We start from the raw sequence: 221,464 nt of genomic DNA on the forward strand, positions 1-221,464 counted from the left end.
TATCTCTAAAACACAACATAACGCACATACAAAGCTGCTTATTAACAACATCCAATCAGCAGAAATAACACTGAAGCGAGGCACGCGACAAGGTTGTCCCTTGTCGCCACTACTGTTTGACATAACAATTGAATCACTAGCCCTTATGGTCAGACAACAAATAGATGGGATCAAGATAAGACATATCGAGTTAAAAATAGCTCTATATGCAGACGACATATTGCTATATATCTCTAATTCTAAAATTAACTTTCCCAAACTGCTTACACTAATTGACCAGTTTGGCTCCTTCTCTGGCTATAAGGTCAATATTTTAAAATCAGAGATCATGTGGCTGAAGAAGGAGTTGGACTCAGCAACCTTTTCAAATAGTTAAGGAGTCTTTCAAATATTTAGGTATATACATATCTCGTAATCCAGATCTGTGGTACGAACTTAATATTACACCAACCCTCTTTAAAATTAAAGAGATTATGAAGAACTGGCAGAGCTTTCCGCTTTCCCTCTCTGGGAGGATTGCCCTGTTCAAGATGATTCTCCTACCCAAGATACTTTATGTAATGCAAAACACCCCAGTACTTATAAAGACGAAAGACTTATATGAAATTAAGGCCACACTACGCCGCTTCATTTGGCAAAGTAAAAGACCTAGAATTTCCTTGGGCAGGCTCTCCCTGGCAAGAGAGGACGGAGGATTAGCTCTTCCGGATCTAAAACTATATAACCTTGTATGTTTGTCAAGGCTAATCCCAGACTGGATATTAGATATCAATTATATTACTAATAACACGTTGGAGCGAAACATCCTTTTTCCATATCTTCCATCTTCTTTATTACATTGTAGAAGAAAAACAATGCCAAAAAATGTTAAACAGATTAGATCTATATACAGACCAATTCAAGCATTTTGGAAACTTTTAGAGCTGATAAAGATAGACCCTCACATGCCAAAGTTTCAAACGCTGATTGGTAACCCGGAATTCCAAATGGGTATTCAATCTCCTCCATTCAAAAGATGGGAAATTCTGGGTTTAACCAAAATTTCAGAGTTAATAGATACACACTTAACAACTGTTAAAACATTTGATACACTTAAAAGAGAATTTAACCTCCCTAACACTGACTTTTTCGCATATTTACAGGCAAGACACTATGTTTTTAAACTAACTGCTGAACATGGGTGGAATTGGTCTTGGGGACCACTTGAGAAATGGTTTTCACTGGTGAGGGGTGGATTACGCTCAATTTCCTTATGTTACCAATTGATACTCTCAAAAAGAGGAGATATAAACTTAGAACACTTGTTTGAACAATGGAATAATTTCGATCCTCAGTTAGTAATTAATCATGACACTATTACAAGGTCAATTGAAAGAGTAAAAACAACTACGGTGTCTTCAACATGGAGAGAGTCTCATATAAAGCTCTTGTATCAGGCCCATTATACACCAGCAAAGGGCGCTAAATGGGGAAATCAGTCTTTTTCAACATGCCCAAAATGCTCACGAAAGGCAGCCGATTTGAAGCATATGATTTGGGACTGTCCTAGAATTAAACAGCTATGGCGTAAAGTAGAATACTGGATCAATAGGATCCTAAAAATACCATCAATTGAACTAACTTTCTCCCATAGTATCTTTCTATGGGAAGATCCTGCAAAACAAATCCACAAGAAACTTATAAATACAATTATTTTATCAGTCAGAAACCTGATTTTACGTCACTGGAAAAATATCAATGCTCCCAGTTTCACAGAAATCAAAAATTATGTGCAAAAGCAATGCATGGCATGATGGAACAAATTGACACAGATATGAACAATGACCAAGACATTTGTTCCTTTTTTCAAAAATGGTCCATGTTCATTAAGAGCTTATCTCCAGGAGAAATAGATCATTTAATATCCCCTTTCCGGAATTCGGAATTGGTTCTGCTGGGACTCTGGTGATCCTGTAGGACTAATCCCCCCTTTTTTTTTTTTTTTTCTTTTCTCTCTCTTCCTCTCTCCCCTCCCTTTTATCCCCTCTCTCCCCTCCCCTCTCTCCCTTGTAAATACATTAATATAGATGTGCTAAACCATGGGAGGGTTATCCTTGGTTGAAATATGATTATGCAATGACCCCTCATTTAGGTAAAAAGAAAAATTGTACAGTTTTTGCTATAGCTAATATTATAAGGAAAGAGAAGGGAGGAGGAAGGAAAAAAAAAGAAAAGAAAGAAAAATCGAAACTATGTTTAACATTATTAGGCTTAAGATGTAAAGAACTTGACAAAACAATGTCAGATTTTCTTTCAATTATCTTCTTTCCTTACTTTATGTAACAAAGCTTTATATTGTTGATAATTTTTTTTTTTTTTTTGTTGATGTACAATGTTAAATAAAGAAATATATATATATAAATAAAGGGAGCAAAAAGAAAAAAATATACGGCTAGATTTGGAGTTTTGTCGGTAACGACCCGAAAAACTAACGCCGGCTTTTTTCTGGCCGCACCATAAAAATAACTCTGGTATTGAGAGTCCACAGAATGGCTGCGTTAGGCTCCAAAAAAGGAGCGTAGAGCATATTTAACGCAGCTTCAACTCTCGATACCAGAGTTGCTTACGCAAGCGGCCAGCCTCAAAAACGTGCTCGTGCACGATTCCCCCATAGGAAACAATGGAGCTGTTTGAGCTGAAAAAAACCCAAACACCTGCAAAAAAGCCGCGTTCAGCTCCTAACGCAGCCCCATTGTTTGCTATGCGGTAACCCTTCCTACGTCTGCACTTAACACTCTAACATGTACCCCAAATCTAAACACCCCTAACCTTACACTTATTAACCCCTAATCTGCCGCCCCCTGCATATTATTATTAACCCCTAATCTACCGCTCCGTAAACCGCCGCTACTTACATTATCCCTATGTACCCCTAATCTGCTTCCCTAACATCGCCGACCCCTATATTATATTTATTAACCCCTAATCTGCCCCCCACAACGTCGCCTCCACCTGCCTACACTTATTAACCCCTAATCTGCCGAGCGGACCTGAGCACTACTATAATAAAGTTATTAACCCCTAATCCGCCTCACTAACCCTATAATAAATAGTATTAACCCCTAATCTGCCCTCCCTAACATCGCCGACACCTAACTTCAATTATTAACCCCTAATCTGCCGACTGGAGCTCACCGCTACTCTAATAAATGTATTACCCCTAAAGCTAAGTCTAACCCTAACACTAACACCCCCCTAAGTTAAATATAATTTACATCTAACGAAATTAATTAACTCTTATTAAATAAATTATTCCTATTTAAAGATAAATACTTACCTGTAAAATAAATCCTAATATAGCTACAATATAAATTATAATTATATTATAGCTATTTTAGGATTAATATTTATTTTACAGGTAACTTTGTATTTATTTTAACCAGGTACAATAGCTATTAAATAGTTAAGAACTATTTAATAGCTAAAATAGTTAAAATAATTACAAAATTACCTGTAAAATAAATACTAACCTAAGTTACAATTAAACCTAACACTACACTATCAATAAATTAATTAAATAAACTACCTACAATTACCTACAATTAACCTAACACTACACTATCAATAAATTAATTAAATACAATTCCTACAAATAAATACAATTAAATAAACTAGCTAAAGTACAAAAAATAAAAAAGAACTAAGTTACAAAAAATAAAAAAATATTTACAAACATAAGAAAAATATTACAACAATTTTAAACTAATTACACCTACTCTAAGCCCCCTAATAAAATAACAAAGCCCCCCAAAATAAAAAAATGCCCTACCCTATTCTAAATTACTAAAGTTCAAAGCTCTTTAACCTTACCAGCCCTGAACAGGGCCCTTTGCGGGGCATGCCCCAAGAAGTTCAGCTCTTTTGCCTGTAAAAAAAACATACAATACCCCCCCCCAACATTACAACCCACCACCCACATACCCCTAATCTAACCCAAACCCCCCTTAAATAAACCTAACACTAAGCCCCTGAAGATCTTCCTACCTTATCTTCACCCTGCCAGGTTCACCGATCCGTCCTAAAGAGCTCCTCCGATGTCCTGATCCAAGCCCAAGCGGGGGGCTGAAGAGGTCCATGATCCGGCTGAAGTCTTCATCCAAGCGGGAGCTGAAGAGGTCCATGATCCGGATGAAGTCTTCATCCAAGCGGGAGCTGAAGAGGTCCATGATCCGGATGAAGTCTTCTATCAACTGCATCTTCAATCTTCTTTCTTCCGGATCCATCTTGCAGACCTCCGACGCGGAACATCCTCTTCTCCCGACGCCTACTAGCCGAATGACGGTTCCTTTAAGGGACGTCATCCAAGATGGCGTCCCTTGAATTCCGATTGGCTGATAGGATTCTATCAGCCAATCGGAATTAAGGTAGGAATATTCTGATTGGCTGATGGAATCAGCCAATCAGTATCAAGTTCAATCCGATTGGCTGATCCAATCAGCCAATCAGATTGAGCTCGCATTCTATTGGCTGTTCCGATCAGCCAATAGAATGCGAGCTCAATCTGATTGGCTGATTGGATCAGCCAATCGGATTGAACTTGATTCTGATTGGCTGATTCCATCAGCCAATCAGAATATTCCTACCTTAATTCCGATTGGCTGATAGAATCCTATTTTTTATTTTTTGTACTTTAGCTAGTTTATTTAATTGTATTTATTTGGAGGAATTGTATTTAATTAATTTATTGATAGTGTAGTGTTAGGTTAATTGTAGGTAATTGTAGGTAGTTTATTTAATTAATTTATTGATAGTGTAGTGTTAGGTTTAATTGTAACTTAGGTTAGTATTTATTTTACAGGTAATTTTGTAATTATTTTAACTATTTTAGCTATTAAATAGTTATTAAATATTTAATAGCTATTGTACCTGGTTAAAATAAATACAAAGTTACCTGTAAAATAAATATAAATCCTAAAATAGCTATAATATAATTATAATTTATATTGTAGCTATATTAGGATTTATTTTACAGGTAAGTATTTATATTTAAATAGGAATAATTTATTTAATAAGAGTTAATTAATTTCGTTAGATGTAAATTATATTTAACTTAGGGGGGTGTTAGTGTTAGGGTTAGACTTAGCTTTAGGGGTTAATACATTTATTAGAGTAGCGGTGAGCTCCATTCGGCAGATTAGGGGTTAATAATTGAAGTTAGGTGTCGGCGATGTTAGGGAGGGCAGATTAGGGGTTAATACTATTTATTATAGGGTTAGTGAGGCGGATTAGGGGTTAATAAGTGTAGGCAGGTGGAGGCGACGTTGAGGGGGGCAGATTAGGGGTTAATAAATATAATATAGGGGTCGGCGGTGTTAGGGGCAGCAGATTAGGGGTACATAAGGATAACGTAGGTGGCGGTGCTTTGCGGTCGGCAGATTAGGGGTTAATAAGTGTAGGCAGATGGAGGCGACATTGAGGGGGGCAGATTAGGGGTTAATAAATATAATACAGGGGTCGGCGGTGTTAGGGGGAGCAGATTAGGGGTACATAAGGATAACGTAGGTGGCGGTCGGCAGATTAGGGGTTAAAAAAAATTATTTGAGTGTCGGCGATGTGGGGGGACCTCGGTTTAGGGGTACATAGGTAGTTTATGGGTGTTAGTGTACTTTAGAGTACAGTAGTTAAGAGCTTTAGAAACCGGCATTAGCTAAGAAAGCTCTTAACTACTGACTTTTTTCCTGCGGCTGGAGTTTTGTCATTAGATGTCTAACGCTCACTTCAGAAACGACTCTAAATACCGGAGTTAGAAAAATCCCATTGAAAAGATAGGATACGCAATTGACGTAAGGGGATCTGCGGTATGGAAAAGTCGCGGCTGAAAAGTGAGCGTTAGACCCTATTTTGAGTGACTCCAAATACCGGCGGTAGCCTAAAACCAGCGTTAGGAGCCTCTAACGCTGGTTTTCACGGCTAACGCCAAATTCCAAATCTAGGTCATAGACTTTATTAAAATAAATGTATTTATTGTTATCAATGTGAACAAACTATCATAGGTGTCCTCTGTCATTGTTAGAAGATCAGTGTGTAGACAGAGAGAGGAGGGCAAGGTAACCATGGTCTGCAAATAATGGCTTCTGGTCACTGACTGGCTGTCACAGTGATCACATGACCATGGGGGTGCTTTATTGGTGACTGACTCACTCCTATGGCATCCAATGATAGCCCACCGAGCCTGATACCAGCATACCAATAATATCTATTCTGCATCATAGTAACAAGTCATATGTGACTGTTACTGGATAGCTTCACATGCCGGCATCCAGCAATAGTGGAGATGTACACTGATCTCAGCATGCATCTCATGTAATAGACGTCTGATTTTGTTTATTACTGACCGGCATGAGATATTTTGTCTAGGGCCTATTTCTGTGATGCGTCACAAGTGAGGCATCCAGAAAACACATAATTTATGCTAACCTGATAAATTTATTTCTCTTGTGATGTATCGAGTCCACGAATTCATCCATACTTGTGGGATATTCTCCTTCCCTACAGGAAGTGGCAAAGAGAGCACCCACAGCAGAGCTGTCTATATAGCTCCTCCCTTAGCTCCAACCCCCAGTCATTCGACCAAAGGCTAGGAAGAAAAAGGAGAAACTATAGGGTGCAGTGGTGACTGAAGTTTTTTAAATAAAAATATATTGCCTGTCTTAATAAACAGAGCGGGCCGTGGACTCGATACATCACAAGAGAAATAAATTTATCAGGTAAGCATAAATTATGTTTTCTCTTGTAAGATGTATCGAGTCCACGGATTCATCCATACTTGTGGGATACCAATACCAAAGCTTTAGGACACGGATGAAGGGAGGGACAAGACAGGGACCTTAAACAGAAGGCACCACTGCTTGTAGAACCTTTCTCCCAAAAATAGCCTCCGAAGAAGCAAAAGTATCGAATTTGTAAAATTTGGAAAAAGTATGAAGCGAAGACCAAGTCGCCGCCTTACAAATCTGTTCAACAGAAGCCTTATTTTTAAAAGCCCATGTGGAAACCACTGCTCTAGTAGAATGAGCAGTAATTCTTTCAGGAGGCTGCTGGCCAGCAGTCTCATAAACCAAACGGATGAAGCTTTTCAGCCAAAAGGAAAGAGAGGTAGCCGTAGCCTTTTGACCTCTCCGTTTACCAGAATAAACAACAAACAATGAAGATGTTTGACGGAAATCTTTAGTTGCTTGTAAGTAGAACTTTAAAGCACGAACCACATCAAGATTGTGCAACAGACATTCCTTCTTTGATGAAGGATTAGGACACAGTGAAGGAACAACAATTTCCTGATTGATATTCCTATTAGAAACAACCTTAGGAAGAAACCCAGGTTTGGTACACAAAACCACCTTATCTGCATGGAAAACAAGGTAAGGTGAGTCACACTGTAAAGCAGATAACTCAGAAACTCTTTGAGCCGAAGAGATAGCTACTAACAACAAAACTTTCCAAGATAGAAGCTTAATATCTATGGAATGCATAGGTTCAAACGGAACCCCTTGAGGAACTTTTTTTATTTATTTTTTTTAAATAAATTTTTTATTGAGGTAAAGTTTGGCATATAAACAAGATTTTTAAACATTCCACAAGTGTCAACATAAACAACATAGAGCAAGGTTCATTATACAGTGGATAAGTTGCAAAGCATTATCAGTAATAACAACTAATAGAATAACAACAAGGTAAGCAATGTTAAACAAAAAATTTCTTTGTTTGGAAGAGACACAATATAATCGTGTCAATGATAGTGTAAGCCTCCTCTCATAGTTCAAAGAGCCACTCTTGGACTCCTGATTAAGGGGGGATCTTTTGCAATAATAGGAGGCTACCTGCTATATATTAGACCACTCATGGATCTTATTCTGATTACCTCAGATTTTTAAAGTTTTTATTGTATTAACCAACTGTTAGGGATTATATCAAGGGAGGAACATGCAAACATAACCAGGCTTAATCCCTGTTAGCTGTCAGTAAGGACAAAAAAGGTATTTAGGATGCGGTATAAATAAGACAGACCGCGCATTTAACCCTCCTAAATAGGGAGGTATATTAAATGGGGGGGGGGGAGGAGGTGGTGATTTGGATATGGTAAATCTGATACATCAAAAAGCTATGCCCTCCAGACCAAGTGAGAGAGATGCAGGGGGCGACTGCAATATTATAACTCAAAGTATATATGTCTTAGTAAGACAATTCACCACAGCTATGTGAGATTAAGTATATATGGGTTGATAATAGGTGCATAGCAAAGGACCAATGCGCCTTGGGACAATGTCACACCCAAAATATCAAAGGAGAGAGATCTACCTATATAGGGCTAATACTAATGGAGTGGAGGAGGGTGGGGTATAGGTAAGAGAAACCACTAATTTAGTTCTCCTAGGACTAGGAGATGTGTTATAGAGAAGGGGGGAAGGTGGTAAAATGAGTGCGATGGGTAGAATATATAACAAAGGAAACTGTTGCAATATGGGGTATCAATTGTATGATGTTGCCATGTTAGGGAGAAGAACTAATAGGGCTATAAAAGAGACAGGGTGTGTATAGGGGTTATAGGCTCAGCTGGGTAATATTGATAGTCAGTCCTGCTGAACTAAATAGATAGTAGGTATATTTAGGAGAATTGAAACTTATTAGATGCCAGCAGGTCAGGAGTGTGGGGAGTTATTAAGAGAAACGTACGAGCTTGCAGTGACATCCGTATATATCTAATGGGGGGGAAGGAATGAAATAGTAAGCTGTTGGATCGCGTGGTGCGGCCAATATGCAGAGCAGATACTGAGGTTAAGGTGCTAACATTTGAGAACTCTAAATCAGCATATCATAGACAGACATAAAATGTTACTTATGAATGGAGACTAGCCTACCGTTATGGAGCAAACTATATGATTCGTATAGTGCTAAATAAGGGTTAAATGAATCGCCAATAAGTTTACATGAAAGGTGTAGCTATAGTCGCCCAAATTAAAAGGAGCAAAGGGCTCGTGCATACTGAAAATCTGCCCTGCAAGGGGCTGTAATCAGGTGGAGCCTGGTATTAAATTCCAGGGACTAAGCTTACGCATACTTAAACTTATTCTGTGCCAAGAGGAGAAACTAGGTGTATATAGACAGGATTGCTGGGACCATATGACCCCATGTTAGTATGTGCCTTCCCCTGTATATACACAATTGTATAAACATTTATCAGACCCCTCTGCAGAATCATAGTATAATATACCTTCCAATATATGCGGTCCTGCAACCAGAAAAGCAAATATGTTATATATACGCGCCGCCCCGGCCGCTGGAGGCGCGCCACGTGGAATAGATCAGAAGTTTAAATGAGAGAGGGCAGATAAAGACACTCTAAACATATGGTCTTGAAGTAAAAGTCGTATTCAACTGCAAGGTGTGCACTGGTATTGAAAGCATGCTTATTTAGCCTGACTAGCGACATGGCTAACTAAAAGTAACTCAACTCCAGATGAAAGCTAACGACAATAGTATGTAGCAAACAAGGTCCTCAGCCATAGTGAAAGTGCAGGGGTGACAAGAATATCTATACAAATATAGTAGTAATTACACTTCAATAAACATTAGTACAGCGTAGCATGATATATACACTGGAATATGAGGATTATAGTCTCCTGTTCTAAGGAGCAGAAATATGGTGCGCAAGCAAGTTTAGGCTATAGACAGGACACATTCTGGGAAAGCAAACCTATATCCTACCATTATCATCGTGGTTGAAAGGTTACACATATTTGGCCTATGATAACAAGTAAGCATACATATTAATATATTACAACTAATTGGTATTAGGAGCGCATAAGTAATGTTCTAAAAAACAGACATAATAGTAGGGAATGGCTCAAACACAGGAATATGGAACATTGTATGACTCAAGAAACACAAAATGTCACTATCGCTGCAAAAGTTTCCCCCACTGTACATGCTGGATCGTTGGTCAAATTACCCAATGCCAAATCTAGGAAGCAGGCAGAAATCCCCTAATTGCTCAGTCAATCGGAATAGTTTCAACTGGGTTGCCTTAGGTGATTTCTTTAGGTGTTTCTGTACCATCCAGCAGATTGAGAAGCCCATGCGTTCTTGCCCGGTGCGCTGCACTAGCCATCTGAACAAGTCTAAGTGCGCGATCAGGAGAAAGGCCGCTACATCACTGCGAGTGTCCTGGGGCTCACTTGAAAGCATTCTGATAGTGCGAGCACACCGCAACTGGGGGTCGCTCCACAGGCCAAGTTCCGCCAGCAACATGGGCCACCGCATAAACTAGTCAGTCCAGGGGTCTCAGGGGTAAGTAAAAGACAGGCTGAGCGTTGAATACATCAGTTGATGTGTTCAGTCCATCCTTTCCCACCTCATGCGTTCCAGATCTCTGTACCTGTCGGGCAAGTGGGGTATAGTCGGGGGCAGCTGCAGTAAGAAGTTTAGGCAGGTGTGTCTCAAGGAGCCGGAAGGAGGCCTCAATGCAGCCCCTCGCTCTCAATTCCCAATCTACCACGGCCGCCATTTTCCTTCAGAGGGATCAGTTGCGCAGGCAGTATATCGGCTAGGGCCACTCCGGTATTAGAGGTCAGTAAGCTGGAATTAAATATTGAGACACTGTGCAGGTAGCGTGAGCTGCTGATCTTGTTGCTATTAGTTCTGATCCTCCACGCCTGCAATCTCGTAGTTGCGATATAGGGTTCCAAACAAAATGGAATAAAAAGAGCAGGTGCCCAGACTAGGTTGATAGGAGACTATTGTCATGTATCTGAAATGTCCCTTTAAGACTCACCTAAGAGTCTATATAAGGCCCTCCCTCTTCCTGATTCAGGGCTGAGTATTTTGACTAAAAGGTGCACTTACCAAGCTCTTGATTATATTTAGTCAAATAAGTTTAGTTTCTAAAACAAACCAAATAAGAACTTTTTCAAACTTGGAATCCTGCCAAGAACCTTGCTACAAAGTTTCTACCAGTACGTGTGCTTTCACGTAAACTACATTGTAACTTAACCTGCAGCAAGATCTAACCACGCTACACTGAGGGAGACGCTGAACACTCTAACAGTCTCCACAGCTGCCATTCAGCTCAGTTTAATTTCAGCGCAAGCTGCAAAGATTCACACGCCGCAAACTATCTCGGCAAGCTACCAGGAGCCTCTCTAAGCCTCATAATCATTTTGGCAAATATCGGTCACAATAGCCTCACGCAGCTCCCATAGTTTCAAGCTCTAAATGGCAAACTGCATACAAAACTAATTGTGCTACTGCTCGCTCCTAACAAACAATACCTGAAACCAAACAGACTACAACAACTGTTATATATATTTACCAGGCTCAACTTGTTAATCGCAACAATCTGCATGTGGATTACCAACATAATACCTTGTATGTTTGTAACCCTAACGGAACTCCATAAAATGCATTAGCAAACTATTCTGAGAATACAATCCTCATGTATAACTATCAATGTGATTGGCAAGAGTATTACTTATATATCATATTAAGAACTAGGGTAGATTAGGCTCATACTAGCTCACACACCATAAATCACTATACACACCTTTTATGCCTTCTCTATTCTAAGCTTACTCTTTGCTCTTAATCTGTGACTGTTTACAGTCCCCTCAGACTATGAGCAAATCTAGACTCTAAAAACATCTAGAGTCACAGGTTGGTGTGAGACTGAGTGGGAATAGGCTGCATGCATTCTTTATGTTAGTTTTATATAACATTGACACAGCACCCTTACATAATACTCAGCCTACTTTTTAGCATTCCAGCCTATTACCATGGACCTGACTGAATTGTCAAACAGAGTGGGGGCTCTCTCTCAGAATATGGATCTCATGCTACAGGGTCAGCGTGACATAAAGGCTGAAAATGAGCAACTTCGCAAATTTATCAACGAACATTTGGTGTCTAAGCCTCTCACTACCGACAACCCTGACTTTCAGATCTGTCCCCCTGAGAAATTTTCGGGTGAACGAGCCCGTTTTCGTGACTTCCAAAATTCATGTCTGCTCTACTTCCAGCTGAAGCCCAAAACCTTCCCCAACGACCGCATTAGGGTCTTGACGGTCATATCCTATCTCACTGGTGAAGCACGCACCTGGGCCAATAACTTCTACGAAACGAACAATCCAATCCTGGATTCATTAGATTTGTTCTTTTCAGCGATGTCAGTGTTATACCAAGACCATGATAAACAAACAACAGCTGAAACAGCCATACACTCTCTCAGACAAGGTAGACGTCCTGTAGAGGATTATATTGCCGAATATAAGAGATGGGCCCCTGACACTCTGTGGAACGAACATGCCTTAAAGAATCAGTTTTCGTCTTGGTCTGTCAGATAACATCAAGGACGAATTGGCAAGAATATCTATGCCTGCTAATATGGAAACTTTGATTTCTCTATGTATCTCCATTGACCGACGTCTTCGAGAGAGAAAGACCGAAAAGGGAGGTTCTGATTACTCAACCAAGAGATACAGTACCCCATCCACTACCCCCAGAACCCCGGAAGAACCCATGGACATAGCATTTGTGAGAGGTCCATTGAAGCCTGAAGAAAAGGCTCGACGCAAGTTACATAACCTCTGTCTGTATTGCCCCAGTGCTGACCACACAGTGAAGGATTGTCCCTCTCTTCTAAAATCAAAGAAGGGTAAGTGTGACATAACAAAAGATACAAATCCGACAAAGTTAAATGACACCTTATTTTTGCCTCTCTCTCTCTCTACAGTGGGCTCAACAGCTGGTGCATACGGTGACCGTGATTGACTCAGGAGCTACTGGAAATTTCATTGATTATAATTTCGTGTGTTCACAAAATATACCACTAATAAAAAAGGTTTCTTCACTGTCTATCCGACTTGTTGATGGCTCTTCTATGAAATCGGGTCCCATCACACACCAGACTACACCTTTGAAACTCACATTTCCATCAGGGCATACTGAACAAATCACGTTTAAAGTTATACGAACACCCCTATTCCCAGTTATCCTAGGATTCAACTGGTTAAAATTACATGAACCTACTATACATTGGGGATCTGGGGAGATATCTTTCAGCTCTGAATCTTGTAAAGGGAACTGCTTCAATCCGCATGATCAAACCATTATGCAGATAACACAATCGAAAATACCAAGCTGTTATGAAGAATTCGCTGATATCTTCGATAGAAAGGAGGCCCAAGCCTTACCTTCTCATAGACAATTCGACTGTCCTATTGAACTCCTCCCTAACTCAACCATACCATACGGACGGATTTTTCCTCTATCCCAGCCAGAGCTCAAACATTTAAAGGAGTATTTGGATGAAAATCTCAAAAAAGGCTTTATTGGACCCTCAACCTCTCCTGCAGGAGCAGGCATCTTTTTCGTAAGAAATAATGACAGCAGTCTGCGTCCCATTATCGATTATAGGGAACTCAGCGCACGGACCAAGAAGAATAGGTATCCCTTGCCTCTAATACCTGAATTAATCGAGTGATTGCAAGGGGCTAAGGTCTTCACCAAGTTGGCTCTGAGAGGGGCCTATAACTTGGTTAGGATAAGAAAAGGCGACGAATGGCTGACCGCTTTTCGGACTAGGTATGGCCTGTTCAAATATATGGTCATGCCATTCGGACTCTGCAATGCCCCCGCGACGTTCCAAAGATTTATGAATGATTTATTTCGCGACATGCTGGATGTCACAATGGTCATCTACTTAGACGACATCTTAATATATTCGGAAAACCTTGGTGAGCATATCGACCATGTGAAAGCTGTTCTAACCCGCCTTAGGGCAAACTCTCTCTACGTGAAGGTTGAGAAATGCATTTTTAATTCCACCTCAATTTCATTCTTGGGATATCAGATCTCTCCTTCTGGAATCAAAATGGAGGAAAACAAGGTTTAAGCTGTTACCAACTGGCCCACTCCCAGGTCGAAGAAGGACATTCAGAGATTCCTTGGCTTCTCCAACTTCTACAGGAAGTTTATCCAAGGTTTCTCAGGGATCATTAAACCCCTAACAAGCCTCACGAAAAAGGAACAGAAATTTAAGTGGAGTTCAGAGGCAGGGACCGCTTTTAGGTTGCTTAAAGAAAAGTTTACTTCCGCCCCTATACTCCAGTTCCCAGATCCAACCCTTCCCTACATACTAGAGGTTGATGCTTCAGATCATGCCATTGGCGCCGTTTTGTCTCAGAGAAGATCCCAGAAACATCCGTTACATCCTATCTCCTTTTACTCCAGACTTATGACACAGGCTGAAATTAATTATGCCATTGGGGAAAAGGAACTGCTTGCCATAAAGGCAGCCCTTGAGTTTTGGAGGCATCTCCTGGAAGGGGCACAGTCCCAAATTATTATTTACACTGACCACCGGAACCTTCAGTTTCTAAAGACCAACAAGACTCTAAGCTCCCGACAGGTGCGCTGGAGTCTGTTCTTCAGTAGATTTGATTTTATTATAACCTACAGACCAGGTACAAAGAACACCAAGGCAGATGCCTTGTCAAGAAGAGACCCCAAGCCTTTTTCTTGTTTAAGCTCCAACAGTATAATCCCTGCTGAGAGGCTTATTGGTCTCACAACCTCTGATATGCACAAATTCACTTCCCATCAGACCGCAGACGTTAGCACCTCTCAGTTACCTCTTCACAAATCTAACGGTCTTCTATACCACGGAACCCAATTATATGCCCCAATCACATTGAGGAAAGACATTCTCCACTCTGCACATGAATCTCTATTAGCCGGACATCCTGGACTACACAAGATGGAAAATCTCCTCAGAAGAGAGTATTGGTGGCCCAATATGAGTAGACATCAAGGATTACATTAAATCCTGTAGAGTCTGTTCACAAAACAAACATTCCAGAAGTCATCCATACGGCTGTCTCCTCGCTTTACCCATACCAGATAGGCCCTGGAGGTCCCTGGCCATGGATTTTATTGTTGATCTACCTTCCTCAGGCAATCATAACACGATACTGGTAGTCATAGACCGTTTCTCCAAATGGCTCATTTCCTACCTACGATAGGGTTCCCCACTGCCAAGGAAACTGCGCAGATATTCTTGAACCAAGTAGTCAAACTCCATGGTCTCCCTGACAACATAGTCACGGATAAAGGCTCTCAGTTTACATCCCATTTTTGAACTCAACTCTGTCGAATTCTGAAGTTTGAGAGACGAATGTCCACTGCCTACCATCTACAGACAAATGGCTTATGCGAGAGAACCAACCAAACCCTAGAACAGTACCTACGATGCTACTGTTCTTCTCTGCAAAATGACTGGCTTAGTCTTCTTCCCACTGCTGAATTCTCATTTAACAATACGATTAACGCATCTACAAAGATGACCCCATTCTATATTAATTACGGATTTCATCCTGTTTATCATCTAAACAATCAATGTGAAACCGAATCTCCCATTGTCAACAATCTGGTTAACACCATAGCTCAACGGTTCCTATCTTTAAAGGATACCCTACATGAAGCACAGAAAACCCAAAAATCGTATTATGACTCCAAAAGGTCGCCTGCCCCACGGTATAAGATGGGTGATAAGGTATGGCTCTCCACCAAACATCTTAAATTGACAGTTCCGTCAAAGAAATTGGCTCCTCTGTTCATTGGACCGTTTGCTGTAAAGAAGGTTGTTAATGATAACGCTGTCACATTAACCCTACCAGAAAAATACAGGATACATCCAACCTTTCATGTTGCCTTACTGAAGTCTTTCCATCACCTCAGACCCGATTCTCCTGCATCCACCTCTTTACCGCCTATCAGATGTGTATGAGGTTCAGAGCATCCTAGATTCCAGATATCGCCGCAGGTCCCTTCAATACCTAGTGAGATGGAAGGGTTACACTAGTGATGAAGATTCTTGGGAACCTGCTCTCAATCTATCGGCTCCTCGTCTGGTGCAAGACTTCCATCGAAATCATCCAGATAAACCAAGGCCTTGATCCGCAGAGTGGCCCTTTGAAGGGGGTGTTCTGTCATGTATCTGAGATGTCCCTTTAAGGACTCACCTAAGAGTCTATACAAGGCCCTCCCTCTTCCTGATTCAGGGCTGAGTATTTTGACTAAAAGGTGCACTTACCAAGCTCTTATATTTAGTCAAATAAGTTTAGTTTCTAAAACAAACCAAATAAGAACTTCTGTTTTCAAAACTTGGAATCCTGCCAAGAACTCGCTACAAAGTTTTCTACCAGTACGTGTGCTTTCAATTAAACTACATTGTAACTAAACCTGCAGCAAGATCTAACCACGCTACACTGAGGGAGACGCTGAACACTCTAACAGTCTCCACAGCTGCCATTCAGCTCAGTTTAATTTCAGTGCATGCTGCAAAGATTCACACACCGTAAACTATCTCGGCAAGCTACCAGGAGCCGCATCAACACAGCTCACCACCCTGGGACTCCGGAATCTACTCACCTGACTCACGGACTGCACTCGGCTCTGCTAAACTGATACCGGTAAGCCTCTCTAAGCCTCATAATCATTTTGGCAAATATCGGTCACAATAGCCTCACGCAGCTCCCATAGTTTCAAGCTCTAAATGGCAAACTGCATACAAAACTAATTGTGCTACTGCACACTCCTAACAAACAATACCTGAAACCAAACAGACTACAACAACTGTTATATATATTTACCAGGCTCAACTTGTTAATCGCAACAATCTGGCATGTGGATTACCAACATAATACCTTGTATGTTTGTAACCCTAACGAACTCCATAAAATACATTAGCAAACTATTCTGAGATACAATCCTCATGTATAACTATCAATGTGATTGGCAAGAGTATACTTATATATCATATTAAGAACTAGGGGTTAGATTAGGCTCATACTAGCTCACACACCATAAATCACTATACTACACCTTTTATGCCTTCTCTATTCTAAGCTTACTCTTTGCTCTTAATCCTGACTGTGTACAGTCCCCTCAGGTCTATGAGCAAATCTAGACTCTAAAAACATCTAGAATCACAGGTTGGTGTGAGACTGAGTAAGAATAGGCTGCATGCATTCTTTATGTTAGTTTTATATAACATTGAACACAGCACCCTTACAACTATGTACCAGGATCCTCAAAGATACTTTAAATTGTTTGCTAAACCATCGTTTTACTCCATTTATTGGGCTTAGGAGCAGGAGCTCTGATAGAGTGCGACCGATTGTTCAGGCAGTTGGCTCCGCCCCCCTTGAAGAACTTTAAGAACTAAGTTTAGGCTCCATGGTGGAGCAAAAGGTTTAAATACAGGCTTGATCCTGACCAAGGTCTGACTAAATGCTTGAACGTCTGGGACATCTGCCAGACGTTTGTTAAAAGGACAAATATCTGCTTTGTCTATTCTTTTACACAAACTAGCTGATAATCCCTTCTCCAATCCTTCTTGGAGAAAAGACAATATTCTAGGAATCCTAATCTTACTCCATGAGTAACCTCTTGGATTCACACCAATAAAAATATTTGCGTCCAAATCTTATGATAAATCTTCCTGGTGACAGGCTTTCTAGCTTGAATCAGGGTATCAATGACCGCCTCAGAGAAACCGACGCTTTGATAGAATCAGGCGTTCAATCTCCAAGCAGTCAGACGCAGAGAAATTAGATTTGGAATGCTTGAACGGACCTTGGATTAGACGGTCCTGCCTCATTGGCAAGAGACCACGGGTGGGAAACGATGACATGTCCCACTAGGTCTGCATACCAAGTTTCCTGCGCGGCCACGCAGAATCACAGAAGCCCTCTCCTGCCTTGATTCTGGCAACCAGGCGTGGGAGCAGAGGAAACGGTGGAAATACATAGGCCAGATTGAAGGACCAGGGCACTGCCTAGAGCATCTATCAGTACCGCCTGGGGATCCCAGGACCTGGACCCCGTAACAGGAAGTTTGGCATTCTGTCGGGACACCATCAAATCCAATTCTGGTGTGCGCCATAGCTGAGTCAGGCTGAGCAAATACCTCCGGATGGAGCTCCCACTCCCCCGGATTGAAAAGTCTGACGACTTAGGGAAAACCCGCCTCCCAGTTCTCTACTCCTGGGATATTGATTGCTGAGAGATGGCAAGAGTGATCCTCCCGCCCATTGGATTATTTGGTTACCTCCATCTTCGCTAGAGAACTCCCGTGTTCCTCCTTGATGATTGATATAAGCTACAGTCGTGATGTTTGTCCGACTGAAATCTGATGAATTTGGGCTGCAGCAAGCTGAGGCCACGCCTGAAGCGCATAGAATATCGCTCTCAGTTCTATAATGTTTATCGGGAGGAGAGTTTCCTCCTGAGACCATAAGCCCTGTGCTTTCAGGGAGTTCCAGACTGCACCCCAGCCTAGCATCTGTCGTTACTATGAGCCACTCTGGCCTGCGGAAACCCATTCCCTGGGACAGGTGGTCCTGAGACAACCATCCAGAGAAGAGAATCTCTGGTCTCCTGGTCCAGATTTATTTGAGGACATAAATCTGCATAATCCCCATTCCACTGTTTGAGCATGCATAGTTGCAGTGGTCTGAGGTGTAGGCGGGCAAAAGGAACTATGTCCATTGCCGCTACCATGAGCCCGATTACCTCCATGCACTGAGCCACTGATGGCAGAGGAATGAATGAAGAGCTCGGACAAGTGGTTAAGAGTTTTGATTTCTGACCTCCGTCAGAAATATTTTCAATTTCTACCGAGTCTATCAGAGGAAACTCTTGTGAGAGGGAAGAGAGAACTCTATTTTATGTTCACCTTCCACACGTGAGATCTCCGAAAAGCCAACACGATGTCCGCCGTGAGACTTGGCTAGTTGGAAAGTCGACGCCTGAATTAAGATGTCGTCTAGATAAGGCGCCACTGCTATGCCCCGCGGCCTTAGCACTGCCAAAAGGGACCCTAGCACTTTTTTGAAAATTCTGGGAGCTGTGGCCAACCCGAAGGGAATTGATGATGATCTCTGTGAATAGGGATGTGTAGATACGCATTCTGTAAGTCCACAGTAGTCATATATTGACCCCTCCTGGATCATTGGTAAAATGGTCTGAATAGTCTCCATCTTGAATGATGGTACTCTGAGGATTTGTTTAGAATTTTGAGATCCAAGATTGGTCTGAAAGTTCCCTCTTTTTTGGGAACCACAAACAGGTTTGAGTAAAACCCTAGCCCTTGTTCCTCTTTTGGAATTGGGCGGATCACTCCCATGGTATATAGGTCTTCTACACAGCGTAAGAACACCTCTCTCTTTGTCTGATTTGAAGACAATCGAGAAATGTGAAATCTCCCCCTTGGGGGGGGGGGGGGAAGTCTTTGAAGTCCAGAAGATATCCCTGGGACAAAATTTCTAAAGCCCAGGAATCGTGAACATCTCTTGCCCAAGCCTGAGCGAAGAGAGAGATTCTGCCCCCTACTAGATCCGGTCCCGGATCGGGGGCTACCCTTTCATGCTGTCTTAGAAGCAGCTGCAGGCTTCTTGGCCTATTTACTCTTGTTCCAAGCCTGGTTAGGTCTCCAGACTGACTTGGATTGGGCAAAATTCCCCTCTTGCTTTGCAGCAGAGGAAGCTGAAGCGGGACCACCCTTGAAGTTCCGAAAGGAACAAAAATTATTTTGTTTGGTCCTCATTTTATTTGTTTTATCCTGAGGGAGGGCATGGCCTTTCCCTCCAGTAATGTCTGAAATAATCTCTTTCAGTTCAGGCCCGAATAGGGTCTTTCCTTTGAAAGGGATGTTCATAAGTTTAGATTTTGATGACACATCAGCAGACCAGGACTTAAGCCATAACGCCCTGCGTGCTAAAATGTCAAAACCTGAATTCTTTGCCGCTAATTTAGCCAGTTGAAAAGCGGCATCTGTAATGAAAGAATTAGCCAACTTAAGGGCATTAATACTATCCATAATATCCTCTAATGGAGTCTCCATCTGAAGAGCCTCTTCTAGAGCCTCGAACCAGAAAGCAGCTGCAGTAGTTACAGGAACAATGCACACAATAGGTTGGAGAAGAAAACCTTGATGAACAAAAATTTTCTTCACAAGACCCTCTAATTTTTTATCCATAGGATCTTTGAAAGCACAACTGTCTTCTATAGGTATAGTTGTACGCTTAGCAAGAGTAGAAATAGCTCCCTCCACCTTAGGGACCATCTGCCACGAGTCCCACATGGTGTCAGATATGGGAAACATTTTCTTAAAAACAGGAGGGGGAGCGAACGGAATACCTGGTCTAACCCACTCCATAGTAACAATATTCACAATCATCTTAGGGACTGGAAAAACATCAGTGTAAACAGGAACCTCTAAGTTTCTGTCCATTTTACACAATTTCTCTGGGACCACTATAGGGTCACAATCATCTAGAGTCGCTAATGCCTCCCTGAGCAATAAGCAGAGGTGTTGAAGCTTAAATTTAAAGGCCGTCATATCAGAATCTGAGGGAGCGTCTTTCCTGAATCAGAAATTTCTCCCTCAGATAACAAATCCCTTACCCCTACTTCAGAACATTGTGAGGGTATATCGGATACGGCTACTAAAGCGTCGGACGGCTCAGCATTTGTTCTTAACCCAGAGCTGTCACGCTTTCCTTGTAAACCAGGCAGTTTAGATAAAACCTCTGTGAGGGTTGTATTCATAACTGTGGCCATGTCTTGTAAAGTAAATGAATTTGACGCACTAGAGGTACTTGGTGTCACTTGTGCGGGCATTACTGGTTGTGACACTTGGGGAGAGCTAGATGGCAAACCCTCATTCTCTTCTGTCTGAGAATCATCTATTGCAATATTTTAAGTGCAAAAATATGCTCTTTATAATTTATAGACATATCAGTGCAAGTGGGACACATTCTAAGAGGGGGTTCCACAATGGCTTCTAAACACATTGAACAAGGATTTTCCTTGGTGTCAGACATGTTAAACAGGCTAGTAATGTAACAAGCAAGCTTGGAAAACACTTTAATCAAAGCAAATAACACTTAGAAAAAAAAATGGTACTGTGCCTTTAAGAGAAAAAAAGCTGCACAAACTGCAAAACAGTGTGGCGCCTACCTGCCCTTTAGGAACTTCTTTACAGCCCTCAAACACAGTAGGAACCTCTGGAGAAGCAGCTGAATGTCTCTGAGGAAAAGAAACTGCGCAACTGAGGCGCGAAAATAGCCCCCTCCCACCTCACTCGATGTTATGGGGCCTAAAAGAAACACAACAGAGTGTTTCTTAAACTAGCCATGTGGGTTAAAAACCCTTAAACAAGCCACAATGACCCCTTAAAGTCCCTCAAAAAACGTTATATTTGCATTTTTTATAAATAAACAAAAACGTTTTTTCCCATCAGTGTCACCAGTAACTGATGAGCCCTTAATGCAAGCTAGAATTCCTACTAAGTGTCTGAATACAGCTTACCCTTCCCTCATGGGGATATTGCCAGCCTTTTCTAGAATTAACACAGTCTGTCTAGAAAAAAATAGACTGAACATACCTCAATGCAGCTTAGCCTGCAAACTGTTCCCCCAACTGAAGTTTTCCTGTACTCTTCAGCCCTTGTGAGAACAGCAGTGGATCTTAGTTACAAAGTGCTAAGATCATCATCCTCCTTGCAGAAATCTTCATCCCTTTTCTGCCAGAGAGTAAATAGTACACACTGGTACCATTTAAAATAACAAACTTTTGCTTGAGAAAATAAAAACTAACATTTTTGTCACCACACTCACTTTACCCTTCCTAGTTACTTAGAGTAGGCAAAGAGAATGACTGGAGGGTGGAGCTAAGGAAGGAGCTATATAGACAGCTCTGCTGTGGGTGCTCTCTTTGCCACTTCCTGTAGGGAAGGAGAATATCCCACAAGTATGGATGAATCGGTGGACTCGATACATCTTACAAGAGAAATGATGGTCTTGCCTTAATTGGCGAGGTTCGTTTTCCTGCAGCCCTTTAAATGCCCGCTGTACAGGGTACAGAGATCACCCATTAGTTCTAAAGAGTCAGTGTCACACCATGTACAGTGGCCGTTGCTAAGAGGTTGGTCAAGTATCCTTCCCTTCAAATATCTATGTCTAAATACTGCATCATTTCCCACAGGGGCCAGTATAAGGTATTGATAACCATTCTGTTTTATGTGATGTCTAATAGTTTTTCCATTGAACAAAAGACCCATGAAGCAGATTCTACTAATTATCATAAAGTATTTGCATAAACTTTAAGGGACAGTCAAGTAAAAAAAAAAAAAAAAAAACTTTCATAATTTAAATAGGGCATGTAATTTTAAACAACTTTCCAATTTACCTTTATTACCAATTTTGCTTTGTTCTCTTGGTATTCTTAGTTGAAAGCTAAACCTAGGATGTTTATATGATAATTTCTTACTTTGAAGGTCGCCTCTAATCTGAAAGCATTTTGACAGTTTTTCACCACTAGAGGGCGTTAGTTCATGTGTTTCATATAGATAACATTGAGCTCAGGCATGTGAAGCTCCTAGGAGTCAGCACTGATTGGCTAAAAATGCAAGTCTGTCAAAAGAACTGAAATAAGGGGGCAGATTGCAGAGGCTTAGATACAAGATAATCATAGAGGTAAAAAGTGTATTAATATAACTGTGCTGGTTATGCAAAACTGGGTAATGGGTAATAAAAGGGATTATCTATCTTTTTAAACAACACAAATTCTGGTGTTTACTGTGCCTTAAATACATTTTGTTGTGGTCCTGAGTAGCAGTAGCAAGCAGCTTGGTACCTATAAAGTATGGGGAGAAGAGGTTAGGGAGCCGATTTATCAAGCCTCGTATTGGCCCCAGTGCAGCTGTTTCCGCGCGAGCCTTCAGGCTCGCCGTAAAACAGGAGTTAAGATGCAGCGGTCTTAAGACTGCTGCTCTTTAACTCGTCCGCCACCTCTACAGCGGATGATGTCCGTCCACACATTGATAATAATTCGGCCCCTAGGTGTGCTTTCCAGCTGAAGTAGCTAATGTTTACAGTATTTAGCACAGACCAGTGGGTCACATCCAATAAAAATGACTCCTAAAAAACAGAAAGCACAAACAAATGCATGTTGCTTTTTCTTTTAAATATTTTACTTTTAAGATTTAGCACAAAAAAACCCAAACAGGTTTAGCATAGAAAAATAGAGAACATTTCTATAATTTGCTTTTTGAATATCAGCATAGCAACAAATTCTAATATTCGCAAACCCATATAAAATAACAATGCGGCAACATAACTTTGAAACAATTCCTCAAATAATGCAATAAAACTAGCTACCAGCAGCTGGGCAGAAGTTGTGTAGCATAAACAGCTACTATACTACTGAAATATCAGCAAAGGCACAACCCATGTTACTAGAGAAAACATCATTTATATCTTACCTGATAAATTCATTTCTTTCATGGTGGTGAGAGTGAACGGGTTGTTACGTATGGGATATAAATTCCTACCAGCAGGAGGCAAAGTTTCCCAAACCCCAAAAAGCTTATAAAACCCCTTCCACTTCACTCATACATCAGTTTAACGTATATCCAAGCGGTGAGGTGTAAGAAGGAGTAAGAGCAAAAAAATTAGGAGCAGGGAAAAAAAGATGTGATTAAAACAAAATAACCCCAAAAGGGTGGGGGCTCGTGGACTCTCATCACCATGAAATAAATTATTTTATCAGGTAAGATATAAATGATGTTTCTTTTGTATAGGTGGCAAGAGTCCACAAACTGTTACATCTGGGATCTAATACCCAAGCTGTGGAAGTCCATGAGTAACAATAAAGGGGGGGGGATTGAAAAACAGAATTTATGTTTACCTGATAAATTTCTTTCTCCAACGGTGTGTCCGGTCCACGGCGTCATCCTTACTTGTGGGATATTCTCTTCCCCAACAGGAAATGGCAAAGAGCCCAGCAAAGCTGGTCACATGATCCCTCCTAGGCTCCGCCTACCCCAGTCATTCGACCGACGTTAAGGAGGAATATTTGCATAGGAGAAACCATATGGTACCGTGGTGACTGTAGTTAAAGAAAATAAATTATCAGACCTGATTAAAAAACCAGGGCGGGCCGTGGACCGGACACACCGTTGGAGAAAGAAATTTATCAGGTAAACATAAATTCTGTTTTCTCCAACATAGGTGTGTCCGGTCCACGGCGTCATCCTTACTTGTGGGAACCAATACCAAAGCTTTAGGACACGGATGAAGGGAGGGAGCAAATCAGGTCACCTAAATGGAAGGCACCACGGCTTGCAAAACCTTTCTCCCAAAAATAGCCTCAGAAGAAGCAAAAGTATCAAACTTGTAAAATTTGGTAAAAGTGTGCAGTGAAGACCAAGTCGCTGCCCTACATATCTGATCAACAGAAGCCTCGTTCTTGAAGGCCCATGTGGAAGCCACAGCCCTAGTGGAATGAGCTGTGATTCTTTCGGGAGGCTGCCGTCCGGCAGTCTCGTAAGCCAATTTGATGATGCTTTTAATCCAAAAAGAGAGAGAGGTAGAAGTTGCTTTTTGACCTCTCCTTTTACCTGAATAAACAACAAACAAGGAAGATGTTTGTCTAAAATCCTTTGTAGCATCTAAATAGAATTTTAGAGCGCGAACAACATCCAAATTGTGCAACAAACGTTCCTTCTTTGAAACTGGTTTTGGACACAGAGAAGGTACGATAATCTCCTGGTTAATGTTTTTGTTAGAAACAACTTTTGGAAGAAAACCAGGTTTAGTACGAAAAACCACCTTATCTGCATGGAACACCAGATAAGGAGGAGAACACTGCAGAGCAGATAATTCTGAGACTCTTCTAGCAGAAGAAATCGCAACTAAAAACAAAACTTTCCAAGATAATAACTTAATATCAACGGAATGTAAGGGTTCAAACGGAACCCCCTGAAGAACTGAAAGAACTAAATTGAGACTCCAAGGAGGAGTCAAAGGTTTGTAAACAGGCTTGATTCTAACCAGAGCCTGAACAAAGGCTTGAACATCTGGCACGGCTGCCAGCTTTTTGTGAAGTAATACCGACAAGGCAGAAATCTGTCCCTTCAGGGAACTTGCAGATAATCCTTTTTCCAATCCTTCTTGAAGGAAGGATAGAATCCTAGGAATCTTAACCTTGTCCCAAGGGAATCCTTTAGATTCACACCAACAGATATATTTTTTCCAAATTTTGTGGTAAATCTTTCTAGTTACAGGCTTTCTGGCCTGAACAAGAGTATCGATAACAGAATCCGAGAATCCTCGCTTCGATAAAATCAAGCGTTCAATCTCCAAGCAGTCAGCTGGAGTGAAACCAGATTCGGATGTTCGAACGGACCCTGAACAAGAAGGTCTCGTCTCAAAGGTAGCTTCCAAGGTGGAGCCGATGACATATTCACCAGATCTGCATACCAAGTCCTGCGTGGCCACGCAGGAGCTATCAAGATCACCGACGCCCTCTCCTGATTGATCCTGGCTACCAGCCTGGGGATGAGAGGAAATGGCGGGAACACATAAGCTAGTTTGAAGGTCCAAGGTGCTACTAGTGCATCCACTAGAGCCGCCTTGGGATCCCTGGATCTGGCCCCGTAGCAAGGAACTTTGAAGTTCTGACGAGAGGCCATCAGATCCATGTCTGGAATGCCCCACAGGTGAGTGACTTGGGCAAAGATTTCCGGATGGAGTTCCCACTCCCCCGGATGCAATGTCTGACGACTCAGAAAATCCGCTTCCCAATTTTCCACTCCTGGGATGTGGATAGCAGACAGGTGGCAGGAGTGAGACTCCGCCCATAGAATGATTTTGGTCACTTCTTTCATCGCTAGGGAACTCCTTGTTCCCCCCCTGATGGTTGATGTACGCAACAGTTGTCATGTTGTCTGATTGAAACCGTATGAACTTGGTCCTCGCTAGCCGAGGCCAGGCCTTGAGAGCATTGAATATCGCTCTCAGTTCCAGAATATTTATCGGTAGAAGAGATTCTTCCCGAGACCAAAGACCCTGAGCTTTCAGGGATCCCCAGACCGCGCCCCAGCCCATCAGACTGGCGTCGGTCGTGACAATGACCCACTCTGGTCTGCGGAACGTCATCCCTTGAGACAGATTGTCCAGGGACAGCCACCAACGGAGTGAGTCTCTGGTCCTCTGATTTACTTGTATCTTCGGAGACAAGTCTGTATAGTCCCCATTCCACTGACTGAGCATGCACAGTTGTAATGGTCTTAGATGAATGCGCGCAAAAGGAACTATGTCCATCGCCGCTACCATCAACCCGATCACTTCCATGCACTGAGCTATGGAAGGAAGAGGAACGGAATGAAGTATCCGACAAGAGTCTAGAAGTTTTGTTTTTCTGGCCTCTGTTAGAAAGATCCTCATTTCTAAGGAGTCTATAATTGTTCCCAAGAAGGAAACCCTTGTTGACGGGGATAGAGAACTCTTTTCCACGTTCACTTTCCAGCCGTGAGATCTGAGAAAGGCCAGGACGATGTCCGTGTGAGCCTTTGCTTGAGGAAGGGACGACGCTTGAATCAGAATGTCGTCCAGGTAAGGTACTACTGCAATGCCCCTTGGTCTTAGCACCGCTAGAAGGGACCCTAGTACCTTTGTAAAAATCCTTGGAGCAGTGGCTAATCCGAAAGGAAGCGCCACGAACTGGTAATGTTTGTCCAGGAATGCGAACCTTAGGAACCGATGATGTTCCTTGTGGATAGGAATATGTAGATACGCATCCTTTAAATCCACCGTGGTCATGAATTGACCTTCCTGGATGGAAGGAAGAATAGTTCGAATGGTTTCCATCTTGAACGATGGAACCTTGAGAAACTTGTTTAAGATCTTGAGATCTAAGATTGGTCTGAACGTTCCCTCTTTTTTGGGAACTATGAACAGATTGGAGTAGAACCCCATCCCTTGTTCTCTTAGTGGAACAGGATGAATCACTCCCATTTTTAACAGGTCTTCTACACAATGTAAGAACGCCTGTCTTTTTATGTGGTCTGAAGACAACTGAGACCTGTGGAACCTCCCCCTTGGGGGAAGTCCCTTGAATTCCAGAAGATAACCCTGGGAGACTATTTCTAGTGCCCAAGGGTCCAGAACATCTCTTGCCCAAGCCTGAGCGAAGAGAGAGAGTCTGCCCCCCACCAGATCCGGTCCCGGATCGGGGGCCAATATTTCATGCTGTCTTGGTAGCAGTGGCAGGCTTCTTGGCCTGCTTTCCCTTGTTCCAGCCTTGCATTGGTCTCCAAGCTGGCTTGGCTTGAGAAGTATTACCCTCTTGCTTAGAGGACGTAGCACTTTGGGCTGGTCCGTTTTTACGAAAGGGACGAAAATTAGGTCTATTTTTCGCCTTGAAAGGCCGGTCCTGAGGAAGGGCGTGGCCCTTACCCCCAGTGATATCCGAGATAATCTCTTTCAAGTCAGGGCCAAACAGCGTTTTCCCCTTGAAAGGAATGTTTAGTAGCTTGTTCTTGGAAGACGCATCAGCCGACCAAGATTTCAACCAAAGCGCTCTGCGCGCCACAATAGCAAACCCAGAATTCTTAGCCGCTAACCTAGCCAATTGCAAAGTGGCGTCTAGGGTGAAAGAATTAGCCAATTTGAGAGCATTGATTCTGTCCATAATCTCCTCATAAGGGGGAGAATCACTATCGAGCGCCTTTATCAGCTCATCAAACCAGAAACATGCGGCTGTAGTGACAGGGACAATGCATGAAATTGGTTGTAGAAGGTAACCCTGCTGAACAAACATCTTTTTAAGCAAACCCTCTAATTTTTTATCCATAGGATCTTTGAAAGCACAACTATCTTCTATGGGTATAGTGGTGCGTTTGTTTAAAGTAGAAACCGCTCCCTCGACCTTGGGGACTGTCTGCCATAAGTCCTTTCTGGGGTCGACCATAGGAAATAATTTTTTAAATATGGGGGGAGGGACGAAAGGAATACCGGGCCTTTCCCATTCTTTATTAACAATGTCCGCCACCCGCTTGGGTATAGGAAAAGCTTCTGGGAGCTCCGGCACCTCTAGGAACTTGTCCATTTTACATAGTTTCTCTGGGATGACCAACTTTTCACAATCATCCAGAGTGGATAATACCTCCTTAAGCAGAATGCGGAGATGTTCCAACTTAAATTTAAATGCAATTACATCAGGTTCAGCCTGTTGAGAAATGTTCCCTGAATCAGTAATTTCTCCCTCAGACAAAACCTCCCTGGCCCCCTCAGATTGGGTTAGGGGTCCTTCAGAGATATTAATATCAGCGTCGTCATGCTCTCCAGTAACTAAAACAGAGCAGCCACGCTTACGCTGACAAGGGTTCATTTTGGCTAAAATGTTTTTGACAGAATTATCCATTACAGCCGTTAATTGTTGCATAGTAAGGAGTATTGGCGCGCTAGATGTACTAGGGGCCTCCTGAGTGGGCAAGGCTCGTGTAGACGAAGGAGGGAATGATGCAGTACCATGCTTACTCCCCTCACTTGAGGAATCATCTTGGGCATCATTGTCATTATCACATAAATCACATTTATTTAAATGAACAGGAATTCTGGCTTCCCCACATTCAGAACACAGTCTATCTGGTAGTTCAGACATGTTAAACAGGCATAAACTTGATAATAAAGTACAAAGAACGTTTTAAAATAAAACCGTTACTGTCACTTTAAATTTTAAACTGAGCACACTTTATTACTGCAATTGCGAAAAAACATGAAGGAATTGTACAAAATTCACCAAATTTTCACCACAGTGTCTTAAAGCCTTAAAAGTATTGCACACCAAATTTGGAAGCTTTAACCCTTAAAATAACGGAACCGGAGCCGTTTTAACACTTTAACCCCTTTACAGTCCCTGGTATCTGCTTTGCTGAGACCCAACCAAACCCAAAGGGGAATACGATACCAAATGACGCCTTCAGAAAGCCTTTTCTAAGTATCAGAGCTCCTCTCACATGCGACTGCATGCCATGCCTCTCAAAAACAAGTGCGCCACACCGGCGCGAAAATGAGGCTCTGCTTATGCCTAGGGAAAGCCCCAGAGAAATAAGGTGTCTAATACAGTGCCGATATTATAATATCAATATACCCAGATAAAATGATTCCTCAAGGCTAAATATGTTTTAAAACTGAATCGATTTAGCCCAAATAAGTCTACAGTCGTAATAAGCCCTTGTGAAGCCCTTATTTACCATCGTAATAAAATATGGCTTACCGGATCCCATAGGGAAAAATGACAGCTTCCAGCATTACATCGTCTTGTTAGAATGTCATACCTCAAGCAGCAAGAGACTGCACACTGTTCCCCCAACTGAAGTTAATTGCTCTCAACAGTCCTGTGTGGAACAGCCATGGATTTTAGTTACGGTGCTAAAATCATTTTCCTCATACAAACAGAAATCTTCATCTCTTTTCTGTTTCTGAGTAAATAGTACATACCAGCACTATTTAAAAATAACAAACTCTTGATTGAATAATAAAAACTACAGTTAAACACTAAAAAACTCTAAGCCATCTCCGTGGAGATGTTGCCTGTACAACGGCAAAGAGAATGACTGGGGTAGGCGGAGCCTAGGAGGGATCATGTGACCAGCTTTGCTGGGCTCTTTGCCATTTCCTGTTGGGGAAGAGAATATCCCACAAGTAAGGATGACGCCGTGGACCGGACACACCTATGTTGGAGAAAAACAGCTTTTTTTGCTGAGAAATTAAATTCACAACCCAAAAAAATATATATTTCTCTTATGACAAACTCAAAATATAGACAAAATCATCAAACTGAGAAAACTGCCTGAAGTACCTTTCTACCAAAGGCTGCTTCTGACAAAGCAAAAACATTAAAATGGTAACATTTAGTAAAGATATGCAGAGAAGACCAAGTGGCTGCTTTGCAAATTTGATCAACTGAAGCCTCATTCTGGAAAGCTCAAGATGTGGCAAAGGAGGCGGACACTAATCTGAGGGCACCACAGCCTGCAAAACCTTTCTCCCAAAAGCTGCTTCCGCCAAAGTAAAAACATCAAACTTGTAAAAATTTTGTAAAAGTATGTAAGGAGGACTAAGTAGCCACCTTACAAATCTGCTCCATAGAGGCCTCATTCTTAAAGGCCCATGAAGAGCGCACAACCCTAGTTGAGTGAGCCCTAATCCTCTGAGGAGGCTTATGTCCCGCAGTCTCATATGACAAGCGAATCAAGCTCCTCAACCAAAAGGATAGGGAAGTGGAAGAGGCCTTCTGTCCCTGCGCTTCCCCGAATACACAACAAATAGAGATGAAGTCTGTCTGAATTATTTCGTAGCCTGAAGATAGAACTTCAAGGCTCGAACCACATCCAAGTTATGAAGCAACCTTTCCTTTGAAGAAGGGTTAGGACATGAGGAAAGAACCACTATCTCCTGATTGATGTTACGATTCAACACCACCTTGGGAAGAAATTCCAACCCAGTGCGAAGAACAGCCTTATCGGCGTGAAAAAACAGATAAGGAGGTTTACATTGCAAGGCCGTCAACTCTGGAGACTCTGCGTGCCGATGCAATCGAAGGGAGCCCTCTGCAAAATCTTAAGTACCAAATTTAAGCTACAAGGGGGAACAGAATTTCTAAAGACAGGCCTGATTCTAGACAGGGCCTGAACGAAGGACTGAATATCAGGAAGCTCCGCAAGCTTCTTGTGTAACAGTAGCGATAAAGGCGAAATCTGTCCCTTTAAGGAACTGGCGGCAAGTCCCTTCTCCAACCCATGCTGGAGGAAGGACAGGCTCTTGGATACCCTATAACATACAAAAAGGGGAAAGGATTGAGGTGTGTGCACTGTTATTCAAAAAATGTGTAAAGAGTCTTAGTTGTTAAGATAACTTGTAGATAAGTCTTTATAGGGCCACTGCAAGAATTGGGCTGTTTTGTAAAGACAAAAGTGTGGCGGTGTTCCCCAAATAATCCCCACAATATTGATCACAAGGACTCACTCCCAGACATCCGTAAATAGAATAAATGAATTGACTCACCACTATTCAGTCTCTTGGTGAAATGCTTCCTCAGATTCGGATGCTGTATCCAGTGTTTATGTGAACAGTTAAGCCATATACTCCAGGTATCCTTATTTTCTGCCTGTCAGTTTTACTTTGGGGCCATAAAAAACATCCACATAAGTCCCTTGGAAGAAAAACAGTCTGATGCAGTTTGCCACCAGCTCACCAACCGCAGTCTGTATCCTTATCCTGTGCTCACTGTTTGGCCAAGTGATAAGCTAAGCTTCAGAAAAAATATATAACAAAGTAGGCGGGTGACAACACCACTACTAAAGAACAAATCTTTGTTCTATCCCATTCAAAGTAGGGGTCCTCTATTGGAGAAATTCCAGAAACGGGTTGAAAGTGATTTAACTAAACTTCAATATGTCACACAAAGGGGCAAAAAGTCTAATGTCACACGAAAACAAAAAATAGCCTTAGAAGGTCTAAGAAAATAACAACAATCTAGTGATTAGATCAGCGGACAAAGGCGGAGCAATTGTGGTCCTTGATAAGGAGGACTTCATTCAAGAGGCTTTAAGACAGTTGAGAATAGAACAGGATTATGAGGTGTTATTACAAGACCCAACACGCCAATTCCAGAGACAGCTGGCCTCCCTTGTGGACGACGGGGTAGAGATGGGTTATATTGACCAAGAAACTAAGGACTATCTTCTGGTACAGAACCCAGCCATTCCTGTGTTTAATCATCTACCTAAAATTCACAAGTCTGTAGAAAATGTCCAAGGGAGGCCAATTGTTAGTGGAATTGGCTCTTTACTGGAACAACTGTCGGAATGGTTGGACGGCATTTTGCAACCCTTGGTGAGTACCCTTTGGAGTCACCTGTCTGATACCAAGCACGTTTTGAATTTACTTTCTGATATGATCTGGCAGAGTGACTTCAAATGGTTGACAGTGGACGTAAGATCCCTGTATTCCACCATACCACACGAAAAGGGCTTGGAAGCTCTAGAATTCTTTCTATCTAAAAATATGAAAATGACCAGGATTTTACAGAATACATATTGAAGGTGACCAAATTTCTCCTGACCCACAACTATTTCCTGTTCGAGGGGGAGTTCTTTCTCCAGAGGCGTGGGACAGCGATGGGGGCCAAATTTGCCCCCTCCTACGCCAACCTTTTCATGGGTTGGTGGGAGCTCTCCCACGTCTTTGGGGAGCGGAACCCGTTCAGGCAGGAGATAGTGTGGTACAGGCGCTTCATTGATGACCTCCTTTTCATTTGGCAGGGCTCCCATAAAGATCTAGAGAGGCTTGTAGAGGGACTAAATAACAACACTGTAGGCATTAGCTTTACCTCTGAGATACAAGAACACACAGTAAATTTTTTGGACATCACATTAAAGGGGAAAACAGGTCAGAAGATCATCACAGAAACCTATCGAAAGCCAATCACAGTGAACTCTCTTCTGCACGCCTCAAGTTGTCACCCAAGGAGGGTGTTTAGGGGTGTAGCCAGAGGACAGTTCATTCGCCTAAAAAGGAACTGTACTAATTATAGTACATATGAAAAACAGGCCGATGAACTGTCAGATAGACTCATAGAGAGAGGCTACCCAAGGACAACAATTACTAAGGAGAGGAACTCTGTTACTAAAATCAACAGAGCTGATCTCTTGAAACAGAGAAACACAAAGTATAAAGAAGGGACAAAAGAGATTGGGGACAGGAAAATCACATTCACGACAGAATATTCACAGCAGTACACACAAATATGCCAGATTATTAGAAATAATTATCATCTACTGTCAGCTGATGATGCTCTTAAAGAGACAGTAACTGAAGGCATTAGGTGCACTTACAAAAGAAAAAGAACAATAGGCAATATGATTGCACCCACGAGATTAAGGAGGGAACAGACAGATGGGTCCTCCTGGTTGACATTGAATGGAACCTATAGGTGCAACCATTTTTCCTGCAAAGCTTGTGAGAAAGTAACTGTAGGGGACTCCTTTAGCTCCCTGGTTACAGGAGAACATTTTCAGAAAAAGTTATGCCTCAACTGTAGGTCTACTTTTGTAGTGTATTTGATTTCATGCACCTATTGTGCCCTCCAATATGTAGGCCTCACGACAAGGGAAGCCAGAGTTAGGATAAAAGAACACCTAGCGGACATCAAGGCTGGGGTTCTCACAACGCCACTTATTAATCATTTTTCAATTACACATAATAAAGATATTTCTTTCTTTTCTTGGACCATTATAGAGAGAGTACCAGTCCAGACAAAAGGGGGTGACAGGACCAGAAAACTGGGAGAAAGAGATGCCTTCTGGATTTTTCGTTTAAGAACGAGGATTCCGGATGGCCTCAACTCAGAATTCGATCTCATTAATTTTTGGTGATCTTTGGTATTACTCACTGAGAGTAATACAACCTATATAATCTGACTTATTTATTGTAATAAGGGGATTAACAGGGCAAAATACACTTAGAATGTAAATATAATTTTTCACCAACCCACAGGAGACAATTTGCCCAAAAATAAGCACATAGATAAAGTTTAAACATCTCATTTCTATGGTAGTAAATAAAATAACCCCCCCCTCTCTAGTACAGATATGTGCAAACGCTAAATAGTGACAGGAATTTAGTGCGAGCAAGCTTTGAAATCCAATTCAATCCAATACTGGTTGGAGCCCATCTCCTAACTTGCGAGTACAACCATTGTATGTTAATGCCCATGATATAGAGAATGACAAATAGCGCACAGACCTTTAGAGCTGTGTTTGTGAGCACATAACTTAAACAAAGGGAGTTACTATGGCCTGAACAATTGCAAGCTACGGAGGGGTAGACTATGCACATGACGTAGTAAGTTGAGTTTTGACAGGCTACAGTTGATTGGCGTATGTACACGATTTCCGTCCAATCAGGATCAAATGAATATAGACCAATCGTTCTCTGCAAGACTACACGCACTGCGCTGGAGTTTGTTAGGCCGCAGTAGATTGGCCGGCACACACGCTATTCATCCAATAGGGACTTAGTAAGTGGAATCCAGCAGTTCACTATAAACACCGATTGAATGCAAATATGCAAGCACAGCAGATTTACTCCACAATGGCTAAAGGCGTTTTAAAATGAATACACCAAAATTGGAACCACTATTAGGTAGGAGTTAAACACAATATATAAAAAAACAAATACAATTAAAACATACTATTGCGATCAGGGTTTACCGTAAAAAAAACGGCACTTAGCAGTGCGGTCTGATTAAATGGTAAAGCAACTGCTAGGAGTGTATATATAAACATAAACATTTTTAACAAAAAAAAATGGTTAAAGATAGATAATATATACATAGGTGTAGGGAGAACACTAATTAGATTTTTCCTCTTTCTTAACATTGGTGATAAGTAAATAAAATGCTAGTAATTACATATGCATAGGAAAATCAATCACAATAAAAAAAGTTCAGCCGTATTTGTATGAAGGTTGATTGATTAAAGCTGAAGGGAATAACAATTAGAGGTGTGAGTTTCCAGAACCAATAGGATTTCAGATGATGGTTTTTAAATCAGGGAACTGCTAGACAGTTTTAAGCAGGCTAGGAGTAAGGCAACAGCCGAAACCGGTCAGCCTTTTTTCATCTGTTTGACTATCATATATGTATGTTCTTACCCAGGGGTTATGATACCCTTTATGTTCTAATAAAGTTTAATGTTTTATCCCTATACCTGGTGCTCCTGTTATATATTTTTTCTGAAGCTTATCTTGGATACCCTAACCTTATGCCAGGGATATCCACTTTCCTCACACCAGGAAAGGTAGGTCCTCCACCCCTTATAATAGATGCGACGAGTGACAGGCTTCTTGGCTTGAATGAGAGTATCAATCCCTCTCTTGGCCAGGACTAAGCGTTCAATCTCCACGCAGTCAGCCTCAGAGAATCGAGATTTTGATGTAGAAAAGGACCCTGAACCAGCAGATCCCTGCGACAAGGTAACCTCCATGGAGGAGACAATGACATCCCCATCAGATCTGCAAACCACATCCTCCGCGGCCAATGGCCAATACACCAAGAAATATAAGTTTTACAAACTTTGTGATACATTTTCCTAGAAGCTGATTTACGAGCCAGAACCAAAGCATTAATCACAGAATCTGAGAATCCTCTGTGACTCAGAACTAAGCGTTCAATTTCCGTGCCATCAAGTTGAGAGACTTTAGATCTTGACGGAAAAAGGGACCTTGAGACAGAAGGTCTGGCCTTAAGAGGAAGAGGCCATGGTGAGCAGTTGGACGTTCGAACCAGATCCGCAGACGAAATCCTGTGAGGCTAAGCTGGAGCAATCAAGATTACAAATGACTGTTCCAATTTTATCTTAAAAATTAATCTGGAAAGTAGGATCAGAGGAGAAAACAGGTAAGCAGGCTGGAAGGACCAAAGAACTGTTAGAATATCTACTACCGCCACCTGAGGATCCCTGAGCCTCACAAGGTACCTGAGAAATTTGTTGTTCAAACAAGAGGCCATCAGATCTATTTCTGGTTGGTCCCATAATTACACAATCAGAAAGAACACATCCTGATGAAGAGACCAAGTTCCTGGATGTAGAGACTGAGAAAATCTGCCTCCCAGTTGTCCATTCCTGGGATGTGAATCGCAGAAATCAGGCAAGAATTGGATCCGCCCAAGAGAAAATTTGAGACACTTCTAAAATAGCCAGATAACTGAGGCTCCCTTTTTAATAGAGGCCAAGCCTGGAACGCCCTGAAAGGTGCACAGTTTCAAAATATTGATTGGAACCCTCACCTCCCGAGGATTTTAAACCCCCTGTGCTGTAAGAGACCCCCAAACAGCTCCCCAACCCGAGGGTTCTAAACCCCTGTACTGTCAGAGACCCCCAAACAGCTCCCCAACTTGAAAGACTTGCCTCTGTGGTGAGGACAGACCAGGTAGGTTTAGCAAAAGAAGCCCCCTGAGTAATAGACTTGGTGATTCAGCCACCAAGTTAGAGATAGGTGAATAATGGAATCTAAGAATGTCACTTAGGATATCTTAGTGTAATCCTTGTACCATTGACGTAGCATACAAAGCTGAAGAGGCCTCATATGTAGTCAAGCAAATGGAATTGCGTCCGAAGCTGCAATCATGAGGCCTAGTACTTCCATACACAGAGCCACTGAAGGGAATGAGAGAGACTGAAGGTTCAGACAAGCCAATATCAACTTTACTTGTCTATGTTCTGTGAGGGGAAGAGTCATGGGCACTAAATCTATTTAGGAATCAAGGAACTCTTTCGTAAATTGATCCTCCAACCATGTCTTTGAAGGGACAACAATAGTTATTTTGTATGACATTCTGCTAAATGAAAAGATTGAGCTAGTACCAATATATCGTCCAGGTAAGGAAATACTGCAATACTCTGATCACAGACAAAAGGGTACTCAGGACTTTGGTAACTATTGAGCTGTAGCTAGACCAAATGGAAGACCAACAAACTGATAATGCTTGTCGAGAAAAGCAAACCTCAGAAATGGGTGATGTTCTGAGTGAATTGGGATGTGAAGGTAAGCATCCTTTAAATCTATTGTGGACATAAAGTGACCTTGTTGAATAAAAGGCAGAATAGTCCTGAGTTTCCATTTCGAAAGATGGTATTCTAAAAAATTTGGTTTGAGTTTTCAGATCTAAAATTGGTCTGAATGTCTTCCTTCTCTGTTACAATGAAGATAATTGAATGAATGAAGTCCCGTCCCCCGTTCCTGCAAAGGAACTGAAACAATTACTCCCATATCTTCCAGATCTGAGACAGATTGAAAAAAAGCTTAAGCTTTTATTGAATGTTTTGGGATATGGATCAGAAAAAAACCTTCCAGTGGGAGGCCTTGTTCTGATTGCAATTCGATATCCCTGAAAAAGGTCAGAAGGTTTAGAATCTTTAACCCCTAAAGTGACCAAGACCTCCATTAAAAGTGAACGAATGTGTTCAATTTTAAATAAAAAGAAGAAATTATCAGGTTCTATGTCAGATGAGGGAGCCTCACTCTCAGAGGAAGCCTCATCATTCAAAGATACTTCAGTATTCTTTGGATCAGGATATACTGTACATTACTTGTAGAAGGTATATCTTGAACTGACCTTTTTCGCTTATTTGAAGGCGGTAGAGCAGCCTGTGAAGGATGCAGTACTCCAATCACATCCCTCTGACAAGCACTGTAATCTGAGGGTAATTGGGCTTCAATATCCTCTGAAGTGCCTTTCACTGAAGAAATCAAGCACATCATCATGCTTCAACCACCTACAACGGAGGCAAAGTGAAAAAACTAAGGTATGCGTTAGGTGGGAGGAGTTTTAGAGGCTTTTTGGAGTTTGGGAAACTGACTCCTCCTGGTAGGAATGTATACCCATATGACTCTCGCCACCTATATGAAAGAAATGAAGATCCAACAAAATTCACTGAGCTAAAGTATTCATTAGATGAGGAGTATTTATATTATTACTTACCTACCACTATCAATAAAATATAATCTTTCTAACTGCCAGTGGAAAATGCTTTCTCTACTGTATGGATTTTGTTATGAGAAATAAGACTTGACTTACGGGTAAAACATTTCCCACATTCAGAACATGGAAATGCTTTCTCTCCTGTATGAATTGTCTGATGTGTTTTTAAATTAGATTTTCGGTTAAAACATTTCCCACATTCTAAACATGAAAATGCCTTTTCCCCTATATGAATTTTCTGATGTGCTTTAAGACTTGATTTACGGTTAAAACATTTTCCACATTCCATACATGAAAATTCTTTCTCACTTGTATGTATTTTCTGATGAGAAATTAGAAGGGATGGCCAGTAAAAACATTTCCCACATATAGAACAGGAAAATGGTTTTTCTCCTGTATGAATTTTTTTATGATAAATAAGACTTGATTTCCAGGCAAAATATTTTCCACACTCGGAACATGAAAATTCTTTCTCAACTATATGTATTTTCTGATGAGTAATAAGATTTGATTGCAGTTTAAAACATTTCCCACATTCAGAACATGAAAATGCTTTCTCTCTTGTATGAATGTTCTGGTGTCTAATAAGAGTTGATTGCCAGTTAAAACATTTCCCACATACGGAACATGGAAATAATTTATTCCCTCCGTGGTGTTGCTGATCTTCAAAGAGACTGAAAGAAGCTTCTGTAGTTTGGCCTTCACTAGGAATGTCTGAGCTCATAAATTGATCTGTTGAAAATAAACAGAGAAAGTGGTTATTTACTTATGTTAAAATCAAAGCCCAAAAAAAGAATCTAATGCATAAAATACAGCTCAAGAGCTCAAATAATAAGTGAGACAAACAGAGAAATACACATAATAAAAAATAAAATATATGATATATAATATAAAATAAAATACAAAGTCCTTTTAATCCAACATCCAATGGAAGGCAGCACTCTATCAAAAGGATGGTCAGTCCCTGGTGATGAATCTAGGAAGAAAGAGACACAGAGGCGCCAATATGGCCTAGTAACGTCTGCACAATAGTAGAACAATGTGAAGTGACATATACTCACAAAGGTAGAGCACCCTAAAAGTGCGAGTAACGCAGGCTGAATCAATTAGCAGTGGTCCAGCTCACTGTATACCCACATAGGAGACACTTAGATGGAAATCAGCAAGCAGCAACCAGATTCCTATTCCTGTGAGTGACAAAAAAAACGATATCCATAGCCCAGTACAGTTTTGATAAACAGAATTCGTAATTACTGGTTAGACTTACAGAAAGCAGCACACCTCCAGGTGCAATCACAGCATGCTGGGACCTCTCAGTCGCCCAGTAGACTGTACTTAGGTGTAGACAGCGTCCGTTCACCAGCCACATGGTATATATCCAAAAGATAATAAAAAGAGAACTCCAAAATAGAGGCAGCAAGTGTATCAAAAAGCCTCCAAAAGGGCGGTTTCCTCAGGCTATACAAAAATTAAATGAAATACACTTGCTATATAAAGGGATAAAAAACTCTGGTAAGTGGAGCCATTGATTACAATCATATTCATATGGGTTTTAGACAAATCTTTTGTATATCCTTTGAAAAATCTTTTGGCTGTGAGGTCATTATGTGGGAAGGTCTGTTTACATTGGTTACCATCCCAACTAATTACCTACTGATTGCATACACAGGTGATTGTAATCAATGGCTCCACTTACCAGAGTTTTTATCCCTTTATATAGCAAGTGTATTTCATTTAATTTTTGTATAGCCTGAGGAAACAGCCCTTTTGGAGGCTGAGAAACGCGTCGCTCTGTTTTTAATAAATATATGCTTTTTGATACACTTGCTGCGTCTATTTTGGAGTTCTCTTTTTATTAACTTTTGGATATATACCGTGTGGCTGGTGAACGGACGCTGTCTACACCTAAGTACAGTCTACTGGGCGACTGAGAGGTCCCAGCATGCTTTGATTGCACCTGGAGGTGTGCTGCTTTCTGTAAGTCTAACCAGTAATTACGAATTCTGTTTATCAAAACTGTACTGGGCTATGGATATCATTTTTTGTCACTCACAGGAATAGGAATCTGGTTGCTGTTTGCTGGTTTCCATCTGAGTGTCTCCTATGTGGGTATACAGTGAGCTGAACCACTGCTAATTGATTCAGCCTGCGTTACTCGTGTCACTTCACACTGTTCTACTATTGTGCAGACGTTACTAGGCCATATTGGCGCCTCTTTGTCTCCTTCTTCCTAAGTAAACAATATGTTGACTTGAATATCTAATCAGCCTTACATGTTTACCTAACAGTACCACAAAAGAGATTATTGGACAAAATGAAAGGGCCATTAAATACAGTAGAATTGCATAACGAACAAGTGCATAATAAAAAAACAATATAATAATGCGTAATCTGAATATCAAATAAGCAGTTTCTTCTGAAAACATATTTCCTCCATTTGCTAGCACTTTGTGTCATGTGACACCCATCAGCCAATCAGAGACTAGTATACATATTCACTGTGAACATGCTTAGTTGGAGCTGATTCCTCAGAAAGTGTGCATGTAAAAAGAAAGTGCAAAATTTCATAATGGAAGTAAACTGGAAAGTCTCTTAAAACTGCATGCTCTTTGTGAAACATGGAAGTTTAATTTTGGACTTTAGTGTCCCTTTAAGAAACTAGTATTAACAGAAAATGTTAGCGCTAAATAACATCATAAAAAAGACAAGGCAACACGAGTTATAGTAAGTGGATTATACTCAGATTGGACAAAAGTAATTAGTTGTGTCCCCCAAGGATTAGTACTGGGCACTGTTCTTTTTAATAGTTTCATTAATGACTTAGAGGACGGATTGAATAGCAAGATCTCTATTGTTTGTAAGGTGATTAGGTCAGCACGGTAATTGCTCTGCAAAGGAATTTACAAAAATTGGAAGAACGGATCGGTAAATGGCAAATGAGATTTAATACTGATAAATGTAAAGTTCTACATTTTAGAATTCTTCACCCCCATTGTGGACCAAGGTGATCAAAATAATGGATTACATACACTGCTGCGATCAAGCTGTACTCTAGATGCTGGAAATTCAAACGATCTGGTCAGACTGTATCAAAGAGCACAATAATAGCTAAAACAGTGACTTTTCTTTTTTTTTTTTTTTTTAAACCAGCTTCACAAGCGGGGTTACGGGAAAGAGGAGGGAGATTAAGTGTTTTTCTTTTCTTCTTTTTCCTTTCCCCATAGCAGTTGACTACGATACTTCTCATGGTTAGCGTTTGTAGATGGATTTATTTTTTATCTCTAATTGCAACTACTATATATAGCAGGGCTCTAAATATCACTTGCCACTTCTGCTCCCACCCATCACTTCCTAACACCGCACCCACTACCCCAGCCACTCTTTGCATATGTTTAGCCAATTTGTGAAACACCTTAATGTGCAGTAATTTTTCATATTTTTTTAAATTTTAAACCATAGCAAATTAACCCCTTAATGACCAGACCATTTTTCAATTTTCTTACCCTTAATGACAAAGGCTATTTTTACATTTCTGCTGTGTTTGTGTTTAGCTGTAATTTTCCTCTTACACATTTACTGTACCCACACATATTATATACCGTTTTTCTCGCCATTAAATGGACTTTCTAAAGATACCATTATTTTCATCATATCTTATAATTTCCTATAAAAAAAATATAAAATATGAGGAAAAAATTGAAAAAAACACACTTTTTCTAACTTTGACCCCCAAAATCTGTTACACATCTACAATCACCAAAAAACACCTATGCTAAATAGTTTCTAAATTTTGTCCTGAGTTTAGAAATACCCAATGTTTACATGTTCTTTGCTTTTTTTGCAATTTATAGGGCCATAAATACAAGTAGCACTTTGCTATTTCCAAACCCCTTTTTTTTTCAAAATTAGCGCTATTTACATTGGAACCCTGATATCTGTCAGGAAAACCTGAATATCCCTTGACATGTATATATTTTTTTTTAGAAGACAACCCAAAGTATTGATCTAGGCCCATTTTGGTATATTTCATGCCACCATTTCACCGCCAAATGTCATCAAATAAAAAAAAAAGTTCACTTTTTCACAAATTTTGTCACAAACTTTAGGTTTCCCACTGAAATTATTTACAAACAGCTTCTGCAATTAAGGCACAAATGGTTGTAAATGCTTCTTTGGGATCCCCTTTGTTCAGAAATAGCAGACTTATATGGCTTTGGGGTTGCTTTTTGGTAATTAGAAGGCCGCTAAATGCTGCTGCGCACCACACGTAAATTATGCCCAGCAGTGAAGGGGTTAATTAGGTAGGTTGTAGGGAGCTTGCATGGTTAATTTTAGCTTTAGGGTAGTGTAGTAGACAACCCCAAGTATTGATCTAGGCCCATTTTGATATATTTTATGCCACTATTTCACCGCCAAATGCGAGCACACAATTTTAGGTTTCTCACTGAAAGTATTTACAAACAGCTTGTGCTATTATGGCACAAATTGTTGTAAAAGCTTCTTTGGGATCCCCTTTGTTCAGAAATAGCAGACATATATGGCTTTGGCATTGCTTTTTGGTAATTAGAAGGCCGCTAAATGTTGCTGCGCACCACACGTAAATTATGCCCAGCAGTGAAGGGGTTAATTAGGTAGGTTGTAGGGAGCTTGCAGGGTTAATTTTAGCTTTAGGGTAGAGATCAGCCTCCCACCTGACACATCCCACCCCCTGATCCCTCCCAAACAGCTCTCTTCCCTCCCCCACCCCACAATTGTCCCCGCCATCTTAAGTACTGGCAGAAAGTCTGCCAGTACTAAATAAAAGGAGTTTTTCTTTTTTTTTTATAATAATAATAAAAAAAAATGTTTTAGCTGTGATGGACCCCTGCCTTAGCCCCAACCTCCATGATCCCCCCCCCCCCCCAGCTCTCTAACACTCTCCCCTACCTATTTGCCGCCATCTTGGGTACTGGCAGCTGTCTGCCAGTACCCAATTTGCCCCCAAAAACAAAAGTATCTTTTTCTCTTTTTGCAATTATTAATATTTTCTGTAGTGTAGCAGCCCCCCACAATACCCCAACCCCCTCCCCCTCCCAGATCCTTATATATTTATATTTTTAAAATCTTTTTCCCCCCTCTTCCCTCCTCATTGGTGTCAGTGGCCAGCTAATCGTGCGTGCACGCCCACGCGCGCTCCCGGCGTGCACATTGCACTTACAGGAACTGGATGCCGGGTAGCGATGGGCAGCCCACCCGCCTCCCTGTTATGCTCCCACCCACCAACGAACCGGCACCATCGCTACCGGTGCAGAGAGGGCCACAGAGTGGCTCTCTCTGCATCGGAGTCTTCTAAAAAGGTATTGCAGGATGCCTCCATATGGAGGCATCACTGCAATACCCTGAGAGCTGCTGGAAGCGATTGCGATAGCTTCCAGCACTCTCTTAGACAACTGACGTACCAGGTACGTCTATTATCATTAACTGCTTGTTAATGCATGACGTACCTGGTACGTCAGTTGTCATTAAGGGGTTAAAGTGAAAGTAAATTTGTTTCAAAAGTCAATCCTAGCGTTTGTAAAACGCTAGGATTTACTTTCACTTTAAGTCCTAGTTATTATTTATTATTACAAATATATACATTTGCTGGTCATTTTGCACAGCATATAGACAGCATTTATCTCCCTTTCTACTTGTCCCAATTCAATTTCTACTCAGCCAAGTCGAGTGGGCGAGTAGAAATTTTGAGCCCATATATTCATATATAGACATAATGCAAAAGGTAAAGAAGGTAGCACTCTCATTGTAAAGACAACACCTTTATTAGAGCAACGTTTTAGGGGCTGCCTGCCCCTTTCTCAAGCTTATATATATATATATATATATATATATATATATACACATATATATATATATATATATATATACACACACACATATATAGACATGTTATTCAATGTTACTTCCGAGATGTTCGTTGTTTCATACAGCACTTTTATAATCCTTAGTATCTTATCGTAGTAATTTTTTACGGTGTCAATGTATCATTCCTTTGTACATTGTGTTTTTTAATAAATAAATATTCAAATATGTGATAGGCAAACTAGCAGCAAAAGTGATTTACTCAAATAACATCAGCACTCTTTTAGCACAAACTGATATAGAATTTGATGGGGTCTCTTTTGTATTAAGCTCCATCCATTAAATATCACATACTCACCTGTGTACGTATCCCTGCTTTCCATGTCAGTATCTTCATCATTTTCAAGGGGATTTGCCACACACATATTTTCTGTTTGTTCCACTTGACATATTTCAGGGTTGAATTTAGCTGGAAAAATAAACAAAAACATAATAAATTTAAATAACAGAAAAAAGTGAAAAATGTCTATTTACTTCTAGCTTGTTGAAACTAACCCCTTTGTTTATGGTTAGGACGTTCCCTGCTGTCCTAACTGCGCTGGGCTTTGGCCTCGTTAGGATGGCATGGAATGGGATAGCGGGCTGGAAGGTGCGCCTAATGTCATAGGTACTCCCCTCTGACCCAATCCCATGATTGAAATCACACGATCGTTCATGTGATTTCAATTTTAACTTATTTGTTTACATCAGAACTTTTTTCTGAGGTAGACAAATATGTCCCGGCGGGTTACCCTAGAGTTATTTTTTCTCTCTACTTATAATAGAGATTTTCTATTAATTAGATTTTCATTTTCAAGTAATGTATTTATGTATAATGTTTTCAAATAACAGTACCTTGTACACATAGAAAATGCTGTAAAGTTTTTATTAGCTATCATTTATGTACATTAAAAAAAAAAATTACCACCATCAACGTAGCAACAAAATGATTTTAATCCCAAAACTTCACTTTATTGCTATTGTGTTTTTTCCATTGTTGCACTCATACTCCGCATGTTAAAGGGATACGAAACCCACAATTTTTCTTTCATGAGTCAGACAGACCATGCAATTTTAAACAACTATCTATTTTACTTCTATTACTAAATGTTCAGTGTTTTCGTGTCTGGAGCAGTATATAGCAGCATTTTTGCTAGAATGTTATCCCAGTGTAAGAGCAATAGATGGCTGCACTATTTCCTGCCATGTAGTGCTCTAGACAGCTACCAAGGTATCTCTTCAACAAAGAATATAATGGAACTAAGCAAATTTGAAACTTTAAAAAACATAATTTATGCTTACCTGATAAATTTATTTCTCTTGTAGTGTATCCAGTCCACGGATCATCCATTACTTATGGGATATTCTCCTTCCCAACAGGAAGTTGCAAGAGGATCACCCACAGCAGAGCTGCTATATAGCTCCTTCCCTCACTGCCATATCCAGTCATTCGACCGAAACAAGCCGAGAAAGGAGAAACCATAGGGTGCAGTGGTGACTGGAGTTTAATTAAAATTTAGACCTGCCTTAAAAGGAAAGGGCGGGCCGTGGACTGGATACACTACAAGAGAAATAAATTTATCAGGTAAGCATAAATTAAATCAGGTAAGCATAAATTGTTTTCTCTTGTTAAGTGTATCCAGTCCACGGATCATCCATTACTTATGGGATACCAATACCAAAGCTAAAGTACACGGATGATGGGAGGGACAAGGCAGGAACTTAAACGGAAGGAACCACTGCCTGTAGAACCTTTCTCCCAAAAACAGCCTCCGAAGAAGCAAAAGTATCAAATTTGGAAAATTTGGAAAAGGTATGAAGCGAAGACCAAGTCGCAGCCTTGCAAATCTGTTCAACAGAAGCCTCATTTTTAAAGGCCCAGGTGGAAGCCACAGCTCTAGTGGAATGAGCTGTAATCCTTTCAGGGGACTGCTGTCCAGCAGTCTCATAGGCTAAACGGATTATACTCCGAAGCCAAAAAGAAAGAGAGGTTGCTGAGGCCTTTTGACCTCTCCTCTGTCCAGAGTAAACAACAAACAGGTTAGATGTTTGACGAAAATCTTTAGTAGCTTATAAGTAAAACTTCAAGGCACGGACTACGTCTAGATTATGCAAAAGACGTTCCTTCTTTGAAGAAGGATTAGGACATAATGATGGAACAACAATCTCTTGATTGATATTCTTGTTAGAAACCACCTTGGGTAAAAACCCAGGTTTTGTACGCAGAACTACTTTATCTGAATGAAAGATCAGATAAGGAGAATCACAATGTAAGGCAGATAACTCAGAGACTCTCCGAGCCGAGGAAATAGCCATCAGAAAAAGAACTTTCCATGATAGAAGTTTGATATCAATAGAATGAAGGGGTTCAAACGGAACCCCTTGAAGAACTTTAAGAACCAAGTTTAAGCTCCATGGAGGAGCAACAGGTTTAAACACAGGCTTAATTCTAACTAAAGCCTGACAAAATGCCTGAACGTCTGGAACTTCTGCCAGACGCTTTTGTAAAAGAATAGACAGAGCAGAAATCTGTCCGTTTAAAGAACTAGCTGATAATCCTTTGTCCAAACCCTCTTGGAGGAAGGACAATATCCTAGGAATCCTAACCCTACTCCATGAGAAATTCTTGGATTCACACCAATGAAGATATTTACGCCATATCTTGTGGTAGATTTTCCTGGTGATAGGCTTTCGTGCCTGTATTAAGGTATCAATGACTGACTCGGAGAAGCCACGCTTTGATAGAATCAAGCGTTCAATCTCCAGGCAGTCAGTCTCAGAGAAATTAGATTTGGATGATTGAAAGGACCTTGTATGAGAAGGTCTTGTCTCAGAGGCAGAGTCCATGGTGGAAAGGATGACATGTCCACTAGGTCTGCATACCAGGTCCTGCGTGGCCACGCAGGCGCTATCAGAATCACCGATGCCCTCTCCTGTCTGATTTTGGCAATCAGTCGAGGGAGCAGAGGAAACGGTGGAAACACATAAGCCAGGTTGAAGAACCAAGGAGCTGCTAGAGCATCTATCAGCGCCGCTTCTGGGTCCCTGGACCTGAATCCGTAACAAGGAAGCTTGGCGTTCTGGCGAGACGCCATGAGATCCAGTTCTGGTTTGCCCCAACGATGAACCAATTGAGCAAACACCTCCGGATGGAGTTCCCACTCCCCCGGATGAAAAGTCTGACGACTTAGAAAATCCGCCTCCCAGTTCTCTACACCTGGGATATGGATTGCTGATAGGTGGCAAGAGTAAGACTCTGCCTAGCGAATTATCTTGGAGACTTCTAACATCGCTAGGGAACTCCTGGTTCCCCCTTGATGGTTGATGTAAGCCACAGTCGTGATGTTGTCCGACTGAAATCTGATGAACCTCAGGGTTGCTAACTGAGGCCAAGCTAGAAGAGCATTGAATATTGCTCTTAACTCCAGAATATTTATTGGGAGGAGTTTCTCCTCCTGAGTCCACGATCCCTGAGCCTTCAGGGAGTTCCAGACTGCACCCCAACCTAGAAGGCTGGCATCTGTTGTTACAATCGTCCAATCTGGTCTGCGAAAGGTCATACCCTTGGACAGATGGACCCGAGATAACCACCAGAGAAGAGAATCTCTGGTTTCCTGATCCAGATTTAGTAGAGGGGACAAATCTGTGTAATCCCCATTCCACTGACTGAGCATGCATAATTGCAGCGGTCTGAGATGCAGGCGCGCAAATGGTACTATGTCCATTGCCGCTACCATTAAGCCGATTACCTCCATGCACTGAGCCACCGCAGGGCGTGGAGTGGAGTGAAGAACATGGCAAGCATTTAGAAGTTTTGATAACCTGGACTCTGTCAGGTAAATTTTCATTTCTACAGAATCTATAAGAGTCCCTAGGAAGGAAACCCTTGTGAGAGGAGATAGAGAACTCTTTTCTTCGTTCACTTTCCACCCATGCGACCTCAGAAATGCCAGAACTATCTCTGTGTGAGACTTGGCAATTTGAAAGCTTGACGCCTGTATCAGGATGTCGTCTAGATAAGGAGCTACCGCTATGCCTCGCGGTCTTAGAACCGCCAGAAGAGAGCCCAGAAAAAATGTAAAAATTATTGGGGCTGTAGCCAACCCGAAGGGAAGAGCTACAAATTGGTAATGCCTGTCTAGAAAGGCAAATCCCAGGAACCAATGATGATTCTTGAGAATCGGAATGTGAAGCTAGGCATCCTTTAAGTCCACTGTGGTCATGTACTGACCCTCTTGGATCATGGGTAAGATGGTCCGAATAGTTTCCATCTTGAATGATGGAACTCTGAGGAATTTGTTTAAGATCTTTAGATCCAAAATTGGTCTGAAGGTTCCCTCTTTTTTGGGAACCACAAACAGATTTGAATAAAAACCCTGTCCTTGTTCCGTCCACGGAACTGGATGGATCACTCCCATTACTAGGAGGTCTTGCACGCAGCGTAGGAATGCCTCTTTCTTTATCTGGTTTGCAGATAATCTTGAAAGGTGAAATCTCCCCTGTGGAGGAGAAGCTTTGAAGTCCAGAAGATATCCCTGAGATATGATCTCCAACGCCCAGGGATCCTGAACATCTCTTGCCCACGCCTGGGCGAAGAGAGAAAGTCTGCCCCCTACTAGATCCGTTGCCGGATAGGGGGCCGTTCCTTCATGCTGTCTTGGGGGCAGCAGCAGGCTTTCTGGCCTGCTTGCCCTTGTTCCAGGACTGATTAGATTTCCAGGCCTGCTTGGATTGAGCAAAAGTTCCCTCTTGTTTTGAAGCAGAGGAAGTTGATGCTGAACCTGCCTTGAAATTTCGAAAGGCACGAAAATTAGACTGTTTGGCCCTTGATTTGGCCCTGTCCTGAGGAAGGGTATGACCCTTACCTCCAGTAATGTCAGCAATAATTTCTTTCAAACCAGGCCCGAATAAGGTCTGCCCCTTGAAAGGAATGTTGAGTAATTTAGACTTCGAAGTCACGTCAGTTGACCAGGATTTAAGCCATAGCGCCCTACGCGCCTGGATGGCGAATCCGGAATTCTTAGCCGTTAGTTTAGTCAAATGAACAATGGCATCAGAAACAAATGAGTTAGCTAGCTTAAGTGTTCTAAGCTTGTCAATGATTTCAGTCAATGGAGCTGTATGGATGGCCTCTTCCAGGGCCTCAAACCAGAATGCCGCCTCAGCAGTGACAGGCGCAATGCATGCAAGGGGCTGTAAAATAAAACCTTGTTGAATAAACATTTTCTTAAGGTAACCCTCTAATTTTTTATCCATTGGATCTGAAAAAGCACAACTGTCCTCAACCGGGATAGTGGTACGCTTTGCTAAAATAGAAACTGCTCCCTCCACCTTAGGGACCGTCTGCCATAAGTCCCGCGTAGTGGCGTCTATGGGAAACATTTTCTAAATATAGGAGGGGGGGAAAACGGCACACCGGGTCTATCCCACTCCTTACTAATAATTTCTGTAAACCTTTTAGGTATTGGAAAACATCAGTACACACCGGCACTGCATAGTATTTATCCAGTCTACACAATTTCTCTGGCACTGCAATTGTGTCACAGTCATTCAGAGCAGCTAACACCTCCCCAAGCAATACACAGAGGTTCTCAAGCTTAAATTTAAAATTAGAAATCTCTGAATCAGGTTTCCCCGAGTCAGAGATGTCACCCACAGACTGAAGCTCTCCGTCCTCAGGTTCTGCATATTTTGACAGAGTATCAGACATTGCTCTTACAGCATCTACGCGCTCTGTATCTCGTCTAACCCCAGAGCTATTGCGCTTGCCTCTTAATTCAGGCAATCTGGCTAATACCGCTGACAGGGTATTATCCATGATCGCAGCCATGTCCTGCAAAGTAATCGCTATGGGCGTCCCTGATGTACTTGGCGCCATATTAGCGTGCGTCCCTTGAGCGGGAGGCAAAGGGTCCGACACGTGGGGAGAGTTAGTCGGCATAACTTCCCCCTCGACAGAACCCTCTGGTGACAATTCTTTTATAGATAAAGACTGATCTTTACTGTTTAAGGTGAACATTTAGTACACATTCTCCTATGGGGCTCCACCATGGCTTTTAAACATAATGAACAATTGGTTTCCTCTATGTCAGACATGTTTGTACAGACTAGCAATGAGACTAGCAAGCTTGGAAAACACTTTGCATCAAGTTAAACAAGCAATATAAAAAACGTTACTGTGCCTTTAAGAAAAACAAATTTTGTCAAAATTTGAAATAACAGTGAAAAAAGGCAGTTACACTAACAAAATTTTTACAGTGTATGTAACAAGTTAGCAGAGCATTGCACCCACTTGCAAATGGATGATTAACCCCTTAATACCAAAAACGGAATAATAAATGAAAAAAACGTTTTTAAAACTAGTCACAACAACTGCCACAGGTCTACTGTGGTTGTTACCCTCCTCAAACACGACTTTGGAAGCCTTTTGAGCCCTTCAGAGATGTCCTGTATCATGCAGAGGGAAGCTGAGTGTCTCTGTCTGTAATTTTAGCAGTGCAGAAAAACGCTAAAATAGGCCCCTCCCACTCATATTACAACAGTGGAAAGCCTCAGGAAACTGTTTCTAGGCAAAATTCAAGCCAGCCATGTGGAAAAAAAACTAGGCCCCAATAAGTTTTATCACCAAGCATATATAAAAACGATTAAACATGCCAGCAAACGTTTTATATTGCACTTTTATAAGAGTATGTATCTCTGGTAATAAGCCTGATACCAGTCGCTATTAAATCACTGTATTTAGGCTTAACTTACATTAATCCGGTATCAGCAGCATTTTTCTAGCAAATTCCATCCCTAGAAATATGTTAACTGCACATACCTTACTGCAGGATAACCTGCACGCCATTCCCCCTCTTAAGTTACCTCACTCCTCAGAATATGTGAGAACGGCAGTGGATCTTAGTTACTTCTGCTAAAATCATAGAAACCGCAAGCAGATTCTTCTTCTAATGCTGCCTGAGATAAAATAGTACACTCCGGTACCATTTAAAAATAACAAACTTTTGATTGAAGTTAAAAAACTAACTATAATACACCACTCTCCTCTTACTACCTCCATCTTTGTTGAGAGTTGCAAGAGAATGACTGGATATGGCAGTGAGGGGAGGAGCTATATAGCAGCTCTGCTGTGGGTGATCCTCTTGCAACTTCCTGTTGGGAAGGAAAATATCCCATAAGTAATGGATGATCCGTGGACTGGATACACTTAACAAGAGAAAAATGGTAAGCTCTGTCTGAATCACAAAAGAAAGTGTTTGGGTTTCATATCCCTTTAAGAGAAGGGGGTTACAAGACAGAGGATTGGTCAACTACGCAGCCTGTGTGGCCTTCCTGGGTCCTGGAAAGGAGTGGTTTTCAGCAGGAAGACACCAGCATGCTTAGCACCGCTCTAGTGGACAGGGTCTGTAGTGCAGCCTGTGGCTCAGAGCCATCTTAGTGTACTAGGAACTGTCAGATGTTATATTTCAGGCAGACAATGTGTTATTAGCCCATTCAATGCAGTGAAACAGCCGAAACTTGTACCCTAGGAAGCCTGTTTTACTGAGGGAATTGTAAAGCGTATAAATAATACTTCCTATATCACTCAAAAGCGACACTGTACTGTATAAACTATTTCCCCTTAAAGAGACATTAAGCACTTTGAGATAGTAATATAAAATGATTAATAATTATATATATATATATATATATATATATATATATAAAAACTGTATACTTTCATTATTTATTTTGTCCCCTTTTCCTGTAACTATATTCTCAAAGTATGAGCTTTTCAGCTCATGTTAGAAATGGAAGTGCAGAACGCTGTTCTATACCACACAGCCATTGGCTGCACACTCTAGTGACCTAATTATAACTATCCCCCTTATTGGCCACAGCAGAGAAGGTAACCTAAGTTACAACATGGCAGCTCCCATTGTTTTATAGACACTAACGTCTAGATTTAGAGTTGGGCGGTAGCCGTCAAAACCAGCGTTAGGAGCCTCTGGTATTTGGAGCCAGTCATTAAAGGGTCTAACGCTCACTTTCCAGCCGCAGATCTCCTTACGTCAATTGCGTATCCTATCTTTTCAATGGGATCTTTCTAACGCCGGTATTTAGAGTCGTGGCTGAAGTGAGCGTTAGAAATCTAACGACAAAACTCCAGCCGCAGAAAAAAGTCAGTAGTTAAGAGCTTTCTGGGCTAACGCCGGTTTATAAAGCTCTTAACTACTGTGCTCTAAAGTACACTAACACCCATAAACTACCTATGTACCCCTAAACCGAGGTCCCCCCACATCGCCGCCACTATATTTAAATTTTTTAACCCCTAATCTGCCGCTCCGTACACCGCCGCCACTTACGTTATCCCTATGTACCCCTAATATGCTGCCCCTAACACCGCCGACCCCTATATTATATTTATTAACCCCTAATCTGCCCCCCACAACGTCGCCGCCAGCTAGCTACAATAATTAACCCCTAATCTGCCGACAGGAGCTCACCGCTAGTATAATAAATGTATTAACCCCTAATCCGCCTCACTCCCGCCTCAATAACCCTATAATAAATAGTATTAACCCCCAATCTGCCATCCCTAACATCGCCTACAGCTAACTTCAAGTATTAACCCCTAATCTGCTGACCGGAGCTCACCGCTACTCTAATAAATGGATTAACCCCTAAAGCTAAGTCTAACCCTAACACTAACACCCCCCTAAGTTAAATATAATTTAAATCTAGCGAAATAAATTAACTCTTATATAAATTATTCCTATTTAAAGCTAAATACTTACCTGTAAAATAAATCCTAATATAGCTACAATATAAATTATAATTATATTGTAGCTATTTTAGGATTAATATTTATTTTACAGGCAACTTTGTAATTATTTTAAACAGGTACAATAGCTATTAAATAGTTCATAACTATTTAATAGCTAAAATAGTTAAAATAATTACAAAATTATCTGTAAAATAAATCCTAACCTAAGTTACAATTAAACCTAACACTAAACTATCATTAAATTAATTAAATACAATACCTACAATTATCTACAATTAAACCTAACACTTCACTATCAATAAATTAATTAAATACAATACCTACAAATAAATACAATTAAATAAACTAACCAAAGTACAAAAAATAAAAAAGAACAAAGTTACAAAAAATAAAAAAATATTTACAAACATTAGAAAAATATTACAACAATTTTAAACTAATTACACCTACTCTAAGCCCCCTAATAAAATAACAAAGCCCCCCAAAATAAAAAAAATGCCCTACCCTATTCTAAAATGAAAATAGAAAAGCTCTTTTACCTTACCAGCCCTGAAAAGGGCCCTTTTCGGGGCATGCCCCAAATAATTCAGCTCTTTTGCATGCAAAAAAAACAAACATACAATACCCCCCCCCAAATTTACAACCCACCACCCACATACCCCTAATCTAACCCAAACCCCCCTTAAATAAATCTAACACTAAGCCCCTGAAGATCTCCCTACCTTGTCTTCACCACACCGGGTCCCGATCTGTCCAGAAGAGCCTCCGAAATCTTCCTCCAAGCCCAAGCGGGGGCTGAAGAGTGACGTCCATCCTCCGGCTGAAGTCTGGATCCAACCGGCAAATGAAGAAGTCCATCTTCGGGAAGAAATCTTCATCCTATCCGGGCAGAAGAGAACATCCGGACCGGCAACCATCTTGATCCAAGCGGCATCTTCTATCTTCATCCGATGAGGAACGGCTCCATCTTGAAGACCTCCAGCGCGGACCGATCCTCTTCTTCCGACGTCCAACTGAAGAATGAAGGTTCCTTTAAGGGACGTCATCCAAGATGGCGTCCCTCGAATTCCGATTGGCTGATAGGATTCTATCAGCCAATCGGAATTAAGGTAGGAAGATTCTGATTGGCTGATGGAATCAGCCAATCAGAATCAAGTTCAATCCGATTGGCTGATCCGATCAGCCAATCAGATTGAGCTCACATTCTATTGGCTGATCGGAACAGCCAATAGAATGCGAGCTCAATCTGATTGGCTGATTGGATCAGCCAATTGGATTGAACTTGATTCTGATTGGCTGATTTCATCAGCCAATCAGAATTTTCCTACCTTAATTCCGATTGGCTAATAGAATCCTATCAGCCAATCGGAATTCGAGGGACGCCATCTTGAATGACGTCCCTTAAAGGAACCGTCATTCGTCGGGAAGTCGTCGGAAGAAGAGGATGGATCCGCGGTGGAGGTCTTCAAGATGGAGCCGGTCGTCATCGGATGAAGATAGAAGATGCCGCTTGGAAGAAGATGGTTGCCGGTCCGGATCTCCTCTTCTGCCCGGATAGGATGAAGACTTTGGAGCCTCTTCTGGACCTCTTCAGCCGTCGCTTGATAGAAGACTTCAGCCGGATGATGGATGTCTAGCCCCCGCTTGGGCTTGGATGAAGATTTTGGAGCCTGGAACGATCGGTGATACCTGGCATGGTGAAGACAAGGTAGGAAGATCTTCAGGGGCTCAGTGTTAGGTTTATTTAAGGGGAGTTTGGGTTAGATTAGGGGTATGTGGGTGGTGGGTTGTAATGTTGGGGGGGGGGTATTGTATGTTTTTTTTTTACAGGCAAAAGAGCTGAATTCTTTGGGGCATGCCCCGCAAAGGGCCCTTTTAAGGGCTGGTAAGGTAAAAGAGCTTTGAACTTTTGTAATTTAGAATAGGGTAGGGCATTTTTTTATTTTGGGGGTCTTTGTTATTTTATTAGAAGGCTTAGAGTAGGTGTAATTAGTTTAAAATTGTTGTAATATTTTTCTAATGTTTGTAAATATTTTTTTATTTTTTGTAACTTAGTTCTTTTTTATTTTTTGTACTTTAGTTAGTTTATTTAATTGTATTTATTTGTAGGAATTGTATTTAATTTATTTATTGATAGTGTAGTGTTAGGTTTAATTGTAACTTAGGTTAGGATTTATTTTACAGGTAATTTTGTAATTATTTTAACTAGGTAACTATTAAATAGTTATTAACTATTTAATAGCTATTGTACCTGGTTAAAATAATTACAAAGTTGCCTGTAAAATAAATATTAATCCTAAAATAGCTACAATATAATTATAATTTATATTGTAGCTATATTAGGGTTATTTTACAGGTAAGTATTTAGCTTTAAATAGGAATAATTTATTTAATAAGAGTTAATTTATTTCGGTAGATTTAAATTATATTTAATTTAGGGGGGTGTTAGGGTTAAAGTTAGACTTAGCTTTAGGGGTTAATAAATTTATTAGAGTAGCGGTGAGCTCCTGTCGGCAGATTAGGGGTTAATACTTGAAGTTAGGTGTCGGCAATGTTAGAGAGGGCAGATTAGGGGTTAATACTATTTATTATAGGGTTATTGAGGCGGGAGTGAGGCGGATTAGGGGTTAATAAGTGTAGTTAGGTGGAGGCGACGTTGGGGGCGGCAGATTAGGGGTTAATAAATATAATATAGGGGTCTGCGATGTTAGGGCAGCAGATTAGGGGTACATAGGGAAAATGTAGGTGGTGGGGGTGTACGGAGCGGCAGATTAGGGGTTAAAAATAATATGCAGGGGTCAGCGATAGCGGGGGCGGCAGATTAGGGGTTAATAAGTGTAAGGTTAGGGGTGTTTAGACTCGGGGTACATGTTAGAGTGTTAGGTGCAGACGTAGGAAGTGTTTCCCCATAGGAAACAATAGGGCTGCGTTAGGAGCTGAACGCGGCTTTTTTGCAGGTGTTAGGTTTTTTTTCAGCTCAAACAGCCCCATTGTTTCCTATGGGGGAATTGTGCACGAGCACGTTTTTGAAGCTGGCCGCGTCCGTAAGCACCGCTGGTATCGAGAGTTGCAGTGACGTTAAATTATGCTATACGCTCCCTTTTTGGAGCCTAACGCACTGAAAACCCAGCCATTCTGTGAACTCTAAATACCAGCTGTATTTAAAAGGTGCGGGGGAAAAAACATAATTTATGCTTACCTGATAAATTTATTTCTCTTGTAGTGTGTTCAGTCCACGGGTCATCCATTACTTATGGGATATATTCTCCTTCCCAACAGGAAGTTGCAAGAGGATCACCCAAGCAGAGCTGCTATATAGCTCCTCCCCTCACATGTCATATCCAGTCATTCGACCGAAACAAGACGAGAAAGGAGAAACTATAAGGTGCAGTGGTGACTGGAGTTATAATTTTAAAATTTAGAACCTGCCTTAAAAAGACAGGGCGGGCCGTGGACTGAACACACTACAAGAGAAATAAATTTATCAGGTAAGCATAAATTATGTTTTCTCTTGTTAAGTGTGTTCAGTCCACGGGTCATCCATTACTTATGGGATATCAATACCAAAGCTAAGTACACGGATGATGGGAGGGACAAGGCAGGAACATTAAACAGAAGGAACCACTGCCTGTAGAACCTTTCTCCCAAAACCAGCCTCCGAAGAAGCGAAAGTGTCAAATTTGTAAAATTTGGAAAAAGTATGAAGTGAAGACCAAGTTGCAGCCTTGCAAATCTGTTCAAAAGAGGCCTCATTCTTAAAGGCCCAGGTGGAAGCCACAGCTCTAGTGGAATGAGCTGTAATTCTTTCAGGAGGCTGCTGTCCAGCAGTCTCATACGCTAAACGTGTTATGCTACGAAGCCAAAAAGAGAGAGAGGTAGCCGAAGCCTTTTGACCTCTCCTCTGTCCAGAGTAAACGACAAACAGAGAAGAAGTTTGTCTAAAATCTTTAGTTGCCTGTAAGTAGAACTTCAGAGCATGGACCACGTCTAGATTATGCAAAAGAGGTTCCTTCTTTGAAGAAGGATTAGGACATAATGATGGAACAACAATCCGAGGTTTCCGAGCCTGTATTAATGTATCAATGACCGAATCCGAAAACCCACGCTTTGATAGAATCAAGCGTTCAATTTCCAGGCAGTCAGCCTCAGAGAAATTAGGTTTGGATGGTTGAAAGGACCCTGAATTAGAAGGTCCTGCCTCAGAGGCAGAGACCATGGTGGACAGGACGACATGTCCACTAGGTCTGCATACCAGGTCCTGCGTGGCCACGCAGGCGCTATCAGAATTACCGATACCCTCTCCTGTTTGATCCTGGCAATCAGTCGAGGTAGCAACGGAAATGGTGGAAACACATAAGCTATGTTGAAAACCCAAGGGGCTGCTAATGCATCTACCAGCACCGCTCCCGGGTCCCTGGACCTGGATCCGTAACAAGGAAGCTTTGCATTCTGGCGAGATGCCATGAGATCCAGATCCGGTTTGCCCCAACGACGAATCAGTTGAGCAAATACCTCCGGGTGAAGTTCCCACTCTCCCGGATGAAAAGTCTGGCGACTTAGGAAATCCGCCTCCCAGTTCTCCACGCCTGGGATGTAAATCGCTGACAGGTGGCAAGAGTGAGACTCTGCCCAGCGAATTATCTTCGAGACCTCCAACATCGCTAGGGAACTCCTGGTTCCCCCTTGATGATTGATGTAGGCCACAGTCGTGATATTGTCCGACTGAAATCTGATGAACCTCAGTTTTGCTAACTGAGGCCAAGCTAGAAGAGCATTGAATATTGCTCTTAATTCTAGAATGTTTATTGGAAGGAGTTTCTCCTCCTGAGTCCACGATCCCTGAGCCTTCAGGGAATTCCAGACTGCTCCCCAGCCTAGAAGGCTGGCATCCGTTGTTACAATCGTCCAATCTGGTCTGCGAAAGGTCATTCCTTTGGACAGATGAACCGGTGACAACCACCAGAGAAGAGAATCTCTGGTCTCCTGGTCCTAGCAAAGGGGACAGATCTGAGTAATCCGAGTTCCATTGACTGAGCATGCATAGTTGCAGCGGTCTGAGATCCAGGCGCGCAAATGGCACTATGTCCATTGCCGCGACCATTAAGCCGATTACCTCCATGCACTGAGCTACTGATGGGCTTGGAATGGAATGAAGGACACGGCAAGCATTGAGAATCTTTGATAACCTGGACTCCGTCAGGTAAATCTTCATCTCTACAGAATCTATAAGAGTCCCTAGAAAAGGAACCCTTGTGAGAGGTAACAGAGAACTCTTTTCCACGTTCACTTTCCACCCATGCGACCTCAGAAATGCTAGAACTATCTCTGTATGAGACTTTGCATTCTGAAAACTTGACGCTTGTATCAGAATGTCGTCTAGGTACGGAGCCACCGCTATGCCTCGTGGTCTTAGTTCCGCCAGAAGTGAGCCCAGAACCTTCGTAAAAATTCTCGGGGCCGTGGCTAACCCGAAGGGAAGAGCCACAAACTGGTAATGCCCGTCTAGAAAGGCAAACCTTAGGTATCGATGATCCTTGTGAATCGGTATGTGAAGGTAAGCATCCTTTAAGTCCACTGTGGTCATATATTGACCCTCTTGGATCATGGGTAGGATGGTTCGAATGGTTTCCATTAAGATCTTTAAGTCCAAGATTGGTCTGAAGGTTCCCTCTTTTTTGGGAACCACAAATAGATTTGAGTAAAATCCTTGTCCCTGTTCTGATCGCGGAACTGAGTGGATTACTCCCATGATTAAGAGGTCTTGTACACATTGTAGAAATGCCTCTCTCTTTACTAGGTTTGTAGATAACCTCGATAGATGGAACCTCCCTTGTGGAGGAGAGGTTTTGAAATCCAGAAGGTATCCCTGAGATATAATCTTCAACGTCCAGGGATCCTGCACATCTCTTGCCCAAGCCTGGGCGAAGAGAGAAAGTCTGCCCCCCACTAAATCCGTCTCCGGATAGGGGGCCCTGTCTTCATGCTGTCTTAGGGGCGGGAGTAGGTTTTCTGGCCTGCTTGCCCTTGTTCCATGACTGGTTGCCTTTCCAACCCTGTCTGTAACGAGCAGTAGTTCCTTCCTGTTTTGGAGCGGAGGAAGTTGATGCTGCTCCTGCCTTGAAGTTACGAAAGGCACGAAAATTAGACTGTTTGGCCTTTGGTTTGGCCCTGTCCTGAGGAAGGGCGTGGCCCTTACCTCCCGTAATGTCAGCAATAATTTCCTTCAAGCCGGGCCCGAATAAGGTCTGCCCTTTGAAAGGAATGTTAAGTAGCTTAGATTTGGAAGTTACATCCGCTGACCAGGATTAACCCAGAGCGCTCTGCGCGCCTGTATGGCGAATCCGGAATTTTTAGCCGTAAGTTTGGTTAGATGTACTACGGCATCTAAAACAAACGCATTAGCTTGCTTAAGGGTTCTAACTTTGCTCAAAGCCTCATCCAATGGCGCTGTGCGAATCGCCTCTTCCAGAGACTCAAACCAGAATGCCGCTGCAGCCGTGACAGGCGCAATGCATGCAAGAGGCTGCAATATAAAACCCTGTTGAACAAACATTTTCTTAAGATAACCCTCTAATTTTTTATCCATTGGATCTGAGAAAGCACAGCTATCCTCCACCGGGATAGTGGTACGTTTGGCTAAAGTAGAAACTGCTCCCTCCACCTTAGGGACCGTCTGCCATAAGTCTCGTGTGGTGGCGTCTATAGGAAACATTTTTCTAAATATCGGGGGAGGGGAAAAAAGGCACACCGGGTCTATCCCACTCCTTACTAATAATTTCTGTAAGTCTTTTTGGTATAGGAAAGACGTCAGTACACACCGGTACCGCATAGTATCTATCCAACCTACACATTTTCTCTGGAATTGCCACCGTGTCGCAATCATTCAGAGCCGCTAATACCTCCCCTAGTAACACACAGAGTTTCTCAAGCTTAAATTTAAAATTTGAAATTTCTGAATCCGGTCTCCCCGGATCAGAACCGTCACCGACAGAATGAAGCTCACCGTCCTCATGTTCTGCAAATTGTGACGCAGTATCAGACATGGCTCTCGTGTCATCAGCGCGCTCTGTCCTTAACCCAGAGCTATCGCGCTTTCCCCTTAATTCGGGCATATTATATAATACTTCTTTCATAACATTAGCCATATCATGTAAAGTGATTTGTAAGGGCCTAGATGTACTTGGCATCTCAATCTTACGCATCTCCCGAGCGGGAGACGCAGGTACTGACACGTGAGGAGAGTTAGGCGGCATAACTTCCCCTTCGTTGTCTGGTGATAGTTTCTCTATTGGTACAGATTGACTTTTATTCAAAGCAATATCAATACAATTGGTACACATCGTTCTATTGGGCTCCACATTGGCTTTTGAACATGATGAACAGACAGTTTCCTCTGAATCAGACATGTTTAAACAGACTTAGCAATGAAACTAGCAAGCTTGGAAATCACTTTCAATAAGTTTACAAGCAATATAAAAAACGCTGCAGCGCTTCAAAAATACAGATATAATTAAACAATTCTTAACAAGAAGTGTATTATTAGCAGAGGATTGCACCCATTAGCAAAAGGATGATTAACCCCTCAATACCCAAAACGGATAAAACGGATATCAATTAAGATTTAACGCTTTTAATCACAGTCAAACACACTGTCACAGATCTGCTGTGACTGATTACCTCCCTCAAAAATGAATTTTGCAGACCCCTGAGCTCTCTAGAGACGTCCTGGATCAAGGAGGAAGAAGCAGGAAGAATGTGCTAGAATTTTAACTGCGCAACAAGGCGCTAAAACAAGGTCCCTCCCACTCCTATTACAGCAGTGGGAGCCCTGATATAACGGTTTCCATGCAGAAAATATATGTTAGCCATGTGGAAAAAAATCATGCCCAAAGAGATTTATCACCAAAGTACCTCACAAAAACGAATAACATGCCAGTAAACGTTTTATTAAAAAACAACATTTTCCAATGTCATGCAAAGTTATCACTAAGCCTGCTACCAGTCGCTACCACTGCAGATAAGGCTTAAGTATTATTTCAGTTTTAACAGTATTTTCTCAGTCAAATTCTAGTCCCTAGAAAATAACTTGACTGCGCATACATTTATCAGCCTGATACCAGTTGCCACTACTGCATTTAAGGCTGTACTTACATCATACGGTAACAGCAGTATTTTCTTAGTCAATTCCATTCCCAGAAAATAATGTACCGCACATAACTCATTTGCGGAGGACCCCGCATGCTATTCCCAGTTTCTGAAGTTACCCCACTCCTCAGAATGTCGAGAACAGCCAGTGGATCTTAGTTACGCCTGCTAAGATCATAGAAAAAAAACGCTGCCAGTTTCTTCTTCCAAATACTGCCTGAGATAGAAAAACAGCACACTCCGGTGCCATTTAAAATAACAAACTTTTGATTGAAGAATAGTTAAGTAAAAACTCCAGCTCCTCTCGCGACCTCCTTCTTTGTTGAGGGTTGCAAGAGAATGACTGGATATGACATGTGAGGGGAGGAGCTATATAGCAGCTCTGCTTGGGTGATCCTCTTGCAACTTCCTGTTGGGAAGGAGAATATATCCCATAAGTAATGGATGACCCGTGGACTGAACACACTTAACAAGAGAAAAAGCATGCGTAGCTAACGCACCCCTTTGGCCGCCAAACTCTAAATCTAGCCGTAAAACTTTACACTTATTTTGTCCCTATTTAAACAGTTAATGAAACTTTAAAAAATACATCTACATATTATTCTCAGACTAATCTTCTATTTGAGTGCAGTATTCCATCTAGCATTTGTTTAGTGTTTAATGTCCCTTTAATGTATCTCCAATGACTCCAGACGTATAAATTAAATTGCTCCCTTAGCTTTATTTCTATATATGAAATCACTGTTTTTGCTTATTGAAAACACTAATCATTTAAAAGGGCTGAGCTTTCAGAACTAACTGACTTCCCTATACATTCTTCTATACACATAGTCTCCTTATATTTTATCTTTGTCTATATACAAAGGCTGATACTTAGAGCAACTAAATATGAGCATCTTAGTACCCATCTCATCTACTCCACACTGGGAAGAAAATAATTCATATTTACAATATAGCTGGTATTTTTAACAGCCATTTCAAATAACAAAATAAAGGTAAAGCAGCAATTTAAAAAGGACCAGTAAATACAGTAGTAAAAGAGATAGCACTCCAGAGTCCAGTTAGGTGATACAATCACATTAGAATATGTAAAAGGACAATATCTTAATCATGTATATGACAATGGGTCAGATAGTGTGGTTAAAATATAACTTTTATTAGAATAAAATAAAAAATAAAAATAACACACAAACAACATACAAGTTAAAACTACGTTGAGGGGCAAATCAGCGGAATTAATAGAAATAGATGCTAAAAGTATAGCATCTTAATGAGCTCACTAATAAGATAACCAGTATAATATCTATAACGGAGAATGCATAAATAGCTAGCAATCAACAATGGTACTCTCCAATAATAGCAAAGTAAGAGGATAGTATTCGAAAATAGTAGCTGCTGCTCAATAAAGGGGATGTACCTAGGAAAAAGGGACAAGAAGGTATATAAAACCTAGATGTGACTGGGGTTAAGATATCAGAAAATTACTGAACTATGATATGTTCCTCTTAGAAGTTAACACTAGGGTATAGATCACTTGTGAGATCAAGCATCCATGTTGTAGTACTAAAGATCAAAATGTAATGATAGTGGATTGTTCCTATTGTCAGTATTAAACAATATAGTGCCTGATAATCCAATACACATGCGTGCTTAGAAGTATTGAAACAATGGTTAACATAGGTGTGTATATTGTAACCTAGTATAATTGATCTGTGGCACACAATAAGTTAATAACGGTTTACATATGTATAGATTAGCAATGTGCTTCTATTAGCACTAAAGTGCTGTTATTTAACATTGCAGTTAATAAAGATGAGGCAAAAAGCCAAATGTTAAATATAGTTGTATGTATCTGAGTTTATATTTGGCACAATAGTTTAATAAAGGTTAACATATGTACAAACTTGCGATGTGCTAATTAGCATTAAAGTGCTGTAGGTTGAAGATAAAGTTATATAGGATAACTATTTATAAGCTGAGTCAACTTAGTAATAGTCTCCTAATGGTATAATTTTATAACATTGCAATTAACAGTAAATATGAGGCAAAAAGCCAAAAGAATAAATAATATTGTGTATATCTGAATTAATACTTGGCACAATAACAACGGTAATAGCAAGGGTTAAATGTAGGAATCAAATATGCGGATAGCTGGTTAGGCTTTCCTATCCGTCTTAGAAACCATCCTAGCTGATACCGTCATAAGTATTTGTTACCTGTTGTGATTATGTAAAGTAAAGATACTAACGCCTAGATTTAGAGTTTGGCGTTAGCCGTCAAAACCAGTGTTAGAGGCTCCCAACGCTGGTTTTGGGCTACCGCTGGTATTTAGAGTCTTGTAGGTAAGGGTCTAATGCTCACTTTGCAGCCGCGACTTATCTATAACGCAGATCCCCCTACGCCAATTGCGTATCCTATCTTTTCAATGGGATCTTCCTAACGCCGGTATTTAGAATCTTGGCTGAAGTGAGCGTTAGAAATCTACCAACAAAACTCCAGCCGCAGAAAAAAGCCAGTAGTTAAGAGCTTTCTGGGCTAACGCCGGTTCATAAAGCTCTTAACTACTGTGCTCTAAAGTACACTAACACCCATAAACTACCTATGCACCCCTAGACCGCACACCGCCGCCACCTACGTTATCCCTATGAACCCCTAATCTGCTGCCCCTAACACCGCCGACCCCTATATTATATTTATTAACCCCTAATCTGCCCCCCACGTCGCCTCCACCTACCTACAATAATTAACCCCTAATCTGCCGACCGAACCGCACCGCTACTATAATAAATGTATTAACCCCTAATCCGCCTCACTCCCGCCTCAATAACCCTATAATAAATAGTATTAACCCCTAATCTGCCCTCCCTAACATCGCCGACACCTAACTTCAAACATTAACCCCTAATCTGCCGACTGGAGCTCACCGCTATTCTAATAAATGTATTAACCCTTAAAGCTAAGTCTAACCCTAACCCTAACACCCCCCTAAGTTAAATATAATTTTTATCTAACTAAATAAATTAACTCTTATTAAATAAATTAATCCTATTTAAAACTAAATACTTACCTGTAAAATAAACCCTAATATAGCTGCAATATAAATTATAATTATATTGTAGCTATTTTAGGATTAATATTTATTTTACAGGCAACTTTGTATTTATTTTAACCAGGTACAATAGCTATTAAATAGTTAATAACTACAGGGAGTGCAGAATTATTAGGCAAGTTGTATTTTTGAGGATTAATTTTATTATTGAACAACAACCATGTTCTCAATGAACCCAAAAAACTAATTAATATCAAAGCTGAATATTTTTGGAAGTAGTTTTTAGTTTGTTTTTAGTTTTAGCTATTTTAGGGGGATATCTGTGTGTGCAGGTGACTATTACTGTGCATAATTATTAAGCAACTTAACAAAAAACAAATATATACCCATTTCAATTATTTATTTTTACCAGTGAAACCAATATAACATCTCAACATTCACAAATATACATTTCTGACATTCAAAAACAAAACAAAAACAAATCAGTGACCAATATAGCCACCTTTCTTTGCAAGGACACTCAAAAGCCTGCCATCCATGGATTCTGTCAGTGTTTTGATCTGTTCACCATCAACATTGCGTGCAGCAGCAACCACAGCCTCCCAGACACTGTTCAGAGAGGTGTACTGTTTTCCCTCCTTGTAAATCTCACATTTGATGATGGACCACAGGTTCTCAATGGGGTTCAGATCAGGTGAACAAGGAGGCCATGTCATTAGATTTTCTTCTTTTATACCCTTTCTTGCCAGCCACGCTGTGGAGTACTTGGACGCGTGTGATGGAGCATTGTCCTGCATGAAAATCATGTTTTTCTTGAAGGATGCAGACTTCTTCCTGTACCACTGCTTGAAGAAGGTGTCTTCCAGAAACTGGCAGTAGGACTGGGAGTTGAGCTTGACTCCATCCTCAACCCGAAAAGGCCCCACAAGCTCATCTTTGATGATACCAGCCCAAACCAGTACTCCACCTCCACCTTGCTGGCGTCTGAGTCGGACTGGAGCTCTCTGCCCTTTACCAATCCAGCCACGGGCCCATCCATCTGGCCCATCAAGACTCACTCTCATTTCATCAGTCCATAAAACCTTAGAAAAATCAGTCTTGAGATATTTCTTGGCCCAGTCTTGACGTTTCAGCTTGTGTGTCTTGTTCAGTGGTGGTCGTCTTTCAGCCTTTCTTACCTTGGCCATGTCTCTGAGTATTGCACACCTTGTGCTTTTGGGCACTCCAGTGATGTTGCAGCTCTGAAAAATGGCCAAACTGGTGGCAAGTGGCATCTTGGCAGCTGCACGCTTGACTTTTCTCAGTTCATGGGCAGTTATTTTGCGCATTGGTTTTTCCACACGCTTCTTGCGACCCTGTTGACTATTTTGAATGAAACGCTTGATTGTTCGATGATCACGCTTCAGAAGCTTTGCAATTTTAAGAGTGCTGCATCCCTCTGCAAGATATCTCACTATTTTTGACTATTCTGAGCCTGTCAAGTCCTTCTTTTGACCCATTTTGCCAAAGGAAAGGAAGTTGCCTAATAATTATGCACACCTGATATGATGTCATTAGACCACACCCCTTCTCATTACAGAGATGCACATCACCTAATATGCTTAATTGGTAGTAGGCTTTCGAGCCTATCCAGCTTGGAGTAAGACAACATGCATAAAGAGGATGATGTGGTCAAAATACTCATTTGCCTAATAATTCTGCACTCCCTGTATTTAATAGTTACCTAGTTAAAATAATTACAAAATTACCTGTAAAATAAATCCTAACCTAAGTTACAATTAAACCTAACACTACACTATCAATAAATTAATTAAATAAAATACCTACAATTATCTACAATTAAACCTAACACTACACTATCAATAAATTAATTAAATACAATACCTACAAATAACTACAATTAAATAAACTAACTAAAGTACAAAAAATAAAAAAGAACTAAGTTACAAAAAATAAAAAAATATTTACAAACATTAGAAAAATATTACAACAATTTTAAACTAATTACACCTACTCTAAGCCCCCTAATAAAATAACAAAGACCCCCAAAATAAAAAAATGCCCTACCCTATTCTAAATTTAAAAAGTTCAAAGCTCTTTTACCTTACCAGCCCTTAAAAGGACCTTTTGTGGGGCATGCCCCAAATAATTCAGCTCTTTTGCCTGTAAAAAAAAACATACAATACCCCCCCAACATTACAACCCACCACCCACATACCCCTAATCTAACCCAAACCCCCTTAAATAAACCTAACACTAAGCCCCTGAAGATCTTCCTACCTCATCTTCACCTCGCCGGGTATCACACCGATCCGTCCTGGCTCTGAAATCTTCATCCAAGCCCAAGCGGGGGCTGGTGATCCATAATCCGGCTGAAATCTTCTATCAAGCGTCGGCTGAAGAGGTCCAGAAGAGGCTCCAAAGTCTTCATCCTATCCGGGAAGAAGAGGAGATCCGGACCGGCAACCATCTTGATCCAAGCGGCATCTTCTATCTTCATCCGATGACGAACGGCTCCATCGTGAAGACCTCCAGCGCGGATCAATCTTCTTCTTCTGACGTCCAACTGAAGAATGAAGGTTCCTTTAAGGGACGTCATCCAAGATGGCGTCCCTCGAATTCCGATTGGCTGATAGGATTCTATCAGCCAATCGGAATTAAGGTAGGAAAATTCTGATTGGCTGATGGAATCAGCCAATCAGAATCAAGTTCAATCCGATTGGCTGATCCAATCAGCCAATCAGATTGAGCTCGCATTCTATTGGCTGTTCCGATCAGCCAATAGAATGCGAGCTCAATCTGATTGGCTGATTGAATCAGCCAATCGGATTGAACTTGATTCTGATTGGCTGATTCCATCAGCCAATCAGAATATTCCTACCTTAATTCCGATTGGCTGATAGAATCCTTTCAGCCAATTGGAATTCGAGGGACGCCATCTTGGATGACGTCATTTAAAGGAACCGTCATTCGGCGAGTAGGCGTCGGTTGAAGAGGTTGGATCCGCGTCGGTTGGGAAGAAGATGGCTCCGCTCCGCTCCAGAAGATTGAAGATGCCGCTTGATAGAAGACTTCCTCCCAATGATGGACTTCCGACTTCAGCCCGATGATGGAGTTCTTCAGCCGCCGCTTGGATCAAGACTTCGGACCCTCTTCTGGACCGATCGCTGAACCCGGCGAGGTGAAGACAAGGTAGGAAGATCTTAAGGGGCTTAGTGTTAGTTTATTTAAGGGGGGTTTGGGTTAGATTAGGGGTATGTGGGTAGTGGGTTGTAATGTTGGGGGGGGGTATTGTATGTGTTTTTTTTACAGGCAAAAGAGCTGAATTCTTTGGGGCATGCCCCGCAAAGGGCCCTTTTCAGGGCTGGTAAGGTAAAAGAGCTTTGAACTTTTTAAATTTAGAATAGGGTGGGCCATTTTTTTTTTTTTTTTTTTTTTTAATAATTTTTATTGAGGTTTAATATGCAGTATAACAGATAAATATACAGAGGAAAAGAACGTATCAGACACTTTGTCCAAAATATGCATTCATATCTGTTCCATCATAGATAGGCTTAAATATGCAAAAGATAAACCTCACATTTTCTATTATTTTTTTGGTGATGAAAGTGTCCTCCACAATCTTTGGAGGCCACTTATGGACCTCAACAAACTAGTACATCATTGTATCAGTAGGACAAGACTATTAACATTAAAACAGTTTTAACTAACCTTTTATGAGACACATTATGAGATTGTTATCCTGTAATTATAAATTAACCCAACTATGAGCAAATTATGAGCAACTTCTAGGATCAATATAGCATATTGAACAATATTTGAAGTGGTTCCCATTACTCAATATATTGATGTAATCAATTTAAAGATACAAAGGTATCGGAGTATATAAAGATTGTATGTAGTATTTTGCATGAGAAACCGCTCATTTATTCTAGATGTACTGTGCAGATACCAGAGTACTTTAAAGATGATGAGGAGGGAGATGGTAAAAGGGCCAGCAGCTATAATAGGAGAGAGTTACCCAAATGGTATTGGATATGCATTCCCCCCCCCCCCCCTGAATTGATCGCATATATTTTGTATACGTATAATCTTCTTACAGTAAAATGTGAGGCATTCCTGGGAGGGGCATACACTTAAAAAAACAAAAACAAATCTTCACTATGCTCCTACTATATTATGTATTAAAAGACACAGAAATTATGCAGTTCTCTAGGTAGCACATGAATAGTTAATACAAAAAAAAAAAAAAAAAAAAAAAGGAGTAATGGTGTAGGAGTTACCTAGAGCGTCTTGACTATAATAGTTAATGGGGATTGAGATAGTAATTTATAGCTGATTCTGTTTAATTATGGAGCCGGCACTGCACAATGTTCCGTGACCTCTCCTCACAGAAGTGTTAAAGCAGCATGGGGCAGCAATACCTGTGATAAATCAGTCAGTTATCCCACACTGAAGCAGAGAGCAGACACTAAGCAGGAAGCAACTGAACTAGACACCTAATATCTCTCCCTGTTCTTTTCTTTATGACGGCTACTTGCTAAGGTTACGCTGTGAACACTGTACAGACAGCTGAGCTGAGAAGCCGACAGGACTCAGTAGAGAGGGCAAGAAAAAAGCTTAGCTACAAAACACAACCCGGAGTTTATAAAGGCTGCAATCATGCTCTCACATATACTAGAGCTAGCTCTGATACTATACTTAAACATTATTATATGAGAGGAGCAATTTAGCAAGTGGTGCGTAACATTAATCATTGTTATACTTCAAATAACAGATACTAACATATGCTATGCGTATACCAGAAATATTTCACTGATCGCTCTGAAGAGCAAAATGAGCATCAAAAAGATATCAGTCCAGGGTCCATACGGCAGATAATTTAGTGGCTCTATACAATATAATCTGCTTCACACGCTGTCTGGAGACTCGGTCATCATATGCGGTACATGGCAAGCACAGGATCTTGTGACTGACATTCTAATATAGTGAACAAACATAAATATAATTTTTCCCCCTCAACTAAGCACTTTGCAAGTTCGTTATGTGTTCACGTATGAGAGTCCGCTTAGGGGCTACACATATATGCAATTTGCGAAATGTCCCAGACTAAAGAGGTATATAACAAGCAACAAATAAAAAAAAAAAACTATCTGTTGATTATCGGATTGTTGTCATCCAGCGGCCGCTGCAAAGTGGTGAACTAGGGCACAGTGTGGGGAACTCCAGCATGCACAAAGTTCATCACGTTGGTGAAGGACAGTGCAGACAGAAAACATGGCAGACAAACATAGATATAATACTAATCTAAATTCAACCCTTCAGTTTAACAAAAGCTCCAATGTACAACAAGAAAATTGGAAAAGGGACATAGTGGTTTCCCGGTAAGGGTATGAATATAAATAACATGCACTCAGACATATGGCTGCGCAAAATAGTATTGCTCTTGTGTTATGAATGGAAAATAAAGGAAAAAAATAAAAACATAGCTCACACATTAAACTAACTAATGCAATAAGCACAAGAGAAAAAGTACAAAGACTGATAAAAACAGTAAACTGGAAACGTTCATCGTGCTACGTTTGGGCATATGAGTCTCGCAAATAAAGTTCTTGCCTATTTGCAAAGACTTGGTGAGTAGCCAAATTACCGTTCTTTCATCCCACTCCAGCCCTCCCTTTCCGACATTTCAGCTGAGAGCCGGGGCATCGCTTCTGGGGAGCGCAGCTATTGCAACTCTCGGTCTCGTCTGACAGGAGGTTCCCTAACAGCGTATCATAAAATAGAAACTTAGCGTTTGGGGCCAGTGTTTTCCTTTGCTTAGGTGCCCAATCCAGCGACTCTGTTATCGCAAAATTACTGACAGTCTGCATCTCTAGCCCAATAATGGGGGACAAAGGACTCCTGCTGTGCAGATTTGTCACCGTCTCCCGTTGCAGCATTCTGCCCATGGTCTGGGGATTATTCAGCGTTCTGTTGCCAATCTGTTCATTCATTACCTCCGCGAAACTGAGGACAGCTTGGCTGCTCTCTAAAGCCCCATCCTCCTCTATGCGCCTCCACCTGAACCATTGGGGCCAACTGTCAGTCCCTATTAGCAACGATGCGGCATGATAAGCCTGCTTATATGGGGATAGCTGTGGTATAGCAGCCTCTTCAATCATATAGGGTGCCGTTCTCTCTATAACTACCTGGACCTTAGGCTGCTGTATCTCATCAGTCGAGTCCGAGGTAAGTTTGTCACTGCGGCTGCAAAATATAGGGATCTGCTTCATTCCCATATTGGTCTCCTTTGTGGAACTAGGAGGATTGACTGCCTGTGGCTTCTTTTCCAAGTTCTGTATGCTGCGGGGGTCAGAATGGAAAGCCTGTTCAACATCCCTGCATAATTGGATTACACCTCTTGTACGCACTGAGTCGGTAGTTGCCTCAACAAGTTTTAATGGCGATTGCACCGGCTCTTGTAGCGTGTTGTACAGTTCTTTTTGTATCTTGCATCCAGATATCTTAGACTCGCTAGTTTCACTTGCCGGGGCAGAGAAAGATCTTGCAAGAGTCCGTAGGCTCTCAAATTCTGTATTCCACATTTTAGCAATGCTGTTGAAATGCGAGTGTAGAAGGGCCTCAACTTCCAACAGGGCAATATGAGTTGCAGTCGCCATGCTGGGAAGAGACTAGTTATAACAGATATTGATCAAAGAGCTGGCCAGTTATTACTAAACTGGTTTGGTAACCCAGGGTCCTGGGGGGGTATATGTGCGGCAGCTTTAACGACACCACTAGTCAATCCATTAAGGCCTCTCAACCTCGTGGCTGATCGTAGTGCAGTCAGCTGAGGAACATAGGTAGGTCCGTTTCATGCCAGAAGTTTCCAGTCTCCTCTATAACACTACTATGTTGTGTAGCAAATGTTTCCCAAAGGGAAAATTAGATTAAAGTTGAGAATTAACTCCAAAATAGCTATTTAAGACCAGGAGCTCTTCAGACACACGTCCTACCGCAACAGCTATAGGCTCCGCCCCCCCATTTTTTTTATTTTTTTTTGGGGGTCTTTGTTATTTTATTAGGGGGCTTAGAGTAGGTGTAATTAGTTTAAAATTGTTGTAATATTTTTCTAATGTTTGTAAATATTTTTTTATTTTTTGTAACTTAGTTATTTTTTATTTTTTGTACTTTAGTTAGTTTATTTCATTGTATTTATATGTAGGTATTTTATGTAATTAATGTATTGATAGTGTAGTGTTAGGTTTAATTGTAGATAATTGTAGGCATTTTATTTAATTTATTTATTGATAGTGTAGTGTTAGGTTTAATTGTATCTTAGGTTAGGATTTATTTTACAGGTAATTTTGTAATTATTTTAACAAGGTAGCTATTAAATAGTTATTAACTATTTAATAGCTATTGTACCTGGTTAATATAATTATAAAGTTGCCTGTAAAATAAATATTAATCCTAAAATAGCTACAATATAATTATAATTTATATTGTAGCTATATTAGGGTTTATTTTACAGGTAAGTATTTAGATTTAAATAGGAATAATTTATTTAATAAGAGTTAATTTATTTTGTTAGAATAAAATAATATTTAACTTAGGGGGGTGTTAGGGTTAGAATTAGCTTTAGGGGTTTAAAAATTTATTAGAGTAGCGGTGAGCTCCGATCGGCAGATTAGGGGTTAATGCTTGAAGTTAGGTGTCGGCGATGTTAGGGAGGGCAGATTAGGGGTTAATACTATTTATTATAGGGTTATTGAGGCGGATTAGGGGTTAATAACTTTATTATAATAGCGGCGCGGTCCGGTCGGCAGATTAGGGGTTAATAAGTGTAGGCAGGTGGAGGCGACGTTGAGGGGGTCAGATTAGGGGTTAATAAATATAATATAGGGGTCGGCGGTGTTAGGGGCAGCAGATTAAGGGTTCATAGGGATAACGTAGGTGGCAGCGGCGTGCGGTCGGCAGATTAGGGGTTAAAAAATTTTAATAGAGTGGCGGCGATGTGGGGGGACCTCGGTTTAGGGGTACATAGGTAGTTTATGGGTGTTAGTGTACTTTAGAGCACAGTAGTTAAGAGCTTTATAAACCGGCGTTAGCCCAGAAAGCTCTTAACTACTGACATTTTTCTGCGGCTGGAGTTTTGTCGTTAGATTTCTAACGCTCACTTCAGCCACGACTCTAAATACCGGCGATAGAAAGATCCCATTGAAAAGATAGGATACGCAAATGGCGTAGGGGGTTCTGCGGTATGGAAAAGTCGCGGCTGTAAAGTGAGCGTTAGACCCTTTCCTGACTGACTCCAAATACCAGAGGGCGGTAAAAACCAGCATTAGGAGCCTCTAACGCTGGTTTTGACGGCTACCGCCCAACTCTAAATCTAGCCGTGAGTATCTTTAATACTTAAATCTCTAGTAAACTCACTTTATGGTCAATTTACCCTACAAGTGCTGAATTATATCCTTTAACACTTGTTGTCACATTATCACAACAGGTAACAAATACTTATGACGGTATCAGCTAGGATGGTTTCTAAGACGGATAGGAAAGCCTAACCAGCTATCCGCATATTTGATTCCTACATTTAACCCTTGCTATTACCGTTGTTATTGTGCCAAGTATTAATTCAGATATACACAATATTATTTATTCTTTTGGCTTTTTGCCTCATCTTTACTGTTAATTGCAATGTTATAAAATTATACCATTAGGAGACTATTACTAAGTTGACTCAACTTATAAATAGTTATCCTATATAACTTTATCTTCAACCTACAGCACTTTAATGCTAATTAGCACATCGCAAGTTTGTACATATTTTAACCTTTATTAAACTATTGTGCCAAATATAAACTCAGATACATACAACTATATTTAACATTTGGCTTTTTGCCTCATCTTTATTGTTAACTGAAATATTATACAACAGAACTTTAGTGCTAATAGAAGCACATTGCTAATCTATACATATCTGTAAACCGTTATTAACTTATTGTGTGCCACAGATCAATTATACTAGGTTACAATATACACACCTATGTTAACCATTGTTTCAATACTTCTAAGCACGCATGTGTATTGGATCATCAGGCACTATATTGTTTAATACTGACAATAGGAACAATCCACTATCATTACATTTTGATCTTTAGTACTACAACATGGATGCTTGATCTCACAAGTGATCTATACCCTAGTGTTAACTTCTAAGAGGAACATATCATAGTTCAGTAATTTTCTGATATCTTAACCCCAGTCACATCTAGGTTTTATATACCTTCTTGTCCCTTTTTCCTAGGTACATCCACCTTATTGAGCAGCAGCTACTATTTTCGAATACTATCATCTTACTTTGCTATTATTGGAGAGTACCATTGTTGATTGCTAGCTATTTATGCGTTCTCCGTAATAGATATTATACTGGTTATCTTTTTAGTGAGCTCATTAAGATGCTATACTTTTAGCATCTATTTCTATTAATTCCGCTGATTTGCCCCCTCAACGTAGTTTTAACTTGTATGTTGTTTGTGTGTTATTTTTATTTTTAATTATATTCTCATAAAAGTTATATTTTAACCACACTATCTGACCCATTGTCATATGCATGATTAAGATATTGTCCTTTTACATATTCTAATGTGATTGTATCACCTAACTGGACTCTGGAGTGCTATCAGTGTATACTTTTTCTCCAACATAGGTGTGTCCGGTCCACGGCGTCATCCTTACTTGTGGGATATTCTCTTCCCCAACAGGAAATGGCAAAGAGTCCCAGCAAAGCTGGTCACATGATCCCTCCTAGGCTCCGCCTACCCCAGTCATTCTCTTTGCCGTTGCACAGGCAACATCTCCACGGAGATGGTTAAGAGTTTTTTTGGTGTTTAAATGTAGTTTTTATTCTTCAATCAAGTGTTTGTTATTTTAAAATAGTGCTGGTATGTACTATTTACTCTGAAACAGAAAAGAGATGAAGATTTCTGTTTGTAAGAGGAAGATGATTTTAGCAAACGTTACTAAAATCGATTGCTGTTTCCACACAGGACTGTTGAGATGAAGTAACTTCAGTTGGGGGAAACAGTTGGCAGACTTTTCTGCTTGAGGTATGACTGGCCACATTTCTAACAAGACTATGTAATGCTGGAAGGCTGTCATTTCCCCTTATGGGGACCGGTAAGCCATTTTCTTAGATTAAGTATAAGAATAAAGGGCTTCATAAGGGCTTAAAAAACTGGTAGACATTTTTCTGGGCTAAAACGATTACTTTGCTAAGCATATTTTGCAGATTATAACTCTTAATAGTTATTATAATCTTGGGGATTGTTTAGAAAACGGCAGGCACTGTATTGGACACCTTTTTCAGATGGGGGCCTTTTCTAGTTATAGGCAGAGCCTCATTTTCGCGCCACTAATGCGCAGTTGTTTTTGGAGAGCAAGGCATGCAGATGCATGTGTGAGGAGCTAAGAACCACTGAAAAAGCTTATAGAAGGCGTCATTTGGTATCGTATTCCCCTCTGGGCTTGGTTGGGTCTCAGCAAAGCAGATAGCTGGGACTGTATAGGGGTTAAATGTAAAAACGGCTCCGGTTCCGTTAATTTAAGGGTTAAAGCTTTGAAATTTGATGTGCAATACTTTTAAGGCTTTAAGACACTGTGGTGAAATTTTGGTGAATTTTGAACAATTCCTTCATACTTTTTCACATATTCAGTAATAAAGTGTGTTCAGTTTGAAATTTAAAGTGACAGTAACGGTTTTATTTTAAAACGTTTTTTGTGCTTTGTTGACAAGTTTAAGCCTGTTTAACATGTCTGTACCATCAGATAAGCTATGTTCTATATGTATGAAAACCAAGGTTTCTCCCCATTTAAATTTATGTGATAATTGTGCCATAGTGTCCAAACAAAGTAGGGACAATGATGCCACAGATAATGATATTGCCCAAGATGATTCCTCAAATGAGGGGAGTAAGCATGATACTACATCATCCCCTTCTGTGTCTACACCAGTTTTGCCCACACAAGAGGCCCCTAGTACATCTAGTGCGCCAATTCTTATTACCATGCAACAATTAACGGCTGTAATGGATAATTCTATAGCAAACATTTTATCCAAAATGCCTACTTATCAGAGAAAGCGCGATTGCTCTGTTTGAAATTTCAGATTCAGGAAAAATTTCTCAACAAGCTGAACCTGATGTTGTAACATTTAAATTTAAATTAGAACATCTCCGCGCACTGCTTAAGGAGGTATTATCTACTCTGGATGATTGTGACAATTTGGTCATTCCAGAGAAATTATGTAAGATGGACAAGTTCCTAGAGGTTCCGGTGCCACCCGACGCCTTTCCTATACCCAAGCGGGTGGCGGACATAGTAAATAAGGAGTGGGAAAGGCCCGGCATACCTTTTGTTCCCCCCCCTATATTTAAGAAATTATTTCCTATAGTCGACCCCAGAAAGGACTTATGACAGACAGTCCCCGAGGTCGAGGGGGCGGTTTCTACTCTAAACAAACGCACTACTATTCCTATCGAAGATAGTTGTGCTTTCAAAGATCCTATGGATAAAAAATTAGAGGGTTTGCTTAAAAAGATGTTTGTTCAGCAAGGTTACCTTCTACAACCAATTTCATGCATTGTTCCTGTCACTACGGCAGCGTGTTTCTGGTTCGAGGAACTAGAAAAGTCGCTCAATAAAGAATCTTCGTATGAGGAGGTTATGGACAGAGTTCAAGCACTTAAATTGGCTAACTCTTTTATTTTAGATGCCGCTTTGCAATTAGCTAGATTAGCGGCGAAAAATTCAGGGTTTGCTATCGTGGCGCGCAGAGCGCTTTGGCTAAAGTCTTGGTCAGCGGATGTGTCTTCCAAGACAAAATTGCTTAACATCCCTTTCAAGGGTAAAACACTGTTTGGGCCTGATTTGAAAGAGATTATTTCAGACATCACCGGGGGAAAGGGCCACGCCCTCCCTCAGGATAGGTCTTTTAAGGCTAAAAATAAGCCTAATTTTCGTCCCTTTCGCAGAAACGGACCAGCCTCTAACTCTACATCCTCTAAGCAAGAGGGTAATACTTCACAACCCAAACCAGCCTGGAGACCGATGCAAGGCTGGAACAAGGGTAAGCAGGCCAAGAAGCCTGCCACTGCTACCAAAACAGCATGAAGGGATGGCCCCCGATCCGGGACCGGATCTGGTGGGGGGCAGACTTTCTCTCTTTGCTCAGGCTTGGGCAAGAGATGTTCAGGATCCTTGGGCACTAGAAATAGTTTCTCAAGGTTATCTCCTGGAATTCAAGGAACTACCCCCAAGGGGAAGGTTCCACAGGTCTCAATTATCTTCAAACCAAATAAAAAGACAGGCATTCTTACATTGTGTAGAAGACCTGTTAAAGATGGGAGTAATTCATCCAGTTCCAATAAGAGAACAAGGGATGGGTTTTTATTCCAACCTGTTCATAGTTCCCAAAAAAGAGGGAACATTCAGACCAATTTTAGATCTCAAGATCCTAAACAAATTTCTCAGGGTTCCATCGTTCAAAATGGAAACCATTCGAACGATCCTTCCCACCATCCAGGAAGGTCAATTTATGACCACCGTGGATTTAAAGGATGCGTACCTACATATTCCTATCCACAAGGAACATCATCAGTTCCTAAGGTTCGCTTTTCTGGACAAGCATTACCAGTTTGTGGCACTTCCATTCGGATTAGCCACTGCTCCGAGAATTTTCACAAAGGTACTAGGGTCCCTTCTAGCGGTTCTAAGACCAAGGGGCATTGCAGTAGTACCTTACTTGGACGACATCCTGATTCAAGCGTCGTCTCTGTCAAAAGCAAAGGCTCATACGGACATCGTCCTAGCCTTTCTCAGATCTCACGGATGGAAGGTGAACAAAGAAAAAAGTTCTCTGTCCCCGTCAACAAGAGTTCCCTTCTTGGGAACAATAATAGATTCCTTAGAAATGAGGATTTTTCTGACAGAGGTCAGAAAATCAAAAATTCTAAGCTCTTGTCAAGTACTTCATTCCGTTCTTCGTCCTTCCATAGCGCAGTGCATGGAAGTAATAGGATTGATGGTTGCAGCAATGGACATAGTTCCTTTTGCACGAATTCATCTAAGACCATTACAACTGTGCATGCTCAGACAGTGGAATGGGGATTATACAGACTTGTCTCCGACGATTCAACTAGATCAAAAGACCAGAGATTCACTCCGTTGGTGGCTGACCCTGGACAATCTGTCACAGGGAATGAGCTTCCGCAGACCAGAGTGGGTCATTGTCACGACCGACGCCAGTCTGGTGGGCTGGGGCGCGGTCTGGGAACCCCTGAAAGCTCAGGGCCTATGGTTTCGGGAAGAATCTCTTCTCCCGATAAACATTCTGGAACTGAGAGCGATATTCAATGCTCTCAAAGCTTGGCCTCAACTAGCAAAGGCCAAATTCATACGGTTTCAATCAGACAACATGACGACTGTTGCATATATCAATCATCAGGGGGGAACAAGGAGTTCCCTGGCGATGGAAGAAGTGACCAAAATAATTCAATGGGCGGAGGATCACTCCTGCCACTTGTCTGCAATCCACATCCCAGGAGTGGAAAATTGGGAAGCGGATTTTCTGAGTCGTCAGACTTTCCATCCGGGGAGTGGGAACTCCATCCGGAAATCTTTGCCCAAATAACTCAATTATGGGGCATTCCAGACATGGATCTGATGGCGTCTCGTCAGAACTTCAAGGTTCCTTGCTACGGGTCCAGATCCAGGGATCCCAAGGCGACTCTAGTGGATGCACTAGTAGCGCCTTGGACCTTCAACCTAGCTTATGTGTTCCCACCATTTCCTCTCATTCCCAGGTTGGTAGCCAGGATCAATCAGGAGAGGGCTTCGGTAATCTTGATAGCTCCTGCGTGGCCACGCAGGACTTGGTATGCAGATCTGGTGAATATGTCATCGGCTCCACCATGGAAGCTACCTTTGAGACAGGACCTTCTTGTTCAAGGTCCATTCGAACATCCGAATCTGGCTTCCCTCCAACTGACGGCTTGGAGATTGAACGCTTAATTTTATCAAAGCGTGGGTTTTCAGATTCTGTAATAAATACTCTGATTCAGGCTAGAAAGCCTGTAACTAGAAAAATTTACCATAAAATATGGAAAAAATATATCTATTGGTGTGAATCTAAAGGATTCCCTTGGAACAAGATAAAAATTCCTAAGATTCTTTCCTTTCTACAAGAAGGTTTGGAGAAAGGATTATCTGCTAGTTCTCTGAAGTGACAGATCTCTGCTTTATCTGTTTTACTTCACAAAAGACTGGCAGCTGTGCCAGATGTTCAAGCATTTGTGCAGGCTCTGGTTAGGATCAAGCCTGTTTACAGACCTTTGACTCCTCCCTGGAGTCTAAATCTAGTTCTTTCAGTTCTTCAAGGGGTTCCGTTTGAACCCTTACATTCCGTAGATATTAAGTTATTATCTTGGAAAGTTTTGTTTTTGGTTGCAATTTCTTCTGCTAGAAGAGTTTCAGAGTTATCTGCTCTGCAGTGTTCTCCGCCCTATCTGGTGTTCCATGCAGATAAGGTGGTTTTGCGTACTAAGCCTGGTTTTCTTCCGAAAGTTGTTTCCAACAAAAATATTAACCAGGAGATAGTTGTACCTTCTTTGTGTCCGAATCCAGTTTCAAAGAAGGAACGTTTGGTACACAATTTGGACGTAGTCCGTGCTCTAAAATTCTATTTAGAGGCTACTAAAGATTTCAGACAAACATCTTCTTTGTTTGTTGTTTATTCTGGTAAAAGGAGAGGTCAAAAAGCAACTTCTACCTCTCTTTCCTTTTGGCTTAAAAGCATTATCCGATTGGCTTATGAGACTGCCGGACGGCAGCCTCCTGAAAGAATCACAGCTCACTCCACTAGGGCTGTGGCTTCCACATGGGCCTTCAAGAACGAGGCTTCTGTTGACCAGATATGTAAGGCAGCGACTTGGTCTTCTCTGCACACTTTTGCCAAATTTTACAAATTTGATACTTTTGCTTCTTCGGAGGCTATTTTTGGGAGAAAGGTTTTGCAAGCTGTGGTGCCTTCCGTTTAGGTGACCTGATTTGCTCCCTCCCTTCATCCGTGTCCTAAAGCTTTGGTATTGGTTCCCACAAGTAAGGATGACGCCGTGGACCGGACACACCTATGTTGGAGAAAACAGAATTTATGCTTACCTGATAAATTACTTTCTCCAACGGTGTGTCCGGTCCACGGCCCGCCCTGGTTTTTTTAATCAGGTCTGATGAATTATTTTCTCTAACTACAGTCACCACGGTATCATATGGTTTCTCCTATGCATATTTCCTCCTGTCCGTCGGTCGAATGACTGGGGTAGGCGGAGCCTAGGAGGGATCATGTGACCAGCTTTGCTGGGACTCTTTGCCATTTCCTGTTGGGGAAGAGAATATCCCACAAGTAAGGATGACGCCGTGGACCGGACACACCGTTGGAGAAAGTAATTTATCAGGTAAGCATAAATTCTGTTTTTTGTGAGGGGTCTTGGCTCTCCACACTTCTCTTTTGTAACAGTGATTTTTATACACAGCACCAACCTTGGAACCCACAGTAACATTACTGGAGTATCCTTATATTAGGCAGAAGTCCTTATATATTTGTGTAGTGCCATTGGTATCTTCTTCTCTGCAGTAAATACAGTAGATTTGCATAAGCAACAAATGAATAATAAAAAAGTAGTAGATTTTGTTCTGACAAATTTCAAAGATATGTCTATTTCCTCTCCCCCTGTACCATGTGACAGCCATCAGCCAATCACAAATGCCTATATCTATATTCTGTGAGTTATTGCACATGCTCAGTAGGATCTGGTTACTCAAAAAGTGTAAATATAAAAAGACTGAGCACATTTTTTATTAAGGTTCAGTTCACGGCATACAACAAACATCATTTTAGGTCTGTACATAGGTATTCTTTTCATACACATAACCAATATAAATTAAGCAAGATAAACATTGCACTTTTATATGATATGTTCAGGAATAGTAAAAAAAAACATCATGCTTGCCAGTTAAGTTGCATGTCTTCCATATGTTATATAAGGCCACTTTTGGACCTCAAAGTACTATAAAAAGACACACTACAGAAGACAGCCACTGTCAGTAGGGGACCACTCTTGGATCCCAAAAAGTGAACCTTGATTTTCTTAATTAACACCATGGGGCCGAACGGAGCTTGATGGCTTGCGTTTCTGGCGAGCTTTCAGCCTAGCCAGAAACACAAGTTACGAAGCAGCGGTCTAAAGACTGCTGCTCCATAACCTGTCCGCCTGCACTGAGGCGGCGGACAGACATCGCTGGAAATCAACCCAATCGAATACGATCGGGTTGATTGACACCCCCTGCTAGAGAATCTGCAGGGGGCGATATTGCACCAGCAGTTCACAAGAACTGCTGGTGCAATGATAAATACTGAGAGTACATGCTGTCTGCATTTATCGATGTGCAGCGGACATGATCCGCAATATCAGATCATGTCCGCTCGCATCATGATAAATTGGCCCCCATATATATATATATATATATAAAGATAATATCAGATAATGAAAACATGCACATCATCGTTCATATATATTGCTAGGCAGTAAACTATCATGATAAGCTTAGTTATGATCGTCACTTGTGGGCTTTCCATGGAAATGTGTGGGACTGAAGAATATTAGCATTATGTATTAACATAGTATGGGATACTCCTACTTGTCAAAGGGTCGCTCTTGTACCTAAAGATTCTTATGTGGCTTAAAAATGGAACACTAGTGGGGGGGGGGCGTGCCTGAGCTGCGATCCAGAGCGGTCACATTTTCCAGGGGCACCTGCTGATCTCTTTTTAATCCGCCGATTTACTGAGACATTCTACAGCATCTCATATTGATATTGCTCAGAAGAACTTACTAGCTCATAAATTTTGCTGTATTTTTGAAGTTGGAGCACTACATTGGACGTTAGAGGCCTGGAGCGACAGCTTGCTAACAGGTAGAACCACCCCCTCGGCTAGCCAAGGTACTCTACCTAAAATGAGCCTAAAACCATCAGACACCGAAACCACTATTCCTGCCTCACTACCAACAAAGACCCAAAGAATTTGTAAGACTGAAAGTTAAGGAATTAAGAGCCAAGCAGCACTGAAAGAAATTGGCGAACATGGCAGTCACATAGAAACATAGATATTGACGGTAGATAAGAGCCATAGGCCCAGCAAGTCTGCCCAACCTTACCTAACAGTATAAACTTATCTAGTTCGTAGGATAGCCTTATGCTTGTCCCATGCATTTTTAAAGTCCCCCACAGTGTTTGTTGCTACTACCTCTTGAGGAAGTTTATTCCATAAATCAATCACTCTTTCTGTAAAGAAGTGCTTCCTCAAATTACTCCTGAATCTACTACCCTTTAGCTTGAACTCATGACCCCTTGTTCTTGAATTTTCCATTTTATGTAAAATACCCACAGCCTCAGTTTTACTAAACCCTTTAATGTACTTGAAAGTTGCTATCATATCACCTCTTTCCCTTCTCTCCTCTAAGCTATACATATTTAGGTCATTGAGCCTATCCTGGTAAGTTTTATTTTTTAGGCCATGTACCATTTTGGTAGCCCTCTTTTGCAAAGATTCAATTTTGTTAATATCCTTCTGAAGATATGGCCTCCAGAACTGCACACAATACTCAAGATGAGGCCTAACTAATGATCTATAAAGTGGCATAAGAACCTTACTATTTCTGCTGTAAATACCTCTACCAATACATCCAAGAATTCTGCTAGCCTTACTCGCTGCATTACTACATTGTTTACTAAGTTTTAAATCATCTGAAATAATAATTCCCAAGTCCTGTTCCTCATCTGTAACAGTCAGTAAAGTGTCATTGAGTCTGTAATTAACATTTGGATTTTTCTTCCCTAAATGCATTATTTTACACTTTGCTGTGTTAAACTTTAAGATCCCAGTCGTTTGTCCAATCCTCCAATTGTTGTATATCACTTCTCATTTTGTCTACCCCCCCCCCCCCTGGAACATCCACTCTGTTACAAATTTTTGTATGCAAAGAGACATACTTTCCCCTGTAGCCCTTTGCTGATATCGCAGATAAATATGTTAAACAAAACAGGCCCCAGAACTGACCCCTGAGGAACACCACTAGTAACAGCCCCTGGTGAATGAACTCCATTTACTAAGACACTTTGCTTTCTGTCCTTAAGCCAGCATTCCACCCAGTTCACAATTTTTGAATCTAGACCAAGGAGATACAGTTTGTGAATTAGTTTATTGTGTGGAATGGTGTCAAATGCTTTGCTGAAATCTAGATATGCTACATCAACTGCTCCACCCTTGTCTAATACTTTTGTTACATAATCAAAGAAGTCAATTAGATTAGTCTTACATGATCTCCCTGAAGTAAAACCATGCTGATTTTGGTCCTCTAAATTGTTTGTCTTTATGGAAGTCATAATTCTTTCTTTTAAGAGGCTTTCCATTAATTTCCCTACTACTGAAGTTAAACTAACTGGCCTGTAGTTGCCAGATTCTTCTCTACTGCCCTTTTTATGAAGAGGTATTACATTTGCTATTCTCCAATCGTCTGGGACAGCTCCTGTTAATAGTGACTGATTAAACAGATCAGTTAATGGGACAGTTAGCACTGATCGAAGTTCTTTTAAAACCCTTGGATGAATATTATCACGACCCACTGCCTTTTTAACATTTATTTTTGATAATGCTAACAAAACCTCATCCTCTTTAAAAAGATTACTGTTAAGCTTGTTTCTATTTTTCGTAGCATCCCTTAATGTAGACATTGTATCTTCACAATCTTTTGTGAAAACAGAACAGAAGTAATCATTGAGACAGTCTGCAATCTGCTTACCTCCTATTACCATCAACTGATTTCAATTTTACTATTCCTACCTTATTTTTTCTTCTTTCACTGATATATCTAAAGAATGTTTTGTCCCCATGTTTTACTGACTGTGTTATCTTCTCTTCTGCATGAGCTTTAACCTTCCTAATTAATTACTTAGTCTTTTTTTGTTGGAGTCTCCATATTTTCATATCATCATCTGCTTGTGTGTGTCTGTAATTTTTATAAGCTATCTTTTTTTGTCTTTACAGCATGTGCTACTTCTTTGGAAAACCAAATTGGTTTCCGCTTTCTTTTACTTTTACAGACATGTCTAATACAGTGTGCGGTTGCATCTAAAATGGCACCTTTCACAAATTCCTACTGTTCTTGAACCCCTGTAATAAGAGTTTTCCCTTTTAAATAGTTTTTTAGGTATTCTCCCATTAATGAAAGATCTGCCGTCCTAAAGTCTAAAACTTTTGTTTTAGTCTGGGTGGACAGTTCCTGCACATGAATACTAAACCAAACAGATTGATGATCACTGGATCCTAAGTTCTCACCTACAGACACATCTGAAACTGTATCACTGTTTGTAAGTATTAGATCTAATATAGCTTCCTTACGAGTTGGTTCCTCGTCTATTCCAACCCGCATTATGCAAACTTCGAGAGGCTTATGAACATAATGCTGGAAAGAGCCCCATATGATTTTTTTAATGAGTAAGCTGCGCCCAGCTACTGCACTATTAACAATAACTGAGAAAACCGGGAAACCCGATACCCAAAATGGCGCTCTGAAAACTGTGCGCACTTCAGAAACAGCTGACCCGCGACAAGGGCCTGCAGAGTCCAAACCCAACATCACTGGCTTAGAAGAATTAGACATCACTACGGAGTCACCATCACCGTAAAGCAGTCGCATGCAAGTGATTCCAGCTCTGATGCTATGTTACCACCGGAAGACAGCAGAAGGGTATCTCTGGATGTCCAAACAGGTCAGAAATCGGCACTGATTAGGCTCTTGGAGGGGCTTGTGGGGGTCCCCCTGACGGCTAAGAAAACTAAGCTGCCAAGTCTCCTGACACACAACATCCTTCAACATCCTTCTGAATGGCAAACAGAGCGACAACGGAGTAAAATCTGTAGACCCGTCAGATTACAAAGCCCTGTGCAGACTTTTCATATGGAGCCGCAGCATATAGAAATAACAAAGACGTTTTGGACACAATTAAATTTACTCAATAACCCTTTATTAAAAACATACCGCTGACTTTCTCAGAAGTTGGTCTCTATGATCAGGCTGAAATAGGGGATTGACACTGAACAAGCTCCTCAATTGCATCACCAGATCCTTAAACAATGTATCTTGGTGTAATCGGTGGTAACTGTATAAAGTTATAGTGTTATCCAGTTGTGAATTGTGTTTGATTATCAAATTCTCCTTTATTGTTATAAATTTTCCACTTTGACCATAACATTGTTATAGATATAGATTGTTCTTTGCGGCAATAGTACAATAGTTATGTATTGTACCATCCCAAACCTCCAACCCTCTCTAAATGGCCTGCGGCCGGGGCCATGAGGAGGAAGATAGTAGAATGTCATAGTTTAATTGGATAACATTTACTTTATCGCTTATGCAATCAATTGTTGACCCACAGTTTCCTAGCAGTGAAATATAATATTTTCAACAAACTGGTGCAAAACTTTCCTATACCCATTGGATGACTATATTGCCTTATTAGAAAGCTCTAGCCAATTGATAAAACAGGAGATACATATAGCTAGCCATCATCGTCTAACTGAAGATATTATGTTAATCCCATGGGTTTATACCATATTATCACATCTTTAAGATCACCCTGTGATAAGACGAGTGTAAAAAAAAAATGATAATGTTAATTGTTGGCTCAATTTTGGTCCTCAACCTAACTATTTCATAATACTTGGTTTATATAACCCTTCCCCTGCATAGTCTATTATGTTTTTCCTATGCCTTACATATATATCACCCCCATATAACCTTTAAACTGATTATACTTGGGACCCAAGTGAGGTCCGCTTAGTTAATAGGGGTGCAGAATGAGGTTCATTGAGAAATGCTCATGTTGTTAAGGCTCATTGTTATAACCTATTGTATGAGAATTGTATAATAAAAGCTGATGCATGACTTTATCTTGTAACAATATTGATGTATACCATGTGTAACCAAGCTTTGTTGTAAAACCTCAGTTTCTTTCAATAGAGCCTTTTGAAAATTAAAAAAAAAGGGAAATCTAGTCATTTTAAATGCCCAATTTTTAATCTTAGCCAAAAAAAGATGGCGTAAGTTATATAAGGGATTATATGTAGGTTATCTAATAAAGAACATATAGAGCATACAGAATCTAGACCCACCTCTGAGAAATAAGTATAAATTAAAGATTAGTGGAGAACCATAGTGCAAAGGCCAAAATAGGTAAAGCATAACTGAAAGATTATATAATGAACTGGATACACCTGCTTGGTGTGAGAATATAGAGCATATATAAAGATTGATTCCATTATATGTTAGGCATAAGAGGCCGCAAATATATCACACTAGACAAACAACTAGAGGACATGAAGGGAAAAAATGCATTTAGTTGGGGTTTTTTGTAGTAATGTCAAGAGTCTAGCAGCATGCTTTACCAATGGTGTCTAAGGTGAGGAGGTCGGGTGTAAAGTAGATTCCTAAACATAATAAGGAGGCAATGTGTACCCTTCTGTCTCGGCCGCTGACAGCACGGCACCTACCCACTCGACTATCTTGTATAACATTAGGAATATTAATTGACAGAGTTTATACAGGATCTGGTTCCCCTTATATAAAACAATCACAGACCTTTGGAGTAACATAAGTCCCCTTATAATACCTATATTCCGCCATTTATTAGCAAGCAGCTACTTAGATTTAATCTACTACTCCCCTTTATCAACAAATACTTAAGTGACTATTGTGTTCTGCAATAGTTATACATATGTTCTCCATATTAAGACTATGTATAGATGATGGCTGGGCGTGTTAAAAATCGGAGGAATGTGAAGAGATAAAAAGTCTCATGGGTATAATGATATGCACATTTAGAAGCGATCAATTATAATGTGGAGCATATGTAAAGATTTAGGCTATGTATACTCTTTAGTGCTAAATATCTCATGAGTGGCCATAAGGAAAGAAAGTAATGTAGGTATGCAGATAGACTGTGTCTATATAATTAACCCAATAACCACTATAAAACAACATTTATATACAGATTGTGAAGCATAAAACAATGGGTTTCATAAACACGAGTCCACATATATCACAGCTGAACTGTTTAAAGTGAATGTAAATTATGATGCTAAAGTGCCCGGTTTTTAAAAATTTGATTAAAAACAGGGGCATTTTAATTAATCAAAATTTACATTTCACTCGTGTTGTGAAGAAATACTTACCTTTTAATCTTGACAGCCGCCCCAGCTTCCTCCGCCCATCGCAATGCCTCTTCCTGGGTCTAAAATGAGGAATCCAGCTTCCTCCAATCACGGCGTTGAATCAGACACTGATTCACCCGGGGGGGAAGCTGTGATTGGAGGATGACCGATCCATCATTTCTGACGTCAGAAATGGCTTGCGACGACCGGGGGAAGCTGGAGCGGCTGTCAAGATTAAAAGGTAAGTATTTTTCACAACACGAGTGAAATGTAAATTTTGATGAATTAAAGTGCACCTGTTTTTAATCGAATTTTTAAAAACTGGACACTTTAGCATCAAAATTAACATTCACTTTAAGGTGAGGTTTGAAGAAGTAGGTGTAAAAACATAATTTATGTAAGAACATTACTAAAGGAAAATATTATCTGCATTAACAAGTTTGTCATGACATTCATTACAAACAACAGCTGGAGGAACAGATACCACAAGTTTACAGCAGATACACTTAACTTTGGTAGATCCAGCACCAGGCAGCGACTTTCCAGAAGTATCTTCTGACTCAGGGTCAATCTGGGACATCTTGCAATATGTAATAGAAAAAACAACATATAAAACAAAATTGATCAAATTCCTTAAATGACAGTTTCAGGAATGGGAAAAAATGCCAGTGAACAAGCTTCTAGCAACCAGAAGCAATAAATAATGAGACTTAAATAATGTGGAGACAAAAGTGACGCCCATATTTTTTAGCGCCAAAAAAGACGCCCACATTATTTGGCGCCAAAAATGACGCCACATCCGGAACGCCGACACTTTTGGCGCAAAAAACGTCAAAGGATGACGCAACTTCCGGCGACACGTATGACGCCGGAAACAAAAAATATTTTTTTGCGCCAAAAAAGTCTGCGCCAAGAATGACGCAATAAAATGAAGCATTTTCAGCCCCCGTGAGCCTAACAGCCCACAGGGAAAAAAGTCAAATTTTAAGGTAAGAAAAAAATGATTTATTCATATGCATTATCCCAAATATGAAACTGAGTGTCTGCAATAAGGAACGTTGAACATCCTGAGTCAAGGCAAATAAATGTTTGAACACATATTTAGAACTTTATATAAAAGTGCCCAACCATAGCTTAGAGTGTCACAGAAAATAAGACTTACTTACCCCAGGACACTCATCTACATATAGTAGAAAGCCAAACCAGTACTGAAACGAGAATCAGTAGAGGTAATGGTATATATAAAGGTATATCGTCAATCTGAAAAGGGAGGTAAGAGATGAATCTCTACGACCGATAACAGAGAACCTATGAAATAGACCCCGTAGAAGGAGATCATTGAATTCAAATAGGCAATACTCTCCTCACATCCCTCTGACATTCACTGCACGCTGAGAGGAAAACCGGGCTCCAACCTGCTGCGGAGCGCATATCAACGTAGAATCTAGCACAAACTTACTTCACCACCTCCATAGGAGGCAAAGTTTGTAAAACTGATTTGTGGGTGTGGTGAGGGGTGTATTTATAGGCATTTTGAGGTTTGGGAAACTTTGCCCCTCCTGGTAGGAATGTATATCCCATACGTCACTAGCTCATGGACTCTTGCTAATTACATGAAAGAAAGTACCTTTTAAATCTGCTCAAAAAAAAAAAAAAAAAAGGGGGAAGAAAAAAAACTAACATGGACAAAAAAGAATATGTAACAAGTGCATACATATGAACAAATGAAGACATCTAGCCAGATCTGAATGTTTCAATTTTGTCCAAAAGACAATGGTACAATCATCCCACTCCAGTCCACTCTATCAGCAGCAACAGGACATGTTTCATCGGGTTGAAACATAGTTGGTGCCTGTGTAAATGCAGCGCTGCTTATCTGGCTAGGGGTTCCATGTGGGATTTGCATATGGGTAAGCCTCCGATTCAGCTTGCATTCCTCTATAAGTAGCGTATGCTCAGGTACAACCCCTCTCAGCAATTGTATTTGTCAAATCCCCATGAATAAAGTCTGTACTGGGGCTTTAGTGTCAGCTAGGCATTGCGCTATGTCTGCCACCACAGATTCAGTTTGCGATGTTGTAGCTTGCTGCTCTCTAAAGCGGGTAAGGTCCTGTAGTATAGCTTCCTCTCCTATATGTCCCAGATTCAATTGTATTGCGTGTGGGAACTCCTGATTTCCAAAGACCACCAGGTTCAGCTCTGTTGATTCTCTGGGAGCATCAAGTGGTTGGACTTTGCTGCATGCCCTAGGATCTGTGTCTCCGGATATATTGGAGGTCTCCTCCTCACTCCGTTTTCGGGAGATGTCACCTCAAGGGTTTGTTCATGCTAAGATGTTGGGTGTTAGTGTGAGTCGAGCACAAAATGTTATGTACACTATCCCATTCTGCCTCTAGATGTGTACAGATCCGATCATTGAAAGCATTGAAGAGGAGCTCCAGTAACCTCAGTACCGAGTAAGTAGCGGTCGCCATCTTTAAAATAAGCTTATCACTTAAGTGCTTAATATAACAAACTGTGCCAGTTAGCCACAAGTTGTGTATGGCTCTATGATATTTCAAACTGCTTTATTCTTCAGTGTTTGTAGTCGGTTGGTCTGACTAGCACAACTATTTTACCCACATTTGGTATCACTCGAATCCGTGTGGTATAGCCTGGTCAAAGCCGAGGTGCTTTTCAGCAGAATTTGAACAGTAGTCTCGAAAAACGGCAGATTAGGGAGATCTCGTCAGGAGCCACAAATTTTGCGATCTATGTTGGCCGCCGCCTAGACACGCCCCCAAGACTGTGCACATTTTGTTAATGGAAGTAAATTGTCTCTTTTTACATAAAGTTGCGGGTGACGTCACCACGTCATTACGCGTGACGTCACCACGCAAAACGGGAAGCCCCGGCGATGCCCGTCAGTCTACAGGCACGATCGCCGGGGTAGGAGCGGGTGGGAGCCCCCAGATTTCCCTTAAGGTGGGAGAGTGCTAGCGACGGCTCTGAGCCGTCGTTAGCACCTGAGTGAGAAACTCTGCGAAGGCTCAGAGCCGTCGTTAGCACTCAAGGGGTTAATACACCCCAGCAGGTAAAATTAATCATTGGGAACACAATGTCCCTTCAATGTACCATAGAACAAAAAAAACACCCTTTATTAGCCATAAAAGCTAGAATTGAGGCATTGTAACCAATTAGGAGCCTGACAAAATAGAAAGTACAGTGCAACCGTTTCTGATTGGTCAATAACTTAATTGTTGAATGGTTAAAACAGAACCAATCAACTGGATGTGTTCCAGCCAATCAGGAGGAGTGCCTACTTTGTATGAGGTTTAACAGTGATTTACCTGGCTGCAGATTCGTTAACCCCACCGGCTCTCAATACATAAAACAGCCAGGGAGGTAGGGAGTTTGCTGGATTTGCTGTTTTAATAGTGTTGAAGCTCCCACAATTGCTGGTAACATTCCTGTATTAACATTATCAATTGAAATGTCTATTTTATGTCCACAAAATGGGGTAGATTACAAGTGGAGCACAAATTTATTGTGCACTCGTAACATTACAAGCGGCTGGTCAGACCTCTGGTTAATTTTCAAAATGTGCCCGAATTGCTCCCAAGATTTAGTGTAGCGATTGTTTTTAAAAAAATAAAAAATGTACCATCTTTTTTTTAAAAAATTAATAGCTGTAGGAGGCAGTTTTAAGGGGTTAAATGTGGCTGGTGTTAGAAAAAAAATGGCACTCTAAAGTGCCTTTACATTGCGGTCTATGGGAAACTGTGTGTTCCCAGTACGTATATATGTATATGAATATATGTGTGTGTGTGTGTGTTAATCTGGCCCTATATACACATATTAACACATATATATATATTTATAATCTGCTGCCCATTGCTGCGCTAGTTCTCATGCCGTGTTTTACGGAATGAGAGCAAGGCTCCCATTGAAGTCTATGGAAGTACGCACTCGTGAGCGCAATGCTTCCGTGCAATTTGCGTGTGCTGGTATTACTAATTACAAATATCGCTTTCACAGAAGCAATATTTTGCGATCGACCTGTAATCTGGGTCTAAATGTTTAGAAATGGGGCTTCCATGACAGGTAAAGTCTAAAAATCTTCAACATTGTGAATAATATACAAGAAATATTCTTATATTAAGTCATAAATAATAAGTTTGCCGTGGCTGGTTAGGTGACAGTTTACAATTTGCTCCCTATTTGTCACGCTGCTCTGGCTGTTGCCAGAGACGCGGCGCTTACTGCTTTGGCCGTTGCCAGGGAAGAGTCGGCTTCTGTGTACGTGCAGCAGTGACGTCATCACCGCACATCTCTTCCCCTCTGAAGCCGGTCAGGATCTCCTGTGGCGCAAATCCTGCGCCTATGTAAGTTGCTCACTTTCAACCTATCACTGCCCAAGTATAGGTGTTACTTAGTGTGCTCCTGGGTGTTATTATACTTTATGCATTGTAATACTGTTGCTGAACGCTGCCTGCTTAACCCCTGAACTACTGGATTGTAATACTGTTGCTGAACGCTGCCTGCTTAACCCCTGAACTACTGGATTGTAATACTGTTGCTGAACACTGCCTGCTTAACCCCTGAACTACTGGATTGTAATACTGTTGCTGAACTCTGCCTGCTTAACCCCTGAACTACTGGATTGCTGTACTGTTGCTGAACTCTGCCTGTCTGACCACTCTGCCTGCTTAACCCCTGAACTACTGGATTGTAATACTGTTGCTGAACTCTGCCTGCTTAACCCCTGAACTACTGGATTGTAATACTGTTGCTGAACGCTGCCTGCTTAACCCCTGAACTACTGGATTGTAATACTGTTGCTGAACGCTGCCTGCTTAACCCCTGAACTACTGGATTGTAATACTATTGCTGAACGCTGCCTGCTTAACCCCTGAACTACTGGATTGTAATACTGTTGCTGAACGCTGCCTGCTTAACCCCTGAACTACTGGATTGTAATACTGTTGCTGAACGCTGCCTGCTTAACCCCTGAACTGCTGGATTGCTATACTGTAGCTGAATTTTGCCTGTCTGACCATCCTAGTGCTTTACCCCTGAATAGTTGTGCTCCTGGATTTTCTTTTGTTGCCGACTCCTGCCTGTCCCTGGTCCTTCTGTTGGTTTACTCCTGAACTGCTATACTGCTGGATTGCTTTCCTGTTACCGCTAAGGACTACCCTGCCTACCGTGAGTACCGCTTACCTAATTTTACAAACTTTCTCTGCTCTGGGATATTTCCTATCACTCCACTTGGCGCCGGGATAAGAAGACTACTGGGCAAGTTTGGTCTGATAGAGGAATATCCCACGAGCATTACAATGTTATCCTCCATGTTATGCTCTGTGCACTCGGCTGCCTAGTCACATTTTAAGAGCACAAACTGACAGGCAAACCAAAGGTTAAAGGGACAGGAAACTCACATTGTTCTCTTTCATGATTCAGACAGAGCATGTGATTTTATAAAAGCTTCCAATTTACTTCTATTATCTAAATTGCTTCATTCTTCGTTATTGAAAAGATATCTACCTAGGTAGAGTAAGTGTGTACATGCCTGTAGAACTACATGGCAGACACGTGCACGCTCCTGAGCTTACCTTCCTGATTTTCAACAATGCATACCAAGAAAATGAAGGAAAACAGAATTTATGCTTACCTGATAAATTACTTTCTCCAACGGTGTTTCCGGTCCACGGCGTCATCCATAACTTGTGGGAACCAATACCAAAGCTTTAGGACACGGATGAAGGGAGGGAGCCAATCAGGTTACCTAAACAGAAGGCACCACGGCTTGCAAAACCTTTCTCCCAAAAAAAGTATCAAATTTGTAGAATTTGGCAAAAGTGTGCAGGGAAGACCAAGTCGCTGCCTTACATATCTGATCAACAGAAGCCTCGTTCTTGAAGGCCCATGAGGAAGCCACAGCCCTAGTAGAGTGAGCTGTGATGCTGTCCGGCAGTCTCGTAAGCCAATCAGATGATGCTTTTTAGCCAAAAGGAAAGAGAGGTAGCAGTAGCTTTTTGACCTCTCCTCTTGCCAGAATAAATGACAAACAGAGAAGAAGTTTGTCTGAAATCCTTTGTTGCTTCTAAATAGAACTTTAAAGCACGAACTACATCTAAATTGTGTAACAAACGTTCCTTCTTTGAAACTGGATTCGGACACAAAGAAGGCACAACTATTTCCTGGTTAATATTCTTGTTGGAAACGACCTTTGGAAGGAAACCAGGTTTAGTACGCAAAACAACCTTATCTGAATGGAACACCAGATAGGGCGGATTACACTGCAAAGCAGATAACTCAGAAACTCTTCTAGCAGAAGAAATAGCAACCAAAAACAGAACTTTCCAAGATAACATCTTGATATCTATGGAATGTAGAGGTTCAAACGGAACCCCTTGAAGAACTGAAAGAACTAAATTCAGACTCCAGGGAGGAGTCAAAGGTCTGTAAACAGGCTTGATCCTGACCAAAGCCTGAACAAAAGCCTGAACATCAGGCACAGCTGCCAGTCGTTTGTGTAACAAGACAGATAAAGCAGAAATCTGTCCCTTTAGAGAACTCGCTGATAATCCCTTATCCAAACCTTCTTGTAGAAAGGAAAGGATCCAAGGAATTTTGATCTTACTCCATGAGAATCCCTTGGATTCACACCAACAGATATATCTTTTCCATATTTTATGGTAAATATTTCTAGTTACAGGTTTTCTGGCTTGTACCAGAGTATCTATTACAGAATCCGAAAACCCACGCTTAGATAAAATCAAGCGTTCAATTTCCAAGCCGTTAGCTGGAGGGAAACTAGATTTGGATGTTCGAATGGACCTTGTACTAGAAGATCCTGTCTCAAAGGTAGCTTCCATGGTGGAGCCGATGACATATTCACCAGGTCTGCATACCAAGTCCTGCGTGGCCACGCAGGAGCTATCAAGATCACTGAGGCCCTCTCCTGCTTGATCCTGGCTACCAGCCTGGGAATGAGACGAAACGGTGGAAACACATAAGCTAGGTTGAAGGTCCAAGGCGCTACTAATGCATCCACTAGAGTCGCCTTGGGATCCCTGGATCTGGACCCGTAGCAAGGAACCTTGAAGTTCTGACGAGACGCTATCAGATGCATGTCTGGAATGCCCCATAATTGAGTCAACTGGGCAAATATCTCTGGGTGGAGTTCCCACTCTCCCGGATGGAATGTCTGACGACTCAGATAATCCGCCTCCCAGTTTTCCACTCCTGGGATGTGGATCGCAGATAGGTGGCAGGAGTGATCCTCCGCCCATTTTATGATTTTGGTCGCTTCTCTCATCGCCAGGGAACTCCTTGTTCCCCCCTGATGGTTGATGTAAGTAACAGTCGTCATGTTGTCTGATTGGAATCTTATGAATCTGGCCTTTGCTAGTTGAGGCCAAGCCCTGAGAGTATTGAATATCGCTCTCAGTTCCAGAATGTTTATCGGGAGAAGAGACTCTTCCCGAGACCATAGCCCCTGAGCTTTCAGGGAGTCCCAGACCGCGCCCCAGCCCACTAGACTGGCGTCGGTCGTGACGATGACCCACTCTGGTCTGCGGAAGCTCATTCCCTGGGACAGGTGATCCTGGGTTAGCCACCAACGGAGTGAGTCTCTGGTCTTCTGATCTACTTGAATCACTGGAGACAAGTATAGTCCCCATTCCACTGTTTCAGCATGCACAGTTGTAATGGTCTTAGATGAATTCGCACAAAAGGAACTATGTCCATTGCTGCAACCATCAACCCTACTACTTCCATGCACTGAGCTATGGAAGGTCGTGGAACAGAGTGAAGAACTTGACAAGCGTTTAGAAGTTTTGACTTTCTGACATCTGTCAGGAAAATCTTCATTTCTAAAGAATCTATTATTGTCCCCAAGAAAGGAACTCTTGTCAACGGAGACAGGGAACTTTTTTCTATGTTCACTTTCCATCCGTGAGATCTGAGAAAGGCCAGAACGATGTCTGTGTGAGCCTTTGCCTTTGAAAGAGACGACGCTTGTATCAGAATGTCATCCAAGTAAGGTGCCACTGCAATGCCCCTTGGTCTTAGAACCGCTAAAAGGGACCCGAGTACCTTTGTGAAAATCCTTGGAGCAGTGGCTAGCCCGAATGGGAGAGCCACAAACTGGTAATGTTTGTCCAGAAAGGCGAACCTTAGGAACTGATGATGATCTTTGTGGATAGGAATATGTAGATACGCATCCTTTAGATCCACGGTAGTCATAAATTGATCCTCCTGGATTGTAGGTAAAATCGTTCGAATAGTTTCCATTTTGAACGATGGCACTCTGAGAAAATTGTTTAGGATCTTTAAATCCAGAATTGGTGTGAAAGTTCCCTCTTTTTTGGGAACTACAAACAGATTTGAGTAAAAACCCATTCCTTGTTCCACGGTTGGAACTGGGTGTATCACTCCCATTTTTAACAGGTCTTCTACACAATGTAAGAATGCCTGTCTCTTTATTTGGTTTGAAGATAAGTGAGACATGTGGAACCTTCCCCTTGGGGGTAGTTCCTTTAATTCCAGAAGATAACCCTGAGAAACTATATCTAGTGCCCAGGGGTCCTGAACATCTCTTGCCCAAGCCTGAGCAAAGAGAGAGAGTCTGCCCCCTACTAGATCCGGTCCCGGATCGGGGGCTACTCCTTCATGCTGTTTTGGTAGCAGCAGCAGGCTTCTTGGCCTGCTTACCCTTGTTCCAGCCTTGCATCGGTTTCCAAGCTGGTTTGGTTTGTGAAGCATTACCCTCTTGTCTAGAGGCTGCAGAGTTGGAGGCCGGTCCGTTCCTGAAATTGCGTAAGGAACGAAAATTAGACTTATTCTTGGCCTTGAAAGGCCTATCTTGTGGAAGGGCGTGGCCCTTACCCCCAGTGATGTCTGAGATAATCTCTTTCAATTCTGGCCCAAAAAGGGTTTTACCCTTGAAAGGGATATTAAGCAATTTTGTCTTGGAAGATACATCCGCTGACCAAGACTTTAGCCAGAGCGCTCTGCGCGCCACAATTGCAAACCCTGAATTTTTCGCCGCTAATCTTGCTAACTGCAAAGCGGCATCTAAAATAAAGGAATTAGCTAACTTAAGTGCATGAATTCTGTCCATAACCTCCTCATACAGAGTCTCTCTACTGAGCGACTTTTCTAGTTCCTTGAACCAGAACCACGCTGCTGTAGTGACAGGAATAACGCACGAAATAGGTTGCAGGAGGTAACCTTGCTGTACAAAAATCTTTTAAAGCAAACCCTCTAATTTTTTATCCATAGGATCTTTGAAAGCGCAATTATCCTCGATAGGAATAGTAGTGCGCTTGGCTAGTGTAGAAACTGCCCCCTCGACCTTAGGGACTGTCTGCCATAAGTCCTTTCTGGGGTCAACCATAGGAAATCATTTCTTAAATATAGGAGGGGGGACAAAAGGTATGCCGGGCTTCTCCCACTCCTTATTCACTATGTCCGCCACCCGCTTGGGTATAGGAAAAGCGTTGGGGTGCACTGGAACCTCTAGGAACTTCTCCATCTTGCACAATTTTTCTGGAATGACCAGGTTGTCACAATCATCCAGAGTAGATAGCACCTCCTTAAGCAGTGCGCGGAGATGCTCTAATTTAAATTTAAATGTCACAACATCAGGTTCTGCCTGTTGAGAAATTCTACCTGAATCAGAAATTTCCCCATCTGACAAAACCTCCCTCATGGCCACTTCAGATTGGTGTGAGGGTATGACAGAACAATTATCATCAGCGCCCTCCTGCTCTACAGTGTTTAAAACAGAGCAATCGAGCTTTCTCTGAAATGCAGGCATTTTGGATAAAATATTTGCTATGGAGTTATCCATTACTGCCGTCAATTGTTGCATAGTAACAAGCATTGGCGCGCTAGAAGTACTAGGGGTCTCCTGCGTGGGCAAAACTGGTGTAGACACAGAAGGAGATGATGTAGAACTATGTCTACTCCCTTCATCTGATGAATCATCTTGGGCAACTTTATTATCTGTGGCAGTACTGTCCTTACTTTGTTTGGACGCTATGGCACAATTATCACACAATTTTGAAGGGGGAGACACATTGGCTTCCATACATACAGAACATAGTTTATCTGAAGGCACAGACATGTTAAACAGGCTTAAACTTGTCAATAAAGTACAAAAACCGTTTTAAAACAAAACCGTTACTGTCTCTTTAAATTTTAAACAGGGCACACTTTATTACTGAATATGTGAAAAACTATGAAGGAATTGTTCAAATTTAACCAAATTTTCACCACAGTGTCTTAAAGCATTCAAAGCATTGCAGACCTTTAACCCTTAAAATGAGGAAACCGGAGCCGTTACAGTTTTAACCCCTCTACAGTCCCAGCTACAGCCCTTGCTGCGACTTTACCAAACCCAGGGGGGTATACGATACCAAATGAAGCCTTCTAGGAACCTTTTCAACTACTTTCAGACCCACACACATGCAGCTGCATGTCCTGCTCTCAAAAGTAACTGCGCAGTAATGGGCGAAAATGAGGCTCTGCCTACTACAGAGAAGGCCCTTCCTGACTGGGAAGGTGTCTAAACCAGTGCCTGACGTAAAAAAACGTTCCCCAAAGTTTATAAAGTGTGAATTTCAACATAAAGCTGTATAAAATGCCCAAATAAAGCAATCGATCTAGCCCATAAAAGTGTCTACCAGTTTTATAGCCCATATTAAGCCCTTTATTCTGTTTGAGACTAAGAAAATGGCTTACCGGTCCCCATGAGGGGAAATGACAGCCTTCCAGCATTACACAGTCTTGTTAGAAATATGGCTAGTCATACCTTAAGCAAAAAAGTCTGCCAACTGTTTCCCCCAACTGAAGTTATCTCATCTCAACAGTCCTATGTGGAAACAGCAAACGATTTTAGTTACTGCTGCTAAAATCATATTCCTCTCACAAACAGAACTCTTCATCTTTTTCTGTTTCAGAGTAAATAGTACATACCAGCACTATTTTAAAATAACAAACTCTTGATAGTAGAATAAAAAACTACAACTAATCACCACATACTCTTCACCATCTCCGTGGAGATGCTGCTTGTTCAGCGGCAAAGAGAATGACTGGGGTGGGCGGAGCCTAGGGGGGACTATATGGAATGCTTTTGCTGTGCTCTTTGCCATTTCCTGTTGGGGAGGAGAATATTCCCACAAGTTATGGATGACGCCGTGGACCGGACACACCAATGTTGGAGAAATGTGATGTTAAAACAACTAGCACATGTTTATTGTCATGGTGGCAGATGTTACGAGTGTTGTGATTGCTGCGCGGGTTGCGCTGCTATTCATCAGGAGCGTGCTTCCTCTAAGTAGGAGTGTACATTTCTGCTGACATGAGGAAGCTCATGTGTGAAATGCATCAGTTTCTTGGGAGTATACTTGGAATCTGTATGTTCCGCATTGAATAAACCGTTACCTAGTACTGGCATACAAAGACCTCTACTCTGTCTTTATTCGGATAGTCTACCACTTGTATGCTCACTGCCTGACTGAACTCCTGTCACCCTTTTGAGACCCATTATTCACCTCGTAGGTGTCTGATAGGACGGTGCTCTGACAAAGTGCCGACGGACATTTGGCCGAAGGACAGAATGCTGAAGCATGTTCCGAGTTCGGCTGAGGGCAGATGTTCTAATCAGAGCCTCGGGCGCGGCAACCACCTCTAGGAACCTAACCATGGGTCCCAGCCCACATGTCTTGTAATTCTCTGTCTGTGAAATTATCCATCTATCAGATCTATCTATTTGTATATCTATTTTTTTAATCAATCTATCGAATTTATCTATCTATTACACCTATTTATTTATCTATCTAATCTATCTATCTAATCTATCTATCTATCTATCTTGTGGCTGGACTGTTATCTGACAGCCACTTGTGTGTCGGACTATTATCCGTCAGCCAAATGTCCGTCGGCTAACAGTCCGGCCACAGATAGGACAGATTAGTTAGAGAAACCCTAGATATCTTTAGATCTTCATACTGTACTGCAGCACTTAAAAGTTTCACCTACTCCTTGTGGAGGCAAAATTTTAACTGAGGCTGAGTAGGAGGATAGGATAGGTGGGGAAGAGCTATACTGTGGATTTTTTTTAAGGGGCATTTTGTCCTCTCCTGCTGGGCAGGGACTTGTATCCCACAGCTGATGGATCACAGACTCTCACCATCTTAGTGCAGAAATAAAACTTATTTACTGGAAACAAAATGATGCCCATCGCACTTAAAAAGCTTTAAATCACCTTTAGCCATTTTTATAGGAACTTCATCCTCCTCAGTCTTCAAGTGGTCACACACATATGGTTCTCCTCTGTGCTTAACCACAGAGCCAGCTGAAGGCGTCACATCCATGCAGCCTGTACAGTGAGATATACACGTATGTGTAAGTTGTGTGTAGTGATATGGGCATCTATCAGTCCCCTCTCTCTCTCCTTATATATAAATAAAATCATGCAGCCTGTACAGTGAGATATACACGTATGTGTAAGTTGTGTGTAGTGATATTGGCATCTATCAGTACCCTCTATCTCTCTTCTTATATATAAATTAAATCATGCAGTCTGTACAGTGAAAATATACACATATGTGTAAGTTGTGTGTAGTGATATTGGCATCTATCAGTCCCCTCTCTCTCTCCTTATATATATATAAAATCATGCAGCCTGTACAGTGAGATATACACGTATGTGTAAGTTGTGTGTAGTGATATTGGCATCTATAAGTCCCCTCTCTCTCTCCTTATATATAAATAAAATCATGCAGCCTGTACAGTGAGATATACACGTATGTGTAAGTTGTGTGTAGTGATATTGGTATCTATATATATAAGGAGAGAGAGAGGGGACTGATAGATACCAATATCACTACACACAACTTACACATACATGTATATTCTCACTGTACAGGCTGCATGATTTTATATATAAGAAGAGAGGGGGGACTGATAGATGCCAATATCACTACACACAACTTACACATACGTGTATATCTCACTGTACAGGCTGCATGGTTTTATTTATATATAAGGAGAGAGAGGAGACTGATAAATAAAATCATGCAGCCTGTACAGTGAGAATATACACGTATGTATAAGTTATGTGTAGTGATATTGGTATCTATCAGTCCCCTCTCTCTCTCCTTATATATAAATAAAATCATGCAACTTGTACAGTGAGATATACACGTATGTGTAAGTTGTGTGTAGTGATATTGGTATCTATCAGTCCCCCCCTCTCCTTATATATAAATAAAATCATGCAGCCTGTACAGTGAGATATATACGTATGTGTAAGTTGTGTGTAGTGATATTGGTATCTATCAGTCCCCTCTCTCTCTCCTTATATATATATAAATAAATTCATGCAGCCTGCACAGTGAGAATAAACACGTATGTGTAAGTTGTGTGTAGAGATATTGGTATCTATCAGTCCCCTCTCTCTCTCCTTATATATAAATAAAATCATGCAGTCTGTACAGTGAGATATACACGTATGTGTAAGTTGTGTGTAGTGATATTGGTATCCATCAGCCCCCTCTCTCTCCTTATATATAAAACATAATTTATGTAACAACTTACCTGATAAATTCATTTCTTTCATATTGGCAAGAGTCCATGAGCTAGTGACATATGGGCTATACAATCCTACCAGGAGGGGCAAAGTTTCCCAAACCTCAAAATGCCTATAAATACACCCCTCATCACACCCACAATTCAGTTTAACAAATAGCCAAGCAGTGGGGTGATAAAGAAAGGAGTAGAAAGCATCAACAAAGGAAATTTGGAAATAATTGTGCTTTATACAAAAAATCATAACCACCATACAAAGGGTGGGCCTCATGGACTCTTGCCAATATGAAAGAAATTAATTTATCAGGTAAGTTCTTACATAAATTATGTTTTCTTTCATGTAATTGGCAAGAGTCCATGAGCTAGTGACATATGGGATATCAATACCCAAGATGTGGAGTCTTCCACTCAAGAGTCACTAGAGAGGGAGGGAATAAAAATAAAAACAGCCATATTTCGCTGAAAAAAATTAATCCACAACCCAAAAAAAATAAGTTTATTTTCATTTTTGAAAGAAAAAAAACTTAAATCAAAAAGCAGAAGAATCAAACTGAAACAGCTGCCTGAAGAACTTTTCTACCAAAAACTACCTTAGAAAGAAGCAAATACATCAAAACGGTAGAATTTAGTAAATGTATGCAAAGAGGACCAAGTCGCCGCTTTGCAAATCTGATCAACTGAAGCTTCATTCTTAAAAGCCCATGAAGTGGAGACTGATCTAGTAGAATGAGCTGTAATTCTCAGAGGCGGGGCCTGACCCGACTCCAAATAAGCTTGATGAATCAAAAGTTTCAACCAAGAAGCCAAGGAAATAGCAGAAGCCTTCTGACCTTTCCTAGGACCAGAAAATAAAACAAATAGACTGGAAGTCTTCCTGAAATCTTTAGTAGCTTCCACATAATATTTCAAAGCTCTTACCACATCCAAAGAATGTAAGGATCTCTCCAAAGAATTCTTAGGATTAGGACACAAGGAAGGGACAACAATTTCTCTACTAATGTTGTTAGAATTCACAACCTTAGGTAAAAATTGAAAAGAAGTCAGCAAAACTGCCTTATCCTGATGAAAAAATCAGAAAAGGAGACTCACAAGAAAGAGCAGATAGCTCAGAAACTCTTCTAGCAGAAGAGATAGCCAAAAGGAACAACACTTTCCAGGAAAGTAGTTTAATGTCCAAAGAATGCATAGGCTCAAATGGAGGAGCCTGTAAAGCCTTCAGAACCAAATTAAGACTCCAAGGAGGAGAAATTGATTTAATGACAGGCTTAATACGAACTAAAGCCTGTACAAAACAGTGAATATCAGGAAGTATAGCAATCTTTCTGTGAAATAAAACAGAAAGAGCGGAGATTCGTCCTTTCAAGGAACTTGCAGACAAACCCTTATCCAAAACATTCTGAAGAAACTGTGGAATTCTAAAAGAATGCCAGGAGAATTTATGAGAACACCATGAAATGTAAGTCTTCCAAACTCTATAATAAATCTTTCTAGAGACAGATTTACGAGCTTGTAACATAGTATTAATCACTGAGTCAGAGAAACCTCTATGACTTAGAACTAAGCGTTCAATTTCCATACCTTCAAATTTAATGATTTGAGATCCTGATGGAAAAATGGACCTTGAGATAGTAGGTCCGGCCGTAACGGAAGTGGCCAAGGCGGGCAACTGGACATCCGAAACAGATCCGCATACCAAAACCTGTGTGGCCATGCTGGAGCCACCAGCAACACAAAAGACTGTTCCATGATGATTTTGGAGATCACTCTTGGAAGGAGAACTAGAGGCGGTAAGATGTAAGCAGGTTGATAACACCAAGGAAGTGTCAGCACATCCACTGCTTCCACCTGAACATCCCTGGACAGGTATCTGGGAAGTTTCTTGTTTAGATGAGAGGCCATGAGATCTATCTCTGGAAGCCCCCAAATCTGAACAATCTGAGAAAACACATCTGGATGGAGAGACCACTCCCCTGGATGTAAAGTCTGGCGGCTGAGACAGGAGCTGGATTCCGCCCAGGCAAGTATCCGAGATACTTCTTTCATAGCTTGGGGACTGTGAGTCCCACCCTGATGATTGATATAAGCCACAGTTGTGATATTGTCTGTCTGAAAACAAATGAACGGTTCTCTCTTTAGCAGAGGCCAGAACTGAAGAGCCCTGAGAATTGCACGGAGTTCTAAAATATTTATTGGTAATCTTGCCTCTTGAGATTTCCAAACCCCTTGTGCTGTCAGAGATTCCCAAACAGCTCCCCAACCTGAAAGACTTGCATCTGTTGTGATCACAGTCCAGGTTGGGCAAACAAAAGAAGCCCCTTGAACCAAACGATGGTGATCTATCCACCATGTCAGAGAGTGTCGTACATTGGGATTCAAGGATATTAATTGTGATATATTTGTATAATCCCTGCACCATTGATTCAGCATACAAAGCTGTAGAGGTCTCATGTGAAAACGAGCAAAGGGGATCGCGTCCGATGCTGCAGTCATGAGACCTAAAACTTCCATGCACATAGCCACTGAAGGGAATGACTGAGACTGAAGGAGCCGGCATGCTGCGACCAATTTTAAACGTCTCTTGTCTGTTACAGACAGAGTCATGGACACTGAATCTATCTGGAAGCCTAAAAAGGTGACCCTTATCTGAGGAATCAAGAAACTTTTTGGTAAATTGATCCTCCAACCATGTTTCTGAAGAAACAACACTAGTTGATTTGTGTGAGATTCTGCAGTATGTAAAGACTGAGCTAGTACCAAGATATCGTCCAAATAAGGAAACACCGCAATACCCTGTTCTCTGATTACAGATAGTAGGGCACCCAGAACCTTTGAAAAGATTCTTGGAGCTGTTGCTAGGCCAAATGGAAGAGCAACAAATTGGTAATGATTGTCTAGAAAAGAGAATCTCAGAAACTGATAGTGTTCTGGATGAATCGGAATATGAAGGTATGCATCCTGCAAGTCTATTGTGGACATATAATGTCCTTGCTGAACAAAAGGCAGAATAGTCCTTATAGTCACCATCTTGAAAGTTGGTACTCTTACATAACGATTCAAAATTTTTAGATCCAGAACTGGTCTGAATAAATTTTCTTTCTTCTGTACAATGAATAGGTTTGAATAAAACCCCAAACCTTGTTCCTGAGGAGGAACTGGCATGATTACCCCTGAAGACTCCAGATCTGAAACACACTTCAGAAAAGCCTGAGCTTTTACAGGGATGTGTGAGAGAAAAAAATCTTCTCACAGGAGGTCTTACTTTGAATCCTATTCGATACCCTTGAGAGACAATGCTCTGAATCCAATGATTTTGGACAGATTTTATCGAAAAATCCTTGAAAAACCTTAATCTGCCCCCTACCAGCTGAGCTGGCATGAGGGCCGCACCTTCATGCGGATTTAGGTGCTGACTTTGGTTTCCTAAATGGCTTGGATTTATTCCAATTTGAGGAAGGCTTCCAATTGGAAGCAGATTCCTTGGGGGAAGGATTGAGTTTTTGTTCTTTATTCTGATGAAAGGAACGAAAACGATTAGAAGCTTTAGATTTACCCTTAGGTTTTTTATCCAGAGGCAAAAAAAACTCCTTTTCCCCCAGTGATAGTTGAAATAATAGAATCCAACTGAAAACCAAATAAATTATTACCTTGGAAAGAAAGAGATAGTAATCTAGATTTAGATGTCATATCAGCATTCCAAGATTTAAACCACAAAGCTCTTCTAGCTAAAACAGCTAAAGACATGGATCTAACATCAATTTTGATAACATCAAAAATGGCATCACAAATAAAATGATTAGCATGTTGCAGTAAGCGAACAACGCTAGATATGTCAGAATCCAATTCGTGTTGCGCTAAATTTTCCAACCAAAAAGTTGATGCAGCCGCAACATCAGCCAAAGAAATAGCAGGTCTGAGAAGATGACCTGAATATAAATAGGCCTTCCTTAGATAAGATTCAAGCTTGCTATCTAAAGGATCCTTAAAGGAAGTGCTATCTTCCATAGGAATAGTGGTACGTTTAGCAAGAGTAGAAATAGCCCCATCAACTTTGGGGATTTTTTCCCAAAACTCTATAGATTTTGCTGGTAAAGGATACAATTTTTTAAACCTTGAAGAAGTAATAAAAGAAGTACCTGGCTTATTCCATTCCCTAGAAATCATATCAGAAATAGCCTCAGGAATGGGAAAAACCCCTGATGAAACCACAGGAGGTTTAAAAACAGCATTTAAACGTTTATTAGACTGAACGTCAATAGGACTGGTTACCTCAATATCCAAAGTAATTAACACTTCTTTTAATAAAGAACACATATACTCTATTTTAAATAAATAAGTAGATTTGTCAGTGTCAATGTCTGAGGATGGATCTTCTGTTTCAGATAGATCCTCATCAGAAGAGGATGAATTATTATGTTGTTGGTCATTTGAAATTTCATCAGCTAAATGAGAAGTTTTAAAAGACCTTTTACGTTTATTAGAAGGTGGAAATGCAGACAAAGCCTTCATAATAGAATCAGAAACAAATTCTTTAAAATTTACAGGTATATCATGCACATTAGAAGTTGAAGGAACTGCAACTGGCAATGTACTATTACTGATGGAAACACTATCTGCATGTAAAAGTTTATCATGACAACTATTACAAATGACATTTGGTGGAATAATTTCTACAACTTTACAACAAATGCACTTAGCTTTGGTAGAACCGATGTCAGGGAGCAATGTTCCAGCAGAAACTTCTGAGGCAGGATCAGATTGGAACATCTTGCACAATGTAAGAGAAAAAACAACATATAAAGCAAAATTATTTATTTCCTTATACAGTTTCAGGAATGGGAAAAAATGCAATAGCATAGGCCTCTGAAAGCAAAAGGCAAACAAACAAGAGGTATTGAAATAATGGAAAAAAAAATTGGCGTCAAGTAGGACGCACAACGTAACGTAAAGTCTTTTTTGGCGCCAAAAATGACCGGAAATGACACACTTACGTCACTAATGACGCCGCCGTGTGAAAGGTCTCTGCGTCACGAATGACGCTGGAAATGACGAAGTTGCATCATATACGTACTTTTTCGCGCCAAGAATGACGCAATAAAGTTTAGCATTTGACGCACCCGCGGGCCTAATACCCGCAATTACAAGAAGTAGTCAATTGAAAAAAGACTAAACCCCAGGTAAGAAATAAATTTCTTAAAAATGTTTACATTCCCAAATATGAAACTGACAGTCTGCAGAAGGAAATACATGAACCTGACTCATGGCAAATATAAGTACAATAGATATATTTAGAACTTTACATAAATACATAAAGTGCCAAACCATAGCTGAGAGTGTCTTAAGTAATGAAAACATACTTACCAAAAGACACCCATCCACATATAGCAGATAGCCAAACGAGTACTAAAACAGTTATTAGTAGAGGTAATGGTAAATTGAGAGTATATCGTCGATCTGAAAAGGGAGGTGGGAGATGAATCTCTACGACCGATAACAGAGAACCTATGAAATAGACCCCCGTTAGGGAAATCATCGTATTCAAATAAGTGATACTCCCTTCACGTCCCTCTGACATTCGCTGTACTCTGAGAGGAATCGGGCTTCAACAATGCTGAGAAGCGCATATCAACATAGAAATCTTAGCACAAACTTACTTCACCACCTCCATAGGAGGCAAAGTTTGTAAAACTGAATTGTGGGTGTGGTGAGGGGTGTATTTGTTTGGGAAACTTTGCCCCTCCTGGTAGGATTGTATATCCCATATGTCACTAGCTCATAGAAACATAGAAACATAGATATTGACGGCAGATAAGAGCCATAGGCCCAGCAAGTCTGCCCGACCTTACCTAACAGTATAAACTTATCTAGTTCGTAGGATAGCCCTATGCTTGTCCCATGCATTTTTAAAGTCCCTCATGGACTCTTGCCAATTACATGAAAGAAATAAAATCATGCAGCCTGTACAGTGAGATATACACGTATGTGTAGGTTGTGTGTAGCGATATTGGCATCTATCAGTCCCCTCTCTCTCCTTATATATAAAACATAATTTATGTAAGAACTTACCTGATAAATTCATTTCTTTCATATTAGCAAGAGTCCATGAGCTAGTGACGTATGGGATATACATTCCTACCAGGAGGGGCAAAGTTTCCCAAACCTTAAAATGCCTATAAATACACCCCTCACCACACCCACAATTCAGTTTAACGAATAGCCAAGAAGTGGGGTGATAAGAAAAAAGTGCGAAAGCATATAAAATAAGGAATTGGAATAATTGTGCTTTATACAAAAAAATCATAACCACCACAAAAAAGGGCGGGCCTCATGGACTCTTGCTAATATGAAAGAAATGAATTTATCAGGTAAGTTCTTACATAAATTATGTTTTCTTTCATGTAATTAGCAAGAGTCCATGAGCTAGTGACGTATAGGATAATGACTATCCAAGATGTGGCTCTTTCCACGCAAGAGTCACTAGAGAGGGAGGGATAAAATAAAGACAGCCAATTCCTGCTGAAAATAATCCACACCCAAAATAAAGTTTAATGAAAAACATAAACAGAAGATTCAAACTGAAACCGCTGCCTAAACTTACTTCACCACCTCCATAGGAGGCAAAGTTTGTAAAACTGAATTGTGGGTGTGGTGAGGGGTGTATTTATAGGCATTTTAAGGTTTGGGAAACTTTGCCCCTCCTGGTAGGAATGTATATCCCATACGTCACTAGCTCATGGACTCTTGCTAATTACATGAAAGAAATAAAATCATGCAGCCTGTACAGTGAGATATACACGTATGTGTAAGTTGTGTGTAGTAATATTGGTATCCATCAGTCCCCCCCCCTCTCCTTATAAATAAAATCATGCAGCCTGTACAGTGAGAGATATACACGTATGTGTAAGTTGTGTGTAGTGATATTGGCATCTATCAGTCCCCCCTCTCTCTCCTTATATATAAATAAAATCATGCAGCCTTTACAGTGAGATATACACGTATGTGTATGTAGTGTGTAGTATTGGCATCTATCAGTCCCCTCTCTCTCTCTCCTTATATATATATATAAAATCATGCAGCCTGTACAGTGAGATATACACGTATGTGTAAGTTTTGTGTAGTGATATTGGCATCTATCAGTCCCCTCTCTCTCTCCTTATATATAAATAAAATCATGCAGCCTGCACAGTGAGAATATACACGTATGTGTAAGTTTTGTGTAGTGATATTGGTATCTATCAGTCCGCTCTCTCTCCTTATATATAAATAAAATCATGCAGCTGCCCAGAAATGACTATTGGTAGAAAAGGATTATGCACAGTCACCTGAGACCCAAGCATCACAGACGACATATGTACACTCACCTGTAAACAGTGTAACTCAGTCACAACATACAGGCATACTTACCTGTAACCTGTGTACCTCGGACACAAAGCACGTGCACACTTACCAGTTACCTAAGCATCTAAGTGACAAGAATACTCTCCTGTAACCAGCATAACTTTGGCACAGAATACATGCACAGTCACCTGTAATCAGCATATATCAGACACAATATATGGCACACGCACCTGTAACATCCATCAGACACAGAATACATGTGCACTCCCTTGTAACCTATGTCACTCAGACACCACATGCATGCACACTCACCAATAACTAGAGTACCTCAGACATAACACACGAGCACACTCAGCTGTAATCTGTGTCTCTCACACACACACACACACACACCATAAGTGCGCACTCGCTTGTAACCTACGTCCCTCAGACACAAAACACGTGCGCTCTCACCTCGGCTAATGCTGTTGCTGGATTCCTCATCCAGGGCTCCCGGCTGTTGCCTTACACACAGATCTTCTGTTATCTCAAATTTCACTATTTCAGTGTTATCCTCGTCTGTATTAATAAAGCATATTCAGTTTTTATATCACATGACCTGGTAGTTTTTATATCACATGACCTGGTAGTGTTTATATCACATGACCTGGTAGTTTTTATATCCCTTTACCTGGTAGTTTTTATATCACATGACCTGGTAGTTTTTATAACTTTACCATAAAACAGTTTGTGTATTTCCCAGGCAGATAAAATAACCAATTACACAAACTCGGGTCCTTTTATTTTTTACTTTTCTGACATAGTTTAAGGAGAAAGGAGAGTTTAGATACAACAAGCATGCGCACTCACTTGTAGCCTGCATACCTCAAACACAGCATACGTGCACACTCACCTGTAACCTGCATACATCAAACACAGCATGCGTGCACACTCACCTGTAACCTGCACACCTCAAAGCATACGTGCACACTCACCTGTAACCTGCTAAAAATCAAACAGAGCATGCGTGCACACTCACCTGTAACCTGCACACCTCAAAGCATACATGCACACTCACCTGTAACCTGCATACCTCAAACACAGCATGCGTGCACATTCACCTGTAACCTGCATACCTCAAACACAGCATACGTGCACACTCACCTGTAACCTGCACACTTTAAACACAGCATACATGCACACTCACCTGTAACCTACATACCTCAAACACAGCATACATGCACACTTACTTGTAACCTTCATACCTCAAATACAGCATACGTGCACACTCACCTGTAACCTGCATACATCAAACACAGCATGCATGCACACTCACCTGTAACCTGCACACCTCAAAGCATACATGTACACTCACCTGTAACCTGCATACCTCAAACACAGCATGCGTGCACATTCACCTGTAACCTGCATACCTCAAACACAGCATACGTGCACACTCACCTGTAATCTGCACACCTTAAACACAGCATACATGCACACTCACATGTAACCTGCATACCTCAAATACAGCATACATGCACACTTACTTGTAACCTTCATACCTCAAATACAGCATAAGTGCACACTCACCTGTAGCCTGCATACCTACACAACATACGTGCACTCACCTGTAACCTGCATACCTCAGACACAACATACGTGCACTCACCTGTAGCCTGCATACCTCAAACACAGCATACGTGCACACTCACCTGTAACCTGCATACCTCAGACACAGCATGCGTGCACACCCATCTGTAACCTGCATACCTCAAACACAGCACACGTGCACACTCACCTGTAACCTGCATACCTCAAACACAGCATGCAAGCACACTCACCTGTAACCTGCATACCTCAAACACAGCATGCAAGCACACTCACCTGTAACCTGCATACCTCAAACACAGCATGCAAGCACACTTACTTATAACCTTCATACCTCAAATACAGCATAAGTGCACACTCACCTGTAGCCTGCATACCTCAAACACAGCACGAATGCGCACTCACCTGTAACCTGCATACCTCAGACACAGCATGCGTGCACACCCACCTGTAACCTGCATACCTCAAACACAGTATACGTGCACACTCACCTGTAACCTGCATACCTCAAACACAGTATACGTGCACACCCACCTGTAACCTGCATACCTCAAACACAGTATACGTGCACACTCACCTGTAACCTGCATACCTCAAACACAGCATACGTGCACACTTACTTGTAACCTTCATACCTCAGACACAGCATGCGTGCACACTCACCTGTAACCTGCACACCTCAAAGCATACGTGCACACTCACCTGTAACCTGCATACCTCAAACACAGCATGCATGCGCACCCACCTGTAACCTGCATACCTCAAACACAGCATGCGTGCACATTCACCTGTAACCTGCATACCTCAAACACAGCATACGTGCACACTCACCTGTAACCTGCACACCTTAAACACAGCATGCGTGCACACTCACCGGTAACCTGCATACCTCAAGCACAGCATGCATGCGCACTCACCTGTCACCTGCATACCTCAAACACAGCATACGTGGGCATTCACCTGTTCCCTGCATACCTCAAACACAGCATGCGTGCAAACTCACCTGTAACCTGCACACCTCAAACACAGCATACATGCACACTCACCTGTAACCTGCATACCTCAAACACAGCATGCGTGCACATTCACCTGTAACCTGCATACCTCAAACACAGCATACGTGCACACTCACCTGTAACCTGCACACTTTAAACACAGCATACATGCACACTCACCTGTAACCTACATACCTCAAACACAGCATACATGCACACTTACTTGTAACCTTCATACCTCAAATACAGCATACGTGCACACTCACCTGTAACCTGCATACATCAAACACAGCATGCATGCACACTCACCTGTAACCTGCACACCTCAAAGCATACATGTACACTCACCTGTAACCTGCATACCTCAAACACAGCATGCGTGCACATTCACCTGTAACCTGCATACCTCAAACACAGCATACGTGCACACTCACCTGTAATCTGCACACCTTAAACACAGCATACATGCACACTCACATGTAACCTGCATACCTCAAATACAGCATACATGCACACTTACTTGTAACCTTCATACCTCAAATACAGCATAAGTGCACACTCACCTGTAGCCTGCATACCTACACAACATTTGTGCACTCACCTGTAACCTGCATACCTCAGACACAACATACGTGCACTCACCTGTAGCCTGCATACCTCAAACACAGCATACGTGCACACTCACCTGTAACCTGCATACCTCAGACACAGCATGCGTGCACACTCACCTGTAACCTGCATACCTCAAACACAGCACACGTGCACACTCACCTGTAACCTGCATACCTCAAACACAGCATGCAAGCACACTCACCTGTAACCTGCATACCTCAAACACAGCATGCAAGCACACTCACCTGTAACCTGCATACCTCAAACACAGCATGCAAGCACACTTACTTATAACCTTCATACCTCAAATACAGCATAAGTGCACACTCACCTGTAGCCTGCATACCTCAAACACAGCACGAATGCGCACTCACCTGTAACCTGCATACCTCAGACACAGCATGCGTGCACACCCACCTGTAACCTGCATACCTCAAACACAGTATACGTGCACACTCACCTGTAACCTGCATACCTCAAACACAGTATACGTGCACACCCACCTGTAACCTGCATACCTCAAACACAGTATACGTGCACACTCACCTGTAACCTGCATACCTCAAACACAGCATACGTGCACACTTACTTGTAACCTTCATACCTCAGACACAGCATGCGTGCACACTCACCTGTAACCTGCACACCTCAAAGCATACGTGCACACTCACCTGTAACCTGCATACCTCAAACACAGCATGCATGCGCACCCACCTGTAACCTGCATACCTCAAACACAGCATGCGTGCACATTCACCTGTAACCTGCATACCTCAAACACAGCATACGTGCACACTCACCTGTAACCTGCACACCTTAAACACAGCATGCGTGCACACTCACCGGTAACCTGCATACCTCAAGCACAGCATGCATGCGCACTCACCTGTCACCTGCATACCTCAAACACAGCATACGTGGGCATTCACCTGTTCCCTGCATACCTCAAACACAGCATGCGTGCAAACTCACCTGTAACCTGCACACCTCAAACACAGCATGCGTGGGCACACACCTGTAACCTGCATACCTCAAACACAGCATGCGTGGGCACTCACCTGTAACCTGCATACCTCAAACACAGCATGCGTGGGCACTCACCTGTAACCTGCATACCTCAAACACAGCATGCGTGGGCACTCACCTGTAACCTGCATACCTCAAACACAGCATGCGTGGGCACTCACCTGTAACCTGCATACCTCAAACACAGCATGCGTGGGCACTCACCTGTAACCTGCATACCTCAAACACAGCATGCGTGGGCACTCACCTGTAACCTGCATACCTCAAACACAGCATGCGTGGGCACTCACCTGTAACCTGCATACCTCAAACACAGCATGCGTGGGCACTCACCTGTAACCTGCATACCTCAAACACAGCATACGTGCACACTCACCTGTAACCTGCATACCTCAAACACAGCATGCGTGGGCACTCACCTGTAACCTGCATACCTCAAACACAGCATGCGTGGGCACTCACCTGTAACCTGCATACCTCAAACACAGCATACGTGCACACTCACCTGTAACCTCCATACCTCAAATACAGCATACAGTTGCGCTCATAAGTTTACATACCCTGGCAGAGTTTATGATTTCTTGGCCATTTTTCAGCGAATATGAATAACACAAAAACTTTTTTCACTCATGGTTAGTGTTTGGCTGAAGCCATTTATTATTAATCAACTGTTTTTACTCTTTTTAAATCATAATGACAACAGAAACTACCCAAATGACCCTGAACAAAAGTTTACATACCCCAGTACTTAATACCGTGTATTGCCCCGTTTAACATCAATACCGGCTTGAAGTCTTTTGTGGTATTTGTGGATGAGGCTCTATATCTTCTCAGATGGTAAAGCTGCCCATTCTTCCTGGCAAAAATCCTCCAGTTCCTGTAAATACTTGGGCTGTCTTGCATGAACTGCACGTTTGAGATCTCCCCAGAGTGGCTCAATGATATTAAGGTCAGGAGACTGAGATGGCCACTCCAGAACCTTCACTTTATTCTGCTGTAGCCAATGACAGGACGACTTGGCCTTGTGTTTAGGATCATTGTCATGTTGGAATGTCCAAGTACGTCCCATGCACAGCTTCCATGCTGATGAATGCAAATTTTCCTCCAGTATTTTTTGATAACATACTGCATTCATCTTGCCATCAATTCTGACCAAATTTCCTGTGCCTCTGTAGCTCACACATCCCAAAACATCAGCGATCCACCACCGTGTTTCACAGTAGGAATGGTGTACCTTTCATCATAAGCCTTGTTGACTCCTCTCCAAATGTAGCGTTTATGGTTGTGGCCAAAAAGCTCAATTTTGTTCTCATCACTCCAAATGACTTTGTGCCAGAAGGTTTGAGGCTTGTCTCTGTGCTGTTTGGCGTATTGTAAGCGGGATACTTTGTGGCATTTGCGTAGTAATGGCTTTCTTCTGGCGACTCGACCATGCAGTCCATCTTTCTTCAAGTGCCTCCTTTTTGTGCATTTTGAAACAGCCACACCACATGTCCTGTATTTCACCTGGAGTTATTTGTGGGATTTTCTTTGCATCCTGAACAATTTTCCTGGCAGTTGTGGCTGCAATTTTAGTTGGTCTACCTGACCGTGGTTTGGTTTCAACAGAACCCCTCATTTTCCACTTCTTTATTAGAGTTTGAAAACTGCTGATTTGCATTCTCACTTCCTTGAATATCTTTTTATATCCCTTTCCTGTTTTATACAGTTCAACTTCTTTTTTCTGCAGATCCTTTGACAATTCTTTTGCTTTGCCCGTGACTCAGAATCCAGAAACGTCAGTGCAGCACTGGATGAAAGATGCAAGGGTCTGTCAGGAGTCCAGAAACTCATTGATCTTTTATACACACACACTAATTACAAGAAAACAGATCACAGGTGAGGATGGTTACCTTTAATAGCCATTCAAACCCCTGTGTGTCAATTTTTGTGCATGTTATCAGGCCAAAATCACCAGGGTATGTAAACTTTTGATCAGGGTCATTTGGGTAGTTTCTGTTGTCATTATGATTTAAAAAGAGTAAACACAGTTGATTGATAATAAATGGCTTCAGCCAAACACTAACCATGAGTGAAAACAAAATTTATGCTTACCTGATAAATTTATTTCTCTTGTGGTGTATCCAGTCCACGGATTCATCCATTACTTGTGGGATATTCTCCTTTCCAACAGGAAGCTGCAAGAGGATCACCCACAGCAGAGCTGTCTATATAGCGCCTCCCCTAACTGCCACCCCCAGTCATTCAACCAAAGACAAGCAAGAGAAAGGAGAAACTATAGGGTGCAGTGGTGACTGTAGTTTAAAAAATAAATAACACCTGCCTTACAATGACAGGGTGGGCCGTGGACTGGATACCACAAGAGAAATAAATTTATCGGGTAAGCATAAATTTTGTTTTCTCTTGTAAGGTGTATCCAGTCCACAGATTCATCCATTACTTGTGGGATACCAATACCAAAGCTATAGGACACGGATGAAGGGAGGGACAAGGCAGGCGCTTAAACAGAGGGCACCACTGCCTGTAAGACCTTTCTCCCAAAAACAGCCTCCGAAGAAGCAAAAGTATCAAATTTGTAGAATTTAGAAAAGGTATGAAGCGAAGACCAAGTCGCCGCCTTACAAATCTGTTCAATAGAAGCCTCATTTTTAAAAGCCCATGTGGAAGCTACTGCTCTAGTGGAATGAGCTGTAATTCTCTCAGGAGGCTGCTGGCCAGCAGTCTCGTAAGCGAAGCGGATTATGCTTCTTAACCAAAAAGAAAGAGAAGTTGCCAAAGCCTTTTGGCCTCTCCTCTGTCCAGAGTAAACTACAAACAAAGCAGATGTTTGACGAAAATCTTTAGTGGCTTGTAAATAGAATTTTAAAGCACGGACCACATCAAGATTGTGTAATAGACGTTCCTTCTTTGAAGAAGGATTAGGACACAGTGACGGAACAACAATCTCCTGATTGATATTCTTATTAGGAAGAAACCCAGGTTTGGTACGCAACACTACCTTATCAGCATGGAAAATTAGATAAGGAGAATCACATTGTAAAGCCGATAACTCCGAAACTCGTCGAGCCGAGGAGATAGCTACCAAAAACAGAACTTTCCAAGACAACAGCTTGATATCTATGGAATGCAAAGGTTCAAACGGAACCCCTTGAAGAACTTTAAGAACTAAATTTAGACTCCATGGCGGAGCAACAAGTTTAAACACAGGCTTGATTCGAACTAAAGCCTGACAAAACGCCTGAACGTCTGGAGTATTAGCCAGACGCTTGTGCAAAAGAATAGACAGAGCAGAAATCTGTCCCTTTAAGGAACTAGCCGACAATCCCTTCTCCAATCCTTCTTGGAGAAAAGATAATATTCTAGGAATCCTGACCTTACTCCATGAGTAACCCTTGGATTCACACCAATGAAGATATTTACACCATATCTTATTATAGATTTTCCTGGTAACCGGCTTCCAAGCCTGAATTAAGGTATCAATGACCGATTCAGAGAAACCACGCTTTGATAAAATCAAGCGTTCAATCTCCAAGCAGTCAGACGCAGAGAAATTAGGTTTGGATGGTTGAAAGGACCCTGAAGGAGAAGGTCCTGCCTCAGCGGCAGGGTCCATGGTGGACAGGATGACATGTCCACCAGGTCTGCATACCAAGTCCTGCGTGGCCACGCAGGTGCTATCAAAATCACTGAAGCTCTCTCCTGCCTGATCTTGGCAATCAGACGAGGGAGCAGAGGAAACGGTGGAAACACATAAGCCAGGTTGAAGGACCAAGGCGCTGCTAGAGCATCTATCAGCGTTGCCTTGGGGTCCCTGGACCTGGTCCCGTAACAAGGAAGCTTGGCGTTCTGGCGAGACGCCATGAGATCCAGTTCTGGTTTGCCCCAAAGTTGAATCAACTGAGCAAATACCTCCGGATGGAGTTCCCATTCTCCCGGATGAAAAGTCTGCCGACTTAGAAAATCCGCCTCCCAGTTCTCAACTCCTGGGATATGGATAGCAGATAGATGGCAAGAGTGAACCTCTGCCCATAGAATTATCTTTGAAACCTCCAACATTGCTAGTGAACTCCTTGTTCCCCCCTGATGGTTGATGTAGGCTACAGTCGTGATATTGTCCAACTGAAATCTGATGAACCTGACCCCAGCTAGCTGAGGCCACGCCTGAAGAGCATTGAAAATCGTTCTTAGTTCCAGAATGTTTATCGGAAGGAGTGCCTCCTCCTGAGTCCACGAGCCCTGAGCCTTCAGGGAGTTCCAGACTGCACCCCAGCCCAGAAGGCTGGCATCTGTCGTTACTATAGTCCAATCTGGCCTGCGGAAGCTCATCCCCTTTGACAGATGGACCTGACATAGCCACCAGAGAAGAGAATCCCTGGTTTCTTGATCCAGATTTAGTAGAGGTGACAAATCTGTGTAATCCCCATTCCACTGACTGAGCATGCAAAGTTGCAGCGGCCTGAGATGTAGGCAGGCAAACGGTACTATGTCCATTGCTGCTACCATTAAACTGATTACTTCCATACACTGAGCCACTGAAGGGCGAGAAGTGGAATAAAGAACACGGCAAGAGTCTAGACGTTTTGACAATCTGGCCTTCGTTAGGTAAATCTTCATTTCTACCGAATCTATCAGAGTCCCTAGGAATGAGACTCTTGTTAGAGGTGATAGAGAACTCTTTTCTTCGTTCACCTTCCACCCATGGGACCTCAGAAATGCCAGAACAATGTCCGTATGGGACCTGGCAATTTGAAAAGTCGACGCCTGTATCAGAATGTCGTCTAAGTAAGGGGCTACTGCTATACCCCGCGGCCTTAGGACCGCTAGGAGGGACCCTAGAACCTTCGTAGTGCCTGTCTAGAAAGACAAACCTGAGAAAACAATGATGATCTTTGTGTATCGGGATGTGAAGATAAGCATCCTTTAAGTCTACGGTAGTCATATATTGACCCTCCTGGATCATAGGAAGGATGGTTCGAATAGTCTCCATCTTGAAGGATGGGACTCTGAGAAATTTGTTTAAGATCTTAAGATCTAAGATTGGTCTAAATGTTCCCTCTTTCTTGGGAACTACAAATAGATTTGAATAAAAACCCTGCCCCTGTTCTTCCTGCGAAACTGGGTGGATCACTCCCATAACTAGGAGGTCTTGAACACAATGTAAGAATGCCTCTCTCTTTATCTGGTTTGCAGATAAATGTGAGAGATGAAATCTCCCTTTTGGGGGAGAGGTTTTGAATTCCAGAAGATAACCCTTGGACACAATTTCCAATGCCCAGGGATCCTGGACATCTCTTGCCCAAGCCTGGGGCGAAGAGAGAGAGAGTCTGCCCCCTACTAGATCCGTTTCCGGATCGGGGGCTGCTCCTTCATGCTGTCTTAGAGGCAGCAGCAGGCTTTTTGGCCTGTTTCCCCTTGTTCCAAGCCTGGTTAGGTCTCCAGACCGGCTTAGACTGGGCAAAATTTCCCTCTTGTTTTGTGTTAGAGGAAGTTGAAGCTGCGCCACTCTTGAAGTTTCGAAAGGGCCGAAAACTAGACTGCTTGGTCCTTAATTTGTTGGACCTGTCTTGAGGAAGGGCGTGACCTTTTCCTCCAGTGATGTCAGAAATGATCTCCTTCAGTCCAGGCCCGAATAGGGTCTGTCCTTTGAAGGGAATGTTGAGAAGTTTAGACTTTGAAGTCACGTCAGCTGACCAGGATTTAAGCCATAGCGCCCTACGCGCCTGAATAGCAAAACCTGAATTTTTAGCCGTTAGCTTGGTTAAATGAACAACGGCGTTAGAAACAAATGAATTGGCTAGCTTAAGGGCCTTAAGCTTTTCAATAATATCTTCCAACGGGGTTTCAACCTGTAGAGCCTCCTCTAGAGACTCAAACCAGAAAGCCGCAGCAGCAGTGACTGGGGCAATGCATGCAAGAGGCTGGAGAATAAAACCTTGTTGAATAAAAAATTTCTTAAGGTAACCCTCTAATTTTTTGTCCATTGGATCTAGAAAAGCACAACTGTCCTCGACAGGGATAGTGGTACGCTTAGCTAGAGTAGAAACTGCTCCCTCCACCTTAGGGACCGTCTGCCACAAGTCCCGTGTAGAGGCGTCTATAGGAAACATCTTTTTAAAAACAGGAGGGGGAGAGAACGGTACACCTGGTCTATCCCATTCCTTAGTAATAATTTGAGAAAACCTCTTAGGGATTGGAAAAACATCAGTGTAAGTAGGTACTGCATAGTATTTATCCAATCTACACAATTTCTCTGGGACTACAATAGCGTCACAGTCGTCCAGAGTTTCTAAGACCTCCCTGAGCAATATGCGGAGGTGTTCAAGCTTAAATTTAAATGTAGACATATCAGAATCAGATTGAAGTATCTTCCCTGAATCAGAAAAATCACCCACAGATTGAAGCTCCCCTGCTTCAGCTTCAGTACATTGTGAGGGTGTATCAGACATAGCCACTAAAGCGTCAGAGAGCTCTATATTTATTCTAGTCCCAGAGCTGTCTCGCTTTCCTTGCAATCCTGGCAGTTTAGATAATACCTCTGTAAGGGTATGATTCATAACTGCAGCCATGTCTTGTAATGTATATGCAATGGGCGCGCTAGATGTACTTGGCGTCCCCTGAGCGGGAGTTATAGGTTCTGACACGTGGGGAGAGTTAGACGGCATAACTTCCTCCTTGTCAATTTCTTCTGGTGATAAATTTTTTAAAGCCAGAATATGGTCTTTGTAATCTATAGTAAAATCAGTGCATTTGGTACACATTCTAAGAGGGGGTTCCACAATGGCTTCTAAACATAATGAACAATGAGTTTCCTCTATGTCAGACATGTTTAAACAGACTAGTAATGAGACCAGCAAGCTTGGAAAACACTTTAATAACTGAACAAGCAAAAAATAAAAACGGTACTGTGCCTTTAAGAGGAAAAAAAACATCACAGAAACTGCAAAACAGTGAAAAAAGCAGTAAATTCTATGAAATTTTTACAGTGTGTATAATAGACTGAAATAGCATTGCACCCACTTGAAAATGAATGATTAACCCTTTAGTTTCAAAACTGGATCAAAAAAACGATATAACCGTTTTTAAACAGTCACAACCAACTGCCACAGCTCTACTGTGGCTCCTACCTGCCCATACAACGACTTTTGAAGGCACAAAAACCCTTTAGAGGGGTCCTATATGTAAGGGGACTCCTTCAGGGAAGCTGGATGTCTCAATCTGCAAAAACTACTGCGCAATTAAGGCACGAAAAACAGAATTTATGCTTACCTGATAAATTACTTTCTCCAACGGTGTGTCCGGTCCACGGCGTCATCCTTACTTGTGGGAATATCTCCTCCCCAACCGGAAATGGCAAAGAGTCCCAGCAAAGCTGGCCATATAGTCCCTCCTAGGCTCCGCCCACCCCAGTCATTCGACCGACGGACAGGAGGAAAAAAATAGGAGAAACCATATGGTACCGTGGTGACTGTAGTTAGAGAAAATAATTCATCAGACCTGATTTTATCCTCAGGCCTTTTTAATAAGAGGGTCCCGGAGCCTCAACCAAAACAACAGCATGAAAGAGGAGATATGTCATCCTTTTGAATAATAGATTACAGGAAAGGCATTGATTTTAGAATCCCAGAGATCATTTATATGACCCGGGAAATAGAAAAAAACATTGATTAGACACCCGTTACACTTATTTATCCTTAGGCCTTTTTAATACTAGGGTCCGGGAGCCTCAACCGAAACAACAGCATGAAAGAGGAGATATGTCATCCTTTTGAATAATAGATTACAGTAAAGGCATTGATTTTAGAAACCCACAGATCATTATTTGCAACCGTGAAATAGAAAAAAACATTGATTAGACACCCGTTACACTTATTTATGCTCAGGCCTTTTTAATACGAGGGTCCCGGAGCCTCAACCGAAACAACAGCATGAAAGAGGAGATATGTCATCCTTTTGAATAAAAGATTACAGTAAAGGCATTGATTTTAGAAACCCACAGATCATTATTTGCAACCGTGAAATAGAAAAAAACATTGATTTGACACCCGTTACACTTATTTATGCTCAGGCCTTTTTAATACGAGGGTCCCGGAGCCTCAACCGAAACAACAGCATGAAAGAGGAGATATGTCATCCTTTTGAATAAAAGATTACAGTAAAGGCATTGATTTTAGAAACCCACAGATCATTATTTGCAACCGTGAAATAGAAAAAAACATTGATTAGACACCCGTTACACTTATTTAGCCTCAGGCCTTTTTAATATGAGGGTCCCGGGCGGTCCGTGGACCGGACACACCGTTGGAGAAAGTAATTTATCAGGTAAGCATAAATTCTGTTTTCTCCAACATTGGTGTGTCCGGTCCACGGCGTCATCCTTACTTGTGGGAACCAATACCAAAGCTTTAGGACACGGATGAAGGGAGGGAGCAAATCAGGTCACCTAAACGGAAGGCACCACGGCTTGCAAAACCTTTCTCCCAAAAATAGCCTCCGAAGAAGCAAAAGTATCAAATTTGTAAAATTTGGCAAAAGTGTGCAGTGAAGACCAAGTCGCTGCCTTACATATCTGATCAACAGAAGCCTCGTTCTTGAAGGCCCATGTGGAAGCCACAGCCCTAGTGGAGTGAGCTGTGATTCTTTCAGGAGGCTGCCATCCGGCAGTCTCGTAAGCCAATCGGATGATGCTGTTAAGCCAAAAAGAAAGAGAGGTAGAAGTCGCTTTTTGACCTCTCCTTTTACCAGAGTAGACGACAAACAGAGAAGATGTTTGTCTGAAATCTTTTGTAGCTTCTAAATAGAATTTTAGAGCACGGACTACGTCCAAATTGTGTAACAAACGTTCCTTCTTTGAAACTGGATTCGGACACAAAGAAGGTACAACTATCTCCTGGTTAATATTTTTGTTAGAAACAACCTTTGGAAGAAAACCAGGCTTAGTACGCAAAACCACCTTATCTGCATGGAACACCAGATAGGGCGGAGCACACTGCAGAGCAGATAACTCTGAAACTCTTCTAGCAGAAGAAATAGCAACCAAAAACAAAACTTTCCAAGATAACAACTTAATATCTATGGAATGTAGAGGTTCAAACGGAACCCCTTGAAGAACTGAAAGAACTAAATTTAAACTCCAGGGAGGAGTCAAAGGTCTGTAAACAGGCTTGATCCTAACCAGAGCCTGAACAAATGCTTGAACATCTGGCATAGCTGCCAGTCGTTTGTGTAGTAAGACAGATAAAGCAGAAATCTGTCCCTTAGAGAACTCGCAGATAATCCTTTATCCAAACCTTCTTGCAGAAAGGAAAGAATCTTAGGAATTTTAATCTTATTCCAAGGTAATCCCTTGGATTCACACCAGCAGATATATATTTTCCATATCTTATGGTAAATCTTTCTAGTTACCGGTTTTCTGGCCTGAACCAGAGTATCAATCACAGAATCTGAAAACCCACGCTTTGATAGAATCAAGCGTTCAATCTCCAAGCCGTCAGCTGGAGGGAGACCAGATTTGGATGTTCGAATGGACCCTGAACAAGAAGGTCCTGTCTCAAAGGTAGCTTCCATGGTGGAACCGATTACATATTCACCAGGTCTGCATACCAAGTCCTGCGTGGCCACGCAGGGGCTATCAAGATCACCGAGACCCTCTCCTGTTTGATCTTGGCTACCAGCCTGGGAATGAGAGGAAACGGTGGAAACACATAAGCTAGGTTGAAGGTCCAAGGCGCTACTAGTGCATCCACTAGAGTCGCCTTGGGATCCCTGGATCTGGACCCGTAGCAAGGAACTTTGAAGTTCTGACGAGACGCCATCAGATCCATGTCTGGAATGCCCCATAGTTGCGTCAACTGGGCAAAGATCTCCGGGTGGAGTTCCCACTCCCCCGGATGGAATGTCTGGCGACTCAAATAATCCGCTTCCCAGTTTTCCACACCTGGAATGTGGATCGCAGATAGGTGGCAGGAGTGATTCTCCGCCCTTGTTCCCCCCTGATGATTGAGATACGCAACATTCGTCATGTTGTCTGATTGGAATCTTATGAATCTGGCCTTTGCTAGCTGAGGCCAAGCCTTGAGAGCATTGAATATCGCTCTTAGTTCCAGAATGTTTATCGGGAGAAGAGACTCTTCCCGAGACCACAGTCCCTGAGCTTTCAGGGATTCCCAGACCGCGCCCCAGCCCACTAGGCTGGCGTCGGTCGTGACGATGACCCACTCTGGACTGCGGAAGCTCATTCCCTGGGATAGGTGATCCTGGGTTAGCCAGCAACGGAGTGAGTCTCTGGTTTTCTGATCTACTTGAATCACTGGAGACAAGTCTGTATAATCCCCATTCCACTGTTTCAGCATGCACAGTTGTAATGGTCTTAGATGAATTTGCGCAAAAGGAACTATGTCCATTGCCGCAACCATCAACCCTACTACTTCCATGCACTGAGCTATGGAAGGACGTGGAACAGAATGAAGAACTTGACAAGCGCTTAGAAGTTTTGACTTTCTGACATCTGTCAGAAAGATCTTCATTTCTAAGGAATCTATTATTGTTCCCAAGAAGGGAACTCTGGTTGACGGAGACAGAGAACTTTTTTCTATGTTCACTTTCCATCCGTTTGGAGCAGTGGCTAATCCGAATGGGAGGGCCACAAACTGGTAATGTTTGTCCAGAAAGGCGAACCTTAGGAACTGATGATGTTCTTTGTGGATAGGAATATGTAGGTACGCATCCTTTAGATCCACGGTAGTCATAAATTGACCTTCCTGGATAGTGGGTAGAATCGTTCGAATGGTTTCCATTTTGAACGATGGTACCCTGAGAAATTTGTTTAGGATCTTTAAATCCAGAATTGGTCTGAAGGTTCCCTCTTTTTTGGGAACTACGAACAGATTTGAGTAAAATCCCATTCCTTGTTCCGTCATTGGAACGGGGTGTATCACTCCCATCTTTAACAGGTCTTCTACACAATGAAGAACGCCTGTCTCTTTATTTGGTGTGAGGATAAGTGAGACATGTGGAACCTTCCCCTTGGGGGTAGTTCCTTGAATTCCAGAAGATAACCCTGAGAAACTATTTCTAGCGTCCAGGGATCCTGAACATCTCTTGCCCAAGCCTGAGCAAAGAGAGAGAGTCTGCCCCCCACTAGATCCGGTCCCGGATCGGGGGCTACTCCTTCATGCTGTTTTGTTAGCAGCGGCAGGCTACTTGGCCTGCTTACCCTTGTTCCAGCCTTGCATCGGTTTCCAGGCTGGTTTGGACTGTGAGGTATTACCCTCTTGCTTAGAGGATGCAGAATTAGAGCCCGGTCCGTTCCTGAAATTACGAAAGGAACAAAAAATTAGACTTATTCTTGGCCTTGAAAGGCCTATCTTGTGGGAGGGCGTGACCCTTTCCCCCAGTGATGTCTGAGATAATCTCTTTCAATTCTGGTCCAAAGAGAGTTTTACCCTTGAAGGGGATGTTAAGCAATTTTGTCTTGGATGATACATCCGCTGACCAAGACTTTAGCCAAAGCGCTCTGCGCGCCACAATTGCAAACCCTGAATTTTTCGCCGCTAATCTAGCTAATTGCAAAGCAGCATCTAAAATAAAACAGTTAGCCAACTTAAGTGCGTGAACTCTGTCCATAACCTCCTCATATGGAGTCTCTCTACTGAGCGACTTGTCTAGTTCCTCGAACCAGAACCACGCTGCTGTAGTGACAGGAACAATGCACGAAATGGGTTGTAGAAGGTAACCTTGCTGTACAAAAATCTTTTTAAGCAAACCTTCCAATTTTTTTATCCATAGGATCTGTGAAAGCACAACTATCCTCGATAGGAATAGTAGTGCGCTTGTTTAGAGTAGAAACTGCCCCCTCGACCTTAGGGACTGTCTGCCATAAGTCCTTTCTGGGGTCGACCATAGGAAATAATTTCTTAAATATAGGAGGGGGAACAAAAGGTATGCCGGGCTTCTCCCACTCCTTATTCACTATGTCCGCCACCCGCTTGGGTATAGGAAAAGCGTCGGGGTGCACCGGAACCTCTAGGAACTTGTCCATCTTGCATAATTTTTCTGGAATGACCAAGTTGTCACAATCATCCAGAGTAGATAACACCTCCCTAAGCAGTGCGCGGAGATGTTCTAACTTAAATTTAAATGTCACAACATCAGGTTCAGCCTGTTGGGAAATTTTTCCTGAATCTGAAATTTCCCCATCTGACAAAACCTCCCTCATGGCCCCTTCAGATTGGTGTAAGGGTATGACAGAACAATTATCATCAGCGCCCTCCTGCTCTTCAGTGTTTAAAACAGAGCAATCGCGCTTTCTCTGATATGCAGGCATTTTGGATAAAATATTTGCTATGGAGTTATCCATTACAGCCGTCAATTGTTGCATGGTAATAAGCATTGGCGCGCTAGAAGTACTAGGGGCTTCCTGCGTGGGCAAAACTGGCGTAGACACAGAAGGAGATGATGTAGAACCATGTCTACTCCCTTCATCTGAGGAATTATCTTGGGCAATTTCATTATCTGTGGCAGTACTGTCCTTACTTTGTTTGGACGCTATGGCAAAATTATCACACAATTTTGAAGGGGGAGACACATTGGCTTTCATACATATAGAACATAGCTTATCTGAAGGCACAGACATGTTAAACAGGCTTAAACTTGTCAATAAAGCACAAAAAACGTTTTAAAACAAAACCGTTACTGTCTCTTTAAATTTTAAACAGAGCACACTTTATTACTGAATATGTGAAAAAATATGAAGGAATTGTTCAAAATTTACCAAATTTTCACCACAGTGTCTTAAAGCATTAAAATTATTGCACACCAATTTTCAGAGCTTTAACCCTTAAAATAACGAAACCGGAGCCGGTTACAGATTTAACCCCTATACAGTCCCAGCTACAGCCTTTGCTGTGACTTTACCAAGCCCAGAGGGGAATACGATACCAAATGACGCCTTTTAGGAACTTTTCCAACTACTTTCAGGTCCTCACACATGCATCTGCATGTCTTGCTCTCAAAAACAACTGCGCAGTAATGGCGCGAAAATGAGGCTCAGCCTACAACTGGGAAGGCCCTTCCTGACTGGAAAAGGTGCCTAACATAGTGCCTGACGTTAAAAAACGTTCCCCAAGTTTATAAGTGTGAATTATCAGCATAAACATGTATAAAATGTTCAAATAAAGCAATCGATTTAGCCCATAAAAGTGTCTACCAGTTTTATAGCCCATATTAAGCCCTTTATTCTGTTTGAGACTAAGAAAATGGCTTACCGGTCCCCATGAGGGGAAATGACAGCCTTCCAGCATTACACAGTCTTGTTAGAAATATGGCTAGTCATACCTTAAGCAGAAAAGTCTGCTAACTGTTTCCCCCAACTGAAGTTACTTCATCTCAACAGTCCTATGTGGAAACAGCAATCGATTTTAGTTACTGTCTGCTAAAATCATCTTCCTCTTACAAACAGAATTCTTCATCCTTTTCTGTTTCAGAGTAAATAGTACATACCAGCACTATTTTAAAATAACAAACTCTTGATAGTAGACCGGACACACCAATGTTGGAGAAATAGGCCCCTCCTAACATGTACTCACAGTGAGAGGGCCTTAAAAAACTATCCCTAGGCAAAATCTAGTCAGCCATGTGGAAAAACTGGGCCCCAGAATAAAGTTTTATCCCCAATTGTAATAAACGTTTATATACAGCAAGCAAACGTTATATCTATTAAGTAATGAGAGTAAATAACAAAAATATTACCCTTTACAGCAAGTATGATACCAGTCGTTATTAAATCCCTGTAATCAGGCTTACCTTAAATAATCAGGCACTGTCAACATTTTCTAGCTTATCATCTCTCTAGAAAAATTTAAAACTGCACATACCTCAGAGCAGGTAATCCTGCACGCTATTCCCCCAGCTGAAGTTACTCATCTCTTCAGTTATGTGTGAGAACAGCAGTGGATCTTAGTTACAAACCGCTAAGATCATCAAAAACCTCAGGCAGACTCTTATTCAACTTTCTGCCTGAGGCCAAAATAGTACAACGCTGGTACCATTTGAAAATAATAAAACTTTTGATTGAAGATAAACTACATTAATTCACTACATCTCTCTAGCTACTTCCCTTGTCAAGAGCTGCAAGAGAATGACTGGGGGTGGCAGTTAGGGGAGGAGCTATATAGACAGCTCTGCTGTGGGTGATCCTCTTGCAGCTTCCTGTTGGGAAGGAGAATATCCCACAAGTAATGGATGAATCCGTGGACTGGATACACCTTACAAGAGAAAGAAAAGTTTTTGTGTTATCATTCATATTCTCTGAAAAATGGCCAAGAAATCATAAATTCTGCCAGGGTATGTAAACTTATGAGCACAACTGTACGTGCACACTCCCTTGTAACCTGCATACCTCAAACACAGCATGCGTGCACACTCACCTGTAACCTGCATACATCAAACACAGCATACGTGCACACTCGCCTGTAACCTGCATACCTCACACACAGCATATGTGCACACAGAACTTTTATCCGCATACCTCAAACACAGCATGCATGCGCACTCACCTGTAACCTGCATACCTCACACACAGCATGCGTGCATACTCACCTGTAACCTGCATACCTCAAGCACAGCATGCGTGTACACTCACCTGTAACCTGCATACCTCAAACACAGCATGCGTGCACACTCTCCTGTAACCTGCATACCTCAAATACAGCATGCGTGCACACTCGCCTGTAACCTGCATACCTCACACACAGCATGCGTGCACACTCACCTGTAATCTGCATACCTCACACACAGCATGGGTGCACACTCACCTGTAACCTGCATACCTCAAACACCTGTAACCCGCATACCTCAAACACAGTATGCATGCGCACTCACTTGTAAACCGCATACCTTAAACACAACATTCATGCATTCGTACCATTCACCCAAATGGCTGATAAAAAAAAAATTAAAAAATAGGTGTACGCTCACCTGTTAACCTCACACATAATAAACAATCCAAAGCTCCAGCACCTGGGTAAAATTCAATGTGGTGTGCATATATGGACTGGGAACGATATCATGGATATTAATAGAGATCTTGATTAAGGAGATGCCTCCGAAACGTTTAAAGTCTGGCTAAATAAATAATCTCACTAAGTAGTTGGTGGTGCTGGACACAAGATACATGCACACTCAACTGTATATGTGCACACTCACCTGTAACTAGCATCCCTTTAGAGACAACACACGTGCACACTCACCTGTAACCAGCATCCCTTAGACAAAACACACGTGCACACTCACCTGTATCTAGCATCTCTCAGACAAAAACACACGTGCACACTCACCTGAGCTGATACCGTCACTGGATTCCTCATCCGAGGCTCCCATCTGCCGCGTCACACACAGATCTTCTGTTATCTCAACTTTCACTATTTCAATGTTATCTTTGTCTGTACAAATAAAGCACATTCAGTGTTTATATCACATGACCTAGTTTGTATAACTTTACCGTAAAATAGACACACAAAAAAGCAGAAAACACGTCCTTTTACCCGAATTTTCTAACTTTTTTCAAGACTCCAGAAAAATTATGAAATTGCATGACGTTTACTGTCCCTTTAAAGGACCATTATACTTGACATTGCAACAAAGCATCAAATGTTCCATCACTGAAATGATACTTTCTCCCAGGGAGGCTTGAGTTAATACTTTTGGCTAATGTATCTGTAAGGTTTTGATTACCCCTCTCTTACCTCACTTTTTATGTACTCATTTGTTTTATTACGGTGGAATTATCCGTTTTGTATCAACAATTATGCTAGGAAAATTATTCTTTGCAGTAACAATAAGCATGACCGGTAGTTTAGGTGTTAAAGGGGCAGTCTACACCAGAATATTTATTGTTTTAAAAGATAGATAATCCCTTTATTACCCATTCCCCAGTTTTGCATAACCAACACAGTTATATTTATATACTTTTTACCTCTGTGATTACCTTTTATCTAAGCCTCTGCAGACTGCCCCCCTTATCTCAGTTCTTTAGACAGACTTGCAGTTTAGCCAATCAGTGCTGGTTCCCAGGTAACTTCACGTGCATGAGCACAGTGTTATCTATATGAAACACATGAACTAACACCCTCTAGTGGTAAAAAAAACCTGTTAAAATGCATTCTGAAAAGAGGCGGCCTTCAAGGTCTAAGAAATTAGCATATGAACCTCCTAGGTTTAGCTTTCAACTAAGAATACCAAGAGAACAAAGCAAAATTGGTGATAAAAGTAAATTGGAAAATTGTTTAAAGTGACATGCCCTATCTGAATCATGAAAGTTTATTTTGGACTAGACTGTCCCTTTAATATTAGTTTGTGTGTGTGTGTGTGTATATATATATATATATATATATATATATATATATATATATATAAAATATATATATATAATAAGATAAAGATTAAAGGGACAATCTACACTAGTCATCTTAAAGTCATACCTTAGATTAAGCTGCAAATAGCCTCCTGCACACCTTTCTATATCATGCAGCAGGAACAGTAAAAAAGTTATTTTAAAATGAATATTGTTTCTCTTTACTTTTAAATGGCTGCCAAGCTCCGCCCACTGATAACATCATGATCTGGGCTACATCTGTGCACTCTGCTAAATAGCATTTATGTGGACTCCTTGCTCAGTGTGCTTAGAGGAATATGGCTACACCTGAATTAAGGCCGAAACGATCGTCTGGGGTTGCCGTGTTCCTTGTACAGAGAGGAATTGCCTGGTATTTTTGCGCTGGACCGACCGTAATAAGCGGGATCAGACTGATATACTACAGGAAAGTTCTACTCTGTGAAAACCATTACTGCTCTAAAAAGAAGCCATAGAACAGGCTAACAATGGTATTGAGCTGGTTGTTTGTTCCTGTGAGTGCACTTTTCTCTATGCGAATAGCATTGACAGTCTGTTGAATCCAACTAGTGAGCCTTTTGTGATTGGACGCCATATGCAGCCTAGATCGTGATGTCATCATTGGGCGGAGTGTGGCATCCATTTCATAGTGTCCAGAAGTAATATAAATTTTAAAATAACTTTTTTACCGTTTCTGCTGCATGATTTAGAAACCATGCAGTAGGCTATTTGCATCTTAATCTAAGGTAAAGTGAATGTAAACTTTAATGAATTAAAAGCCAGTATCAAATAATAATAATCTTAAAAACAGGGGCACTTTAATTCATTAAAGTTTACAAAGATGCTTATTTTTAAAAACACTTACCTTTGCGTTATGGTAAACATTACGCCAATTCTCTGCCCGGAGCTCTTGCTTTCTTTAGCAGATTAATGATGAATCAGGCTTCCTCCAATTGTTTTGTGCCCTATGAGCTGGACGCAAAAGGGGCCCACAACGATTGGAGGAAGCCAAACTCATCATCGTTCTGCTAAAGAAAGCAGGAGCTGCTGGAGGAGGATCAGCGTTATTTTTACGATAAGTCAAAGGTAAGTATTTAAAAAAATAAGCATCTTCGTAAACTTTAATGAATTAAAGTGCTCCTGTTTTTAAGATTATTATTTAATACTGGCCTTTAATTCATTAAAATTTACATTCACTTTAAGATGACTAAGATGTAGACTGTTCCTTTAAAAGGGAATATATGTCTGTTTATTTAAATACCTGTTAAATACATTCAACTAGATTACGAGTTTTGCGGTACGGCTTTTAATGCTGAAAAATTGGCCATTACGCTGGAATGGCCAGGAACACATATTACGAGTCGCGGCGGTACAGCTATAACGCAAGCATTGTAGTCTGTAACGCAACGTCCATTCCGCACTCAGAAAAATGAGGTTTGAGAGTGGGATTTTCCATAGCGCTGTATTACAGGTTGTGCGGTCCGGCTAAAATGCTTGCATTACAACCTATACCGACACGATCCATACCGACCTTCTGAGACCAGTAGTTATGGATTTTGCAAAACAAAAATATTTCACAAAACTCATAACTAAACTGTTACAAAGTACACTAACACTGATAAACTACCTATTAACCCCTAAACCGCCACTCTCCCGCATCGCAAACACTATATTAAACCTATTAACCCTTAATCTGTTGCCCACACACATCACAACTATTAAATAAAGTTATTAACCCCTAATCTGCCACCCACACTATTTAAATATATTAACCCGTAAACCACTAAATAAACCTACAAATTTATAAAAAAAAATCTAAATTACAAAAAATAATAAACACTAAAATTATGAAAAATAAAAAACACTAAGATAACAAAAAATAATAAACAAAATAAAATAAAAACAATTACACCTAATCTAATAGCCCTATAAAAATAAAAAAGCCCCCCAAAATAAAAACACCCCCTAACCTACAATAAATAGCTAATAGGATTTCAGTAGCACTCATCATATTGGCTGTTTTAAACAGCCAATAGGTTAACAGAAGCTTTCATCCTATTGGCTGATTTGAATTTGAAGAATCAAATCTGTCAATAAGAATGCAAGGTATGCCATTTTGAAACGGCTACCTTGTATTCAACTTCAGTGTACGGCGGCGTATGAAGACGACGCTCTGCGTCCAGGATAGATCAGCGCCAATATAAATGCCCCTTTAGGGGCAATGGGTATGTCAGACGATCTGTGAATTTTATTAAATAATATATATATATATATATACACATATTATTATTTAATATATATAGATGGTTGTATACATCAAATAATTCATTTAATTGCTAAAACTCCAAAATGTCACTGTGTGTAATTTAGCTCCACTTCTTTTTATTACACAGGATGAATCATAAAGGTCACTTCAAAAGAAACATTTTCTTGCTAAGGTGTGAAGCTGAAATCCCTATCAGATTGCGACTAAACCTTTCTTCTGGCCCTAAAACAGTGTTTTTCAACCAGTGTGCCGTGGCACACTAGTGTGCCGTGAGAGATCCTCAGGTGTGTCGCGGCAGACTGGCAACAGTGTGACATTTTTAAAATTTTGCTTGTTTTTTACTCCCAGTGCAGGGGTGTCCCTCTTTCAAATTTTGAAATATTGGGAGGTATGGGACAGGCATAATTTACAACCATGACATATTGACATTCATTCACAGACAATCATTATGATTGTTTGTGAATGAATGTCAATATGTCACGTATAGTTTGTAGGAGGCATGGCATCACAGCACAATACATACAGTATGTGTGTGTGTGTATATATATATATATATATATATATATATATATATATATATATATATATATATATATATATATATATACACACACTGTATTAGGCTACAATGAGTGATTTTTTTAAAATTTTGGAATGGTGGTGTGCCACAGGATTTTTTAATGTAAAAAAGTGTGCCACGGCAAAAAAAAAGGTTAAAAATCCCTGCCCTAAAACATTTGGTCAAGCAGTCATTGCAAAGAAAACTTTAAAAAAAAAAAGAGATGGCCATCTACAATTTGTATACTGTAAATCTTTGATCAAACATAAAGATACGCTTCTCCTAATTAAGATAACATTTAAGTTACTTCAAAGAGGGAACATCTAATTCATTACCTAGATCATAGGAATCCCTGGAGTGACAGAGAGACAGAATGTCTAAGATTTTTCACTTGAAGCTTAATGAAATTCGTAAAAACCAGAGTTTAGCTGAAGAAATGACTATGTGTCAGCTATGTGCTAATTGCCCCTGCTAAGACTAAATACACATAGAACATCCAACTTTCCAGACATGGACATTAGATTTTAAATAGCAGAATGTATACTTAAAAAGTCATAACTGATTTGTCTATAATTTTCAAAAATACTCAGGTAACACCTATATGTATTCATCTGGGACATATTATATTAAATGAATAATTGCTGTATTGAATAATAACTACATTGATATATATATACAAATACTGACCCATTGAATTAAAGATAAACACATTTTTCTCTGTTTTCCAGAAATCTAGTGAAGATTATAGGAGCAACTGATGTGGAGATGGGATCTCTAAATAAATATCTATATAATAGATGTATAAATGCTAGAATAATTTCAAAATAAAATCTGTACTTTGTTTTTCAGACAAGAAGTCCCATGAATAGTAGCCATAAACAGACATATATGTATATTTTCTATTTTAACATAGAAATTGATAAAGTAATGATATTTGGTATCAAATTGTACATTTTCTGTTATGCTAAATGAAATGTGTTTAAATTGTATTAATGCAAAATAATCACTTTATAAGAATATATTACATTGTTAGCAGTGTTGGGAATAGATGCTACATTCCTGGTTGTCTGCTGCCCCCTAGGGGATTGAAACTGGTGTTACAACCAAATTAATTATCTATTAGAACACATGTAAATCCACATAGCCAATCAAATATCTAAGGGCGGACCAGGGACAGCTCCGAGGGCGAATCACAGATCAGTTTCCAAAGGGCCTCCCATATTCTCACCAATGATTAAGACAATATAAGGTGTATGCAAGATGAGAGAGGAGGCTGACTTTGCTGGAGGACTGGTAACTGAAAAATTGCCTGCGTTGAAATACAGTTACTATAAGCAAGATTGGGCTACCTTTTTCTTATCCATTGCAAATACACTTATTTTCATATGAGGTGGAACAAATTTTAAAGCTGAACTATCGATTTCGAAATTTTGGGTAAAGTATAAAAGGTTGCTAAATATAAGTAGCATTCAAATCAAAGGTATTTAGTAATTATAATCAAATAGCAGGTCTAAAAGGACAAATTGTATAACCTTGTGTTTCATAGTCCTGTACAGTTTTAAGCTTATCTTTTGTATGCTAAGTAATTTATCTTTGCAAATATATAAATATATTTTAGAATTTGTCTTAACTGTAGGTAAATAAAAACTTATTTCAACATAGATAAATTGGCATTTAAACTGACTGTTTACATTAAGAATATATATAACTCCTGGTGTTTTTAATTAGAGTGTATATTGTTCTATTGTTTAATTAAGCACTGTTAAAGTATAATTCTGAATGTTAGAGGCTTACATCTTGCTATCTTATTGTGATATTTTAATGAAACTCAATTGTGAATAAGGCTAGTTCTAAAGGTACATTTTATGATCTTTGTATAGCATATTATAATAATTTAAACGTGTATAATTTGATTCAGATTTGGTTTTCTACAAATATATTTCTGTGTGTCTATAAATATTAACTAATAAAAAGAATTCAGGAATGTACATGAATTTTATTGTCTTGGTATATGCATTTTATTGGGGGTTTATTTTAAAGAATAATTATTAAATATATTGTATTATAACCCGGCCATATACTGACAGGTAGCTTAAGTTTTTTTTAGAGTTAGTTTTATTATTTTGGGGGGTTGTTTGGGTGGGGGGGGTTACCGTTTAGGGGGACTTTGTATTTTTTGTCAGGTAAAAGAGCTGTTTAACTTTTAATGGCTATTGGTAATTTATTGTAGGTTAGGGGGTGTTTTATTTTCGGGGGGCTTTTTTATTTTTATAGGGCTATTAGATTAGGTGTAATTGTTTTTATTTTTTTAAATTTCATTTATTATTTTTTGTAATCTTAGAGTTTTTTTATTTCTTTCATGTAATTGGCAAGAGTCCATGAGCTAGTGACATATGGGATATACAATCCTACCAGGAGGGGCAAAGTTTCCCAAACCTCAAAATGCCTATAAATACACCCATCACCACACCCACAATTCAGATTTACAAACTTTGCCTCCTATGGAGGTGGTGAAGTAAGTTTTTGCTAAGATTTCTACGTTGATATGCGCTTCTCAGCATTGTTGAAGCCCGATTCCTCTCAGAGTACAGCGAATGTCAGAGGGACGTGAAGGGAGTATCACCTATTGAATACGATGATTTCTCTAACGGGGGTCTTTTTCATGGGTTCTCTGTTATCGGTCGTAGAGATTCATCTCCTACCTCCCTTTTCAGATTGACGATATACTCTCATATACCATTACCTCTACTAATAACTGTTTTAGTACTGGTTTGGCTATCTGCTATATGTGGATGGGTGTCTTTTGGTAAGTATGTTTTCATTACTTAAGACACTCTCAGCTATGGTTTGGCACTTTATGCAATTTATATAAAGTTCTAAATATATGTATTGTACTTATATTTGCCATGAGTCAGGTTCATGTATTTCCTTCTACAGACTGTCAGTTTCATATTTGGGAATATAAACACTTTAATAAATTTATTTCTTACCTGGGGTTTAGTCTTTTTTCAATTTGACTACTTTTTGCAATTGCGGGTGTTAGGCCCGCGGGTGCGTCAAATGTTAGACTTTATTGCGTAATTTTTGGCGCAAACTTTTTTGGCGCGGAAAAATACGTTTTTGACGCAACTTCGTCATTTCGGGCGTCATACGTGACGCCGAGACCTTTCACACGGCGGTGTCATTAGTGATGCAAGTGTGTCATTTCCGGTCATTTTTGGCGCCAAAAAAGTTTACGTTACGTTGTGCGTCATACTTGGCGCCAAATTTTTTTCATTATTTCAATACCCCATTGTTGTTTGCCTCCTGCTTTCTTTTCTATCAAGAGGCCTATGCTTTTGCATTTTTTCCCATTCCTGAAACTGTCATTTAAGGAAATAGATCATTTTGCTTTATATGTTGTTTTTTCTCTTACATTGAGCAAGATGTCCCAATCTGATCCTGCCTCTGAAGTTTCTGCTGGAACATTGCTGCCTGACATCGGTTCTACCAAAGCTAAGTGCATTTGTTGTAAAATTGTAGAAATTATTCCACCGAATGTCATTTGTAATAGTTGTCATGATAAACTTTTACATGCAGATAGTGTTTCTATCAGTAATAGTACATTGCCAGTTGCAGTTCCTTCAACTTCTAATGTGCATGATATACCTGTAAATTTTAAAGAATTCGTTTCTGATTCTATTATGAAGGCTTTGTCTGCATTTCCACCTTCTAATAAACCTAAAAGGTCTTTTAAAACTTCTCATTTAGCTGATGAAATTTCAAATGACCAACAACATAATAATTCATCCTCTTCTGATGAGGATCTATCTGAAACAGAAGATCCTTCCTCAGATATTGACACTGACAAATCTACTTATTTATTTAAAATAGAGTATATGCGTTCTCTATTAAAAGAAGTGTTAATTACTTTGGATATTGAGGTAAGCAGTCCTATTGACGTTCAGTCTAATAAACGTTTAAATGCTGTTTTTAAACCTCCTGTGGTTTCTCCAGGGGTTTTTCCCATTCCTAAGGCTATTTCTGATATGATTTCTAGGGAATGGAATAAGCCAGGTACTTCCTTTATTCCTTCAAGGTTTAAGAGATTGTATCCTTTACCAGCAAAATCTATAGAGTTTTGGGAAAAGATCCCCAAAGTTGATGGGGCTATTTCTACTCTTGCTAAACGTACCACCATTCCTATGGAAGATAGCACTTCCTTTAAGGATCCTTTAGATAGGAAGCTTGAATCTTATCAAAGGAAGGCCTATTTATATTCAGGTAATCTTCTCAGACCTGCTATTTCTTTAGGTCATGTTGCAGCTGCATCAACTTTCTGGTTGGAAAATTTAGCGCAACATGAATTGGATTTTGTCATATCTAGCATTGTTCGCTTACTACAACATGCTAATCATTTCAGTTGGATTCTATTATTTCAACTATCACTGGAGGAAAAGGAGTTTTTTTGCCTCAGGATAAAAAACCTAAGGGTAAATCTAAGGCTTCTAACTGTTTTCGTTCCTTTCGTCAGAATAAGGAACAAAAGCTCAATCCTCCTCCCAAGGAATCTGCTTCCAGTTGGAAGCCTTCCTCAAATTGGAATAAATCCAAGCCATTTAGGAAACCAAAGTCTGCCCCTAAGTCCGCATGAAGGTGCGGCCCTCATTCCAGCTCAGCTGGTAGGGGGCAGATTAAGGTTTTTCAAGGATTTTTGGATACAATCTGTCCACAATCATTGGATTCAGAGCATTGTCTCTCAAGGGTATCGAATAGGATTCAAAGTAAGACCTCCTGTGAGAAGATTTTTTCTCTCACGCATCCCTGTAAATCCAGTAAAAGCTCAGGCTTTTCTGAAGTGTGTTTCAGACCTGGAGTCTTCAGGGGTAATCATGCCAGTTCCTCCACATGAACAAGGTTTGGGGTTTTATTCAAACCTATTCATTGTACCAAAGAAAGAAAATTTGTTCAGACCAGTTCTGGATCTGAACATTTTGAATCGTTATGTAAGAGTACCAACTTTCAAGATGGTAACTATAAGGACTATTCTGCCTTTTGTTCAGCAAGGACATTTTATGTCCACAATAGACTTGCAGGATGCATACCTTCATATTCTGATTCATCCAGAACACTATCAGTTTCTGAGATTCTCTTTTCTAGACAAGCATTACCAATTTGTTGCTCTTCCATTTGGCCTAGCAACAGCTCCAAGAATCTTTTCAAAGGTTCTGGGTGCTCTACTATCTGTAATCAGAGAACAGGGTATTGCGGTGTTTCCTTATTTGGACGATATTTTGGTACTAGCTCAGTCTTTACATTCTGCAGAATCTCACACGAGAAACATGGTTGGAGGATCAATTTACCAAAAAGTTTCTTGATTCCTCAGACAAGGGTCACCTTTTTAGGCTTCCAGATAGAGACAGAGTCATGGACACTGAATCTAACAGACAAGAGACGTTTAAAATTGGTCGCAGCATGCCGGCTCCTTCAGTCACAGTCATTCCCTTCAGTGGCTATGTGCATGGAAGTTTTAGGTCTCATGACTGCAGCATCGTATGCAATCCCCTTTGCTCGTTTTCACATGAGACCTCTACAGCTTTGTATGCTGAATCAATGGTGCAGGGATTATACAAAGATATCACAATTAATATCCTTGAATCCCAATGTACGACACTCTCTGACATGGTGGATAGATCACCATCGTTTGGTTCAAGGGGCTTCTTTTGTTCGCCCAACCTGGACTGTGATCACAACAGATGCGAGTCTTTCAGGTTGGGGAGCTGTTTGGGGATCTCTGACAGCACAAGGGGTTTGGAAATCTCAAGAGGCGAGATTACCAATAAATATATTAGAACTCCGTGCAATTCTCAGGGCTCTTCAGTTCTGGCCTCTGCTAAAGAGAGAACCGTTCATTTGTTTTCAGACAGACAATATCACAACTGTGGCTTATGTCAATCATCAGGGTGGGACTCACAGTCCCCAAGCTATGAAAGAAGTATCTCGTATACTTGCCTGGGCGGAATCCAGCTCCTGTCTAATCTCTGCGGTGCATATCCCAGGTGTAGACAATTGGGAGGCGGATTATCTCAGCCGCCAGACTTTACATCCAGGGGAGTGGTCTCTCCATCCAGATGTGTTTTCTCAGATTGTTCAGATGTGGGGGCTTCCAGAGATAGATCTCATGGCCTCTCATCTAAACAAGAAACTTCCCAGATACCTGTCCAGGTCCAGGGATGTTCAGGCGGAAGCAGTGGATGCACTGACACTTCCTTGGTGTTATCAACCTGCTTACATCTTACCGCCTCTAGTTCTCCTTCCAAGAGTGATCTCCAAAATCATCATGGAACAGTCTTTTGTGTTGCTGGTGGCTCCAGCATGGCCAAACAGGTTTTGGTATGCGGATCTGGTTCGGATGTCCAGTTGCCCGCCTTGGCCACTTCCGTTACGGCCGGACCTACTATCTCAAGGTCTGTTTTTCCATCAGGATCTCAAATCATTAAATTTGAAGGTATGGAAATTGAACGCTTAGTTCTAAGTCATAGAGGTTTCTCTGACTCAGTGATTAATACTATGTAAATCTGTCTCTAGAAAGATTTATTATAGAGTTTGGAAGACATACATTTCATGGTGTTCTTCTCATAAATTCTCCTGGCATTCTTTGAGAATTCCTAGAATTTTACAGTTCCTTCAGGATGGTTTGGATAAGGGTTTGTCTGCAAGTTCCTTGAAAGGACAAATCTCCGCTCTGTTTTATTTCACAGAAAGATTGCTATACTTCCTGATATTCACTGTTTTGTACAGGCTTTAGTTCGTATTAAGCCTGTCATTAAATCAATTTCTCCTCCTTGGAGTCTTAATTTGGTTCTGAAGGCGTTACAGGCTCCTCCATTTGAGCCTATGCATTCTTTGGACATTAAACTACTTTCCTGGAAAGTGTTGTTCCTTTTGGCTATCTCTTCTGCTAGAAGAGTTTCTGAGCTATCTGCTCTTTCTTGTGAGTCTCCTTTTCTGATTTTTCATCAGGATACGGCAGTTTTGCGGACTTCTTTTCAATTTTTACCTAAGGTTGTGAATTCTAACAACATTAGTAGAGAAATTGTTGTGCCTTCCTTATGTCCTAATCCTAAGAATTCTTTGGAAAGATCCTTACATTCTTTGGATGTGGTAAGAGCTTTGAAATATTATGTGGAAGCTACTAAAGATTTCAGGAAGACTTCCAGTCTATTTGTTTTATTTTCTGGTCCTAGGAAAGGTCAGAAGGCTTCTGTTATTTCCTTGGCTTCTTGGTTGAAATTTTTGATTCATCAAGCTTATTTGGAGTCGGGTCAGGCCCCGCCTCAGAGAATTACAGCTCATTCTACTAGATCAGTCTCCACTTCGTGGGCTTTTAAGAATGAAGCTTCAGTTGATCAGATTTGCAAAGCGGCGACTTGGTCTTCTTTGCATACATTTACTAAATTCTACCGTTTTGATGTATTTGCTTCTTCGGAAGCAGTTTTTGGTAGAAAAGTTCTTCAGGCAGCTGTTTCAGTTTGATTCTTCTGCTTTTTGATTTAAGTTTTTTTCTTTCAAAAATGAAAATAAACTTATTTTTTGGGTTGTGGATTAATTTTTTCAGCGAAATATGGCTGTTTTTATTTTTATTCCCTCCCTCTCTAGTGACTCTTGAGTGGAAGACTCCACATCTTGGGTATTGATATCCCATATGTCACTAGCTCATGGACTCTTGCCAATTACATGAAAGAAAACAGAATTTATGTAAGAACTTACCTGATAAATTCATTTCTTTCATATTGGCAAGAGTCCATGAGGCCCACCCTTTTATGGTGGTTATGATTTTTTGTATAAAGCACAATTATTTCCAAATTTCCTTTGTTGATGCTTTCTACTCCTTTCTTTATCACCCCACTGCTTGGCTATTCGTTAAACTGAATTGTGGGTGTGGTGAGGGGTGTATTTATAGCCTCAGGAATGGGAAAAACCCCTGGAAAAACCACAGGAGGTTTAAAAACAGCATTTAAAAGTTTATTAGACTGAACGTCAATAGGACTGGTTACCTCAATATCCAAAGTAATTAACACTTCTTTTAATAAAGAACGCATATACTCTATTTTAAATAAGTAGATTTGTCAGTGTCAATATCTGAGGAAGGATCTTCTGTTTCAGATAGATCCTCATCAGAAGAGGATGAATTATTATGTTGTTGGTCATTTGAAATTTCATCAGCTAAATGAGAAGTTTTAAAAGACCTTTTACGTTTATTAGAAGGTGGAAATGCAGACAAAGCCTTCATAATAGAATCAGAAACGAATTCTTTAAAATTTACAGGTATATCATGCACATTAGAAGTTGAAGGAACTGCAACTGGCAATGTACTATTACTGATAGAAACACTATCTGCATGTAAAAGTTTATCATGACAACTATTACAAATGACATTCGGTGGAATAATTTCTACAATTTTACAACAAATGCACTTAGCTTTGGTAGAACCGATGTCAGGCAGCAATGTTCCAGCAGAAACTTCAGAGGCAGGATCAGATTGGGACATCTTGCTCAATGTAAGAGAAAAAACAACATATAAAGCAAAATGATCTATTTCCTTAAATGAAGTTTCAGGAATGGGAAAAAATGCAAAAGCATAGGCCTCTTGATAGAAAAGAAAGCAGGAGGCAAACAACAATGGGGTATTGAAATAATGAAAAAAAATTTGGCGCCAAGTATGACGCACAACGTAACGTAAACTTTTTTGGCGCCAAAAATGACACACTTGCGTCACTAATGACACCGCCGTGTGAAAGGTCTCGGCGTCACGTACGACGCCGGAAATGACGAAGTTGCATCAAAAACGTATTTTTCCGCGCCAAAAAAGTTTGCGCCAAAAATTACGCAATAAAGTCTAATATTTGACGCACCAGGGGGCCTAACACCCGCAATTGCAAAAAGTAGTCAAATTGAAAAAAAGGCTAAACCCCAGGTAAGAAATAAATTTCTTAAAGTGTTTATATTCCCAAATATGAAACTGACAGTCTGTAGAAGGAAATACATGAACCTGACTCATGGCAAATATAAGTACAATACATATATTTAGAACTTTATATAAATTGCATAAAGTGCCAAACCATAGCTGAGAGTGTCTTAAGTAATGAAAACATACTTACCAAAAGACACCCATCCACATATAGCAGATAGCCAAACCAGTACTAAAACAGTTATTAGTAGAGGTAATGGTATATGAGAGTATATCGTCAATCTGAAAAGGGAGGTAGGAGATGAATCTCTACGACCGATAACAGAGAACCCATGAAAAAGACCCCCGTTAGAGAAATCATCGTATTCAATAGGTGATACTCCCTTCACGTCCCTCTGACATTCGCTGTACTCTGAGAGGAATCGGGCGTCAACAATGCTGAGAAGCGCATATCAACGTAGAAATCTTAGCACAAACTTACTTCACCACCTCCATAGGAGGCAAAGTTTGTAAAACTGAATTGTGGGTGTGGTGAGGGGTGTATTTATAGGCATTTTGAGGTTTGGGAAACTTTGCCCCTCCTGGTAGGATTGTATATCCCATATGTCACTAGCTCATGGACTCTTGCCAATATGAAAGAAATGAATTTATCAGGTAAGTTCTTACATAAATTATGTTTTTTCGTTATTTAGTGTTTATTATTTTTTGTAATTTTAAATTTTTTTTTATTTTTTTTTGTAGTGTTAGGTTTTTTAAATTTGACATTTATATTTTTAATTGGTAGTTTTTTTAATTTTATTAGAATAGTTATGTTAGGTTAATTTATAGTTTAAACTTAGTTTTTTTTTTATTTCACAGGTAAGTTTTTTTATTTATTTTAAGATAGTTATATTGTAAATATACTTTAAAGTTAGGGGGTGTTAGGTTTAGGGGTTAATAGTTTAATTTAGTTGTAACGGTATAGCCCTGATATTGAGGGTTAATACCAGATGAAAGATGCCTTTAATGCGGGAATAGCAACACACAAACCCAGTTAATACACCAAACAGGGAAAATACACAAAATCCTTCTCTCCTGGAACAGGCAAAAGAATAATTCAAAGTAGCACTTCCCCCCAAACACGAGACCAAGCTCCGTCTTGAGGGTAAAACAGAAACAGCCAGAGCTGTGGGTTCATTGTTCTTATATACACATTCTTACACATTAGTACGACCCCCAGGGTTTTGTAAAACAACCAATAAACACATACAATACTCTCAGACACTCCCACACAAAATCCTCCCCTCTGCCCGTGATACAATTACCTTACACAATGGGTTACAAAATCCTCCCCTCTGCCCGTAATACAATTACCTTACACAATGGGTTACAAAATCCTCCCCTCTGCCTGTGATACAATTACCTTACACAATGGGTTACAAAATCCTCCCCTCTGCCTGTGATACAATTACCTTACACAATGGGTTACAAAATCCTCCCCTCTGCCTGTGATACAATTACCTTACACAATGGGTTACAAAATCCTCCCCTCTGCCTGTGATACAATTACCTTACACAATGGGTTACAAAATCCTCCCCTCTGCCTGTGATACAATTACCTTACACAATGGGTTACAAAATCCTCCCCTCTGCCTGTGATACAATTACCTTACACAATAGGTTAATGTAATTATCACAGGCAGAGAAATACAGTTTCCTTTGTGACCAAATGAAGCATGGCTTTTCTGCCCAAAACCAGTTCCACAGAGTCTTCTATCCTGGAGAGGCAAAACTCCATTGAACACATGGTAGCAAAAGACAATAATATACATAAAAATATATAACTGTGCAGCTATTGCATAAAACAGGTACATTCAACATATCCCAAGATAGCCTAGATCTGAGCGCACATTATTACTGAATAGCGCTCAGGTCACACACATACAGTTCAATTGCCATGGAGCCAAAGTCTTTCACATAGTCTTTCGTTATACGAATGGGCTCGATGGCATAGCTATCTGGGGTATTACTGTTCAAATAGGGGAAGCACCGAACGACCCGGCCTTCGTTTCCCTGCAGGGGAAAATCAAGCGTTTCAACATGGGGCCATAGTCTAAAGGCAGCAGACGGGCAACCAGGCTCCTCCAATGCACAGTGGCGAGATTGGAAAAGGGGAGAGATGTGACAAGACCAAACAGACTAACAGGGTATCTGACCTCCTGCCGGTCAGTGCCCTGGTTAGTCCAGCAACCCACCCACAAAACACAATCAGCAGTACAGCCCACCCACAATAAATGGTCCCTACACCTGGGTAGAGGAGAAACTTGTCCATGTCCAGGTGCCTCACCACGGCTGTGTGGGGGACTGGTACGCTGAATTGGTGGGTTGCGAGGTGGGCAGAGACCAGCTGTACTCTGCCCTGGTGCCAGCACTACCACGGAAGTAGCCTGGTGGGAGCCTGGTTGCTGGAGGGGGAGACCGACTGTCTCCCCTTTGGATACATAGCTGTGCTGCTGGAGGGGAAGACCGATCAACAAAGCACCATGCTGCTGTGGGGGGAGACCGACTGTCTCCCCGTTGTCTAAACAGCCCTGTTGCTGGGGGACAGGACCGACTGTCCCTACACCCTGTGCTGTAAGTGCAGAGACCACGGTCCCATCTGCACAGTTGTGGGGCTTACTGTCTCCCCCTGGTGCATTAAGCTGCCGCTGGGGAGAGGGGGTAACAAGCTCCTCTCCCATACATACTTCCAACCACTGGGGAATGGAGACTGGGCTCCCAATTCCCTGCATATCACTCTGCTGATGGGGGACAGGACCAACTGTCTCTGCCCCCTGTAACTCAGCCTGCTTACTAGGGAATGGAGACTGGGCTTCCAATTCCCTGCAGGACCGGTGGAGAGACCTCTGTCCCATCTCCACCGGCCACCTGGGGTCCTTCCCAATAACTCTCCACAATATCTTCCCAGCTGAATGGGTCTGGACTTGGGTCTGTCACCTTGCTGTCCTGCTGAGCCATCCCAATGGAGTGGAAGAGATCTCGGTAGTCCTGCTGCAGTTCCCACTCCAGTGCTGCTAAGTGAGCCAGGTCTGGCTCTACCTCATGGGGGTCAGCCCAGTCATGCCTAGCCTCCCTCTCGTAGAAAATGTCCTGAAGTCTGGTCTGCGCAGGGCTCCCGAAGTCAGGCTCTGCAAAGGATTCCCATAACAAGCCAGGACCATCAAACTCCTCTCCCTCTGGTTTGTCATGCTCGGCTGTCCAGGGTATATACTGTGACATATACCACCAGAGAGCCTGGTAGGCATCCTCCAACCATAGCTCCTGCCATACCCGGTGCTCTAGTTCCTTCACCCATTGCTCCAGGGGCTGCTCTCCCAGGAAGGGCATCCGCAGGGCCACTTGCTTCTGCAAACGCTGCTCTTCACTGGGGAGACTCTCACCCCGCTGGTATTGTACATTATCCAGGGCCTGGTACCAGATGCCTTTCCTTAATGCATCCCACCCATTCAGGTCCTCCTCCTCGTATAACACTGCTGGTTCCATTCTGTTGCTTTTAGGGTCGCTGTACTGGGACATGCGTTGCCCCCAACTTGTAAATCCCCGGATGTGTAGTTGTTCTTCTGGGCGATGAGGACAATCCTGTTGCTTGCCACCAATTGTGACGGACTGCCTGGTACCCCAAATGAGTACCTCCGTCAGAACTCTTCCCTTGTCCTGGACTTCCCTTTATTCAGAGCAATAGCTCCTGTTATCTCCCTTTGTCCACAGTCTAAAATTATGTAGGGGAACAGAACTGAGACACCACTTCCAGAGTCACAGAGCTTCAGATTACATAGTGAATTGGTTAAACAGCAAAGCAAACATAGGAACAATACATCAAACCTCTAACAATCTGATGTTGGGCAGTCTAGTTAACATAATCACAGAGGGACACAATCAGTTTACAGAACAGCCCTTATTATTAACTATGAAGTCCTTTATGCCCCCTTGGTTTATAGTCACAGTTGCTCCCACAAGGGGCACTCACACCCTGTACCCATCCTGTATTTATGGATACAGGGTGACATGGACATAAGACAGAGTTATGAAAGTACATGGGGTGTCCAGCATATAAAATTCCACATTTCCATGCAGTCTCTGGGTATCCTTAAGCCCATGTACCTCCAGCCCAAAGAATGTTCCATAACAGGCCCTCAGATCTTAATGACTCACGTCACATTAGTGTTTTGCGATGTGGGGGGGCCGCGGTTTAGGGGTTAATAGGTTTAAGTGTCTGTGATATAGGGGAGTGGCGGAATAGGGGTTAATAATTATATTTAGTGTTGGCGATGTCTGGGAGGTGCGGAATAGGGGTTAATAACTTCAATGTACGGCGGTGACCGTATGAAGAGGACGCTCCATGCAGGATGTCATCGCTGGTACAGGAAAGCTCAGCGCCGCCAGGATGAAAATAGAAGACGCCCCTGCGATGGATGAAGATGTCGCCGCCTGGATGAAGACTTCTCGCCGCCTGGATTGAGATGGATGTCCGGACTTCGGGAACCGTGAGTAGATAGGTATTTTTTGGGGTGTTTTTTTTTTTCAGATTAGGGTTTTGGGCAAAGTGTAAAAGAGCTGAAAGCCCTTTTAAAGGGTAGTGAAAAAGAGCTGAATGCCCTTTTAAAGGGCAATGCCCATACAAATGCACCTTTAGGGGCAATGGGTAGCAATGTTGGGGGGACTTTGTATTTTTTGTCAGGTAAAAGAGCTGTTTAACTTACAAAAGGCCCTTTTAATGGCTATTGGTAGTTTATTGTAGGTTAGGGGGTGTTTTTATTTTGGCGGAGAGCAGGGAATTTGAATTTCAAATTATACTAAAAAGATAAGTTATAACGCAACTTCATTAAAAATTATGAATTTAACTCCAGCTAAAATATCACTTACATTCTGGATCGGATTTTGTAAAGGGGACAGTTTACCATCACTTTAAACACATATGTGCAAATATAGTTTGTGCTATATCTGAATACTAGTTTGTGATTGGTTAGCAGGGGGTTCTTTTGTTCCCGGGAACAGGGAAATCCCTGTAAAGACAAAAAATAAAACAATATACTCATTGACAAATTAAAGCTGATGTTTTCACTGCAAAATTATTCTCAGATATGAAGGTACATGGTTATGCAGCTTACAGTTTGTGTTTAAAGGGACGCTCAAGTAAAATAAACTTTTATGATTCAGATAGAGCAGCAGTTCCATTAACAAATTTTGCACAGTCTTTTTATATTCACACTTTCTGGGGAACAAGATCCTACTGAGCGTGTGCACAAGCTCACAGGGTATACGTGTACTAGTCTGTGATTGGCTGATGTGTGTCACGTGATACAGGGGGCATTTTTCAGAAACAAAATCTACTGCTTATTTCAAATTCAGAGTAGGTGTTAAATTATTGTCTTTTTTATTATGCACCTGTTAATTATGCAATTCCACTGCATTGAGTGGCCCTTTAACACTAAACATAAATTGCAAACTACATGATTATAAACCTTCATGTATAAGAATTATTTTGCAATGAAAACTGCAGCTTAGTTTTGTCAAATGAGTATATTGTTTAATATTTATTCTTTTCACCGATTTCCCTGTCCCCCCCAAAAAATAACCCTTGCTAACCAATCACAAACTAATACACAGATATAGCACAAACACTGTTTGCACATGTGCAGACTGGGGTAGCCTGCACGCTTGTATTCCCTTAAAGGGACAGGAAACCACAACATTTTCCTTCATGATTTGGGTAGAACATACAATTTTACTTCTATTATCAAATTTGCTTCATTGTCTTGTGATCTGCTGAGGGAACAGGAATGCACTACCATAAGTAACAACGCTTCTAATAAAAGTTAGTTTTTTTACCGGCATACGCACATATCCTGTGAGGGCCTTTGCACCAGTATTCAAACACTATACCTGCTCAGAGAGCTGGTGGTGGGGTGTATTGCTTCTGCAGACGTAATTTGTGCCATACAAGCTACTGCTGACTCACTGAGAAGGTGTGGTGTTTGAATACTGGTGCACGGCTCTGACAGGATATGTGCGTATGCCGCAGAAACTCAATAATAACTTATATTAGAAGTATTTTTGGAAAAAAGCTTCCATTGCAAAATGAAATTCACCCATGCACATTTAATTTTTGACCTTTCTATCCCTTTAAAGTAATCACAACACTGAGGTCTTTGGTTCGATACTGTAAATATTCTCCCCTTCTGATGACAAAACCAGGTGACATGTGACGTCCTGCTTACCTCCGTGTGCATCAGGAAGGTCTGAGGTTTGGTTCTTGTCAGACATTGTCTTGTTCAGCGCTACTGAATATCTCAGATATTCTTGTTGCGTTTCTTCTTCAGTGAGGGATGTGTATTGTACGTGATGACCCTAAACACAGAGAGAGGATATCACATACAGTTTATTGTTATTAGGGGAATTGTTGGGTCAGTTTTGGGTGATAAACACTCAATTGTGAACATCAGAAACAGACCAGGATTCAAGTGTCACTTTGCTTGGTCACAAGTGTATTAAAGTGAATAAAACTGATTAAAGGGACACTCAAGACAAAATTAAACTTTCATTATTCAGATACAGCAGTCATTTTAAACAACTTTCCAATTTACTTACATTAAAAAACGTGCACAGTCTTTTTATATTTAAACTTTTTGAGTCACCAGCTCCTACTGAGCATGTGCAAGAATTCACAGAATAAGTGTATATGCATTTGTGATTGGCTGATGGCTGTCACATGGTACGTGTATGCATTTGTGATTGGCTGATGGCTGTCACATGGTACAGGGGGAGTGGAAATAGACATAACTTTTAAAATTGTCATAAAAAAAAAAAAAAAATCTATTCATTTAAAGTTCCGACTAAGGGGGATATTTATCAAAGCCTCAACTATGCTGCATTCACCGGCACCAATACGCTCGCCTAACATCGCGGCCGCGGACCTGAATACGATCTCCATATTTATAAAAAAAGCCGGCAAAAAGCTGCGCACCAAGTACGGGGCAATGAGCATCAAACTGGTATTAACAGTCATTGATCTCGCTGCTATTCAGCTTCTTACCAACTTTATTTATACCCTGTCACTAAACGTTGCCACTATACTAAAATGTTTAACCCCTATTCCGCCGCTCCCCGACACAACCTAAATAAAATGTATTAACCCCTATCCCACCGCTTCCGGACCCCGCCGCCACTAAATAAACGTATTAACCCCTAAACCTCTGGCCTCCCACATCACTGCCATTAACTAAACCTATTAACCCCTAAACCGCCAGCCCCCCACATCACCATAAACTAAATTAGGCTATTAACCCCTAAACCTAACAAGCCGCTAACTTTACATTAAAATTACAACATCCCTATCTTCAAATAAATGTAATCTTACCTGTAGAATTAAAAGAAACTAATTCTAAACTATTAATTAACCTACCCTAACTATTATACTAAAATTACATTAAACTACCAATTAAATTAACTATATTACATATTAAAAAACCCTAACCCTACTCAATTTATTTAAATATACTATTAAAAAAAGTAAAAATAAAAATAAAAAAAAGCACTAAAATTACAGAAAAAAAAAAACACAGTATCAAAAATAAAAATGAATTACACCTAATCCAATAGCCCTATCAAGATAAAAAAGCCCCCCCCCCCAAATAAAAAATACCCTAGCCTACAATAAACTACCAATGGCCCTTAAAAGGGCCTTTTGCGGGGCATTGCCCCAAAGAAATCAGCTCTTTCACATGAAAAAAAAAAAAAATACAAACACTCCCAACAGTAAAACCCACCACCCAACCCCCCCAAATAAAAAGCCTATCTAAAAAACCTAAGCTCCCCATTGCCCTGAAAAGTGCATTTGTATGGGCATTGCTCTTAAAAAGGCATTTAGCTCTTTTACCTGCCCAGACCCTACTCTAAAAATAAAAACCCACCCAAAAAACCCTTAAATAAACCTAACACTAACCCCCAACGATCCACTAACAGTTTTGTAAGTTCCGCTTGAAGGATCCATTAAGCCGGCAAGAAATCTTCATCCGGGCGGCCTCTTCCATCTTCATCCATCCGGCGAAGTCTTTATCCATGCGGCCTCTTCTATCTTCATCCATCCAGCGCGGGTCCATCCTGAAGACATTCGGCGCAGAGCTCCTCTTCAATACAGTGTATGTGTATGTATGTATTGGGTACTTGTAAAGCATGGCTAATCACCCGTAAGGGTCTCAAGGCGCTGCTCAATTTTATCAACCTCGGAAGGATGAAAGGCTGAGTGGACCTCACCGGGGATCGAACCTGCAACCTTTGGGTTGCTACAGAGCTCAGCCACAGTGCCTTAGCATGCTGAGCCATCTGTCCGGCATTCAAGTTCCGTAAACTGGAACTTGAATGCAAGTGACGTCATTCAAGATGGCATCCCTTGCATTCCTATTGGCTGAAAGGTTCCTATCAGCCAATAGGATGAGAGCTCAATCCTATTGGCTGTTCCAATCAGCCAATAGGATTGAACTCTCATCCTATTAGCTGATTGGAACAGCCAATAGGATTTTAGCAGCTCTAATCCTATTGGCCGTTTGGAATCTTTCAGCCAAAAGGAATGCAAGGGACACCATCTTGGATGACGTCACTTGCATTCAAGCTCCAGTTTACGGCGGCGACCGTATTGAAGAGAAGCTCTTCAGGATGGATGAAGATAGAAGAGGCCGCATGGACGAAGACTTCGTCGGTTGGATGAAGATGGAAGAGGCCGTCCGGATGAAGACTTCTTGCCGGCTGGATGGATCCTTCAAGTGGAAATTCAAAAACTGTAAGTGGATCGTCAGGGGTTAGTGTTAGGTTTATTTAAAGGGACACTGAACCCAAATTTTTTCTTTTGTAATTCAGATAGAGCATGCAATTTTAAGCAACTTTCTAATTGACGCCTATTATCAAATTGTCTTCATTCTCTTGGTATCTTTATTTGAAATGCAAGAATGTAAATTTAGATGCCGGCCCATTTTTGGTGAACAAACTGGGTTGTTCTTGCTGATTGGTGGATAAATTCACCCACCAATAAACAAGTGCGTTCCATGGTTCTGAACTAAAAAATAGCTTAAATGCCTTCTTTTTCAAATAAAGAAAGCAAGAGAAAGAAGAAAAATTGATAATAGGCGTAAATTAGAAAGTTGCTTAAAATTGCATGCTCTATCTGAATCATGGATTCAGTGTCCCTTTAAGGGTTTTTTAGGTTGTTTTATTTATAGAGTAGGGTCTGGGCAGGTAAAAGAGCTAAAATGCCCTTTTAAAGGGCAATGCCCATACAAATGCCCTTTTCAAGACAATGGGGAGCTTAGGTTTTTTAGATAGGGTTTTTATTCAGGGGGGTTGGTTGGTTGGGTGGTGGGTTTTATTGTTGGGGGGGTGTTTGTATTTTTTTATTTTTTTTTACAGGTGAAAGAGTCAATTTCTTTGGGGCAATGCCCCGCAAAAGGCCCTTTTAAGGGTCATTGGAAGTTTATTGTAGGCTAGGGTTTTTTATTTTTGGGGGGCTTTTTTTTATTTTGATAGGGCTATTAGATTAGGTGTAATTCGCTTTTATTTTTGATACTGTGGTTTGTTTGTTTGTTTTTGTAATTTAGTGTTTTTTATTTTTGTAACTTAGTGTTTATTTTTTTGTAATTTAGTAATTTTTAATAGTAGATTTACATCATTTGAGTAGGGTTAATTTTTTTTTATATGCAATATAGTTAATTTAATTGGTAGTTTAATGTCATTTTAATATAATAGTTAGGGTAGGTTTATTAATAGTTTATAATTAGTTTCTTATAATTCTACAGGTAAGTTTAAATTTATTTTAAGATAGGGATGTTGTAATTTTAATGTTAAGTTAGCGGGTTGTTAGGTTTAGGGGTTAATAGCTTAATTTAGTTTATGGCGATGTGGGGGCTGGCGGTTTAGGGGTTAATACGTTTAGTTAATGGTAGTGATGTGGGAGGCCAGAGGTTTAGGGGTTAATACGTTTATTTAGTGGCAGTGGGGTCCAGGAGTGGCGGGATAGGGGTTAATACATTTATTTAGGTGGCGGTGATGTCGGGGGCGGCAGATTAGGGGTGTTTAGACTCGGGGGTTATGTTAGGGTGTTAGGTGTAAACATTACTTGTTTTCTACCATAGAAATCAATGGGATACCTGCAGCATCGAACATAAGCTTTCGCTGCTTTCAGACTCCCATTGATTCCTATGGCAATAGCCTCAAGCGTACCTGTTAACTTTTAAAAAGTGTCAAATAGTGTCAAATGTGTATTCGGAACATCTGTAATGATGTAACCATCGATCTGTGTCGGATTGAGACCGGCGGATCGTATGTTACGTCACAGATTTCGACTTTTGCCGGTCTGTAGGCTTTGATAACTAGGTCGGATCAAGCTCGCCACAATTACGCTGTGGAATTCTAGCGTATTTGAGGTTGACGGCTTGATAAATATCCCCCTAAGGGGCCAATTTAACAAGGGCGAATGGCCCCTGATGCCCGTTTCCGCACAAGCCTTCAGGTTTGCCGTAAACAGGAGTTAGGAAGCAGCGGTCTTAAGACCTCTGTTCCTTAACTAGTCCGCAGACTCTGAGGCTGTGGACAGCAATCAACCCAATCAGATACCATCGGGTTGATTGATTATGCAAATCTACTGTGTTGACTGGTGAGCGGGATTATCAAAAGTATAAAGCTTTACATAAACTACTCTAATGATACATAGAGTGTGACTGGCTTTCCTTTGGGGAACGTGTTAGCACTGGCAGCAGCTTTGGGTCGTAGTGCTCTCTAACCGCCTGTCACCACTTTGCTACAAAGAATCCCATCAAGATAGCTTTGACCTGTTTTTAACAAGCTGATTTTTTATTCACATAAAAGGTTTTTTAGTTCCTAAGAAAGACATTGTGCTAATATACAAATATCACTTTGACACTTGTGAAGTGTATTTCTATTGTTACATATATATTTTTTTATGCTCTTTTACTGTGCCGCAAGAACTCTTTGTATATATTATATTGATACCGGCATCCAGATTCACATATCTTTTGAAAAGGTTATTTTCCATTGGGGAAGACCAGCAATTCCCTTTCTACCTGCAAATCTATTCACCAATCACACACCCACCCAGGGTGTATAAATATTTGTATATGCTATTTTCTTACCTCATAACGGATTGAGGTCATTACATGTGAGTGCATCTCTTATCTTTGCCGTTTCAAATAAATTTATGTGTAAACAATATTACGCTATGTATTCTTGTTCTTTCTTTGCCATTCTCCTCTGAGTTTCTGGGGTGCTGAGGACACAATAGAAATGCCATACTCTGGGGAAGACACCAAGGCAGTAACATCAAAAGTCCTGGAAGTTTCAGAACAGACCAGTACCATACACAAGATTGCACGGAACGACGGATATCTTTAACACCATAAACCCACCTTTGATGAGAATACACCACTGAGGAGGGAACAGAGACTTGCTTGATGCTTACACATTATCTCATACGATTGAGGTAAACTCCGGTAAGGAGACATCTATTCTGCAAATATTTTTGTATATACACATTTTGATACTCTCATCACTATTGTTACATTTATCAACAACCAGGACTTGCCACATGAACTTGTTTTGATTAAGACTCAAATACTTATATGTCTATATTTGCTCATGTTTTAGCCCTCATTGGGTATTAACCAGTCTTTTGTACAGGGGTATTAGTAGCGCTGAATTACTTTTGATCAAGACTCTTGCTTACTACATTTCTATCAGTGTTAGGGGTACACTGAATCATTAGTTCAAGCTGTACAATACTCACGCCCAAAATATAGGATTTTACATTTATTGATCCTATTACATACTGGGCCACATACACATATATATATATTTATATACATACAAATTCACCAGTATTGCATTATATTTCAAGTTATACTTTGTTACAATTGAGCGCTTATATATATATATATATATATATATATATATATATATATATATATATATATAGTACTTCCAAAAAGCAGGCACTCACTGGACTTTTCTTAAAACATATAAATTTATTTCAAAAGGTTAAAAAGACAAACGTTTCGGCACTACATTGTGCCTTTGTCAATGTCATAACAAAAACAAGCAAACAGAGTGCAGCTCCACACCCCAAAATCAATATTTACACATTAAAAACATACCCCTTAAATAGTATCTGAACTACCTTGTAAAATACTGCCATTCATCTGTGTACGCCGTTCCAAACACCTAGTCCTGACGTCACACTGACACGCTAGTCGTGCCTAGCGTGATGACGCATAGCAACGTCAGAAGCGCATCGTCTGCGTATTTGCCAGATGATGGGGAAACTCCGGATTTGCTGTGCGCATGCTCATCACTTTACATTAAAGCTAGCAAAGCCGTTGCCCTTGGTAATAGTGATAAACAAAACACATTAGCACAACAGCAAACTCTCCGGGTGTTACCTACATATGGCTAAGGAAGACATGAACCACTTATTGCACTAAGGTCACAAATGTGAAACCCATAACGGTATCCCACAATGCGCTGGAACATAAATGTATAGAGCATTCAATGCGGAAAACAACTGCTATCTAGCTCTGTCACCATAACGCATTGTGTTACCTTAGTTAGGTTCATAAAGTACATGAATGTTATGGTGCAATAGTGGCTCAATATTACAGATATATTATCACAAGCAGAACAGTTGTAAAAGATGCATAATCAAAATGTATCAGCACTTGAACATATGCCAACAAGGACATAAAAAACATTGACCCCTTGATCTTAAAAACAACTCCCTATGCACTTCAATCCAATGAGAGTATGGTAGATGGGAATAAAAGCGGACACCCTAGACCCCTCTTTGTCTTCTAAGCAATGGGTTATTTTTAGTTATTTCTAATAGAATGGGCTAAAGTCCAATGTGGTATTAAGTCCCTTCGGAGCCAGAGTTCCCAATTTATAAATCCATCTGCTTTCACGTTGGAGTAGTTTTTTACCTCTATCTTCACCCCTGGAATTAGGGGGGATATGATCAATGAGCATAGATCTAATGCTAGACACAGGATGTTTAAGATGCGCACAGTGGCGTGCCACTGGTTGATCTGACTCACCGCTTTTTAAAGCCACATGGATGGCATGTCAATGATTTGCCATCCTATCACGGAAGGAGGTGGTTGTTTTTCCTATGTACACAAGAGAACACGGGCAGGTGAGCATGTAAATCACAAAAGTGCTGGTGCAACTTAGGCGGTAATTTATTTTAAACCGCTGATTCATATGGGGATGTTGGAAGGAATCTCCCTTGCACATACTATTACATGTGGTGCAGCTCCCACAGGGGAAGCACCCCTTCTTTGCCAACTTCAGCCATGTCTCCTTTCTGTAGTGATCCACAGGGTCGGATTTAACGAGGATGTCCCTCAGATTTCTTGCCCTCCGGTAGACCAACCTTGGAGGTGACAACTTCTGGAACGGTAAGGTGGGATCAGTGCCAACCACAGGCCAGTGGCAGCGTGCAGCATTCGATATACGCTCACAACCAGGTGTGAATGTGGTGATTAAATAGAGTTGTTCCGTTGTATCCTTGATGAGGTTTGGTGTCATATCTGGTATCTGGCCTCAGTAAATTCTCTTGAATATCACAGATATCCTTCATAGGATAGCCCCTCTTATTCAATTTTTCGTCCATTTCTTTCACTTGCATCATCTGTAGCTTGGAGGCAGGCTTTATTAATGAAAAGGAATTAAAATTTCCTGATAACTGATCACCCAAAAGTCCCTGTACTATATCTCCTACCGAAGGTTCATAAAACACTCGTGAACCCCCCGGGCAGACCTATAGTCTCTGCCCGGGGTTCAGTTCTTACTAATCTTGCCATCTATATTGATTCCTTCTTGCAAGCGATTGTCAAGAATACCAGGGCATATTTGCAAGATTCACCTAGCCTGCTTAGGATACTTGCAGGTTTTACTGATTTACAGCAGGGTGACATTTTGGTCACCATGGACGTTGACAGCCTCTACACTGTGATCCCCCATGTGGAGGCGGTGGAGGCTGTCAGGTCCATGGTGACTAATAATGATCATTACACAGGTCCACCGATTGAGTTCATTTGTGAATTGCGGACTGTTTGGAGAAAAACTATTTTAAAATTTGAGGATTGTTATTACTTGCAGGTGGCTGGTACGGCCATGGGGTCGAATGTGGCACCCACTTACGCAAACATCTACATGGCATGGTATGAGCAAGAGCTCATGAAACCGTTTGAACATCCTCAAGTGACATTTTATACCCGCTACATCGATGATGTGTTCCTTATATGGAGAGGTGGTGAATTGTCATTGCGTGAGTGGGTGTCACATTTGAACCTCATGGCCAGCCCAATCAGATTCAAATTAGAATTCAGTTCCGATAGTGTGAATTTTTTGGACCTTAATGTGTTTAGGGTGAATGACTGTGGCAATTGGCGGTTTGGTACCAAGTTGTACACTAAGCCCACAGACCGCAATTCATTATTACACGCCAGTAGCTTTCACCCTAAACACCAGAAAAAGAGTATTCTCACCTCCCAGCTCACGAGGGCACTGAGAAACAACAGCGAGACACCCTTACAGATGATGCAAGTGAAAGAAATGGGCGAAAAATTGAATAAGAGGGGCTATCCTATGAAGGATATATGTGCTATTCAAGAGAAATTACTGAGGCCAGATACCAGATATGACACCAAACCTCATATCAAGGATACAACAGAACAACTCAATTTAATCACCACATTCACACCTGGTTGTGAAAGTATATCGAATGCTGCACGCTGCCACTGGCCTCTGGTTGGCACTGATCCCACCTTACCGTTCCAGAAGTTGTCACCTCCAAGGTTGGTCTACCGGAGGGCAAGAAATCTGAGGGACATCCTCGTTAAATCCGACCCTGTGGATCACTACAGAAACAAGACATGACTGAAGTCGGCAAAGAAGGGGTGCTTCCCCTGTGGGAGCTGCACCACATGTAATAGTATGTGCAAGGGAGATTCCTTCCAACATCCCCATATGAATCAGCGGTTTAAAATAAATTACCGCCTAAGTTGCACCAGCACTTTTGTGATTTACATGCTCACCTGCCCGTGTTCTCTTGTGTACATAGGAAAAACGACCACCTCCTTCCGTGATAGGATGGCAAATCATCGACATGCCATCCGTGTGGCTTTAAAGAGCGGCGAGTCGGATCATCCTGTGTCTAGCATTAGATCTATGCTCATTGATCATATCCCCCCTAATTCCAGGGGTGGAGATAGAGGTAAAAAACTACTCCAACGTGAAAGCAGATGGATTTATAAATTGGGAACTCTGGCTCCAAAGGGACTTAATACCACATTGGACCTTAGCCCATTCTATTAGAAATAACTAAAAATAACCCATTGCTTAGAAGACAAAGAGGGGTTTAGGGTGTCCGCTTTTATTCCCATCTACCATACTCTCATTGGTTTGAAGTGCATAGTGGGTTGTTTTTAAGATCATGGGGTCAATCTTTTTTATGTCCTTGTTGGCATATGTTCAAGTGCTGATACATTTTGATTATGCATCTATTACAACTGTTCTGCTTGTGATAATATATCTGTAATATTGAGCCACTATTGCACCATAACATTCATGTACTTTATGAACCTAACTAAGGTAACACAATGCATTATGGTGACAGAGCTAGATAGCAGTTGTTTTCCGCATTGAATGCTCTATACATTTATGTTCCAGCGCATTGTGGGATACCGTTATGGGTTTCACATTTGTGACCTTAGTGCAATAAGTGGTTCATATCTTCCTTAGCCATATGTAGGTAACACCCGGAGAGTTTGCTGTTGTGCTAATGTGTTTTGTTTACCACTATTACCAAGGGCAACGGCTTTGCTAGCTTTAATGTAAAGTGATGAGCATGCACACAGCAAATCCGGAGTTTCCCCATCATCTGGCAAATACGCCGACGATTCGCTTCTGACGTTGCTATGGCAACGCCGTGCTATGCGTCATCACGCTAGGCACGACTAGCGTGTCTGTGACGTCAGGACTAGGTGTTTGGAACGGCGTACACAGATGAATGGCAGTATTTTACAAGGTAGTTCAGATACTATTTAAGGGGTATGTTTTTAATGTGTAAATATTGATTTTGGGGTGTGGAGCTGCACTCTGTTTGCTTGTTTTTGTTATGACATTGACAAAGGCACAATGTAGTGCCGAAACGTTTGTCTTTTAACCTTTTGAAATAAATTTATATGTTTTAAGAAAAGTCCAGTGAGTGCCTGCTTTTTGGAAGTACTTGGATTTGATGTTAGCAGTGCACCTTGGCAGTACTGAAGGTTTGATTGTGCAATCCTATCTATGACATACATACATACATACATACATATATATATATATATATATATATATATATAGCGCACCACAGTACATATGAAGTCACACACATTACACACAAAATATTAGACACACACATACATTACACAGACAGATATAACACACATAAATACATTACATACACAGGCATTACCCAGTTACACACATTACACACATACTCAAATACATTATACACACACACACACACACACACATTACACATATAAATACATTACACACACATATAGTTACACACAAAGACACATATATTACACACATAAATACATACACACATTACAGTTACACACATAAATACATTACATAGTTACACATATAAATACATTACACACACACACACAAACATTATACACATATATAGTTACACACAGAAACACATTATAGTTACACACAAAAGACACATATTACACACACATACATTACACAGTGACACATCCACAAACATAGTTATACACATTACATAAACACACAGTTACACACAGAAACACATTACACAGTTACACACATATATACACATACAGTTATAAACAGATAGACAAATATATTACACACATAAATACATTACGCAGTCATTGCACACAAATACATTACACAATGACACATAATACACAAACATACAGTTACACATTACATATACACACAGTTACAGACAGAAACACATTACACACATTACATACACACACACACATATAGTTACGAACATAGACACATATATTACACACATAAATACATTACGCAGTTGCCCATGCAGACATTGCACACACATACATTACACAGTGACACATAATACACAAACATACAGTTACACACATTACATATACACACAGTTACAGACAGAAACACATTACACAGTTACACACATATTACACACTTAAATGCATATACACAGATACAGTTACACACAGGAACACATTACACACAGTTATATATATTACACGCATAAATACATATACACACACATACAGTTACACACAGGAACACATTACACAGTTACACACAGACACATATATTACACACATAAATACATATACACACAGGAACACATTACACAGTTACACACACATAAATACATATACACACAGGAACACATTACACAGTTATACACAGACACATATATTACACACATAAATACATATACACACAGGAACACATTACACAGTTACACACATAAATAAATATACACACATACAGTTGCACACAGGAACACATTACACACATAAATACATATATACACATACAGTTACACACATAGACACATATTACACACATAAATACATATACACACATTATATATACACACACACAGGAACACATTACACAGTTACACGGAGATACATATATTACACACATAAATACATATACACACACATACAGTTACACACATAAATACATATACACAGTTACACACAGACACATATATTACACACATAAATACATATACACACACATACAGTTACACACAGGAACACATTACACAGTTACATATATTACACACACAGGAACACATTACACACAGACACATATTACACACACATTACATATATTACACGCTGTTTAGTATATAGCTGATTTACTGACCTTAGTACACACAGAAACGCATTACAGTTATACACATATATACACATACAGTTATACACACATAGACAAATATATTACACACATAAATACATTACGCAGTCATTGCACACACAGACATTACACACAAATACATTACACAGTGACACATAATACACAAACATGCAGTTACACATTACATATACACACACAGTTAGACAGAAACACATTACACAGTTACACACATAAATGCATATACACAGATACAGTTACACACATTACATACACACACACATATAGTTATACACATAAATACATAACACAGTTACACACAGACACATAAATACATATACACACAGGAACACATTACACAGTTACACACATAGACACATATATTACACACATAAATACATATACACACATACATATATTACACACATAAATACATATGCACACATACAGTTACACACAGGAACACATTGACACATATATTACACACATAAATATATTTATTACACACATAAATACATATACACACAGGAACACATTACACAGTTACACACAGACACATATATTACACACAAATACATATACACACATAAACACATTACACAGTTACATAGATTACACACACATACAGTTACACATTACACACATAGATACATATATTACACACATATATTACACACATAAATACATATGCACACATACAGTTACACACAGGAACACATTGACACATATATTACACACATAAATACATATACACACAGACACATAAATAGATACAGTTACACACAGGAACACATTACACAGTTACACACAGACACATATATTACACACATAAATACATATACACACATACAGTTACACATTACACAGTTACACACAGACACATATATTACACACATAAATACATATAAAACACATACAGTTACACCCAGGAACACATTACACAGTTACACATATATTACACACATAAATACATATACACAGAGGAACACATTACACACATAACTACATATACACACATACAGTTACACACAGGAACACATTACACAGTTACACACATATATTACACACATTATATATACACACAGGAACACATTACACACAGACACATATATTACACACATAAAGTTACACACAGAAAAACATTACACAGTTACACACAGAAAGTTACACACAGGAACAAATTACACAGTTACACACAGACATATATTACACACATACATACATTTACACATAGGAACACATTACACACATTACACACATTATACAGTTACACACAGACACATATATTACACACAGGAACACATTACACAGTTACACACATAAATACATTTACACATAGGAACGCATTACACAGACACATATATTACACACATAAATACATTTACACATAGGAACGCATTACAAATTTACACACATAAATACATTTACACATAGGAACGCATTACACAGTTACACACATTACATATACACACACATAGTTATACACAAGAACAGATTACACAGTTACACATATAAATACATTACACAGTTACATATATTATATATAGTTACACACAGAAACACATTACACAGTTACACACAGAGACATATTACACACATAAATACAGTTACACACATTACATATACACACAGTTACACACATTACATACACACATAAATACATTACGCAGTTACACACAGACACATATATTACACACATAAATACATATACACACATTACACAGTTACACACATAAATACATATACACACATACAGTTACACACTACAACACATTACACAGTTACACATATATTACACACATAAATACATATACACACATACAGTTACACATATATTACACACATAAATACATATACACACATACAGTTACACACAGGAACACATTACACAGTTACACACAGACACATATATTACACACAAATACATATACACACATACAGTTACACACAGGAACACATTACAGAGTTACTCACATAAATACATATACACACATACAGTTACACACAGAAAAACATTACACAGTTACAGACATACATTACACACATAAATACATATACACACATACAGTTACACACAGGAACACATTACACAGTTACACACATAAATACATATACACACACATACAGTTACACACAGGAACACATTACACAGTTAAACACAGCCACATATATTACACACATAAATACATATACACACATACAGTTACACACAGACACATATATTACACACATAAATACATATACACACACATTCAGTTACACACAGGAACACATTACACAGTTACACACATAAATACATATACACACACATACAGTTACACACAGGAACACATTACACAGTTACACACATAAATACATATACACACAGGAACACATTACACAGTTACACACATAAATACATATACACACACAGGAACACATTACACAGTTACACACAGACACATATATTACACACATAAATACATATTCACACATACAGTTACACACAGGAACACATTACACACAGCCACATATATTACACACATAAATACATATACATACATACAGTTACACACAGGAACACATTACACACAGCCACATATATTACACACATAAATACATATACACACACATACAGTTACACACAGGAACACATTACACAGTTACACACAGCCACATATATTACACACATAAATACATATACACACATACAGTTACATACAGGAACACAGTTACACTCATACATTTCACACATAAATACATATACACACAGGAACACATTACACAGTTACACACAGACACATACATTACACACATAAATACATATACACACATACAGTTACACACAGGAACACACATAAGTACATATACACACATACAGTTACACACAGAACCACATTACAGTTACACACAGACACATTACACACATAAATACATATACACACATTACATATATTACACACTGTTTAGTATATAGCTGATTTACTGACCTTAGTTACACAGCTAAGAACGACCATAAGAAAACAGGAAACAGAGAGAATATTAAAGTGGTAGCGGCTAGATTCTATCCCTCTAAAGGACACTCTGACATCACAGCAGTCACGTGACTGCAGTGATCACATGGTACAGAGAGCTGAGTGAGGAAGCAGAAGTGCGGGAGACTCAAATCGATAGGACATTTTTTGCTTTCCTTCTGCTGCTGTCAAGAACTGGTTGTGGGAAAATAAATATTACACATGGGGCCCAACATTTTCTTTTATTCTTTATTTTCTAGGAGAGAAGCTGTTATCTGGGACTGCAGATGAGCAATGGGAAGCACTAAGATAAGTAAACCTGAACTTGTTGTCTTGTTTATGTTTGTGGGGGGTATCAGTCATTGCATAATTAGTGAAATTCAGCTACAATTGTTAAGCTGTATATTTGAAGCTTGCATTTAAAACGGACATTAATTCATAAGAACATTCATTGTCAATATATATCTTAACTACCTTCTTTATGTGCTGGTGTTACTACACTATGACACCAAGGGGATTATGGAAAGGAAGGGGTTAATGGCTGTTCTGTGTATGACTGATGGGGAATAGTTATAGTATTCTGTGTCACTGGTATGAATGGGCATTATGCTCTCTTTCCCTGTGTGTAAATGTCTGTGTGTCTGTCTCCTTATGTATGTGACTCTGTGTCTCTGTCTCCTTATGTATGTGACTGTCTGTGTCTCTGTCTCCTTATGTATGTGACTGTCTGTGTGTCTGTCTCCTTATGTATGTGACTCTGTGTCTCTGTCTCCTTATGTATGTGACTGTCTGTGTCTCTGTCTCCTTATGTATGTGACTGTCTGTGTCTCTGTCTCCTTATGTATGTGACTGTCTGTGTGTCTGTCTCCTTATGTATGTGACTGTCTGTGTGTCTGTCTCCTTATGTATGTGACTGTCTGTGTCTCTGTCTCCTTATGTATGTGACTGTCTGTGTCTCTGTCTCCTTATGTATGTGACTGTCTGTGTGTCTGTCTCCTTATGTATGTGACTGTCTGTGTGTCTGTCTCCTTATGTATGTGACTGTCTGTGTGTCTGTCTCCTTATGTATGTGACTGTCTGTGTCTCTGTCTCCTTATGTATGTGACTCTGTGTCTCTGTCTCCTTATGTATGTGACTCTGTGTGTCTGTCTCCTTATGTATGTGACTGTCTGTGTGTCTGTCTCCTTATGTATGTGACTGTCTGTGTGTCTGTCTCCTTATGTATGTGACTGTCTGTGTGTCTGTCTCCTTATGTATGTGACTCTGTGTCTCTGTCTCCTTATGTATGTGACTCTGTGTCTCTGTCTCCTTATGTATGTGACTGTCTGTGTCTCTGTCTCCTTATGTATGTGACTGTCTGTGTGTCTGTCTCCTTATGTATGTGACTGTCTGTGTGTCTGTCTCCTTATGTATGTGACTGTCTGTGTGTCTGTCTCCTTATGTATGTGACTGTCTGTGTCTCTGTCTCCTTATGTATGTGACTGTCTGTGTCTCTGTCTCCTTATGTATGTGACTCTGTGTCTCTGTCTCCTTATGTATGTGACTCTGTGTCTCTGTCTCCTTATGTATGTGACTGTCTGTGTCTCTGTCTCCTTATGTATGTGACTGTCTGTGTGTCTGTCTCCTTATGTATGTGACTGTCTGTGTGTCTGTCTCCTTATGTATGTGACTGTCTGTGTCTCTGTCTCCTTATGTATGTGACTGTCTGTGTCTCTGTCTCCTTATGTATGTGACTGTCTGTGTCTCTGTCTCCTTATGTATGTGACTCTGTGTCTCTGTCTCCTTATGTATGTGACTCTGTGTGTCTGTCTCCTTATGTATGTGACTCTGTGTGTCTGTCTCCTTATGTATGTGACTGTCTGTGTGTCTGTCTCCTTATGTATGTGACTTTCTGTGTGTCTGTCTCCTTATGTATGTGACTTTCTGTGTGTCTGTCTCCTTATGTATGTGACTGTCTGTGTCTCTGTCTCCTTATGTATGTGACTGTCTGTGTCTCTGTCTCCTTATGTATGTGACTGTCTGTGTGTCTGTCTCCTTATGTATGTGACTTTCTCTGAGTCAGAGACACACAGTGTACTTTTCTGTGTGTCTCTTTCTTTCTGTGTCCCTGTTTGTGTGTCTGTCTCTCCCTCTTTGTCACTTTTCTCGCTCTCTCTGTCACTCTTTTCATACATTCACATTCTCTCTGTCACTTTTTTTTCTGTCTCTCATTTTCTCTTGTCCCTCTGTCTGTGTCACTCTTTCTCTGTCATTTTCTGTCTGTCACCCACGCTGCCTCTCTCCCTGTCACTCTCACTTGATGTCACTCTTTATGTCACTCTTGTTGTCCATCTCTTGCTGTCACTCTCTCTCTCTCCCCCTTGCTGTCTCTCTCTCTGTGTTCCTTGCTTTCTCTCTCTCTCTCTCTCTCTCTCTTGCTGTCACACTGTTTCTTTCTACCTTGCTCTCTCACTGTCACTAATCCTCTCTGACTATTCTATTTTACTCTCTCACTGTCACACTCTGTCACTAGCTTTCTCTCTCTTGCTGTCACATTCTTTCTGTCTCGCTGTCTCTCTCTTGCTTATAACACTTGCTGTCACTCTGTTTTTTTTCTTCTCTTTTTCTGTCTCTCTCAGCCGTCTCTCTCTCTCCACTGTCTCTCTCTCTCAGCCGTCTCTCTCTCTCCACTGTCTCTCTCTCTCTCTCCACTGTCTCTCTCAGCCGTCTCTCTCTCTCTCTCTCCACTGTCTCTCTCTCTCTCAGCCGTCTCTCTCTCTCTCCACTGTCTCTCTCTCTCAGCCGTCTCTCTCTCTCTCTCCACTGTCTCTCTCAGCCGTCTCTCTGTCTCTCCCAGCCGTCTCTCTCTCTCCTGCCTCTCTCTCTCTCTCTCCTGCCTCTCTCTCGTCTCTCTCTCTCGTCTCTCTCCTGCCTCTCTCTCTCTCCTGCCTCTCTCTCCTGCATATCTCTCTCTCTCTCCTGCCTGTCTCTCTCTCTCTCCTGCCTGTCTCTCTCTCTCTCCTGCCTGTCTCTCTCTCTCTCTCCTGCCTCTCTCTCTCTCTCCTGCCTCTCTCTCTCTCCTGCCTCTCTCTCTCCTGCCTCTCTCTCTCTCTCCTGCCTCTCTCTCTCTCCTGCCTCTGTCTCTCTCTCCTGCCTCTGTCTCTCTCTCCTGCCTCTCTCTCTCCTGCCTCTCTCTCTCCTGCCTCTCTCTCTCTCCTGCCTGCCTCTCTCTCTCCTGCCTGCCTCTCTCTCCTGCCTCTCTCTCTCTCCTGCCTCTCTCTCTCTCCTGCCTCTCTCTCTCTCTCCTGCCTCTCTCTCTCCTGCCTCTCTCTCTCCTGCCTCTCTCTCTCTCTCTCTCCTGCCTCTCTCTCTCCTGCCTCTCTCTCTCCTGCCTCTCTCTCTCTCTCCTGCCTCTCTCTCTCTCCTGTCTCTCTCTCTCTGTCTCCTGTCTCTCTCTGTCTCCTGTCTCTCTCTGTCTCCTGTCTCTCTCTGTCTCCTGTCTCTCTCTGTCTCCTGCCTCTCTCTCTCCCGTCTCTCTCTCTCTCTCTCCTGTGTCTCTCTCTCCTGCCTGCCTCTCTCTCTCTCCTGCCTGCCTCTCTCTCTCTCTCCCCTGCCTCTCTCTCTCCTGCCTCTCTCTCTCCTGCCTCTCTCTCTCTCTCCTGTCTCTCTCCTGCCTCTCTCTCTCTCTCTCCTGCCTCTCTCTCTCTCTCTCCTGCCTCTCTCTCTCTCCTGCCTCTCTCTCTCTCTCTCCTGCCTCTCTCTCTCCTGCCTCTCTCTCTCTCTTGCCTCTCTCTCTCTTGCCTCTCTCTCTCTCTCCTGCCTCTCTCTCTCTCTCCTGCCTCTCTCTCTCTCTCCTGCCTCTCTCTCTCTCTCTCCTGCCTCTCTCTCTCTCTCCTGCCTCTCTCTCTCTCTCCTGCCTCTCTCTCTCTCTCCTGCCTCTCTCTCTCTCTCTCCTGCCTCTCTCTCTCTCTCCTGCCTCTCTCTCTCTCTCTCTCCTGCCTCTCTCTCTCTCTCTCCTGCCTCTCTCTCTCTCTCTCCTGCCTCTCTCTCTCTCTCCTGCCTCTCTCTCTCTCCTGCCTCTCTCTCTCTCCTGCCTCTCTCTCTCTCCTGCCTCTCTCTCTCTCTCTCTCCTGCCTCTCTCTCTCTCTCTTGCCTCTCTCTCTCTCTCCTGCCTCTCTCTCTCTCTCCTGCCTCTCTCTCTCTCCTGCCTCTCTCTCTCTCCTGCCTCTCTCTCTCTCCTGCCCCTCTCTCTCTCTCCTGCCTCTCTCTCTCTCTCCTGCCTCTCTCTCTCTCTCCTGCCTCTCTCTCTCTCTCCTGCCTCTCTCTCTCTCTCCTGCCTCTCTCTCTCTCCTGCCTCTCTCTCTCTCCTGCCTCTCTCTCTCTCTCTCTCCTGCCTCTCTCTCTCTCTCCTGCCTCTCTCTCCTGCCTCTCTCTCCTGCCTCTCTCTCTCCTGCCTCTCTCTCTCCTGCCTCTCTCTCTCTCCTGCCTCTCTCTCTCTCCTGCCTCTCTCTCTCCTGCCTCTCTCTCTCTCCTGCCTCTCTCTCTCTCTCTTGCCTCTCTCTCTCCTGCCTCTCTCTCTCTCTCTCTCTCTCCTGCCTCTCTCTCTCTCCTGCCTCTCTCTCTTGCCTCTCTCTCTCCTGCCTCTCTCTCTCTCTCCTCTCTCTCTCTCTCTGCCTCTCTCTCTCTCCTGCCTCTCTCTCTCTCCTGCCTCTCTCTCTCTCTCCTGCCTCTCTCTCTCTCTGCCTCTCTCTCTGCCTCTCTCTCTCTCCTGCCTCTCTCTCTCTCCTGCCTCTCTCTCTCTCTCTCCTGCCTCTCTCTCTCTCTCCTGTCTCTCTCTCTCCTGTCTCTCTCTCTGCCTCTCTCTCTCTCTGCCTCTCTCTCTCTCTGCCTCTCTCTCTCTCTGCCTCTCTCTCTCTGCCTCTCTCTCTCTCTCTGCCTCTCTCTCTCTCTGCCTCTCTCTCTCTCTCTGCCTCTCTCTCTCTCCTGCCTCTCTCTCTCTCCTGCCTCTCTCTCTCTCTGCCTCTCTCTCTCTCTCTGCCTCTCTCTCTCTCTCTGCCTCTCTCTGCCTTTCTCTCTCTCTCTGCCTCTCTCTCTCTCTCCTGCCTCTCTCTCTCTCCTGCCTCTCTCTCTCTCCTGCCTCTCTCTCTCTCTCCTGCCTCTCTCTCTCTCTCCTGCCTCTCTCTCTCTCTCTCTGCCTCTCTCTCTCTCTGCCTCTCTCTCTCTCCTGCCTCTCTCTCTCTCTCTCTCTCTCTCTGCCTCTCTCTCTCTCTCTGCCTCTCTCTCTCTCTGCCTCTCTCTCTCTCTGCCTCTCTCTCTCTCTCTGCCTCTCTCTGCCTCTCTCTCTCTGCCTCTCTCTCTCTGCCTCTCTCTCTCTGCCTCTCTCTCTCTGCCTCTCTCTCTCTGCCTCTCTCTCTCTCTGCCTCTCTCTCTCTCTGCCTCTCTCTCTCTCTCTGCCTCTCTCTCTCTCTCTCTGCCTCTCTCTCTCTCTCTGCCTCTCTCTCTCCTGCCTCTCTCTCTCTCTCCTGCCTCTCTCTCTCTCCTGCCTCTCTCTCTCTGCCTCTCTCCTGCCTCTCTCTCTCTGCCTCTCTCCTGCGCCTCTCTCTCTCTCTCCTGCGCCTCTCTCTCTCTCTCCTGCGCCTCTCTCTCTCTCTCTGCCTCTCTCTCTCTCTGCCTCTCTCTCTCTCTGCCTCTCTCTCTCTGCCTCTCTCTCTCTGCCTCTCTCTCTCTGCCTCTCTCTCTCTGCCTCTCTCTCTCTGCCTCTCTCTCTCTCTCCTGTCTCTCTCTCTCTCTCCTGTCTCTCTCTCTCTCTCCTGTCTCTCTCTCTCTCTCCTGTCTCTCTCTCTCTCCTGCCTCTCTCTCTCTCTCCTGCCTCTCTCTCTCCTGCCTCTCTCTCTCTCTCCTGCCTCTCTCTCTCTGTCTCCCTCTCTCTCTCTGCCTCTCTCTCTCTGCCTCTCTCTCTCTCTCTCTCTCTCTCTCTCTGCCTCACTCTCTCTCTCTCTGCCTCACTCTCTCTCTCTCTCTCCTGTCTCTCTCTCTCTCTCCTGTCTCTCTCTCTCTCTCTCCTGCCTCTCTCTCTCTCTCCTGCCTCTCTCTCTCTCTCTCCTGCCTCTCTCTCTCTGTCTCTCTCTGTCTCTCTCTGCCTCTCTCTCGCCTCTCTCTCTCTTCTGCCTCTCTCTCTCCTGCCTCTCTCTCTCTCTCTCTCTCTCCTGCCTCTCTCTCTCTCTCCTGCCTCTCTCTCTCTCTCTCCTGCCTCTCTCTCTCTCTCCATTGCTTTCTCTTTTGCTCTCTCTTTAGTGTGGTCACTCTATTTCACTTTGTCTTGCTCTTTCTCTCTTGCTGTCTCCATCTCTCTCTTTTGCTGTCGCTCTCTCTTAAACTGTAAATAAGTTGTGTTTGTGGGTGGTTGTAAGTATGGATGGTAGGTAGTAGAATATTATATTTGTGTTTAACATTTTTTTCTTCTTCACAGATCTAAAGAAGATGTACAAGTTTTTGTCTGTTCAGCAGAAAATGCCCTTCTATAAGAATAAAATAAACTGTGTGTTATGTGCGTGATATATATCAGCAATTTAGCCAAACATACGTAGAATTTTAACAGGACCTTGACACTTGAGAGCAGCCCAAGGATACACCCGCTGAAAAATCCTGATGAGATTTGTGTTCCTGTTCTACCTAGAAGCTAATTGGAGTCTTATCTCAAGTGTTAATTGAGACTCACTCCTACGTCTTTAGAAATAAATGCTTTTATCAGTGATATCATTTTAAATATGCATTAAACACTAGTTGTGTGATATAAAATGTTTAATAATGTGCAATTAAACAACTTTACAATATACTGTCATTATTTATTAATATGGCAGCTCCATTACTTTTATGGAGATTAAAACTTTACTCTTACATTAGTTGTTTTAAAGGGAAAGTCTACTCTTTAATTGTTATTGTTTATAAAGATAGATAATCCCTTTATTACCCATTCCCCAGTTTTGCATAACCAACACTGTTATATTAATGTACTTTTTACCTCTGTGATTACCTTGTATCTAAGCCTCTGCAAACTGCCTCCTTATTTCAGTTCTTTTGACAGACTAACATTTTAGCTCAGACAGGACTGAGCACAATGTTATTTGGCATACCTGAACTAGCACTGTCTAGCTGTGGAAAAACTCAAAATGCACAAAGTAGACTGTCCCTTTTATTATTTTTGATTAATTTAAATATATTGCATTTTATGTTATTGTGAATTGCATTAAAGGGACATTTCAGACAAAGTTGGAATCCGCATGGATGCATTTGTTTTGAATAGCAGCATTTCCGTAATATAGATGTATTAGCAAAAATGCTTCTAATAAAAGTTATAGCTGTTTCAAAAGTGTATTTAAGTATGCACCGTGCACCAGCATTTTATACACAACACATGCTCAGAGAGCCTAAGGTGCTTGTACCATCTGGTAATGACCCAATATGTTTGCTCTGTACAGCTGCAGTATTTAAAATACTGTTGAACTGAGAATATCTAGCTATGCGTCACATGCACGTGCAGTGCAGAGAAAAATGTTAACACTAAAACAGTGATACCGTTTACTAGAAGCATTTTTGCCAAAACATTTATATTGCAAATATGTTTCTATTCAAGGATGTAATTCATCTGAGTGCATTTCAATTTTGACCGGAATGTCCCTTTAATACTTGTTTTCATACTTTGATTCTATATTATGCATTTTGAGGATATTTAGTTTTGTCCTGAACAATCACAATCCCCCTTAGATCCATAACACATTAAGGAGAATATTGACTATAAACAAAGATGTAGAAATTCTTATAAATGTTTATTTATTCTGTACAAAAGAAAAATTTCTCTGTTCCTACAAAACTGTCATCGGCACCACTATAAACGCACTATACACAAGCACTACTATAGACGCACTATACACAAGCATACTATAGACTCTCTATACACAAGCACTACTATAGACGTACTATACACAAGCATACTATAGACTCTACACACAAGCACTACTATAGACGCACTATAAACAAGCACTACTATAGACGCACTATACACAAGCATACTATAGAGTCTATACACAAGCACTACTATAGACGCACTATACACAAGCATACTATAGACTCTACACACAAGCACTACTATAGACGCACTATAAACAAGCATACTATAGACTACACAAGCACTACTACAGATGCACTATACACAAGCATACTATAGACTATACACAAACACTACTATAGACGCACTATACACAAGCATACTATAGACTCACTATGCACAAGCATACTATTGACTCACTGTACACAAGCACTACTATAGACGCACTATACACAAGCACTACTATAGACGCACTATACACAAGCACTACTATAGACTATACACAAGCATTACTATAGACTCTATACACAAGCATTACTATAGACTCACTGTACACAAGCCTACTATAGACCCACTGTACACAAGCATACTATAGACTCACTGTACACAAGCATACTATAGACTCTATACACAAGCACTACTATAGACGCACTATGCACAAGCATAATATAGACGCACTATGCACAAGCATACTATAGACTCACTGTACACAAGCACTGCTATAGACTCACTGTACACAAGCACTACTATAGACTCACTGTAAAAAAAAACGACAGGGGTAATCGACTACGCCCAGAAAAGAAAGCAAGCCCACTATAAAGGGACCTCCTAACAAAGGACCCAGCTAATTACGTGGGAAAAAGTGACCGAGTAGGAGGGCCAAAGGCTAAAGTAATCTATCAGGGCTATACAAGAAACCTGCAACAGATAATGTTGCAGTGGGCCACTTAAAGACAAAAGATACAAAAAATGGTGACCTATCTAACAAATAGATAGTGGCCTATCTAACAAATAAATATTGGTAGCAGATATAAAAACAGATATTATTTAATTGTAGCAGATATAAAAAAACAGAAATATTTATACAGTTTACTAAATCTGGCTAAGCATAAGCAGATAAATTAGGACCTGTGATAAGTGTCTGCCACCTTAATGTGAAAATTATGTGCCAGATATAGTGAGTTACAAATAAATAACAGACATTGGCATATGTACAATAATACAGTCAAGTGGGTACCCAAGTGAATAAACGCCCCTCTTGGGGCAAAAAATGATTAATTGAAAAATGCACAAATAGTGTACAAAAAGCGTCTCTGATGAGTGTTTTTAATAATCCCAGTGACAGTCTGTTCTTAGAACATATAAGTGAAAGGATCCTGAATATTGTCCTTTAGACTTTCCTGAGATAATATCCTAAAAGGGTGTCCTTAATAGTGCTGCAACAGCCTTGGTGGTGCGGAACAGCTAGGTATAACAACCAGTGGATATGCTCAGCCTGTAACAGTAAAAACAAATGCAAAACCCATCTAACCAAGTGAGTAAAATAGGGAATTAACTCACCAGTGAAGAATACAAGCCTATCTAGCAATGATTTATTTGTTAGATAGGTCACCATTTGTTGTATATTTTGTCTTTAAGTGGCCCACTGCAACATTATCTGTTGCAGGTTTTTTTTATAGCCCTTATAGATTACTTTAGCCTTTGGTGCTCCTATGCTATATACTCACTGTACACAAGCATACTATAGACTCACTGAACACAAGCATACTATAGACTCAATGAACACAAGCATACTATAGACTAACTCTACACAAGCATACTATAGACTCACTGTACACAAGCATACTATAGACTAACTACACAAGCATACTATAGACTCACTGTACACAAGCATACTATAGACTCACTGTACACAAGCATACTATAGACTCACTCTACACAAGTATACTATAGACTCTACACAAGCATACTATAGACTCTACACAAGCATACTATAGACTATACACAAGCATACTATAGACTAACTACACAAGCATACTATAGACTCACTATACACAAGCATACTATAGACTCACTGTACACAAGCATACTATAGACTCACTATACACAAGCATACTATAGACTCACTGTACACAAGCATACTATAGACTCACTGAACACAAGCATACTATAGACTAACTCTACACAAGCATACTATAGACTATACACAAGCATACTATAGACTCTATACACAAGCATACTATAGACTCACTATACACAAGCATACTATAGACTGACTGAACACAAGCATACTATAGACTCACTGAACACAAGCATACTATAGACTAACTCTACACAAGTATACTATAGACTCACTGTACACAAGCATACTATAGACTCACTGTACACAAGCATACTATAGACTATAGACAAGCATACTATAGACTCACTGAACACAAACATACTATAGACTAACTCTACACAAGTATACTATAGACTCGCTGTACACAAGCATACTATAGACTCTATACACAAGCATACTATAGACTCACTATACACAAGCACTACTATAGACGCACTATACACAAGCATACTATAGACTAACTCTACACAAGCATACTATAGACTCACTGTACACAAGCATACTATAGACTAACTCTACACAAGTATACTATAGACTCACTGTACACAAGCATACTATAGACTCTATACACAAGCATACTATAGACTCTATACACAAGCATACTATAGATTCACTATACACAAGCATACTATAGACTCACTGTACACAAGCATACTATAGACTCACTATACACAAGCATACTATAGACTCACTGTACACAAGCATACTATAGACTCTACACAAGCATACTATAGACTCTATACACAAGCATACTATAGACTCACTGTACACAAGTATACTATAGACTCACTGTACACAAGCATACTATAGACTCACTGTACACAAGCATACTATAGACTCACTATACACAAGCATACTATAGACTCACTGTACACAAGCATACTATAGACTCTATACACAAGCATACTATAGATTCACTATACACAAGCATACTATAGACTCACTGTACACAAGCATACTATAGACTCACTGTACACAAGCATACTATAGACTCACTATACACAAGCATACTATAGACTCACTGTACACAAGCATACTATAGACTCTATACACAAGCATACTATAGATTCACTATACACAAGCATACTATAGATTCACTATACACAAGCATACTATAGACTCACTGTACACAAGCATACTATAGACTCACTATACACAAGCATACTATAGACTCACTGTACACAAGCATACTATAGACTCTACACAAGCATACTATAGACTCTATACACAAGCATACTATAGACTCACTGTACACAAGCATACTATAGACTCACTGTACACAAGCATACTATAGACTCACTGTACACAAGCATACTATAGACTCACTATACACAAGCATACTATAGACTCACTGTACACAAGCATACTATAGACTCTATACACAAGCATACTATAGATTCACTATACACAAGCATACTATAGACTCACTGTACACAAGCATACTATAGACTCACTATACACAAGCATACTATAGACTCACTGTACACAAGCATACTATAGACTCACTGAACACAAGCATACTATAGACTAACTCTACACAAGCATACTATAGACTATACACAAGCATACTATAGACTCTATACACAAGCATACTATAGACTCACTGAACACAAGCATACTATAGACTCACTGTACACAAGCATACTATAGACTAACTCTACACAAGTATACTATAGACTCACTGTACACAAGCATACTATAGACTCACTGTACACAAGCATACTATAGACAAGCATACTATAGACTCACTGAACACAAACATACTATAGACTAACTCTACACAAGTATACTATAGACTCACTGTACACAAGCATACTATAGACTCTATACACAAGCATACTATAGACTCACTATACACAAGCACTACTATAGACGCATTATACACAAGCATACTATAGACTAACTCTACACAAGCATACTATAGACTCACTGTACACAAGCATACTATAGACTAACTCTACACAAGTATACTATAGACTCACTGTACACAAGCATACTATAGACTCTATACACAAGCATACTATAGACTCACTATACACAAGCATACTATAGACTCACTGTACACAAGCATACTATAGACTCTATACACAAGCATACTATAGATTCACTATACACAAGCATACCATAGACTCACTGTACACAAGCATACTATAGACTCACTATACACAAGCAAACTTAGCTATCAAACTATAAACGGACAAACCAATCACTTGTTTATATGTAGAGAAATGTAAAAATAAATTTACAGTATTGTTTGGTTTGTGGCCTTTATTGGGAAAAGCTACCTTACTGCTGCTATAGTCTGATGATTCAAATAGGGCTGATATTAATGAGAGAGTAAACTGACAAGTCAGAACATGCAGTTTTAAACAATTTTTAACATTTACTTCTATTAACTAATTTGCTTCATTACTTGGTATCATTTGGTGAAAAGCATACCTAGGTAGTCACAGGAGCAGCAATTCACTTCTGTCTAGCTGGTGATTGGTGGCTGCAGTGATATGCCTCTTGTTATTGGCTCACCCAGTTCCAAGTAGAGCATTGCTGCTCCTTCAAGAAATGATACCAAGACAATTAATCACAGTAGATGTAAATTGGAAATTTCTTTATAATTGGATTCTCTATCCAAATCGTGAAAGAAAAAAAAAATGTTTTTTTTATCCCTTTAAGTGCTAGGAACATAATCTCAATAAACATGTAGATGGGATTTTAACTTGGCGAAGAGAACATTCTAAACACAAGTTATATGATATACTGGTCTTATCAATACAAGTTATATGATATACTGGTCTTATCAATACAAGTTATATGATATACTGGTCTTATCAATACAAGTTATATGATATACTGGTCTTATCAATACAAGTTATATGATATACTGGTCCTATCAATACAAGTTATATGATATACTGGTCTTATCAATACAAGTTATATGATATACTGGTCTTATCAATACAAGTTATATGATATACTGGTCTTATCAACACAAGTTATATGATATCCTGGTCTTATCAACACAAGTTATATGATATCCTGGTCTTATCAACACAAGTTATATGATATCCTGGTCTTATCAACACAAGTTATATGATATCCTGGTCTTATCAACACAAGTTATATGATATCCTGGTCTTATCAACACAAGTTATATGATATCCTGGTCTTATCAATACATAATCTCAATAAACATGTAGAAGGGATTTTACCTTGGCGAAGAGAACATTCTAAACATGAGTTATATGATATCCTGGTCTAATCAATACATAATCTCAATAAACATGTAGAAGGGATTTTACCTTGGCGAAGAGAACATTCTAAACACGAGTTATATGATATCCTGGTCTTATCAATACATAATCTCAATAAACATGTAGAAGGGATTTTAACTTGGCGAAGAGAACATTCTAAACACAAGTTATATGATATACTGGTCTTATCAACACAAGTTATATGATATACTGGTCTTATCAATACATAATCTCAATAAACATGTAGAAGGGATTTTACCTTGGCGAAGAGAACATTCTAAACATGAGTTATATGATATACTGGTCTTATCAGTACAAGGGTAGAATAAAAAACTAGTGAAACCATGCAAGGCGCAACTCCATTACCTGCTAGCATACAATTAGACACATTACAGAGATGCATTACTGGTCTTATCAGTACAAGGGTAGAATAAAAAACTAGTGAAACCATGCAAGGCACAACTCCATTACCTGGTAGCATAAAATTAGACACATTACAGTGATGCTGTTTATGCCTTATACACAAAGATTTAAACATGGCACCTTTTTAAAGACATCCCTGTTGAATATTGCCCCCATTTATTTCATACAAGATGCCACAGTCTCTCTGAGCAGGGTGGTGTCTGATTGCTGGTGCATGGGGTGCACACAGCATATGTCATTGAAACACTTATAGCTTCTAAATACATACAAAGAATAATGTGGTTTAGCTTAGAAATGATCATTTAGACAAAGGGCCAGGTGTACAATTGGCCGCGTGGACAGGGTTCTAAACTTGAATCTGTATGTCCTCTATTTGTATGTACCAAAATTTACTGAGTGTGTACTGCCACCCCCTTCCTGCAGGGTGCTCAGGGTGATTTCTCTCTGTCAACTCAGAGGTGACGGAGATTGTAAAAAGCAGCGGTTATCACACTACTTAATAAATGGAGCCCTTAAAGGGACAGTCTATTCAAAATTAAACTTTCATGATTCAGATAAGGCATGCAATTTTGTCAATATTTTTTATTTATTTTTTTAATTTTATTTTTATTGAGCATCAAAAGTGGTGTAACAACATAAATTCACTGAAAAACGAAAAAGTAAACCAACAATTCCATGTCTTATGATAACGAAACCAAGTCTTAAATAAACAATGAGGTCGTGTTTTATACACTCAGTAATTTTATATTTAGCTTAACATTTTTAAGCCAGACCACCTGATGCCCTCTTTCTATCCCTATTTCCACTCTTAACCACATCCATACTGTTTTATTTCTAATGTACAAGTCATATCAAGTAGTTGATTCATAATTTAATTCATATGGTTGATTCATAATATTCATCCTTAAAGATCACCAAAAAAAGGAAAAAGAAAAAAAAAAAAAAAAAGAGGGGGGGGAAAGGGGAGAAGGAGTTTATTGATTTTATCAATTTTGTTGGCTGCGGAGGGTTACCAAATTCCAAGAAGAACCAATTCCGTATCTTTAAATGGATAGATCAAGTGTTCGACCTCGCTGGGGGGTAGGGCCTTAATGAAATTCGACCACTTGAAGAAGAAACATCTCACATCTTGTTCGTTAGATAGATTGGTGTCTAATTGTTCCAGGATGCATTGTTTCTTCAGGCAATTTTTCACTTCTAATATGCTTGGAATTGCTCTCGAGTTCCATTTCTTCAAAATTAAATATCTAACCGCTAAGATTGCCAGAGTGACTATTTTAAGGTTTTCCTGGGGAAGACCTAGGTCCTCCACAGGGAAGACTATATTTAGGGGATATAATTTTAAAGCGGAAATACCCACCAAGTTAATTAGCCAGTATTGGATTTTTAACCAGCAATTTCGTATTTTCGGGCAATACCAAAACATATGAATAAGGTTGGCCGAAGGATATGAGCATTTTGGACACTTGTTAAAGGTGTCACTCCGACATTTAGTTCCCTTCTCTGGGGAAAAATAAGTCATGTGCATCAGCTTAACATGAGCCTCCCGCCAGGTTGCGGAAAGAGTAACACGGGTAATAGCTTGAATAGATAGGGTTACTATAGGGGTCACCTCTACCTCCTCCGCTAACATTACTGCCCATTTAGCCTGGAGTGTTTCTGCCACTTCTGGGCCTTTGAGAGAGATCAATCTTCGATAGATATATGAAATTGAGGTCAGGCCATTTTTAGCTAATAAAAGCCAATTTTCAAGTATTCCTAGAGACCAATCCCATCCAAAGTCATTTACTAAATTAAAAGCAAAATGTCTCGCTTGAAGGTAAGCAAAAAATTTTTTATTAGGGAGATGAAATTCTTCTTTAAGAGAATCAAAAGTCTTAATGCATCTTCTTTGTGTGTCAAGTAGTTGGAAAATATTAACTAAGCCCAGAGATTCCCATTTAGAGAAGAGAGCTGATTGTATCCCAGCTTGAAATTGTGGGTTGTTTAAAAGTGGTAGATAACGTGAAACTCTAAACTGAATATGCAACATAGTGCATATCTTTTTCCATATCTGAATTGGATTATAGATAGACTTTATTTTTTTTATATCAGGGGGAATTATATTATTGTTACAATGTAATAAGGCTGATAAGGAATACGGATAAACTATATTCTTTTCAAGATCAAAATTCGTTACATAGCTAGCTTTAGTTAACCAATCTACCACCACTCTAGCTTGCAGCACTGTATTATATAAACGAATATCTGGCAGAGAAAGCCCCCCATACTCGACAGGGAGCGTTAATTTAGACAGAGAGATCCTAGGTTTCTTGGTCTGCCAGATAAAAGACCGCAGTGCTGTGTTAAAGGATAAAATATCTTTTGTTTTCAGAACAAGTGGGGTGTTCTGGAGCACGTACAAGATTTTGGGAAGAAGGGTCATTTTATAGAGTGCAATACGTCCTGACAGAGATAGTGGAAGATTCTGCCAGTTTTTAAAAGCTTCTTTAGTTCTGTTGAGTACAGGAAGGACATTTAAGTCATACCAGACATTAGGATTGGGAGAAATCCAAATACCTAAATATTTGAACGCACCTTGAACTATAGAAAATGGGATGTTTACGCAGGAGTCCTTAGTATGTTTAAGCCAACACAATTCTGATTTTAGAATGTTCACTTTGTACCCAGAGAAGGAACCAAATTGATCTATAATATTAATGAGTTTTGGGATATTTCTAGCTGTATTTGAAATATATACCAGAACATCGTCTGCATAGAGTGCAATTTGCAGTTCTTTCCCCTTGATTCTAATCCCCTCAAGTTGGTGGCGAATTTGAATGGCAAGAGGTTCAATAGCCATGTCAAAGAGGAGGGGAGAAAGAGCACACCCCTGTCTGGTTCCCCTTCCTAATTTTATGTCTTGAGTCAGATCACCGTTAACTAGAATTCTCGTAGATGCATTGCTGTATAAGTTATTAAATAAACGAAGAAAGTAGTTTCCTAGGCCGAACTTCTGTAGTGAAAAACATATGTGGTCATAATGTACCGAGTCAAACGCCTTTTCTGCGTCGATAGATATAATCGCCATGTCAGGAGTGTCCTCCCCCCCCGTCTCCCCTGAATCTAGCACCCTGAAATATTCGATTGTCGTGAATACCTCTCTTATTTTAGCTGATGAATTTCGCCTTAGCAAAAAACCAGCTTGATCTTTATGGATGATGGTAGCAAGCAAAGGTTGGAGTCTATGCGCTAGAATGGATGTAAACAGTTTGTAATCTGTGTTTAAGAGTGCGATAGGTCTATATGACTCCTTTTTATCTGGGTCTTTTCCTTGTTTTAGAATGAGAGTTGTATATGATGCAACAAATTCTTTAGTTGGGATATTACCAGAAATATAAATGTCATTGAAAAGTGCAGTAAGATACCTTATTATTTCAGGTGCCAATATTTTGTAGAACTCGTTCGGAAGTGCGTCAGGTCCCGGGGCTTTATTGGAAGATAGACTTTGGATCATTTTAGAGATTTCTGCTTCAGTTATGGGAGATTGCAAAGTTTGAAGTAAATCCGGGGTCAAAGATGGAAAATCTATTTCATTCCAAAATTTTTCTCTCTGCAAAGCATTAGAGGTTTTAGGGGCATATAGAGACTGATAGTATTCTGCGAAAACTTTAACTATTTCTTCAGGAGAGTTAACATTTTTACTACCATTTGCGATAGATTTTATTATGGAAGAGCCTCTTTCAGTTTTGACCAGATTTGCCAACAGCTTTCCCGTTTTATTACCATAGTGGTATAATTTGGCCTGTAACCTAAGATCTCTCTGGGTACTTTTGTAAATTAAGATAGAGTCCCTCTCGGCCAATGCTGCATTATACCTAGCCCAATTTTCGGTTGTTTTATATAAGATATATCTATTATAAGCATTTGTGACAGCCTTCAAGACTTCGTTTTCCCTTCTTTTAATTTTCTTAGTCCTCAAAATATTAAACGCTAAGATTTCCCCGCGTAGAACGGCCTTTGCTGTTTCCCAAAACAGAGCAGGTTGGGGAGTGTGTTGTTGGTTGAGGAGTGCATATTCACGAAATCTAGAGATGAGCCAGTTTTTAAATTTTAAATCGGATGCTAAGTACCTTGGAAAGAAGAAACCCCTATTCCTATTCCCCAAAGAGGTTAAATGAAACTCGAGAACAATTGGAGCATGATCCGAAATAGTTATGGGTAAAATCTCAGTGATTACTTTTGATTTGCATACTCTTTCGTCTACCAAGAAAATATCTATCCTTGAAAGGGTTTTATGTGCTTTTGAATGGCAGGTAAAATCCCTAAGATTCGGATTTTGGATCCTCCATATATCACAAAGTTTCAAATTGCGAAACAATCTAAGAAATAGTTTGGACTCTAAATGGTCTCTCTTTGTTTTAAGTGGGACAGGGTTCTGTCTAAGCCTGTCGAGTATCAAATACCCTTCTGCAAAGGAAAGAAGCTTATTTTGCAACACTTCCCAGAAGGGAAGATTAAAAACATTAGGGGCATAAACATTACAGAATGTATATATCATTTTTGAGATCTTGATTTTTACCATTAAATATATTCCCTCATTATCTGTAGCTACTTGAATGAGTTCATATGAGAGTTTCTTCCACAAGAGGATTGCTACCCCACCTTTTCTTTTAGGAGTAGATGAAAAAAGAACTTCCCTAACCCAGGAAGATTTTAATTTTAAAATTTCCTGAGGTTTTAGATGTGTTTCTTGTAGGAAGGCTACATCAGTTTTATTCTTTCTTAAATGGGCAAGTATTGCTTTCCGTTTAATGGGAGAGGTAAGGCCTCCAATATTCCAGGAAGTCATTTTGAAGTTACCCCCCACAGCCATATTTTAAAAGAAAGGAAAAAAAAAAAAAAAGAAGAGAGGAATTTTTTTTTTTTAACCCTATAAACCCATGAAGAACAAGCACCTTAGCAAGCTTGCCCTTGCCTCCCATCCCTAAGTAATGTACTATCAATCTACTCATTTGAGTCAACCTGTGTAGTTAAGCCTTATTCAGTTACTTAACTCCTTTCAGTTTTTATTCGGGGGGAAGGATTCAGCATAAAATTTAGCTGCATCTCGCGCCGTTTCAATAAAGTGTACTCGACCATCGACAAAAAGTTTCAACCTGGCCGGATACAGCAAGGTTGCTTGAACGCCTTTCTTAATGAAATTTGTGCAATGAGGGGCAAGGTCCCTCCTTTTGGCCGCTGTACCTGCAGAATAATCTTGGAATAGGTAAATTCTTGCCTCATTTAAAAAAATTGGTTGCTGTTTGCGATAGGCCTGGAGTAGTATAACCTTGTGCTGAAAGTTTAAAAATTTTGCGATAATAGGTCTTGGTCTGGTACTATTTCTGTGTGTGTCAGCTGGGCCTACCCTGTGAGCTCTTTCTATGATAATAGGTGAGTGGGATTCAGGTATCTGCATTAACCTAGGCAGTGTTATAGTTATTAATTTCTCAAGGTCTTCAAATTGCTTTTCTTCAGGAACCCCTATGATCCTAAGGTTGTTCCTTCTGGATCTATCCTCTAGATCTTCTATTTTACTTTGCATTCTCAAAATAGTATTATTTGTAGATTCAAGGTTATCTTTATAATTAACAGTCAGATCCTCCAAGTCAGAGATTCTTTGTTCAGCTTCAGATAATCTAGAAGCGAACTGTTTTACCTCATTGGATAGAGAGGCAATATCTTGTCTAATTTCTTTTTCCATTAAATCAAATTTTGGGGATAATACTTCTGAAATTTTAGAAACTAGTAACTGGATATCTAACTGCTCTGGGGTAGCTGACAAAGATGAAGTAGACAAAGATGTATCGGCTGAGGTTTCGGGGACAGCTTTGTTTTTTTTATCCCTTTGTCTCCCCGTCATGGTTGCAGGAGAAGTTTTGGAGTGCCCGTGTAAAAATGTATCCATATAAAATGACGTGATTTAAAGATTCCTGAAGGAATATCCAGTTGTGACGTGAGGTGAAATGTGAGTGAAAAAAAGTGTACTATACGTGAATTATTGAGAAGGGGTGAAGAATACCCAAGAATATTATATCTACAGGGGGAGAGAGAAAAAAAAAAAAAAGAAAAGAAAAAGAAAAACTCAAACAGGAAATTGGGGGGTAGTGTCCCCTTTTGTGACGTGAGGAAGTGAGGAAAAAATAACGTGAGTGAGGGCCCGTCTAAAAAAAGAAAGCCAAGTCTATAAAAGTTCTCCTTTGAACCTGACAGAGGGAAAGAGTTTTTTTTTTCTTTTTTTTTTCTCTTTCAAATAAACTTGAAATCTATGTAGAGAGACACTGGAATAATTTTATTTTAAGCGAAGACAGAAAGCATCCTTATTTTATGGAGAGAGAGAGTTTCCCTGAAAAGGGATATTTCACCGTCAGAGCCTGCTATTAGCAGGGAAAATATGCTATTAGATTAATATCCCAAGGATATTCTGAAGTATAACAGAGGGGGAGGAAACCCAGGTTTTTTTTTTTTTTCCCCCTTCTCCCTTTTTCCCTTCTCTCTTTCCCCCCCTTTTTCCAATTGACTCTTCCAAGCTAAATTGTTTCTCTTACTCCCTCTCTTACCCCCTCAAGTGGAGCGAGGCAAGTTAATTAAACCTAAGGAAAATCAGTTTCAACAATAGATATAAATGCCTAAGAGAAAAATTACAGTTTTTTTTTCCTCTCCTTTCCCTCCCCTTTCCCTCTCTCTTCTCCCTTCTTTTGGCAAAACAATAACTTTATGTTATTTAAGAGCTGCAAGAAGTTGACCTTCTAAAGTGTAGCAAATTTAATTCTACAAGATTACAAATGTCTAGGAGGTAAGAACGGCTGTCAAAGAGGTAGAAGAAGTTACACCTAAGGCAACAATTTTGTATTACCTAAAAGTTGCAGCAAATTAACCTCCTAATATGTGAGAGATAGTGTAGTTCTACCTCTCTGGGTGTATCACAGGCAGGAACATACAAAAAAACCAAGAGAAAAAAAAAAAAAAAAAAAAAGAACAGAAAAAACAAGCTATTTTTAACATATAGGAAGTTAATAGTGTTAAATTCAAGCAGTAAAGAGTCTTTCTCCGGGGAGCATACTTTTTGCAGTTTGTAGAAATAAAGATAGATCAGCCAAGTTAGAGATAAACTTTGGTGAGGGAGAAGAAATAAAGAGTTATGGCGCTTTTATCTCTTGTTACTTTTATTCCCTTCTCTCCCCTTCTCTTCTTTATCTTCTCCTTCTTCCCCCTTCTCTTCCTTGTTCCTCTCCCTTTCTCTTCTCTTGTTGTCTCTTCTCCTCCCTTCTCCTTCTCTTGCTGTTTTATAGTTTCTGTGTCTTTCCCCTTCTTTTCTTTTCCCTCTATGTAGCCAGGAATGAACTGCTTAATTGTCCCTCCTATACCTTCCTGCCCCCTGTTCCTATATTACAACCACCAGATATAGGAAAGTGTAGGCACCTGGTATATAACAGGTAGTGTATAATTACATTTATGGTAGCACAGAGGTATCACAAGTCCTTACGTTGTTGGAGATTATAGGGTGGGCAAGGGATACCAGTGTAGTATTATCTCCTTGCAGTATGTTTTTACAGGCTTAAACCGGTGCTAGCCCTTCTCCCTTACCCAGAAAATATATCTGTCAGGATATTACGTATCTCACCTTTTGCTGGCTGCTTCACCTTTCCTGCCTGCCGCTGTGAGCTGGAACTTCCCGGATCAAAGGTTCATATGATGCAGATGGCTTCTAGCTGCCTTTCTCCGCCGCAAAGCAGGATCCGCTCGTCACACACAATCCCTCCTCTCTCGCAGCATCAGTGGGAGAGGAAGGACGGGAAAAGGCTGCAAGGAGCGTAGAACGGCCGAGGGAGCAAACCAGAGTGTAAAAAGGATCCTTCCACGTTCCAACAGCCCTGTCGTCGCCTCGACGCTGACCCCCTCTCTTGCAGCACCAGTGGGAGAGGGGCAATCAGCCGCTGAAAAGCTGACCCGGCTCCGCTGCAGAAACCAGGCAAAGTGCCGGTAAGTCCAGCCAGATGGTAAGTATATGATCAATGCTTCCTCTGTGCAGCGCGGTCTCTGGAAAGTTGCGGCAGTAGATGTGAGTGCGGCTAGACAAGGGAAGGTCTTTTAGGCTAGGAAGGTGAGTCTTAGCGGGGGAGGAAGGGGAGTGAATACAAGCAATTTGCGGTATATAGTTAGTGTTGGAGGGTACTTATAGATTATCCCTCAATTTTACAAAAGAAGATGAGGAAGTCCAAGGGGAGGTATAGAGACTAGGGGTAGGAGGGTAGGAGACTCAGAAAGTTATGTTATAATCACCACGGCTTTCTTACATATAACAACAAACTGTTCAGGGTAGCAAGGTCCAAGCCAGCAGGGCTTGTAAAAACAGTGCGGTGTAGGGGCACTGTTAGGTTCCAAGAGCGATGTTCCTAACTGTCCATGTAGCAGCCCCAGTTCTTGGGGTAAGGCGCGAAGAATTTACCGCCAGCAGCTGAAGGGACTGGAGCAGGGAGCTCAGTAACAGCTACTTGCTCCTCCTCCACCGGAACCTCCTATTTTGTCAATATTAAAACAACTAAGCAAGGCATGCAATTTTAAACAACTTTCCAATTTACTTCTATTATCTAATTTGCTCAATTCTTTAGATATCCTTTGTTGAAGAAATAGCAATGCACATGTGTGAGCCAATCACACAAGGCCTTTATGTGCAGCAACCAATCAGCAGCTACTGAGCATATCTAGATATGCTTTTTAGCAAGTGATATCAAGAGAATGAAGCAAATTAGATAATAGAAGTAAATTAGAAAGTTGTTTAAAATTGGGTTTCATGTCCCTTTAAAGCCTGAAGAACTCCAGGGTTGTCTCATTCAATTGTCTTCTATTTAATGTGTAAATGTTAGCGGCTTCTATGGTCATTACAGAGAATTCACCACTTATAATCCCTATGCGTCATATTGATGAGGGGGAAAAATAACCTGCAGTCCCTGCTGCAGCTCTCCCAGCCCTTATAAATGTCCTGTTTTGCTGAGGACCGCTTGACCATGCCCTGATTTGCTTACTATCTGCCCTGCTTCACTCCTTTCTGGAGGAATCTTTTAAAGTTTGAAGTTTAATAGGGCATATTAGTAAAATAAAAAGTTATCATTCTGTACTAAAACGCCACTGAAATACCTATATTATAACACAGTTACTATAAGAGATGGGACAATAAACAGCTGTATAAGCAAGCTTATATGGGCAACATGTTTTGCAGTATGTGATTTAGCTCTGTCCCTATCAGTATACAGGACATGACCACTAGGGGTCCAATGTCCTTTAGCAGTATGTGATCTAGCTCTGTCACTTTGAACAGGCTAATTCCCATCCCTATACAGGACATGACCACTAGGGGGCAAACATATCCTTTAGCAGTATGTGATCTAGCTCTGTCACCTTGAACAGGCTAATTCCCATCCCTATACAGGACATGACCACTAGGGGGCAAACATATCCTTTAGCAGTATGGGATCTATCTTTGTCACTGTGAGCGGGCTAATTCCCATCCCTATACAGGACATGACCACTAGGGGGCAAGATGTCCTTTAGCAGTATGTGATCTAGCTCTGTCACCTTGAACAGGCTAATTTCCATCCCTATACAGGACATGACCACTAGTGGCATAAATATCCTTTAACTGTATGGGATCTATCTTTTTCACTTTGAAAAGGCTAATTCACATCCCTATACAGGACATGACTACTAGGGGGCAAGATGTCCTTTAGCAGTATGTGATCTAGCTCTGTCAACTTGAACAGGCTAATTCCCATCCCTATACAGGACATGACCACTAGGGGGCAAAAATATCCTTTAGCAGTATGGGATCTATCTTTGTCACTGTGAGCGGGCTAATTCCCATCCCTATACAGGACATGACCACTAGGGGGCAAAATGTCCTTTAGCTAGGCTTACCATAATTTTTAGAGGTGAAACTGGGACCACCTGGTGCGGTACCAGTGGGGGTGTGGTCAGGAGCGTAGTCGAGGGGGCGTGGCAATTACTGGTCCTTTTAAAGTAGTAGCTTTTATGTGTGTAATGTTTCGTGGATACTCTACCCTTCCTCAGTCAAACAAGTGAATCACACAGTTTAACCCCTTAGTGACCAACGACGTATGGGGTACGTCCTGCAAAAAAATGCAGTTAATGACCAAGGACGTACCCCGTACGTCGTTGGTCTTTGAAAGCAGTGGAAGCGATCCTGATCACTTCCAACTGCTTTCATGTTATAGCAGTGATGCCTCGATATTGAGGCATCCTGCTATAACATTTTTTAGCCCACCGATGAAGAGAGAGCCACCCTGTGGCCCTCTCTGCATCGGCCATCTATGGCCATGTTCGTTGGTGGGTGGGAGCTGATCCAGGGAGGCGGGTGGGCGGCCATCGGTGGGGAAGGGGGCGAGATCGAGTGCGCGTGCACGTGCGCGAGTGCGCGCGCGTGCACGTGAGTGGGTGCGCGCGCGTGCACGGGAGCGGGTGCGCGCGCGCGCGGGTGGGAACCCTACACTATGGAACAAAAGTTAAGTGTTACACGGTGGGAGAGAAGGTGGGAACAGAAATTAAGTAGTTATTTAACGATCTGGGAGGGTGGGAGGTTGGGGGTTGAGGGGGGGCAGCTACACTACAGAAAATATATTTTTTTAAATAATAAAATATAATAAAAAATATATTTGATTTCAAACTGGGTACTGGCAGACAGCTGCCAGTACCCAATATGGCGCATAATAAGGCAGAGAGGGGGGTTAGAGAGCTGTTTGGGGGGGATCAGGGAGGTTGGGGGCTAAGGGGGGATCCTACAGAGCAGAATTATCATTTTTATTTTTTTTTAAATCCCCAAAAAAATCTTATTTTAGTACTGGCAGACTTACTGCCAGTACTTAAGATGGCGGGGACAATTGTGGGGTGGGGGAGGGAAGAGAGCTGTTTGGGAGGGATCAGGGGGTGTGATGTGTCATGTGGGAGGTTGATACCTACACTAAAGCTAAAATTAACCCTGCAAGCTCCCTACAAGCTCCCTAATTAACCCCTTCAATGCTGGGCATTATACACGTGTGGTGCGCAACGGCATTTAGCTGCCTTCTAATTACCAAAAAGCAAAGCCAAAGCCATATATGTCTGCTATTTCTGAACAAAGGGGATCCCAGAGAAGCTTTTACAACCATTTATGCCATAATTGCACAAGCTGTTTGTAAATAATTTCAGTGAGAAACCTAAAATTGTGAAAAATTTAACGCTTTATTTTTATTTGTTAGCATTTGGCGGTGAAATGGTGGCATGAAATATACCAAAATGGGCCTAGATCAATACTTTGGGTTGTCTACTACATTATACTAAAGCTAAAATTAACCCTAAAAGCTCCCTACAAGCTTCCTAATTAACCCCTTCAATGCTGGGCATAATACATGTGTGGTGCGCAGTGGCATTTTGCGGCCTTCTAAATACCAAAAAGCAATGCCAAAGCCATATATGTCTGGAATTTCTGAACAAAGGGGATCCCAGAGAAGCATTTACAACCATTTGTGCCATAATTGCACAAGTTGTTTGTAAATAATTTCAGTGAGAAACCTAAAGTTTGTGAAACAATTTGTGAAAAAGTGAACAATTTTTTTTATTTGATCGCATTTGGTAGTGAAATGGTGGCATGAAATATACCAAAATTGGCCTAGATCAATACTTTGGGATGTCTTCTAAAAAAAAATATATGCATGTCAAGGGATATTCAGGGATTCCTGAAAGATATCAGTGTCCCAATGTAACTAGCGCTAATTTTGAAAAAAAGGGGTTTGGAAATAGCAAAGTGCTACTTGTATTTATGGCCCTATAACTTGCAAAAAAAGCAAAGCACATGTAAATATTGGGTATTTCTAAACTCAGGACAAAATTTAGAAACTATTTAGCATAGGTGTTTTTTGGTGGTTGTAGATATGTAACAGATTTTGGGGGTCAAAGTTAGAAAAAGTGTGTTTTTTTCCATTTTTTCCTCATATTTTATAATTTTTTTTATAGTAAATTATAAGATATGATGAAAATAATGGTATCTTTAGAAAGTCCATTTAGTGGCGAGAAAAACGGTATATAATATGTGTGGGTACAGTAAAGGAGTAAGAGGAAAATTACAGCTAAACACAAACACTGCAGAAATGTAAAAATAGCCTTGGTCCCAAACGGACAGAAAATGGAAAAGTGCTGTGGTCCTTAAGGGGTTAAATAGATCATAACACCACCCCCTAGTGAAAAAGGCACCATTACGTTGTCATGGCTAATAAATCATTAATCTAAATCTCAGATTCTAAATAATGCCAAACATTAAGCATAATTATCACTTTCATAATTATCAATTTCACAATTTAATATCTGCAGTGTAATATGTGTTTTATGTGTCTAATTAAGGAACATAGCCAAATACTGATAAGGCATAAATACAACATTGAATGAAAGTAAAAAAGAAACACGTACCTGCTAAAGCTGTTTAAGAGGCTACTCTATACCATAATGCAGGAAGATTATAGCCAAAATGCTATCCTGCATGAAGTAAAGCAAGATCCAGGCCAAAAATCCTGCCTGTCTGTACTTCTAGTCATACCCATAGGATTCCCCTAAAGCTGTATTACAGGCAATGTCACCAGGGGTCGGGGGGTGTTAAATTCTTAGAAAAATAAACCAAGTAGTACTACAAAATTAAAAAAACCCTATGCTGCTCACTCAGCCTGTATTACTAAATGTAAACTTTGAAGGACACGAACGTTAAGCTAAGCAGGGCTGTATGTAACAAAGTACCAGCATCCAACTATGCTGGAGAGCCACAGTACAGTCATTCTGAATAATGTGTCTGGGTTTCAGGTGGGCTGAAACCCAGACACATGATTTGAAACCTGGAGGTGGCAACCCTATTGGGACAGAATGAACAACTGGGTGGGACACTGGGACAGCGCCTCCAAACCGGGACAATCCCAGTAAAAGTGGGACTTCTGGTAAGCCTACCTTTAGCAGTATGGGATTTAGCTTTTTCACACTGAGTGAGCTAAATCCCATTCTCAGAAAGGACAATGTCCTTTAGAGGGATAGAATCTAGTCTCAACCATATTAAAGTACTATAAGTCCCAGCATGCCTCGCAGTGACGTCACTAGCACTAGAACACGGAGAGGTTAAGAATCCAAAAACAACTACGAGTCCCAGCATGCAACTACCTGAAATAATGATTAACAAATAATGCATTTGTTTACAGACAGTTTTCAGCATAACTCAAACGGAAACCGGAAGAAAGCGAAATGGTTCCCATCATCCATTGCAGCGAACGTTCTTAGTAACAGCTTCATATAAGAAGAAAGAGGCGGGTCCACTTTTGATTTACTTTTTTGGGAATAACATGTTCGTGCCTCTTGCTCCCTCTTGTGGCTGTTTAATGTTAGGACGGAATAATGTTAAATTGTACTGTTTCATATACATATTATCTAAGTGCATGTTTTGTGTAATAATCATTGTATGGTATTTGTACAATTAATAACAAAACTTTTTAAAAAATATCTGGGGTCTGTAGTAAAAAAATAATAATATTTCTTGCAGGTTTGTGTTTAACCCATTGTATACCATGCAGTGCAAAATGCAATTATACAGAAAATAAAATGTGTAACCTAAGTTTACTTTATGACAAAATATAACATGTGGCTGAATCCAGTGCGGAATAGTTCTGTACTCTCAGCCCACAATAGGGAGCAATATACTGTCCCTGTCTGATAGTCTAATCTTACATATAGATTTATTATTTATTTTTTATAAAATACATTAATATCTCTATATTTATTTTACGTACAATACACCAAGACTGTTAGCAACACTGTTTTTTTTGTACTTTAATTTATTTTATTTTATTGTAATTAATTTAATTTAGATAATTAATTTATTTATAGTGTAGTGGTAGGTGTAATTGTAACTTGGCAAAGGTTTTATTTTACAGGTACTTTTGTATTTATTTTAGCTAGGTAGTTATTAAATAGTTAATATCTATTTAATAACTATTCTACCTAGTTAAAATAAATACAAACTTGCCTGTAAAATAAAAATAAACCCTAAGATAGCTACAATGTAACTATTAGTTAAATTGTAGCTATCTTAGGGTTTATTTTATAGGTAAGTATTTAGTTTTAAATAGGAATAATTTAGTTAATTGTAGTAATTTTATTTCAATGTATTTAAATTATATTTAAGTTAGCGGGGGTTAGGGTTAGACTTAGGTTTAGGGGTTAATACATTTAATATAGTGGCGGCGACGTTGTGGGCGGCAGATTAGGGGTTAATAAGTGTAGGTAGGTTGCGGCGACATTGGGGACGGCAGATTAGGGGTTAATAAATATAATGTAGGCGTCGGCGATGTTGGGGGCAGCAGATTAGGGGTTCATAAGTATAAAAGAGGAAAAAGGAATGCAGAGTCTTCAAAGTAGATGAAATGAAGTTTTTATTAGGAGCAGGCTTATCGTCAGACACAGGTAAGCTCCTATCTTACGCGTTTCGCGCATGGGCACATGCGCTTCATCAGAGATAATGGTCTCTGCTGGTCAGGGTCTCTATAAGGGTGTGGGTAACCAATCAGGAAGGGTGTCTTGTTAACCCTTTTGGTGAATAGAGACTTACACAGGTTGGTTTTCTAATGACATAGTGCACACCTGGCTTAGAGGTCCCGAGCAGCAAATTACATTCTTGAACAGATAATATGCTAGGCAAAAATATCAATACATAATACTTGAGCAAACAATTTTCCAATAATTGACTTAGATGCTGTTGCAATGCTTTTATATATACCATGGAGATTGATAGAAATAATGGCTTAGTGCATTTAAAAGAGAGCTATAGATAAAAGTATGTGTGTTTGTGTACAAATATTTTCCTTTTTTCGTTTTTTTGAAATAGGGCAGTTGTATGAGAACATATTTAAACTTTGTCTGCTTGTATTAAGGTGAACCAAAATGGCCACATACAGATGGAAAACTTTGTATAGCTCTCTGTAAGATCACAGCAATGTATTTCATTCTTTTAAAAAAAAAAAAAAAAAAAATTTAAAACAGTTACAAGAAAGCATAGTGAACTTTATCAGTTTGTGTTAAAGTGGACCTTGAATGGTCACTAGCAGAGAGAAAACATTATGTGGCTGTCTACAAAGCCACAGTTATGTATAACAACTATTATATAGCTCACTATAAAGCAACAGCAATTGAAAATCATGATGATTCATTAAAATGATTAATAACATTTTTGAGACGTTATGGTAATATCTAAAAAATAGCACTCTATTAGCTAAAGGGTTCTGTGTCGAGCCCCTAGCTGATGTGATATTATATATAATATATTTCACATAGTTTGTTATGAAACTGTAAGAAAGACTAGCTAATAGTCTTGATTACTAATGTATTTTTAAGTCTAACCCTAAAGGGGGAATACTGGGTTATATTAAATCGTTGGTTCATAACTAGATAGTTTTAACAATGCTAAAATAAAAAGATATGGCAAATGGATAAATTATGTTAAAAACATTTTCTCATGAAATAGTGTGTGAAAAATTCTTTTTTAATTCTTTCTTTAAAGTGAAGGTAAAGTTTTCCATTATTGACAGCTGTATTATGTTAATCATGTACTATATATCAAGATCGCTAAGTTTTTTAAACATTTTGGTATATATATATAAATGTAAAATAAAGAGTTTTTATCTCTGTTCTCGGCCGCTCCTAGCTCCTCCCTCCATTTAGTTCCTGGTTTCTCAGTGTATTACGTACAGAGCGGTCCCACCCGCTCTATACGTACTGGAAAAGCGCGTTCTCGATTGACATTCAACTTGCGCATGCGCACATCATGCTGTTCTGTCTAATTGCGCCTGCGTGACTAAAATCAATTGTGAGCTAAAGCGCAGGCGAATTGCGCATGCGCTAAGCTGGAACGAGCACAGCTTGGAAGGGAGAGGAAGTGTAGCCAACGCATGCGCACAACGGCAAGAAATAGAGTGACGTCAAATGACGGCCGCCTAACGGCCAGACATATGATTGGATAATCTAAGAACGTGACCTGACTGCAAAAAAAAAAAACAAAAAAACGGGCTGATTATCGAACGATTATAATAGAATGGAAAAACGGTGATAATTAGGTAAATATTGAAAACTAGCAAAAATGATGACTTAAAGTACCCTTAATTTTAGCGCTATTTACATTTAAAATGATCGAACCTTGCAAAGTTTACCTTCACTTTAAATAATTTTTAGTTCCTTTTTAATTTGGGAGGGATAGATCATGCTTAAATTAATAAAGCACAGACAATTTTAGCAAACCTTTGGTGGGAACAGAGGAGAGAGGGTAGGCTATATGGAATTGACCTGTAGGCCTATGTGTATGCTATAGGAGCTAATAGATTAAGCCCTATAGATAGTAAGTGTGGATATTACAGAATTTAATAATTATTGTATTCATGTTATTGAAGAACCTAAGAACTGATGTAGTGTATATATAGTGTGTTGATGTTAGTCTTATCTATGAATTCTTTATGATATGTAAGTGAAATATATCTTGCTTACTCTATATATAGATTCACATCATATCTTTTGTTCATGCCTTGTGGTGCTCTAGTTTGTAACATAAATATCCAATATACTTCTCTTTTGGACAACATCTTGTTTCTGTCACCCCCTAGTGGATTATTTGTTATGTGTTCTATAGCTTTAAATGTGAAATGGCTAAGTTTGTTATCATGTGTATGAAAATGTTTGGCCACTGGTGTCCTAGGGAGTTCCTCTTCTATTGATAAGAGATGTTCTCTTATACGGTCCTTCAGTGGACGTGTCGTGATCCCTATATATTGTATAGATTGTTGTTGGCAATGTGTACATGTAATTAAATATATTATATGAGTGGACGTACAGTCCATTCTATCAGTTATTGGATATGTTTTGTGTGTTTCTGAAGAACTAAACGTTAAGCATTTTTCAGTATATTTGCAACTTTTGCATGGTACATGGCCACATCTGTAATTGCCTTTGGAAGGGGTTAGCCAATTGGTGGTTGGTAAGATTTTGTTATGGAATTTGTGTGTGATCTTATCACGTATGGTTGGTGCTTTTTTGGCTACAAATCTTATATGTTTCTGTAATTTATTTCTCAAAATGATGTCACTATTGAGAACTGGTAGATATTTCTTGATAATCTTTGTGATGGTATAAAATTGTTTACTGTATTTGGTTACAAAACAGATATCTTCTGTGAATGTGACATTTTCATTGTTGCTTCTGCTAATTGTACCTGTTGTGTTTTTTTTGTTGTTATTTTTAAGTAATGTGACCCTATCTATCCTTGCTACTTGGGATTTAATTTTGAGTAGCGCACTTTTTCTGTAGCCTCCAGATATAAGTCTATTAGTGAGTTCATCTGCTTGTTTGAAGTATAATTGGAGGGTACTACAGTTTCTCCGTAATCTTAAATATTGGCCCTTGGGAATGCCTTTTTGCATGTGTGGGGCATGACAAGAGTCAGCTCTAAGTATAGTATTTCTTTATAGGGGTTTTCTAAATGTGCTAGTGATGATATTTCCTTCATCATTGTGCTCTAATGTGAGATCTAAAAAGTTGATGATCTTATCATTATTTAGATGCGTAAATGACATGTTAAGTGTATTGTTGTTGAAGAAATCAAGGATTTCCTGAATAGTAAGTTCAGTGTTTTTCTTGTAGATAAATATTAGGTCGTCTATGAATCTACAATATACCACTACTTTGTCCTCGAGGGCCAGTCCACCCCCAAAAAGGTACAGATGTTCGAAATACCCCATATATAAGTTTGCATAAGAGGGGGCGAATTTGGCTCCCATGGCTGTGCCGCATTTTTGGAGGTAGTACTGGCCCTCGAAGACAAAGTAGTTGTGTGTAAGAAGGAATCTTGTAAGTTCTTCAAGAAATGTAATAAATTCTTCAGGATAACTGGTGTGTCTCTTTAGCATGTGTGTGAGGGCTTTAAGACCTTTCTCATGGGGGATACTAGAGTACAGGGCTGATACATCAACAGATAACCAAGTGTAGTCTTGCTGCCATGTGATGGTTTGAATTTGTTGTATGAGATGTGTGCTGTCTCGTATGTATCCAGGTAGGGACTTAACTATGGGTTGTAGTATGTTGTCTAGCCAGTTTCCTATCCTTTAGGGGTTAATACATATAATATAGTGGCGGCGACGTTGTGGGCGGCAGATTAGGGGTTAATAAGTGTAGGTAGGTTGCGGCGACATTGGGGACGGCAGATTAGGGGTTAATAAATATAATGTAGGCGTCGGCGATGTTGGGGGCAGCAGATTAGGGGTTCATAAGTATAATATAGGTGGCAGCGGTGTCCGGAGCGGCAGATTAGGGGTTAATAATATAATGCAGGTGTCGGCGATGTCGTTGGCGGCAGATTAGGGGTTAATAAGTGTAAGATTAGGGGTGTTTAGACTCGGGGTTCATGTTAGGGTGTTAAGTGTAGACATAAAAGGTATTTTCCCATAGGAATCAATGGGGCTTCGTTAGGAGCTGAACGCTGCTTTTTTGCAGGTGTTAGTTTTTTGTTTTTTTTCAGCCGGCTCAGCCCCATTGATCCCTATGGGGAAATTGTGCTCGAGCACGTTACACCAGCTCACCGCTACCATAAGCAGCGCTGGTATTGAGGTGAGATGTGGAGCTAAATTTTGCTCTCCGCTCACTTTTCTGCGGCTAACGCTGGGTTTGTAAAAAGCCGTAATACCAGCGTTGTTTGTAGGTGAGCGGTGAGCATAAACTGCTCGTTAACACCGCAAGCCTTACCGACAAAAACCCGTAATCTAGTAGATACTGTCTGAGCAAAAGTAAATAAATAGAAAAAGCCTTAATTTTGTACTTAATTCCCAAATTAGTCAATTCTTTACAGTATTATTACAGGTTTTATTTAACATTACTAAAATATACATTACACAAGTCTACAAATCTAACACTTCAGCACCTAGTGAGATAAAAGACATTCTTGTCTGTGGACTATCACTAGAAAGGTTTCCTCTATTCTCTGCATTATTAAAGGGACAGTTTACCCAAGCATTTTCTCCTATTTAATTTGTTCCCAATTACCCATTTTACATGCTTAAGTGTAGTAAATTATTTATTTATTGTAGCTCCTTAAGCATTATTTTGGCAATTGAAATAGCTTTATTAGCCTGTGGTATCTCCACCTATACTGAAAGGCTATTGACAATCTATGTAAACAAAGCCAGCAGAAGAAATTACACTCACAGTGGGGTGTAGGCTCTGGCAATCATCATACTGGTATGTTGCCATACATCATTTGATGGCTACCATCATACAAGTAAGTTGTTAGACATTGCTATTGGATACTTTAATAAGTACATTCCTATACATAAAGTATAAATTGGAAACCAATGGCACTACTTACTATTCAATGAAGGGGTAATACGTGGGATACTTGTGTCTATGTTATTACCATTCATTAAGGTGCTCAGCATACCCCCCAACTGTCCCGATTTTCACGGGACAGTCCCGATTTTAGGGGTCTGTCCCGTTGTCCCGGGTTGCAAGCCATCTGTCCCGCATTGCCCCATGCATTTTTTTTTAAATTCTATTGGGCCCATACTCAGAAGCAGCTGACTTTTCTCTCCCAGGGTTAGATACCCGTTAGATTCCTTGTGGAAAAGTAATGGTGTGTGGGTTAAGCAGGAGTAGGAAGGCTGTATACCCTCTGACCTCAGGTAATGACGACCTCTAACCCCTGGTAGTGATGACGTCTACCCCTGGTGATAATACTAGCATGCCTTCAGTTTTATACTATGAGCAGTGCTAAAACCAGGGTAACGAACAGTGGCAGCCTCAGACTGCCAGCTAATGTGCTTGCCAACCCCAGGACCCCATACAATGAATTACAGATACCCATATATGATGTAGTGTGTGTGTGTCTATCTGTATCTATAAGTGTGTATGTGCGTGTATCTGCATGTATAAGTGTATGCTGTGCAGTGTGTGTGTATCTGCATGTATAAGTGTATGCTGTGTAGTGTGTATGTATATATGTATGTATAAGTGTGTGTGTATCTGCATGTATAAATGTAAGCTATGTAGTGTGTGTATCTGTATGTGTAAGTGTATGCTATGTAGTGTGTATGTATCTGTATGTATAAGTGTGTATCTGCATGTGTATCTGTATGTGTAAGTGTATGCTATGTAGTGTGTGTGTGCGTATCTGCATGTATAAGTATATGCTATGTAGTGTGTGTGTATATCTGCATGTGTAAGTGTATGCTATGTAGTGTGTTACTGTGCATTTTTGCTAACTTTAAAGGCCAGAATATTAATGAGGAAAGCAGAGAGCAGTTTTAAAGAATCTATTATTAAATGTCCAATTAAGATAAAAAATATTTAGCACTGTCTCCTAAGAGTATTAAAAAGATATGACTTTATTTAGAATTGTATTTATATTACTTTGGTCTTATGATTGCCCCGCTCCTGCCCACCACATTTCATTTTTTTGCCGCGGGGGGTCCCTCTTTTAAATTTTGAAATGTTGGGAGGTATGGTCCTGTGTATCTAGGTTTGAACAATTATTTTGGATTCAGTATGAAGACTGGGCAGGATACCCCTTTAGGAACTCTTTCCCTTCATATGATACATTATATATGTGTGCGGTGTGTTTCACTAGGATAAAAACAATTACTTTATTTCTTCATATTAAAAATGAGTCAAAACATAATTAAAAACAAAATGTCTTAGGCTAATAGAATCAAGGATTGTCTCATAAGCTGAATCTTTGTTCCAGTGTCTAGTATAAATGCACCCTGGAATAATATGTGGTCTCACTACTGATTTTTAGAAATAGATAGAGGTTGGATTGGTATATCGGTTGGTATATCGGTTATTTTTTGTAAAGTCAATATAAGTGGAATCAGTGTGCCTAAGTAAGCATTTCTTTCCGAAACCAAGTAGTGAATTGTTTTGCAGTATTCAGTATGAATTGAACTAAGGTGAAATGACGAGTGCTTCACACAGAGGCTTATAATTTGGTATCCTTATGTTCAATATCATTCTAATAACTCCACAGTAATCAACACTTCAGTCATGTAGTATGATATATATATCTAGATATGCTCAGTAGCTGCTGATTGGTTGCTGCACATAGAAGCCTCGTGTGATTGTCTCACCATGTGCATTGCTTTTTCTTCAACTAACGATATATAAAAAATGAAGCAAAATAAATAATAGAAGTAAATTGTAATGTAGTTTAAATTTGTATTCTCTATCTGAATCATGAAAGAAAGATTTTGGGTTTAGTGGCCCTTTAATGTTTCAGGATACTCAAATCTGTTGCCTCACAAGAGATTAAGCTAGAAATATAAACTCTGGTTATGTGTTATATTTGGGATGTATAGGAAACCGATTATATTTTTAAAGTGAATGTAAATTTTGATGCTAAAGTGCCCGTTTTTTAAAAATTCGATTAAAAACAGGGGCACTTTAATTCATCAAAATTTACATTTCACTTGTGTTGTGAAAAAATACTTACCTTTTAAACTTGACAGCCGCTCCAACTTCCCCCGGTCGTCACAAAGCATTTCTGATGTCAAAAATGATGGATCGTCATCATCCAATCACGGCTTCCCCCCAGGGGAATCAGTGTCTGATTCAACGCCGTGATTACGCCATGATTGGAGGAAACTGGATTCCTCATTTTAGACTCAGGAAGAGGCTTTGCGACGGGCGGAGGAAGCTGGAGCGGCTGGCAAGATTAAGAGGTAAGTTTTTTTTCACAACACAAGTGAAATGTAAATTTTATCTGCTGTAACAGTAGTGTAAATTTAAAAAAAACAACTTTTTTGACTGTGAAACATCAGTCTGCTTGTGTAATCTAATTGCAGTTGCCTGCCTGCCAGCGTGTGTGCCAGGCCCACTTGCCCAGTGCCACCACTCATATCTGCTGTAACAGTAGTGTAAATTTAAAAAAAACTAAACTTTTTTTACTGTGAAACATCAGTCTGCTAGTGTAATCTAATTGCAGTTGCCTGCCAGTGTGTGTGCCAGGCTCACAGCGTATACTGTGCCCACTTGCCCAGTGGCCCCACTCATATCTGGTGTAACAGTAGTGTAAATTTAAAAGAAAAAACTTTTTTGACTGTGAAACATCAGTCTGCTTGTGTAATCTAATTGCAGTTGCCTGCCTGCCAGCGTGTGTGCCAGGCCCACTTGCCCAGTGCCACCACTCATATCTGCTGCAACAGTACTGTAAATTTAAAAAAAAAAACTTTTTTGACTGTGAAACATCAGTCTGCTAGTGTAATCTAATTGCAGTTGCCTGCCTGCCAGCGTGTGTGCCAGGCCCACTTGCCCAGTGCCACCACTCATATCTGGTGTAACAGTAGTGTAAATTTAAAAAAAACAACTTTTTTGACTGTGAAACATCAGTCTGCTTGTGTAATCTAATTGCAGTTGCCTGCCTGCCAGCGTGTGTGCCAGGCCCACTTGCCCAGTGCCACCACTCATATCTGCTTTAACAGTAGTGTAAATTTAAAAAAAAATAAACTTTTTTTTACTGTGAAACATCAGTCTGCTAGTGTAATCTAATTGCAGTTGCCTGCCTGCCAGTGTGTGTGCCAGGCTCACAGCGTATACTGTGCCCACTTGCCCAGTGCCACCACTCATATCTTGTTTAATAGTAGTGTAAGTGTACATTTAAAAACAAAAAAAAACTTTTTGGACTGTAAAACATCAGTCTGCTTTTTTGTGTCAGGCTCACAGCTTATACTGGGCCCACTTGCCCAGTGCCACCACTCATATCTTGTTTAATAGTAGTGTAAGTATACATTTAAAAAAATAAAAACTTTTTGGACTGTGAAACATCAGTCTGCTTTTTTGTGTCAGGCTCACAGCATATACTGTGCCCACTTGCCCAGTGCCACCACTCATATCTTGTTTAATAGTAGTGTAAGTGTACATTTAAAAAAAATAAAAACTTTTTGGACTGTGAAACATCAGTCTGCTTTTTTGTGTCAGGCTCACAGCGTATACTGTGCCCATTTGCCCAGTGCCACCACTCATATCTTGTTTAATAGTAGTCTAAGTGTACATTTAAAAACAAAAAAAACTTTTTGGACTGTGAAACATCAGTCTGCTTTTTTGTGTCAGGCTCAAAGTTTATACTGGGCCCACTTGCCCAGTGCCACCACTCATATCTTGTTTAATAGTAGAGTAAGTGTACATTTAAAAACAAAAAAAACTTTTTGGACTGTGAAACATCAGTCTGCTTTTTTGTTTCAGGCTCACAGCTTATACTGGGCCTACTTGCCCAGTGCCACCACTCATATCTTGTTTAATAGTAGTGTAAGTGTACATTTAAAAAAAAAAAAAAAAAACTTTTTGGACTGTGAAATATCAGTCTGCTTTTTTGTGTCAGGCACACAGCGTATACTGTGCCCACTTGCCCAGTGCCACCACTCATATCTTGTTTAATAGTAGTGTATTTAAAAAAAATGACAGGCAGAGGCAGGCCACCCCGCAGGTGCCGTCGTGGTCGTGGTGCTGTGATTCCCTTTGGCCCTAGAATAATGCCCAGTGTTCAGAGGCCACGTCCCATGAACTATTTCTGAGGAAATAGTTGACTTTTTAACACAGGACACCCAATCTTCTATAGCTTCCGCTCCGAACCTTGACGTACCATCCTCCTCCAGCTTATCTTCGGGCACCTCTCAAGTTACCACTCGCCCGCCTGCCGCCACCACCAACACTAGTTGGAAGAAATTAGTGATGCGCAAGCATCATTGACAGAGGATGTAGATAACAGTGATATATCTCAGTCAGCATTACAGACATGGACGTACGGTGTGATGATGATGATGTTGTACCCGCTGCTGCTTCCTTTGTTGATTTGTCAGATACAAGTGAAGCGGTTGATGATGACAATGCGTCCGTAGATGTCACGTGGGTGCCCGCTAGAAGAAAAGAAGAACAGGGGGAAAGTTCAGTTGGGGAGACAGAGAGGAGGAGGAGGAGATGAGTTGGAAGCAGGGGGAGGTCGTCGCAAGGAGCTAGTGGCACAGTCAGACAGCATGCATCGGCACCCGGGGTCAGCCAGACAGCACGCCAATCAACGCCTGCTGTTGCCACCACCAGAATGCCGTCATCGCAGAGCTCAGCATTTTTTTTGTGTGTCTGCCTCTGCAACAGCGATGCCATTTGCAACCTGTGCCAAAAGAAACTGAGTGGTGGGAAGTCCAACACCCACCTAGGTACAATTGCTTTGCGAAGGCACATGATCGCACATCACAAACGCCTATGGGATCAACACATGAGTAGAAGCAGCACACAAACTCAAAGCCGCCATCCTCCTCCTGGTCCAGCATCTTCAGCCACGTCAACCACTGCTGTCCTCCTTGCCCCCTCTCAACCATCCGCCACTCCGTCTCTCTTCCGGAGCAGTTCCTGCTCATCTGCCCACAGTCAGGTGTCTGTCAAGGACATGTTTGAGCGTAAGAAGCCAATGTCACAAAGTCACCCCCTTGCCCGGCGTCTGACAGCTGGCTTGTCTGAACTCTTAGCCCACCAGCTTTTACCATACAAGCTGGTGGAGTCTGAGGCGTTAAAAAAATTTGTAGCTATTGGGACACCGCAGTGGAAGGTACCCGGCCGAAATTTCTTTGCACAAAAGGCAATCCCCAACCTGTACTTGATTGTGCGAAAGGAAGTAATGGCATGTCTGGCACACAGTGTTGGGGCAAGGGTCCATATGACCACTGATAGCTGGTCTGCAAAGCATGGTCATGGCAGGTATATCACCTACACTGCGCATTGGGTAAACCTGCTGACGGCTGCCAAGCATGGAATGCGTGGCTCTGCAGAGGAGGAGTTGGTGACACCGCCACGACTTGCAGGCAGGCCTGCTGCCACCTCCTCTACTCCTCCTACTCCATCCTCTTCCATAACCTCCTCGGCTGAGTCATCTTCTGCAGCTGCGTCTTGCTCCACATCAATGGCACCCCCCCAGCTCCTCAGGTACTATTCCACATCCCGGATACGGCAGTGTCACGCCGTCTTGGGGTTGACTTGCCTGAAAGAGAGTCACACCGGACCAGCACTCCTGTCCGCCCTGAACGCACAGGTGGATCAGTGGCTGACTCTGCACCAACTGGAGATCGGCAAAGTGGTTTCTGACAATGGAAGTAATTTGGTGGTGGCATTGAAATTGGGCAAGTTGACACATGTGCCGTGCATGGCACATGTGTGTAATCTGATCGTACAACACTTTGTGCATAAGTACCCAGGCTTACAGGACGTCCTGAAGCAGGCCAGGAAGGTGTGTGGCCATTTCAGGAGTTCCTACATGGCCATGGCGCACTTTTCAGATATCCAGCGGCGAAACAACATGCCAGTGAGGCGCTTGATTTGCGACAGCCCGACACGTTGGAATTCAACACTCCTAATGTTCGACCGCCTGCTCCAACAAGAAAAAGCCATTAACGAGTATTTGTATGACCGGGGTGCTGGGACAGCCTCTGCGTAGCTGGGAATTTTTTTGCCACATTACTGGACGCTCATGCGCAATGCCTGTAGGCTCATGCGTCCTTTTGAGGAGGTGACAAACCTAGTCAGTCGCACCGAAGGCACCATCAGTGACATCATACCATTTGTTTTCTTCCTGGAGCGTGCCCTGCGAAGAGTGGAATGTGGCTTTGAGGAGGAGGAGGAAGACCAACCACAACAGGCATCCCAGGGTGCTCGTTGTCACCTATCTGGTACCGGTGGTGTTGTACGTGGCTGGAGGGAAGAAGATACCTTCAGTGAGATCACTAAGGACGAGGAACGGGACATGAGTAGCTCGGCATCCAACCTTGTGCAAATGGGGTCTTTCATGCTGTCGTGCCTGTTGAGTGACCCTCGTATAAAAAAGCTGAAGGAGAACGACCTGTACTGGGTGTCCACGCTACTAGACCCCCGGTATAAGCATAAAGTGCCTGAAATGTTACCGAATTACCGCAAGTCTGAAAGGATGCAGTAGTTCCAAAATAAATTAAAAAGTATGCTTTACACAGCGTATAAGGGTGATGTCACAGCACAATGGGAATCTAACAGGGGAAGAGGTGAAAGTAATCCTACGACTCCCACGACCACGCCGGCAAGGACAGGACGCTTTACTGATGTGTTGTTGATGGAGGACATACGGAGCTTTTTAACTCCTATGCATCGACACAGACCTTCGGTGTCCACCCTCAGAGAACGACTCGACCGACAGGTAGCAGACTACCTCGCCTTAACTGCAGATCTCAACACTCTGAGGAGCGATGAACCCCTTGACTACTGGGTGTGCAGGCTTGACCTGTGGCCTGAGCTATCCCAATTTGCGATAGAACTTCTGGCCTGCCCCGCTTCAAGTGTCCTGTCAGAAAGGACCTTCAGTGCAGCAGGAGGTATTGTCACTGAGAAGAGAAGTCGCCTAGGTCAAAAAAGTCTAGATTACCTCACCTTTATTAAGATGAATGAGGGATGGATCCTGAAGGGACTGACATTGAGCGATACATTCGAGTAAAAAAGGCCTGATGAGATGAGCTGCCTTGGGCTAAAAATGGTCCACACGCTGCTGTATTTTATCTTCGAATGCCGGATGACTTGCGTGACTTATCCGCCACCAACTAGGGTTCAAGCCGCAATGTTTTAGGGCACTTTCTGCCTGGGAAACAAACATCAATTTTCCTGGCCGCTGCTACAGCAGTGGCTGCAACAATACCTAATTTTTCAGGCATGTGTACATGCCTAATTTTTCTGGCCTCTGGTGCAGCACTGTGGCTTCAAAAACCAAACCAATAAAAAAGACACATAACAGGGATTAAACTGATAGGAAGAGTACTACTTAACACACCACTCCTATCGGATGGCACATTAGATTGCACGCGCAGTGCCCCAAATTTGAAGTAGGAGGACCAACCAAGCATCTTTTTCCATCTCCCGGTTCCTAAAATCCATGCCATATACACGTCCCCTGATAGGGGACGGAACAGGGATTAAACTGATAGGAATAGTAAAACTTAACACACCTTATAATAATGCAGAGAGAGGCAACGCAGAGAGAGGAGTCTGAAGAAGAGGAGTCAGAGGAGGAAGGTGGCTTTGAGGAGGTGGAAGACCAAACACAGCAGGTGTCCCAGGGGGCTTGTTGTCACCTTTCGGGGACCCTTGGTGTTGTACGTGGCTGGGTGGAGGAAGAGACCTTCAATGACATCAGTGAGGACAAGGAACGGGACATGGCTAGCTTGGTATCCAACCTTGTGCAAATGGACTGTTTGCGGTTGTTTGCGGTGCGTTAAACGGGGAGTTTTGCCTGTCACTGTGAAGCGGGCGTAACCCTTACACTACCTGATCGATACAAAATCATACCTGATGTTTTAAAGCACGTTATTCCAAACAATTTAGGAATGTTAGGTGATTTATGCCCTTTATGGATTAAAACCAGACTCTGCATTAACAATGTAATTTTATGTGGGAGTTTTGCCATGGATCCCCCTCCGGCATGCCACAGTCCAGGTGTTAGTACCCTTGAAACAACTTTTCCATCACTATTGTGGCCAGAAAGAGTCCCTGTGGGTTTTAAAATTCGCCTGCCTATTGAAGTCAATGGCGGTTCGCACGGTTCGCCCGTTCGCGAACTTTTGCGGACGTTCGCGTTCGCCGTTTGCGAACAGAAAAATTTAAGTTTGCGACCTCACTATTATACAATGTATTAAGTTTATTAAGGTCAGTTTGCGGTGCAGGTGCATATACTACGTCCCCGTAATCCATGATTGGCATGAGCATTTGCTGTACAATCTTTTCCTTTACTTTAGGGCTGAGGCAGGATTTGTTTCTGTACAGGGCACCTAGTTTTGATAGAGTTTAGATGCAAGTTTTTCTATGTGGAGGCCAAAAGATAGATTGGGGTCTAACAACATACCCATGTATTTGAAAGAGTTGACCGCGGTCAGTGTGCAATTTGATTTTGTTTTGATGCGTAGATGAGAATTTTGTAGTTTGTGTAATTTAGGTCCCGTTCCAAAGATAATTGTGACAGTTTTGTCAGTGTTTAGGAAGAGTTTGTTTTTTGAGATCCACTTTTTTACCTCTGTGAACCGATCTTGGAGCACTGCCTCAAGCTGCGGCAGATCGGATTTGTTTGCATAGATTACCGTGTCGTCTGCGTACATGTATACAGTTGAGGATTTGCAGACATTTGGCAGATCATTTATAAATAATGTGAATAGTAGGGGGCCTAGAATGGAACCTTGGGGAACACCACACGTGACCAATTGTCTTCCAGAAGGCTACCTGTTGCTTGTAAAGGGCAGTTTAACAGCTGAATGAAAATCCTTGTATTTTCTTTGAGTTCTGGGGCAGGAATATATTTCAAATTAGGCTGAAGGAAGGAGAGAGATATATTAGGGTTATGATAGGCCTGTAAAAAGTGTTTTAAAGGAATGGGGAGGGTGCATTTATGGACATTTGAGCTAAGGGTCATTCAAGCAAAACCAAGAGATCACAATATTACAGAGATAAGACTGAGGTATTACAAGGGGGTGAAATAAAACCATTAAACAAACAAATAGACAGATATATGGGCCAGAGCTGCTCTAACTAACTTAAAATAATGGGCAGACATACATTTGATAAAATATGCAATGTGCTGTAGGTATGCAAATTATGACTAGCACAGCCTGCGATTTCAAAGTCATAGTAATATATACATTTAAAATAAGAAAATAAAAATAATAACCACTAAATATACAAACACATACAATAAAAACAACTTGGTCACAGTTGGTCACACCTCCAGTCACAATCACAATCACCTCCAATCACAATCACAGTTGGTCACACCTCCAGGGGCAGTGGGAGGCGTTCATAGCAGACGGAGCTTGTCGATGGACTTCATAAAAGTTTTAAAAAACAAGGTAAATAATATTTTATTAGACATTAGAGTCCTTACATGTCTTTATTTACTTTAATGTGCTATAACGAAATATGATGTTAGGTACACACTCAGACATCCCAACTCTCCAGGAAGATCAGGGAGTCTCCCGCATTGTAATAGTGGCTCCCTGACACCTGCAAATGAAATATAATATCCCGGAAACTCGGCTGTGCGATTTAATATGCCCAGGTAAGCTCCCGACCGCTATTAAAAAAAACCCTGCTTCTTGTAAGTTTACTTGGCACCAATAGAGGGCGCTATCTGTGCATTCTAGGATGTTTAGTGCAGACACGTGGTGTGCAAACAGCAGGCTGGGATTATTAAGCTGAGAGGCTGCTGTAGGACTGTGACAGGACTCGATAGAAGTTCAGAAATAGAGTAAGGTCCATTGCTCCTTAGCTATCTTTATGTAATAACTCAAGGTTTGCCCACAAGTCATAAGCAGAAGAACTTTGCTGTTTTTGCTAATGCTTAAAAAAAGTTTATTAGCTCTATTTCTGTGAAGTAATATTGGTGCATTGAGAAAATAATAAAACATTGTCAGCTTTTGTATGTTATTTCCTTTTTATTTCAAAATGTTTCTTTCATACAAAGTGCACCTGGGAAGAGACACTTTTAAAGTTATAAGCAAATGAGCAATGAGGCTTCAGATAGAGAAGAAAAATAACTATTTAGTAAATAAAGGTTCCAGGGAAAGTTATTATGACATAAAGTAGGTATACTCTGGTAAACCCAGGAAAGTGGGTGGAAAATATCCTATGCGGTTACTTGATTTACAATAATATAATGAAAAAAGACATTGTAATTTTTTTTTAAATATGTTATTAGGGGATGCATGGGGGTGTGGGGGGGTGGGTGGGTTGGGGACAGTAGCCAGTGAAGCCACCTCCCTGAAATGAGTTTTTGCAGGTTGGGATGTCTGCACACTGATGAAAGGTAATTGACTGGTCCTTTAAAGGGGTATCTTGCCCAGTCTTCATACTGGATCCAAAATAAACATTGCTATACATGACCAATTCCCTACCTTAAAGGAACATTCCAGCCAAAATTGGATTCCACATGGATGTATTTCAGTTTTGAATAGAGGCATTTTTGTAATATAAATGTATTAGCAAAAATGATTCTTATAAAAGCTATAGCTGTTTCAAATGTGTATTTTTGCCCATACATGTATACTGCAAATATGTTTCTATTCAAAGATGTAATTCATCTATGTGCATTTAAGCATTAAGGGGATACATTTCTTACCTGAATCCATTCAAGTTATTACCAACCCACCAACTTAATAACCCATACCTTCAATAAAGACACAACACTCAGGGTTGGGAAGAAAAACCAACCTCCCCCAACGGGGGGAGGGGTTGCTTTATTAAAACAGAATTAAATAATTAAATAACAACTGCTACCAGCTGGCAAGATGCCCTGTCCTATCAACCCACTAAGGGGTGTGGCCGCCCTGGGAATGAGGACGCCCTCATTCCGCCTACCTGTCTCAAGGAAGATCGCCCAGCGAGCCGACCAATCCCTAGACCCTCTGCGACTAGGGTCCTCAACGCTTGCTGTCCCTTCCTTCTATCCTTGTCCTATGAATTAACTTTGTTGCCACACCCCTTTCCGCCGCCCTGAGAAAGCATGACGCCATGCAAACTCCCAACCACCTAACAGGTTGAGAGGTCTCCAAACTGGATAGACATCGGTCCCCCAGCCAAAAGACTGTTAGTCCTGACGGGAGACCCCATACTACACATTAACGCCCTTGGGCTTAAAAAGGTCCACATGACTATGTAGCCCCCTGCCAAGGGAAGACTAAGCCAGCTTAAATCACGAACCATCTGTCCATCTGCATCAGCACCTGTAAAATAATGACATAAACCACAGGGAGGGCTGGGAGGGAAGACAAGAAACAGGTTAGTGATTTACTTTCTGTTTTACTTTCCTTTTATCACTTCTGAATCTCCTCCCCCTATTCTCTCACTGTCATCATACTACCCTCCTATTTTAACCCTTTCCTCTCTTTCCTTCCTTCAGCATAAATTCCCCCTTAACTTGTTCCGTCCCTAGGTAGGTCCTACACTTTCCTAAGGGGATAAATGTCTTACCTGAATCCATTCAAGTTATTACCAAACTCACCATCTTAATAACCCATACCTTCAATAAAGACACAACACTCAGGGTTGGGAAGAAAAAAACAACCTCCCCCAACGGGGGGAGGGGTTGCTTTATTAAAACAGAATTAAATAATTAAATAACAACTGCTACCAGCTGGCAAGATACCCTGTCCTATCAACCCACTAAGGGGTGTGGCCGCCCTGGGAATGAGGACGCCCTCATTCCGCCTACCTGTCCGCTCAAGGAAGATTGCCCAGTGAGCCGACCAATCCCTAGCCCCTCGGCTAGGTCCCTTACTTCTATCCTTGTCCTATGAATTAACTTTGTTGCCACACCCCTTTCCGCCACCCAAAAGAGGACAAGGTACTCTTGCCCCACTAACACAAACAGGAAGCCAGGACCTGCCTAATATCCAAAAACAGCTCCGTACCCTTCTCTGACAGGTGTACCCGATCTTTTCTAAACAGACCCACATCATCAATCCTGATGTTCTCATGCGCTACCACCTTGCCACCAGTCGCCAACACGACCCTACTCACATCCCTATTAAGTTTCCGCTTCACTCGGAAACCCGCCTTCCTGGTAGCCATGTGCCTCCAAACATTTTGTGAGATAATCTTTGACCAAACAATGGTCACACCCTGAAACTGAGCTTGCAACCACTTAATGTCCAACACCATAATGTCCGATAGGTCTCCCATAGGCCTTGTCCCTACATCATTTCCACCCAAATGCAGGAGAATGACGTGAGGCTTGCCCCATCTCCTCCTAGCCTCTGCCACTTGCTCCGGTAAATGTCTCCACATCATACCCCTCCTGCCTAACCACCTAATTGACAATTTTTGCGGACGGCAGTCCCAGCTGCTGTCCTCCTGGCTGTGCCGCAGCCCGAATAGCCTCCCAATGGATATAGGAATGGCGGACAATCCATATTCGCTTGCAAGCTGCAACCTGACCTGAAAAGAACATTGACAACCATAAGGTCCTGGCTTCCCCAACACCCAACCCAAATTACAACTACTCAAAACACGAACTAACACCCATCCTACACCTAGCACTGATCAAGGGGTCTGATATATTTCTTGTATTGTGCTGACGACCATCTCCCCAACGCCTTTATCTGCATTTCTGACTGCCCTGCCATAGCAGCGTCCATGGCCAAACCTATTTGAAACGAATGTCCCACCCCAATCTACTCACTACCCTTCTCAAAACTGACCTGAACTGAAATTGAGATAAATAAGAGCCATCTTTGTGTACCAAAAAAGGCCCGCCCACGTCGGGCCTAACTGCCATGAATCTGTTGCAAAGATATACTGGACAAATAGATGGATCCACCTACGAAAGCATGTTGAGCCATCTACCTTTCCCTGTCTGATCTGTCTTAGATATAGCCACCAAAACCAACACTCCCCGATCCACTAACCTCACATGCTCCCTCAATAGTCCTGTACCCTGTAAACTTCTGGATCTGGACACTAACTCACTTATCCTAAGGGCCGCAAAGTATGCTAAAGAGAATGCCACTGCAAACAACAACACCTCAAACTCGGAATTACAAACCCCTTCTAGCTGGTCTATAAGCTGTGCCAATCTAACCCTGGTAATTGGTTCCCTCACATCCTTACACCTGCCCCCTAATCTACGCACTAACTTCAATGCTGTCCTAGCTATAAAGCTCCTGATTATATCCTCAACCCTGTATAGTTTTGAGAAAAAGGCGTCTGCTGCCACTTTCCCTCCTATAGCCCCAGGATAAACCCCCGCTATCTCTAACGAACCTAACCAACTAATAAACAATGCAACCAAAGGATTTTTCCATGTGGCATTACAAACATTCAGAAATTTACCCCACTCACTCCAAGCAATGCTGTAAGCTTGCCAAGTCCTAGGAGCCAATGCACCCTTTAGTAGTCTTAACGCCGCTCCCCAGAATTCGCCACCTGCCAGAAATACGTTGGATAAGCGTTACCCACGTCTTCCCCAACTTATACTCTGAAAGTCCCAAAATTAACCTTACTCCTGCCAAAAACAACGCTAACAACAACCTTGCCTTAATTAACTCCAAAAAGTTTGAACACCTGTAGTGTGTAACATTCTAACTTCGTACAACAGCCCATCTTAAGGATGCGCTCTTTGCTTAACATCCTAAGCCCCTAATTATTGTTGCGGGGTTCACTGCTGAATGCGCCCCTGCCCGCCGTACCCTGTCTAAATTGCTGCACGCCACCAAAACTGTCCCTTTTACGACTACATTCGTTCCCCGGGGGCGCCCCCCCCCCCCCCCAATATATACATACGTGCCGAAAAAGACACTGCATTCCCCTGTCACACAGCTTCTCTCCCTACCCCCTTTCTTACGAAAGGGGTGGCCCTGCTGCCCAGAACTAATTGATTTCTCTGCAACTGACGCTGCCCCTTCCATGAGATCAAGATTGGACCACAGGTCCATTTATTTCATCCCAAAAGTAAGGACCGGATTCGCCTCTAACATTCGCCGAAACCGAGCGTCATATAGACGCCAAGCTGTACCCTTACCACGCTCATGGATGTCGTCAATTACTTCCATATATTTCAGTATATTCACGGCCTGGTTTGGATTTGCTTCTATATAGCAAGAAGCGAGCACCCTAAAGCACCTCATCCATTCCTGATAAGTCTCAGACCTCTGCACTTTCCTATCCCTCGTACCATCTTCTGCCATTTCCCTAACCTGATACGCTGCCCTTGATAATTCAAAAACTTTTACGTAGCGCCCCTCCCTAATTTTTCTAGCTATCTTAGGTTTCAAATGCGAGTGCAATGAATTAATTATGCAGGGATAGGTGTCCGCTGTCCCTGCCACCCTGGATTTCTTTCCCTTACTAGCCTCCTGCCCTACTATCAAACTTGAAGACCCTGCAACTTCGCTTCCTGACAGCCCCTTGTCAGCCCCTCCCACCTTAGGCGTCTTACCTACCAATCTACAAATTTTTCTAAACAGCTTCTTATGTCCCTCATCCTTAAGGCTCGTGGAGCTATCCGAATCTCCTGATGTTGAGGACTCAATCTCCCTAAGGTGTGGTGCAATCATCAACTTACCACTTCCTGATGCCGCTGCTGCAGATGTCGCCCCTGTTGTTGTCACTGCCGCCTCACCTCCAGTAGCCGCCTCCCTGGGTGCAGACACAGCCCTCTCCTGACCGCCAATATTCACATCCTCCATTGTCCTGCTATTGTTTTCCACCTGAGTAACAGAAAAAAACAGAGGGAGCACCACAGGCAGAAACAGGCAGCCCAGCAGACCCCCCAGCCACCTCTTCAGAAAAACTGGCCCCAACATTACGCCTCCCAACAATATTCCTGGCTAGTAGCCTTTTTTGAAGGCTAGACATTAATTCCATGTGCCCTACTCTAACACTTGCCAAACCTCTCTTAGGCGTTACAAAAGTCCCTACTGGCCCTTTCACTGTTTGTTGTCTAGTGGAAACAGGCTTATCTACGCCTGCAACAGCTTTCATGTTAGCTGCCGCTTTACATCCTAACACCCTCACCTCACCCATATCTGTTTTTTCTGTCCCTTGAAATGCTCGTTGCATAGGGGAAACAGGCTTATCTACGCCTGCAACAACATGTATGCCACTTGTCACCACCCTCACATCACCCAAAACTGTTCGTCCTGTCCCTTTAAATGCTCGTTGCATAGGGGCAACAGGCTTATCTATGCCTGAAATAGCAGATTTCCTCACTGCTCCTGACCCCCCTCTACTACTCCGACCCCGCCCCCCCTATTACTAACAACACTACCACCTTTTGAGCGGGTAAGAGACCCGCGGGACCCCCTGCCGTCCTGAGGTGCTCCCCTTACCTCTGCCGGACCTGATGCTCCTGAGACCGGACCAGCGCACATGCCCGCCACAGCTGCCGACACCCCTTGCAGCAAACGCAATGGCCCAGGATCCAAGATGGCGACCGCAACAGAGGTAGACGAAGCCAAGTCGGGCGCGTGCGTGGGATCGGAAGCAGGAGCAGAGAAACACAGTGTGACAGACCCTTCTGTCAGGACTGAAAGAGTTAACTGTGTTTAGCTTTAAGAATCTAATTTCTAAAGACAGGTTTTCTGGCCTCAGCTATTGTGTGCTATAATTACATTTAAGTAATAAACAGGCCATTGTTTAATCACCCTCAGAGAACAGACGCTAGGTGATAAGACAAGCCAAATGTGTTTAAGTTGTTATCTGCCTAAGTAAAGTATTTAAGTAATATAATTCTATTGTATCATGTCAAGGACGCTTCTCCCTTTTATCTAATGTACAACATTCTTTCAACCCCCATCTGAGGGGGGGTCAAAAACCTGTATAAATCTGTGTGCTGCCTTCAAATAAAGTGTCATTCTGTTTTAAACCTGAAACTGGCTGGGTTGTGAATTGCTGATTGTCTATGCAGGACATTGTTCATCTGGGGTTAACCCTCGGTACACAGTTGGTACCGTAACATTGGTGGCAGCGGTAGGATGAACCTTATCGCCCAGAAGAGCAACTACACAAGCCAGTAACCTCAGGAAGAGGGGGATTATTACAATACTGACTAAGATGGAAGGAGTACCAGGGACAGAAGGAACCAATGGGCTCAGCATATCAGACAGAACCCCCGAAGAAGCAAGTTTTGACCGGGCTGTCAAAATAAGACTGGCACATTATGGCCCCAACCCATCTGCGGAAATTATCGACCGGGTCATAGCAGCTGTGGAGGCCAACCTACTTCGCCAAAGCGGCGCTGCAGCAAACCCAGTGGAAAAGAGAAAAGTAAATTTTGCAGCTTTTAAAAACTTCCTGGAAACAGAAGGAGAGATTGATGGGTACCTTGCGGATTTTGAGAGGCAATGTGCACTACACAAGGTACCCGCAGAGGACTGGGTCACGATATTATCCGGAAAATTATCCGGCCGGGCCAGTGAGGCTTTTCGGGCCATTCCAGATGAGGAAGTCGGGGATTATAATACTGTGAAAAAGGCTCTGCTCTCCAGGTATGCGGTTACACCGGAGGCATACCGGAGGCGGTTCAGAGACACTGTTAAATTGGCTGGTGATTCCTACCTTGAGTGGGCATGTAAGGTGCACCGCACAGCAGCTCACTGGATAGCGGGGTGCCAAGCCGTATCTGGGGAAGAGGTGCTGCAGCTATTCCTGTTGGAACATTGCTTCGACAAGTTACCCGCAGGAGTTCGAGAGTGGGTTCGGGACCGTAAACCCTCCACCCTGCATGAAGCAGCTCGCTTGGCAGATGAGTATACGGATGCCCGCAAACTGGACACTGCTACCACTAAGCCCCCTGCCAGAGTGGAGTACAGACCCCCAGTCACCCCAGCACCTGCCAGTTACCAACCCCCAGCACACCGCTATACCACACGGTCTCGGGCCACGAACTACCCTCAGAGAGCCTGGTTCAATTCGCGGGGCTACTCACAACCTATTCGGTGCTTTGGATGTAAGCAACTAGGGCACAAAAGACCAGAGTGTCCCCTAAACGCAGCGAACCAAGCACAGTCCTGGAGAAGACCCGCTAGCGGAATCCCACGTAATCCTCAGCCTGCGGCCCGCTATGTAGAGGCGCAAGAATGCTGGGGCATCCTACATGAGGCAGACCTTGTGCAAGCTGCCCACCGGAATAACCGGCAACTGGTTAAAGTGAATGGGAAGGAGGTCAGTGGTCTACGGGATACTGGTGCTACCATGACCTTGCTTCGAAAGAACTTGGTGTCTGAGAAACAACACACAGGAGACACTGTGGCTGTGAGGGTAGCAGGGGGCACTGTGTTCCGCCTACCTGTTGCCAGGGTACATTTGGATTGGGGAGGGGGCGCTAGACCTGTGAATGTGGGGGTCATGAAGGATTTACCAGCTGATGTTCTCCTTGGAAATACCTTGGTCCCCCTTGTTTCTGCCTATGCTCCCATGGGTCCCGCTGATGTTAACCCTGTGACTACCCGTGCTCAGATCCGTGCAGCAGAGACTGACCCCCCTGCTGCTAAGCCCCAGGACGCTGAGCGCAGTAAATCTCTATCCGCTATTGATATGTGGGAGTCACGTTACAATGCGCTGATGAAGGAGAAGAGTCACGTAGAGGATAAAATGGTCACGTTAAATAATCATGTAACAGTGCTAGCGGGAGAGAAGAGGAGTGCAGAGGAAAAAGCACGTTTAGAACAGGAATCTCTGCTAGACAAGCTGCACCGACAGACTGCAGAAAACACCAGCTTGAGAGTGGAACATGAAACATTAAGGACAAACTTAGTGACACTGGAGGAGAAGCTGACGCTGGCTCATAGGGATGTGCAGCAACTCAAGGGCACCCTATGTCAGTATGAAGGGATTGTGGATACCTATAAAGAGCAGGTACAAAAACCACGTAAAGAAGCCGATGATATTTTGAAGGACTGTTTAGCCCTAGTCGGGGCACTGAAGAGGTTGAACCCTTATTTATACAGACAGGGATTCTCTCTCATAACGGGAATACAGATGGATTGTCCCAGCAAACTGACATGCCTACCACCCCTTAGTCCGGTCATCCCCAGGTTGACCCGCAAAAGGGTCAAGCCGGGTCTGCCGGAGTGTTCCACAAGGGGGGAGCTATGTGACAGACCCTTCTGTCAGGACTGAAAGAGTTAACTGTGTTTAGCTTTAAGAATCTAATTTCTAAAGACAGGTTTTCTGGCCTCAGCTATTGTGTGCTATAATTACATTTAAGTAATAAACAGGCCATTGTTTAATCACCCTCAGAGAACAGACGCTAGGTGATAAGACAAGCCAAATGTGTTTAAGTTGTTATCTGCCTAAGTAAAGTATTTAAGTAATATAATTCTATTGTATCATGTCAAGGACGCTTCTCCCTTTTATCTAATGTACAACATTCTTTCAACCCCCATCTGAGGGGGGGTCAAAAACCTGTATAAATCTGTGTGCTGCCTTCAAATAAAGTGTCATTCTGTTTTAAACCTGAAACTGGCTGGGTTGTGAATTGCTGATTGTCTATGCAGGACATTGTTCATCTGGGGTTAACCCTCGGTACACAGTTGGTACCGTAACACACAGCCGGCCATGTGGCTCCAAAAACGGAGCACCCGGCCTACCCTCCATGCCCTGCTGACCGGAAATAAAGGCCGGTGAGGGGGATCTTACCGGGCTCCGCTGTGAAAAGCGGAGCTCCAGTGATTGTAACAGCAGCTCATCTGCTACCCCCCTCTCAAAGTCGGAGGCAAATGCTGCCACTAAGGACTGAGGAGGGGGAATACTGGGGGCAGAGAGGGACAGGCCGGCTAAATTAGGGACTGAAAAACGGGTGGCAAGTCCCAGAGGCCCCAAAGTTAAGGTATGAGAAGGGAAAGAGATAGCAGAGGAAGAAACCAGACTAGGTAGGGAGACTGGGGCTGAGAAAATAGGCCCAGAAGAAGGACTAGTGACAGGGATAGAGTAGATAGGAAGAAAAGCTGTAGTTACAGAAAAGGCCCCAGCAGCAGATGATACTGCAGGGGAAGAAATAGAGATAGTCACAGAAGACAGCGTAGAAACAATAGAGGGGTCACAGACAACTACAGCATCACCAGCTGATGTAACTGCTGTTCTCTTCTTCTTTCCAGATACATCCTCTTCTTCATAAAACCTTCTTGGAGCCTTAGCAGAACATTTGGATCTCTCCATGATGTCACCTGCAAGACAAGAAACAGGTTAGTGATTTACTTTCTGTTTTACTTTCCTTTTATCACTTCTGAATCTCCTCCCCCTATTCTCTCACTGTCATCATACTACCCTCCTATTTTAACCCTTTCCTCTCTTTCCTTCCTTCAGCATAAATTCCCCCTTAACTTGTTCCGTCCCTAGGTAGGTCCTACACTTTCCTTAAATTTTGACCGGAATGTCCCTTTTAAATATTTGAACAATTGTCTACCATAAGGCAGATAATGTCTTACATTATATTAGGTAAATGACAATAAAAAACATATTAGAGCTAATTGGCAATACATTACAACTTGACTACCATAATGCAAGCAATACATATACATTTGCTACTGGCTATTACAATACAGCTATGTGTTCTTATATAATCTACTGGCTGCCCTAATGCAGGTATGTGGGGGCTGGGTGTGTTGGAAAGAGCAGAGGGGAGAGGGGCAGATAGGGTGAGCAGGGGGTGGGAGCTGTATGTAGCTGTGAGCATCATATAGTGTGAGCAGCAGGAGCTGTATGTAGGTGTAGGGGAGAGGGGCAGATAGGGTGAGCAGGGGGTGGGGCTGTATGTAGCTATGAGAGTCATATAGTGTGATCAGCAGGAGCTGTATGTAGGTGTAGGGGAGAGGAGCAGATAGGGTGAGCAGGGGTGGGAGCTGTATGTAGCTGTGAGTGTCATATGGTGTGAGCAGCAGGAGCTGTATGTAGGTGTAGGGGAGAGGGGCAGATAGGGTGAGCAGGGGGTGGGGCTGTATGTAGCTATGAGAGTCATATAGTGTGATCAGCAGGAGCTGTATGTAGGTGTAGGGGAGAGGGGCAGATAGGGTGAGCAGGGGTGGGAGCTGTATGTAGCTGTGAGTGTCATATGGTGTGAGCAGCAGGAGCTGTATGTAGGTGTAGGGAAGAGGGGCAGATAGGGTGAGCAGGAGATGGGGCTGTATGTAGCTGTGAGCGTCATATAGTGTGAGCAGCAGGAGCTGTATGTAGGTGTAGGGGAGAGGGGCAGATAGGGTGAGCAGGGGTGGGAGCTGTATGTAGCTGTGAATGTCATATAGTGTGAGCAGCAGGAGCTGTATGTAGGTGTAGGGGAGAGGGGCAGATAGGGTGAGCAGGGGTGGGTGCTGTATGTAGCTGTGAATGTCATATAGTGTGAGCAGCAGGAGCTGTATGTAGGTGTAGGGGAGAGGGGCAGATAGGGTGAGTAGGGGTGGGAGCTGTATGTAGCTATGAGAGTCATATAGTGTGATCAGCAGGAGCTGTATGTAGGTGTAGGGGAGAGGGGCAGATAGGGTGAGCAGGGGGTGGGAGCTGTATGTAGCTGTGAGCATCATATAGTGTGAGCAGCTGGAGCTGTATGCAAGTGTAGGGGAGAGGGGCAGACAGGATGAGCAGGGGGCGGGGCTGTATGTAGCTATGAGAGTCATATAGTGTGAGCAGCAGGAGCTGTATGTAGGTGTAGGGGAGAGGGGCAGATAGGGTGAAAAGGGATGGGAGCTGTATGTAGCTGTGAGTGTCATATAGTGTGAGCAACAGAAGCTGTATGTAGGTGTAGGGAAGGGGGCAGATAGGGTGAGCATGGGGCGGGGCTGTATGTACCTATGAGAGTCATATAGAGTTAGCAGCAGGAGCTGTATGTAGCTGTGAGCATAATATAGTGTGAGCAGCAGGAGATGTATGTAGGTGTAGAGGAGAGGGGCAGATAGGGTGAGCAGGGGTGGGAGCTGTATGTAGCTGTGAGCATCATATAGTGTGAGCAGCAGGAGCTGTATGTAGGTGTAGGGGAGAGGGGCAGATAGGGTGAGCAGGGGTGGGAGCTGTATGTAGCTGTGAGCGTCATATAGTGTGAGCAGCAGGAGCTGTATGTAGGTGTAGGGGAGAGGGGCAGATAGGATGAGCAGGGGTGGAGGCTATATGTAGCTGTGAGTGTCATATAGTGTGAGCAGCAGGAGCTGTATGTAGGTGTAGGGGAGAGGGGCAGATAGGGTGAGCAGGGGGCGGGGCTGAATGTACCTATGAGAGTCATATAGTGTTAGCAGCAGGAGCTGTATGTAGGTGTAGGGGAGAGGGGCAGATAGGGTGAGCAGGGAGCAGGCTGTATGTAGCTGTGAGTGTCATATAGTGTGAGCAGCAGGAGCTGTATGTAGGTGTAGAGGAGAGGGGCAGATAGGGTGAGCAGGGGTGGGAGTTGTATGTAGCTGTGAGTGTCTTATAGTGTGAGCAGCAGGAGCTGTATGTAGGTGTAGGGGAGAGGGGCAGACAGGATGAGCAGGGGGCGGGGCTGTATGTAGCTATGAGAGTCATATAGTGTGAGCAGCAGGAGCTGTATGTAGGTGTAGGGGAGAGGGGCAGATAGGGTGAAAAGGGATGGGAGCTGTATGTAGCTGTGAGTGTCATATAGTGTGAGCAACAGAAGCTGTATGTAGGTGTAGGGAAGGGGGCAGATAGGGTGAGCATGGGGCGGGGCTGTATGTACCTATGAGAGTCATATAGAGTTAGCAGCAGGAGCTGTATGTAGCTGTGAGCATAATATAGTGTGAGCAGCAGGAGATGTATGTAGGTGTAGAGGAGAGGGGCAGATAGGGTGAGCAGGGGTGGGAGCTGTATGTAGCTGTGAGCATCATATAGTGTGAGCAGCAGGAGCTGTATGTAGGTGTAGGGGAGAGGGGCAGATAGGGTGAGCAGGGGTGGGAGCTGTATGTAGCTGTGAGCGTCATATAGTGTGAGCAGCAGGAGCTGTATGTAGGTGTAGGGGAGAGGGGCAGATAGGATGAGCAGGGGTGGAGGCTATATGTAGCTGTGAGTGTCATATAGTGTGAGCAGCAGGAGCTGTATGTAGGTGTAGGGGAGAGGGGCAGATAGGGTGAGCAGGGGGCGGGGCTGAATGTACCTATGAGAGTCATATAGTGTTAGCAGCAGGAGCTGTATGTAGGTGTAGGGGAGAGGGGCAGATAGGGTGAGCAGGGAGCAGGCTGTATGTAGCTGTGAGTGTCATATAGTGTGAGCAGCAGGAGCTGTATGTAGGTGTAGAGGAGAGGGGCAGATAGGGTGAGCAGGGGTGGGAGTTGTATGTAGCTGTGAGTGTCTTATAGTGTGAGCAGCAGGAGCTGTATGTAGGTGTAGGGGAGAGGGGCAGATAGGTTGAGCAGGGGTGGGAGCTGTATGTAACTGTGAGTGTCATATAGTGTGAGCAGCAGGAGCTGTATGTAGGTGTAGGGGAGAGGGGCAGATAGGGTGAGCAGGGGTGGGAGCTGTATGTAGCTGTGAGCGTCATATAGTTTGAGCAGCAGGAGCTGTATGTAGGTGTGGGGGAGAGGGGCAGATAGGATGAGTAGGGGGCGGGCTGTATGTAGCTGTGAGTGTCATATAGTGTTAGCAGCAGGAGCTGTATGTAGGTGTAGGGGAGAGGGGCAGATAGGGTGAGCAGGTGTGGTAGCTGTATGTAGCTGTGAGCATCATATAGTGTGAGCAGCAGGAGCTGTATGTAGGTGTAGGGGAGAGGGGCAGACAGGGTGAGCAGGGGTGGGAGCTGTATGTAGCTGTGAGTGTCATATAGTGTGAGCAGCAGGATCTGTATGTAGGTGTAGGGGAGAGGGGCAGATAGGGTGAGTAGGGGTGGGAGCTGTATGTAGCTGTGAGTGTCATATAGTGTGAGCAGCAGGAGCTGTATGTAGGTGTAGGGGAGAGGGGCCAATAGGGTGAGCAGGGGTGGGAGCTGTATGTAGCTGTGAGCATCATATAGTGTGAGCAGCAGGAGCTGTATTTAGGTGTAGGAGAGAGGGGCAGATAGGATGAGCAGGGGTGGAGGCTGTATGTAGCTGTGAGTGTCATATGGTGTGAGCAGCAGGAGCTGTATGTAGGTGTAAGGGAGAGGGGCAGATAGGGTGAGAAGCAGATTGTGGGTTTGGGGGAGAAGGGCAAATAGGTTGAGTTGAGAATGGGGGCTTTGTGTGGCTGTGAGAGAGAGTGACAGGTAGGTGAGCAGGGTTTCTCTGTGACGGTCATATAAAGGTGAGAAGTAGGAGAGGGCTGTGTGCAAGTGTAGGGTTAGGGGCAGATAGGGTGAGAAGCAGATGATGTGTGCTTGTAGGACAGAGGATAGATAGGATGATGAGTAGGTGAGGGTGGCTGTGTGTAGGTGTGGGGCAGAGGATAGATAGGATGATGAGTAGGTGAAGGTGGCTGTTGGGCAGAGGATAGATAGGATGATGAGTAGGTGAGGGTGGCTGTTGGGCAGAGGATAGATAGGATGATGAGTAGGGGATGGTGGCTGTGTGTGGGGCAGAAGATAGGATGAGTAGGGAGTGGTGGCTCTGTGTGGGGCAGATGATATATAGAATAATTAGGTGAGGGTGGCTGTGTGTGGGTGTGGGGCAGAGGATAAATAGTATGATGAATTGGGGGTGGTGGCTGTGTGTGGGGCAGAGGATAGATAGAATGATGAATAGGAGGTGGTGGCTGTGTGTGGGCGTGGGCCAATAGATACATAGGATCATGAGTAGGGAGTGGTGATAGGTAGGATGATGAGTAGGTGAGAGTAGCTGTGTGTGGGCATGGGGCAGAGGATAGATAGGATGATGAGTAGGTGAGGGTGTCTGTGTGTGTGTGTGTTGGGCAGAGGATAAATAGGACGATGAGTAGGAGGTGGTGGCTGTGTGTGGGTGTGAGGTAGAGGATAGATAGGATGATGAGTAGGGGGCAGTGGTTGTGTGTGGGTGTGGGGCAGAGTATAGATAGGGTGATGAGTAGCTGAGGGTGGCTGTGTGTGGGACAGAGGATAGATAGGATGATGAGTAGGGGGTGGTGGCTGTGTGTGGGTGTGGGGTAGAGGATAGATAGGATAATGAGTAGGTGAGGGTGTCGTTGTGAGGGCATGGGGCAGAGGATAGAAAGGATGATGATTAGGGGGTGATGGCTGTGCGTGGGTGTGGGGCAGAGGATAGATAGGATGATTAGTAGGGGATGGTGGCTGTGTGTGGGGCAGAGTATAGCTAGAATGATTAGTATGGGGTGATGGCTGTCTGTGGGGCAGAGGACTGATAAGATAATAAGATGATGAGTAGTGTGTGGGTGTGGGGCAGTGGATAGATAGGATGATGAGTAAGGGGTGGTGGCTGTGTGTGGGGCAGAGGATAGATAGGATGAGTAGGGAATGGTGGCTGTGTGTGGGGCAGAGGATAGATAGGATGATGAGTAGGTGGTGGTGGCTGTGTGTGGGTGTGAGGCAGAGGATAGATAGGATGATGAGTAGGGTGTGGTGGCTGTGTGTGGGTGTGAGGCAGAGCATAGATAGGATGATGAGTAGGGGGTGGTGGCTGTGTGTGGGTGTGGGGCAGAAGATACATAGGATGATGAATAGGGGGTGGTGGCTGTGTGTAGGGGTGGGCAGCGGATAGATAGGATAATGAGTAGGTGAGTTTGGCTCTGTGTGGGGCAGAGGATAGATAGAATGATGAGTAGGGGGTGGTGGCAGTGAATGTGTGTGGCAGAGGATAGATATGATGATGAGTAGGGGGTGGTGACTGTGTGTGAGTGTGGGATAGAGGATATATAAGAAGATGAGTAGGTGAGGGTGGCTGTGTGCGGGGCAAAAGATAGATAGAATGATGAGTAGGGGGCGGTGGCTGTGTGTCGGTGTAGGGCAGAGGATAGATAGGATGATGAGTAGGGGCAGTGGTTGTGTGTGGGTGTGGGGCAGAGGATAGATAGGATGATGAGTAGTTGAGGGTGGGGCAGAGGATAGATAGGATAATAAGTAGGGGGTGGTGTCTGTATGTGGGCGTGGGGCAGAGGATAGATACGGTAATGAGTAGGGGGTGGTTGCTGGGTGTGGGGCAGAGGATAGATAGGATAATGAGTAGGGAGTGTGGCTGTATGTGGGTGTGCGGCACAGGAAAGATAGGATGATGAGTAGGGGGTGGTGACTGTGTGTGGGTGTGGGCAGAGGATAGATAGGGTGATGAGTAGGGGCAGTGGTTGTGTGTGGGTGTGGGGCAGAGGATAGATAGGATGATGAGTAGGTGAGGGTGGGTGTGGGGCAGAGGATAGATAGGATAATAAGTAGGGGGTGGTGTCTGTATGTGGGCGTGGGGCAGAGGATAGATAGGGTAATGAGTAGGGGGTGGTTGCTAGGTGTGGGGCAGAGGATAGATAGGATAATGAGTAGGGAGTGTGGCTGTATGTGGGTGTGCGGCACAGGAAAGATAGGATGATGAGTAGGGGGTGGTGACTGTGTGTGGGTGTGGGCAGAGGATAGATAGGGTGATGAGTAGGGGCAGTGGTTGTGTGTGGGTGTGGGGCAGAGGATAGATAGGATGATGAGTAGGTGAGGGTGGGTGTGGGGCAGAGGATAGATAGGATAATAAGTGGGGGGTGGTGTCTGTATGTGGGCGTGGGGCAGAGGATAGATAGGGTAATGAGTAGGGGGTGGTTGATGGGTGTGGGGCAGAGGATAGATAGGATAATGAGTAGGGAGTGTGGCTGTATGTGGGTGTGCGGCACAGGAAAGATAGGATGATGAGTAGGGGGTGGTGACTGTGTGTGGGTGTGGGCAGAGGATAGATAGGGTGATGAGTAGCTGAGGGTGGCTGTGTGTGGGTCAAAGGATAAATAGGATGATGAGTATGTGAAGGTGGTTGTGTGTGGGTGTGGGGCAGAGGAAAGATAGGATAATGAGTAGGGGGTGGTGTCTGTGTGTGGGTGTGGGACAGAGGATATATAAGATAACGAGTAGGGGTGGTGGCTGTGTGTAGAGCAGAGGATAGATAGGATGGTTAGTAGGGGGTGGTGGCTGTGTGTGGTGCAGAGGATAGATAGGATGATGTGTAGCTGAGGGTGACTGTGTGGGGGTGTGGGGCAGAGGATAGATAGGATGATGAGTAGGTGAGGGTGGCTGTGTGTGGGTGTGGGGAAGAGGATAGATAGGATGATGAGTAGGGGGTGGTGGCTGTGTGTGGGGCAGAGGATAGATAAGATGATGAGTAGGGAGTGGCGGCTGAGTGTGGGGCAGAGGATAAATAGGATGAGGAGTAGGGGGTGGTTGCTGTGTATGGGTGTGGGGCAAAGGATAGATAGAATGATGAGTAGGGAGTGGTGGCTGTGTGTGTGTGGGGCAGAGGATAGATAGGATGATTAGTAGTGGTTTCTGGCTATGTGTGGGGCAGAGGATAGATAGGATGATGAGTAGGTTAGGGTGTCTGTGTGTGGGCATGTGGCAGAGGATAGATAGGATGATGAACAGGGGGTGGTGGCTGTGTGTGGGTGTGGGGCAGAGGATAGATAGGATGATGAGTAGGTGAGGGTGGCTGTGTGTGGGTGTGGGGCAGAGGATAGATGGGATGATGAGTAGGAGGTGGTGGCTGTGTTTGGGGCAAAGGATAGATAGAATGATGAGTAGGGTGGGGTGGCTGTGTGTGGGTGTGGGCAGAGGATAGATAGGGTGATGAGTAGGGGGTGGTTGCTGTGTGTGGGTGTGGGACAGAGGATAGATAGGATGATGAGTAGGGGGTGGTGGTTGTGTGTGGGTGTGGGGCAGAGGATAGATAGGATGATGAGTAGGAGGTGGTGGCTGTGTGTGGGTGTGGGCAGAGGATAGATAGGGTGATGAGTAGGGGGTGGTGGCTGTGTGTGGGTGTGGGACAGAGGATAGATAGGATGATGAGTAATGGGAAGGTGGCTGTGTGTGGGTGTGGGCAGAAGATAGATAGGGTGATGAGTAGGGGGTGGTGGCTGTGTGTGGGGCAGAAGATAGGATGAGTAGGGAGTGGTGGCTCTGTGTGGGGCAGATGATATATAGAATAATTAGGTGAGGGTGGCTGTGTGTGGGTGTGGGGCAGAGGATAAATAGTATGATGAATTGGGGGTGGTAGCTGTGTGTGGGGCAGAGGATAGATAGAATGATGAGTAGGAGGTGGTGGCTGTGTGTGGGCGAGGGCCAAAAGATACATAGGATCATGAGTAGGGAGTGGTGATAGATAGGATGATGAGTAGGTGAGAGTAGCTGTGTGTGGGCATGGGGCAGAGGATAGATAGGATGATGAGTAGGTGAGGGTGTCTGTGTGTGTGTGTGTGTTGGGCAGAGGATAAATAGGACGATGAGTAGGGGGTGGTAGCTGTGTGTGGGTGTGAGGTAGAGGATAGATAGGATGATGAATAGGGGGCAGTGGTTGTGTGTGGCTGTGGGGCAGAGTATAGATAGGGTGATGAGTAGCTGAGGGTGGCTGTGTGTGGGGCAGAGGATAGATAGGATGATGAGTAGAGGGTGATGGCTGTGTGTGGGTGTGGGGTAGAGGATAGATAGGATAATGAGTAGGTGAGGGTGTCGTTGTGAGGGCATGGGGCAGAGGATAGAAAGGATGATGATTAGGGGGTGATGGCTGTGCGTGGGTGTGGGGCAGAGGATAGATAGGATGATTAGTAGGGGGCGGTGGCTGTGTGTGGGGCAGAGTATAGCTAGAATGATTAGTATGGGGTGATGGCTGTCTGTGGGGCAGAGGACTGATAAGATAATAAGATGATGAGTAGTGTGTGGGGCAGTGGATAGATAGGATGATGAGTAAGGGGTGGTGGCTGTGTGTGGGGCAGAGGATAGATAGGATGAGTAGGGAATGGTGGCTGTGTGTGGGGCAGAGGATAGATAGGATGATGAGTAGGTGGTGGTGGCTGTGTGTGGGTGTGAGGCAGAGGATAGATAGAATGATGAGTAGGGTGTGGTGGCTGTGTGTGGGTGTGAGGTAGAGGATAGATAGGATGATGAGTAGGGGGCAGTGGTTGTGTGTGGGTGTGGGGCAGAGTATAGATAGGGTGATGAGTAGCTGAGGGTGGCTGTGTGTGGGGCAGAGGATAGATAGGATGATGAGTAGGGGGTGGTGGCTGTGTGTGGGTGTGGGGTAGAGGATAGATAGGATAATGAGTAGGTGAGGGTGTCGTTGTGAGGGCATGGGGCAGAGGATAGAAAGGATGATGATTAGGGGGTGATGGCTGTGCGTGGGTGTGGGGCAGAGGATAGATAGGATGATTAGTAGGGGATGGTGGCTGTGTGTGGGGCAGAGTATAGCTAGAATGATTAGTATGGGGTGATGGCTGTCTGTGGGGCAGAGGACTGATAAGATAATAAGATGATGAGTAGTGTGTGGGTGTGGGGCAGTGGATAGATAGGATGATGA

The 221,464-nt window shown here is 41.6% G+C and overlaps 1 protein-coding gene across 2 annotated transcripts; it reads right to left on the reverse strand.

Moving 5' to 3' along the window:
* Positions 1–29,526: 29,526 nt before the first annotated feature.
* Positions 29,527–159,902, reverse strand: LOC128666780 (oocyte zinc finger protein XlCOF22-like). Of its 2 annotated transcripts, none has more exons than XM_053721573.1 (7): positions 159,830–159,902; positions 145,130–145,259; positions 126,043–126,147; positions 106,944–107,048; positions 97,831–97,944; positions 43,621–43,731; positions 29,527–38,156 (listed from the first exon to the last, which is right to left on the reverse strand). In XM_053721573.1, the coding sequence occupies exons 1-7, from the start codon at positions 159,854–159,856 to the stop codon at positions 37,453–37,455; spliced, it is 1,296 nt and encodes a 431-aa protein (XP_053577548.1). In that variant the 5' UTR covers positions 159,857–159,902; the 3' UTR covers positions 29,527–37,452. The 2 variants fall into 2 exon arrangements, with proteins under 2 accessions (XP_053577548.1, XP_053577547.1); XM_053721572.1 differs by lacking the exon at positions 159,830–159,902 and adding an exon at positions 150,050–150,172.
* Between the last annotated feature and the right edge of the window lie 61,562 nt (positions 159,903–221,464).

Source organism: Bombina bombina, chromosome 7 (assembly GCF_027579735.1).
Source record: "Bombina bombina isolate aBomBom1 chromosome 7, aBomBom1.pri, whole genome shotgun sequence".
NCBI lineage: Eukaryota > Metazoa > Chordata > Amphibia > Anura > Bombinatoridae > Bombina > Bombina bombina.

Excerpts from the sequence above, each read along its gene's own strand:
- LOC128666780 (XM_053721572.1), bottom strand. The coding sequence starts at position 150,085 with ATGCACTCACATGTAATGACCTCAATCCGTTATGAG. Across the intron at positions 145,260-150,049 it reads TGACCTCAATCCGTTATGAG|GGTCATCACGTACAATACAC; the intron begins GTAAGAAAATAG and ends CTCTGTGTTTAG. Across the intron at positions 126,148-145,129 it reads CCTTCCTGATGCACACGGAG|ACAAAGATAACATTGAAATA; the intron begins GTAAGCAGGACG and ends TTATTTGTACAG.